Source organism: Mytilus trossulus, unplaced genomic scaffold (genome assembly GCF_036588685.1).
Source record: "Mytilus trossulus isolate FHL-02 unplaced genomic scaffold, PNRI_Mtr1.1.1.hap1 h1tg000210l__unscaffolded, whole genome shotgun sequence".
NCBI lineage: Eukaryota > Metazoa > Mollusca > Bivalvia > Mytilida > Mytilidae > Mytilus > Mytilus trossulus.
This window is the reverse complement of record NW_026963310.1, coordinates 191,038-479,395: the sequence shown is the minus strand read 5'-3', so window position 1 is coordinate 479,395 and position 288,358 is coordinate 191,038. Positions and strand designations below refer to the sequence as shown.

The 288,358-nt window shown below is 32.6% G+C and overlaps 10 protein-coding genes across 16 annotated transcripts in view; 6 read left to right on the top strand and 4 right to left on the bottom strand.

The window, feature by feature from the left end:
- Positions 1-13,081: 13,081 nt before the first annotated feature.
- Positions 13,082-13,450, top strand: LOC134700918 (ankyrin repeat domain-containing protein 34B-like). The gene has a single exon (XM_063562069.1). It carries the CDS (start codon positions 13,082-13,084, stop codon positions 13,448-13,450), a length of 369 nt encoding a protein of 122 aa, XP_063418139.1.
- A 51,425-nt stretch (positions 13,451-64,875) lies between these two features.
- On the bottom strand, positions 64,876-69,038 carry LOC134700917 (uncharacterized). Its single transcript, XM_063562068.1, has 2 exons — positions 68,714-69,038; positions 64,876-66,866 (listed from the first exon to the last, which is right to left on the bottom strand). The coding sequence occupies exons 1-2, from the start codon at positions 69,036-69,038 to the stop codon at positions 64,876-64,878; spliced, it is 2,316 nt and encodes a 771-aa protein (XP_063418138.1).
- A 3,646-nt stretch (positions 69,039-72,684) lies between these two features.
- Positions 72,685-76,165, top strand: LOC134700916 (uncharacterized). Its single transcript, XM_063562067.1, has 2 exons — positions 72,685-72,713; positions 74,011-76,165. The coding sequence occupies exons 1-2, from the start codon at positions 72,685-72,687 to the stop codon at positions 76,163-76,165; spliced, it is 2,184 nt and encodes a 727-aa protein (XP_063418137.1).
- A 19,059-nt stretch (positions 76,166-95,224) lies between these two features.
- On the bottom strand, positions 95,225-119,939 carry LOC134701022 (peroxisomal acyl-coenzyme A oxidase 1-like). Of its 3 annotated transcripts, none has more exons than XM_063562168.1 (14): positions 119,745-119,939; positions 117,341-117,503; positions 113,868-114,028; positions 106,549-106,656; positions 104,997-105,116; positions 104,173-104,288; positions 103,361-103,530; positions 102,156-102,318; positions 101,500-101,690; positions 100,563-100,715; positions 99,495-99,600; positions 99,049-99,195; positions 98,227-98,433; positions 95,225-96,550 (listed from the first exon to the last, which is right to left on the bottom strand). In XM_063562168.1, exons 1-14 carry the CDS (start codon positions 119,866-119,868, stop codon positions 96,467-96,469), a joined length of 2,013 nt encoding a protein of 670 aa, XP_063418238.1. In that variant the 5' UTR covers positions 119,869-119,939; the 3' UTR covers positions 95,225-96,466. The 3 variants fall into 3 exon arrangements, with proteins under 3 accessions (XP_063418238.1, XP_063418237.1, XP_063418239.1); XM_063562167.1 differs by lacking the exon at positions 113,868-114,028 and adding an exon at positions 110,839-110,999; XM_063562169.1 differs by lacking the exons at positions 113,868-114,028; positions 117,341-117,503; positions 119,745-119,939 and adding exons at positions 110,839-110,999; positions 116,461-116,495.
- A 156-nt stretch (positions 119,940-120,095) lies between these two features.
- Positions 120,096-196,426, top strand: LOC134701017 (X-ray repair cross-complementing protein 5-like). Its single transcript, XM_063562164.1, has 21 exons — positions 120,096-120,205; positions 121,310-121,423; positions 127,542-127,725; positions 128,631-128,679; positions 131,164-131,289; positions 131,811-131,966; positions 134,178-134,292; positions 150,645-150,780; positions 152,830-152,939; positions 155,078-155,140; positions 155,761-155,898; positions 157,000-157,108; positions 158,248-158,308; positions 158,776-158,848; positions 159,589-159,782; positions 163,380-163,473; positions 191,100-191,172; positions 191,730-191,842; positions 194,377-194,473; positions 194,868-195,007; positions 195,402-196,426. Exons 1-21 carry the CDS (start codon positions 120,191-120,193, stop codon positions 195,414-195,416), a joined length of 2,175 nt encoding a protein of 724 aa, XP_063418234.1. The 5' UTR covers positions 120,096-120,190; the 3' UTR covers positions 195,417-196,426.
- Positions 143,835-146,626, bottom strand: LOC134701018 (uncharacterized). Its single transcript, XM_063562165.1, has 2 exons — positions 146,542-146,626; positions 143,835-145,099 (listed from the first exon to the last, which is right to left on the bottom strand). Exon 2 carries the CDS (start codon positions 145,066-145,068, stop codon positions 144,211-144,213), a length of 858 nt encoding a protein of 285 aa, XP_063418235.1. The 5' UTR covers positions 145,069-145,099; positions 146,542-146,626; the 3' UTR covers positions 143,835-144,210.
- A 12,031-nt stretch (positions 196,427-208,457) lies between the features above and the next one.
- On the top strand, positions 208,458-224,527 carry LOC134700973 (uncharacterized). Of its 5 annotated transcripts, none has more exons than XM_063562114.1 (3): positions 208,458-208,547; positions 218,328-218,458; positions 222,366-224,527. In XM_063562114.1, the coding sequence occupies exons 1-3, from the start codon at positions 208,466-208,468 to the stop codon at positions 224,277-224,279; spliced, it is 2,127 nt and encodes a 708-aa protein (XP_063418184.1). In that variant the 5' UTR covers positions 208,458-208,465; the 3' UTR covers positions 224,280-224,527. The 5 variants fall into 5 exon arrangements, with proteins under 5 accessions (XP_063418184.1, XP_063418186.1, XP_063418188.1 ...); XM_063562116.1 differs by lacking the exon at positions 208,458-208,547 and adding an exon at positions 209,910-210,000; XM_063562118.1 differs by lacking the exon at positions 208,458-208,547 and adding an exon at positions 214,150-214,328.
- Positions 224,528-235,560: 11,033 nt separating this feature from the next.
- On the bottom strand, positions 235,561-254,436 carry LOC134700906 (double-strand-break repair protein rad21 homolog). Its single transcript, XM_063562059.1, has 12 exons — positions 254,172-254,436; positions 250,386-250,545; positions 249,707-249,936; positions 249,103-249,209; positions 246,317-246,517; positions 244,953-245,018; positions 244,249-244,356; positions 241,430-241,588; positions 240,580-240,803; positions 239,969-240,077; positions 239,159-239,493; positions 235,561-238,182 (listed from the first exon to the last, which is right to left on the bottom strand). Exons 2-12 carry the CDS (start codon positions 250,527-250,529, stop codon positions 237,886-237,888), a joined length of 1,980 nt encoding a protein of 659 aa, XP_063418129.1. The 5' UTR covers positions 250,530-250,545; positions 254,172-254,436; the 3' UTR covers positions 235,561-237,885.
- A 268-nt stretch (positions 254,437-254,704) lies between these two features.
- On the top strand, positions 254,705-269,449 carry LOC134700905 (DNA ligase 1-like). Its single transcript, XM_063562058.1, has 12 exons — positions 254,705-254,902; positions 255,757-255,869; positions 256,385-256,513; positions 258,123-258,193; positions 259,732-259,833; positions 261,364-261,436; positions 261,929-262,025; positions 262,595-262,760; positions 263,104-263,228; positions 263,753-263,874; positions 264,358-264,474; positions 267,886-269,449. The coding sequence occupies exons 1-12, from the start codon at positions 254,854-254,856 to the stop codon at positions 268,933-268,935; spliced, it is 2,214 nt and encodes a 737-aa protein (XP_063418128.1). The 5' UTR covers positions 254,705-254,853; the 3' UTR covers positions 268,936-269,449.
- A 15,864-nt stretch (positions 269,450-285,313) lies between these two features.
- The window catches only part of LOC134700914 (insulin-like growth factor-binding protein complex acid labile subunit), an 11,525-nt gene continuing 8,480 nt past the window's right edge, over positions 285,314-288,358 (top strand). Inside the window, exons 1-2 of the mRNA XM_063562066.1 lie at positions 285,314-285,371; positions 286,167-286,371. Coding sequence (XP_063418136.1) covers positions 285,314-285,371; positions 286,167-286,371 — 263 coding nt within the window. The remainder of the gene's footprint in view (positions 285,372-286,166; positions 286,372-288,358) is intronic.

Below are 288,358 nucleotides of genomic sequence, written 5' to 3'. Positions count from 1 at the left end.
TATTTTTCATGACATTTTAATAATGGAAGTACACTTTAGAAGTTAACTTTCCTGACATTTGGTATTAGGTTAATATTTGTTTAAGTGCTTATCTCACCCTTTTCAATATCCAATGATCAATTACTTACCACTGAAACATTTGGTATATTTCTTTGACAAATGTGAATACAGTTTCCTTTCTGCATTGTCTTCAGTTTCACTAAAATACACGCGCTTTACCTGTTTAACTTGCGCTTTTTTCAGCACTTGAGTTATAACAGTCTTTATGTTTTTCTCTGTAGAATTAGTGTCCATCATGTTGTTGACTGCATTGTGTTTGTTTATATACTTTACCGGAACTATTGGTATATTTTTTCTGCAGTTAAACTGGTTTAACGCCTCTCAGTTGTGTTCCTTGTACCAAATTTTGCAATAAATGGATATATTGCTATTTGTTGTTGTTTGTTTTCTTGTTTACACCAAATTTGAAAAAAGCAGATGCGGTATAGTCATCAAAGGTACCAGGATTATAATTTAGTATGCCAGACACGCGTTTCGTCTACATAAGACTCATCAGTGACGCTCATATCGAAACAGTTATAAACCAAACAAATACAAAGTTGAAGAGCATTGAGGATCCAAAATTCCAAACAGTTGTGCCAAATACGGCTAAGGCACTCCATGCCTGGGATAAGAAATTCCTAATTTTTTTGAAAAATTCAAAGTTTTGTTACGAGGACATTTATAAAAATGACCACATAATTGATATTCAAGTCAACACCGAAGTACTGACTACTGGGCTGGTGATTAAAAACAAAATGCAAAGTAAAATGAAGTTTCGCAAAAAAATCTCATCTTTTTACTATTTATTTAGAAAAAAAAAATATGCTTCAAAATCAAAGGCTTACATAACTCAGCTAAAACTAGATTGTACACTGATTTGAAAAAAGAATTAACAAGGTAAATAGATATAGGAAGATGTGGCGTGAGTGCCAATGAGACAACTCTCCATCCAAAAAACTATAAAATGAAACCACCATAGGTCAACGAAGGGCCTGCAACACGGAGCCTTGACTCACACCAAACAACAAGCTATTAAGGGCCCCAAAAATACTAGTGCATAACGATTCAAACGGAAAAACCAACGGTCTAATCTATATAAAAACGAGAAATGAGAAACACGTATTAATTACATTTACAAACGACAGATACTGTACATTAGATTCCATTTAAAAAAAAAACAACGAACAAAATGCTCATTTTAATAGCTTCACAGTTAGATATCGTTGTTTAAATACAACAATTTATAAAACAGTCAAAAAGAAAACGTATATAAAATGCTATATGTTTAATGCATGGCTTGGCATTTTATTATGTAATGGAAGTCGTCATTTCTTGTTATCAACTAGATAGTACTTTAAATAAATATCTTTTAGCCTCAAAACATATCAGATAGATGCAAACTGTGATATCATTGTCCGATAACAGGAGGCTGCAGTTTTACATGGAAGATACAACCGGTATATACCAGTCGGCGACGGGTTTATTCACAAGTGACAGTTCAACAAGTAAAACATTTAGCCTTCAAGAAATTTCCGATCCGTATGTTAATGAGTTAGAAGTGCGTGCTAATGAGTTGATAATTGGATATTAAAAAGACATGTTACGAAAAGGTATATTCACGACGCTGAGGTTGACAATTTACACTTTAAATGTGGGGACTGTGTCACAACACCAAAGAGATTACCTGTGAAAACATTGTATTATATTTAAAAACTGCATTGATTCTTTCGCAGGCAATGCCGTATGGAACGAATATTCAATATCATTTATACGATTAGAAATATAAGAAATAGATATTAATAATTTCCATTATATTTTTTAAGTAACTATAATAATACTGCAAAAAGGGGGGGGGGGGGGGCGTTCATGTTAATGCAGTAGATGTGCGGGGCAACGGAGATACGGGGTACATACGTGTGTGAATTTTTTGGCGAGCCCTTAATATATCTTGCTAATAGTCTTAAGTATTATAATCTGTTGTATACATGTATCTAGTCGTGAATATATATATAACGATCATTTTTATATAGTTTAAAAAAAAAACCAACAGTGTATGTACTTTGATCCAGTTGTTTGCCACCTAAATTTTTATATAACGGGGTCTGTTTTAAACAACTAAAACACGATTTCAACTTGAGGCATGTTGCACTATATAGAAAACTTTCGCCCGGTCATATAGCTTCGAAGGCATGTATTTTCTTTCTTTATTTCCTTCCAACTTTGTCTCAATTTCACAAGTTTCAGCTCATTTTGTATTTTCTGTATAATAGTTTGTGATTGATTGATTGTTGGTTGCTTAGTGTTCAGTGGCAAATATTTCATGTATGTTTAGAACAAGAAGAGGTTTGTGTAAAATATGACTCGCAACGCATAATGACTTAGGTTTGCATTTACATCTTAAAACTACCTTATGCAGATATTTTGTATTTCATTAATTCCTAAAATATTTGTGGAAATTCGCCAACCGTTTCATAAAAAAATTCTGCTTGATTTTTAGGTTAAGCCGGACGAAGTTTTCTTCTCTCTCTAAACATAGACTGACGCACGTCTTTTAAATCTGTCTTTTCTATTCATATTTTCATATTTTCATAAAGTATTTGTAGTGTCTTGTCTTGTCTTGTCTTGATATAGGTAAACCATGTACAGGTTTAACATAGGTAAAAAATATCAACAGGTAAATGTGGCGCAATTTGATTTCACTTATTGGTGCAATTAATACCATTAAAATAGCAATTGATACCCTTTCAAAACTGCAATTGGCGCAAATTGATTCTGCCCAGAAAATGAGAATATGAAGAAAAAAAGTGACACCGATGACCGATGTGTCTTTCCTGCTAGAAGTTTCTCTAAAACAAACATGTTTTTTTTTTAAATTAAATCTGTTCAATGGGTACCTTTTACTACCCTACGGAGGTACCAGTTGGGTTTTTTTTCAGGGAGAGGGGGGGGGGGACTAGGATTAAATTTGAAAAAGGCAGGACGGGATTTTTGAGTTAAGGAAAGGCAGAATGCGAAACTTGGCCAAAAAACCCCCAAAAATTTAACTTGCTTACTGTGCATAATATTATCAATCTAGAATTGAATGAACTTGTATAACCCTCAACCCCCTTTTCCAGACCACCTACTCCTACGCGCGTACACCTTTTATGTCTTATGACAAGTTTTAGCCAGCAGTGATATCACAATAGCAATTGTCGTATAAGATGTTAAATGCATAATGATGTTCAAAATAAATGTAATTTAAATTAACCAAGACGCATAGGATTTAAATATTACCTATTTATATCTATAATCAATGTTTTGACACCGTCCCCAAATTTTAAGTCTAATTTGTCAACCTCAGCGACGAGAATATACCTTTTCGTAACATGTCTAATAAGGTGAGATTGACAATGAAATTAATACCAACTTAATACCAACTGTCCAAAAAGTAAACATATTAAGTACACAATACTGTGGATTAATTATTATTCTTTGAATACTAATGGTTGTGGGTATCACGGGTACAGGTGAACCACGCATTCAAATGTTCAACGACTTTCATATTTTCATTATGCTTTGTATACAGTGGTTGGTACAACCACGAAATCAAATATCAACGAATATGCAAGTTTCCAGCAATCCAAGAACATTGATATCCACGAAAATAAATGAATCGACAGTTGTTATGTTGTTATCGTATTATAGTTTTACTAGATATTCTTAATAAGTCTATCCGTCATAAAGTGAATCACAGAAACATCTTCTGCAGAGCGTTAATATCATTTGAATGCAATTAAATTCACCCGGCCTGACACATCACAAAACCGAACACATTTTCAGAGGGGCATACGTTTGCATAGGCACCTGCGTACAACCGAAAAATGTAACAGAACTTCTTCATAATACCAGATTACTAATAATCTTAAGATTTTGAGATATCTGATGATGTATGTTACCTTGTTCCCTTTATTCATATAAGCAACACGACGGGTGCCACATGTTGAGCAGGATCTGCTTTTCTTTCCGGAGCATCTGAGATCACCCTTAGTTTTTGGTAGGGTTCGTGTTGTTTATTCTTTAGTGTTCTATGTTGTGTCATATGTACTTTTGTTTGTCTGTTTGTCTTTTTCATTTTTAGCCAAGGCATTGTCAGTTTGTTTTAGATTTATAAGTTTGATTGTTCCTTTGGTATCTTTCGTCCCTCTTTTCTATCGGTATTATTCGCTATAATGCTGCACAAATCTGGAATGAGCTACCGAACCATCGCGAGTGGAAACATCTTTTGACCAATTCAAAAAATTGGTACAAACATGGGATACAAGTAACAGCTCATGCCAGTGCAGTGCTTGCATATGGTATTCATGCCTGATTTTATTTTTATTCTTATTTTCTGTGTAACTGTTTGATTTGTGCAATCGTACTACTAACTTGTGCTATGTTTTAAGTGTACTATATGCTTTTAACTTATATATTTCATTATTGTATCTTACTAATCATTATATGTTTAAAATTGTGTTGTTTTCATGTCTTTTGTATGTGTGTATTGTATTGTGTGTGTGTATTATAATTGTATTTTGATATTAAGTCGATTTGAAAAGCTCACTAGAGCTTGTGTTATGTAGTTTATTGAATATCGACTCTAAATAAAACTTTAAATTTTTGAATCTTGAATCTTCAATACGGGCACATTGCTGTTGATATCTACTCGCTTGTATGTCATGTATAGAAAAATCGCCGTGACAAAATATTTTATTGGCTGGTTTCGCAGTTGCCTTGTGTGGGTGCAGAGTGTAATCATGCTGAGGAACTTCTTTCCCCTTCCTGCACAAGGTCGCGCGTGATTTTTATATATTTCTGTGGTGAATAAAAACTTTTTTTTTGTATTATAATTTTAATTATAACGGTTGTGTGCGATTCGAAAAAAAAAATGTTCGAAGTTCTCGATATCCTCAGTTTTATTGATGACAATCTTTATTGTTTCCATCTGAGGTTTTATTGTTATAATTATAAATAATCTGGTGCTGATTGTTTTCTTCTTTTTTTGTTACTTCAGTAAATCGGAATACAGTTTTATTTAGTGTCAAAATTCATATTCAAACGTAGCTCATTAGTTCTTACAAAAAGGTACCGTTATTGCATAAGAGAAACAAAACAAAAATAATTTATACAAGTTTTGGGACGTCCAATGTCGCCAATCCCTTGTTTCCACTTCAGAAATTGCTTGAAACAACAGGGCATACAATGTTTCTTATAACTGTTCAGCGTTGGAAAATAAATCTTCTGATTTTGAAAAAACACAAAAAGCAGACAAGAGCAATTCACCAAATTTTAAATATAAACTATGTTAAAAGAACAAGAGATTCAACATTCCTAATTACCTGTAGTACATACTTCATTTGAACATTATGTAAAATTGATAATGAAAGCCATACTAATTACAAATTGTACACAAAAAACTAAAATTAAGATAATACAAAACAAAAACCAGAGGCTCCCGACATGGGACAGGCGCAAAAAAGCGGCGGGGTTAAACATGTTTATGAGATCTCAACCCTCCCCTATACCTCTAGCCACTTTTGAATAGTAAACGCATAACAATACGTACATTTTAAATTCAATTCAAGATAGTTCAAGTCTGATGTCAGAAGATGTAAATATTTAATACAACATCGTTATTTTAACCGACCTTGGATAATAATTGTCATATAAACGCCATTATGCATAAAAGTCATTTACATAACTTTTTTTTCCCTTTCAAGATTTTTTGGTAAAGCATCTTTCTTTTTTTTCTTTTCAAAAACTTAACATCATTAAGGTAAAGGTGATAAGCATCGTAGGTTTCTGCTGCATCGGTTACCCTTCCGGAGCACCTGAGATCACCCATAGTTTTTGGTGGGGTTCGTGTTGTTTATTCTTTAGTTTTCTATGTTGTGTCGTGTGTACTATTGTTTTTCTGTTTGTCTTTTTCATTTTTAGCCATGGCGTTGTCGGTTTGATTTGGATTTACGAGTTTGACTGTCCCTTTGGTATCTTTCGTCTCTCTTCAGCCATATTTGGTTTTACAGTATTATTCACACATATTTTATCAAGTGCCTCTTATCAAACAAAAACGAGGCGTAAAATAAGGAATGTATTTGTTGAAAGGTGTTAAACTTGTTCTCTTATAAAAGGACATGTTTGATTCATTTTGTAGACATATCTTGCGTTAGAAAAAGCAGCAACCGATTAAGCAACCAGTCGATACAAAAGAAAATGACGAACGAAGATTTACTATTTACAGCCTTGGCAACAAGGAACATTAAACTTGCGAAGATTTTAGTATTAGGTGGTGTAACTATCAATTGTAAAAACTCAAATGGACTTACACCACTAATGATTGCTTGCCATATGAACGTTGATGAAAAAAGGAAGTTTGATTTCATAAAGTGCCTCTTAGACAATAATGTAGATATAAGTGACACTGACAATGCAGGACGGACTGCACTTATGTATGCTATAAAATCAGGATCAGCATCCATTATTCAATTACTGAAACGACATGGACTCACAAACTCAGTAAAAGCAGGAAGAAGATTTAGTCGAGCGGACGAAATGAGAATATGGGGAAGTTTTGAAAGTTAATTTTAACGTTATATGCATTGTATCAAATGTTGAACTGTAAATATTTGATAGATATATGATAAGAGGAATTGATGAGACTTACACTTTGCATCATGTGTGTTTAACTGTGTATAGTTAATATGTTCAATACTATGTTTCTGTTAAACTTTTTTTTATACAGATTTCGTGTTTTTTAGTTTTACAATGTAAATAAAACGTTGAAATATATATTTTAAAATATAAGAATTTTCGTAAATTTATTACACCTACATTTAACTGAAACATCGTTTCCACTTTAAATTGAAATGAGTTTTCCTTATGTCGCTTCTACAACCCCATTCCCTTAATACGAATGTGACCTACCAAAAAATACCGGGTTTGTAGTAAAGTCAGCAACCTGACGGATGTCACATGTGGAGCATAAAAGTACAATAAAGCATATGTATACATTGCTATTGAAAATATTACGCATATATTGTCAAATGCGCATCTGGTGCATGCAAATTGGTACCGTTAATTTTATCATACCAAAATTCAGTAAGGGACGGCAGTATTTATGCCTTGCAGATGTTTCAATCGATATAGGAAGATGTGGTATCAGTGCCAATGAGACAAATCTCCATCCAAAAACAGTTTATAAAAGTAAACCATTAAAGGTCAAGATACAGCCTTCAACTCGGAGTCTTGGCTTTCACTGAACAACAAGCTATAAAGGGCCTTAAAATTACAAGTGTAACATCATTTAAAAGGGAAAACAAACGGTCTTATCTATAAAAGAAAACAAGAAAGGACAGGTTTGATTCATTTTGTAGACATATCTTGCGTTAGAAAAAGCTGCAGTCGATTAAGCAACCAGTCGATAAGCAACCAGTCGATACAAAAGAAAATGACAAACGAAGATTTACTATTTACAGCCTTGTCAACAAGGAACATTAAACTTGCGAAGATTTTAGTATTAGGTGGTGTAACTATCAATTGTAAAAACTCAAATGGACTTACACCACTAATGATTGCTTTCCATATGAACGTTGATAAAAAAGGAAGTTTGATTTCATAAATTCAAAATGTTGTGTTGTGTTATCGTCTGATATCTGAAAGTCTTCAGTTTAATTATAAGTAGGATAGTGTCACAAATCTCAGTGGGCTTGGTGTTAATATGGAAATAAACCATATGTAGCAGTTCAACTAGAAAAAAATCTAGGCTACAAGAATTTGTCAATCAAGTCCCTCTATATATGGTATTAAACAACTGTATGTTTATCAATTGGTACTCAAAGACTAAAAAAGAAAGAAGAACAATGAAACGGATATCAAGTAAATCATGTAAATACCAATGTCTAGTTAGAAATTAAGATGCACTATTGTATCTGTAAACGATAAGCTGTTCGACGTTTGATTATCAACTGTTAATGGTGTATTCAATTTTAAAAGTTATACTTTGTAAGTGTCTCCGTCGAAAAAGAGGGACAACAAATACCAGTAGGACAATCAATCGTATATATCGGAAACTAACTGTCAACGCCATTGCTAAAAAAGAAAAAAAAAGACAAACAGACAATTATAGTACACAAAACACAACATAGAAATGTAAACAAAGAAAATCATGAACCGCAGAAGAAGAACATGTGATGTTTAGTTTAATTTTTGCTTACAATAGATGATAATTAATGCATGTTTGATTCTTTAGTATTTGACGATGGAAAAGATAAGTATAGATTATAACATGGCCTTTTCCATATTGGCCCTAGTATCATCCCGAGACTCCCATATCGGCCTCGAGGCTTTAGCCGCGGGCCTATATGGGTTGAGGGATGATACCAGGGCCAATATGGAAAAGACATGTTATAATATATTTATCACATATCTAAGTTCTGCAGAATAGAGATATAAAGTACAATTATTACAATTTAATGAAACATAACAGGTGAAATCGTAAAGTTTTTGTCACAAATGTGTCGTTAAGGACGCAATGACGTGACGTCATTTAGAATCAGGGCACAATATCGATATACTCTTTTTTGTCCCTGGTAATTTTGAGGTTATTGCATATGCAAAACCCACCGTATTCATAACAAATTTGTGATAATACTCAAAATATTTTTTTGTGTGTGGATATACAGATCTTACTGGTAAGCTTGATACACCTATTCATGTTTAAAGCCACACCAAATGTCATGGTTTAAAAAACAAAACTCTTGCTTACAATCTTGAAATCTAAGAATTGATTGTTTAAAGAAGATCTGTGCATGTTACTATCTCTCCTTTTTTTATTTCTTTTGTTTTGGTAGGACATAGTTTTATATGTGGTTCTAGGTATTTTACTAGTCTTGTTATTGTTTCTCTAATATTTCATGTCATTATCAAAATATCAATACAAATTGCATAATTCTGTTATTCGTTGTGTTTAAAAATGCTTCGCTTAGTCATTCAGTGGCAGTGGACCGTTAGCTAAAACATCCATCATAACAAAATAAACAAAAAGTGTGAATTACTGACAAAAGCAATGTTTTGATCCTCAAATCTTAACCATATTTACCTAACTAGTACAGTGTTCAATAATAACACGTGAACTGCATACACATTTTCACATACGAAAAACCTAAACGATAATGTTTTACACGTCTTGTTCTTTGTTCATTAAGGTAATTGAGTTTTATGAGTACATCACAAAGGGGAATAACCAGTTTAGATTTTTGAATATATTATGATAAATACCCGGTAATCATTTACATATCATTAGGTCCTATAATCATGATTATTTTTATTTTTGTATTGTTTTATGAATTTAAGGCGCAATTACTTCATAAGTAATCCGTCAACCAAAATCAATAAAAGCAACATTTTTTTACTGCAGTTATCTATTAAGGATACTACAGATACAGTTAAGTCGGCTTCATATATTGACTTACATCTATAAATTGACAATGAGGGTGGGTTGAAATCAAACCTTTCCGACAAAAGAGACGACTTCAACTTTCCAATTGTGAACTTTCCATTTGTAAGTGGCAACATTCCAGCAGCACCTGCATGCGGGGTATAAATATCCCAATTGACACGATATTCCCGTGCTTGCATTTCCTATCATTATTTTCTTGATAGAGGGTTGCTGCTCACAAGGGAGCTGTTAAACCAAGAGTTCCAAATTGTGAAGTTGAAATCATCCCTTCGTAAATTTTACGGACGCTATCACGAGTTGGTTGACCGTTATGGAATAACCGTTTCACAAATGATATCGGATATGTTCCTTACGTCGTAACTACAATCCCCTTCCCTTTCATGAATGTGACCTACCGAATTAGACTATTTACCGGATTTGTAAAGACATAAGCAACACGACGGTTGCCACATGTGGAGCAGGATCTGCTTACCCTTCCTGAGCACCTGCGATCACCCATAGTTTTTTGTTCGTGTTGTTTATTCATTATTATGTTGTGTCATGTGTACTATTATTTTCTGTTTGTCTTTTTCATTTTTAGCCATGGCGTTGTCAGTTTGTTTTAGATTTATGTGTTTGACTGTCCCTTTGGTATCTTTCGTCCCTCTGTTCGCATTATCGAAAAGATATACCATAGTTTTAACAATCCTAATTTTTCAACGACTCTCCGGAGACAAAAAGAAGACTACTGGATTAGACAATTGGGAACTGCAACATCTTATGGCTGCAATGACAAAATTGATGGTAAAGGTATTTTATCTAGTCCTTCGTGTCACTCGGTGAATGTGATGAATATTTTCAACTCGACTCCTCGACGTAGACGCAGTCATGGTCATTGTCATTATACATCACCTTTTCTGCATGATGTCTCTATTAATGACTTGCTGCCATTCATACAAAAGCCGTTAGGTATTCATCACATTAGCACGAAACTTTATTCATTACCCTTTTCAAAACTTCATTCTCTGTTCAATGTATGTTTGGAATCCACTGTTACAAACCCTCATTCAAACCAATACAAACTTCAAGCTATAATTTCGGATATTGCAAGTCACAGACTTTTCAAGGCAGTTCGCATTGGAAAAGATGAAAAAAAGAAAAGATCTTTTCTAAATCCTTCCTTTGCCAACAAAGGAATCGATGGCGTCAACCTAGGCAATATCCTTCATCATAAATTAGTTCAATCGAAAATACCTCCTTATTTCAAAGACCAGTCTGTACCGATAATTTCTTATACCTATACCAAAGCTATTGCAACTAAACTTTTCAATTACAAACGCGTTTTGCAGGATCTCGATTTTGACGACTTCAAGTCTAAACCTCCTGATTGCACTTGTGTTAGTTCCCAATTCACATATAATCCTGCGGGCCACGTTTTACCGGTAACCTTAACATTGCTAATAACACTTCTCTACGAAATGCGTTATCGAAAGGTCCGAAATATCGTGAGCCTAAATTCATCAATTAGAAATACAACTTTAAAATTTTGATGGATTGAGTCGAAGATTATACCAGGCTATGGGCTAAGCGCGAGAAGGAAGACGTAGACACTCTTTCCGAATGGATTAAGGCAGTGAGGTCGTCGATACAAATCAGAATAAAAAACTGAATCGGTCCATCAATGCCCATGCTACATCAATCTTTAAAGACCCAAATGTTGCAAAAGACCTATCCGACCTCCATGACAAATATGTTGTTGTCCCCGCAGATAAAGCCCCAAATAACATCGTTTTTTTTGTAAAAGTTATTACATTCACTGCATGATAAACGAATTGCATGTAGGTATTGACAATTCACTTGAAAACTCAGCATATACCTTCACGACACTTACAAAAGAGGAATCCTGGATAATCATAGGTCTGTTCTATGTTCCTTTAGAATTTCAACCAAAGATGAAGAACTGGATCTTCCATCACTGTATTGGATACCTAAACTACGTAAGTGTCCTTACAAACAACGATATATTGCTGGGTCTTCCAAGTGCTCCACGAAACCTCTTTCTCAATTATTAACATCTATTTTATCAGAAAGCAAAGACGGGCTTCAAAGTTATTGTGACACTGCCTATTCTAGAGGTGGCGTATCTTGTCTTAGGGAGGGATAAATCCTACTTTGTACAGATTCACTCTGATTCAAACAAAAAATTCTCTGAAACTGATATTATCAAGATGCTTGATTTCTTGATTGACAACATATTTGTTACGTTCGGAGGACGTGTTTTTCAACAGACTGTCAGCACCAATGGGAACAAACTGTGCCCTTCTACTTCCCGACTTGTTTCTTTATTATTATTAGGCTGACTTCATGCAGGAACTTCTTAGGAAGAAAGATAAGAAGTTAGCAATATCCTTTAACTCTACTTTCCGCTATATAGATGATGTTCTTTCACTAAACAATTCAAAATTTTGTGACTGTGTGGAACGCATCTATCCTATCGAACTAGATTTAAAGGATACTACAGATACAGTTTAGTCGGCTTCATATCTTGACTTACAGCTAGCAATTGACAATGAGGGTCGGTTGAAAACAAAACTTTACGACAAAAGAGATGATTTTAGCTTTCTAATTGTGAACTTTCCATTTCTAAGTAGCAACATTCCAGCAGCACCTGCATACGGGGTATATATCTCCCAATTGATACGATATTCCCGTGCTTGTGTTTCCTATAATCATGATTTCCTTTATAAAGGGTTGCTGCTCACAAGGCAGCTATTAAACCAAGAGTTCCAAAGGTGAAATTGAAATTATCCCTTCGTAAATTTTATGGACGCCATCACGAGTTGGTTGACCGTTAGAGAATGACCGTTTCACAAATGATACCGGATATGTTCCTTACGTCGTAACTACAATCCCCTTCCCTTTCATGAATGTGACCTACCGAATTAGACTATATTACCGGATTTGTAATCACATAATCAACACGTCGAATGCCACATGTGAAGCAGGATCTGCTTACCCTTCCGGAGCACCTGAGATCATCCCTAGTTTTTGGTGGGGTTCGTGTTGTTTATTCTTTAGCTTTATTTGTTGTGCCATTTGTAGTATTGATTTTCGGTTTGTCTTTTTTTATTTTTAACCATGGCGTTGTCAGTTTGTTTTATATTTATGAGTTTGACTGTACTTTTGGTTTTTCGTCCCTCTCTTAAATGAGAACAAAGTATGTAATAACGTTTTGTTTGGTAGGTTGTACTTGGTAATCCTTCCTTATCAATTATTGATTTTATGACAGATTTCTCCCGCCATTCTCATTGTGTCAAACTATTCATCCCATAGATGAAGGTGATGAGCATTGTAGAAATGCGCTGTACTAGATAAGACATATTGGGTGTTATAGCGTAAGTTTTTCACACATATTTCGATGAATGACAACTAACAAATCGAGATAGAGACGCTAAAACAGGGAGGTTCTGTTGAAAGGGTGTTAACAATGTTCGGGTACAAACATATAAAAATACAGGCTTGATAAATTTTGCGGATAAATCTTGCTGTCAACTTCAAAGAAGCAACTTGTCGATACAAAAGATGGCAAACGAAGCTTTACTCTTTACAGCGTTGTCAACAAATAATATCAAACTTGCAAAGATTTTAGTATTAGGTGGAGTTATTATTAACTGTAAAAATCAAAATGGACTTACACCACTTATGATTGCTTGCCATATGAACATTGATGAAAAAAGGAAATGTGATTTTATTAAGTGCCTTTTAGACAATAATGTAGATATAAAAGATACAGACACTGCGGGACGGACTGCACTCATGTACGCTATAAAATCAGGATCAGCATCTATAATTCAATTACTGAAACGACATGGACTTACTAATTCAGTTAAGGCAGGAAAAAGGTTTAGTCGAGCGGACGAAATGAGAATATGGGGAAGTTTTGACAGTTAAAAATAATATAGATGTAAACACTTAACATTTGTATTTGATGTTTATCATCTAATGATTATTATGTATTTGAGAACGTAGACATTGTATCAGATGTGAACAAATATGAATACTAAGAACATGTTGTATGATTGCTCTAGTTATGATATGATTTTTCAATTTTAATAAACTTTAGCATAGTTGATTGTTAATAAAAAGGATTGAACCATTTGTCTTTAGCAATTTTTCGACATAGTATGTCTGCATAATTTTACTTGGGATTTGTATAGAGTTTGAACAAACCTAATTTATACAAATAGTTGTCTATAACGAGTTTACTTAAACATATTATTATTTTTTATTGTATGTTACGTTATGATATTATTGGTCTTTGCAAAGTGTGAATCATACTAATCGAAAGTAGAAACACCAAAAAAAAACGCTGATATTAACACTTAAAGCTTAAAGTTATATAAATATTTTTGTGATTTGACAATAATCATAGAAATATAAGACAAGACAAGACAATGTATTACAACATAGGAACACGTATAGTGATACAATACGATTTCAAGGGGTTAGTTAAATCATAATGCCATACAAAACCTTTGACAAAAAAATAACACACGAAAAAAAAAAAGACAAATATTAATGACAATGGAACTTTATAGATTGAGCAGTATAAACTAAAAACAGACCTAGTTGAACCATATTGCAAGGTCGATAATTAATGCTCAAATAGTTGCGCCTGTCTTGTTTACATGTAATTTGTCATTTTAGCAATATCATCATATTGTTAGGAAGGACTGGAATAAATATTTTATTAGTACTTATACATCAGGGTCATTCGTATATCAATGTTAATTTTTTAAAACATCGTCGTACATAGAAAAACAACATCTGGTGAATATGTTTTTTCAATACCAATTCATAAAACATTTACATAGATCAAACATGAATGTCCTGTAAATCATGTTTTGTGTCATAAAGTTTATCCCTGTAAATCATGTTTTGTGTCATAAAGTTTATCCCTGTAAATCATGTTTTGTGTCAAAGTTTATCCCTGTCGCACTTATATTATGTTATTATTCGGCGATTTTAGGCATACCTAAGCCTGTCATTTGAATATAAAGTGTCATCAAACAAATCTTATAAGTTGATTTGCTATAGACATTTAATTCGACGACATATCAACTGGTATTATTAATCGCTAAAGTAAATGAAGGTAATTCTAGCTGGTCACCAACAAGAACATCTAAAACGATAGTACCATTCGTATCATGCCGCAATAAGTCACATGATTGCTCTGAAAGGTTATAAATCACAAGTCCTGCCTTGACGGATATTCGTATTTAAACTTTATTAATAATACAACTCGTATTATGCCGAAATAAGACGCATGATTGCTCTGAAAGGTAATACATCACAAGTTCTGCCATGACGGGTATTAGTATTCAAACTACAAATGTATGTTAATTGGCAATTTAATTTCGCAGTACTTAAAAATATATATTTATACTCTCGTGTTTGCATCCGTACTTTTTTTTGTATCTTACAACAATATGTCCGTCTACAAAACTAATATGTATTGTTTCCATTGCTATTTACCTATGTGTGATTTGATATTTATGAAACTGACAAAAGCTCACATGCATTTGAATCAACATTACAAGTTGACCCAGATACTCAACCGTTATTTCAGCTTTATCATGTTTGCATGTGTTACCTTAGAGTTTGTCTACGTGAATATGATAGACTTAGTCAAGTAAGCTACTGGTGGTTATATTGTTTCAAATGCTGACTTGAAGCGATACCCTGACAAGTTACGAGATAGTATGTAAATAAGATAGCAAAACAAATATGTATTTTTCTACCGATATTTACCTTTGTTTGATTTAATACTGATTTTTTATATTATCAACTGTGAAAAACTGACAAAAGCTTGCATGCATTGGAATCAACAAAAACACGTTGATCAAGATTCAAAACCGTGTTTATTTAATTGTTATCATGGTTGCCTGTGTTACCTTAATGTCACTTTTCTAAGCGAATGTCGAAGACTTAGTCAAGTAAGCTACTGATGGTTATATTGTATCAAATGCTGACGTAAAGTGCCACCTTGACAAGTTATGAAAGAGTTAATAAATCAGATTTCAAAACAAATATGTATTGTTTCTTTTGCTATTTACCTATGTGTGATTTGAAATTTACTTTTTTATACTATCAACTGTAAAGAAACTGACAAAAGCTCACATACATTTTAATCAACAATAAAAAGTTGACCAAGATTACTCAATCGTGTTTATTTAAATGTAATCATGGTTGCATGTGTTACCTGAATGTTATTTTTCTAAGCCAATGTTTAAAACTTAGTCAGGTAACTATATATAAGCTACCGAGTATCAAATGCTGATTTAAAGTGACACCTATACAAGTTACGGAAGAGTACGTAAATCAGATTGCAAAACAAATCTATATTTTTTCTACCAAAATTGTCATATGATTGTGTGATTCGATACTGATTTTTTTTTTTAATTGATCAACTTTCCACAAACTGACATAAAGATCACATGCATTTGAATCAACAATACCACCTTCACCCAAATTACGCAACTGTGTTTGTTTAAATTTTTATTATGGATAAATGTGTTGCCTTAATGGTCATTTTCTAAGCTAACGTAGAAGATATATACATAACATTTACGGTACCAATTGTTCTGCACCAGATGCACATTTCGACAATACATGTCTCTTGAGTGATGCTCGTGGCCAAAATATTTTAAATCCAAAGCTTACATAAAGAATGAAGAGCTATAATCCAAGAGTCCACAAAGTATAGCCAAATCGTGAATCAGTTAGCTACTGTTGATTAAATTATATCAAATGCTGACCTTTAATTAAATATTTTTACTGCAGAACATTTTAGGTTCCTTTATAGCTTGCTATTCGATGTAAGCCAAGGCTCCGTGTTGACATTTTTCAATTGTTATTTGGAATGAGAGTTGTTTCATCGACTACCAAATAACATCGTCCTATATCTAAAATAATGTAGACACAAATAGTGATATAATGCCTTACAATTGTTTTTTTCTTCGTATTGTTCATTATGATTATCTAATAGTTGGTCTTCAACAAGAGCATATTATATATACAATTGGATTTACATTAATAACACTGCTGATGGATCAGGATCTGCATACTCATTCGGAGCACATGAGAAATCACAATTGGTATTATTCCTCAGTCATAATAACCTTCATCATTAACAAACTGCGCAAAGGAATAACACAACATGTGTCGTATACGATGCAGAAAATGTTTACCCTTCCGGAGCACCTGATCTAACTCCTGTTTTAACGGAAGTTCGTGTTGTTTCATTTAAGTTTTTTTTTATAAAAGAGGGACGAAAGATACCAAATAGACAGTCTAACTCATAAATCTAAAACAAACTGACAACGCCATGGCTAAAAATGAAAAAGACAAACAGACAAACAGACAAACAATAGTACACATGACACAACATATAAAACTAAACAATAAACAACACGAACCCTATCAAAAACTAGGGGTTGTCTGAAAATGTAAGCAGACGTGTTGCTTAAGTGATCACAAATCCGGTAAAAAGTATAATTTGGTAGGTCACATTCATGAAAGGGAAGGGGGTGGATTGTAGTTACGATGTTAGAAACATATCAGATACCATTTGTGAAACGGTTATTCTATAACGTTCAACCAACTCGAGATGACGTTCCTAAAATTTACAAAGGGATGATTTCAATTTCACCATTTGGAACACTTGGTTAAATAGCTTCCTTGTGAGCAGCAACCCTATATCAAGCAAATCATGACATAAATATTTCTTTCGTAAGAGACAGACCGATTACTGAAATTTGTGGTGTTTTTATACTTAAATATTATGTTTCTCATCATTTATGAATTGAATATCATTTTGCTCAATGTAAAACATGGTGCTTCAACTAAATGAAATCTTATTTACAAGCAATACACTTGTTTTTTTTGTTGCTACTTCAACTCACATTTTTGTATTGCTTTGTTTTTAACGTTTGTTTTCGACTAACGAGTGTGAATGTCTGACAGTGATTGGTCTCTTACGAAAGTAATATTTATATCATTATTCAAATATAAACACCTCCTATCGTCAACCAGTATACTTGATATATCTACTTTTAGCACAAACGCAGTAATACACAAAAACGGCTGTTCCGCGTTACGACCAACTTATTTATACTGCCGGATATTCTAAATTTTGGACATCAAAATCTTCAGTTTACGAAGGTCAAGATTCAGATACAATATATTTATCTCTATTCTACAGCAAAATTGACAAATCAGTCCATTTCCATTTATTATTCATGGTAAAATTTCATATAACGAAAATTCGGCGAAATGATTTTATTGTCTTGAAATGGCAACGAAACAAGGTGACATCACAAGTATGTTTCTATAAACAAAAAAATCAAATGTAAATATCGGGCGTTTCAAAGCTTCCTGTACGCCTCAGAACGAATAAAATTAAATCCTAAGAAAATATATAAGTGAGCAATGCGATAAAAAAAATTCATTGAATTATATAATATTACTAATACTATCAAACTTGGGTAAATGGAACAGCCAAAGCAGTATCGTATGCTTTCACGATTAACAAAATTACCGAATTTGACCTATAAGAATCAAAAATAGATAAATTGATCAGGTAAAAATAAATCGAATATAAATGCCCAACCCAAGGTTGAATGAAAACAAAAATACGGCTGCTATGAATTATTTCTTATCTATAGATATATTGCATATACTGCTTATCAATAAACTGAGGTCGCTGCATTGGTAAAAATAAGTGTTAATATTCAAAGGTTATGGCCATACATAATGTTTATTACAACATTATTCCTAGCAAAATGAATTTGATCAAATAGCATTGATATTTTTTATTCAATATTTGCAGCTATTACTTTTTAGACTAAGTAAAGATAACAAAGAGACTGCATGAAAAGGTCACATCCAATTTTAATACATTTTAAGGATGTTTGCTGGTCATATTTTGGAATTTTGGTCAGATTTTAGAAATCCTCTGGTTTTATCCATTTGAATGCCTTAAATTTGCCCATCAACCCCCATTTTTTTCTTTTTATAAATCTTTTACATGTATAATTATAAGCCATTTGTAAAAGTCTTATAAAATCTTATTTATCTTTTAATAGTTTTTTAGAACTTTTACTGATCAAAGATATAGCTATAAACAATCAAGAGAGAACATTTTACCGCCAAAATTTCAATGGCTTACATCTCAAAAACAAGCACATTCACCCCTATATTTTTGTTTTGCTCTTTTGATTCCTCAATTCATCTCCTGACAATATAAACTAGTTTTATGGAAAGTTATTTATTTTGAAACTTTTCAGAAAACATCCTTTAGACATTAGATATAACCCAAACACTATGTGAAACTTTAAATCATTCCGAGTTAAGACAGTAAGTTGCAGGGGATATTGATTGTCTAAATGACATACAACGAGGCTCAATTTGTTTTGAATAGTTAATTCTCCTTCATATTAGGAATTCAAAATGACGACATGACTGTTTATTTCTTTTAATCCCGAAATAGCCAAAGTTTTGAAAATCAACTGAAGTAATCTGTAAAGCGTCTTTTATTTAATCTAGTAACATACATGCATGATGCATTCTTATTATATACCTGTTAAATATGGTATACAAATGCAGTTATAAATTTCTAAATTTACGTTTGAAATGCTGCTTTGTGCCCAGGGTTTTCGCTGGCAAAGGACTAATCAATAAAGTTATCGATTGTGTTGTTTGACAAACTGATATGGTTAAATGGCGTCCGTCACATGTCACAAACCTGACGTTGCAACGCACTTGTTCGAAGCAAACTCTTGACGTCTCCTCTCCTGTTATGATTGTCCAGAAAAGAAAAACTGTTGTTATGACGAAAAATGTTTAAAAGCAAGAACAATCTTCGATTTTACTTTCCTAAAGAACTGTACATCTTTCTGGTAATATATGTTCAAAATATGTCGAAAAAATTTGATATTCCGGGACTTGAATCTACACTGTTTATATAGCAGTTTGACAAACACCAATTTTGATCATTGAGAAGCTTGATATTCTCTTTACAACACAACGTAATTAAAACGTTTAGCTGACTTTACAGAAGTATCTCCCTGTAGTGTTAGGTACCACCTTAAATGTGTCTGTCAGAATATTGTTCACACAATACATTTATGTGATTACGCTTATCTGCTTTATGAATTGATTGTACTTGCAAGTCTTTTGATTAAACAAAAGAAATTGAATGCTAACGCATATTGGTGGGCAGAGTGGACAAGCTAATACTTTTGATCGCTCAGTCCCCAACTCACTGTGGACGGGTGGACAAAATAAGTCCACTTGAGCTGTATTGTAGCATTTAGTCACGTTTAAAGGGCATTACCTTGATAACATCTTAAAATAATTTAATTTCGGATGTAACGCGTCTTCTGATTGGCTGGCGTTATTTTGTTATCAGCACATAGACATAATTTAGTCATGTGATCGTGACGTCATCAACGTTTTTCAAGGTTTTATACGGTTTAAAATTGTCTGTCTATTCGAAATAACATTACGCGCGTTATTCAGTGTGCACTACATTTTTTATGTTATATCTTCATAGACAGAAAAAATATTACAGTCATTCCTTTAAGAAAAAAACTAAGATGTACGAGGTAATTTCAATTATTATAAATAAGTCATCGTTATATCATTGTTAGTCTTAAGAAGACCTGTATCGACACACAAACATTTAAACTATCAATTCCATTGCACCATATGCGTATTTATTTTCAAAACTGCGCCTGTCATGCAAAATAAGTCGCTACCGTTAATAAAATTAATGTCTTTTTAGAGAGAAACGTCATTTAGTTGTGATTGCGGGCGACAAAAGAGGGACAAATGATACCACTGGGACATTCAAACTAAAAGATTGAGAATAAACTGCCAAGGTTAAAAAATGAAAAGACAAACAGAAATATAGAGAACACAAAACACAACAGCTATCGCTCAGGGTAAACTATTCAGCATAAAGGTAGAAAGCGTGTAAAAAATCACGACATATATTCAAGCCCCTATGAATTATTTCTTAAGTATATGATACAGAATACAGAAAACAAATACAGGCTGGTAACAAGCGTTTTCATAAATATTTCGAATGTAGTTCTAGTAGTTTGGATCTTCTGGCACCAAATTGACTCAAACTAATTTACGTTATACATTGTACATTGCTTGATCTTGTGTAAAAGTTGAATACTATTTATACTGCTAAACTAATAAAATATTTAAAAACACTAAAAAAAAAATTTTTTGGTTTAGCCGATGAATAATATCATTCAACATTATCTAAAGGACCAAAGTATATAAAAATGGACATAACGTTTGTCTAATTTTTCCATAATAAAAAATTTGCAGAGGCTGTTGACTTTGAGTATCTCAAATCTGTCATTCAAATTTTGTTGATTACTTTGGGATTTTTTGGCTTTTTTCTATGAGAGAATATGAAATTGTGGATGGAACAAATGCCTCACAGCACTGTCAAAACGGGGAAGGGAGGCGGCAAAAGATGTAAAACAGTTTGATTCATAAAATTTAGAAGAAAGTTTGTTTGTTTGTACGAATGTACGCATGAGTTTTCTTGGGTTTTAAATAAAAAAAGGATGTATTACTTTTTAATACAAAAACGTGGTATAAGTCAGATACAAAACAAATAATGGGATGAATGAAATGAAATATATTTTTGAGGTAGAACACCCTGATTATTTCAAAATTTCGAAAATTTTGTAAATAGATAATTTATTATACGTAGGTGTGAAAATACATTTCATTTATGGACATTTTACTAACGTAGTGTATTCACAAAATACGTATGGATAATTAAATAATGTTTTAACATTAAAACACATTGAACTAAATTAGAAACCTTATTTTGAAACATATTATGTTTGTTAGTGCGAAACATGTTATTAGGTTTTTATTTTGGAAATAGTTTAACGTATGCTTTGACATAGATTCTATATATATTCTATATAGAAAAAGTATGACGTGGAAAAAGGAGAATGCCAAGTACCGATAATTGGCATATATTTTCGGGTATGGACCTTTCACGACAATTAACACAATAAAAGACAACATTATTTTATATTTTTTTATTTTTATACTAATTTTCTTTGGTCAAGATGAAATAAAAGTCATTTTATTTACCAGAGTTTAAATATTGTATGCCAAACCTGCACTACTTCTACAAAAGACTCACCAGTGAAGCTCAAATAAAAAAAACCAATGAAAATGACAAATATAAAACAAATTGAGAGCATTGAACTATCACACGTTTCGTTGCGAAATTCCATACCTTTTTTATACGTCTAACAGTAACAGTCGATATACAATAGAGAAGCTTGTGTCACGATCGTATTTTGAAGCTATTAATCTATTGTTACATGTGTATACAGTTAAGTAGTTACTTTGCTTGAAATCATTTCATAGATTATGTTGCACATCTTTATAGTCACCGTATACATGTAGTTAAGCAAAACAAACAAGGTTCGTTCAATATAAATTCTGCCTTTTACGGCTTCTTTTCAATTTGCTTATTAAACAATTTGAATAAAACCAATATGTCCGGTAAAACATATTGCTTAATAAGTATCCAAATTACGAACCACACATTTTGACACTTTAATTTCCTATTTTCAGACTAAATTTGGTGTTTGTCTTCAAATGTGTGGAATGTAGAACTTATCATTCAAAATTTTTTAAAACATGCAATATAATCATGAAAGTGGGACAAAAGATACTAAAGGGACAGTGAAAATAATAATTCTAAAACAAACTGATAACGCCATGGCTAAAAATGAAAAAGACGAACAGAAAAACAATAGTAAACATGACACACCATAGAAAACTAAAGAATAAAATACTCGAACCTCACCAAAAACTAGGGGTGATCTCAGGTGCTCCAGAAGGGTAAGCACAACGAAGCAGATCCTGATCCACATGTGGCACCCGTCGTGTTGCTTATGTGATAACAAATCCGGTGAATAGTCTAATTCGGTAGGTCACATTGATGAAAGGGAAGGGGATCGTAGTTACGTCGTAAGGAACATATCCGATATAGAGGAACATATGTTAAAACAATTTCCTTGCTTTGTATTATTGGTATTTTTAATTGCAAAATCATAATGCAATTCTTATTTTTATTTCACTGGATACACCAATGTTGTCTGATGTATAAGGACAAGAGAAGGTGTAATACCACCAAATTAGAGTATGTTCCATCTTGTTTTATAAGGAAAACAGTCAAAAGGATACTCCATTATTTGTGACAGTTGTAAGAAATTAAACCTGCATTTCATAGTAGAAACAAAATATATGTTAGGTGTTTTAAAACACCATTAAGTTATTGCATTTGCTGCCTCTTTTAATTATTTAGAAACTTCAATTGACATGTTAAATATATTAATACCTGCTTATGACTATATAGTACAATCTATCATTAAGGTAATAAAAGCAAAATATATAACTCTATACAACTAAACATAGGTTTAGTTGAAATATAGGTCTAGTTGAATAAATCAATAAAAAAAAAACAATTATCTTGACCTATCGTTGTTAGCATCTACGTCATATTGGCTCTGATTCCGAGTTTCCTTACAAAATATCAAAACATATCTTCTCAGTTTTATATGATAATAAAACATTAGAGAAGAACTAGTAGTAATGAATAAAAATAACATGTGTTTTTGATTATCAAAGGTTATTAGCTATTGTTGAAATACGAACATGATATACAAACAAACGTAAATGCTATTGTTTTGATCCGTGACATTAAATGTAATTTATTTAATGCCATTTTTATTGTGAAGGGTAGTTTTAAAGTACTGACTACTACAGCACTGACTACTATTTTTTCTACTGTTAAAAATGGCCTCAAACATATTGTGATGAGATATATTCTACCAGTGTTGTTAACCAGATGTGGATTCTCAAAAATTCGAAAGATCTACTGCCTAATCTTCGATCACAATCTTTGCAATTTTGCAGTAACATAAACTCTTTTGATTTGTCTACGCTATATACTACTATTCCTCATGCTCAGTTGAAAGATTAAGTTTACCATCTCATAAAACAGAGCTTTTTCTATGAAAATGGGAATTGTAGATGCAAATTTCTTGTTTTGGGTTACAATAATTCATATTTTGTGAAGAAGTACACTGAATCTTCCAGAAAATATACTGAAGATGATATTATCAAAACGCTGGACATTTTGATCGACAATATATTTGTTGAGTTTGGAGGATTTACATTTCAACAGCCAGTCAGTATCCCAATGGGTATTAATTGTGCACCCCTGCTGGTCGATTTTTCGTATGAAGCAGAATTCACTAAGAACTCTATAAAAGACAAAAAGAAAAATCACCTTGCGAAATTCTTTAATTTTACTTTTCGATATAGTGATGGTGTTCTTTCAATGAATAACCCATATTTCAGCCAATACTTACATCTCATATATCCCAGTGAACTTGAAATTAAAGATACCACTGATACTAGAAGGACTGTTTCATACCTTGATCTTTTCCTCAATATTTACGCAGATGGACGACATCACACGAAAATCTATGATAAACAAGACGATTTCAACTTCCCAATTATCAATTTCGCATTTCTCAGCAGTAACATACCCTTTGCCTCTTCGTATGGTGTTTACATATCACAATTGAAACGTTATTTTCGTGCTTGTTCACACAATACGGACTTCATATACAGGAGTGTGCTCCTTATGCAAAAACTGCTCCAACAAAGTTATGAGGAGGACAGATTAAAATTGACACTCTGTACATTTTATGGACACCATTACGAGTTGGTATTGAAATGTGCATTGTTTTTTTTTATATCAGTATTTCGTTGAAATATGATCTTTAATCAATCCTAATTCTATCTTATTAATTCAAATATGACGTCATCTTTAATTTTTTGATGATCTGTTTGACAAATTCAAATGTGACGTATTTTTTTTGTCCATTCTTTACAATTTAAAATATGATGTCACTTGGCGTTGAGATTTTAACTTTTTCGGATGTGTCTATGTTTTGTGTTGTATGTTGTGGGTTAATGTTATGTATTTCAGTTGTTTCCTGTAATTAGTTAATACTTCAGTTTTATCATGTATATCTTTGTTATACTCATTTTATGAAATTTACTGTTTGCAAAAGTATAAATTATTCCATATAATAGGGATGTTCTGGTACCTAACAAAAAAAACCTGGCCGTTTTTGGCACAGCTTTTTTAAACTTTTGTTCTTCGATGCTGTTCAAATTTGTACTTGTTTCGGCTTTCAAACTTTTGTATCTGGGCGTCACTGGTAAGTCTTGTGTGGACAAAATGCACTTCTGACGTATAAACATTTTAAACTTGTTGCCATTCATTAGCTTTTATTTGTGTGTTTCTTTGTCAATTATGTTCTCCTATTTATTTATATTGTAGTCCTGTCATGTTGTGTTGTCATTTTAATGTTATAGTTCACATAGCCAAAAAAGAGGGAGGTTCGGCATGCCACAAAACCAGGTTCAACCTACCATTTTGTTCCTTTCAAAATGTCCTGTACCAAGTCAGGAACATGGCCATTGTTATATTATATTTCGTTTCAGTCTGTGTTACATTTTAAATTTGTGTTTCTGTTGTGTCGTTTGTTTTCTGTTATTTTTCAGTGTGAATTTACATTACTATAAGGCGTATCACGGTACTTATCTATCCCAAATTCAATTACTAGTAAACTATTTGGTTTTGATGTTATATTTGTTATTTTCTTCTAATACTTTGTCCGTTTCTGTTTGTGTTTCATTTTAATGTTGTTCTCCTCTTATATCTAATGCGTTTCCCTGAGTTTTAGTTTGTTTATCCGATTTTTTATGTCGATGGATTTATGAGTTTTGAACAGCGATATACTACTGTTGCCCTTATTCAATAAGTTATGTGATATTGATACACACGAACAAATGTATATCCTGATTTCCAAATGACAGACTGTTCAGTTGATTTCTTTTGCAGTACAAGCTACTAGACAAAATACACATCAATCTCTTTGCTGGAATTTCTTATTGAAAACAAATTTGTTGAATTTAAATATCGGCTTTTTCAATAAATAGTCGGCATTCTTAAGGAAACAAATCGTGCACCTCTCTTTGCAGACCCTTTCTTATTTTTAAATGATTTGAAGTTCCGCCAACAATTTGTCACAAACTAGAAGATCTTCGAAACCAGGTTACTTAATTTACATTCAGATATATCATGTATATTGAGGATGTTTTCTCCATTAACAATCCAGACTTGATTGTGTTCCAATAATATATCCCCAGAACTAAAAATTGAAGAAACAACAGACACGGATTCCTCTGCTTCATTTTAAGACATTTTTACCTCAAATTTGACATATATAGTCATCTAAATCTATGACAAACGAGACAATTTAATTTCCCTCACCATGATGGTCTTGAAGTATACAAAAAAATTAAGGTTCTGGGTACTGACCTTGTTTAACGTCTTGATGACGTGTTATATTCTTCTTTTATTTGTCCTTATGCATATAACTAGTCTAAATGAATGTATGCAGACTTTTCTCAAAAACCACGAATTAAATATCCAAGAATTTGTAAGTGTTCATCAATCCACTTAAATTTGAAATTTGAATAGTAGATAAATCCACAGTTTATATGACGTGGCTCTGTACTTATGCATCCTGTCATGTTTTGCTTCGCCAATTATTTGTTTACAGTGATATAGACCCAAAAATCAGGTTTAGTAAAAAGGTTTAATTCTTGAAATTCTTGACTTCTCAGAGTGTTAAAACTGTTTTAATTAAAGTTGACACCAGTGACGATAAAACGACATCTAAACATTGAAGTTTATATTAGATGTCAAACAATCTTAATTTTCGCTTTTCAGCTACCGCACATTTACAAGTTGCATAAAGCGAAGCTAAATTATAACACTTATATGCCTCGTCTTTATATCCTGACATCTCATTAAATACTCCAAGTATTGATAATGAAATTTTAAATAAACTGTTCGTGCTAAACGTTTCAGTGTTTATTATTGAATTTAGATTCCAAAATGTCTGCCGTCTGTTGGAAATATCATTAAAATGATGAAAGCATAGAAAACGAAGAAAGTGAGACATAACAATAGATGGGATAAACATGACATGGCCTTCTCCTCCCAGCTGTAGTTCTTTTGGTATTAATGATGACTTACATAATTGACTTCCTCTACATTGGTTGTTGTCATCTTTTCCTCCAACGTCATTGTAGAATGTAACTTTTGATAGAGACTACTGTAACATCGTTCCATGCTTAGTGATACCATATCGGGTGAACACCTTGAAAGAACATAGTCCGTTAGTCTCAGTGTAACATTGAACTGTCTTGTTGCATAATAGTAAGAAGCGTATAACAACCAACCACACACATCATCTGCCTTGATACCGTTTTTTCAATGTCTTAAGTAACACTTGCGTGTATTGTAAATGTTATCTTTTCCTTGTGGCGACGGCAGTTTTTGTGCTATTTTTTTTACTAATTCTAGCATAATAATATTTACAAATATCAATTAAAATTGTAGACGTTTCGGACTTTGATAAAAATTCAGCACTTGCAAGTCCTTTATAATAACTTAAAATTCCTCTTGGTAATACCATCCAGTTCACCCAGCAAACAGGAATCATAATTTTTTTAAGAAGAAGTTCCATAGATTCATTCTTTGTTCTGAGTAATTGGTGATATTCATTGTTAGGTGCAAATAGATTATTTATCAATGCATCAATCCCTCCAAACTTTATACTCTCAAGTACACAGAGTAATATAGTATTGTTACACTGATTGATCTTTCCAAGAAACATATTGTGTTCGGGTATGAAATAGTTCGGACAGAAACATGTCTTTACCCATGACATTATTTTATTGAGACAGGGAGAAAAACAATAATGTATTTTGGATAACTTAAATGTGTCAATATCTACTTCCTCCGAAACCCAAAATAAAGCCGTCTTCAGAAAGTAAGAACACAATAAATTTTTGACATCATCATGTGTGTTAACATACGTTTGAGAGTTAATTTGAGTAGACCGTAACACAAAAGTTGAGTGAAATTAAACGAATGTATAAGTATTTTTTCCGCCACAGAGAACGACAATCTCCAAAATAAGCCATTATCTGATATAGTCCTAGGTCCTGTAGGTACTAACACGCACCCGTAATTTATGATCCTGTCAATTACGAAATTAGGCGGCCATTACAAACGATGACGGGTAAACCATGGATTAGCGTTTTGAGGTAGATGTTTACTCCGTAGGCAATATGCTATATCGAAACTCTACCCTTTATCTGACAAACATGGACCGTGTAAAAATAAAGGCGAAGTCCAACTATTATTCTTATATGCATCTAGACATGTGTTTGCTGATAGATACAACACTTCATGGGTACATGTCCCTCGGTAACACTGACAGTATACCCTAATTGTTCCCCCAACCGTATTAACCCTGAGTCGAGTAAATCCAGGATGGTCAATATCTGTCTCCATAACTATTGTTTTACAAGTTATTGGGTGTTTGATGTTCCTTACATTCTGTACTATTGAAAAGTAATTGACTACGTTCATTACATCTATGTCACTGCCTGGTAAATCAAGCCCTTCGGCTAAACTTCCACTTGATATTTGTGTAGTACCAGGCACACATGCATTGATGATCATAGTATGTATGATAAATAGTCGTTGCCTCGTTCGTATATCTATTTCAGTACCCACTGTTTGTACTAAGTGTTCGTATAAGTATCTTTCCCTCAAGTAACTTTCGATGCAAGGAATGGTATCTATAATAAATAAGCATTTTATTTATTTATTTATTGATCAGTAAACTGTAAAACGACGTACTTACTAAAATCATTTACGGCAATCTTTAGTGGTATGTTGACGCAACTGGCGATATGTAAATAAACTTAACACAGATACCAGGCTTGAAGTTTTGTATTTTTACGAGACGTGCGAGTCATCGACGAAAGACGCTCGAATACAAAAATTGACTAGAACATGTAGAAGATAAATAAAGTACGAAGTTGAAGAGCAGTAAGGACCACACAATCCTCAAAGTTTTGCCAAAGCTAAGGTTATCTATTCCTGAGGTAGAAAAGCCTTAGAATTTAAAAATTCAAAGTTGATGTGTTTATTCCCGTTGGTTCTTTCGTCCTTTTGGGTAATTTTTCGGCCTAATTATGAACACTATTGCTTTAAAATGAACATAAAAGCAATTTGGAGTTTTGTAATTTGTAGTAAAGGAACTGTCATTAAAATGTTACATATTGATATACTTTATCATTAATTGTGATTATTTTTAGGTAAATTTAATATTTATCAATGGTTGAATTACTCAAAACACAAAGATCATTCAATCCGTATGAGCACGTACCATTAGCTCTATTTTCACACTGAAATGAATAAATTTAAGCGCTTCTGATTAAGTAAATCAAGACAAATTATTTCATGAGTCAAATATATTTATCTGCAACCCTAATGATTTAGTGAAATTGAGTTGATGGTAATTGCTGCGAAAGGACTTACTCAATTTAAAAGTTAATATACATAAATGATGTGTCTAAATTAAATAATGGGCTATTGAAAAATAGAATACGTTTTCTTGGAATGTTCCTCAATCATTTGCTTTTTTTTACTGAAATTTCAAACTGTTAACTGATCTTCGATTGTAAATAACTGAATGGACTTAATACCTTTTTGAGTTGTAATGTTATCGTTGTCGTTTCTTTTATTTGACATGGTGTTATCTTTTGACATTTCGCTTTGTATGTTTTACAAGAATATTACCTTTATTACAGTCTGAACAGTTCTCTAAGTATATACATATTCCTTGGAAGATTTGTCGGGATATCTAAGGTTCAGTATCCACTGTTCTTGTGTTTTCCTTCTCTCTAAACAAGCTGTATACATTCGTTCAAACTGACTAACTGTTAGTCCAAACACATCATTTGAGATCACCATTCCCCCATCTAGAGATTGGGAAAGTAATGGTGAAAACTTCCGCTTTCCACGGTACGGAAAACGTTTTACTCCGTATAATTCCCAGTACGTTGTTTTCTTTATGTCAAAGATATTCCAGAAGTTTTGGTTCATGATACCTGTAAGAGAAGTACTAATGACGTAGTAACACGAACAAAACCAAACACTAGGGGTCATCTTGGGTGCTTCTGGACGGGAAGAAGATTCAGTTCCACATGCTTCACCTATCGTGTTGCTCATGTAAGCACAAACCCTGTATGTTAATTACGGTATTACACTTTAGGGGAGAGGGGGACTTCAGCTTGAACAGGAAGAGGCAAATTATCGGTAATAATTAACATTATAGTTACCATAAAATGGCTCCAGGGTCTTGACAATGTCAATAACAACAGAAATGTGGTATATAACAATCTGTAGGTAGACGTAAACTCCTCGTGTGAACCTTGATACTATATTTCATAAAAGTTAAGTGAATATAACGTTTTACAAAGCCTTTACGAATATACAACTTCATTTCAGAAAAAGGACCTAAATGTGATACACTGACGGTATTTACTATAGGATTAAACACATTTTTTCTAGAGGTTATTGACGTGTAAACCGGGGCGATTAACTCACAAACTGAATAAAGTCCGAAGATAAAAGTCCGCAGGACTTTTATGTTGAGTTTGTGAGTAAGAGCCCCGGTTTAAACGTCAATAACCTCTAGAAAAAATGTGTTTAATCCTTATAATTCTTCAGCCAAACGTTTTTGATATTTAATAAACATTTATTGTGTTGATGGCTACTATATATATAAACTATCAAAAAAGTACAATGGCAAGTCGTAACTAAGGAGTATGCCGCCATCTTGACTTTCTAAAAACCATAAATGTCCGATAAATAAAACGGAATCTTAAATGAAATAGCACCTACCTCAAAAACTTCATTTTAATTAAATGTAATCCGAATTTGAAGCCTTCACGTAACGAAATAATCTTTCCCTTGAAAATTTCCATTCGTATGATTATGTGTTTTGCCATAACATTAATTCGCCAAATCCTTCATGAAATTTCGCGGAATTTTATAAAATTTTATTTTCGTACAATTTCGAAGCTTTAGTGCATTAAACATGTTAAATTTATTTCTTTTTTTATACATATATGTACTAGAATAGTCACAACTGTTATGCAATTGTTTTTTAATCTCAATTCGCTGAAAATCCCGGGACCACTGCAAGCTTGTGTAGTGCGCATGAATCAAATACAAAATTAGTTGCGGAAACATGGCTGATCGAATGTAAACTTAGAGAAAAATTCTAATTGACCAACCCAATTAAAGTATTTATAGATATGCAAATCATATAAGAATTATATATTCAATGCCAAGATAGTTTGAACAATTCTTAACCTTGACCTCATGAAACATTTTTGTAAAGTTGTAGATGAAATATATATTTGATTTCTGATACAGTTTATTACAATGAGATAACGTTTACATTACCTTCAAAGGAGTTACGTTTACTGCAATTGAATATAGTTCACATTACATTAAATGAAGATTGTGATGCTATTGTAATTTTTATATTCATTTATGTTTGCCTAATTTGTTTTGTGAGGCCTGATATTTGTTTACAAAAAAACCTTAAAACTGTGCAGTTTAGAAATCACTGGAACAATCATAGATACTGATAAAATGATTATAACTTTGAATTTGACTTCCTTAACGATTCCATAATGATGCGGAATGAAAAAGATGCGTTATTTAAACTTCTTACATTGTTCTAAAACATACATCTCAAGTCTACAATACGTTCAATGGTAATACATTTACTGCAATAAGACAAGTTTGGCAATACTTTTAGTTGGAATTAATCTACTGCAATAGATAAAGTTTACATTATCCTCAATAGAAATACATAAACAGCAATGATTCAATAGAGAAACATTGACATCAATGAGATAACATTTACCTTTACTTTATTGGAGATGCATTTAATGCCATGAGATAAACCTAATGTTTCCTTCGTTAGAAATACATTTTCTGCAATGAGATAAACATTACAGTACTTTCATTGGAGATACATTAACATCAATGAGATAGCATTTACCTCTACTTAAATGGAGATACATTTACTGCAATGAGATAAAGTTTACATTACCGTTAATTGAGATACATTTACTGTAATAAGATGAAATCAACATTATCTTCATTGAAGATACATTTCCTGTAATGAGATAAAGTTTACCTTACCGTCACAGGCGAGACATTTACTGCATTGAGATAAAGTTTACATAACCGTCAATGGCGAGACATTTTCTGCATTGAGATAAAGTTTACATTACCGTCAATGGCGAGAAATTTACTGCATTGAAATTAAGCTTACATTACCGTCAATGGCGAGACATTTTCTGCATTGAGATAAAGTTTACATTACCGTCAATGGCGAGACATTTACTGCATTGAGATAAAGTTTACATAACCGTCAATGGCGAGACATTTACTGCATTGAAATTAAGTTTACATTACCGTCAATGGCGAGACATTTTTCTGCATTGAGATAAAGGTTACATTACCGTCAATGGCGAAACATTTACTGCATTGAGATAAAGTTTACATTACCGTCAATGGCGAGACATGTACTGCATTGAAATAAAGTTTACATTACCGTCAATGGCGAGACATTTTCTGCATTGAGATAAAGTTTACATTACCGTCAATGGCGAGACATTTACTGCATTAAGATCAAGTTTACATTACTGTCAATGGCGAGACATTTTCTGCATAGAGATCAAGTTTACATTACTGTCAATGGCGAGACATTTACTGCATTGAGATAAAGTTTACATTACCGTCAATGGCGAGACATTTACTGCATTGAAATAAATTTTACATTACCGTCAATGGCGAGACATTTTCTGCATTTGGATAAAGTTTACATTACCGTCAATGGCGAGACATTTACTGCATTGAGATAAAGTTAACATTACCGATAATGGCGAGACATTTACTGCATTGAGATCAAGTTTACATTACTGTCAATGGCGAGACATTTACTGCATTGAGATCAATTTTACATTACTGTCAATGGCTAGACATTTACTGCATTGAGATCAAGTTTACATTACTGTCAATGGCGAGACATTTACTGCATTGAAATAAAGTTTACATTACTGTCAAAGGCGAGACATTTACTGCATTGACATAAAGTTCACATTACTGTCAATGACGAGACATTTACTGCATTAAGATCAAGTTTACATTACTGCCAATGGCGAGACATTTACTGCATTGACATAAAGTTTACATTACTGTCAATGGCGAGACATGTACTACATCGAAATAAAGTTTACACACCTTCGACAAGAATAGATTTACAGCTTAATCTCAGATCACCTCGCCACCTCTATGAATATAAACTACAGTTTTACGGAGATGAAAACAGACTTCCTCAATCAGATCTATAATTATTAATTTGGAAAAAATTCCATTGGCTAATGATTTAACGGTTAATTCAGTATTATAGAATATGAGGCAGATAGTTCGCAATTATGAGAAATCCTATGCATGTTTTCAAGCCACTGTTCTGTTTTTATGATGTTTTCCGATATTTTTCGCACCGTTTTTACCACAGTACATTGTGAAAATCTTCCCCCTAAATCCATTATGGCTGAATTTACCGTGAAGATGCCTATTGAAAAAAGACAAATATGGAAAAAAAGAAAAAAAACAGGAGAATAATAGGGTACTCAAAGATACAAACACATATCAGTTACAAAGAAAGTGTGGCGCTTACATATAAGGAATAGAAAAACATGGGGACTCAAATATGAAGAAAAAAAGATCCCTTTGATGTAGACAATTAAAAATTAACTCACAGGACAACTTTCAATGAGAATAAGCAATAAGTATTGTATGACATCTACATATTTAAACGCAGAAATATAACAAAAAAAAACCAACATTTCATTGATTTGTAAAATGAACTCACATGCACAAAAGATATTTTCTCTATCATACATTTCATTAAACATGTTAAATATATTGGTTACAAAACTAACCGCCAAAAAAGTGACATCTGAACGAAGCCAGATTTCAATAATAACTACTGACATGCTTGCACCTGTCGTTAGTCAGGAAACTGATGTGCAGTGTTTGTTGTCTGTTTATGTGGTTCATAAGTGTTTTTTTTATATAGAGTAGACCGTTGGATTTCCCATTTGATGGGTTTTTACACTAGAAATATTTGGAGCTCTTTATAGCTTGCTCTTTGGTGTGAGCCAAAACTCCTCGCTTAAGAGCACTCGGTGACTCAATATGAGACAGGAGTTACTTTACTATGAGGGTCTGGATGGGGGGTCTGTTATTCTGTAAACATTTAATTTTCACCTCCTTTTTCTCTAATCTTTAAAAAATTAACCCCTTTTTTCTCTAATCTTCCAAAAATTAACCCTTTTTTTCTCTAATTTTCTATTTTTTGGCCCATTATTCTCTAATCTTCATTTTTTAAGGGCATTATTCTTTAATCATTTAACCCCATCCAAACCCTCTACTATAGGCTGTTAATGCATACGAATGCAAATATGTCCGTTTTTCATTATGTGCCCCATAATGACGTCAATTGCTAATCTATATAAAACAAAAGAACATGTGGTATAATTGCCAATGAGACAACTATTCACAAAAGACCAAAATGACACAAACATTAACAACTATGTCCATTAAAAAGACACGGTCTAAAGTCGATATCTGTGTCCTAATTTCAAATTTGATTCAATCGTGACGTCATTCGCAAATCTATGTCCATTTAAAAAGATATACAGGATAATATTTGTGTCGTTTTCCTAAATCTGTCTCCAATGTCCAAACTGTCAAGACATTTGTCAAGAAAAATGAAGAACCTTATTAGACAAATTGATACTATGTCGAGATTTTTTTTTAAATTATTCAGACCAATTTAGAATGTCGAGTAAAAACTCATGTTCTAAAATTCAGACAAAAACTGTTTTTTTCAGACTTTTGACTTTTGTAGTGATGTGTTTAAAGCTTTGAAACAGGAAGCACCCGTGTACCTTCAAAAACTAGTCAACATTTATAAGCCAACAAGAACTATCCGGTATGAAATAATCTGCCACTAGTCAAACCAACAGTAAAAACAAAAACATACGGACAGAGACGGTTTAATAGAGCTGTCGCCGTTTTATTTAATGACTTATCAAAAGAACTGTGAAACACGGAAACTGTGATTTTGTTTTCAAAATACATTAAAACTTTTCAGACAGGTTTTTCCACATGATTAATGTTCCAACAGTATTATATTTTTCTTCGATCTTAGTATATTTTTTAATGTATCATGCTTATTTTTTATTGCATTTTTATTTCCTTTACACTTTTTATTTATAGACATTTCAAATACTTAGTTATGTTTTATTGTATTTGTATTTCCTTTTCTCTTTTTTATTTTTAGACAAAAAGCTACTAGTCCGATTTCTAAATTGAAGCTCTTCTGTTGATTTTTTTTATATATGATTTTATCTTCCCTCTTATACATTTCTAGGACCTCGTGGAGACCGTGTATTTTTGATATTAGGTTAGTACGGAGGCGGGGCTTATCTCACACAAGGTTAGTAGTGGTGTTACGTCCCTTTATATTCAATATAAGGTAGTAGGGAGGCGGGGCTTATTTCATACATGGTAATTAGTGGTGTTACGTCCCTTAATAAAACAAAACGTTGCTGATAAAAACACGTAAAGGTTTCGACAAAAAAAGAAATTGATGATTCAGATTAAAATGAATCCATATAACACTTTTAAACCTAACAAGTTGTTATTGTTTATATCTGTTTTTGTAACATCAACGGAAGAAGTTTCTAAATGCTAACAGTATCGTAGACTTGCTCATTTTAATAGGTCTAAATTTCACACGTAAAGATAGTCGGTAAGATACGTTCGTCACATAGTGTGTTAGTGACCTAATAAAGTATATATGGGGTCAGTAAATTCCATATGGGGTAAGAGCGAAACCCATATACACCGTATTAGGTCACTAGCACACTAGGTAACTAATATCATTTATATTTCAAAACTATTTTTGATGAATAATTTTTAATTTTGTCTCAATTGAAACATTGACACAGAGATTTTTGTATATTTATTCTATATATGTTCTTGCATCATTGTTTTTTGTGCATTATACAGCTTGGAGTTCATATTTACTTAGATAAGCACTAGATGAGCACTGAATATACTAATAATAACAATGCACAGCCAGTACGAAATTGGTTGGGATTGGCTGCAGGGAATGTATCAGATGCTATCATACGGTCATACAAATGTTGCTCTTATCTGCTCTTAATGCTCTTAACATTCTTCCGTCTTGACTACCTTACACGCATAATGTAGCAGGATTAAATATGTTTACTGGCGCAAAACCGTACTCTTAACCTGGGACAATAGTGAATCTGCTCTCCAAGAGTGAATGGGAAATGGGGATGGCATTTTATGTATTCTCTCGACTGGCATGAAAACCTTTGCCAAGGTTGGTTGTCACTTCAGCTATCAAGAAAATGTAATATTATGGTCGTTAAATCTTGAGCCTCATATAAACAGATTTTTTAACTCATCAAACAACTCTTTAGTCGTAAAGAAGAGGCCTGTTTTATAACAACACACCTGTGTTTATCCAATATACCTGTAAATTAGAAACGGCATCGGTAGATACGACAGTCTAAAATACAACACTGAAAAATAAACAAAGTGAAATAGAACTAACGCTAGTGGCAATATCATTCATTGACACGACAGACTAAAAAAACCAACCCTGACAATTAAAACAACGTTGATTCCATTTCAAAGCACTTGAATATTTCACTAATAACACAGCATTCCTAGTCAAGCATACAACACGAAAATGAACCAACGCAAATCCCTTAAAAAACAACCCACACATTGGACGTTTGTGCTTCAGTGTCTTTACTTGTTCGATAATTAAGTTCGATAATTAAGTACACCTTAAGATCTTGACCAAAGAACAACTTTGAGCTCTAACCAACACTTGGCCTTCGTCGACGGTTAAAATTTCTCTTTTCGACATTTAGTTTGTAACTTATGAGTAATTCATGTTGAATTAACATCAATATTGCTTTGTGTATGTCGAAGTCTTTTATAAAAATGTGTAGTTGGGAAATAAAGTAATAAGCCAAAATTTGATTAATTTGTATTGTTTGTTTTTTGTCCTTTTCCTAATTATGTTTACTCGTCTTTTTTTGGTGTATTTAAGCCTTAAACAACTGATTGTTAAAGTTTCGTCGTTTGTAACAATACTGACAATGGTTGGGTGAAAGATTGAGAGATGTCAATCATGCTAAAGCACGAATTTGTTAAATGTCTGTATTACTCAATATAGGAGCTTGTAAATAAAAAAAAAGAGAAAAAAAAGTGATATAATAACCAATAGGACACCTTTTCACAAAAGACCGCATACCACAAACATTAACTGTACAATATGGCCGGGTTGACAATAATGGTGGGTTACCTCTACAGGTACATCCAAACTGCAACCTTTGTTGTATCAATTGAATAAAATAGTAGAGCTTTAATATAGTTTGTGATAATAAAATTCCTAAATGGTTAATCATTTAACTACAATCCCCTTCCCTTTCATGAATGTGACCTACCGAATAAGACTATTTACCGGATTTGTTATCAAATAAACAACACAACGGGTGCCACATGTGGAGCAGGATCTGCTTACCCTTCCGGAGCACCTGAGATCTTACCTAGTTTTTGGTGGGGTTCGTGTTGTTTATGCTTTAGTTTTCTATGTTGTTTCATGTGTTCTTTTGTTTGTATGTTTGCCTTTTCATTTTTAGCCATGGCGTTGTCTGTTTATTTAAAATGTATGAGTTTGACTGTCCCTTTGGTATCTTTCTTCCCTACTTTACCTATTATACAACGTTAACGTTCAGTGAAATAATGAAAAAAAAGTCACAGGCCCTCGCATAGCGAACGACATTTGATATAAAATCACCATAAGCTAGCTGTTATTCGTTTATTTGTTTCAAGCATAAATCAAACTGTCAGCTTTTTGCTTTGAATTGTTTTATATTTTTCATGGTTTTTTCAACATGTAGTTATGATATTTAGTTGTTGATCATTTCAATAGTCTTTTGTTTGTAGTTAGATCATTTGCATTTATACTACTTAAAATTAAGGTATATCATTGTAGCTCAACCGTCTGTCCATCTATATACTAACTCTTATTCCTTCGTTCCGTTCAACACATATTTGCGAAAACTTTGTTTTCTTAAGAAACCAAAGAAAACAGAAAGATTTTATATTTGGTCAGCAGTTTGACAGTGACGAATTGGTGTCATGTTGTTATATATTTTTTGTCGTCATTAATCATTTTGTATTATTCCATTGTGTCATTTTATAGTTATCAAAGGTAATGCACGTGCACATTAGTATGTTGTATCAATTTTCTATGGCGTTAATATCATCATTTATATATTTTGCACACTGCTATTGTGTCGTTTGTAACGCTTATTATCCACAAACACAATTGAGGGGATATTGTTATAAAACTCAAGAAGTTTTGTTGGTTCTTTTTCTACTAGAGATGATTCTGTAAAACATGTACTGCATATGAATACACAAACATAAGGTAAAATGTTGGTTCGCAATAAGTAACCCCTTTAATCTCCCAACTGACATTTCATTCAATAGATACTCAGAAAAATAAACTTCAGACAACATATTTCATGAATGAGAACCAACCTTGCAATATGTACATATTCCAGTAGTCATGTTTCGTTTGTTATTTTATATTGACAAGTGTATTTGATAACAAGATGGCATGCTATATTCATTGAAATAAAGTGTTCTATGTTGTGATGTCACACTGTTGTTTAAGGGCATACCATACAGTTTTGATCCTGTATTTACAAGTTCGTGAAAATTTGCATATAGTCTATTTTTACCTGATTAAATCAAATATGTTATAAAAAATATACCTCCATTTGCTACTTTTTGAGTAAAATGAGGTCGAAAGTTTGTATATTTGCTCAAAATTCAGATTTGTGGCTGTAATTTCTTTTTGGAAAGAAAGACATAACTTTTTTGTCATAAAAGATAAACACAAATTGTTTTTTGTTAAATAATCGGTAATTTCTGTATTTTATAAGTATCCTAAAAAAATTATGCAATTTTTATTTAGAAATAACTCATATTTATCAAATGTTCATGAATTGAGGAAAACACGTAATTTTTTGCTGCATGTTTATCAAAATAAAAAAAATTCCTCTATTTACAGTTTTATAAAATTTGGGTCACATAATTGCCCTGCAAAATGAAACAAATTGCTGTTTTGAAAAAATAGGGGTCCATGAACTCGTTTTCAAATTAAATCAGTTTGAATGATAAAAATCAGTCGAAAATGCATCTTTTCCCGATATGTCACAGTTTGACGTCGCGAAAATATCATTTTACGTTAGCAACGTCTTTACCTCCCCTGTAACTGTATCGTATGCCCTTAAGATAACAATTAAGGTTTGGTTCCATTTATTTTGTTTAAACCCGCTGCAAATTTTAACCCTGCCTTCAGTTAGTAATTAGATATTCAGTAGTATATGAGGTTCATAAATGTTTCTTGTTTCTCGTCTTTTATGGTTTTAGACTAGTAGTTTTTGCGGCCTTTAAAGCTTGCAGTACGATGTGAGCCATGACTCCTTTATGAAAACCATACTTTGACCTTTAATTGGTATAGGAATATGTGGTATGAGTGCCAATGCCACAACTCTCCATCCAAGAAACAATTTATAAATTAAAGTAAACCATTATAGGTCAAGTTACGGCCGTCAACACGGAGCCTTGGCTCACACAAAACAGCAATCTATAAAGGGCCCCCAAACTTGCTAGTGTTAAACCATTAAAACGGTAATAATGGTTAACTTTTAAAAAATGTGACTTTTTTTTGGATTCTCATAAATTCTAAGTATAACTTTTGAACTAGTTTGAATCTAGGTCTATTTCTGTAATTTATTCTTACATACTTTTGATTTTTTAACTCTGTATGCGTACATTACCTATGAAAAAAATTTAAAATTGTTTGTATGCACATTGAACAACAAATTTATGTGACGTATATAATTTTTCTAACGTCAGACACTCAAATCAATCCATGTGTTCTTAGACAGTAGATGTTATTGTGTCCTGTTAAATTGTTCCCTTTAAAAAGTTTTGGATTCTCATATATTCTATGTATAATTTTTGGACTAGTTTGAATCTCGGTCTATTTCTGTAATTTATTCTTACATACTTTTGATTTTTTAACCCTGTATGCGTACATTGCCTATGTAAATTTTAAAATTGTTTGTATGCACATTGAACGACAAATTTATGTGACGTATATAATTTTTCTGACGTCGGACACTCAAGTAGATCCATGTGTTCGTGGATAGGTTTTTGTGTCCTGTTAAATTGTTCCTTTTAAAAGTTTTGGATTCTCATAAATTCTATGTATAACTTTTGGACTAGTTTGATTTCTGTAATTTATTCTTACATACTTTTGATTTTTTAACCCTGTCTGCGCTCATTGCCTATGTAAAATTTAAAATTGTTTATAATCCAGGTACTTTTGATAACTATTGTATGCACATTGAACGACAAATTTATGTGACGTATATAATTTTTCTGACGTCAGACACTCAAATCAATCCATGTGTTCGTAGATAGTAGATGTTGCTGTGTCCTGTTAAATTGTTATACGATGATGACTGATGTTTTCCCATATTTTGACTATTTTATTGATTGTGACTGTTTATTTAACGCATCATGTAAATGTAACGGAATTTGATGAGACTGTTATTAAAGTGAGAGGGTTAGCGCTATAGAACCAGGTTTAATCCACCATTTTCTACATTTGAAAATGCCTGTACCAAGTCAGGAATATGACAGTTCTTGTCCATTCGTTTTTGATGCGTTTTGTTTTTTGATTTTGCCATGTGATTATGGACTTTCCAAATTGATTTTCCTCTGAGTTCAGTATTTTTGTGATTTTACTTTTTAGATGGAGAGTTGTCTCCAGGATTTTACCACATCCTTTTCTAACTCTCACCCAACTAATAAAATGAGTAAACCCCTTTGTTATCTATAGTTATTCTCTTTATTCTACATTGTAATGAATAAACACTTAAACTTTTACTTTTCAAAAGATACTTTAAATCTAGCAATAAAGAACTCATCATTTTGACTTCTGGGCACACAAGATTCATCGTCGAGTAGTTGTAGGAAGGTTAAACAACAACTAGCTTTTTTAACTTTAAAAGGGGAAAAACATTATATATCAACTTTTCCAAAAAGGGGATACGCTTACTTTTAAAAAAGATATATGTACAGGAATAATACAAAATTATTGGACATGTTAATACCAGGTAGATGTATATTTCTCAGGGTAAATTTCTTAGCTTTTCTGGTAGATTTTGAATATTTCTGAAACGTCGTCCACGTTCGTTCCGAATATGTTCAATTGGTGATCAATCTGAAGACAATGCTGGCCAAGGCAACACACGAATATGATTATCCTCCAAAAAGGTCATCGAAATGTATTTCACGTGACAACAGCCGTTGTCCTGCTGAAAATACGTGGTTAAAACGATGTCTTCAGAGAAACGGGAGAACAACTGGAGCCCGCATTTCGTCCTTTTACCTTGTTGCAATTAGGTTACCAACGATGATTTGAGCTCTGTGCGTTCCCGGTAGGTAATTCCGCTCCATACCATGATTCCGCCACTACCAAATCGATCTGTTTTCTGCACGCACGCATAAGAACATCGTTCTTTGCGTCTCCGGTAGACCCTGGCTCTGCCGTCACTAAATTTCAAGTTTAGATTCATCGGTAAAAAGAAACCTGTGTTTATGTTTGCCTTTTCCATCGAATCTGTACCTGTGTCCATTGAAGAAGTGGCATCCTGTGACGCTGTGTAATGATAGTTCCCTTCAATGGACGACCAGTTCTTATACCAACTTGACGCAATCGTTTACGAACTGTTCGAGCAAATCTTCTGTTGTTATGTCTTCTGTAGGTTTGTCTTGCAGTTTGTGACGCGTTTACGAATCAATTCCGGAGATGAAAGATGCGGAAGACGGGGCATATGTTTTACGTGTAACTTTTTCAATTTTTGTAATGCGACCTTTTGATAACAATCTTGTTCGACACAATAAATCACAAAAAGGACAACTCTATACAGGTAACTTTTGAAAAAGGGAATTTGTTTGAAATCAGAAAATGACATCATGTCATTTCCGATATTTTTATAATTGAGTAAATTTGATAGATAAATCATTCAGGTTACTAGTTTTAATCATAAAAAAATATTGGAAATTAAAAGATGTTATATTTTTAAATTAAAAACCAATGTAACGGTTTTTTTGTTTTTTTTGCTAGTATATTATACACTACTAATATATAAAATTAAAAGACATAAAGTTTATTCGTCGATACTGAACAGATAAAACCCGAGCAGTCTGTCATTCGGAATACAGAATATATTCGATGAGTATCTCAATAGCACGTGACTTATTTAAAGCGGTCGTTTAAGGAAGATGAAACATAAGAGTAAACACAACTTTCGGGTTAATGAACTGTACTTGTAGTTCAGATCATATCTTCTATTGTTTATTTCAAAACATTACTTGTCATAAGTGCTAAACACAAAGAAATCGAACCAGAATTAGAATGAACATTTCTAAAACTAACTTCCTTTTTAGGTTAAGTCACAAATTGACCAGTGTTCTATTGAAAATATTTCCAATTCAGTTTACGTTTTTCACCTCAAAGAAATTGTTTTTTCTCAGAAGTTTGATCATATTAGTGGAACATTATTTAGTGAGAGGACGTCAGTAAACAAAACATTTTAAGTGGAAAATTCACGAGATGTTGCATGAAGTCTCCTTAGTCAATCTCCATAGACGACACCGGAAAGCTTTTCAGCAAAGTACAAAAACATACTGAAAAAGTAATGAAATAAGACTTACATGTATAGCAAATCTGTAATAATATCACTTCTGAACACAATTAAAAACACTATTTCAACGTTGATGCTATCATTAGCAAGTCTGTTATTATCGGGAAGCACTTTCAATACCGACTATTCTGTCATTGACGTTCGAATTCAAAAAAGTGAAAAAAGGCCAAATAAAGAACGAAGTTATAGAGCATTGAGGACCAAAAATCTTTGCCAAATACAGCTAAGGTAATCTATGCCTGAGATAGAAAAGCCTAAGTATTGAAAAAAAATCACAATTTTGTAAACAGTTAATTTATAAATATCATTTATAATTCATGTCAGCACAAAAAGTGCTGATTTCTGGGCTTGTGATACCCTCGGGAAAATAAATACCCACCAGCAGTGGTTTCGACCAAGTGGATGTAAATAAACTCATCATATATACCAGGACTAAATTTTATATATACGCCAGACGCGCGTTTCGTCTACAAAAGACTCATCAGTGACGCTCGAATCCCAAAAAGTTAAAAAGGCCAAATAAAGTACAAAGTTGAAGAGCATTGAGGACCAAAATTCCTAAAAATGTTGCCAAATACAGCTAAGGTAATATATGTCTGAGGTAGAAAAGCCTAAGTATTTCAAAACATTCAAAATTTTGTAAACAGTTAATTTGAACAGCGGTATACTACTGTTGCCTTTATTTAATTTATAGATATAACAATATCAATGATAATTCATGTCAGCACAAACAGTGCTGACTACTGGGCTACATTTGTTACTAAGAACCTCAACATCACTTGAATTTACGAAAGCAGTCATTTAAAAATAAACTAGAGGAGAAAGAAAACTTCCTGGCTGATGAACTGTAAGTTTTCTGTCAAGATCAAATCTTTTATTATTTCATTTAAAACAAAGTGATGACAATCAACTAATCCTAAGTGCTCGACACTTTATTCAAAGGAAATCGAAAACGACTCTGAATGATACTTTTTCCAAAACTAACGTTATTCCAAGTAGTTTTAAGAAGTTGACCAGTGATCTTATGCTAATATTTCAAAAAATTTGGTAAAGGTTTTCTTCTCATATACATGTTTTATGTCACACTTTTAAAAAAAAAATTGTTGGAAAATTTCACCAATAAATAAAACATTTCAAGCTTGAAATATTAGGAAGAAAATGAATGACAATCAACTTATTCTAAGTGTTAAATACTTTATCAAACGAAATCGAAACAGAATTTGCATTAAGCTTTCCCAAAAACTAACTTTATTTGTAAGTTATATAACAAAATGAACAGTGGTCATTTGTTAATATTTCCATTTAATTAAGTGTAGTTTTTCTGATTATAGATATTTTATGTCAGATGTTTTATTTAAGGAAAACATGCTATCAAAAGTCACGGAAAAACAATGTTCAACATGTCATATAACAAAATCATGAACTAAAACAAATATGTACAGCATGTCATATAAAAAAAATCATGAAATAAAACAAATATGTGTAGCAAATCTAAATGCAACTCAATGATGATCAATGATCGAGTATTGCTACATAAATGGAAAAGTAATAAATACAAAAAAGGGATGTATGTTGGGAAGGTGATGAGGAGGAAATTTTAAACCAGAGTCCTACAGGGGTAGAAACCAAAACAGCAAAAACACAAGGATATGACGGAAAACAAACCCCCTCTATGGAATATGGACCAACACAAAAAATAAATTCTATTCATATAAGGTGGAGTAGTTAAAATAAAGACAGGTATACACTTTTCATATCACAATTCAAATATATATATCAATTATTACAATATGTATGTTATAACATTTGATAACAATAATTTCCCTATCTGAATTCCGAATTCTGAATGCTGAATTCTGAATAACAGGTGAGTCTTCTCGGCTTTCGTAGTTTTAAGAAAATAACATACTATGTTACTGGATTTTACTCATCACACAGCGTCTACTAATTAACAGATTAAATTTATTTTTGCATCCGTTTTTCTGTTTCGCTATACGTAAACATTAGTATGGACATAACGAGTTCATTGATTGATACACCACTATGATTAAACAGTTTAAACTTGAAAGAGACCCGAAAGGTATTCAAGCTTTTAAGTGGAAACTAAACTGGAAACGCCATTGCAAAACAGAGAAAAATATGAACAGACAAACATAAAAACAAAAACAAAACACAACATGAAAAACTTAAGATTGAGGAACCCGAACCAACACCAAAAACCACTCTTATCGTTTACATATGACATGTGTATGTTAAATATAAGCTGGAATGTAATGTTTGTGCAGACATTAGAAACACCGGATGTGAATTTAGTTTATTTGATAATACATTTCTTGTCCGATGAAATAATTATAAAAACTTGTTCTTGTTATCATTGGAGTCTGGGGAAATATGCTATGTTTTGTATTCCAATATTTTTCGGCCGCTTGGTGTTAACTGCTGTCACACATTCTAATTGGCGATTAAAGTTGAAGTTTAGGGAAACAAAAGATAGCAACATTTCCTGACGAAAATATTTTAACTAGTTGTACTGAGATTATTTGATTTTGTTCGTATGAAAACACAAATTGCGGATTTCACCTGTGTATTGCTGATAATGTTTTGTCAAAAATGAAGGTCTAACCTTTTTATCACAGGCCGCTCGATGTTCACTTGTTGCTTCACATTATTACCTGCATGATTAAACGTAGGAGTTTAGATGTGATATAATCAGCGTTATTTTGGTCCGTCGTTATTGAAAGACGTCATAATACGTCTGATATCACAATGTTTCTTTTGGAAACTCATGCGCAGGTCTCATTGATTAGGGTATACGATACAATAACAGGTGAGATAATGACGTTGCTAAAGTAAATTGTTATTTCTGCGACGTCAAACTACAAATGTATCACTAATCGAAAAAAAATTCGACTGATTTTTTTTAATTCAAACTTATCTAACTTAAAAACTAGTTCATGAACCGCTCTTTTTAAAATGTTATTTGGTTTTATTATGTAAGAATATTTTATGTACCAATTTAAATGAAAAGGTAAAACGTCATTTATTTAATTTTGAAAAATATGCAGCAAACAAACACGGTTTTTTTCTACATTTGTGAAAATTTGATAAATATGAATTATTTGACAAATTGCAGTAATTTAAAATACATTTATATAAAACAGAATTAACAAATAATTTAACAAAACACAAGCTTGTGTTTATCTTTTTAAACAAAAACAGTGAGGTATTAATGTCGATATGAAAATACGTTAACAAAACAGAATTTGGAGCAAATATACAAAATTTGGACCTCATTTACTCAAAAAGTTGCACATGAAGGTATATTTGTTTTTTTAATATTTGATTTATTCAGTCAAAAAATAGCCAATATGCAATTTGTCAGCAAAATTTGAATACATTGTATGGGATCAAAACTGTATCGTATGCCCTTAAGTGGTTTCACTGAAATACAAGAAAAAAATATATGTATGTGAAAGGACAAGTTTTCTGGACAAACATTTATGTCTAAGGTTTTCATATTTGTGGAGATTCTTCGATTTTAAAAACCATACAGTCAAGCTGGTTAGTAACAACAAAATGAAGCATGATGTCTACGTATACATTCAATTCAAAATAAAAACAATTAATTGATAAATAATACATCACTAATAAATACATTTGAAATAAATTAGCATATTTTATTCATCGACACTGAAAAGATAAAACCCGAGCAGTCTGTCATTCGGAATACAGGATATACATTCGATGATGAGTATCTCAATATCACGTGACTTATTTAAAGAAGTCGTTAAAGGAAACTGACACATTAGGGGAAACTCAACTTTCTGGTTAATGAACTGTACTTGTCCAGATCATATCTTCTATTGTTTATTTTAAAACAAAGGACCTACTTGTCATAAGTGTGAAACACGATCGAACCAGAATTAGAATGAGAATTTCTAAAACTAACTTCCTTTTAAGGTTAAATCACAAATTGACCAGTGTTCTATTGAAAATATTTCCAATTCAATGGGTTACTTTTTCAGCTCAGAGAAATTGTTTGATATTAGTGAAACATTATTCAATGAGAGGACGTCAGTAAACAAAACATTTTAAGTGAAAAATTCACGAGATGTTGCATGAAGTCTCCTTAGTCAATCTCCATGGACAACAAATATACAAGTTAAGCTCTCAAAGATCACAGGAAAGCTTTTAACAGTACAAAACACCTAATAAAAAGTAATGAAATAAAACTAAAATGTATAGCAAATCTGTACATCAACAATGTCAGTTATGAACAAAATTTAAACCATTCTTTAAACGTTGATGTTATCATAAGCAAATCTGTTATTATCGGGAAACACTTTCAAATGCATTGAATCAACCTCACGGAGATAGTCTTACTTAATGCAATGATATTTTCATAGATAGAAATTGTCTGGAGAATTGTACGGCAAAGATAAAGACCAACTAGTATGTCATTTTGGTTCAGAATATATGTTGTTGCTTGATTATATGTAATGCAAAGATTCAGACAGACCTGTCTGTCATATGGGATACATGATATAAATAAAGTAGTATGAATTACAATTTTGTTGCTGGGAACCGCAATATCACTTGAATTAGTTAAAGTGGTCATTTGAAGAAAACTGAAGGAGACACAAAACTTCCTGGCTAATAAACTGTAAATTTTCTGTAAAGATCATATCATCTATTATTTATTTTAAAATAAAGTGATGACAATCAACTAATTCTAAGTGCTCAACTTTAATCAAAGGAAATCGAAACAGACTTTGAATGATACTTTTTCCAAAATTAACGGTATTTCAAATTGGTTTACAAGTTGACCAGTGATCTTATGCTGATATTTCCAATTAATTTGGTAAAGGTTTTCTTCTCATAAACATGCTTTACTTCAGTCGTTTAAAATTGTTGGAACATTTCACCAATGAAAAAACATTTAATTTCAAGATGGAAATATTAGGCAAAGATGACGATCAAGTGTTAAATACTTTATTAATCAAAATTGAAACAGAATTTGAATTAAGCTTTTTCCAAAACTAACTTCATTTGTAAATTGTATAACAAATTATCCAGTGGTCATTTGTTAATATATCCCTTCAATTTAGTGTAGTATTTTCTGATTATAGATATTTTATGTCAGACGTTTAAAATAAGGGAAACATGCTATCAAAAATCACTGGCAAACAATGAACAACTTGTCATATAAAAAATCATGAACTAAAACAAATATGTACAACATGTCATATAAAAAATCATGAAAGAAAACAAATATTTATAGCAAATTTAAATAAAACTCAATGATCGAGTAATGCTACATCAATGAAAATATAACAAACATATAAAAAAAAACAACGATATGCAAACATTCTGCTTGTTTAGAAGAGGTTATTTAACATGTTATCGAATGTATCGACATAACACCTGCAGTACTTAAATTTGAAATATTTGTAAAGAATATTTGTAAAGAATACTCATCTTTTTTTTATCAGTTTTTGAGGTTACGAACTTTTTCCACCTGTATATCTCAGATCAGGCTTGAAGGCTCAGAAGTAATCTTTACTTTGGGTGTTTCGGACCATTTTACTATGATTGAAATAATCATACATCTATTGAAAATGTACAGATCTGAGGCAACAAATATAAAACTTTTCTTCTATATTTTATGGAAGACCATATCAAAAAAGTATATACTTGACACATAACAGTTGAACTTTCAAAGTGAAAGACGGGTATCTTCTAATAGAACAGATTTTGCCAGATAATTAGCTCGAGTTCGACATATGACTTTCATCAACAGATAAATACTAGTACAAATTCCTTTTCGGATAGGTTGCAAAGATGTAGACACAACATGTCGTTCATTAGAGTCAAAGATATGCATTGGATAATACAATCCCAATATCAATTTGAATATTTTTAGCAGTAGTTTAATAAGCTAAATAAATGAGCAAAACCTTCAGTAAAGTAAACAAAACAACGAAAGACCATATTATGTTGCTTGTAAAACAGAAAGAGTATAATCTACTATCGAGAGCTTACAAGAACATCACATATTTCCTGGAGAATAATAAAGAACCTCAATCCGTTCAAATTTTAAATATATATTTTTCAATGAATTTGGCAAACCAAACAATTGTACAGCAAACACAACATAGAACGATAAAGACTAAACAAGACGAATCGCACCAGAAACTGGATGATATCCGAATTAGTAAGATGATCCTGCTGCACATATGATACTCATCGTGTTCCTCATGTTAGTATAAACCCGGTAATAATTCTTACTCGGGAGGTTATATACTTGAAATAGGAAGGGGATTGTAGTGACATCATAATAAACATATCCGCTATCTTTTGTGGAAAGGATATTCAGTAATGACCAAGAAACTCGTGTCGGCGACCGATTTATTTACAAAGGGAGAAATTCATCTTCTCCTCTGAGATCTCGTGGTTAAAAAACTTCCTTGTGACCAGAATTCCTCTATAATAGAACCCATTATAGCAAAGACAAGCCCGATAATATCGTATCAATTGGGATATACATATATTATGTTCGCATGTGCAGTTGTACAATTGCTACATAAACATGGAAACTTCACAATTGGGAAGCTGGATTCATCTCCTTTGTCGTAAAGTTTTGTTTCAAACCGACCTTCATGTTCAATTTTTATATATAAGTTTAAATATGAGGCCGACTAAACTGTATCTGTTGAATCCTTTATCTCTAGTTAGATCAGGTAGATGCATTGAACATAGTTACCAAATTTTAGTTAACAAAATAAATAATGACAGAACATTGTCTAAATCTGTATAGCAAATAATAAAGTTAAAGGATATTTCCAAATTGTTTTTTCTTCTTTCCAAGAGGTTCCTTTATACAAAGACCCTATGATTTAATCAATATTGATACCTAAATACCATATTCTCAATAACCTAATAACAGTATTGTAAATATATTCCGTCTGACAGAAAAGCTGTTTGAAGGTTTGATTACCTTTAGAAGTGAATGCTGACATTGTTGTGCTTTTTAAAGAATATTCCTATAAAGGCTTGGATTTGAAATACCTGAAAGTTTAAGATGTCTGCATGTTGATTTATATTTACGATTGATACAAGATATATATTTTTACTAGTTTGTGAAATCGAAACCTTTTGAACTCGTTTTTCAGTTATATAGATATTTCTTTCGTTAACATTTCTTTCATTAACATTATGTCTATCTTGTGACAGACACTTAAAACTATTATCTATATTTGTATATTTTGAAATGTAACACCTTTACTTGGCCTATCGGAAATGCATCATGTAAAATTATATAATCAATTAACTATATGGTGTATCTGTTCTTTAACTTAATTGTTAGTAGACAATCATCGAACAAACATGGCAAAATTCCTTTTTATATGACTTGGGTGCTTGGTTTTTGCAACGACGAATGATGTATTCCACACGTCTTATTCATTCATAAAGATGGGAAAATATTTCAAATACCATTTGTATGATTCATTTACGGTTGACATCACAAATTGGGAAAAACGTATTGTCAGATCATAGCGGAAAAGATCCAATTGTTAAACTTAGATTCCCATTCCCCTTTCAAAGAATGTGACCAACTGAGCTATACTTTTTAGCAGATTTGTATTACCACGAGGATGATGATGAGTGCCACTTATAGAGAAGGTTGTTAAACATTCCGGAGAACATGTGATAACTACCCATTTTGTGTTGGGTTTTATATGTTGTGTATTTGTACTGTTGTTTATTTTTTACAATTTTTTTAGCGATTGGCGTTTTCATTTATGTAAACTCAGATTTCAGATGTCGCTCTGTTATCTTTCTCCTCTCGTTATTGTTTTACACAACAGTTTTCACAATCATATCTTGGATCCCAAATACTAACGAGTTTGTTTTCAACCACATTAATTCCTTATCTATTCTCGACGCAGATTATTAATTGATTTTGTTTTAAGGAAGATAGTACGCCCATATGTTCAAAACGCTCATTTAAACTTCATTAATTTCATGTAACAGGTTAAGGTTTTTCATTTTGTAACATGGGTAGAATGTTTCACAATACACTTATGATACAGCATAGCATGTCGATTCACTGTTGATGATATCAGTTTATATCAAATCTCAAAAAGTTTTGATCTCCTTGCTTCTGCTGACGAACTTTCTGGCTCTTTTCCGATTTGTCGTGTAAAGTCCGTTCAATCATGTTAAGATAATCAAGATAAGAGACTCTAGTGTTAAATCAAGTCTGTTACGACAGGTTTGAACGAACTCACACAAATTATAAAACGTAACGTTCAAAATTCATATTGGTTAAAGATCCGTTGAGTGTGTCGAATTATATTAGAAGTCACGTCCCTTCAAGTGGATGATTCATTTTAATTACCAAAAAAAATGTAATATAAATGCTAGAATGAAAAGCCAATAGACATAAAAGAATTGGTTGACTTATGATTTCTTTTGGTCATTTTATAAGAGATAAAGAAACTACGGTAATATATATGTCGTGTACAAGTTGCGAATTTGTACTGGTTATAACATGTACACAAATATTGTACATGTTATACAAATATTGTACATGTATAATGCAAAAATACAAGTTATACCATGTACAAAAGTACCTCGTACATGTTATAACATGTACATAATATGGCTTAAAAATGGTTTTTACTTGTACAAAATCGAAAAATAAGGATATGTTTCTATTATCACAACAGATGTTATTCACCTCAATAATATGTTCATAACTTTTATATAATTCCTTCATGTTAGTGTGTTTTGTCCATTTTTGATACAGTTAATGTCCAGGGGTCGGTATTACGAAGCATTACTAAGACTTGTCATAAGATATATCTTAGGACATGTCTTATGATCCTCTTATGACTATCTATGAACATATCTTTATTTTAGGAATTATAATTGTCAGTGTCCACTTTGACGGCAATAGTAAAAGACTTTCATTCTAGTTGACACAAAAAAGACATTAGAGGATAGCCAGGACAGATATGTCTACACATAAAATTTGGAATGGAAATGGGGTATGTGTCTAAAAGACAACAACCAGCTCATGTAGGAGACAATATCCAAAGGACACAAATGCATGCTTTCAAAGAAGGGGATATATATTTGAAGCTGAAGGCCAAAAATGTTGAAGAGTAGATCCAAAGATATTGATAATGAAGCGTGGTCCAATGAAAGCTATTTCAGCTTTCTCTTGCTTTTACAGAGTAAGCATATAATACATTGTTTTAGTCTTTGCATGGTATTAAACGAGAGGGAGGAGTATTACCCAAAATTATTAGGCATTGTTCTTATAATTTTTGGAAGAATTTAATAACTAGTATATAATGTAGTTGTCATTGAGGAAATGCAAGCTTTTAGTAAATAGTGTCACACTTATTTAAGCCATGATGGACTACATAAAACATACAATTACATGAAAACATATTTTGTCAACATAAGTCATGAAACATATATTTCTGAAACTATGTGATCATTGCCCTCTACAGAAAAAGACACGTTCTGGTCTATTTATGGTTGTTCTTTATATGCATTGGTGAATTTAAATGTATATTTTACTTCATTAAGATTTATCTTAAATTTTGTAAAAGTTAAAACCATGTTTAAGCAATATTTTGTACATGTTATTACATGTATGAGGTACTTTTGTACATGTTATAACTTGTATTTTAGCATTTTACAAGTTATAACATGTACAATATGTTTGTACATGTTATAACCTGTACAAAATCGCAACTTGTACACGACATATATAAACAAGTTTGTTAATTTGTTATGTTGGGGAAATAAATATTTCGCCAATAACTGTTTCTGATTTTATTTATTTTTTAAATTCGGGTGTTAATTTATGTATTTATCTACTTATTCTTTGAAAAAAGTAACTACAAATTTTAAAAATAACATTAACAAAAGACTGATAACAACACATTATCAATTGCATGAGTCTTAATCACGTGTCTGGATTTAACCCCATTAGGAACGATCAACGCAAAATATAAATATGTTATATGTCAGAAGATTTGTATCGTTAATTTCGTTCTCTTCTTACAGGCCGCGTCAGGGAACCATGTTTTCGAGTTCACTTATCTTCTAAAACTGCTCTTAGACTGTAAAGGGAGAGTGTTAAAACTATAAATAACATATTATCGGAAAGAGAAGGATGTTGATGGAGTTTTACAGAATAGAGAATGACGGACAATAAATATAAATAACAGAGAAATGAAAAAAAAAAGGAATAGAGAATTATCAGGTGCTCGAATGTAAAGAATTGATCAAAATATAAAGCAACGAGAAAAACGGCCTTGTATTTATTTGTATATTCAGGTTGCATTATGATACATAACGTGTCTTCGTATTCTTCCTCTTACAGTAATTAATGTATTCGTTATTTAATACCTTCTGTCTAAAAAGATTGAGTTCGATGGCATGTACCAAAAATCAAGATAATAAAATAAATGACCCTAAAAATATTTCAACAGATATTAGAGACTCTAACATGTACTTATTGTGAAACCCTTTCTGATAGCTTTGGTTTGGAACTGGTATAAAACAGAATCAGAACCGTCTTAAAGACAAAAAGAAAAGGAACTTTGAGAAAGTCTTTAATTTTACTGTCATATATGTTGAAGGAGTCCTACAACTGAATAACCCATATTTCACTCTGTACTTGCATTTCATATATCCGAGTACTTTGAAATTGAGAATACTCCTGACACGAGGAGAACTGCTACATACCTTGATCCTTTCCTCAATATTGACACAAAAGGACGTCTCCACACTTAAATATATGACAAACGGGGTGTTTCAACTTTTGAATTATTAATTTCTGATTTCTGAGCAGTAATATACATTCTGCTCAGCCGTATGGTGTTTACAAATCTCAATTGATACGTGTGGTTTGAATATGATATTTTCGTCTGGTCTTTTTTGTACCGGACATGACATATTCCCGATTATAGAACTGTTTTGCCGAATGTCAATTCGCATTGCTTTAAGATATGTTACTTTATTTGTTTAGTCAACATTTATGTATCTTGTTATGATGTTGTATTTGTCATTCTGATCGGATATAGTTAAATGTTTTATCGTTTCTAGTTGCAATTATATTTGTTCTTTATAATCGTACGTATAGATACTTAATCATCCAGTTCATTTATATAATGTTAGGCTAAACTACATGAATAGTCAACAGATTAGATACTTCATATAAATCAACCTTTTTTTAAATGTTGTAATTTCGGGGCCATTCTACTTCTGATTAAGCAGTATGGGCTTTGCTCATTGTTGAAACCCTTGTATTGACCTATAGGTCTTAATTGTTGTGCCAATTAGTCTCCTAGGAAGAGCTGTTTACTTGGTATTCATATTACTTCTTTATATATATATATATATATATATATATATATCACTGACTCAGACGTACTTATGAATATAATTATTTTCTGTGACTGTATATTACCTTTATTTGTAGGATCCTTTACTATAGATAATTTAGCTGATCTGTAACAATAACATCTTCATGCCTTATATATCATGTACTGTAGTACGCCGCTAGATTAAAACTGACGTGGAAAGGTAACACATGCCCACCGAAAGCTCTTTTTTTGAGAGCCCAGGTGGTCGTGTGGTCTAGCGGGACGGCTGCAGTGCAGGCGATTTGGTGTCACGATATCACAGTAGCATGGGTTCGAATCCCGGTGAGGGAAGAACCAAACATTTGCGAAAGCAAATTTATAGATCTAACATTGTTGGGTTGATGTATATATATATACGAGTCTAAATTGAAAACTACGTTCAAACCTATGACTGCGTTGGATAAAAACCGCAGTTTTTATACGTGTGCATGTCAAACATATTTCGTTGTAGTAGGGTCTAAAAACAGCACAAACAACATTTTCCAAAAGACCAAAAGAGTGAAAAAGTATATTTAAACAAAACGCATTTGACTAACAGGTCGAACAACTGATGTTCTTTAACCCTGCTGACTGCCATTGACGATTGCCAAATAAAATTGATCACAAGATGTAACAAAATGGATCCTAATATAAATTTAATACGTCACAGAAAAAAAATTTGTTAACTTGTAGACAGGATGTTGTGCCACAAACATTCGGTGTCAATATTTCTTTAGTACACCATATCCGGATTTCGACAATAAATGTCTCTTCAGTGATGTGAGGGATCGAAACGGTATTTGGAAGGCCATATAAAAAGTACCCTCATTTTTAGAAAAGTACCCTCATTTTTAGATAAACTCTTGAATTTAAAGAGTCAATATAGGATGAACGGATCATATAAACCGGAGGGAAAATATGATACAAAGCCCAAACAAAAAGATATAAACGAGTCTAAATTGAAAACTACGTTCAAATCTATGATTGCGTTGGATAAAAACCGCAATTTTTATACGTGTGCATGTTAAACAAATATAACTCGTCTAAACATCAACCCAACAATGTTAGATCTGTCAATTTGCTTTCGCAAATTTTTGGTTCTTCCCTCGCCGGGATTCCAACCCATGCTACTGTGCTATCGTGACACCAAATCGCCTGCACTGCAGCCGTCCCGCTAGACCACACGACCACCTGGGCTTCACTAAAGTAAAGCTTACGGTGGCCATGTGTTACCTTTCCACGTCAGTTTTAATCTAGCGGCGTACTACAGTACATGATATATAAAGCATGAAGATGTTATTGTTACAGATCAGCTAAATTTTATATATATGTTCCGGACCATATGAGTATCTGGACCATACGCGTATGGTCATGACCATATGGGTATATACTCATATGGTCCGACCATACGCGTATGGTCGGACCGTACGCGTATGGTCGGGGTAATCAACACGTATACTTTTAAACTCTTCATTAGGTGTGACCCTTCTGATTGTTACGTCACTAAAATGTAATTTTATGTATATTCAAAAAAAATTATTTAAAAAAAACAGTTTCGCACAGTTAATATTTCTTACTATTTGTAAGTACAATTATAAAAAGATGCCAAAATTAAATGAACATATTGTACAAGGATTTTTATTCTTTAAAGTAGGTATCATCACCGGCAAGGATCATGATATTTGTTAAAGATCATGATATTAAGACATTTTAAAAGTAAAATATTAAAAGTGTATGTTTCTTTATTTTTTCTATACTTCTATTTAGTCTTAATTATAAGACGGTAAAATAGCATTTAAGAGCCATGAAATAGCCACTGTCTTTATCTGATTTGATCTGTGAAATTCATTTTACGATATTGAAGATCTAGAGTTTCTCAAAAACACCGTAGACACATCGGAATTGTCCGAGTCGATATCACTGCACGCAGCCAAAACAAGCAATCTCAGAAAAACTACATGTATGGTACCGTGTGAATTTCATTTTAAGTATACAAAAGCATACACGAATACAATTAGCGATGAAAACTAAGATCAACTGACTGTGGCATCAATATTTAATGTTTATGTAGCTTTTGACATGTAAAATGATTACATTGTTTTGTAAACACATTTGTTTTTAAGATAAAGTTTATTGTATTATTTCTATTGTATATTTGAAAAATACCTTTATGGTCCAAATACTCATATGGTCCGGCCCGTTAATAACCAAACTAGTGTAATACTCATATGGTCCGACCATACGCGTACGGTCGGACCATACGCGTATGGTCGGACCATATGAGTATACGCATATGGTCATGATGACCATACGCGTATGGTCCAAATACTCATATGGTCCGGAACATATATATATATATATAGGCGTAAAAATAAATTTCACATGTGCAGATGTATATATTCATTAAATAAAATAGTAAAATAAGTTAAAAAGATAACAGTTCCATTCAATCGATTGAATGGAACTGTTAACTTTTTTACTTATTTTACTATTTTATTTAATGAATATATATATATATATATATATAAGTGCCTATAAATAGCAGCACATGACATACAAATCTATGGGAGTGTGGATTAATCAGTACAGAGATTAATTCAATTACACAAATAAAATTATAGATTGCCTAACAATGTAATTTTAACACACTATTTAGTATGTAAATATAAGAATGTTTAAAATATTTACAAAATGATGAAAATAAACGCAATATTTCGCTAGACCAACTAGCTTTATCAAGCGTGCATCTATCCAGGTGAAATCGGATGTAGATGATAAGAAACTTTTGCAGCTCAATGTATATGTTGAACTTAGCTGCCTTGAAAATAAGAAAATTTTGCAGCTCAATGTCTATGTTGAATTTGGATTGAGCTGCCTTAAAAATTAAAAAAAATTGCAGCTCCATGTATATGTTGCTCTTGGATTTAGCTGCCTTAAAAATACATAATTGGAAGTTGAAATTAGCAACGTCCATTGGCCGATATTACGGGATAAAAAGGACGATGCTTTGTTTTTAAATTATTCTTTATCTTTCTCGTCTTTTTCGTTAAGACCATCAGGTTGGATCCACCAACTCCACACTTTAGAACCTGATGGTCTTAACGAAAAAGACGAGAAAAGATACAGGAAAGATAAAGAATAATTTAAAAACAAAGCATCGTCCTTTTTATCCCGTAATATCGGCCAATGGACGTTGCTAATTTCAACTTCCAATTATGTATTTTTAAGGCAGCTAAATCCAAGAGCAACATATACATGGAGCTGCAATTTTTTTTAATTTTTAAGGCAGCTCAATCCAAATTCAACATAGACATTGAGCTGCAAAATTTTCTTATTTTCAAGGCAGCTAAGTTCAACATATACATTGAGCTGCAAAAGTTTCTTATCATCTACATCCGATCCCGATACAGCATCTATCTTGATGATACGTTGGAAAAGTGCATGATGGAGTTTGTGTATGCGGTACGTGTCACCTTTTGCATTTGATAGTGGTAACATATGTACCATTTCTCGGCTGATGCAGTTTATATTTAATTTGCATGCGTAAATTATAATATAACGTTTCACAAATGATATTGGATATGTGCCTTACGTCGTAAATATAATCCCCTTCCCTTTCATGAATATGACTTACCGAATTAGATCGGATTTGTAATCGCATAAGCAACACGACGGTGCCACATGTGGAGCCGGATCTGCTTACCCCTCCGGAGCACCTGATATCACCCCAAGTTTTGGTGGGGTTCATGTTGTTTATTCTTTAGTTTTCTATGTTGTGTCATGTGTACTAATGTTTTTCTGTGTGTCTTTTTGATTTTTAGCCATGGCATTGGTATCTTTCGTCCCTCTTTTATAAATGTTGACGACTCGGAATTTAGTAAATTTTCAATACAAGAAAGTGCTTTATAATAATTTGAAATGCATTGACGTATCGCGTCTACCATGTAACAAAAATTTCTGTAAAGTAGAAAGTCTAGCTGAACGAACGAAGATTCACTCGTATTTAATAAATAGTGATGGTCATTGTCAAGTAGAAATACATGCTATATTAATCCATCTATCTCTCCACACTGTATAATCTCAAGTACACACAATAGAATCGTATTGTTATTCTGATCGATCTTTCCTAGGAACATGTTATGTTCAGGAATAAAATAGTTCGGACAATGGCATGTCTTTACCCATAATATTATTTTTCAAGACAGAGATAAAAACAATGATATATTTTAGATAATTGAAATATGTCAAGTTCAACAGACTCTGAAACCCAGAATAAAGCCGTCTTCAGAAAGTAAGAGCACAATAATCCTTTTACTGCATTGTGTGTATCAATGATACGTTTAAGTGTCAATTTTAGTAGACCGTAACATAAGAGTTGAGTGAAACTAAACGAATGTACAAATAATTTTTCTGCTACAGAGAAAGACACTCTCCATAATAAATCACTATCTGATACAGTCTTAGGTCCTATTGGCAACAACAAACATCCGCAATTATTTATTTTGTCAATAACGAAATTAAGTGGCCATTGCCCTCGATGACGTGTGATCCATGGAATGGCGTTTTGGGGTAGATCTTTACTCCGTATGCAGTTTGCAATATCAATCGTCTGATCTGTGTTTGATAAACATGGATCGTGTATACATGAATGTATCTTTGGATATTTTAGCTTACAACTACAGTCGACTCTCGTTATCTCGAAGTCAGCCGGACCGGAGAAATATTTCGAGATACACATAGTTCGACTCAAACGAAAACCGGAAGTTTGACTGAACAAGGGACACAACTCTTGCTTAGCATGGTAAAGCTAAAATAAATCCGGGTGAATATGGGAAGGGGATCGATATTCTGGTATTAGATCGATGTATTTGTATGTCATGGTCTTTCGTTATTATAATAACATTGTATTACTTATTCAATTGTTTCAGTTACAATGTTTCCTATGGCTTTTATCCGAGAGAGTAATTTCGAATCGATAATATTATGTTGCTTGTAAAACAGAAAGAGTATAATCTACTATCGAGAGCTTACAAAAACATCACATATTTCCTGGAGAATAATAAAGAACCTCAATCCGTTCAAATTTTAAATATATATTTTTCAATGAATTTGGCAAATCAAACAATTGTACAGCAAACACAACATAGAATGATAAAGACTAAACAAGACGAATCGCACCAGAAACTGGATGATATCCGAATTAGTAAGATGATCCTGCTGCACATATGATACTCATCGTGTTCCTCATGTTAGTATAAACCCGGTAATAATTCTTACTCGGGAGGTTATATACTTGAAATAGGAAGGGGATTGTAGTGACATCATCATAAACATATCCGCTATCTTTTGTGGAAAGGATATTCAGTAATGACCAAGAAACTCGTGTCGGCGACCGATTTATTTACAAAAGGAGAAATTCATCTTCTCCTCTGAGATCTCGTGGTTAAAAAACTTCCTTGTGACCAGAATTCCTCTATTATAGAAACCATTATAGGAAAGACAAACCCGAGAATATCGTATCAATTGGGATATACATATATTATGTTCGCATGTGCAGTTGGACCATTGCTACATAAACATGGAAATTTCACAATTGGGAAGCTGGATTCATCTCCTTTGTCGTAAAGTTTTGTTTCAAACCGACCTTCATGTTCAATTTTTATATATAAGTTAAAATATGAGGCCGACTAAACTGTATCTGTTGAATCCTTTATCTCTAGTTCGATCAGGTAGATGCATTGAACATAGTTACCAAATTTTAGTTAAAAAAATAAATAATGACAGAACATTGTTTAGATCTGTATAGCAAATAATAAAGTTAAAGGATATTTCCAAATTGTTTTTCCTTCTTTCCAAGAGGTTCCTTTATACAAAGACCCTATGATTGAATCAATATTGATACCTAAATACCATATTCTCAATAACCTAATAACAGTATTGTAAATATATTCCGTCTGACAGAAAAGCTGTTTGAAGGTTTGATTACCATTAGAGGTGAATGCTGACATTGTTGTGCTTTTTAAAGAATATTCCTATAAAGGCTTGGATTCGAAATACCTGAAAGTTTAAGATGTCTGCATGTTGATTTATATTTACGATTGATACAAGATATATATTTTTACTAGTTTGTGAAATCGAAACCTTTTGAACTCGTTTTTCAGTTATATAGATATTTCTTTCGTTAACATTTCTTTCATTAACATTATGTCTATCTTGTGACAGACACTTAAAACTATTATCTATATTTGTATATTTTGAAATGTAACACCTTTACTTGGCCTATCGGAAATGCATCATGTAAAATTATATAATCAATTAACTATATGGTGTATCTGTTCTTTAACTTAATTGTTAGTAGACAATCATCGAACAAACATGGCAACATTCCTTTTTATATGACTTGGGTGCTTGGTTTTTGCAACTACGAATGATGTATTCCACACGTCTTATTCATTCATAAAGATGGGAAAATATTGCAAATACCATTTGTATGATTCATTTACGGTTGACATCACAAATTGGGAAAAACGTATTGTCAGATCATAGCGGGAAAGATCCAATTGTTAAACTTAGATTCCCATTCCCCTTTCAAAGAATGTGACCAACTGAGCTATACTTTTTACCAGATTTGTATTAACACGAGGATGATGATGAGTGCCACTTATAGAGAAGGTTGTTAAATATTCCGGAGAACATGTGATAACTACCCATTTTGTGTTGGGATTTATGTCTATAGTTTTATATGTTGTGTATTTGTACTGTTGTTTATTTTTTACAATTCTTTTAGCGATTGGCGTTTTCATTTATGTAAACTCAGATTTCAGATGTCGCTCTGTTATCTTTCTCCTCTCGTTATTGTTTGACACAACAGTTTTCACAATCATATCTTGGATCCTAAATACTAACGAGTTTGTCTTCGACCACATTAATTCCTTATCTATTCTCGACGCAGATTATTAATTGATTTTGTTTTAAGGAAGATAGTACGCCCATATGTTCAAAACGCTCATTTAAACTTCATTAATTTCATGTAACAGGTTAAGGTTTTTCATTTTGTAACATGGATAGAATGTTTCTCAATACACTTATGATACAGCATAGCATGTCGATTCACTGTTGATGATATCCGTTTATATCAAATCTCAAAAAGTTTTGATTTCCTTGCTTCTGCTGACGAACTTTCTGGCTCTTTTCCGATTTGCCGTGTAAAGTCCGTTCAATCATGTTAAGATAATCAAGATAAGAGACTCTAGTGTTAAATCAAGTCTGGTACGACAGGTTTGAACGAACTCACACAAAATATAAAACGTAACGTTCAAAATTCATATTGGTTAAAGATCCGTTGAGTGTGTCGAATTATATTAGAAGTCACGTCCCTTCAAGTGGATGATTCATTTTAATTACAAAAAAAAATGTAATATAAATGCTAGAATGAAAAGCCAATATTTGTTTTGAATAATTAAACATAAAAGAATTAGTTGACTTATTATTTCTTTTGGTCATTTTATAAGAGATAAAGAAACTACGGTAATATATATGTCGTGTACAAGTTGCAAATTTGTACAGGTTATAACATGTACACAAATATTGTACATGTTATACAAATATTGTACATGTAGAATGCAAAAATACAAGTTATACCATGTACAAAATACCTCGTACATGTTATAACCTGTACAAAATATGGCTTAAAAATGGTTTTTACTTGTACAAAATCGAAAAATAAGGATATGCTTCTATTATCGCAACAGATGTTATTGACCTCAATAATATGTTCATAACTTTTATATAATTCCTTCATGTTAGTGTGTTTTGTCCATTTTTGATACAGTTAATGTCCAGGGGTCGGTATTACGAAGCATTACTAAGACTTGTCATAAGATATATCTTAGGACATGTCTTATGATCCTCTTATGACTATCTATGAACATATCTTTATTTTAGGAATTATAATTGTCAGTGTCCACTTTGACGGCAATAGTAAAAGACTTTCATTCTAGTTGACACAAAAAAGACATAAGAGGATAGCCAGGACAGATATGTCTACACATAAAATTTGGAATGGAAATGGGGTATGTGTCTAAAAGACAACAACCAGCTCATATAGGAGACAACATCCAAAGGACACAAATGCATGCTTTCTAAGAAGGGGATATATATTTGAAACATCAAAATGACATTCGCCTCATGCAATGATCTTATAGTTTATAAAAAAAAATCTGTTATAAATTTACATACATGTAAGTCATGCTGAAGGCCAAAAATGTTGAAGAGTAGATCCAAAGATATTGATAATGAAACGTGGTCCAATGAAAGCTATTTCAGCTTTCTCTTGCTTTTACAGAGTAAGCATATAAGACATTGTTTTAGTCTTTGCACGGTATTAAACGAGAGGGAGGAGTATTATCCAAAATTATTAGGCATTGTTCTTATAATTTTTGGAAGAATTTAATAACTAGTATATAATGTAGTTGTCATTGAGGGAATGCAAGCTTTTAGTAAATAGTGTCACACTTATTTAAGCCATGATGGACTACATAAAACATACAATTACATGAAAACACATTTTGTCAACATAAGTCATGAAACATATATTTCTGAAACTATGTGATCATTGCCCTCTACAGAAAAAGACACGTTCTGGTCTATTTATGGTTGTTCTTTATATGCATTGGTGAATTTAAATGTATATTTTACTTCATTAAGATTTATCTTAAATTTTGTAAAAGTTAAAACCATGTTTAAGCAATATTTTGTACATGTACTTACATGTATGAGGTACTTTTGTACATGTTATAACTTGTATTTTAGCATTTTACAAGTTATAACATGTACAATATGTTTTTACATGTTATAACCTGTACAAAATCGGAACTTGTACACGACATATATAAACATGTTTGTTAATTTGTTATGTTGGGGAAATAAATATTTCGCCAATAACTGTTTCTGATTTTATTTATTTTTTAAATTCGGGTGTTAATTTATATATTTATCTACTTATTCTATGAAAAAAGTAACTAAAAATTTTAAAAATAACATTAACAAAAGACTGATAACAACACCTTATCAATTTCATGAGTCTTAATCACGTGTCTGGATTTAACCCCATCAGGAACGATCAACGCAAAATATAAATATGTTATATGTCAGAAGATTTGTATCGTTAATTTCGTTCTCTTCTTACAGGCCGCGTCAGGGAACCATGTTTTCGAGTTCACTTATCTTCTAAAACTGCTCTTTGACTGTGAAGGGAGAGTGTTAAAACTATAAATAACATATTATCGGAAAGAGAAGGGTGTTGATGGAGTTTTACAGAATAGAGAATGACGGACAATAAATATAAATAACAGAGAAATGAAAAAAAAGGAATAGAGAATTATCAGGTGCTCGAATGTAAAGAATTGATCAAAATATAAAGCATAGAGAAAAACGGCCTTGTATTTATTTGTATATTCAGGTTGCATTATGACACATAACGTGTCTTCGTATTCTTCCTCTTACAGTAATTAATGTATTCGTTATTTGATATTTTCTGTCTAAAAAGATTGAGTTCGATGGCATGTACCAAAAATCAAGATAATAAAATCAATGACCCTAAAAATATTTTAACAGATATTAGAGACTCTAACATGTACTTATTGTGAAACCCTTTCTGATAGCTTTGGTTTGGAACAAAAAGACAAAAAGAAAAGGAAATTTGAGAAAGTCTTTAATTTTACAGTCATATATGTTGAAGGAATCCTACAACTGAATAACCCATATTTCACTCTGTACTTGCATTTCATATATCCGAGTAATTTGAAATTGAGAATACTCCTGACACGAGGAGAACTGTTACATACCTTGATCCTTTCCTCAATATTGACACAAAAGGACGTCTCCACACTTAAATATATGACAAACGGGATGTTTCAACTTTTGAATTATTAATTTCTGATTTCTGAGCAGTAATATACATTCTGCTCAGCCGTATGGTGTTTACAAATCTCAATTGATACGTGTGGTTTGAATATGATATTTTCGTCTGGTCCTTTTTGTACCGGACATGACATATTCCCGATTTAGAACTGTTTTGCCGAGTGTCAATTCGCATTGCTTTAAGATATGTTACTTTATTTGTTTAGTCAACATTTATGTATCTTGTTATGATGTTGTATTTGTCATTCTGATCGAATATAGTTAAATGTTTTATCGTTTCTAGTTGCAATTATATTTGTTCTTTCTAATCGTACGTATAGATACTTAATCATCCAGTTCATTTATATAATGTTAGGCTAAAGCAACATTATGTACACGATTTATTTCTTTTACAGTTCATTTATTTTTATATATGCGTTTGCAAATAAATTTTAACTACATGAATAGTCAACAGATTAGATACTTCATATAAATCAACCTTTTTTTTAATGTTGTAATTTCGAGGCCTTTTACTTCTGATTAAGCAGTATGGGCTTTGCTCATTGTTGAAACCCTTAAAGTGACCTATAGTTGTTAATGTCTGTGCCAATTGGTCTCCTAGGAAGAGCTGTGTACTTGGTATTCATATTACTTCTGTTTTATGTATATATATCCTTTGTCTTTTTAAAGGGTAAGCCTTCAAAACTGCAATAAAAAAAATGTTTATCAGAAGGCAATTTTAAGTTGTCTAAATGTTGATGTTTGGCTACATTGTAAAGCTCTCTTGTAACACCAATAAACTGTGTCAGCATTTCAGTCGACTGTTAAATCATATTATATTCGAACTATGAACATGATGAATCAATATAAGCAAAACATAATTATAATTATCTTTTATACATATTATTTTATGTCAGTATCATCAACATTAGCGTGTTATAATTAACAAGAAAGTGATACTCGCGATAATGTATGAAATCATAACTATCAAAGTCCACAAAAGCTTCCTTCTAATTTTGATTTTCTTATTTTTGCGGTACTAGCACTCCAATCGTTCACTTGTATCGCTTCCTCATAGCACTGATAGGCTACGTCTTTAGCGCCCAAGATCTCAAAACATACTCCAACTATTGTTATTGAAACAGGAAAAAATGCAAATTGAATTAAATACTGTTGTTTCACTGTTAAATGTAAATCACGTAAAGACTTTTGTCTGTTGATGATATCACCAAGATGATGATAGCATAAAAATCTCAGGCAGTGTGACAATACAACAGGCGGTATCTCTACCATTGTTGTTTCAACCTCTAGTTTTAGTTCTTCTGGTATTAATGATGAGTGCTCACAGTACCTGACATTGCCTATGATAGCCATTTTCATCCTTTGATTTAAAGTCATGGAAGAATGTACATTTTGTCTGTACATGACTCTATGTCCACAACTATGTTCATTGCAATTAAGCACCATATCAGGTGAACATCTCGAGAGAACAAGTTCCGTAAGTCTTAGAGTTATATTGAACTGTCCTGTTACATAATAAAACGACGCATATAACAACCAACCTGATACAGCATCTGTCATGGTGCCGTTTTGTAAATGTTGATGATAACGTTTGCGCATGTTGTACGTGTTAACTATTGTGTTTGGAAGTGGCATTTTTTGTGCTACAAATTTACTGATTTCCGCAAACTGATGTTTGCATACACCAATAATAAATGGAGATGATTCGGACTTAAGTAAAGATTCAATAAATGCAAGTTGTTCATATAACTTTAAAATGTCCGTTGTCCTCTCCCTATACTTTGTATTAATTTTGTAAAATAGGAAGTCTAAATTAACGGACAGAAATTCACTATTTATACTAAATAAACTTGGATTTTCATTGGCAGGCGAAAATAAGCTAGATATCAATCCCTCAATCCCTCCTAGCTTGATACTCTCAAGAACACATACAAGTATTGTTTGATTACTCTTATCGATCTTTCCTAGGAACATATTGTGTTCTGGTATAAAATAGTTCGGACAGTTTAATATTTTCACCCATGATATTAATTTATCAAGACAGAGAGAAAAACAAGAATACAGTGAGAAAACTCGAAAGGTTTCTATATCAGACTCTTCAGAAACCCAGAATAAAGCTGTCTTCAGAAAGTATGAACACAACAAGTCTTTGACATCATTATGTGTGTTAACGATACGCTTTAGTGTTAATTTAAGTAGGGCGTAACATAAAAGTTGAGTGAAATTAAATGAATATACTAGTATTTTTTCTGCAACAGAAAACGACACTCTCCACAATTTATCATCTGATACGGTCTTAGGTCCTATAGGTACTAGCAAGCATCCATAATTTCTGATTCTGTCAATTATGAAAGTAGGGGGCCATTGTCTGCGATGACGGCATGTCCATGCAATTGCGTTTTGTGGAAGAAGTTTACTCCGTAAGCAGAATGCAATATCTATCGTTTGGTCTTTGTCTGCAAAACACGGACCGTGTGCAAAGATTGGCGAATTCGTGATTTGACGCCTACAAATATTATTAAAGAGCGTTCTATTTAGGTAAGTATTTTTACCAGTACATTTACCTGGTGGACAATTGAAACATATAAAAATAAAGCTAGATTTCCTATCTGTTTGTACTACAATTCTGATTCTAGTAAATCCAGGATGATTTATATCTGTCTCCAAAACAAATGCATCGCCGTGCATAGGGTGTTTGATATTGAGTTCATTTTGAAAAACATGAAACTTGTTAATTATGTACATTATATCCATGTCACTACCTGGTAAATCAAGTCCTTCAGATAAACTTCCACTGGATATTTTTATAAGATCATCTACGGATGCATTGTGGATCATATCAGTTATAATAAATAGTCGTTGTCTTTTTCGTATATCTATTTCAGAACCAACTGTGTTAACCAAGTGTTCAAATAAGTATTTCTGTCTAGGATAATTCCCGAGCCTTAGCAAGTGATCTATAATATATAAAAATATCTACATGATTTATATATTGATAAATAAAAAGTCATTGGTTCAAAAAGTATAGTTTAAAAAATTTAAAAAGAAGCACAAAAAACACATTATTAATCGATCATTATTTCTGTTAGCTCTTTCACCGCATCTCGGACAGTTCAGCAGACAGCATTTTTAACGTTAGAATTAACGATTTGTGACGTTACATGTACTTAATATTATGACTTGTAAAGTAACGTCTTGTTGTAGTTTGTGTATCTTACGAAATCGTATTCACGGACCGAATTCCACTTCCTATTTAAAGTCGGCTTGTACACTTTTCTTATGTTTTGTCTTTATGAACGAAGTCATATTAATTATCTTTGATAAAAAAAGGACAAGTTGCAGGATGATACATATATCCACCAAAGTTCAAATGAAGTAAATGTTAGGTAATAGAGGAAACTGAAAGGCCATCAACAATGAGAAAAGCACTTTCTTTACAGCTATAACAAGACTTGACTTGAAAGATATGAACCAAAACAATTTAGAAATTAACGGCATAATCTATGATAAAACAAAAAATAAAAATAAATACGACAGACATGAATCAACGACAACCACATACCTATAGGCTACAGCCTTGAAACAGGTCATTGGGAATGAATCGAGAATAAATATATGCAATTAGAGTCGCAAACCCTCCAATTCCCGTTAACAATGGTATAACGACACAACAAAAATATCGCTTTGACAACTTTTAACATTTATTTTTACTATCTATAATCTGTTAAATTATTTAAAACAAACAGGTGTTTAACCAGTTAGCATACATACATAAAAGCGGTATTATTCCACTGCATTTTCGTTTTGATAGCAAAATCAACATTTTATTGGTTGAAACTACCCAACGTGACGTCAAACAAAACTTTTAATCCTTATGAGTACAAAATTCCCAGCTAAACGTCGGGATTTTTTTAATGTGTGACGTTCTTTTTTTAAAGATAGCATAGTTATTTCGTTTGAAATCAATATTTGAGAAATAAAAACCATACAGAAATAAATGAGTAATTACCATTTAATCGGTACTGATTACCATTGTGTATGTGAAACCAGACGGATAATAAAACAATTATTTAAACCACTATCTTCTATGCAGAGGTGAAGAGAAGTATAAGCAGTGAAATAAAGCATTTATTTTCCTTGTCTTAGGGAGATATGAATATTGGTTCATCTCCGAAAAGTCATATTTCCCTCGGGCGATGCCCATGTGAAACACGATTTTTCTCGGATGAAAATTTTTTCATATCTCCCTCAGGCGCGGGAAATCATTGTATTTTGTTGTTCTCACATATTTAGTGTAATTGCTTCTCATTAAGGCAAATTCAGAAACGCAGTTGACTCAAACCCACCTTACAAATAGTATTGTACGATTATCGACCACTATGCTTTTGCATTGAATGCGTAATTTGTCTTCAGTTGTAAAATCATTTACTATCATTACCTTTTGTCGTGAGTATCACGGCAAGTATTAAAAACATAACTTACCATCCGAAGAAAACCAGGGAAGCAATTTCAACAAAAAATACGGATATCAAGATTCAGGCATCATTTACATGGGCATTTAAGGTTTATTTCGTCAGCTGGTCTTCGGGGTTGATTTTTTGAGGTTTGGAAGGGTGTCTATATCTCCGTCATAAACTTCGTTTGCAATTTTTGGTAAACGTATTTAAGTCATTGTCGCTTTTTTTCTCTAGTCATTTTTATGTTGGAGTTATTATGCTGTCAGTTAATAATTAACCATTCTGATGTTTTTGACTTATATTGGTGGATTTTAGAGTTTAAGAAATTGATGAAATAAAGTAATTACCTGTATTGCAGTCGGTACATTTCTCTAAGTATTCCAAATACTCTTTTGAAGATTTGTCTGGATATCTAAGGTTCAGTATCCACTGTTCATTTGTTTTCCTTCTGTCCAAACAAGCTTTATACTTTCGTTCAAATTGACTGATTGTAAGTCCAAACACATCATTTGAGATCACCATTCTTCCATTTAATGATTGGTACAGTAATGGTGTAAACTTCCGCTTACCATGGTACGGAAAACGTTTTACTCCGTATATTTCCCAGTACGTTGTTTTCTTTATTATATTTGCATCATCAGAATTGTCTTGGTTTATAGAGTTTCTCTTCATGATGACTGTAAGAAAAATGCCATTACATAAATTCAATTATGGATTAAATACATGTACATTAAATGCACTGAATTCAAGGTTTTATATAAATATTCAGTATTTAAAAATACATATATATATATACAATAAGTTCATGTATAAGAGTTGGTGTCTACATTTTAAACTGTCTCTCTGGTTTCTTTCGTCCGTCTTTTAGATATAATTTACTAATGTCTATTTAAATTACGTTATAACATATACATATAATATAGTAACATTTCACGGCTTTAGTTGACTATGTTGTAATAACTGGAATATATTTTCTATGTGATTTTATACTATTCGATGATAACAGGAACATATATATGTGTATGATATTTTAAGGTAATATACGATTATCGTGGTGATTTACATCTCTAACAACGACTAAGAAGAAACGAATCAAAAAAACAATCAAACATTGAGGTGATCCTTGAAATTAAAAAAGACCGACACAGATTGTTTCGACAGAATAAACGTCTACTGAATGTTTTATCAACGCTATATGTCTTACCTTTTAGCACAGGACCGCTCTGTTATCACTTGCTGCTTCACACTATTACTTGAATGATTAAACGTAGGAGTTAAGGGAAACTGAAACAAATGGAGAAAAGAAATTCCTCACAACTGTAAATACTTGTACTGATAGTATCTTTTCATCTGTTCGCAAGGACGGGCGATCCCTTATCTAAAGTGTCAAACACTTGATAAATATTATTTCAAGGAAATCAAGACTCAACGTAAATGAAACATAAATCTAAGTCTATCTTTAGCCTTACTTTTCAATTCATATGTCAGCATTTCAAACACATTTGACTATATCTTATCGTTTTGTACCTGATACATTTTTCCTGCATATAAATGTTTAATGTCAGACACATTATGTTATAATTGTTTTTCACATTGAAATCAATTACAAAACATTTGAAACATCGAATTATTTTATATGGCTTTCAAGGTGACAATTAATCATAGAAAAAGGACAACAACTTGAAGTGATATTATAAGTTACAGTACAGTCTTCAACAACGAGACAAACCCATTCATATACCTTGAAAAAGAGCTGTAAATGGCATCAGTATAACTAAATATAAAACAATTCAGTGAAAGATAACTACTCATGTCTATGACAACATTGGTACATTTTCAGACCTAAGGCTTTTTCGTTTATTTATAGATCAAAGGCCATGAAAACATTTTTTTAAGGAGTTGAATTAAAAAATATCTATGAACCAATTATGTTTTCATGGATCGATCAAAGAAAAGAATCAAGGTAACAGACAAACAATTAGGTAATCCCTTGAACTTCAAAAGACCGTATCCTGCTAGGAATGTTTTATCAAATATATCTGTAGGACTCAAATCTATGGCGGGTTCCAAATCTATGGCAGATTCCTAATCTATGGTAAATGTGACGTTACAAACGCCAAACAACTCAAATTTATGGCAGATTTTTGTTTTCTCCAAATCTGTGGCAGATCTAGCATAAAACGTCACAATTCAACGCCATATTACATCGTCGCCGCCGCAAACGATGGCGGAATCCATAGATTTGAACACCATTCTAGATGACAATAATTTGATGATGGTTTACATAAAGATGAGACCCATTATCCAGAAGAGGGATACAATGTGCTGTACCGATTGAATGATGAACAAGGACACCGCTTTTTTCAGTAACGGATATTTCAGAAAAGGAGTTGTTATAGTAAACATTTTACTGTCTACGGTTAGCAATGCTTATAAAGTGAAACATGAAATTAACGGATACCAATTTCATTTAGATCGCCATAAAGTAAAGATACCATAAGGATGAATAACATATTATTTGAACATTCAAACTGTTCATTTTTATTTATCCTCCTTTTTTTTATTTATTAAAAATCCACCTTCTTGCTTGTGAAGGGACTTAACGTTAATTACTAGTTGGTTGAATAACGGATATTTCAGAAAAGGAGTTGTTATAGTAAACATTTTACTGTCTACGGTTAGCAATGCTTATAAAGTGAAACATGAAATTAACGGATACCAATTTCATTTAGATCGCCATAAAGTAAAGATACCATAAGGATGAATAACATATTATTTGAACATTCAAACTGTTCATTTTTATTTATCCTCCTTTTTTTTATTTATTAAAAATCCACCTTCTTGCTTGTGAAGGGACTTAACGTTAATTACTAGTTGGTTGAATAAATGCACAGATTAGAACATGTTTATTTTTACGAGGCACATTATTTCAATCTTGAAGTCTGTTTTATGATATAAAGTGATGTAAAAATTCATGAAAAAATATGTTTTTATCTATTCAATTGTGTATACTTCTTTTTGGTGATTACAATCATGAATTTCATTTTTTTCATATGATTTGTATAATCTAGTTTAAAGTTGATAGGAAATCATTCAGATCAAAATAGGAGTTGTCAAACATGTTATCCAAAGTTTTATTGCTTTAACGATATTTTGTAATTTTGATTGTATCTTTTAGTAATATACGCTTTTAAAAAAATATATAAAAGAAATAAAGTATAATCTTCTTCTGCAATAAAGACATTACATATACCGCCATTCTTTTGTTTCTATAGGAAAAATACGTGGCTTGTTGGTAATATAAATTGATAAAATTTCCATTTATTTATTATGAACTTACACCCACTATTTGTTTCTTAAAATGTCCTGAACCAAGTCAGCAAAATGGGCATTGTTATATAATATTTCATGTGTGTGTTACATGTTAGTGTTGTGTTTCTGTTATGTCGTAGTTATCTTGAAAAACTTGCAGCCTCAGTGTTATTACCTTTCAAGATCAGTGTATGTCTAGAAATCTTTACAGAACTATTAGACTATCAAAACATCTGAAAAAATCTACTCGAATGTTTTTTTTTAAATATTTATATCTGCTGTTCAATTATTCTTACACAATATTTTTGGCAAAAGAAGATGTTGAGATATACTTCCAGTGTTATTAATAATATCATTGACAAATATTAGGTTTTCTATATTCTATTTTCCACCCCCATTTTGTAACCCTCCTTCTTTGTACGATGTAATCATGGTATTTCATTAACCTTATCTAGTTAACCATCCCATATGTATTTGCATTTACTATCTTATATTTTCTAAATAATTTACCCATTTTCTAAATTTTATTCTCAAAGTTTTATTTTTCTCTGTTTCATGTATTAACATAATTGTCGGTGATTTAGAGACAGTTTCACTTACGCGTCAAACGTTAACACTACTTTTAACGCCGTTTCCATGCACATTGTTAACGTCATCATTATCTTCTATTAACGTTGGGCTATTGTTATGTATCATGTTACTATATTGAGTTGAGATTATACGATCAAACGAACCAGACGTTGTTTTACTGCCTTCTAGACTTTTAGTTAACCCATCCGTCACATTGGTGCTGTGACCAGAGGATAATGACGAAAAAGAAAGCCATTCCATTCGAGTGGGACATCGAGGGGCCGCGCGGAGATTCATTTCAAAGATTGAAAAGGAATTAGAGAAAGAAACAACACAACGCGACGAAATAGAAAGCCTATGTGAAACCTTGAAGAAAAAGAGGGATATTCTTTCGGAACTTGATAATGAAATATTAGAGGAGATTGCAGAGGAAAACATGGAAGCAGAGATAGAAGACTCAGATCGGTATGTTTTAGATAAATAGAACGAATTTTGACAAAATTACGCAATTCATCAAATTCAAAACAGAAAAAAAACAAATCAATGAAACTAGCTCTAATCAGAACTTAAATCCAAATGCAGCAGATTTTGTGTTTATCAACTCCACATCTACATGTAATACTCAACATCCCATGCAGAATAATGATATGCAATACAGATCGTCAATGAACGCAACAAATTCAAGCATCATCCACAAGCTACCAAAATTGAATCTTCCATATTTTAATGGCAATTTGTTAAACTGGCAACCTTTCTGGGATGCGTATCAATCAACAATACACGATAACCAAACATTAACAGACGTGCAGAAATTTACGTATTTGCAAAATCAAATTCAGGGAATAGCCGCGCAATGTATCGCCGGTTTACCACTCACAAGTGCAAATTACTATCAAGCCGTATCAATACTGAGAGAGAGGTTTGGTCAGAACCACAAAATCACGAACGCATATATTCAGAATTTAATTGATTTACCCGCACCGAGGTCAAACGCAGACAGTTTGAGAAACTTTTCCGACAGAATTGAGTGTAGCATACGCGGACTAGAATCGTTAGGAACAAACGAGAGTACATTTGGAGCCATTATTACGCCTATAATATACAATAAGTTGCCGTCCGATGTACGAAAAAACATAACCCGAGACCGCGGAAACGACGACTGGGGCATCGAATCATTGAGAACAGCATTAAAGAGGGAAGTATGCGTACAGGTCGCAGGACAATCTACAGGTCAAAGTAATGAAGATTTAGAAATTTTACCGACCGCTTCGTTTATTGCCGAAACATTTCCAGGAAAGAACAGAAAACAGTCACGTAAGAAATGTTTATTTTGTGAAGAATCCCATCATCCAAATACATGCAAAAACGTGAAAGATGTTGAGAAACGAATAGAAATTGTGAAGCGAACATAGGTATGTTTTAACTGTTTCGGAAGTCATAGAGTAGCTGAATGTAAGTCAGAATTTAAATGCCGCCAGTGCGGATAGAGACATCACACGAGTATACATGTACAAGTACATAACACAGAACCAAAGAGCTTAACCGAAAACCAGTATAGTACACAAAAGACCGTAGCACATACCGCCGAAGAGGAAACGCCACTGGAGCTAACCACATCCTTACATTCTACTGTTACTGCACATACAGATGTTTTACTGAAAACTGCCGTAACTCCAGTTTGGTCCGAAAATCGATCTATCATGACAAATATTTAACTTGACCGGGGAGCACAGAACTCATTCATAACTGAAGATTTTGCTAGAAAATTAGAAATTGAATCCACCGAAAAGATTGCACTGAAAATATCGGGATTTGGAGGAAACGAAGGACAAGTTCGTCATCTTGATAAAGCAAACATAGCTATTGAAACAGTTGATAATCAAAGAATAGAAATAGAAGTTATAATTGTACCGAAAATTGCCGCTTCTATTCAGACAAAATCACAAAAGGAAATCAAAGCACTGCCATACTTACGTGGTTTACGACTCGCACATCCGATATGCGCAGAAGACAAGTTTAAAATATCTTTATTGATTGGTGCAGACTATTACTGGTCAACAGTTGAAGACGAAATAATAAGAGGAAATAGACCGACCGCAGTAAAGTCGAAAATAGGTTATCTCTTGTCGGGACCCGTACTAACTAAAAACGGAAGTAGTTCAAAACAATCAGCAATGTTGAATATTTTGACTGATCACAGAACCGTTGTTTGCGACTTGGAAAAGTTTTGGAACTTAGAAGCGTTGGGGGTTTCAGGAAGCGATACCATTAAAAGTCAGTCGGAAGTTGTACGAGAATACGGAGAAAAGTCTATAATACTAGAAGATGGAAAGTACACAGCTAAGTTACCATGGAAACCAGATTTCCTTCCGCTACCACATAACATGGAATTGGTTAAACAGAGGACAAGTAGCGTTATTAGGCGTTTAGCAAACAAACCCGATTTATTAAAAATGTATGGAGATATCATAAGGGAGCAGGAGAGAAGACATTTTATTGAAAAGGTTGAAGAAACAAAACTTCCTACCGATCGACCAGTGCACTATATCCCGCATTATCCTGTTGCTAAGGAATCATCTACTACGCCAATACGCATTGTTTATGATTGTAGCTGCAAAGATGGAAGAGATAATCCAAGTCTAAATGAATGCTTAGAATCACACCCACCTGTTATGAATGATATTACGGGAATACTTATGAGATTTCGCGCAAAGAAATATGCTACAATATCAGATTTAGAAAAGGCATTTCTACAAATACAGCTCGACAAGAAAGACAGAGATGCAACGAAGTTCTTATGGCTTAGCGATCCTACAAACACATCAAGTCCGCTAATAACATTTCGCTTCAAGTCCGTACTCTTCGGAGCTACATGTTCGCCATTCAGTTTGAGCGCCACACTTCTCAAGCACTTTAAGGAAAATCCGGGGAAACTTTCAGATACACTTGAAAATGGGTTATATGTGGACAACATTTTAACTAGCTTTGATAACGAAAATTACGTAATAGATTATTACAGGAGATCGAGAGAATTACTTACGAAAGGCGGATTCAACCTACGCTCATGGAATTCAAACAGTCCAAAATTACAAGAAATCGCTAGCAAAGAAAAAACCTTAGACAAAGATGAGCTTACTAAAATTCTTGGTATGCAATGGAACGCTAAATCGGACAAGTTGTTTTATCAAAGTAACACGTTCGAGATGGACAAAAAAGGAAAACTGACTAAAAGATATATTTTACGGCAATCATCCAAGATTTTCGATCCGTTAGGACTATTAAGTCCAGTTACTGTAAAAGCGAAAATCTTTATGCAATCACTTTGGACGCTAAACTTGGAGTGGGACGAAATATTACCGGAAGATATCCAATCAAAATGGATATTAATTTCACGAGATCTAGCAACGAGCTTAGAAACCGAGATTCATCGAAGTACTCAAACACAAAACGCGAATAACAGAAAATTACCAACTCTTCATGTATTTACCGATGCTTCAACTCATGCGTATGGCGCATGCGCGTACATCATGTATGACAGAAAACCAACAATAGTAATGGCAAAGAATCGAGTTGCGCCTATCAAGACTATAACTTTACCAAAACTAGAGCTCATGGGGGCTGTAATTGGAGCGAGGCTTGCTGATCATATCTGCCAAAACTTTCAAGAAACTTTCAGTGAAATACAATTTTGGAGTGATAGTCAAATCGTACTAAGTTGGCTTACATCCGTAAAACCACAGAGACAATTTATCAGAAATAGAATTGAAGAAATTAAAAGTTTGTGTGGAGATAATGTATGGAGATACTGCCCTACAAAAGACAACCCCGCAGATCTGCTTACACGTGGTATAACATCTGAAGAACTGCAACAGAATGAAATGTGGTTTAGTGGACCTAAATGGTTAAACAGCAAATAAGATTGGCCGACATGGAACGGAAACAACGTAACGTCTAGTGTATGTACAACTATGTCGGAGAACGATGACAAAATTGAGTCTATGGAGAAAAATCAAAATGTATGTATTGGTATAGGAGAAATCATAGATATTGAACGGTACAATTCTTATAGAAAACTAACCCGCATTACTGCACATGTAATGAGATTCGCAACAAACTGCAGAGCAACAGAAACTGAACAAAAGAAAGATTTGTTACGTAGTGATGAAATTAAAAACGCAAAATTCCTATGGATAAGATATACACAAGGTAAAATATTTAGTGACGAAATAAATTGTTTAGATAATTCTACAAAACGTAAAACACTTGTGCGACAATTAAAGCTCTTTCTAGACAAAAAGCAATTATTACGATGTGGTGGCCGCTGAATAGACAATGCGACAGTAGGAGAAACAGTCAACCCCATGTTTTTGGTGGGGTTCTTGTTGCTCAGTCTTTCGTTTTCTTTTTTTGTTTCTTGTGTACTATTATTTGTCTGTTTGTCTTGGTTTGTGATAACATGACCAACATCATGAATGCCACATGTGGATCTGCTTACCCTTCCAGAGCACCGGAGATCACCCCCAGTTGTTTGGGTGGATTCGTATTTGCTCAGTCTTCAGTTCGATATGTTGTTTCTTGTGTACTGTTATTTGTCATTTGGTCTTTTTCTCTTTAAGCCATGGAGTTGTCAGTTTATTTTCGATTGATGAATTTGACTCTTCCTCTGGTTTCATCACCCCTTTTTCAAAGCAACAATAACCCAAACCAAGTCCAACAATTGATATTCAATGCAGCGAGGAATTCAGAAAGTGGACTGTAGCTAGCCATTAAACAAAAATATGTACTGATTCAATGAAATGAACATCACATTACACTCTGAAACATATTAATGTACTATAATTAAAGAAAGAAACTATACGTGTATCTTTTGCAGGTAACATCTACATCTAACATCTATGCATCAGATAAAAATCAAAATTAAATAATCTATTACAGATGGGTGTGGCCCTAACCTGTACAGTAAGTTAACTTGATAACCATTCATTTGGACGGGTCAAAGTTTACCTGTGACCGGATTTAGGACTGTTCTGATCAGTCCTAGAACCAAAATCTAGTTAACTTGAAAAGCAGACTTTGTCCTAGGACTGTTTGTATGCCTGCTAAAAATAATTACTTGTAACCAGTCCTGTCAAACTAGGTTAAGAGAAGTTAACTTCGAAACCAGTCCTGTCGTAAAGTTAACATAAGTTAACTTCAAAGCCAGTCCTGTCACACACTTTTGCTTTGACAAATCTTATCGAAACCAGACCTGTTCCAAAGTTCACTTTTGACTGGTCTGCTCAACACTTAGTTAACTTGTAACAAGGACCGCTCTACATAGGTTTATTTTTTAAATATTGTTATATCTTTGTTACGTAGTATAAACATCGAAAATAACATAAAATTAATACTTCCGTTATATAAACAGGATTAAATACAAATATTTGAAAATAAAGTACGCATAAAACGTTGCTAGTTACACAAATTTATCTGTGATCTGCCAATCTATCAATTATAAAAACGATCTTGTTTACAATGATAACGGGCACTGAATATATTTTCCTATACCTATCATATTCAACCATATTTGCACTTTATTAGGTATAATATGAAGGACGTATATTGGATGTTAGTCATACTACCTTGATATATGTTGCCACAATCCGTAATCTTTTAATTTCAGGAGAGAATTTATTATACAAAATGAAAGCATCATTAAAACACATGACTACAAAATTTTGTCTGAACAAATTTAGAGTCCTAGCATGTGCTCCTTTTGGTTAATATATAGATACGTAACGAAAATTCAGTAGTTTTGAGACTTGCACGACAAAAAAAAAGTGACCACACTTTAATTTGAAAATCTATATACCCGCATAGTATATCAGCCATATTTTGTTATGTCAGAATTCAATGTACAACACAATAGACAGCAATACAATAACAACACATTTTTGTTCGCATCAATTTATGGTGCAAGAATGTCCTCCTTTTACTCAAAATATTGATACGGAACAAAATTGATACCTCATGCTGACTTGTACAACAAAATTCTTTCACTACTTAGACCAAAACTGACCATTTGTCAATGTATATGCACTTTATTAGATAAATCTATATACCATGTATACGCGAGTAGTAAATCAGCCATTTGTTTTGTGTCAGGATTCAATGAACAATACAATAAACAGCAATACTGCAATTTGCTGTTACAAAATGATAGAAATTATTTTTAATTAGGGAATATCTCCCTCATTCAAAGCTCAGATTCCTTTCACAGATTTGGCTATACTTTTTGGACCTTTTGGATTATAGCGCTTCATCTTTTATATAAGTTTTGGATTTCAAATATTTTGGCAACGAGCATCACTAAAGAGACATGTATTGTCGAAATGCGCATCTGGTTCAACAAAATTGGTACCGTTACTTTTATTACTACCACTGGTTGATGCCTCTGCTGGTGGACTTTTAGTACCCGAGGGTATCACCAGCCAAGTACTCAGTACTTCGGTATACTGGCATGAAAAAACGGATTTTTTGTGTTATTAAAATTTGCTGTTACGAAATGATAGAAATTATTATAAATTAAGGAATGTATCTCCCTCGTGCAAAGCTCTGACTCCTTTCACGGATTTGGCTATACTTTTTGGACCTTTTGGATTATTGCTCTTTATCTTTTATATAAGCTTTGGATTTCAAATATTTTGGTAACGGGCATCACTGAAGAGACATGTATTGTCGAAATGCGCATCTGGTGCAAGAAAATTAGTACCGTTAATTTTATTGCAATAAATAAAAACAAGTTTTTGTCCGCATACATTGAGGGTGCCAGAATGTCCTGCTTGTATTCAAAATATTGATACGTAACAAAATTTCAGTAGTTTTGATTCCGCATGCTGACTTGTACAACAAAAAAATTTCACCGCATTGACCAAAACTGACCATACATGTATTTGGACTTTAATTTGTAAATCGATATACCGTGAATACCTGCATGGTGTATCAGCCATATATTTGTGTTAGGATTAAATGTACAATCAATTGGACAGCAATAGTGCAATACAATTAGAACAATTTTTTGTTTGCATAAATTTAGGGTGCCAGAATGTCGTCCTTTATTTCAAAATATTGATACGTGACTAAATTTCAGGACTGGGCAAAAGCAGACTTGTCAACAGGCCTGGTCTGGAGCAGACCTGCCGATGGGTCTGCAGCAGTCATAAAAAAGCAAACCGTAGGCCTGGTCCACTAACGATGAAGTCAACTTGCTTGTCTGTTTAAAACATCTCAAGTTAACTTAGAAAGCAGTCAACAAGTCTGGTCAAGTTTAACTTTTGTCAATGTTAGGACTGCAACCATCTGTAACTAATTGGTGTATCTGTTCTTTAACTGAAATGTTTTTTTTTTTTTTACTTACTCTTTAACTGAAATGTAAAAAAAACAAGCATTGTCAAAACATTGGAAAATTTATCTTCATACGACTTGGGTGCTTGGTTTGTAAAACTATGAATGATGCATTCTTCACGTATTGATTTGTCTATAGAGATTGATAGTATCGTTAATAACCTTTATATGATTCATTTTCAGCTGATATCACAAATTGGAAAATTAGTTTTTACAGATATTACCGGATATGAATCAATTTCGTAATTAGCAACCCATTCCCCTTTTAACTAAAGTTACCAACATAGTTAAACTTTTACCGGATGGGTAATCACATGAGGACTATGACCGGCTCAATATTGTCATGTTTTTTAGCTATGAGTTTGGAAGTCCCTCTGATATCTGTCTCTTCTAGTTATTGGTTTCAAACTTTTTTAAGTATCATATCTTTAACCTAAATTATTAACGGGATTGTCATTGACTCTGTTCAACATTTCTTCCTGTTCTTGAATCAGATTACTATTTTTGCTTCTATAAAGAACACAATACTTTTAATACACTCAATAAGACGAATTTAATGAAAAATGTCAAAACACCTCCTTTGGTAGCACTGACAGAAAGATTTGAAATATATTGATAATACAAAAAAAGCATACTCTATTCACTGTTGATGATATACATTTATGTTTATCAGTAAATATATTTGATATCCTTGTTTCTGCTGATTGACACACATATTCATATTGTAAAGCTTCATCAAAACACTGATAGGCCATGTCCCTATCGCCGGATATTTCAAAACACACTCCAAGTATTGTTAATGCATTTGACTCTGTATTCACTGATCGAGTTTTGTTTTCTTTCACTGTTAAATAAAAATCACGTAATGCGTGTCGTCTGTTGGATACTTTACCGAGATGATGATAACATAGAAATCTAAGACAGCAGGATATTACATCTGGTAAAATGTTCATTATTTGGAATTCTACCTCAAGCTTTAGTTCCTCTGGTACTAATGGTGAGTGCTGTACATAGTGCACATGTTGTGCAGTGGCTATTATCATTCTCTCTTTCAATGTCATTGAGATATGTACAGTATTCTTATATTTATTTATGTATATTTCATCGGGTAAATAAGCGTCTGTCATCATCAAATAAGGTGAATTTTTTGAATGAATATAATCCGTGATTCTGAGTGTTATTTTAAACTGTCTTATTACATAATAAAACGACGCGTATAACAACCAACCCGATACAGCATCTATCGTGATGATGCGTTGGAAAAGTGTATGATACAGTTTGTGTATGTGGTAAGTGCAATATTTTGCACATGGTGGCGGTAACAGATGTTTTAATTGTCGGCTGATGTAGTTTATATAGAATTTGCATACTCCAATAGTAAATGCTGACGATTCGGAAAAAAGTAAATGTTCAATACATAAAAGGTCTTTAAAATAATTTGAAATGCGTCGCGATATCATTTCCGTCGTTTTACACATAGTTCTATAAATTAAAAAGTCGAGAAGAATAAACGAAGATTCACTCGTTGCAGCTGCTACACCGTTAAATGTATTGTCAAGAGCAAACAAACTATGTAACAATCCATCGATCCCTCCACACTATATACTCTCGAGAACACATAATAGTATCGTATTGTTACTCTGATCGATCTTTCCTAAGAACATGTTTTGTTCAGGTATAAAATAGTTCGGACAGTAACATGTGTTAACCCATGATATTATTTTTTTAAGACAGAGAGAAAAACAATAATACAATTTAGATAATTGAAATGTTTCAATATCCACTTCCTCTGAAACCCAGAATAAAGCCGTCTTTAGAAAGTAAGAGCACAGTAAATCTTGTACTGCCTTGTGTGTATTAATGATACGCTTTAATGTTAATTTGAGTAGGCCGTAACATAAAAATTGAGTCTAATTAAACGAATGTACTAGTATTTTTTCTGCTACAGAGAAAGACACTCTCCATAATGTTTCATTATTTGATAAAATCTTAGGTCCTATAGGTACTTAAAAGCATCCATAATTTATACTCCGGTCAATAACAAAATTAGGAGGCCATTGCCATCGATGACGTGATGCCCATGGAATTGCGTTAGAAGGTATAAAATGACTTCTTATGCAAAATGCAAAGTCAAGTGTCTGTTCTACGTTTGATAAACATGGGCCGTGTACACTTTTCTGCATATAGGGAAATCTTTTCCTTATCAATTGATAAAGAAAGTTTTTTGAAGATATATAACCCCGCTTACACGAACCAGGTTGACAATTATAACATGTTTCAGTTACATATTTTCCATTATGTCTTGCTACCGGTTGAAGCCTTGCGAATCCTGGATGCACACTATCTATTTCCATGACATAGATTTGAGCATTAGTTATGTTATTTGTCAGTTTTGATATGGCGTTTACATTCGGTATTACGTTCAAATAATTCATAACGTACATTATATCTATGTCACTACCTGGTAAATCAAGACCTTCTGCTAAACTTCCACTGGATATTTGTGGTCCGATTAAACCTGATGAATTGACGATCGTATCTTGTATTATAAATAGTCGTTGTCTCTTTCGTATGTCTATTTCACTACCAACTGTTTGTACTAAGTTTTCGTATAAGTGTTTCTTCCTCGGGTCAATCCAACGTAAATAATCTATAAAAAACATAAATATTAACATATGTATTATAAAATGTACAATTACATTCATACATTAAACATGCTCTTCCTAGATTTTTTTTAGATATCATAAAGATCATAGCGTCGCTGTTAAGAATTAAGCTGACACAAGGCTCGTTTAGTGTTGTAAATGAAAATCCAGATTTTAAAATCAACAAGCAATTGAGCAATATAAACCATGGTTGATATTTTTACTGACGATAAGAGCCTTGGTTTAAAACATATTATAATAAGTTACTGTTATTTATTTCTAATTTTGTTTTGAAGTGTTCTTGATGCTATTTATTAACTGTTGAATTATTAAAAATCAAAATGGTTTCCCTTTTTTTTTTTGGCTCAACAAAAATTTGTTTGAGCTCTTTTTGATAAATACATAACGTATAGAGACTTAAACGCATTTACTTATAACTATTTCGATATGTCTTATGTAGAGGAAACGCGCGTCTGGCGTACTAAATTATAATCCTGGTACCTTGGATAACTATTTACTCTATATAGAGTTGTGTCAAGAAACTTAAATTATTGAGTGCACTTACATCTCAGGTTATTTTTGCTCGACTCATTTCAGGTTTTTGAATCTGATAAAAATCAATATTTTTATCAGATTTAAATATTGAGCTTAATATCATACTTTTCTATTGCATGTTCCAACAACCTTTAGCTTGGATATTAATAATTATATTTAATGTTTAAGGAAGACATTACAACGGTTTTCTCAGAATTATATATATTTATTTTGTCAATTTACCTCACCCTGTCGACAGGTATACATGGTATACGAGTGGACATATTAAAAGCGACTTATTGTCAATTTGTGTTGTCATTATCTTTGTGCTCTTCCTTATGGATATGGTGTTGTCTGTTTGTCATTTTCCCATCCTTAGTCCTAATGTGGACTGTTTGTAGTTATCAATTTTTATCACGGCATTAACTTTTTTCTTTTCCCGTTTGTTTTTATAGTTTGTCTACTTATCATGGTAATATGATCCTCGACTATTGATTTTCGAGAAAAATCGTGGTGTCTTTCACAAACATATGTCCGGGCTACCATAATTTCAAAACCATGTCTTAAGATGATTTGTCTGGATGTCTAAGGTTTATTATCCACTGTTTTTTTGTTTTCCTTCTTTCTAAACAAGCTTTTTACATTCATTCAAACTGACTAATAGTTCGTCCAAAAACATCATTTGAAATCACCATTCCGCCATCTAAAGATTGGGAAAGTAATGGTGTAAACTTATGCTTTCCGCAATACGGAAAACGTTTAACTCCGTATATTTCCCAGTATGTTTTTTTCCTTATGCCAAATAGATTTTCATCGTCAAAATCTTTTTGGTTTCCGGTGTGTCCGTTCATGATACCTGTATAAGAGAGACGAATGATACCAAAGGAAAATTTAAATACATAAGTCGAAAATAAATTGTCAACGCCATGTGTAATAAAAACAACATACAAATACTACACAATACTCTATATAGAACACTGAAGAATGAGTTGCACAAATCCAATTTCATTGTTATTTTAGTTTTAGTTCCACATTGGATATTTATTCATAGTTGAAGAAGTTACTTTTATGAATGTGTCAATTATGGCGAACTGCAAACATGTCTATGCAACAGCACCAACTTTAAAGAAGACTTATAACAAATACGTATTGTCTTACAATCATGTGCAAGTGATACGTTATCATTGATTAATTAGATGATACAAAGAAGATATATTTCTTCTCTGACATTTTATGATTATTGGGGGTTTTTAAGGTTTAAGTCTGGTAACGAATCAGGTCAACAACATCAAATGAACATAGTCTGGGGAAATCCCTTGAAGATCAAAAAGATCGACATAAGTGACGTCGAAGTAGTAAATGTTCTGCTAAGAATGTTTCATAAAAATAAACTGTCCTACCTTTTATCACTGAGCCGCTTGATGTTTACTTGTTACCTCACATAATAATTGACGGACCAAACTTTGTGTTTAGGGAAAATGAAACAAATTAAGCGTCGGAGTCTAAGGGAACTGAAGCAAAGAGATCAACATATCCTGATGAAAATAATGTAACTACTTGACGTACTGAATCTTCTGATTTTGTTCGTATGAACAAAACAAAAATGCAGATTTTATATTTCTCTTGCTAATATAAAAAAGAAGATGTGGTATGATTGCCAATGAGACAACTTTCCACAAAAGACCAAAATGACACAAACATTAACAATTATAGGTCACCATACGGCCTTCAACAATGAGCAAAGCCCATACCGCATATAGTCAGCTATAAAAGGCCCCGATAAGACAATGTAAAACAATTCAAGCGAGAAAACTAACGGCCTTATTTATGTAAAAAAAAGAATGTTTTATAAAAAAAAAAAGCCTTACGTTTTATCACAGGCCGCTTACTGTTCACTTGTTGCTTCGCACTTTTACTTGAATGATTAAACGTAGAAGTTTAGGGAAACTGAAACAAACTTCCTGATGAAAATACTATAAATTTTTGTATTGATGCCATCTGATGTCTATATGTATTATATCAAGGATTGGTTGTCACTTAACAAATTGTTAAAACACTTTTATTTATATAATTACACGGAAATTGACAGCCAATGTTAATGAATCTTTATTCGATACCTTTTCAAGATTTTGATAAAATTTGAAAAGTTAGGTGTACATGGTGTAATTTGATTTTCTTTATTTTAAGAGTTGTAACATTAATCTCACGTATGAGCTCATTTAAGTTGACATGTATGTGCATTCCACTTAAGTTTTATAAATTTATTAAAATTCGATGAAATTGATGTGAGTGGAAGTTCCCTCGGTGTTCATATATTTCCCAATGGTCATAGTATATGTCAAATGCATTTAGTAGTTCTTTTTGTTTTGAACTTGATAATGTCATTTGCAAATAGCTCACTTTTATGTCAGACATGTTACGTTTTTACATCATAATAAACAATTCAATGACCTCCAATGTCATAACTATCTAACAGCACTTTAATTTGACAGCCTACAACAATAGAAAAAAAACAATGTTATGCATGGTGAAGAAAGCTTTAAATGGCATTGATATTACAAAATATACACAAAACGATAATAGCGATATGAATGCTACACCAATGACACAGACAATGCATCATTCTATCTTTTCATGCATCACACATTATTATTTTCTTATATTATACATTTTCCAGAAGGCATATGTGAGAGTCTGATGAATATTTTTTTTCTAGTAAATGACACGATTAGTAGTAGTTGTTTTAATATTCAAATAAACTCATCACAGATATCAGAATTAAAATCTAATATTTGCGCTAGATACGTGTTTCGTCTACAAAAGACTTATCGCTTCCTTCGGTAGAAAAGCCTTAGCATTTCAAAAATGCAAAGTTTTGTAAACAGCTAATTTATAAGTAATAATTCATGTCATCGCAGAAGTGCTGACTACTTGGTTGGTGATACCCTCGGGTAATAAAAACTACATTAGCATTGGCATCGACCCAGTGTTTGTAAATAAACCACTAATATTAATTATTAGTTTTTTGGTCCTAAATGCTCTTTAACTTCGTACTCAAGTAAATGGTATAATCAGGAGATATAGTATCATGGTACTTAAAATTTTCATTTATATTTCTTCCTTGAATCACCTGAAGCATGAAATATAGGTTGGATTCTTCTTATGTAGGTACCATTACGGAACTCCAAATGGATCTTAGAATATAGATAGTTTAGTAAACATCCATGACCTCAGAACTAAGCGGTGCGATCCTCTGTTCATGACACTTTGTAAATGCATTATCAACGTAAAGGACTCCTCATATGGTTTACCATGTATACTTACACAGGTAGATCTAATAATTGGAAGATAGAAAATGTTTTATCACATACTTCATTTACAGTGCAACGTATCAACGTAAATTTTTAGATACTATGCGACCTATAAACATCTCAATGTGATATACACTGGTTATGAGCAGTTATACCAACGGTTCCAAGTGGTGTGGCTAAAGTGATTTATATGAAAGATAAAATGTTTCGCTGAACGCAGCCTACTACGACCGCAGAGATTGAACCCTGAACAGTTGGGGCAAATTTGTACACAATAGTCAAGCTTGACACTGTCTGAATTTAGATTGCAATCAAATGTTTGACATAATATAAATTTCTGATTCAAAACAAACGTGTAATCTTACAAATTGTAATTTTTCAATTTAAAAAAAATGTGTACCCCTTATATGTACGTCCCAAAACTTTTTGAACACCCCCCCCCCTTTTGTAGCATTTACCCCCACACTCGATCCCTGTCTTTCTTTTGTAGTATGGAACCTTGTAGTACAGGTTGTACATAGTTGCATACACTTAAACCTGGAAACAAGAAAACTGCTAGTTTTTTGCCCTTTGTGGCCCGTAATTCCCGCATGATTTGGGCAATGACCCCCAATCTCAATCCAAGTCGTCCTTTTGTGTTGGAACCTTGTGGTACAATGTCAGAGATCCATACATTTACACACAAGTTATTGTCCAGAAACTACAAAAATGCTTGTGTTGGTCCTTTATTCCGAAACTCCTGCCATCATAACCTCCAAATTGAATCAAAACCTTCTACTTGTGGTATTCAACATTGTGGTACAATTTCAGAGCAATTAAAATACTTATACACAAGTTAATATCCTATAAGTAGAAAATGTTTGTTTCGGCCCCTTTTTAGCCCTTAATCTTAGGTAATTTGAATCACTTTTCCCAAATACTGTTTATTTCTATTTTTAGTAATGTGATGCTAATACCGGTTTTATGTCATTTGGTTCTTTACATAAAACACATTGAGTACTTTTACTGACATGCTTGGAACGCCATGTTCTTCAAAGATATTCGTTCGTTGTTACAAGGAATGTAATGCGAAGATAAAAAGGGACAATTAAAACAGACAATACCATGAACTTAACAAAAAAAAATAACAAAGAGTAACAAAGCAAAAATGGCAAAACAAAGAAAATTTCAATTACTTCTTTATCAAATGGCAAAATCAAAAGCGTAAACACATTAAACCAATGGAAAACAAGTCAAATTCCTGGCTTGATATTTCTAAAGATTCTCTTGATCAAACAGGAAGTCAGGAATCTGATGTTGAGGGGTGTCATTTGTTGTTCGGGCTCTTAAGTGTATCTTGTTTCTGCTGTTTTATATAATCTAGACCTATGGTTTTCCTGTTTGAATGGTTTTACACTAGCCATTTCGGGTCCTTTATAGCTTGCTGTTCGGTGGTAACCAAGGGTCTGTGTTGTGGCCATACCTTGACGTATAATCATGATAATGGTTTTCTATTTTAGAAGTGTGATTTGGATGGAGAGTACTCTCATTGGCAATCATACCAAATATTCTTATATCAAACTTATGGAGTTGTTAGGTTATATTTAATTGATATTTACCCTAATGTTTAATTCATATTTACGATTTTCATATGTCATATTAAAATATCAGTTAAGTGTATGAAAGGGGGGGGGGGGGGCTATGAACTATTTTATTGGAGTGATGTCCCTTAATGGCTAAGGCTAAGTGAGATACCGCTTCAGAAAAAGTATAATTTTCATAAAGTTAAACTACATGATGGAACCAGAAATTGAAGCATTAGTTAAACAGATGCCGAAAGATCATTTTAAACGTCTTATAAAAGACATGCAAGGTATGCAAGAAGAGTTGTTAGACCCCGAGGTGGACATTGCAAATCATAACAAAACAAAAATGGCGTCCTATTCTGAGGTACTGTCAAATACAAACACCAACACAAAACAAAACAATTGAGGCTGATAATACTACAGATGAAATCATATGATCCAAGTGACTATATAAAACCCATATTTCTGACAGATACCGATGTATTTGGTTCTTCTTTGACAGCCCTTCTGTATAAATTATGCAAAATGGGAGTAGGAAAGCCTTTTTAATACAGAGTAATAAAACAACAATATTTAAATACTAAATCCTCTTTAAAACATAAAGATCACATTTCTGACTATTTTTACATTACTAGAGGTGTGAAACAAGGGGATTCATTAAGTCCTACTTTGTTCAATATATTTATAAATTATATCACTAAAGGTTTGGAAGATGACAACTCAAGTCCTTTGTAGCTTATAAATAGTAAACTAGGCTCCCTCCTGTTTGCTGATGATCTGCTTTTACTATCAGAATCTAAGAAGGGTCTCCAAAATAGTCTAAATAAAGTTTCCATGTTTTGTGAAAACTGGCAGCTTTCTCTAAACATAAATAAAACAAAAAGTATGGTCTTTTCAACAACAAAGCAAAAGCCTGAAGCATCTATACTTGTATATAAAAACAAAAAAATAGAGAATGTTTCAGAATATCCTTACTTAGGTCTGCTGATTAAATCAAATGGTAATCTCAGTCATAGTACAGCTGAATTAACAAAAAAGGCAAAAAAGGTTTTGTTCTCTATTAAAACATATACTAATTCTCTTGGCAGCCTTCCTATAAGAGTGTCAAATAACTTATTAACCTTAGTGAGACCTATATTGACTTATAATTCTGAAATAACATATTTGGACTCATATATAACATATTTCAAAGCTAAAAAAAGAGCTTTGGTTTCTAGAAAAATTGTGGACCCATTTAATTTTATTGAAAACTTGCATCTTGGTTATTGCAAGTTTACACTTGGTACTAACAAAAGTGCCTCAAATTTTGATACAAGGAACGAATTGGGAAGACTGCCTATTGAATGTCATATAAAAGCCAAAACTATTATGTATTTAGCAAGGCTTTTCACCTCAAATTTGAATCCCTTATTACATGAATCTTTTCTATTAACTAAAACTTTGGATTCTAGTGGCACCTATTTATGGTTCACTTTTTGCAAAAGATATTCTTTCTGAATCTAACATTGATATAGATAGACTAAAAACCTGTGATAATTTTAAACAATTAAAAAATATTAAAAGCTATATTAAACCCCAAATAAACTCATACTACAACAACCTGTTGATAAATAAGTTAACATCTATTGATGATAAAAGTAAATTAATTTTTTATAAAGCACTTGAGCCAAATCTATTGATCAAACCTTACCTCTCTAACCCAAACTTTGAATTTAGAAAATTAATTACAAAACTTAGAATCAGTGACCATTCATTATTAATTGAAAAAGGGAGGCATTTTAAAATCCTCGCGAAGAGAGACTTTGCAAAAAATGCAAAGTACTAGATGATGAGAAACATTTCTTAATAAATTGTTCTCATAATTCAAATATAAGATTTACATATTTTGATTGCATTAACAGAGAAAGTTATTCATTTGCTAATCTCACTGACAATGTTATATATATACTTAACCCATCAACACCAACACAAGTAAATAAACTAGGATCCTTTATAAAAAAAGTCAATGGAACTGAGGACAGTGGACCCTTTAATATTTACCGGAATTTGTGTATATATATTGAGTTACTTAGTTGTTGTCTTTATTTGTTTTTGTTGTTGTTATATTATGTCACAAACTGTAAAGTTCATATGGCAATAAAACTTTGAATTGTTATTATCCTAAATTTGTTTACATTCTCCATTTCACTTTAAATATTCAAATAAAAGTATAAACACACATTATGTGAATAAGACACGTATATCAAACAGATATATCCATTCAAAAAGTCATTGTAAGGCTGTAACAAATCACACGTTGATGTTGATTGTTTCAGTGTCAATTCTATTGTCTATTGATTTTTACAAAACAAGGTCAAATCAGGCCGGTAAATTAAATGCCGTATTCACAGGTAGCGTGTTTTATTTGCTACCTGTAATTTAAGGTAGCTTGATGAATTGTTCTTTTTATGTTTATAGAAATAGAGTGATATGCATTGTTGATTTCTATATGATTGTTATAAACATGTGTTTTAATTGTATTGTTTGCAGGCATGGACAGTTTTGTGAGGAAGTAATATAATTATATGAAACTATACTTTGAAATGGCGTCTAAATTTCTAATAAACTTAAGTAGTTTAAATGTAAATGGTACTAAAAATAAAGCTAAAAGAGACACAGTAATTGAATGGATTAAATGTCAAAATACTTCTATCTGTCTTCTACAAGAAACTCATTTTGATGAAAACATAGAAACAGAAATAAGAAAAAAAATCAGATTTTGATATATTTTGCAGTCACGGAACGATCTCTAGTAGGGGTGTGACTATTCTCATTAAAAAGTCACTGAATTATAAGTTGATAAATAAACATAACGATGTAGAAGGAACGATTAATTCTTTTAAATGTAGAAATTGATGAAAGCGTGTTTGTCGAGCCTGCAACTTGTGTTGCAGAAAGCTCGACATAGGGATAGTGATCCGGCGGCGGCGGTGTTAGCTAACTTTTTGAAAGCTTTTTATTTTAGAAGGTGACAGACCTGGATGCTTCATACTTTGTATATAGATGCCATATGTTAGGAAGTTTCCGTCAGTCACATGTCAAATGTCCTTGACCTCATTTTCATGGTTCAGTGACCACTTGAAAAAAAAGTTCAGATTTTTTTGTAATGTTGAATTCTCTCTTATTATAAATAATAGGATAATTATATTTGGTATGTGCGTACCTTGTAAGGTCCTCATGGCTGTCAAACAGTTTTCGCTTGACCTCGACCTCGTTTCATGGATCAGTGAACAAGGTTAAGTTTTGGTGGTCAAGTCCATATCTCAGATACTATAAGCAATAGGGCTAGTATGTTCGGTGTATGGAAGGACTGTAAGGTGTACATGTCCAACTGGCAGGTGTCATCTGACCTTGACCTCATTTTTATGGTTCAGTGGTTATAGTTTGGATTTTGCATGTGTTTTGGTCTGTTTTTCTCATACTTTATGCAATAGATCTACTATATTTGTTGTATTGAATGATTGTATGGTGTACATGTCTAGCGGGCAGATGTCATCTGGCCTTGACCTCATTTTCATGGTTGAGTGGTCAAAGTTAAGTTTTTGAGTATTGGTCTTTTTATCTAATACTCTATGCCATAGGTCAACTATAATTGGTGTATGGAAATATTTTATGATTTATATGTCAGTCGCGCAGGTTTTATTTGACCTCGACCTCATTTTCACGGTTCATTGCTCAGTTTTGAAGTTTTTGTGTTTTGGTCTATTTTTTTTTAATTTTAAGTTATAGGTCAACTATATTTGTTGCATGGAAGCATTGTTAGCTGTACATGTCTGCCTGTCATAGTTCATCTGACCTTGACCTCATTTTCGTGCTTCATTGGTCTTTATTTAGTTATTTTGGTTAATGTTAAGTTTATGTGACAGTTTTTAATAAAGCTTTATACTTAGGACTATCAACATAATATCAATGAATGAAGAAGGCGTGTGCACTCTTGTTACACTAATGTGAATATATGCACCTAATTGTAAAAGTAATAGAAATATATTTTTCTGAAAAGTAAATAATACATTAAAAGAACAAGGGATAGGAATTACGATTATGGGGGGAGATTTCAATGATAAGATGAAAGCGATAGACAGAAAAAATGTCAAATCAGTAAATAGTTTAAAATCTTTAATAAAAAATAAATAACTAAACAGACCTTTGGAGATATCCAAATAAAAATAAACAACAATATACTTGGCGAAGAAAAGATAAATCACAGGCAAGTAGGATTGATATGATTCTGATAGGTTCAGATTTCATACCACTAGTAGAATGTTGTAAAATTAAACCTGCAGTTATTGATTCTACGGATCTGCAAAGTGTTTTTATGAAGTTTAGAACTGGTGCATCAGAAAAGGGAAGGGGGTACTGGAAAATAAATAATTCTATATTAGAAGTTAATGACTGCATACAATTAATTTTAAAAATCTTGGTTTCGCATGGGATTTATTTAAAATAGAAAATATTAAAGGGAGGAAACTATAGCTTATTGTAAATCTAAAGCAAAATTTACAAGAGAATACTTACGAACTCTTGAAAAAACAAATAAAATTGAAAATAAGAAATGAAAAAGATTCTGAGAAAAACGTTTTAGATAAAGATATTGAAGAACTTGAAAATAATATTGCTAAAATTTATGAACAAAAGGCTAAAGGTGCTCAAATAAGATCACGAGAGAAATGGGTTGAATTTGGGGAAAACAAATTTAGGTTTAGAAAAACAGAGACAGATAAAAAAGTCAATCAATAAATTAAAAGGGGAAAATGGTGAGATTTTAACGGATCAAAGTAATATAAATTGTAGTATTAGAGAACACTATAAAAAGTTATACTCGACGCAAAGTCCTGATAAAACATCAAGCGACAAAAATGTATTTGAGACAAACTCGATAAAGAATTGGATAAAAATGATAAATCACTCTGCGATGGGGATATTACAGTAGAAGAATGCTCAGATGTTATTTACAAAATGAAACTTAATAAATCCCCTGGTTTAGACGGTTTAACCGTTGAATTTTAAACAAAATTTTGGGATAACTTATAGTTAATAGTTGTTAACATTCTTAATATTGGATACAAAGATCTAACACTTACATATTCACAGCGTACAAGTGTATTAACGCTTTTATTTAAACTAGAGGCTCTCCAGAGCCTATATCACTAACCTGATTCTACGTTGGTTTTTGCAATCAAATAAAAAAAATTAAAAAATTGGCTTATAATAAGGAAAGGAACATTCCGGCTATGTTTGCTTTCATTCATAAGTCCCCCATCTTGGATGTTAGATTGACTACAAAGTAACAACACTTGGTCAGCATCTCATAAGGAACATTCATGCCATGTTTGGTTTCATTCCATTTAGTGGATCTCTAAAAGAAGGCATTAGTATATATTTCCCGAGGGTCCTATGTTAAACTATTTAGTCCCCAGCTGGCGGCCATCATGGATGATGGATCGGCTACAAAGTAACAACACTTGGTCAGTACCTCATAAGGAACATTCATGCCATGTTTTATTTCATTCCATTCAGTGGTTCTCTAAGAGAAGACATTTGTATATATTTCCCACGGGTCCTATGTTAAACTAAGTCCCCCGCTGGCAGCCATCGTGGGTGATGGATCGGCTACAAAGTAACAGCACTTGATCAGCACCTCATAAGGAACATTCATGCCATGTTTGGTTTCATTCAATTCAGTGGTTCTCTAAAAGAAGTCATTTGTATACATTTCCCATAGGGTCCTATTTTAAACTAAGTCCCCCTCGGGTGGCCATCTTGGATGATGGATCGGCTACAAAGTAACAACACTTGGTAAGCACCTCATAAGGAACATTCATACCATGTTTTGTTTCATTCCATTCAGTGGTTCTCTAAAAGAAGTCATGTGTATGCATTTCCCATAGGGTCCTATGTTTAACTAAGTCCCCCCGCTGGCGGCCATCTTGGATGATGGATCGGCTACAAATTAACAACACTTGTTCAGCACCTCGTAAGGAACATTCATGCCATGTTTGGTTTCTTTCCATTCAGTGATTCTCTAGAAGAAGTTCAAAATCTAAAAAGTTTACGACGACGGCGACGACGGACGACGGACCCCAAGTGGTGAGAAAATGTGATCCATTTACACTAGATAATTACCGTCCTATTTCTCTTTTAAATATTGACATGAAACTTCTATCTTACGCTCTAGCACAACCATTGAAAAAAATTGTACCAAAACTGATTAAAGAAAATCAGATTGGGCAGCAATTTTAAAATCAGAAAATTCTATAAAAAGTATTGTTAATATAAAAAGAAACCAATTTATATTGGATGGTTTACCTATAAAATTAGAAGCATTAACAAATAAACTTTTATATAAGTCTCTGATAAATAAAAAATTTGAACCAGCTATTGGACCCAAAAAATGGCTGCGTATATTTGATATAGATGATGTGTTATATCAAAACTATCTATATAAATTTTTATTCAGATATTTAAAAGAAAATGAACTTAGAATTTTTAGATGGAAATTACTACAACATATTCTACCTACAAAGAAACTGTTATCCAGGTGGAAAATTGTAAACAATAGTTCTTGTAATTTTTGTACACAAGAAGAAGATTATGATCACTTCCTTATACTGTGTCCGTATTTAAAACTTTTTTGGAATAAAATAAATGAAGTTTTCAAGAACAGTAAAATAACTTTTAAGATAAAACTAAGACTCTTAGTATTTGGATATAAAACTTCTGGAGAAGAATATTTTGACTTATACTATTTTTTAACAATTGTGGGGTTTTCAATTTACAAAGCCTACTACATATCTGATCAAAAGACAAAAAATGTCAATGTTTTCTCAATTTTTCTCAATGAGTTCAATAGAAGAGTATGTTTAAAAATTAAAAGTAATGTTTTAGCAACTATAAGAAAACATATGAATAGTCATATTAAGTGATTAAGTGATATTATCTAATATATATATGATGTAAAAAATGTAATATGTATTTTGCAACTAATCACTACCCTGAGTGATTAGTGGATTGTATCAGGGAAAATCAGGAGGAGTTTGGACTCCTGAATGATATTGTAACAAGCCAATATTTGAAATAAATATTTATTTATGTTTTTAAACAAAAATAAACTATTTTCTTATAATGGAAAATACCAACGAAGAGACTAATGGCCCATTTAGGTTATTACAGTATATCACTCACTTTGTGAATGGTAGAATAGGGAGTCAATGTATGATCTACAGTGAAACCTGTTTAAACCGAACCTCTTCGGGACTTAGGTCTTTGTTCGGTTTTGGCCGATGTTCGGTTATATCAGGTTCACAACAAACATAAAATATTATGACGGTGCATCAAACATGTTTGGTTTATACTGGTTTTTAGTTAATACAGGATTCAGTTTATTCAGGGTTCACTGTATTTCAATTAAGGAATAAGATCCATTGCCATACAAAATATTAGGATAAATTTTAACTTGATAGCTTTGTTCAATGACCATAACAAATTACAGAAAAACAAAACTATTTTGTTCTATTTATTATATAAATAACAAGAATTATCAACAATTGTAGGCATTAAATATTATATAAACATATATCATTAATGAATTAAAATACATTAAAATCACATAAAGTCTAGACTTTCATAAATATAAAAAAGAACATGTAAGATAAAGCAGAAGTTACACAAACATAACATAAATCCAGTTTATGTATACTTCACTGGTTAAACTTTAATTTTGTATTATAGATACAAACATTTACAATGTGATCATTTTTTTACATTCAACTGAAGCCATACTACAATATTCACATTGATTTGGTATAACAGCAACTCAGAAAAATAAAACTAAATCTCCTTTCATATATTTTCAATGTCTCATAAATTAAATACTTCTCTTTTATTTTCTTTGTTCAAAATAATTAAAGCAGTTTAAAGCAATGCATATACTTTCTTAAATTATCTATAATTTGAGAATTTCAAAATAAATTTGAAAATCAACATTAATTATTGCATTGGTTATATATAGTCAATAATCTTGATCATCTTGGCATATGTATATTTATCACATTCATCATTTATTCAGTTCTTACTTTGAATTTCAACATTTACAGTCTATTACTGTACAGTACTTGTTTTTTTTTGCGAATTGTATGTTTCAAACATGTTCCCGGGTATTTACTTTCGGGGTTTTTTAATAATTGCCATTCAGTTGAAAGGTTTGATTCAGATTGGCATGTATTTATTTTGCGAAAATAAACCAACAGCGAAATTTGTGAAAATAAATATACCGCGATAATAAGTACAATTACAGTATCTTAAAGCAGATAAGGTCTACATCTTAGAATAAATGATAATTTGTCAGGAATCTAGTTAGATATGTTTGATCTTTTCTTAATAGCAATGTTTTAATCTTATACAAAATAATTCAAAACAATTGTTAAAAAAAGTTTTTTTCTAAACAGTCTGTTGTCTATCATGTTTAGCAACTTCAGGGATAAAAGTATAGTGGTAAAACATTAACTATTTTTATTTCTCTTTCTCATTATTTTTTGATTAATTGATTGGTTGATTGATGTATTCTACGCACAATTTAAAGAATAAAATAATCACAGTTAATATGTTAAAAAGATGTGCATAATTATTTCATACACAGTTAACACTTCGGTAAAAACACAATCACATTGGTCCATTTAATTTCTATCTGGTTAAGACAATATATAGCACCAATAAAGCTTTGTGGTACATTTCATCATGTCTATTTATAGTTTAGCAAACTGCATTGCATCAGAGGTTGTCTCTGGATTAATCAGTGGTCTCAGGTGTTTATAATATGTACTATGTATCTACAATGAAAGACACAAAAGAGTTTGATAAATATGACAATATTAAGAAGAATAGCTGAATACTTATGCCTTGTGTAAAAAACCAAGGGCAGGCTCCTTGTTAACCCTTTCAACGCTACACAAAAAAATAGAAAAATGGCTGCTGCTGCTGCATTTTTTGTTAGTTCATTCATTAGAACAGTATTTTCCTTTTCAGACTGCTGTATCTTTTTTATTATATGAGATACAGAGAAAGTTGTTGCATGAAAAATGCTCAGGAGAGCATGAACTGTAATGTTAGGCAATTATTTTACTGAAATTTTTATCAGGTTACCTGCGTTTTCAGGTAATTAACAGGTAAAAGGTGTAATTTATTACATTTGTGTTGAATTTTGAATAAAAACTACTTTTAGTCTTCATTTATTTTGTTGTTTTATCTGCCATATTGTAAAGAAGACACCAGTTGCCCGATTCCGTAGCGTATTGTACCATACATAACGTTTTATGTAATCGTGGCACAAATAAATAGCTCCGTTCTAAAAAATTTCAGTCAAACTCCGTTTTCCCCCCCTTTTTCTACGTCTCGTAATGATCGATTAAATCATATTTCCCACACGAATTTAATGTAATAAACACATTGAGATAACAAGAAACCTTTTAACTAATCCTCGTTGTTAGTTTCGCCAAGGAAATGCTGAAATTTTTCCATATTTACAGCTTCGTTTCCGATTTCCGCCATTTGCATTTGTCAAAATATTTGTTTTTATTTTCCTTCTACTGCATGATTTTACTTTAAAAATTGTCGGGATTTCAAGCGCAAATGAGACCTTGCATATCCTTGATTCAAACGAGGAAAAATTAGAGAGAACCCGAATGAAAACCGAATGGTTTAAGAGTCCTAATGAAAAATCCTTTTTCATCGCGGCATATGCAGCGAATAGCAGTGGCGAACGGCGTATGTCATCGCGGCATATGCCGTGTATAGCGTTGAAAGGGTTAAAGGCCTCACTTTGACCTTTATCTGTTTACTTATTACAAATTGGGACTTGGATGGAGAGTTGTCTCACACTACATCTTCATATATCTATTGTCTTATTGATTTTAAACATTTCCTTGTCAATTTGAACTTGAAGATTATTTGATAATTATTAAATGTGTATTTTGCTCCAAGCTGTGTAAATACTTGACATCGCCATGACCAAATTGAGAAAAAAAACAACGGAAAAACAATAGTACACAAGAGTGTGAAAGGCATACAATATAAAACTAAAGAATTAGCAACACAAACCCTACCAAAAACTTGATCGCAAGTGCTCCAGAAGGGTAAGCAGATCCAGCTCCATATGTGGCACCTGTTGTGTTGCTCATTTGATAAAATTCATTAAATTAGATTCGGCTAAATGATATACTGTCACACACCAGCACTACAGTAAGTTGAAGTTACATGCATTTGTATCATCTGACATAACCAAGTCATGGAAAATAAAAAAATGTTTGACTTTTTGGAAATTTGTTATAGTGATTGTCTCCATTGTGTATGCATGGTATCTGAGAGAAAAAAGGCTTTCTCACTTTTAAATCTTGACCAATATCACCTCTAACAACAAATGTTTTCTCTAAAATAATTTGGAGTACTTTCTTTGCAAGGTTTCTTTTCTTCGGTTTACAGATTTTTCTGTGGAAGATGAGATACTTACCTCTGTTTGATTCATAGGAGCAGACTTAGCATAGTCATACAAAGCTTGATAAACTTGGCCGTCATATCTCCCTAGGCAGCTACCCAATACCATGTCTGGATAATCAAATGCATCAACCAGGGCCACAGCATTTGGTCTGATGTCCTCAAACAGGGCCAACATCTTCCTCTGAAGGTAGCCAACTTGCTCTCCAGAGAAAAACCCATCCTAAAAAATAAATATCAATTGATTATAGATCATAATACATACAATATGTTTTTTTCTCCTATTGTAAAACAGAGAAAAGATCATTTATATAAAAAAAATCAACACCTGCACTAATTTACCACATTACCTTTTAACTAAATGAGAGGAATGTGTAAATGAAAAATTATGTCGACAATCCCAAAGTATTATTTCCAGTAGGGACCTCAGTGGCTGTCTGATCAAACTAGTTATAAATACCACATGTATCAGATGCCTTCAACTTCAAACGTAATTGACAAGGATTTGTGATTCTACCCAAGATTGTGAATGAGTGTGGTTCTCTCATGACAATCCAGCTTCCTCCACTAAAAAAACATGCGACCAAATATGGCAATTTATGTTGGAAGTGAAGTTAAACCCCAAAGGTTAATCAATCAATAATTTTAGTGGCAATGATACCTTCAGAGAACAGCAATCTAAATGAATCAGTATTGATCATTTTACTGGACTTGTATCTTATTCTGTATATCACTACATACATACATCACTCAAAAGCTTCCATATTGTATTTTGAGATGATCCAATACATGCACAACCTCAAAAGCTTACTTGTTATGTTTTGAGATGTCCCCTTACCTGCATAAATTCGCCCAGATTTTCCAGTATACCATGAACACCATATAACTGACAGACAGACTTCATTACGGTGGCTGTTTTGGAGGATAAAGATTTTGCCTGAATGGCATCTACAAAGTTCTTTACACAGAACAGATGACAATGGGCCTGTAAACAAAATATAATTATACTTCAGTGAAAAAAAGACAGATGTTTGCAAGTTATACTCTAAAGAATCTAATTTTAAGGTGTAATTTATTTAAAAAATAAATTGAATATAAATTGTTGCTAATAGTTGGATCTTTTCTAATATTATTACATCAAGCTGAATTTAAAATTGCAAAATTATATCGCCTCAAAGAAAAATTATTGTGAAATATTAAATCTGTGAAAATAAGTTTGTAGACAGCACTCATGTGAGGATCCTTCATTGATGCCTCTTGCCTCTGTCCCTTTACTCTATTTACCTTTGCTGCCCAAAGCAGTTGTACAGAACTTCCATTCCAAGCTTCGTGTTGTTTTTTCCCTCCCTGTATAAGTGACTGCATTCTCATTGCTGCTGCTTCAACCAACCTAAAACATAAATCATATCAATCATAAACACGATATAATAGATTAAATCATTGCTGATGTTTCAACCAACCTCAACATAAATCATATCAATCATAAACACCATATAATAGATTCAATTGATTGATTGTTGTTTGCCTAACTTCCAGAGGTAAATATTTCATGCATATTCAAGATGAGAACAAATTACAAATTCATCAATTGATAGGTGTTTAAATATGTGTCGATCAGGATGGAAAATGCTGGAAAATAAAGGTTTATTAGATAGGAACAACAATTTTGCAAGAGGTGACCTACATAACCCTGAAAGTCTCCAAATGGTTCTATCTCCACACAAGGCATTGGACTTCATGTTCCCATTCTGACAAAAGGGGCAACTAATTTATAGCTTGATACTGTCTGAATTTGGATTGTGATCAAGTTTTTGACATAAAACAGGTTTCTGACAAAAAATAAATGGTCAAAGATCTTACAAATTTATAGTGCAATACTGTGCTATTGCAGATTTCTTCTTGTATTTTTTTTGCTTAACTGCTGGAACCATAACCCCCAAAATGAAACCCAACCTTCTACTTTAAAACATTAAACATTATGGTACAATTTCAGAGCAACCCAAAAACTTACACACAAGTGATAATCCTGAAACTAGAAAAATGCTTGATCTGGCCACTTTTGGGCCCCTAATTCCTAAATGGTTGGGACCATCATCACCAAAATCAATGCCCACCCTCCTTTGGTGGAATGGAACATTTCTAAACAAATTCCATAGAGATTCATTTGCTTCAACTAAAGTAATTGTCGGGAAACCAAATGTGTATTACGACGACGACATAATACCATTATAGGATCCCAAAAAATGTTTTGTATAAAAACAGCAAGACATTTTCATCATATGCAATTTTGTTTTATGGGGTATAATAAGAAATTAGTATTGTATGTGTTAACATAATAAACAAGAAACCTACCTGGCAGCTCTATGTTCATAGGCCATGACCAGACATCCAAGGGCAACTTCTTCACTCATGCATGACTTCTTGTTCAAATTTTGACCTATATATTGGACAAAACCTGGCAGCTTTTGTCCCTGTTTAGCACGACTGTAACATTTCATTAAATATCTGTAAAAAAAGAAAAATGGTATTGTGTTGAAAACTTAATAAAAAAGGACAGTTTCAAAGAGGAAAAACAGTTCTATGAACATACACTCTTTCACATTACTACATATCTTGGGTTTCCTAGTTTGATTGATTTTCTCTTAAGTGTTTTATTTAAAATCTAAATGCTTCTTTTGTACTTTTCTCAGATAGCAAAAGTGTAGACTAAATACCATGTAGTATGACTTTTTAAAAATCTGATGAAAATTGGGTTCATGACATCTTTTTACAAATATATGATAAAACTAGTCATTGGTTAATGTCTGTCATATTTGTATTCTTATAAAATGTTTTGTTATAAATTAGGCCATTAGTTTTCTCAATAGTTTCATTCATTTCATGTCAGGGTCTTTTATAGCTGACTCTTGTCATATGGGTTTTCTTATTGTTGAAGGCCATATATTTGCCTATCATTGATTGCATCCACTTCAATTGAACTTTGGTAGATAATTTTCTAAAAGGCAATAATACCATATATCCTTATATCTATTTTTAAATTATTTATTAGACTGTTAAAATCCTAGATAAAATTACTGAGCTAGTGGTGAATGAAACAACTATCCACAATAGACCACTATCTTTTTTCAATTTCTCAGAATAAAATATGTAATAATAAAGTGCACAATGAAGCAAAAATACCTACTAAATGATAAGGCAAATACTTCTAAAATTACTGTGATGCCGAACTGAAGAAGAAGTTTAAACATGTTACTCAAGTTGCCAACTATTCCCTAGCAACCTGACTTACCTAGCTGTCTGTAGCATCATGACTGTGTTCTCTCCTTCATATGTACAACCAGGAACAACATCGACATAAATCTTTGGTAAGCCACTGGCTTGTGAGTAACCATGTCCCCCACAGCATATTCTACATACTTCTATTCCTGCAGATGCCTCATATGTACTGAAAGCTTTTAGTCCAGCAGATAAAGCATGGAGCTAAAAATAGAAATATATAGTTACCATAGATATCAGAACAAAATTGTACTTTGTAAGTTTCTCGTTTAGTCTAATAAAGTAAGAAGCTAAACACATAAAAAACACAAAGCTCAAATTAATTAAAAAGCAAAAGGTATAATTTTCCCTTTGTTTCGGCAGTTTAATCCTCTTGGGTGTCTACCAAAATTATCTGCCAATTGTGTTGAATGTCCTCCAAATAAGCCAGATAGAACTTTGTGAAAAAGCTTCAATTAATAAATCTATAGTAATGTGTTGATATAGTGATCTTGGTGATCAATAACAGATTCCTCACAGGCTTTAAAACATGAAATCCTGAGGTCCAGAATTTAAAGAAATTTAAATCCCGACATATATCGAAATTAAAAAAAAAGACTTCTGAAATCCGGAGCTTAAAAACATCAATCCTGACATCTCAAAAAAGGAACCCCCCCCCCTCATACATACCTCTGGCATTGATTCTAAGTTTCCTTTTTCTATCTGATCATTTACTTCCAAGTATGTATTAAACACATACTTCCCAGCAAGCTGTAAGGAATAGGCTGAAGCTAACAAGGGGAATAATCTATACTGTTGGGTCTGGTAGTCCAATATCTGGGGTTCTTCTCCACTATAATTAGAAACAGGAAGTAGTTACAAAGGGAAATAATCTATACTTTGAGGTGTATGGTAGTCTATTAACTATCACAAGCTCACTTTCCACTAGATTTAGACCCTGGAAATAAGCTACTGTTTTTTATACGGTTTTGTTTATAATTGTTGATTTATAATAATCGAAAACAAATTTTTCACTTAACCATGATATTATTATTTCAACCATGGCAGGTCCATGGAAGACATTAATTGAAGGCAGAACTTACACAGAGTATAGTTGGCATCTTGACTATAGACTACATACAGCACTGTATCGTATAGAAATAACACAAGTCTGTACCAAGCACCTGAGTAGAACTTACCCTGGGTAGGCCTCTGTCTGTCTAAGAACAGCACTGTATCGTATAGAAATAACACAAGCCTGCACCAAGCACCTGACCATAACTTACCCTGGGTAGGCCTCTGTCTGTCTACGAACAGCACTGTATCGTATAGAAATAACACAAGCCTGTACCAAGCACCTGACCATAACTTACCCTGGGTAGGCCTCTGTCTGTCTACGAACAGCACTGTATCGTATAGAAATAACACAAGCCTGTACCAAGCACCTGACCATAACTTACCCTGGGTAGGCCTCTGTCTGTCTACGAACAGCACTGTATCGTATAGAAATGACACAAGCCTGTACAAAGCACCCTAGTAGAACTTACCCTGGGTAGGCCTCTGTCTGTCTACGAACAGCACTGTATCGTATAGAAATAACACAAGCCTGTACCAAGCACCTGACCAGAACTTACCCTAGGTAGGCCTCTGTCTGTCGACGAACAGCACTGTATCATATAGAAATGACACAAGCCTGTACAAAGCACCCTAGTAGAACTTACCCTGGGTAGGCCTCTGTCTGTCGACGAACAGCACTGTATCGTATAGAAATGACACAAGCCTGAGCTAAGCACCCTAGTAGAACTTACCCTGCGTAGGCCTCTGTCTGTCTGCGAACAGCACTGTATCGTATAGAAATAACACAAGCCTGTACCAAGCACCTGACCAGAACTTACCCTGGGTAGGCCTCTGTCTGTCGACGAACAGCACTGTATCGTATAGAAATAACACAAGCCTGAGCTAAGCCCCGTGCAGCATCACTAACAATTGAAGATCTTATCAACACCATAGAACCATAGGCAAGCTTGGCATTTTGTGGTTTAACATAGGTTCCATCTTCATGCACCTGTTTAAAAAGATTTGTTTTTAGTAATTCAGAATTGTCTGACAATTGAATCAATACAAGGCAATCAATGACATATTGAACAACTCTATAAATGCATGACAATCTGTTGTTGACATATGGCTTTGATACTTGTCTATTGTAAAGAATGCATGTAAACTCTAGATGTGTTTTGTTTTGTGTAGTTATGTGGGTGTTTCATTGAAATAGAACTTTATTGATATAATTTATTGTGGAGTAGGATCTGCTTACCTGTCCTGAGAATCTGAGATTACCCCCATTTTTTGGTGGGGTTTGTGATGCTTAGTCTTTATTTTTCTAAGTTGTATTTAGTGTACTATTATTTGTCTTTTTCTTTCTAAGCTATGGCCTTGTCAGTTTATTTTTTATCTATCAGTTTGAGTTTCCCTCTGATATCTTCCGCCCCTCTTTTATCAGTCAGCATATATAAATGTTCCAATGTAAATTTGCTGTCAACAGATGATACACCTGAAACCTAACACTTTATATTTGTGAATATCTCATTAACATATTATCCCTGGGAATCCTACTTACCTGTGAATATCTCATTAACATATTTTCCCTGGGAATTCTACTTACCTGTGAATATCTCATTAACTTATTTTCCCTGGGAATACTACCTACCTGTGAATATCTCATTAACATATTTTCCCTGGGAATCCTAAGTTTATCAAAGCTTAGAAATCCATTATCATTGGTACCATAACCAAATTTATTTCCAATAACTCCCACTTCAATCCCTGAAAAACAATAAAGACTTCTGTAAATTCAGAAATTATTGCGATGTTTTTATTATTGCATATTGAGACCAAATTATTATCTCAATAATTTAAAGGGGCACTAGCTATAAGATATATAAACAGGAGGCTCTCAAGCCTGAATCTCTCACTCATTATTGTTTGCTTAAAATCTTTCCACCATGATAATTTTGCTTTTCAATATATAATAATGAGTGTCTTATGTTCTTTGTATCTGTCATATTTTCTTCATAAGCGAAAAAAATGCATTTTACCCTCTATTTTAGTCATAGTGGCTATGTTTCTTGACGTACAGGGAAATTAAATTCAAAATTTATACTGGATATTCTGAAACTCATTCAGCCTAAGTTTTGCTGAAATTGATTCATAAGTTTTAAAGCAAGCTATGTTCTATTTTAAGCCATGGCGGCCATTATTTTTTTAGACGAAACAGAAAATAAAACAAATGCTTCATTCTAGATACCCTAAAGATCGTTCAGCTAAACATTGGTAGATATTGGTTCAGCCGTTTCAGAGGAGAAGATGTTTCAAATAGTTTACACCAGAAGGACGAAGACAACAGACGCCAAGTAATGGCAAAAGCCTTCGGAACGTTGAGCTAAAATTACTAACCTGATTTTTTCATGTGTGTATATTGAAAGAAATCTGTAAGGGGAAGTAACTGTTTTAACCTAAATTAACTCTACTTACCTGGCAAGACAGAGTGGTCTTTCATGCTCCTGATCTGTACCATAAACATGTGTGGACCATGACTTTTTCCCTGAGTGTACAGTTGCGCCATCACCACACAATGGTTGGAAGTTTTACCCACTGTAAGAATATTGTTAACAAAAATAAGAACTTACAATTACAGCATATTTTTTTTAATTTAGACAAAAGCTGTCTCTCTCATATAAGGGGGGATAGGACCTTTATCAGGATTCCAGGATCAAGTGTTTTTAAGCTCAAGATTTTGGGATTGACCCGCTCGGGATCAGGGAATTTCGGGACCTTAGGATTTCCTGTTTTTTAAGCCCAGATCTCGGCATCAGAACAGCTCCTACCCCTTCTCAAATAACAACCCTCCTCTCCTGGCAATAATTCATATTTTTTCAAATAACTGAACATACAATAATTATCTAAGCCATTTTCAATTGATTTTCAAAATATAAATGTATGATATAATTTAATTTTGATTCAGAATTAAGACTTTTAAAAAGTTCTAATCATTTTAATTCTATATCAGGAAATGACTATAAAGCAAAATTACAAAAATACTCAGAAAAAAATTCATAAAGGAAAGTCCGTAATCAAATGGCAAATCAAAAGCTCAAACACATCGAACTTGGTACAGGAAGAAGTACTTTCACAAGTATCAGGAAATAACTACAATTCCTCCCATTTATTTTCCTTATTTTGTCTGTCAAATTTTTAGGATTCAGACTTACATTCCTCACACTTTTATTCTCTATTAGGACATACATTTTTCTAATTGTTCTTTAATTTTATGAATAAGTTAACGTTCATCCCATTTCTAGTCTTTATTCAGAGAATCATATTCATGTATTCATAACAACTCTAAATATCAACACAACAATGTTAAATCTGCAATTCAACAAATTTTTGTTCTTCCCTCACAGGACTTAAACTAGAGAGAGCTATTTGGATATCGAGACAACATGGTCTCAAAGTTTCAGATATACAGTGTGACCTGCCTAATCTGATATATGAGTTTTCCACAATCCTGCTTTAACCCACACATTTTCAAAGTCATAAATTATGCCTAACTAGGCTTGTGTCAACCATTTTCATAAATATATTCTAAGCTTCTAGGTTACATAGATTATTTCCAATCTGTTTAAGGTAAATGCTTAAAATACATTGATGATACTTGACTTTTACAAACGCAAAACTGATTTAAAGAGTTATCTCCCTGAACAAAGGACTACGCCCTTAATCCAATATTATTTTCTGGTCCCCTAGTGTATGAGATAACACAGGTTACACTGTATATTCAGTCCATATTTTTTGTACTGTGGATTCATTATTATTCCTGAGATACCAATTTTCATGGTTTTCGTGGGTACAACCTAGGTACACCACAAATTTAAATGTTCAACGAATCACAAATTTGCTATGGTTTTGAAACAGATTTTGACAAAACCACAAAATTAATTATCCATGAAAATGCAAGAATTCCTCAATCTAAGAAAATTGATACCGATGAAATTAAATGAATTCACAGTATATTATCTAAACTTACAACATCCAGGCCAGTACTTCTTTGATGTCAACGTTGGACTGTCCAAAATAAATTCTTTAGTTTTTGGATCATATGTTGCTGTCGTTTCCAGTCCACGGATAAATGTGCCTGAAAATATATAAAAAAATTATCTTCTGGCGGTCAGTATATATTGGTTAAGGAAGCCGAAGTTCCCTGAAGGAACTACTGACAATCCTAGTCAATTTAGATTGGAGTCAAGTGCACTACAGTTACATTTGTCCAGTCTTCAGTTTTCTGTCTATGTAATAATTTATTATTCTTGTTTTTCATACTGTTGTTTTGATTTTATCACAGACATGATAGTGTCAAGTTTGTACAGTATATGATTTTAGATTTTGGTATGATCCTCCAAGTATCTTTTTACTCTTTTTCATTTGTTGGTAAAAAATTCAACATGTAAATAGATGCCTTAAATGTCAATACTTTATTTACAATAACTCATATTAAGAAAATTATCAAATTAGTATGCATATTTTTGTGTTTTTAAAGGTTGTTGGATTCTGTTTTATTCAAAATCATATTTTTCATTTATGAACTCTTCAGTGCTTTTCATAACTTGTGCATATAAGTAATGAACTATTGCACCTTTTTGATAGCAGATTTGTCCTGTATTTGTTATGATTTTCAGTTTCCATTCGATGAACTTATTAATGCATATATATAACATGTGTACATAAGCAGCATTGTGTAACAGGGATATGTGCATTTCACAGTAGGATTTAAGGAGAACATATATGTATGATGAAAACTTCTATTGGCATATCTAAGGGTTATTCCATTCAAAATAAATAAGGGAGGGTAGGAAATGGAGCTTTATTTTTAATCTTTTGGTTCACAACTAGTGGAAATATCTCACTAAGTACTTATAAATACTATGAAAGATAATTGTCACTGAAGTAGACTTGAAGGGAGACATATACAATGATTATCACTTTTTATTGTAGAGAAGATGATCATTGTCACTGTAGTAGAATGTGAGGCAGATGTCTCAATACTTGTTCTAGGGGAAATAATCACTGTCACTAAAGTAGGTTTTAATGTAGATATATCACTGCTTGTTCTAGGGGAAATAATCACTGTCACTAAAGTAGGTTTTAATGGAGATATATCACTGCTTGTTCTAGGGGATATAATCATTGTCACTAAAGTAGGTTTTAATGTAGATATATCACTGCTTGTTCTAGGGGAAATAATCACTGTCACTAAAGTAGGTTTTAATGGAGATATATCACTGCTTGTTCTAGGGGATATAATCATTGTCACTAAAGTAGGTTTTAATGGAGATATATCACTGCTAGTTCTAGGGGATATAATCATTGTCACTAAAGTAGGTTTTAATGTAGATATATCACTGCTTGTTCTAGGGGAAATAATCACTGTCACTAAAGTAGGTTTTAATGGAGATATATCACTGCTTGTTCTAGGGGATATAATCATTGTCACTAAAGTAGGTTTTAATGTAGATATATCACTGCTTGTTCTAGGGGAAATAATCACTGTCACTAAAGTAGGTTTTAATGTAGATATATCACTGCTTGTTCTAGGGGAAATAATCACTGTCACTAAAGTAGGTTTTAATGGAGATATATCACTGCTTGTTCTAGGGGATATAATCATTGTCACTAAAGTAGGTTTTAATGTAGATATATCACTGCTTGTTCTAGGGGATATAATCATTGTCACTAAAGTAGGTTTTAATGGAGATATATCACTGCTAGTTCTAGGGGATATAATCATTGTCACTAAAGTAGGTTTTAATGGAGATATATCACTGCTTGTTCTAGGGGATATAATCATTGTCACTAAAGTAGGTTTTAATGTAGATATATCACTGCTTGTTCTAGGGGATATAATCATTGTCACTAAAGTAGGTTTTAATGGAGATATATCACTGCTTGTTCTAGGGGATATAATCATTGTCACTAAAGTAGGTTTTAATGGAGATATATCACTGCTTGTTCTAGGGGATATAATCATTGTCACTAAAGTAGGTTTTAATGTAGATATATCACTGCTTGTTCTAGGGGATATAATCATTGTCACTAAAGTAGGTTTTAATGGAGATATATCACTGCTTGTTCTAGGGGATATAATCATTGTCACTAAAGTAGGTTTTAATGGAGATATATCACTGCTAGTTCTAGGGGATATAATCATTGTCACTAAAGTAGGTTTTAATGGAGATATATCACTGCTAGTTCTAGGGGATATAATCATTGTCACTAAAGTAGGTTTTAATGGAGATATATCACTGCTTGTTCTAGGGGATATAATCATTGTCACTAAAGTAGGTTTTAATGGAGATATATCACTGCTAGTTCTAGGGGATATAATCATTGTCACTAAAGTAGGTTTTAATGGAGATATATCACTGCTAGTTCTAGATATATCACTGCTTGTTCTAGGGGATATAATCATTGTCACTAAAGTAGGTTTTAATGGAGATATATCACTGCTAGTTCTAGGGGATATAATCATTGTCACTAAAGTAGGTTTTAATGGAGATATATCACTGCTAGTTCTAGGGGATATAATCATTGTCACTAAAGTAGGTTTTAATGGAGATATATCACTGCTAGTTCTAGGGGATATAATCATTGTCACTAAAGTAGGTTTTAATGGAGATATGTCACTGCTTGTTCTAGGGGATATAATCATTGTCACTAAAGTAGGTTTTAATGGAGATATATCACTGCTAGTTCTAGGGGATATAATCATTGTCACTAAAGTAGGTTTTAATGGAGATATATCACTGCTAGTTCTAGGGGATATAATCATTGTCACTAAAGTAGGTTTTAATGGAGATATATCACTGCTAGTTCTAGGGGATATAATCATTGTCACTAAAGTAGGTTTTAATGGAGATATATCACTGCTAGTTCTAGGGGATATAATCATTGTCACTAAAGTAGGTTTTAATGGAGATATATCACTGCTAGTTCTAGGGGATATAATCATTGTCACTAAAGTAGGTTTTAATGGAGATATATCACTGCTAGTTCTAGGGGATATAATCATTGTCACTAAAGTAGGTTTTAATGGAGATATATCACTGCTAGTTCTAGGGGATATAATCATTGTCACTAAAGTAGGTTTTAATGGAGATATATCACTGCTTGTTCTAGGGGATATAATCATTGTCACTAAAGTAGGTTTTAATGGAGATATATCACTGCTTGTTCTAGGGGATATAATCATTGTCACTAAAGTAGGTTTTAATGGAGATATATCACTGCTTGTTCTAGGGGATATAATCATTGTCACTAAAGTAGGTTTTAATGGAGATATATCACTGCTTGTTCTAGGGGATATAATCATTGTCACTAAAGTAGGTTTTAATGGAGATATATCACTGCTAGTTCTAGGGGATATAATCATTGTCACTAAAGTAGGTTTTAATGGAGATATATCACTGCTAGTTCTAGGGGATATAATCATTGTCACTAAAGTAGGTTTTAATGGAGATATATCACTGCTTGTTCTAGGGGATATAATCATTGTCACTAAAGTAGGTTTTAATGGAGATATATCACTGCTAGTTCTAGGGGATATAATCATTGTCACTAAAGTAGGTTTTAATGGAGATATATCACTGCTAGTTCTAGATATATCACTGCTTGTTCTAGGGGATATAATCATTGTCACTAAAGTAGGTTTTAATGGAGATATATCACTGCTAGTTCTAGGGGATATAATCATTGTCACTAAAGTAGGTTTTAATGGAGATATATCACTGCTAGTTCTAGGGGAGATAATCATTGGCACTGTAGTAGGCTTTATGGGAGAGATACCACTGATAGTTCTAGGGGGAGATACTCAGTCACTATAGTAGACTTTAAGGGAGATATCTCACTACTAGTTCTAGGGGAGATAATCATTGTTACTGTTGTAGGCTTTATGGGAGAGATACCGCTGATAGTTCTAGGGGAGATAATTAACAACAAAAACATATAAGGTAAAAGGGGAAAATATTTCAAAGAGTCTCAGATAATCAAATGGCTAGCAGTACCTCTACAGTCAAAAGACATAATAAAAGATGATATTATATTAATTGTTTCTACAAAAATTCATACATAATGATTGCCCCATGTGACTTTAAAACCAAATTCATATTATCTCCCTAAAATAACTAACACAAGAAGAAAATAATCAGATAGACCTTCAATTCGTTTAAAAAGGTACACTATAATGAATAAATATTTATTCCTAGCTACATCAAAGTTATGATATCATCATAGAAATAAAAGATCACAAGGTTTTGATTATTACCATGTCCGAGTTCTGTCTGTGCATAAGTGCCGATCATTTTATAACTTTCCGCTAGAGGCAACCATTTCTTTTTTTGTTCAGGTGTAGCTTGTTTATTGATTGTTGGCAAAAACATAGCATAGTGTAGACCAAGAGGACTATTTTCATGTGCAGCTGCACATCTGTAATGATAAAAATATAGTATTGTATAGACCCAAAGGACTATTTCCATGTGACAAGCTTCACATCTACAATGATAAAATCAATCATAGCATTGAATAGACCCAGAGGACTATTTTCATGTGCAGCTGCACATCTGTAATGATAAACATATAGCATAATATAGACCTAAAGGACTATTGTCATGTGCAGATGCACATCTGTAATGAAAAAAACATAGCATAGTGTAGGTCAAGTGGACTATTTTCATGTGTAGCTGCACATCTACAATGAGAGGACATTTTTAATATGTATGTGAGAAGCTGAATAAAACTCAATAATAGAGGCATCACTAAGCTGACAATTACAAATATAATTATTAAAGCTGGACATCTACAATGAGCTATAAAAATGCTGATGGCAAAAGCTAATTTCTGCCTGGAAAGCTAAAGCTATTTGAGTACACAAAAACTGGTCATAAAAAAAATTCAACATGACTACTAAAAATTGAGAATTGAAACGGGAAAGGTGTCAAATAGACAACAGCCTGACCAAAGAGCAGAAAACAGACCAAGGCCACCCAAAGGTCTTAACACAGCAAGAAAATCATGCACCCAAAGGCTGGCTTTAGCTGGCCCCTAATTACTGTAAATTCAGAAATTATTGCGAGGTTTTTATTATTGTGAAAAATGCGAGTTGTAAACGCAATAATTTAAACGGAAGGCCGAGATATTTTATATGAATTTAACAGGATTTTTCTCAAAATTGTAAAAAAATAAAATCGCATTTAAGTCTAAAATGACAAAATCGTTATATTAAATACACGCAATAATTTCTGAATTTACAGTACATGAAATACAAATGTGTTAGTCTATTGACACTAGTAGACATTTCAAAACTTAATAAGTGGGCTCAATCATATATCTAAAAGCCTGTTTATATAGATTAGACCGTTGGTTTTCCCGTTTGAATGGTTTTACACTAGAATTTTGGGGCCCTTTATAGCTTGTTGTTGGGTGTGAGCCAAGGCTCCGTGTTGAAGGCCGTACTTTAACCTATAATGGTTTACTTTTTAAATTCTTACTTGGATGGAGAGTTGTCTCATTGGCACTCACACCACATCTTCTTATATCTATATATCACATGTGCTTGGGAATGTACGTACTTATTCTTTTATATATACTTTTTTTTTTAAGTATTTCTTTACTTTACACCTTCACTAATTTTCATTTATTTAATTTGATCTTTGCTCTTATTAATACAAATTTACAATAACAGTAGCTTACATATGATGCTCCTTATTCTCCATTTGGAATAGGGGGCATCAAATGTAAGTCCCCAGGCACCTATTGTCATGATTGTACTTAAAGCATCACTTTGTGTTACTAGTAGTTTAAAAATATCTATTTATAGTGGATTGAAAAACAAGTTATTGCAACTTATATTAATCCCTTAAATTGGCCTTTCCACTTTGCAAAGTGAGTGCTTCCTTGTATTGGCATTACTGCATTAGCCTGCTCTTTTTCAAAATCTACAAGTATGTCTTTTACGTACAAGAGATATGGCTCGCCATAAAATAACAGGTCAGCCATTTATCATCCCCTTCTGACAAACTATCATTGTTTCTCAAGACCATACTTGCAAATGGTGTTAAGGGCAAGTAAAGCATTCAGTCCCTGAAATGTTCACCGGCACAGGAATCAAACCAGGAACCTTTGTGTTAGTCGTGTTAGTAGTCTGATGTGCTACTGCATCACTGAGGGGGGATAGGACCTTTGTCAGGACATTGGGATCGGGTGTTTTTAAGTTAAGGATTTTGGGATTGACCCTTTCAGGATCCTTTTATTCTTTTTTAGAGTTATGGAATGGCATGGGATTTTGATTTATTTAAATACGGGACCGCTGGATTTCCTGTTTTTAAGCTCAAGATTTCGAGATCAGGACCCCTCCTACCCCACCCCCCATAAACCTATAGCTATACACATAAGGCAAAATTTGAACATTAATTTTAACTTATTGTTTTATAATGCCCCATTTGAATAGTCTCCACCAGTTTTACTTTCTGTAAAGTTTATCCTGGAATTGTATCTGGGAAGACATTGAGCTCAAGTGTTCTCAAATGCTAGGTCTCTCTGTTATAAGATATTAATATTACAACAACAAAAAATTGAAAATTGAAATCTCAATGTATTTTTCTCCCTTTTAAAATATAGGACCATCCCCTTACAGTATAGGAACCCTTACCTTGAAACATAGTACCTTCCTCTTGTATTACAAGACCCACCCTCTTTCAAAATGAAGACCCTCTCTCTTGACATCTAAAGGAAGGAACCTTTTCCTTCAGATATAGGACCCTCCTCCTTGAAATATAGGACCCTCCAACAGTGAAATAAAAACAAATTTTTGTGTACTGGAAAGGAAAGCACCACCACCACACCAGCATTTCACAATCATAGACAATTGCAAAATTACCATGTCCAAGCTCAGTTTGAGCATATGCTCCGATAATTTTCAGTTCTTGTGATTTCTGAAGCCACCTATCTTTTTGTTGATTTGTGCACTGTTTTTCAATTGTAGGTATGAATGCTTGGAAATGTAAATCTAAAGGTGTACTAGTATGTTGTAGAACACACCTACAAAGAACAAGCAATAGATTTGAACTAGCATGAGGTAGACCACACATACAAACAAACAAACAATAGATCTGAACTGAGCATAAGGTAGAACACACATACAAACAAACAAAAAAAAGGTATAAACTTGCACAAAGTAGAACACATCTACAAACAAACAATCAATAGATTTGAACTAGCATATGTTGGAGAACACAGGTACATCCAAATAAACTGTACATGTGCAGGGGAGACAAAAATTCAAACTTGAGAACCAACCGTGTCCCAATTCTGTTTGGGCATAAGTTCCCACTATTTGTAAGCTTTCAGATAAATGCAGCCATTTTTGCTTCTGTTCTGGAGTTCCTTGTTTATCAATAGTAGGGATAAACATGCCATAATGGAGGTCAAGAGGACTGTTCTCATGTGACATGGCTGGTCTAAAAAGAAACAAGATGAAATAGAAGCCTAAAGGCCCACAACTTTATTTTCTATAAAGCCCAGGAGGATTTTTTTGCAGACAGTATATGTGTTTGCATCTGTTGCTATGCAGATTAATTTTAAACGTAGATTTGTGTCATGAAAATTTATATTTACAATTATTTTCATTTATTTGCTTCCAAAAAAAAGAGTTCTTATCCCAAATTTCCTGAGCCCCAGCCAAATAAAATGTAGGCCCTTCACTGGACTATGACATGCTTTGACCATGTTTACAATTTATGCATAATAGAACATATACATGATTTAATTGAGCAAAATATTTTACAAGAAAAGAAAGATCCTTTTTTAACAGTGTAAAGTCTTATCTGCTGTGGCTGAAACAAATAAAGCAAATATTATAAAGACTTTTCTCTGAGCATGTATTACATGATGTCATCATACCTAAGAATAAACTAAATGTTATATAGCATGTAAAACATGTAAAAGTTTAGATTCCTGTCAGCATATATTATATTTTAAAATAAATCAGACCCTAAGAATAAATATATATGGAATGACTGCAATATTTTTTCTTTCTTTGAAAAAATAAATCAAAAATGTGGTGCACACTGAATAATGCGCATAGCAGGTTATTCTAGAGTGTTATTTTATATCCAAAATTCTAACATGACGTCCTTCTAATGCTTTGAGTACATACCCGTGGTAAAATATGAATATATTTCCTGGGTTGTTCTGATCGTACTCGTATGAATGAGTTTCCCAGCGTCATAGAACGATGACGTAAGAATATAAGCATTATACCGGAAAATACACACTTGTGAAGCCGAAAATCATCACAACAATATAACAAAAACAAACGTTGCTAAAAAAAAATTTTTAACATATAAGACATATATATGGTAAATTGTTATTGAATATACCCAAAACTATCTAAATACGTTATTGTAAATAGTTATTCAGTTTGTTCCATTCTTTTACGCCAATTTGGTAGTACGTTTATTTATGGGAACGGCAAATATCAGCCTCCACCTAGAGCGCTTCGATCCAAAGTAATTGCCATATTTGTCCTATTAGAATCGAAATAATTCATAGGGGATTGAATATATCTAGATTTTACCACGGGTTGTCCCTTTATGCCTATATTTTACCCCTCGCTATTGCTCAGGGTAAAATGTTTGTCATAAAGGGCCAACTCGTGGTAAATCACAATATATTAAAGCCCCCATGAATTATTTCTTAATTAAATTACATTGTTTTAACAATGTTTAAAGGCTTAAAATTAAAGAAGCACTGATACTTGTTCTTTGTTGTGTTGTGGTCTGATTCTTTTTATCCATCATTATAATAGAACACACAAGTAAAGAGCTTAATTGGTGATGAGCGCATGATACACTTGTCACCCTTTATGCTTTGAATGAATTAATATGATCAACTAGAATTACTGATAGAACTGCTCAAAATAGTTTCATTTTTGAATTTTAACAAGTTCTTTAAATCATGGTTTATATTTTGGCATTGCACATTTGGGTTTTTTCTCATAATTCATTATACAATTCTATTGGATGTTAACCTGTGTACTGATTGATACATTTATAGTCCTGGATACATGATTTATTTAGTACTGGAAGTTTTTTAATTTTAAATCGCATTAGACAGTCTGACTTAAGTTTACTCAGAACAGCAGCTAGTGTCCTAGGTTTTTTAATTGTTTTTATACGTTTTGTGTCGATCAATAGATATAGGAAGATGTGGTGTGAGTGCCAATGAGACAACTCTCCATCCAAATTTAAAAAGTAAACCATTATAGGTTAAAGTACGGCCTTCAACACGGAGCCTTGGCTCACACCGAACAACAAGCTATAAAGGGCCCCAAAATTACTAGTGCAAAACCATTCAAACGGGAAAACCAACGGTCTAATCTATTTTAAAAACAACTGATGTTTGTAGTTTGTTCTTATGTTGTGTTTGTTACACTACTCTCCCAGGCTAAGGGGTGGGTTGGGCACCCACTGTTGTGTTTGTTACACTACTCTCCCAGGCTAAGGGGTGGGTTGGGCACCCACTGTTGTGTTTGTTACACTACTCTCCCAGGCTAAGGGGTGGGTTGGGCACCCACTGTTGTGTTTGTTACACTACTCTCCCAGGCTAAGGGGTGGGTTGGGCACCCACTGTTGTGTTTGTTACACTACTCTCCCAGGCTAAGGGGTGGGTTGGGCACCCACTGTTGTGTTTGTTACACTACTCTCCCAGGCTAAGGGGTGGGTTGGGCACCCACAAACATGTTTAACCATTTGCCTTCTAATGTGCCTGTCCCAAATCAGGAGCTAGTAATTCAGCAGTTATCATGTACCATCTGTTGTTGTATATAATATTTATTTTATTTGTTAGCTTCCTATGTAAGGATATTATAATCCCTCAATTACTAGCTTACTCTCTATAATAAAAGGCCTCTTGCATGTCTGTAATACACATGTCATAAACATGCTGAAGTTTTCTCGTATGTCATGTAGGGCGCACTACGTTTGCACGCATTTGGGGATTAAAAAGTTTTACGCTTGCGCGCAGCTTTTGATTACAATTGCGCGCATTCATTTTACAGGTAAACTCAGGTAAAAATATAAATAAATATTAAATTTAATTATAAATGACTATATCTTTTTTTATTTTCATGATAAATGAGACTTTGATTATTAATTTTGAAAATATTTGTTAATTAAAATAATATGTTGTTCATATAGAATTCTAAAACTAAGAATAAAGTGATCATGATAATCCTCGTTTTAGCTTAAGGCATACATGTAACTTCATTCAGAAGAAGAAAAAATATTGAAAAAAGACAAGAAGAGTTTGACCATGGCTATCTACCGAAAAAGGAACAAGGAATACCCAAACTCTACCAAAGTCAAGAGATGGCGCTCACAACACAATGGATGTCTTAGAATTGAAAACAAACAAAAAGGAATCATATATGTACATATTTCTACTATTTGGAATAGTGCGCGTGCATGTGCATAATAAAACGGAGTTATACTGCTCGAATTCACACTTTCACCTCCTCGTTGGTGAACAGAGGACTTAGACTTACGAAACGGGTACATATACTTGTTAATAATTAAACAAATTAATAAATAGATAAGTACTATTACATGTATTTTACCTGAGTTTACATGTCAAAAAAAATGCGCGCAAACGTAATCAAAAGCTGCACGCAAACGTAATGATTTTTGCGCGCAAATGTAATGGTAATGCGCGCAAACATAATGCACCGGTCATGTATGTAGATACTTTACGATAGTACCTTGATTACTTACTCTCTATAATAAAAGGCCTCTTGCATGTCTGTAATCCCCATTTCTTGGAGTTTTTTCTGTATGTAGATACTTTTAGATAATCCCATATCATACTGTTCTTCTACACTACAGAAGGCCCAGGACTTCTGTTTCTTGAAAAAGGGATCTTGGATAGCAATGTTCTCTACAAAAAAATCCTGGCCAATTAATGGTGACTGTTCATGAGCAAAAGCGCTACAACAATGTCAACATATTCATTCATTTTATCTGTGACTTACCAAAACTTTCAAATTTTGATATTAAACAGGGACTATTTGAAACACATACAACGTTTTTTTCTACCCACATATGTATAGATTACTTCACCTTATTTGACCAAACTTTCTTGAATTTTCACATGCTGTTATTATCTATAGTCATGCATATTCATCAGTTTGGTAGTTGTATCAAAGTCGCTTATGAGATAATGACCACCCAGTACACACTGTTATGATTTCATTAACCTACTAGTAAAGGAAAAGATAAATATAACACCTTCGAATGGAATGATCACAAAACATCACATTCTGTAGGTGGGGCATAAAAAAACAAAATGTCAAAGTGGCTTGGCATTTAAATGGCTTCATGGTGCCAAGAAATCTTTCTTTTGCATGATTAAAATTAAAAAAATCTTCATTTTTCAAGTAAGATGACACATTTGATTAACTTTTATATGAATATATATATTAAAAAGTAAATATTTCAAGATACAATGTATTCCTCTTATCATATTCAAACAAATGTCAACATATTATTTGTAACTTTTTGTCCAGTGTGGGTTACACTAATGACTGGACCGAATGACAGGACAGAATGACAGGACGAAATGAAAAATGCTAATAACTTTTTCATTTCTTAAAGGATTGATCTCAAATTTTAAATATAATAAGATTTCATCATTTGATAAATAGATTTGAGAAAAAAAAAGAAAAAATTTTGTAAGAAACTTTAGAAAACGTGACATGACCAATTCTGATAATGACAGGACCAACATCGAGAATGACAGGACCAAATCAAAATGCCAATAACTTTCGTATTTTTCAAAGGAATAGACCACTTTCGAGTTCATCCGTCACCGGAAAAAACTCATCAATTATACGCGCCTTTATCACCGTCATTTGTGCGTTTAGGGGCGTCGTCACTTCCGTTCCAATGTTGAGCGAGTGGTTGGAAAACTATAATTCTATATTGTACGAATTATTCGACAAATTGAATTCTCAAAATTAACAATCAGCCTTGCTGTCATTAGGGAATTGTCATTAAGTTAGTACCTACAGAACAACCATTATTTCTGGTTAATCCTGCACAATGACGATCACTAAGACACTTGATGAATGTAAATAGTGCAGGGATACAGGCGACCCCCTCTATCTGGTTAATGACGTCATAAAGGCGCGTATAATTGACGAGTTTTTTCCGGTGACGGATGAACTCGAAAGTGGTCTATTCTGTCAGATTTGAAATATAAAATGGTATGCCATATTTTGACACCAAAATTTTATAAAAAATATAGATTTATTTTCAAAAAACTCGAAAACGTAACATGACCATTGCTGGCTGACAGGACCAACCTCAACAATGACCGGACCAGATGAAATTGGTAATTTCTCTTTTATTTCTCAAAATATTTTTCTGAAATTTGAAATATATATAATAAGATTTTATCATTTGATAAATAGATTTAAGAATTTTTTTTATAAAAATAAGTAAAAAACTTTAGAAAACGTGTATAACCAACTCTGATAATGACAGGACCAACTTTGACATTGCTTTTTGTCCAACCAAATTTGTGACTTTATGTCCTGTGACTTTTTATCCTGTGACTTTCTGTCGGTTTATTTACATGAGGGGGGATAGGACCTTTATTGGGACTCCAGGATCGGGTGTTTTCAAGATTTTGGTATTGACCCTTTCGGGATCCTGGAATTCTTTTTTTAATTTTCGGGAACTCTGGGATTTCATGTTTTTAAGACCGGGATTTCGAGATCAGCACCCCTCCTATTCCCCCTCCTACATGAAGGCCTTAAAGAAGAAAAAGTGTAATAGCCTTTCAAGACATCATAAGTTACATAACTATTTGAACTACATGGACTAATACATCATACATACATATACATGTATTACAAAAAAAAAAACAGAAACAAAATAACAGAATATATAACAATCAAATATTTCAGAGCTTATGTTGTATTGTTATAAGTATAACCGACTTTAAATAAATCTGTTATGCTTTATGCTTCATTTGGGCTTGAAATCAACTTGTAAGTCATGTCACGTTCTACCTAGCCTTTGATCAAGCCTTCATATGTAATGTCATGTACTATGTTCTATTTAATGACCTTTGCCATTGGCATTGGCTTTTCCTAAAATCACTAAACAAACTTACGTAAAAATCTTTTCCTTTTCAACCTGTCACGACCTCCTATCATAAATTCTGCTAAATTCTCAACATCGAATGTAGCTTTCGATCTTTCTCTTGCCAAATCTGGGGTAACATTCTCTTGTGACATCTTGCTCTCAGATCCTTCAGCGGTGGAGTGTCTGTTATCCGGGTCCGAATGGACCGTCTCAAAATAGATTTTAATATTAGTCGTTTCGTACCTGGTCGATTCGTAATTGAGGTAATTTACATTCGTTTATGTTGATCTCATGAATGAAAAAAAATTATGTCGAGTATATGTCTTCACATATTTGAAACAGAGTGCATAAACTATAATTATAATTGGTCAAATTGATAAACAGCCACAAGCTATGCCAGATAAATAGGAACGATCAGGAACGGGTCCCCAACTAGGGTTCTAAACACCCCTACCGGAAGTGCACATTTTGATCATGGCGGCAAATAAGGTTGTCAACATAATATAAATGCAATCTTCTCTTTTGTTAAAGTTATAAGAATTTGTCACTCATTGAAATAATGCTAAATATTCTTATCAACCAACATAAAACATGAAAAACAAATATTGCAATAACCATGCATAGTTTACAACTTATAAATTCAAGTTTATTTTGGAAAAGTAAACACACAGTCACACTCACAGGTACTTTTTATTTATCCATGGGATGGTCGACTATTCATATGCTTGAGCTTCTATAACATATAGATAGTTGACATTCACATGGATTGAAAAAGTTTCGATGAGTAAGCAAGTAAAATTTATGAGTCGGTATCAGTTCAAATCAGGCACGTTATCGCTAAATCCCGGCTGACCTGGCCGCTTGAACTTTTGACGATCTTTTGCATTGTGGTGTCAGATATTTTGTTTTATGACGTCAAAATTTTACGGGAACCTGTGTCAGGTGTGTGGAAATGCCATGCCTGAACAGTAAATTTTAACAAACAGAAAAGTAATTATTTTTGTCTAGGTTGCCCGTGGACAAAGGGAAAATAATACAACACAAAGTTGAAATCCAACAAACAAAAAAAAGTAATTGCAAAACGTGTTTAGTTTAGGTACATGTTAAAGAAACAAATGATCAGTGAGTACTGTAAAATCATCCATGTTCATGATGATAAATATTACATAATACTGGAAATAGATCAATTACGAAAATAATGTATATCACTCTTTTCAATTTTAAGAATATTTATTAACTGAAATAAAAACTGTTCACTTACCTATTTTTAAATATTTATAAAACTTTGAGTATAGTTTTAATCAATTTATTCACTAATTGCGACAAATTCTGTATATATTCCTGATCCTATGGCATTTAAAAAAAAACGGATGTGGGTACGCGTAGCCCATGAATGTCAATTTTACTATACATACCTGCATGTGGGTACGCGCAGACACTGCTATTTAAAATAAAAAATACACTGCCTACTTTCAGTTTTAACTCAGATCAGTTGAGTTAAGCTGTACAGCTTACATTACCATAGTATGCTAACGGGTTTTAAAATTTATTTTGTTTAAATTTTAACAATAAAAATTATAGTTTGTGTTGTAGGAAGCCATTGCTATAGTTTTAGATGTTGGACCCTCCATGAATAATGCCCCACCCGGAGAGGAGACATTTTTACAGACCGCTATTGATGCCATCACAAGGATTCTGCAGAGAAAGGTATACTGAAGATTTATAAAAACACAAAGCATATTCAAATAGAAAATTACATATTGAAGAATATTTTGTAGTGAGCAAAAGCAAGATCAGAGCACATGTATACTGGGTATTCATTTAGTATTGCGCAACCAGGATACCTATTTTTTGGATAAGGGATGATACAATTTTCATGGATATTTAATTTTATGGTTTTGCCAAAGTCTGCATACATTCCTATTGCAAATTTGTACTTTATTAAACATTTAAATGTGTGGTTAATTTATATATGGAGCTTAATTTGGTATACGGCCTTTGGTTTCTTTTTGTATCCTTTTTTAGCTCACCTGGCCCAAAGGGCCAAGTGAGCTTTTCTCATCACTTGGCGTCCGGCGTCTGGCGTCCATCGTCCGTCGTCGTCCGGCGTTAGCTTTTACAAAAATCTTCTCCTCTGAAACTACTGGGCCAAATCAAACCAAACTTGGCCACAATCATCATTGGGGTATCTAGTTTAAAAAATGTGTGGCGTGACCCGGTCATCCAACCAAGATGGCCGCCACGGCTAAAAATAGAACATAGGGGTAAAATGCAGTTTTTGGCTTATAACTCAAAAATCAAAGCATTTAGAGGAAATCTGACATGGGGTATAAATGTTTATCAGGTCAAGATCTATCTGCCCTGAAATTTTCAGATGAATCGGTTAACCTGTTGTTGGGTTGCTGCCCCTGAATTGGTAATTTTGAGGAAATTTTGCTGTTTTTGGTTATTATCTTGAATATTATTATAGATAGAGATAAACTGTAAACAGTAATAATGTTCAGCAAAGTTAGATTTACAAATAAGTCAAATGACCGAAATGGTCAGTTGACCCCTTTAGGAGTTATTGCCCTTTATTTTTAACCATTATTCATAAATCTAAGTAATCTTTTACAAAAATCTTCTCCTCTGAAACTACTGAGCCAAATTATTCTAAACTTGGCCACAATCATCTTTTGGGTATCTAGTTTAAAAAATGTGTGGCGTGACCCGGTCAACCAACCAAGATGGCCACCACGGCTAAAAATAGAACATAGGGGTAAAATGCAGTTTTTGGCTTATAACTCAAAAACCAAAGCATTTTGAGGAAATTTGACATGGGATAAAAATGTTTATCAGGTCAATATCTATCTGCCCTGAAATTTTCAGATGAATTGGACAATCGGTTGTTGGCTTGCTGCCCTCCAATTGGTAATTTTTAAAGAAATTTTGCCAATTAGTACAATTTATTCAGAATTTTCCATATTTTCTTCATTGATACAGGATACCATAATCGTTGTATCTTGATGTTTAAGCCAAAAAAATGTATTTATATTTGGTTTTGATATTCCAGTTATATACAATTTATTCCAAATCATTGGCAATGTAACATTCTTTAAATCCAGTAAAGAAAAAAACTTTTAACTTGGAATTAAAATCTTTAAAATAGGCACAATGTGATACTTGTGACCTGTACACCATCTACATGGTTTCCACATTTTAAGGTAAGGTTTGCGTACACAGGGAGATAACTCGAATTCAAATAATTGAAAAAAGGAGGGACCCGCCATTTTGAGCTGCTTTGATTAACCAATGTTCGATAACTACAATATTATCGAAAATAAAACAACACCTACCTCAAAATCGTCATTTTGATGTAATTCTATCAAAATTTGAATCGTGCGAGTAACGTTATGACCGTCGTTTTGATAGTTTTCATTTATATGACATCACGTTTAGCCATAATGTCTTTGTGCAAAAACAATTCACGAAGTTTCGCCGAATTTTACTTTATTTCATAAATGCACATTTTTATGCCCCCGCCGTAGAAAGGGGGCATTAAGTAACATTCTTGTCTGTTTGTACGTTGATCCGAATGTACGTATCATAGTGACGTCCGTTTTTACAAAATTGGTTTCCATACTCTAACTTTAGTCTTCCTCAACCAACTGATATAAAACTTATGCACAATGCTTTTTGCCACAAAACCACAGAATAGATTTGAATTTTGATGTCGTCACTTTTACAGTTCTAGATTTATGAATGGTCGGACAGAGGATACCTTTCTCCATTCTCCCGTCCCCTTTCTCTTGTCTCTCGCCATAAAACTTTAAAAAAAAACTTATGTATGGGAAGCTGGTTTCAATAGAAATCGGTCTAATATCGGTGTTTTATGGCTTGTCCCCGTCTTGTTCTTTCACAAGGTAGAAGTTTTGTATATTCTGCGTCAAGAACCCCGGTAGCCTTTTCACTGACTGATAAGCTTTATTTTTATTGAAATTGTAAGTCTGATGCACGCCGTTTCCGATGTTTTTTTACAGTATAAATATAAATTATAGAAACGAAGGCTTGAATGAAAAACGGCACATGTTTGTGATACTTTTAGTCAATTTAGTTTAAAAATTTAGAGAATGCGCCTTGTGTTTTACTTCTAGATGATTCATATATATATAATCTCCGATATTTTTATTGCATAATTTTTACGAATGATAGAATGTTGAACTTTTCCGCAAATATGCACACAACCCACAGATTTACATCATTCGAAATGTATTTTATTTTTATCAATCACTTTTACAACTGACGGAGTGTTCTAATAGTATTATTTTATGGATGCATTAAGACACAACTATTGTATTGTGTCGTCCTAAACATGCCTGAAGTATTTGCCACTGGACATTTTACAACCTCTAATAAAAAAAACTTCTATGCATATCAGTCAACTTTGAATCAATTTATCTAAAAACCAAGATGGTTATATGTGTCTCTACACATGCACGGACTTACTATAACATCCAGTAAATTGTTAGGTTTTTAGTCTTTTTCCGTATATTAGAGATCATAATAAAGTAGTGACGACGCTCTGAGTTATTTTATGAGGTCGTTTTCTGAATTTTTCGTACTGTTCTCCAACTTTAGTTTGCTCTTACCAAATGTTATAAAATTTATACCGAATGCTTTATAATGTTTCGTGATTATGTAAGAGGGGGCATCATCAGTGTACCATGGACACATTATCCATTTATTCCAAGCTTCCATCATTTATTTTTTCTTTTTGTAATGCATAATAATAGGAATAACATAAATGTGGTTGAAGAGTAGCCACAATCAATTTTGATTTGACAGTCGCAAATTTCCGTTTTACTGTCTCCCTTAAAACTGCATTCGCGAACATCAAATCGCCAAATGACGATGGGGATTCCTCAACTAAAGCCCCGTTACTCCTGCGAACTTCAATGAAAAGATTTTAATTTATTGAAATGTGGACGATTTTCATATTACAGGTCTATATAACTGCATGTTTTATTTAAGTATCAACAATACATATACGGCTGGTCATTTGTATTCCGAGGCCATCGTCTGTTTCGTCTTTCATCATGTATAGGAGCATGTAGATTGTTTGTTTGGTCAAAGACCCCAAATCTAAACATCATGTGTAGTTATTGGACAAATCATACCAGTAATTTATCTTTCTCCTGCAAGGCTTTCCCCTGCTTCGTTATAAATAGTTGATCATATTAGAATAACATTTGTTGATGGCAATTTGAATGCTTTTCTAAGATTTAAAATATTACAGTTTGAATATAAGAAAAAAAGATGTGGTATGATTGCCAATGACACATTAACAACTATAGGTAACCGTACGGCCTTCAACAATGAGCAAAGCCCGTACCGCATAGTCAACTATAAAAGGCCCCGATAAGACAATGTAAAACAATTGCAAACGAGAAAACTAACGGAAGCACAGAAAGCATAGAAGTGTTTCCTTCAAAATCAGAGTCTTGTACATGTATTAATACACAAGTATGACGAAAGTTAAACACCTTCCCTTCCGACTGATAGTTGTGGGCATAAAAGTTAAAAGACCACATCAAAAGTTTAATGTAGCTTAAAACAAAACTAAATTCACATAGTTAGTTCACTGACCCTTCCCCTCCCCCTCATAACTTAATTTGGGAAAATTGATTAACCGATATGGATTTATGTAAAATCGATGTCAAATTAACAAAACTTGCAGCAACTTTTACCCCACACCCCCAAACTATTTGAAATAAGTTTTTTATTCTACATTGATCTTTTGATGTCATCCCTAAGTTAATCACTGTTTTCTCTCATTGATTATGTTACAAGACAAAATGATTCTTTATACAAAGATGCTATTAAAGATGACTTTGTTCTTTGCAGATCATAAAAAAAATTGTTTTTGTGTTTTACCGAAATGACCAGATATACACATATAACGGCCATTTCCGTAAAAACGAGTTCGGGGACATACCAATTTTATTAGCTCATTTTAATGCAAATAGATAATTCCTTACGTTGATAGTTTTTTACAAAAACGGTGGACCCGGAAAAGGGTTATTTTTGACTTTTTGTTGCCATGGCAATGGGATTTTTTGAACCCAAAAATACAAAAATCTTGTTTTTACGAATTTTTAATGATATTTTTAATTAAAATTTATTATAAATGAACGGATCACAATTATTTATGCATGTTTTATTTAGTTTTATTTTTTAATAGTCACTCGCATACATTATTATTTCAGAAGAATTCAAATACAATTTTCCCTAAAAATCGTAAAATATCGGAATTTTGAGCTTTTCACCTGAAAAAACGGGACGGGCGATGTTCGATTTTTTTTCATTAAATGATTGGGTAATCCTCCCTGAACAAACTGATGTATTATATTGATATAATATCACTAAGAAAAAAATCCAGGTTTCATGCAAACCTTACCTTAACCTACTTTAGTGGGCTAAAATCAATAAAGTACTTCCTTTCAAGTCATGCATGGTAAAAGTTTACTTCTCCTTTGACAAGTTTATTGCGTTTCTGATAAGTGTTTGCAGAACATGAATAAAAAATATTAATTAAAAACTGTGACAAAGATTCCAACTTTGTACATTCTAAGTGTAACGGTATATTAACATGTATTTGTTATTAAATTATATTTATTCACCTAAAAATTATCCAGTAATATTTACTGCTGAAGCAAAATCAATCCAACGAACATCGGCACCATGATAAGAGACGTAATTTCGATTGATTTTTCCAAGGAATCTTCACATCATTATCGGGAAACGAAGTGTGTTCCAACGTGTGTCAAATATGAAATCGATTTTGTCAAGTCATTGGGCTTTTATTTTCACACAGGATCGTATGTAACATTATGCACATAGGAAAAATAACAGACCACCGGCGCAATCTCTTTGACAATTGTATTTTCCTCTTTTAAACAAGACGAAACAAGTCTACAGATTATATTTGCTAACATCCCGTTGGAAACAAAAACAATGTTTAGACCTAGTATTTCGTACATCCGGCCGTTATGGCGTTATCACATGTTAGTCACATGTTTCACGTATGACCGGAAATGGTTAGAACTTAAGGACAAAAACAATTTTAATAAATAACTGGACTTCTGTTTCGTGTGAAATGTAACGCATACTAACGACAACGTAATTTTCTTACTTAATTATTACAAAGATCAAAACAAGAATGTAAATCATCTCTGATTTACCTGTTTGATTGTCTCGCGAGAGTTCATATTTGCATATTGTTTTTAAGAATTCTATTACAACAAAGCAGATTACATCATCTAAAAATTGCGTTAAGAAATCGGACACAAAAGTCACGCCACTGTTCTTACATCTGCTACATAAATACTTATAGTTCTCGGCATTTTCTTCTCACTATTCTTATTGGTCGATGTTCTTTGTTATTTGAAAGCAATAGTTACGAATTTGCAGGTGATGATTATCTATAAATCAGTCAGCGTTATGCTCTTCGGAAGCAAAAAGTAAGGCAAGAAACGACACAAAAATACGGTTGTAGAATCTTTGAAATTCGTATATTTTAATTTTTTTTCTAGGGAAGAGTAGCATACACTTGTATGTTGATAAAAATAATGGCATCTTTAGATGTAGTTGCAACTTTTCTTACAGTAATTCACATTTTATCACTTTTCTATAGTAATAGGAAACGGAGCCCAATAGCAAATTATGGTCCATATACATGTACAAACAAAATCAACAGAAAGTGTTATCTCATGAATAATAATAAATAATAAGTTAGTGATATTTTATATTTTCTAAAATGAGTCATATTTGATTTTGAATATTTTAGATGTTTTCCGAGTCTAAGGATGAGGTAGCATTGATATTATTTGGGACTCCAGATACAGATAATCCATTGGCTGACGGAGAATGTTATGAGAATATAACCATTGCCCAGCCGATGGATGTGGCCAGCTTTGAATTGTTGGAGACTGTACAGAATAACATACAGTCTACAGATGTCTCGGCTGACTGTATCCTTGTTCAGATCATGTGCTAAATGCTTTGGGTTTTGTTATTTAGGGATTGTGTGCTATGAATTGAAGCATTTCATTTCTTCTCAATTTTTCATTAGATTTGAAAAGTTGAATCTGTCATCATTATTTTAACACATCACTTGAAAAGAATAACCAGTCCTTCCTTGCTGGAATTTTATGGTTATTTGGATGAAATATACAACTTTGAAATAGTTGTTAAAATATTACTTCTTTTAGGTAAGGCCATAATTAAAAATATTTTGGTTTTCCCAAACTCTACCCAAAGGTTGAGACAGTAAGTAGGTAGGTAGGCATTTTCTTTCTTTAAAAAAAAAAAGAGAAATTGAAGTATCAGATGTTTATTAGTCTTTGTATCTATCTGAATAAAAAAAACTTCTTCAAATCAGGACAATAAAAGAATTGGATGAGGCAGCTTTTTTCTGGGTAGGTAGGGTTTGGGCAAACAAACCTATTATTTTTTATGGCCTAATTTTAAAACAGGCATGCAATTTTTCTTCTATTATACAAAATGTGGACTATTTGAGTTATCTCCATTTACTAATCTTAAATTTTCTTCAAATCATTGGTAAAAAATATCTATAGCTGAGCAACATACCACTTTTTTTATGTTCAATTTTAACTTTGTTTTTAAATTAATTGCTTTTAAAAATTTAGTGCTCTTGGTTTTCTTTCTTTAAAAATTCTATGAAATATACTATTTTGATAAAATTTTGTCAATTTTTATTTCATCAATTTTTGGTCGTCAGCATACATGATGAAATGTATGAGAGAAGAATGTTGAGCACTGAAGTTAGTCTTAAACTTTTTCTACATTTTTTATCCTTTTTACCCAACAAACATCATTTCATAAATGAATTAAACTCTTCCTTAACTTGCTTTAGTTGTGGATGCCTTAATTGTGGCATTGGACCATCTTGTCAGTTCAACACAGTAAGTAATTAAAAAAAGATAAACTTTATGCAGCCACATCCGTATAAATTTGTACAGGTTCTATTGGACTGCATGCTGTGTAGTAGAACATTTTGCATATTAAATACAGATTTCAACAGTTCTGGGCCAGTATGCTTGTGAGTAAACTTGAAGAAAGTTATCAAGACACAGAATTCAGGTCTATTAGTTTTACTGAATTTCAAAAGTCCACAAATAACACAAAAAATAAGAAAACAGCAAAGAAAAAAAGATTGCATGAATCTCTTTTATGCCTTATCAAATTTGTCAACACAACCTGAAGATTCATGAGTATCTATAACATGTATATTACACAATTTTAAAAGTAAAGAACGGCCATTGGACTGGTTTTTATACGACCGCAAAATTTGAAAAATTTTTCGTCGTATATTGCTATCACGTTGGCGTCGTCGTCGTCGTCGTCCAAATACTTTTAGTTTTCGCACTCTAACTTTAGTAAAAGTGAATAGAAATCTATGAAATTTTAACACAAGGTTTATGACCACAAAAGAAAGGTTGGGATTGATTTTGGGAGTTTTGGTTTCAACAGTTTAGGAATTAGGGGCAAAAAAAAGGCCCAAATAAGCATTATTCTTGGTTTTCGCACAATAACTTTAGTTTAAGTTAATAGAAATCAATGAAATTTAAACACAATGTTTATGACCACAAAAGGAAGGTTGGTATTGTTTTTGGCAGTTTAGGTCCCAACAGTTTAGGAATTAGGGGCCAAAAAGGGACCCAAATAAGCATTTTTCTTGGTTTCGCACCATAACGTTAGTATAAGTAAATAGAAATCTATGAAATTTAAACACAAGGTTTATGACCATAAGAGGAAGGTTGGTATTGATTTTGGGAGTTTGGTCCCAACAGTTTAGGAATAAGGGGCCCAAAGGGTCCAAAATTAAACTTTGTTTGATTTCATCAAAATTGAATAATTGGGGTTCTTTGATATGCCGAATCAAACTGTGTATGTAAATTCTTAACTTTTGGTCCCGTTTTCAAATTGGTCTACATTAAGGTCCAAAGGGTCCAAAATTAAACTTAGTTTGATTTTGACAAAAAATGAATCGGTTGGGTTTTTTGATATGCTTAATCTAAAAATGTACTTAGATTCTTGATTATTGGCCCAATTTTCAAGTTGGTCCAAATCGGGGTCCAAAATTAAACTTTGTTTGATTTCATGAAAAATTGAATAAATGGGGTTCTTTGATATGCCAAATCTAACTGTGTATGTAGATTCTTCATTTTTGGTCCTGTTTTCAAATTGGTCTACATTAAAGTCCAAAGGGTCCAAAATTAAACTTAGTTTGATTTAAACAAAAATTGAAATCTTGGGGTTCTTTGATATGCTGAATCCAAACATGTACTTAGATTTTTGATTATGGACCCAGTTTTCAAGTTGGTCCAAATCAGGATCTAAAATTGTTATATTAAGTATAGTGCAATAGCAAGTCTTTTCAATTGCACAGTATTGTACAATGGCAAGAAATATCCAATTGAATAGCAATATTTTTTTTAATTAGAGTTATCTATCTTTGTCCAGAATAGTAAGAAAGAAAGATCTAATTGCACAATATTGTGCAATTGCAAGATTTTTTTTTAATTGGAGTTATCTTTCTTTGTCCAGAATCAACTTAAATCTTTGTTATATACAATATACAATGTATATTCACTTTTTACTACCAACTGATAAATTAAAATAATCTTTACCATTCAGTGATAACAAGCAGTTTTTTTTTTTACATCTTAATATTTTATGATGTATTTAAATGAGTAGTTATTGTTGCAAACTCCATTAGAAATTTTAATTGAGATTAGTTTTGGAATAAGGGAAAGGGGGATGTGATTAAAAAAATTGGGTTCAATTTTCTCATTTGAAATTTCATAAATAAAAAGAAAATTTCTTCAAACATTTTTTGGAGAGGATTAATATTCAACAGCATAGTGAATTGCTCAAAGAGAAAACAAAAATTTTAAGTTCATTAGAACACATTCATTCTGTGTCAGAAACCTATGCTGTGTCAACTATTTAATCACAATCCAAATTTAGAGCTGAATCAAGCTTGAATGTTGTGTCCGTACTTGCCCCAACCGTTAAGGGTTCAACCTCTGCGGTCGTATAAAGCTACGCCCTGCGGAGCATCTGGTTCTTTTTGGTAAAATTATTATATACGGATATTATTAATTGTTTTTAAAACAGGAGAAGGTTTCTCAGCTAATAAAAGCTCATCAAAAAGTACCAAATTTCTTAGGATTGAGAAACCTTAGATATTCTATTGATTTTCCTAAGCAAGTCAATGAGTTTGGCTTAAGACATCATCTTGTTCTTACTCTCCTCAACTGTGAAAAATCATTATCAGTCGAGTCACTTGAGTTAAAAATTATATCAAAGATATAACTCATACTTATGTGAGAGTATTGTAATTCCTATGGGCAGCTGTTTATTACTTATGATTTACATTTTAGAGGAAAGAAAGGATTCTGTATGAAGAGATTGATCCTGTTGTCTGACTTAGGGGGAGAATTTGGAGATGATCAGATAGATACTGTTGTGGCTGGAATCAAAAACTCGGGCACAGAACTTAATGTAATGTAAGTATTGTTTTTATAGTATCTGAAAAGGTGAGAACAGGGATACTTTGTGGAGATTTTTAATTAAATTCATGGTCTATTTATATTCTAATAAAAAAAATTAATCTATTGCCCATTTTAATTTATGATTTCCCTGTCTATCACCAAAAACCACAAAAAATGGTATCAATACATAACAATGCATCCACAATTATACAAAATAAAGTGGCATAGTAAAAATAAAAGGGACATAATAAGATTTGTTTTATGCACCACCTACAATCACTGTCAATAGAATTAAGGGGGTTTATTTTTTCTGCTCTTTGCTTGCATCCAATATTCAGTCATTCTGTAATTCTGTTTGTCCCACCAGTATGAAAAAAAGGTATTTACAAGAATACAGAACTCCAAAGTTAATTCAAAGAGGGGAGTCCATAAAACCTGTCAAAATCAAACGCTCAACTTTACCAACCAATAGTGCAAGTTTGTGTTCTATGGGCACATTGTTTTTTCTAATATTTTGAATGTCTTTATGTAATTAGTGGACCATCCATAGAGGAGGATGATGATGATGAAGATGCTCCGGGACCATCCACAGCAAATGGTCATACTAAAGATAAGACCCCACAACAAAGAGCTGGAGAGGCCATGTTAAAACACATTCTACAGGAAGTTGATGGAGAATGTTACAGCTTCAGGTAAGTGTTTCAATTGGCTGTTTCAGAATCTAATGCATTATGGGTAATAATTCCAAAAGTGACACCCAAAACATTGTGTTTGGTTTAAAATGTGGTAAACAATAGAAATTCAACCATTGACGTAACATATTTTCATTTTGGTGTATGAACAATAAGTTTACCAATAGTCCTTTAGATTCTGTAAAGGCAAATTGTTTTGACTTTGAACAAGCCTTGTCCTGAACATGCATGAAATACTTACTACTGGCTATTACACATCCAACAATCAATCAATCAAAAAGTCATCTGATTAAATATGGAGCTCTGGTATGATTAATTGCCAATGAGACACCTATCAACCAGATTCTGAAGGTCTCTTTTATGTCTGAGAAAAGTTTAGTCAACATTCAGCATGTAGTGATGCCTTGAAGAAGAAATTTGAGTTAAAGTCTTCAGATTAAATATAAATATAAGGAGATTTGATATGATTGCCAATGCCACTAGATTTTATTTTCAACAAAGACATCAACTAATGTATTGAAAATTGAAGTTAACATGTTGAAGGCTGTACAGTGACCTATAGTTAGGTACATCCACATCTTTTGGTCTCTTGTGGAGAGTTGTATTATTGGTAATCATATCACATTTGAGATACATGACCTGCACTCCATCTTTAATTCAAAAGATTCTGAAAGTTTTCATTCAAATATTTTCATGTAACTGAACTTATGAACTCTGAACTTTATTTATAAAAATAAGAAAATGTGATATAATTACCAATGAAACAACAATTTACAAGAGACTAAAGGGTTTGGATATTTAAGTATCTATTGTGTCAATGTATTTATGTGGAAGCAGTTTTTCCCCTTTGACTAGCTATATATAATTATTGACTGAACAGATTTGAAAATCTGAACTTCAATTAGTACAAAAATCTACCAGCTATTTGTTTTTTATGCATCTTAAATGGTTAGTGCTGTCTTTGTTTTAATACTTGTATTGTACTAGATATGTCTATTGGATAATAAATGTTTGAGTGAAACCTTGTCACTCCTAGCATTGGCTATATCATATATAGAAAGCTAGAAGTGAGATAACAGCATTAAAATTTTGTGTTGGTCAAAAGGACTTTTATATGGATATCACCGAATCAACAGAGGATATTTTCTGAAGCCTTGGAAGCACTGATTTACAAGTATTTGTGAATCTCTGATTTGAGATAACATTAAATCACATCAACTTGAAACCTTCATGACCTTCATCTATCTTGCTTGTTCTTAAGCAGAGAGTCTGAGTTATATTTCAGTGAAGCCTTGTTGACGATATTTCTATATTTTTCAGTGAAGCCTTGTTTATGGTATTTCTATATTTTTCAGTGAAGCCTTGTTCATGGTATTTATATATTTTTCAGTGAAGCCTTGTTGATGGTATTTCTATTCTTTTCAGTGAAGCCTTGTTGATGGTATTTCTATATTTTTCAGTGAAGCCTTGTTTATGGTATTTCTATATTTTTTAGTGAAGCCTTGTTAATGGTATTTCTATATTTTTCAGTGAAGCCTTGTTGATGGTATTTCTATATTTTTCAGTGAAGCCTTGTTGATGGTATTTCTATATTTTTCAGTGAAGCTTTGTTTAATGGTATTTCTATATTTTACAGTGAAGCCTTATTGATGGTATTTCTATATTTTTCTGTGAAGCCTTGTTGATGGTATTTCTATATTTTTCAGTGAAGCCTTGTTGATGGTATTTCTATATTTTACAGTGAAGCCTTGTTGATGGTATTTCTATATTTTTCATTTTTCAGTGAAGCCTTGTTGATGGTATTTCTATATTTTTCATTTTTCAGTGAAGCCTTGTTGATGGTATTTCTATATTTTTCAGTGAAGCCTTGTTTAATGGTATTTCTATATTTTACAGTGAAGCCTAATTGATGGTATTTCTATATTTTTCTGTGAAGCCTTGTTGATGGTATTTCTATATTATTCAGTGAAGCCTTGTTTATGGTATTTCTATATTTTTCAGTGAAGCCTTGTTGATGGTATTTCTATATTTTTCAGTGAAGCCTTGTTGATGGTATTTCTATATTTTACAGTGAAGCCTTGTTGATGGTATTTCTATATTTTTCAGTGAAGCCTTGTTTATGGTATTTCTATATTTTTCAGTGAAGCCTTGTTTATGGTATTTCATTATTTTACAGTGAAGCCTTGTTGATGGTATTTCTATATTTTTCAGTGAAGCGTTGCCTGCTCTGAGTTATTTCCAGACCAGACAGATCAGACAAACAGCCTGGAAGTGTCAGCTAGAAATCACATCAAATCTCAAGATCCCTGTCTGTTCTTATGTCAAGGTACGATAAATATGTAATAAAAAAGGCTTATCTGATAATATAAATATAAATATTCTGCTTTTAAATGAAGGACTTCAAAGACAACTGTATATTCAGAAGATGGACTATATATACACTGTCTTTTTAACTATTAAATCTTTCAAGACAATAAGAAAAATGCCAAATACTTGTAATAATTCATCTTGACAGTTTGACTTGAGAATGTGTGAAAGAGGATTCATGCTGTTTCCTTTATATCACATATTATCGCTGTTTTGTGCATTTTTCCTTTGATCTTTTTTTGTGATAATTTTCATATCATGCTTCTCGCTTGATATGGAAAAATTATCGCTAGAAACTAAGGAGGCCACATGGTGTTGCTAACAAAATTGACATTGAAATTGACAACGTCGTCATAGGTAAAATAGTGATAAACAGATTATCATTGATCATCTCAACTCGATTGCTGTACCAGCTCAAGCGAGAAAATCAATCTCGTTGAGATAATCAACGATAATCTATAAATATCAATTATTTGAATAATAATAATAATAATGATAATAATTCTTTATTTAAAGAGGGTTACACAGTTAGCTATAAAGCTATTCTTCCCTCAGGCCCTCATGAAATACAATGAAATATAACAAACAATTACAAAATATCAAAGAGACACACATACATGAATAATGAAATAAAAAATTGTTATGAAATATACAATTTTCAAAACAGGTAAAAGTTACAAATTCATATTTGACAGTGTTTGACATGTATAGTATTGGCATCAACAATATCATAAGTTTAAGTATTTGTGTGAAAATTGTTATGCATATTAAAAACGCACAGCTTCTTAATGTTCCAACAACTAATTTCTAAAATCTTTTTTGAATGAGCTTGTACTTTAGGTTGATTTTTTCATAGTCCAGTCTATTTGTGCAGATTTTTGACAAAATTGCTCAGATTGTGGTAAAAGCATGAAATTTGGAATTGTGGTAGTATACGTCATGGACAACATTTTAAGCTATGGACCCACCCTGGAAGTCGAAATTTGCAGAAGAGGCAGCCATTTTAAAATGGCGGCCGTTTGATATCTATAGATTAATTAAAAAACATGTGAAAATAATATTAGAGAAGATATTGACATAAAACCTGAGTAAAAGAGTAACAGTGCTGATTCCAGTTGTCTTGTTGAACAAAGTTTTTGGAAATTCTACCCATATTGAATGGCGGCCATCTTGAAAAATCTTTGTTTTATAAGCCAAAAAAGGTAGTCATTATTTGATAGAAAATTAAAAAAAAAAACAATGTCGAAGACATACATATGTATTTGTTTGAGCTATATAAACAGGACAAAAAGCGAGCCTATGAGCCCCCCTCCCCGAGTTATTCTTCTATTTCGTAGAGAGTACAAATTACTTTATATTTTCCGACAATGTACATTTTTTTTGGACATGTCTCTAATGTTCAAAAGAAATCGACATAGTTAAGAACTATTAAAATATAATATATACCAATACACATAATTAACAGCGCCTGGTGATGTTTGATAGCCTGACCGGTTTCGGTCCATAAAGGACCTTCATCAGAGGCAGAATGGGGGATTAATGTTTGCACCCTTTTTATATAGATATAGTAACCGGCGGTTGAGTTAACCGGCGGTTGGGTTAACCAGCGGTTGAGTTAACCGGCGGTTGCGTTAACCGGTGGTTGCGTTAACCGGCAGTTGGGTTAACCGGCGGTTGAGTTAACCGGCAGTTGAGTTAACCGGCGGTTGAGTTTACCGGCAGTTGAGTTTACCGGCGGTTACCATATCTATATAAATAGGGTGCAAACATTAATCCCCCATTCTGCCTCTGATGAAGGTCCTTTATGGACCGAAACCGGTCAGGCTATCAAACATCACCAGGCGCTGTTAATTATGTGTATTGGTATATATTATATTTTTATGCTTTTACATTTTTCTCACTGATACACATAGTTAATATGGCTTCTACTAAAGAAAGCTCCATGGAGCTAATGTGTTTAGAGACTACTTATGTCAGTACACCTTTCCTATATTGCCTATTGATTTTTCACTGGCATAGGACCTCTAAGCGTAAGCCTAGCGATTACCTGAAATTGATGTATATATGTAATACCTACATTACAAACTTAAGGTGTTGAAAACTTTCTAACACTGAGGATTAATATTCATCTACCTTTGATCTTGAAAGGAGTTATCAAGGCTTAAATGAAGCATTCTCAATAAGAACCCCCCCCCCCCCTAAACCAAATTTTGTTTGGTTAAGGGGGGGGGGGGGTAATAGTTTTGACTTGATGTTTTGGTGTATCACAAGCTAAAACGTCAAGACTGCATGACTACCATGAAATACTATTATTAGACTTGATATTTAGGTGTATCATAAGCCAAAGATCAAGACTGCATGACTACCATGAATTACTATTTCAAGACTTGATATACAGGTGTATCATAAGCCTGAGGTCAAGACTGCATGACTACTAGGAAGTACTATTTCAAGACTTGATATTTAGGTGTATCATAAGCCAAATATTAAGATCACATAACTACCATGAAATACTATTCCAAGACTTGATATTAAGGTGGATCATAAGCCAAAGATCAAGACTAAATGATTACTATGTACTTCTTAAATTATTAAAACACCCTTTATCCAATGCTAAAGCCCAAATATGGTTATATTATCAGGTCACATGTTTACCGTATAGTGTAAAAATGTTTACCGTAACATGTCAAAAAGTTTACTGTAACATAAACATTAGCTAAATATAGATAATTGTAACCATGGAAAATCCCACTGGGATTTTTCATCGGTTAACTCAACGGCTGGTAAACTCAACCGCCGGTAAACTCAACTGCCGGTAAACTCAACCGCCGGTTAACTCAACCGCCGGTAAACTCAACCGCCGGTTAACTCAACCGCCAGTTAACCCAACCGCCGGTAAACTCAACCGCCGGTTACCAGATCTATATAAATAGGGTGCAAACATTAATCCCCCATTCTGCCTCTGATGAAGGTCCTTTATGGACCGAAACCGGTCAGGCTATCAAACATCACCAGGCGCTGTTAATTATGTGTATTGGTATATATTATATTTTTATGCTTTTACATTTTTCTCACTGATACACATAGTTAATATGGCTTCTACTAACGAAAGCTCCATGGAGCTAATGTGTTTAGAGACTACTTATGTCAGTACACCTTTCCTATATTGCCTAGTTAAGAACTATTACTCTAAAAGCAAAATTCGTGCCACCGCTTGTTCAACATAGATTAACAGAAGAATTTTATTTTACAAGTATAATTAAAGCAAGAAAATATTTGTCAGTTTGTATACCTGTCATTTATAATAGTTGGCTGATTACACCAGATAATTCGTTTTGTTGATAATGTTCATTTGAAACAACTTTCAAAAACCTTGATTGCAGACATAATGAATTTCATATTATACAAGTAATTAATGTTATAGGAACATCAACTGCTCAAATGTTCTCAATTGACGTTAACAATATCTAACAAAAATGAAATGTTCATGATTTGTCAAACTTCACTCTGTCTATCATGTTCTATCACATTGTTCTCCACATTTACAAAGTAGTACAACTTAATACTGCCTTTACAAATTTGCATTCTCTTGGTAACCGTGTTCACCTTGACTTATCAGCTAAGCGCTTACTGGAGGAAGTTATTATAAAGTCATATGGTATATTCATCACAGATGACAAGGACTGTCATCTGAGAACTTCATATGTATTGATTGTTTGGTAGCCATTTGGAATGATGGCCATTTTGAAACATGAATTTCCAATATAACATTATTATCTAATCTTACTTATTCACTGTTTGCATTCGCAATTTTTGTACTAATATGCATTGGATATTTATAAAATGGTCAAATAAGGCATGCACATGTTTACAAAATAAAGATATCAGTATAAGAATTTCTAACTGTTACTTACACATTTAAGTAACTTATTTGCTAACAAATGATATCTGCAAGTATACAAGCAAGATAAATTAGTTCTCTTGATTTTCAACAAAGGTATTCTTGAAGCTCTGAAACAGACCTCATAATTAAAGGGTATTACCATAGCCATAGCAGGCAAACTTTATTTGCTTGATTCTTAGAAAGGCTTTACAGGGACACCCGACAGCAGCTATTATCACGAATCAGTTCACCAGACATAAGTTTCCTTAGTATGAATGATACAGGATGGCCAAACATCGAGACACAATCCATTAATATCGATGAGTGGAAGACAACAATCACCATTTCTTAGCTATAATAGTTCAATTATGCAACTCGCCATCAAAAGGATACAACTGCAACTTATCAGTCCTCCAATATAGAGTAAGATGTCTCAAAGATTGTTGAACTGATTCATTTTGAAAGCCTACAATGAATGTCCCTGTAAACCTTTCTAAAGTAGCAAGCCTAACTCTTCAAACTATTATAGTTACTTTGACTATGAAGAGGCCTTCCCCATCACGACTTAAACATTGTGTAAAAGACATGGCCTGTTTCAGAACGTCCCCAACATATTCATTGAGAATCCAGAGAAAGACGCAACCTTTCATGTGCGCTTGCATATCATCTATGGTAGGTAGTATTCAATTTTTCATAAATGTTGTATTAATCATTCCATCCATGACAACTAATATTTACTAAGGACGTTTACTGTACCATTTTTCCATATCATCAATTTCAAATATTAAAACAATATATGTTCCAGACTGTGAGCCATCACTGTTTTCTTTTATTTTGGCAAGCCCCATTGCAATGGAGAACAGATTATTGACTTTCTTTCTGTGTCACGAATTCTGTCTAACTGCCTTGTCGTGCAGTTTTAACAAACATTTAGCATGAGATCGGCTCCTGAAATATGGATCTTCAGCGCTGAGTCTGGCTAAAAGATCAATGGTAAGTAGTTTAAGTGACAGTCACATACTGTATTGTCGGTCACAATTGTTGATGCTTCATGATGATAGTCAGATACCTCATCACAAAGAAAGAAATATCTGCAATCATTGTTCTTGTTGATTCATCACAACTTTGGTTGGTTATTCTACTGGGTTTTTTTTCATTCCGTGACTCATTTTGTTTTTCCTGACTATATATATTAAGATTTGCTTTTTACAGGATTAGTACCTTTTGCCTTGCGATTCTCCCATTTCATTGCCTTCATCAACGTGGAACAGTTGTATGATTACAAAAAATGACTGATTACCAGCTCAAATGTCTATGTCTGCTTTTTTAGTATTTGCTTGGCATTGTAAATCATCACGTGTCCTCTCTTCCCGTTACGGAATTCTTTCCAGTCTATTTATTCATTAGATGTTTTCAGCTATAGTGATTTTGATACCTACGTATTTTTCCTGTTCAACATACAGAGCTCATATTGTATATACGCATTTTTTTTTATGGTAAAAAAGTACCTAAGCCCGACATGCTTAACTGCAATTAAAAGAATTTACATATTTCTTTAACTACATTTATTTTTTAACATATGCATATCTTATTTGAGCACTTGGTGAATATATCTTATATGAAAAGAAACAGTCATAAATAAATGATTAGCAAATTCAACTTAGTAATAATTCAAAAACAATTTAGGATAGCGAATAATAATATATTGCATATTTACGTTTCCAAAATGGCCATCATTCAAGATGGCCACCAAATACTTTAATAGTCCTCAGTTTATATTCTTTGTCATAAGAAATACGAAAATTTATCAAAATTAGTTAAGTAACATATTTTTCATATTTTTTCTAATAATTTATATTGACTTTTTGGACATGATTTCAAAATGGCCGTCCAGAGCCGCCATTTTGATTTTCTGAATTGGGTCCATAGCTATAAATGTTAGTTATGACCTCAACTAACTCTCTGCAAAGTTTGATGCTTTTACCACAATCTGAGCAATTGTTACACATTTCGACTGGACTATCAGGGATATTGGTAAGTTATTCCATCAAATAGATCCTGAAGATATAAAAGATTTCTTATAAAGCTCTGTTTTGGCTTTTGGAGTTCCTATTTTTATTTTGCAAGCCCAAAAAATATTGGTTTATTTCTGGCATTTCTTTATTTTTTTAGTGAGATACACAGGGGCTTAATTCTTAAGGCATTTCTGCATCAAAACTGATTTGTGGTATGAGATTCTGTTCTCTACTGTCATCCATCCAAGCTGTTTAAGGATGTATTCTTCTGACTTTTCAGTCTTGTTGAAATCTCGTTCTTGAATTATTTCCAAAACATGTGATGGAAGTGGAAAATATCAATGAATTTAAAAAATATTATAAGCAAACTAAATCTGTGAAAAATTTTTGTATTTACTATGAATGGTTTTTGCTTAATCCAGTTTTCAAATTTTACGACCAATCAAGTCAGTATTTTTAGCCAAAATTTTGAGAAAATGGGTGAGGGATACAAAAAATTATTTTACAAGAATCTTGTACATTCCATATCATTTTGGTCTTTTCTTATTTCTTAGATATGTCTTTTTTCATTCATTTATTACAAAAAAGTTGAAATATGCATTTTGTTCTTAAAACTGAGAAAAATCACAATAATACAAAATTGACAGCATGGTAAATTTTACACAAAAAAGCATCAAAAATGATAAAACTTGCTTATATTAACACCTACCTATAGTTTTTGTAAGTAAAATTTATTCAGATTGGTACACTTCATCTTTATAGAAAGAAAAAGTTTAATTGTGGAACTGTGATTATTTTCATGATAATAGCCCAAAAATAGGTAAAAATCGATGAAAAATGGGAAAATCATCAAAATTGGGCATTTTCAAAGGGCTGTAGCAAAAAATGAGGTGCACCACCATGTGATTTTTTCTTCACTAATTATTTTGTTACAGTCTTATAAACCCAAAAATCAGGTTAAGAAAAAAAGTTTAATTCTAGAAATTTTTTGCTCCTCAGAGGTATACATCCTTAAACAGTGGAGCTGATGATGAAAGTGGATCAGCATCTAAAATAAGTCTTGCAGCCCTTTTCTGCAATTTTATTATTCTGAATAGCTCATTTTTAGCACAACCACTCCAAATAATACAACAATAATGGCTCTTCTTGACTGTCTAATTATTATTGATGAGTGTAATTCACTAGATAACGATTTACTTGATAACAGATCTTTTCGAACTACCATTAGATTTATATACTATGCTACTGAGCATATGTTTTGTTAAAATGTTCATCTATAATCTTATGGAGAAAGAGGGAGGAGATATATGGTTATGATTCATCCATCTGTGAATTGTCATAAAACAGTGGCATAATTAAAAAAAATGTTGGAATACTCATCATGACATTGCATGAATGTACTTAATTCTTTGACTTTGCTAATATTGATCAAATATGGGGCCTTCTTTTACTTTAGGGGTTCCAACCCTTATAGAGCTGTACTAAACTTTCCTTAACCCCATACATAACCCTACCTCTAAAGTAAAACCTAACCCTAACCTAACATTCTAGGATTTAAGCTTAAAGCCTACTTTCACTAATTGCCGCTAACATATACCCAATATAAAAAGACTTTACAAGTACCATTCTATTAAGAATTATGAGAGACTGTAAAGCAATTTCTAAATAAAACTAGTTAAAATACATACTATTATTAAAATAATTTCATTTTAAGAATATAAAAAGCTATTTCTTCTACTTAAAATATCAAAGCAGGTTTTGGCAACCTTATCATAACATGTAATGTTTTTAAATAAATAATTCAATTATATTTCATAGCTTTGCTATATAAACAAAAGCGCAAATCTGCATATAAAGGGCATGATAATATTCCATGTTTTTTGTCTTCTATGTTATCATTACAAACATAAAGCTTTCGTCTACATTTTTATTTCCATACCGCCCTGTTTCAACTCTCAACGGAGCTACTCCACATTTAAATTTAGCAAAAGCACTTCTATATCTATACGATAAATTATTAGATAAATATAATTCCCTTCCATAACTGTCTTTAAACAATTTATTTATAAGTCTGCAATTTTTTACCAATATCTTGTGTCAATATTCCAAATAAAAATTCTTCTATTTGTGTAATATTTTGTTTAAATACAATACATTATTTAAATCAGTATACAAATCTTAATTACATTCTTTAAACTTAGACATTATCATAAAACATCAATTTCTTCTACTGTAAACCATTTAAATATTCTATAATTTAATCTATCTGTGCTCATGTTACATTTAGCCCAGTGTCTAAAAACACAAGTCCACAGCTTAACACTTGGAGGTCTCCAGCTCATATCACCTTGAATTGCATTGTTCGGGGTATATTTAACCACACCCATAAAAGACCTGATAGCTCTGTTCTGGACAGCATTAATACATGAAAACTCTCTGGTGCCCCAAATGGCTGCACCATAACTTATTACTGGCCAGGGTATCACATAGTTTAGTAAATGTACTGAACTGGAAACCTCCATGGGCCTTACTCTTTACAATAGTTTAGCTTAATGCCCTGTTAGCTGACTTGGCTACAGCTTTAGCCATTATACCTTAATTTGAAAATTCATCTAATAGTAAACCCAGATATTGATAGCTTTGTTTAATACATATCTGCTTATCATTCAATAAAAACAATGTTGTTGTCTGCTTTTCAGAAGGATTTCTGAAATGTACAAATTTAGTTTTCTCGTGATTAACATTTAATAACTTATTTTACACCATATATATTTTAAAACATCTAAGAGTAATTGCAAATCGCTTTCATTCTCTGCAAACAGTACAATGTCTTCTGCATATAACAAAATGTCAACTTTTTCACCATTAATATTAATACCGATATCTAATGCTTTAATATCTATAACTAAGCTATTTATAAAAATATTGAACAAAATCGGCGACAAAACACAGCCTTGTTTTAGGCCTGAATTTACACAAAACCATTCAGTCATATGCCCATTTAATTTAATAGCATATTCAACTTGAGAATAAATAGCTTTAATAACACACAATTTTTTTTTACTTATACCAAGATCATTAAACAATAAATTTCTATTAACCATGTCATATGCCTTTATAAACACTATACAAACACTGCAAACATAGATAATTTTCGTAATTTTCTGGTTTCAATAATAGATGTAAGCGTACTCAAATGATCAATAGTACTTCTACCACAACGAAAACTGTTTTGGTCATCGTGAACAAGATACAAGCCTATTACTCAAAATGCTACAAAATAATTTATAACTACAATGAAATGCCCCAATATGACAAAGTGTCCCTAGTGTCTGCTGTAGAACATTTAGGTATAGGTGTTATTATCCCTTTACTCCACATGGATGGGATTTTACTAAATTTGAAACACTTATTAAATAAATTATGTAATAGTATACCATGTCTATACAATTCTACAATGTTATATAGGTATCAAATCAATACCTGGCACTTTTCCTTTTTTTGCTTTAATATAAACATTTATAACTTCATCAATACTAATTTCAGTTTACAATTTTAGGTGAAATGTTACCCCATTAAATAAGAAAATTTCATTCCAATTTAACTATCAATACTTTATTAATTAGTCCATTGTTGCTGATAACTATAAAATGTAATCAGCTGATTATTGTTTTCTGTAGTATGGCGTTCATTATCACTGAACTAGTATATATTTGTTTAGGGGCCAGCTGAAGGACGCCTCCAGGTGCGGGAACTTCTCGCTACATTGAAGACCTGTTGGTGACCTTCTGCTGTTGTTTTTTTATTTGGTCAGGTTGTTGTCTCTTTGACACATTCCCCATTTCCATTCTCAATTTTATGATTATTGTTTTCTGTCAAAATCATAACAGGTGACGAGTTCAAGGTGAAATTCCAGTCCTTCATAAAATGACAAAATCAAAAGCCCAAACACATTAAACCAATATATGAAAACACATAACTAAACTCGTCCAGTGTCAATTTTAAATGTCACACAAATTGGATCATGATCAAGGATAACTGGATAATGCTCCTTTGAAACCTCTTGGAAAAGTTCTTTTATCTTTTTAAAGACATCCACAGCTTGTATTTCACTAACATTGATTGTTGAAGAGACAATAATATGGTCGTAGATGTTAGCACGATTTCCAGTTGGTGCATATGGAATTAGACTTAAATCACGGTTAGCATGGCTAGATGGTTCAAAAAGCTTCCATAACAATAAATCATTTTCATAATTTGGGTCTCCTTTTGAAATAAGATCTTGAAGAATGTCATCATCTAATTCTACATTAAAATCCCCACCTAGAATAAGTGACAAACTAGGATTATCTTCAAGATAGTTGCAGAGTAGTTTCAAAAAGTCTTTCAGAATATCTAGCTTCTTGTCTTTAGTTTTTCCTGTGTAACGCCCATGATAAGTTACACAGAGAAAATTGCCATCAGTTCCGTTTGACTTTAATATCAAAGCATGGAATCTTGCTTTTAACTCGCTTTCTCTAGATATGATGTTTTTGTGTACTAGCTCATCATACATTTTTTCTAGATCAGCCTTGGGTTTTTCTATCGTCCAGTCTACAACATTGAAAAGTATTCCTGTTTCCTCATTATAAACATAGTGATATTGAGTACCTCCATCCTTACATTCTCTGCAGACCTTTTCATAGAATACCTTATTTCCTTCCTGAGCAAGAATCAAGTCCGGTTTATAGGATGTTATGATTTTAACAGCTACATCTCTTTGTTTTTCACCTGGTTTTAAATCTAATCCTACAGGTTTATGGTTGTTTCCACTAACATTCATTACTAAAGTCTTCATTTTTACTTCTTTTTGTCAGGTGATGTTTTATCTGAAATTGAATAAAAAATTAGGTAAAATTATTGGATCACTAAAGCATCTGTTTAAGATTCACCTTGTCTGTTGGTCCTTCTTGTAAAATTTATCAGAACTCATTCCTTAGAAACCATTCACAAACTTGATGCAATAATTTCTATTAAAGAATTCGTCTTAGTCGGGAAAAATAATAGTACATTGTATGTCCGTCTTTTAACAGTACCGAATGAGATCGTTATGGCAAACTTCTGAAATTGACGCGAAAAAGAAACAAGCACATATATAATCTGGTTGGTCAAACACTCTGCATCTTTCATTTCTTTTTTTATTTTCAATAATTCTGCTTCTGTGGGACAGAGGACAAAAAACAGACTTTCAATACAAAAGCGACGTGAAAGGTTATTTCAAACAATTTTCCATCCCGACGGATGTTGTTTCTGAAGGTTTATATAGTGCGGCAACACCATAAAGATCTGAAACTGATAAATGCTTATATATTAATCTCTAGTATTACCGGACAGCAAAGTAGGTGAATATAGTTGTTACTCTTGGAAATTTAAATGTGGGTTTCAAACGTCCAATTTGCGATTTCTTTTTTCAAATAGTGCACCAGCAAGGAAAGTTTGTACTATGACGTCAGATGCAATGTTCTGAAGAAAGACAACTCTTTTCTTCAAAACGAACGAGAGAAAATCATGAAAATTACTTATAACTTTTTTGAAAGGACTGTGACATACACTTTTTTTTGCTTTATTTTGAAGAGTACATATGGCACTTTCCTTCTTTAATTTTTTATGACGAAATCACTGGTAGATATTTTTTAAAACTGGAAACATTTTTCAGTTTTACGTTTCATTTTTGGCGGGAATGAAATAAATCATATTTTTAAAGATCAACTCAATATGAGCCTTAAACTCTTGAACCTGTATTTGAAAGATACAAATCTACTGTTTAACGTGAAACAAGAATTATGTGTGTAGGTTTGATATAAAGCATTTTTTGAGTTTAGATAACAAGCAAATATTATGTTAATATTCGGGAAAACAGGAAACTGAGGTTGCTATAGTGACAAAACTAAGTCGGTGACCCCCAATTTTTTTCCATCATATTTTGTTCCTCAAATCATGAAATACCTTCACACAAAATTTTAAGGAAAAATCACTGGTAGAAATGAATAGGCTGTTTGGTCTTTAAGCAAAGGGAGACTTAAATAAATGAATTTAAGGACTCTATTAAATTTAATTTTGAATACCTGAAAGATAATAAAATAAAAATGTTTAGGTTGCCTGAAATTAATGCAATATATTTTGCCAAATGAGGTGCTGCTTTTTCAGTGGGAAATTTTACAAAACAAGTTGTGTTTATATTGCAATGAAATAGATAATGATAAAAAAAATTCATAACATGTTCATATTATAAAGCATTCTGGAAAGATCTGGAAATCGATGAAAGTTTTACTTAAAAAAGTTTTCATAGATGAACATGTAATAAGTCTTCATTCGTTGGCTAAAGGATACAAAATTCATGACAAGGCATATTATGCTTTAGAATTATATTATGCTTATATCATCTGCTTAGCTTAATTTTCTTTTCAGTCTATAAAACTCATTATGTTTCTAATAAAAAAAAAAAAAAGCAGTAGACACTTAAAGAATTTTTGAATATGAGGTAGAATATAAAGAATAACCAATATAGAGTTCAGCAGTTTGTTAACAAAGGTGTTGAATATTTTGAAGAATAATAATGATTAATGAAGTCATTTTATAGTTAACTTAAGCTACATGTACAATGTAGTAATTAAAACCAGATAATATCTAGATTATGTGTGATTGTATGTGATTTTTTGTTTCTTCATTATAAATGTACTATGCAAGTAATTGTCTGTGAGTGCTATGCCTATGGTATGAGTATGTGTGAAAGTTATGGAAAGAAATTTGTTAGTAAAATGTATCATGTAACACTGAACAAGTATGACTGTATGTGCACTAATTTGTTAGGGCCCTGCCTTTAGGTGGGTCGCTCTATAGTGATCAGTCTGTCCGTCCGTCCATAACACTTTAACTTTGTGTCCGCTCCATATCCAGAGAACCATTATGATTTCATACTTTATACTTTTCATGTTTATTAACCACCACCAGAGGGCGTGTCATGATGTATGTACAACTTCCTAGGTCAAAGGTCAAGGTCAAAAAAACTTTGGTTTCATTTGACAACCCTGTGTCCTGTGGTGAAGATCGTGTCCGCTCCATATCTAGATAACTGTTATGATTTTATACTTATTACTTAAGATACCTATTAACCAACACCAGAGGGGGTGTCATGATGTATGTACAACTTCCTAGGTCAAAGGTCCAGGTCAGAAACTTTGGTTTAAGTTGACAACCCTGTGTCCTGTGGTGAAGATCGTGTCCGCTCCATATCTAGATAACCGTTATGATTTTATTCTTAATACTTAAGATATTTATTAACCAACACCAGAGGGTGTGTCATGATGTATGTACAACTTCCAAGGTCAAAGGTCAAGGTCAAAAACTTTGGTTTCAGTTGACAACCCCGTGTCCTGTGGTGAAGATCCTGTCCGCTCCATATCCAGATAACCGTTATGATTTTATACTTAATACTTAACATGTTTAATAACCAGATTTCAAAGTTTATACATCCATTTTAACCACCACCAGAGGGCGTGTCATGTTGTATGTACAACTTCCTAGGTCAAAGGTCACTGGACGTTAAGCAACCAACAATCAATCAATCAATCCTAGGTCAAAGGTCAAGGTAAAAAAAACTTTGGTTTCAGTTGATAACCCTGTGTCCTGTGGTGAAGATCGTGTCCACTCTATATCTTGAGATCTGTTATGATTTCAAATATTATACTTGACATCCATTTTAACCAACACCAGAGGGTGTGTCATGATGTATGTACAACTTCCTAGGTCAAAGGTCTGTCCGTCTGTTGGTCTGTCCATCGCTAACAAATTTGATCCACACTATATTTTGAGAGGACAGCTGTTATTATTTCATGCTTTATACCTGACAAACATTTTCAACTTAAAATATATATTAACCAACACCAGAGAATGTGTCATAATGTATGCATCCTAGGTAAAAGGTCAGTCTGTCGGTCTGTCGGTCTGTCCATCCGTTCGTTGTTCTTAACAAATTGTGTCCGCTCTACCGTTTATATTTCATACTTTATACTTGGTGGGTCATAATATATTGAAGGCATAATTCTAAAAATATGTGACAAATATCAATTGGGCAGCACCTTTAAACATATTGTTCAAACATAAATCTATATATCCAGAAGTCACCTTAGAGTAGTCAATAATGAGTTCACATCATGCAGTCATATCACTATTATACTATGAAAATAAGTTGAGAATATTTATCAGTTTTAACTTAAAATCTTAGAATAAAATCACACATGAGACTTTGTAAAAACTTCAAATAATGCTTCATATCAGATTATCCATACAACTTATTTACTCCACGTTATTGACAGCGGGGCCCACAGAGATGGCTGACCCATCTCAATGGTATCTAGTTTGTACAATAATTATTACTATGAATGTTAATTAATGTGGGTAATTCAGATATATTAGTATATGTCAGAGGTGTGAGTGTGTGTGTGTGTGTTTGACAATATATAGTTACTTAGACACTTGTTCGCTATATTTTTGTACATTGTTTACAAATTTCGGCAGAAAAAGGTCATGACACGGTACTTATCTGGGTCAAATCAATAGCAAATTTAATTAAGATTGAAAGTGCAATTATGAAAATTATATTTACACTCCAACTTACCTTTTCGCAATATTATTCCAAGCTTTCAAACCCACATCGAAATTAATAATCCAAATTCTCGAAACACTTCAAAATATATTGTCCAGACACGAGGAACAAAAAAGTTGTGTAAGGTCACTTGACTGCAGTTTAGTTTCTCATTAGATAATAAAAGAACCCTAAAAGTCATTCTGGATGAATGATCAATTTCCGTATTTATTATGTAGCTATTTTTTATGAATATGTATCTGAAAATACTTTTTGTGAAGTAGCAAAGACTATTTGTAACAACTGTAGTAATATTTTAATGTGTTAAATAAACCAATGTAATTTATTAGTTAATTATACCCCAGCTTTAAAAAAGGGGGGTATACTGTTTTAACTCTGTCTGTCCTTTCATCAGTCCGTCCGTCCCATGAATATTTTTGGTCACATTTTTCTCAGTAACTGCAATACAAGGATTTCTGAAATTTGGTTTCAGGGTTTATCTAAGTCAGCTATACCGTGTGATGCATTTTCAGATTGATCACTTGACAACTTCCTGTTTACTGAACACTTGTCTGATTTTACACATGATAGCCAAGTTGAAAATTTTCGTCACATTTTTCTCAGGAACTACAATACAAGGATTTCTGAAATTTGGTTTCAGGATTTATATAAGTCAGCTATACTGTGTGATGAGTTTTCAGATTCATCACTCGACAACTTCCTGTTTACCGAACACTTGCATATTTTTACACTATTAATATTATCCACTTGCGGCGGGGGTATCATCAGTGAGCAGTAGCTCGCAGCTTCACTTGTTTTACTGAATATTATCCCTGGGTATTCAGTGGTAATTTAACAGGGAAACTTGATGAAATGCTGTACACCAATTTTAATTGTTAAACAACAATATGTGCAATAAAGAATCAATTATAGTGAGAAAAAAATTAAAAAAAGTATTTTTGTGATTTTACTTTATGTAAAGAAAACATTTTTACTTACAGTTAAATGTTTCTCCGTTGTTCAACAATGATAAAATTTCTTTCTTTCCTTTTCCAACTTTTTTACATTTGAATATACATATTAAAGACAAATGATTAATAGATAATATTATTATTATTTTAAAATAATATTGATCATGTCCATGAGGATCGGCTGATAACAATACTTCCTTGTTTGAACAACCAATAGTGTCATATTTGAACTTTACCTTGACTTTTGTCATATCAACCACTTCTTTTACTTTTATCATAACTTTAGATTAAGAAAAAAGTATTTTTCCAGCTTTTATTCGTAGCTCACCTGAACTGTCTTTGTAGGGGTAAACTATATTAGAAAACTGTATGAAGCAAAAATTATCAGCTACACAGTGACAAGATCTACAATAATACCAAAAATTCTAATCCAATTGAAGGACTCAGCATTAGGCCAAAATAAATAATAGGTTTGTTTGCCCAAACGCTACCTACCCAGAAAAAAGCTGCCTACTCAAATTCTTTTATTGTCCTGATTTGAAAAAGTTTTTTTTACTGTCGGACATGATCTGTAAATATGTAAACATGGCTGAAATTGTTATTTTTTTCCTTTTATCTCTTGATTTGTATGTCATGCAGCAACATATATATTAATTTTCAATGAAAATAAAAAATAAAAAAAATGGATGACTGATGCTGTTTACAAATAATATCAAAATTTTAGATACAAGTGTTTATTTTTTGCAAAACCTACCCTGTTTCAATTTACCTTTAGAAACTTGATTATTTATTATAATTATTATTATTTTTTTATTTCAGATGAAGAATTTCACACTAAAACAAAGTTGGAAGAAAGTTTATGCCAAGGATGCCGATGAGAAAATCAGTACACTGAGGACTTACCACATGAATGATGAAGAAGAGACTGAGGTCGAAAAAGATGACATCGTGGAGGGTAAGTTTATTATCTAGGGGTTTGAGGCTAGTATGAATATTTTGTCAAAAATGATCCACTATATCCCTTCTTTTCTATTTCAAAGTTTGGACAATCAATTTCAAAATCTTATGCATTCTGAGTATATAAATATTTTCATATGTGTAAACCAAAACATTGGGATTGGCTTATAACATGCTAAATAGTGGATTTCAACCAATGACGTGACATTTTCTTTTTGGTATAGAAAAAATTAAATTACCCACAAGTCCTTAGATTCTGAAACAGTGTATTGCTGTTGATGGCTGATCCATAATACATATTAAATTTTACAAATGAACGATTAATTGAGATACACTTGAACGTGACGTTATCAATACAAAAATTAATAATGGACAAAGTTAGGAAAGAGGAATTTGGTGCTGATGGCAATTCTTAATTATAGTTTTATTAAGATTTATTTTTCACAGACTTAGCAAAATCTTGGCCCTCCTGGTACGACAATAATTTTACAACCCCAAGAAAAACAAACATGTTTCATGAGCTGGTTACTTGTTAAATTAATCTATTTTTAGCTCACCTGTTCGGGACAAGTGAGCTTATGCCATCACTTGGCGTCCGTCGTCGTCCGTCGTCTGTCGTCTGTCGTCCGTCGTCTGTCGTCGTAAACTATTTCAAGAATCTTCTCCTCTGAAACTACTGGGCCAAATACTTTCAAACTTTAACTGAATGTTCCTTAGGGTATCTGATTTATAAATTGTATCCGAAGTTTTGATCTATCACCAAATGGTCGCCATTGCTAAAAATAGAACATAGGGGTCAAATGCAGTTTTTGGCTTATAACTCAAAAACCAAAGCATTTAGAGCAAATCTGACATGGGGTAATATTGTTTATCAGGTCAAGATCTATCTGCCCTGAAATTTTCAGATGAATCAGACAACCCGTTGTTGGGTTGCTGCCCCTGAATTGGTAATTTTAAGGAAATTTTGCTGTTTTTGGTTTATTATCTTGAATATTATTATAGAAAGAGATAAACTGTAAACAGGAATAATGTTCAGCAAAGTAAGATTTACAAATAAGTCAACATGACGGAAATGGTCAGTTGACCCCTTTAGGAGTTATTGCCCTTTATAGTCAATTTTTAACCATTTTTCGTAAATCTTAGTAATCTTTTACAAAAATCTTCTCCTCTGAAACTACTGGGCAAAATACTTTCAAACTTTAACTGAATGTTCCTTAGGGTATCTAGTTTGTAAATTGTATCCGAAGTTATGATCTATCAACAAACATGGTCGCCATTGCTAAAAATAGAACATAGGGGTCAAATGCAGTTTTTGGCTTATAACTCAAAAACCAAAGCATTTAGAGCAAATCTGACCTGGGCTTAAATTATATATCAGGTCAAGATCTACAATGTATCTGCCCTGAAATTTTCAGATGAATCAGACAACCTGTTGTTGGGTTGCTGCCCCTGAATTGATAATTTTAAGGAAATTTTGCTGTTTTTGTTTATTATCTTGAATATAATTATAGATAGAAATAAACTGTAAACAGCAATGATGTTCAGCAAAGTAAGATCTTCAATTAAGTCAATTTGACCAAAATTGTCAATTGACCCCTTAAGGAGTTATTGCCCTTTAAGGACTTTTTTCGCAATTTGTTCATCATGTTGACTTACTTTAAAAAATCTTCTCCTTTGAAACTGCTGTATCAATTTCAGCCAAACTTAGGCTAAATGAGTATTTAGTATAAATTTTATATTTTATTTCCTTGTATGTCAAGAAACATAGCTACTATGGCTAAAATAGAACATAGGAGAAAATGATTATTTTTTTTGGCTTTTGAAGAAAATAGGACGATCCAAAAAACATTTAAATAAATTGAAAAGCCAAAATAATCATTGATGAGAGATTTAACCAAAAGAATTAAGGTGAGCGATTCAGGCTCTTGAGAGCCTCTTGTTTTTATAGCAAAAATACATAGAAAGCCTGCAGTATCTTATTTCATGAATCCAGTAATTCTTTACTTGGCTACTATACTGAAATTGTTGAATGTTTATACAATTTCAGGTCACAAATATGGAAACACTTTGGTCCCAATGTCAGCCGACGACAAAGAAAACATGAAATACAGGGCAGAGAAATGCTTTAAGATACTGGGATTCACCAAGGGTGACAAGGTATAAATAAACACCATGAATTATAGGGCAGAAATGTTTTAACATACTGGGATTTACAAAAGGTAACACGGTATAAATAAACACCACAATTACAGCTAATTTCCTAAAGCATGTAAAACAAGACTTTAGTTAGCTTGCTTGCTTTGATTTTAAATTGTTCAATCATTAGGATAACACCCAATTGAATTAAAATATTATATATACAGGTTAAACTATGTCTATATTAATTGTTTAAAGATGTCAATCTTATTTTCAAAGTTTGTATAAACAATTATACAAACAAAGTAAGCAAGCCAACCAAAGTTTTGCTTTACATGCATTAGGAAATTAGCTGTAACAGAGCAGAGAAATGTTTTAAGATACTGGGTTTCACCAGGGTTGACAAGGTGTAAATAAACACCACGATAAACATGGTATAAAGATGTTTAAAGCTACTAGGTTTTATCAAGTATGATTAGATATAAATATCTTATAAAAGTTAAATACAGGGCAGAACAAATATTTTGTTCTACCAAATAAAGGCAACAGGAGTATACCGCTGTTTGAAAGTCATAAATCGATTGAGAGAAAACAAATCTGCACTGCAAGCTTATCAAAGGCTTATACAATATGAACACTTTTAATTTTAACCTGCACACAAGTGCAGAATAATAATTTACAATATTAGAATTTATAAAATCTTCTAGTTATTTAAACACATTAAATTTGAGTCTTAAAATCATTAAAAATATGGGTCTGTTGGTGAATGATTTGATTCTCTGTTCTGAGTGGGGTATTAAGCATTACAATAATATTGACCATCCATCGTTCTATTTGTCTGGCTTTCCTTCCTTCTGTCTTTTTATCAGTGAGTCTCAAGTTTGTGAGTATGCTATCACATGCTTTCCGTTAGAGTTAACTGGGAGTTTTTCCAGAAATGAATGTACTGGTTTGCTTCTTCCATACATTATATTGCTAATATTCCGATATGATTTGAGATCTTTAAGATAAAAATGCTTTTCAAGCCCATCTTCCCTTCTTAAGGGCATACGATACAGTTTTGAATCTGTATTTACAAGTTGATGAAAATTTGCATATAGGCTATTTTTTACCTGATTAAATCAAATATGTAATAAAAAATATACCTTCATGTGCTATTTTTTGAGTAAAATGAGTTTGAAATTTTGTATATTTGCTCAAAATTCAGATTAATGGCCGAAATTTTTTTTTCAAAAGAAAGACATGACTTTTTTGTTATTAAAGATAAACACAAATTGTTTTTGTTAAATAATCGGTAATTTCTGCATTTTATAAGTATCTTAAAAATTATGCATTTTTTCATTCAGAAATATCTCATATTTATCAAATGTTCATGAATTGAGGAAAAAACGTCATTTTTTACTACATGTTTATCGAAATTTAAAAAAATCCTCTATTTACAGTTTTATAAAATTTGGGTCACATAATATCCCTGCCAAATGAAACAAAATGTCGTTTTGAAAAATAGGGGTGCATGCTCTCGTTTTCAAATGAAATCAGTTTGAATGATAAAAATCAGTCGAAAAATGCATCTTTTCCCAGTATGTCACAGTTTGACGTCGCGAAAATAACATATTACGTTAGCAACGTCATTACCTTCTCTGTAACTGTATTGTATGCCCTTAAACGTATAATTTTGAAATAGTACTTGCTGTTTATACAATTTGTTCTATCAAATCCTGGCATTCTCTATTCAATTCATCATAAATACCAGACTTGAAATATAGTACGCCAGATCTCCATTTTGACTTAACTTCGCTTAAACTTCACTATTGAAAACTGTGGATTCATTATTATACATTGAACATCAATTTTCGTAGATAAATGTGAACAACAAATTTCAATGTTCAACAAAATACTATTTATCCAAACCATGAAATCAAATATCCAGGAAAATGCACGTTTTCCTCTATGGATGAAAAATTGATACCCACAATAAAAATGAATCCACAGAATCATCGAAAATTGTTCATCAAAACTCTTGTGCAAACCAAATGAAAATTAAGAAGGCACATTTGCAGTTACCAGGAACATTAAACATATTAACCTTACTTTTATTTACTATACGTTTGTAGATTAGCTAAATTGTATGCTAATAATTTGATATCTTTGATTTACAGATAAAGAGACACCATTACCTAGGAGATGGGTCATCCTATGTGGTTCCTGAAAAAGATGATGAGGTAAAAAATATCTTTTGAAATGGAAACTGTTATCACTAAATTGCATTACAATTTGTTCTTGATAAGGATGTTTAAAAAGATGAACAGAAGGAAGACAAACACCAGCCTTGAATCGAAGACTTACTGGTTAAGAGCAAGATGGTTTTCAGCCCCATAGCCAGGAATTTCTAAGGGGGGTTGATTTAACAAATACAATTCAAACATTATGTAGACTTTAACAGTGCTTATTGTTTTTCACAGGGTAGTTTGTATGAACATCTTGAACTCACCTAGCTTTGAGTGTGGTTTTGTTATGTCATTGAAACGGTTTACAATTCAGAAATATTAAATCCAGAAATGTAAAACATCAAATGAGTTTTATTTAACCTGGCCAACTTTTTTGCCGCCATCTGGTATTCATTCTTCCTGTTAGAACTACAATAGGACGTTCAACAATAAGCATTACCCATAACATAAAGTAAGCTATAAATGGCCCTCACATGACAAATGTCAAACAATTCAAATCAAGAACCAAAAAATCAGCAAGCTTATTTATGTACAAAACAAATCTATAACATATATTGACAGATACCAACCATGTACACTCTTGAAAAACATGCTCCTTTTCTTTGTCTTTTCAGTCTGCAGCCATTGCTTTATCAGCTCTGATAAATGCTCTATATGAAACAAATATGGTGGCCATTGTGAGGAAAGTCTACAGCGCTGCCTCAGGACCCAAACTAGGATGTCTGATTCCTCATATAAAAACGGAGTATGAAGTAAGTATTTTAGGTTGGTTTTTTTTCTAAAAAAAAGAAGGTATAAATTCCCAAAGAAGTAATAAAAAACATGATTTGAAGAAAAACTGAGAATACCATAGCCGGAGAAAAATGATGAAAAAGCAAACAACAAAAAACATTTTTATACTCAGAATACTAAATATTGAGCAACATTAAACCAGAGTCAGTTATTTGTCACAAGCCATATTTGCAGGGCAAATAACAAACTCTTGTCTACTTATAAAAGTCAGAGCTTTACGACATTACAGGGATGTGTTAATAAATGTTTCAATTAACTTCTGAATAAAACTAGGTTATTAAAAAAAAAATGAACTTTTGCAGTTATAGCAAATTTGAGTTACCTCCCATTTCACATAGTCATTGAATTTAAATGCAATGGGAGATAACTCTACCTTCTTTTTTTCTTTTCTTTTAGCACATATATTTTTAAACTGTTTTTATTTATAAGACTTCCTATTCATGCTAATACTTGAATTTAATTTATATGCCCCACCTACGATAGTAGAGGGGCATTATGTTTTCTGGTCTGTTCATCCGTCTGTCCCGCTTCAGGTTAAAGTTTTTGGTCAAGGTAGTTTTTGATGAAGCTGAAGTCCAATCAACTTGAAACTTAGTACACATGTTCCTTATGATATGATCGTTCTAATTTTTAAACCAAATTAAACTTTTGACCCCAATTTCACGGTCCACTGAACATAGAAAATGAAAGTGCATGTTTCGGGTTAAAGTTTTTGGTCAAGGTAGTTTTTGATGAAGTTGAAGTCCAATCAACTTGAAACTTAGTACCCATGTTCCTTATGATATTATCTTTCTTATTTTACCTAATTATATTTTTTATCCAATTTCATGGTCCATTGAAAATGGAAAATTATAGTGCGAGTGGGGCATTCGTGTACAAATTCTTGTTAGTAGAGAGTTATGATATTCAAATACGGTTTCTATGATAATTTGCGTCATTTATAAAAAAAAAATACTTAACATGGTTGTGTCTACATCAATATTACATTTTATAATAAAGACATAATTTGTATTTCATACAAAGTTTCTAAAAGCTTTACTGATTGTTATGTTCATTTTCAGTGTTTAATCTATGTAGAACTTCCCTTCAGAGAAGATATTCGACAATTTACATTTGGTTCTTTACCCATTACAGAGGACACTAAAGTTAATGTTAAAAACGCACCATCAGGTAAGTTATATAATCTTCAATTTGTTGAAGGCAGTCACTATATGGTAGAATAGAATAGAATATTGTAAATTCAGAAATTATTGCATTCATTTATTGATGGGATGTTTCAAAAATCGACAATAATGAGAGATTTATTAATGGGATTTCAGAAAAATCTGGATACAGATATATGTATTAAACATCTAAATGCAAGTTTTTTTTATTGCCATACTCACCTAGTCCCAAGATTTGCTTTAATGAAAACCTCACAATAATTTCTCAATTTGCAGAAGTAAAAACATTGTCTGCATCAACTTGTATTTATTTTTTCCCTTTGCTAAAAAAAAGTTAGATCTAGTACATTTGTATTATCTTTATTGAGAGAGAAAAATTATAATCATTAAAATTTCATAGTTTTGCTTGTCATGCTTGTTAGATACTGATAAAAAGGTTTGTTATGCATCTTAAATACAAAACAAAACAATTAAAATCTGGAACTCTGAGGAAAATTCAAACGGGAAGTCCCTAATCAATTGGCAAAATCAAAAGCTCAAACATATCAAATGAATGGATAACTCCTGACTTGGTACAGGCATTTTCATATGTAGAAAATGGTGGATTAGACAAGTCTTTATAACTATCTAAACCCCCTCCATGTTCTGGTCCCCTATGTCTGTTTGTGTAACCTGTGAATTTTTCTCTCATTCTTTTCTGAAACTAGAAATCAAATCTTCTATAAATTTGGTATCAGCTTCATCTGTAGATGTTTAACTGTGTGTTGCATTTTCACATTGATTGCTGTACTGCCTTTTTATGCCCTACCTAGGGTTATTATGTTTTTGGTCTGTGCGTTCGTTCATCCTTTTATTTTGTCCATCCATGCGTCTGTCCCTCTTCAGACAAAAGTTTTTTGGTCGAGGTGGTTTTTGATAAAGTCCAATCAACTTGAAGCTTAGTTCACATGTTCCCTATGATATGATCTTTCTTATTTAAATGCCAAATTGGCATGTTATAGTTTTTTACAGTTCATTGAACATATTAGATGATAGTGCTAGTGGGGCTTTCATGTATATGAACACATTCTTGTTACTTATATACTTGTGACAGTGGTAAAATTATAATAAAAGTATTAGGTCATTCTACATCTTGTTATTTTACAGCTGACCAGTTGAAGGCAGTAGATGACTTAATCACCGATATGGACTTGTCTCAAACGGGGGAGTAAGTATTACTTATAACAACATATGTAGAAGAAGACTGAGCAACCTAACAATACAATAAACTTAATCACAGATTTGAACTTTTCTTACACAGGGGAGTAAGCACAACTAACAAATAATAGCAAGGGTATATTTTAAGTCAGACAGCAAAACAACAACAAAATGAACTATTGCATGCATTGATAGTGAAAATCAAGTCACTCATTTTAATAATTATGAATGTTGCATATGCCTGGCAAAGTCTCCTTTTCACTTTTATTACAGCAGTCAGAATAATTTGCAGTATATTTGCTGTAATGATTGTGTATAACTTTTCATCAATCCATGAATTTGGTCCCCCCCCCCAAATAAATGAATATGAAACAGTTTACAACAACCACTGTCAATTTATTTTAAATCAGCCCATGAATACAATACTAGAGATTTCTTGCTACTATTTGTAACAAGCAGATACATTTTTAATTTCAGTGATGAAGAAGATAAAGTTGAAGCATTGAAACCAAAATTTGTATTTAATCCACATTTTCAAAGACTGTATCAGGTATGTGGTCAAAAGAACCTGTGTTTTTTTAAAAAGTGGCAAGCTCTCTGTGAGTATTGCATGGCAGTACAAAGTCTAGAACAAAATTCTATCTTAATCTATAACTTCAAACATGACAAAAAAAAAGTCTTGAAAACTGATTATATTTAGTGAATTATCTAACTTCAAGAACCATAACTCTGCACAAAATCATCATCCAGAACAAAATTCTAATTTGATTGGTAACTAGTCATGTTAAAACTATTACCAATTTTCAAATCACTGTCTCCAAGCGCAAAAAAACTGACTATTTTATGCAACATGATTGGTTCAGGTTGTGAAGTGTCATTCTTCTTATGAATAAATTAAAATTCATCATTAAATATTATTTATTTGCTATATATTTATTAACTATTATATGACAAGTAAAGTTTATCTAAAAAAATGGAGTAGGTTTCAAATTAAAATCTTTGATAAATAAAACTTGTCAGTTTTGTTTTCCAACTTTAGCAACACTTTGGAATTAATTCTGTCATTGCTCATGTAACACCAGTCATCAGCGACTCCATGAAACCTTGTAAAATAATTCCACCAAAGTCGCACAGTTTATTTCAAAGAGCACAAAATGCAACTGGTATTTAACTCGTTGATTCTGAATGATTTGTTTTTGTATCCCTTACCAAAAAATGAAGCATTTTTAATTTTTGATTATTTTGAGTTTGCAGGTGACACTGTAACAGATTACTTTTCTCTTTTTCCAGTGTTTACAACATAGAGCTTTGAATCCAGATGATCAACTTCCTGAATTATCTCCCTTGATAGCCAATTATCTAAAACCACCACAGGAAATTATAACTAAATGTGAACCTGAGGTAGAAAAAATACAGAAATTATTCAAATTAGAAGAGGTCAAACGAAAGGAAGACAGAACAGGGGAGAAGTTATTTAAAGATGGGTTCGTATTTATTATTAAAAAACTGACAATATTTGAACTGCATAAGATAGACATAACCATATGCAAGTTCAAAAAAACATGTTCATGTTTAATACTTTAACTGATTTTGGAATATACAAATACGAAATAAAAGATAAAATTTAGTCTTGTTTTGTAGGCTTCTTATATCAGCTTAATTTTCAAAAAAGGTACAGGCTTTGCAGGGAGATCAATCACGAAATAAGTTGATAAATGTATTGATATGAATTTGATAATTGTGGAATTCTATGCGAAGCAGCTCATGTGTTATATTATGATTTTTTTCAAGGTGATGATTGCATAGTTGCAAGCAAAACCCTTTTGTGGTCAGCTTGAATTATCAATTTTTGTCGAGCCTGCAACTTTTATTGCAGAAAGCTCAACATAGGGATAGTGATTTGGCGGCAGCTACGGCGGCGGCATTAGCTCACTTCTTAAAAAGGTGTAAGGTGTACATGTCCAACTGGCAGGTGTCATCTGACCCTGACTTCATTTTCATGGTTCAGTGGTTATAGTTAAGTTTTTGTGTTTTCGTGTGTTTTTTCTCGTACTAAATGCAACAGGTCTACTATATTTGTTGTATGGAATGATTGTAAGGTGTACATGTCTAGGGGGCAGATGTCATGTGACCTTGACCTCACTTTCATGGTTCAGTGGTCAAAGTTAAGTTTTTGAGTTTTGGTCTTTTAATCTAATACTATATGCCAAAGGTCAACTGTTTTTGGTGTAAGGAAATATTTAATGATCTTTATGTCAGTCGTGCAGGTTTTATTTGACCGTGACCTCATTTTCATGGTTCATTGCACAGTTCTAAGTTTTTGTGTTTTGGTCTATTTTTCTTCAACTATAAGTAATAGGTCAACTATATATGTTGTATAGAAGCATTGTTAGCTGTACATGTCTGCCTGGCATGGTTCATCTGACCTTGACCTCATTTCAAGGTTCATTGGTCTTTGTTTAGTTGTCTTGATTAATGTTAAGTTTATGTGACAGTTGTAATAAAGCTTTATACTTAGGACTATCAACATAATATCAATGATAAGTACAGAAGGCGAGACATTTCAGCGTGTGCACTCATGTTAAAACTGTACCACTAATTTTGAGATAAAAAAAAAACCATACCCTTAGATACTAATTATAATTATACAAAATAATGTGTATGTGTATAACCATACTTGTTTAAGAATGTTGAATTAATTGTGCATTGTGCATAAATCGTGTACATGTTTTAAAATATCAATTATGTCATTGAAAAATTTAAAACTAGAGTTGTCTTCTCTTATACACATTAATATCTTCAATTCATTATACTGCCTTCTAAGTTTCAACTGCTATATGAATGCAATGTTTACCCATCAGTGCTCACAAACACTTTCATTATTGATTATTTTTACTCATTTATTGAATGAAGACTTTTACCAACCTTGTGTGAGCATACTTATATGTTGCCAGTTCCTCCTTCAATGTTCTTGTCATTTGAGTTTCTCTTTTTGATAGATTGAAAAAAAAAACCACTAAAGTTCAATGTTTTAACCCCAGTTTTGAAAAAAAATGGGGTATGCTGTTTTACCTCTGTCTGTCTGCCTATCCATCCCATGATTATTTTTGTCACATCTTTCTCATGAATTACATCATAAGGATATCTGAAATTTGGTCTCAGGGCCTACATAAGTTAGCTTAACCATATGATGTGTTTTCAGATTCATCACTCAACAATTTCCTGTTTACTGTACCACTTATATATTGTTACTCTGTTAAAATTATCCATATTATCAGTTTCAACTCCCTGAAGCAAAGTTGACCCTAGATAGATATTGTTGTTTTATGCCCCATTTATGGGCATTATGTTTTTATACGCCCGGGACGGGACGTATTATAGTATACCGTTGTCCGTCCGTCCGTCTGTCCGTCCGTCGTCCACACTTCGGACAATAACTCAAAAACACCTACACCAATTTCCATGAAACTTAAGTGAATTGTTTATATCTATTGACGTAAGCTCCCTTTCGGTTTTTTTTAATTTCAGATTTTAAGTTTTGGATTTATGGGGCTTTATTCATAAAAAAGGGGGGATTTTCAACACTTCAGACAATAACTCAAAAAGGCTTTCACCAATGTCCATGAAACTTTGGTGAATTGTTTATATCTATTGATGTAAGCTCCCTTTCGTTTTTTTTTAATTTCAGATTTTAAGTTTTGGATTTATGGGGCTTTATTCATAAAAAAGGGGGGATTTTCAACACTTCGGACAATAACTCAAAAAGGCTTTCACCAATGTCCATGAAACTTTGGTGAATTGTTTATATCTATTGATGTAAGCTCCCTTTCCGTTTTTTTTAATTTCAGGTTTTAAGTTTTGGATTTATGGGGCTTTATTCATAAAAAAAGGGTGATTTTTAACACTTCGGACAAAAACTCAAAAAGGCTTTCACCAATGTCCATGAAACTTTGGTGAATTGTTTATATCTATTCATGTAAGCTCCCTTTCAATTTTTATAAATTTCAGATTTTAAGTTTTGGATTTATGGGGCTTTATTCATAAAAAAAAGGGTGATTTTTAACACTTTGGACAATAACTCAAAAAGGCTTTCACCAATGTCCATGAAACTTTGGTGAATTGTTTATATCTATTCATGTAAGCTCCCTTTCAATTTTTATAAATTTCAGATTTTAAGTTTTGGATTTATGGGGCTTTATTCATAAAAAAAAGAGTGATTTTTAACACTTCGGACAATAACTCAAAAAGGCTTTCACCAATGTCCATGAAACTTTGGTGAATTGTTTATATCTATTGATGTAAGCTCCCTTTCAATTTTTATAAATTTCAGATTTTACATTTATGAATTTTTATGCTTAAAAAAGGGGGGATTTTTCCAATTTTGGGACAATAACTAACACTTTCACAAAATTGTATGTATGGATGAAAAATTAAAGACAACAAACTTAGTGCATTTTTATTTTATTATTTGGGGGGGGGGGGGGTATTTGACAGGGCTCACACTATTTCTAGTTGATCATATAAATTCATTTAAAGCATAAAAGACAAGTTAAAAGAGCAACGGGCGTATCATGCGCTAAAGCGCAGCCCTTTATTAAATGTGCCTCTGTCCCGCGTCAGGTTAAAGTTTTTGGTTGAGGTAGTTTTTTGATAAAGTTGAAGTCCAATCAACATGAAACTTAGTACACATGTTCCATATGATATGATCTTTCTAATTTTAATGCCAAATTAGACTTTTACCTGAATTCCACGGTCCAATGAACATAGAAAATGATAATGCAAATGGAGCATCCATTTACTATGGACACATTCTCGGTTAAAGACTTTTTATGTTCATATAGCTTTTCAACTATTTTAGTAATTACACATCCTTGGCCATCAAATATTAGGTATTGAGTGTTCCTTATGAGGGTAACTCCAAAATAGCACTTCTGACGAATGAAAATTATAACCTGTTGTTTTCATTTCTAATTGGCAATCATACCTCCATTTTATGTTTGTAAACATGGCAATATTATTTAAATATTAATTTCTGTGGACCATCATTGCGTACTTTATCATGTATTGTTTTTGTTGATCAGGGATGAAGCTGAAGGAGGTCCTGTTAAGAAACAGAAGTTAGATGATGACCTTGAAGGTGGAATGGAGGACATCACGAAGGCAGAGGTCACAGAGGTAAGTTGTCATGGTATCAATTAATGATCTTGACATACATTGGTATGGAGGATGCCATTGAGCAGCACTAGCAGTCATTGAAATAATGTGATATGTATTATATATACTAGAACCTGATTTTCAAATATTAACTTGTATAATGCTGAATCAACAGAAACCATTCACATGGTATAATTCCAAGGTTAACTGGAAGATAGAAATATGTAATAACATAAATACTGAATACCAAGGTAAATTTACTAGGCGACAAATTTACTAAGTCCACAAAACCTGACAAAACCAAATGCTAGACTTAACCTATCAATGGGTGGATTGGAAACAACTCAAATTCCTAATTTGGTACTGTCCTTTTCTGAAGAAGATGGGGATTTAATCTCGGTAGCTAGGTGAACCCCCACTTTGTCTTCTATTCTGCACAATAACAGGCAGATTAAGACCCATTTTGAGTTGCATTCATTTGGCTGTGCAGGTATGTCTAATCTAATTGGTATGTGAAAAAGATTTCCTGAGTAGAGATTGGCATGATCTCTGTTTAAAATAAAATCACAAAAATATTGAGGACAATTCAAAACGGAAAGTACCTATTCAAATGGCAAAATCAAAAGCTAAAACACATCAAATGAATGGACAAAAACTATCATATTCCATATGTCATATGTATTTTCAAGCATACTCTAGCTTGCTGTTAGGTGTGAGCCAATGCCATGTATTGAAGATTGTACTATGACCTTTAATGGTTGACTTTTGCAGGTTGTGACTTGGATGGAGAGTTGTCTCATTGGCACTCATACCACATACTTATTGCAAGCAAATTATATGAGTGCTCAGAAAGATTAAAAAAAAATCAATAATTATGAATTACTTTTTATTTTACTTCAAACCAGATTGTTTAAACATTATTTTACATTTTCAGTTTTAAAATGTATCAATAATATACATAAAGCATGGTATAAAAAAATTTCCTTGTGAGTGTTATTTGCCCTTTTTGTTTGCATGAAATGAATATTTTGAGCCAATTCCATTATTTTTTTCCGACGTAGTTGGTTTGTGCACTTTGAACTTAAGGACGCTTCACTATGGCAACAGACTACACATGCCAGAAAATCCTTTCTGTGATTAGACAAAATGCTGTCATGGTGGTTGATTTGGTTGTGTTTGAAAAAACGTCTCAAAAATTATATCGTGATGGAAAGCAAGTGAAAAACTATAAATATTTGAACTAGATCTTACAAAGATTTATCTTTTTATTAAAATAATTGTTTCTTTAATAGTTCTTTGCATCCATGACAGCTGTTTATTCGGGAAAATTATATAATTATATAATTTTTAATGAAAACTTTGTTGTACGAATGTACATGACTTTTAGAACGCACCTACGCATGTGAGATTTACGCGGGGTTTTGGTGAATCTAAACAGAAAGATACTACTTATACTACCAATAGTTTCTAGCTTTGTTAACCATGAATTAAGTTTAATGTAAACAGTAGTAAATGTATATTTGTTTCTTTTTATTTGCACTAGATTTTTTGACAAATGAAAATTTTAGGTGTTATCACAATATTCTTATATATTACTGCCTTAATATAACCAGACTTAGTAAAGAATTTCTTGAAGTTACATAAAGATGGAGATTTTATTAAAGAGGTCCTGCATCATTAAGTCATTGTGCTTCTGAAGGTTATCGAAATGATAGTTTTAAACATATACTCAAATTTAAATACGTCAGATATCTTTTTTAAAGATAGTTCTTGTTAAATCTGTATTTATTAATACATGTGATTTACATCAAAATTTACGATAAAAAGAATATTCAAATTAAAGGAATTGCGAAAAACATCTGAAGAAATTGTACAACAAATTAATTCTGGAGTTTTAGTTGTTTAAAGGGAAAAATGCATTAACTATAGATATCAAATAACTGTCTTTAAAAAACACTGGGCAAAAGTATTTAACAGTTTTTACTGAAGTTTACATAATTAATTAGAATTGTTTTAATTCAAATAAGGATATAAAATTAGTTTAAACATATTAATTTATAGTGGACTGGGAGACAAGTTTTGCAATTTATATTAATCCCTTTTCACTTTGCGGGTGCAAGTGCTGCCTTGTAGCGGCATTAGCCTACTCTTGTTCGAAATCTACAAGGATGTCTTTAATGTGCAAGAGATATGGCTCTCTAAAAACAAGGGTCAGCCGTTTATCATCCCCTTCCGACAGACTATCATCGTTTCTTTGAGACCATATTCGCAAATGGTGTCAAGAGAGAGCAGAAAATTGAGTTTTTGAAATTTTCATCCTAAACGGGAATAGAACCAGGAACCTTTGTGTTAGTAGTCCGATGCACTAACTACAGCTCCAAGGATATAAAATTATGACAGTGTGTTATATGTGTACCTTTTATGTATATAATTGTTTAGTTGTTAAACAATTACTGACTTTCTATGAGATCATTGCACATCTATGAAAAAAATACATTTAAATATATTGAGATATTTAATCGTACAAAATAACAATAAAAAGTCTGTCTCAAAGTACCATCTTGAGAAACATGTACTGGGAGTGAAAGAAATTGTGTCATTAAAATATATTCTTTATGTGTTTCATCATTGTATGTTTAGATTTATAATAATCCATATTAATGATCTTAGCTGAGTCAGGCATATATAACTACCCAATACATATCCTCTCTATTCCAAATGAACTCTCATACAAACTATAAGGAAAAAGAATACTATTGAACTCATTGAGTAATATTAAATGTACAAAAGAGTGTTCCAAAAAGTATTAACAATGTTAAAATATAAAGCATTATTACAATAAATCTGTCTCCATCTGAGATGGTTTCCCTGATATAAAATTGTCTAAGTCTGAAAAGCTTTCTAGTTCTTTATCATCTTCTATTTGGTCATTTTGTTTCCCATTGTTTTTCATTTCATCAATGTTTTCATGTAAATAAAGACTCCACGAATCTAGAAATTTGTCACTGCATATTTCCTTTAAAGTGCTTGTATTGTTGGGAATCTGTTCTAGTGATAGTTCATTCCCCTGCAATATAAGCAAATATTATATTCTACTGAAAGAACTTATGTGGTAATCATTTTCCATGATATTTATTTTTACTTTTAATTGTTAAGTAACGATCGATACATATATATATGTATATATAACTGAAGTAGAAATTAAAAAAGGCTAAGAAATGAATTGTTTGAACTGAGTCTCCAATGGAAAAATCCCTTGTGAATTTTAGGTATTACAAAAGTGGATAGATTACTTGGCAGATATTGCTCATCTGTTGCTATAATAACGAGTTATTTTGGTGGGGTTCATGTTTCTCAGTCTTTTTTTTTGTTTTGTGTACTATTGCTTGTCTATTGCTATCGGTTCTCTGTTTATTTTCGACATATGAGTTTGAATGCCGCTCTTATATTTTCGCATAATTATGGAAAGATTTATGAGATTTATTCTCTTCTAATTTTTTTTTACAGATTAAATGTTCTTTATTTGAAAATTGTTCTGTGGGATGTTTATCTTTTGACTTCTGATGCATTAGAAAAAAGGGAAACTGACAAACTCACCTTTGAATCAGCTGATGAAGAATTTTCAGCAATTCTGTCATAATGTTCACACTGAAAATATATAAATATATTCGTTAATACATTATTTTTAAATGTTTACCTATACTCACAGATTTATGATATAAATTAAAACAATTCATAATTTTACTCTTCTAAGTAGTGTTTTGAAACATATAAAATAATGTCTACCTCAATGAAAGTTTATTTGTTGAGTGCCACAAGTTGATATCTTTACGTATATTAACCAAAATTCTGATGCAACATTGCTTGTAACGTTCACTTTGATAGGTTACATTACCAATTCTTAATTGATGCTATAAAAATGTTCCCGTAAGCCCAGACGATGTATGACAAATTTGTGATTTGACGTTGTTTACTGTAGTTTCTTTAGAATGGAAATAAAATAATGTACTTTAAGCTTCGAAGGCATCAATTGGTGATCTGAAGGGTGCAAATACCTATGCTTAGCCTAATATTTTCCCAGTACACTCAATTTATGACCACCAAATCACCAATTAATGATGCTATTGCTTATAATGCAATACAGTTATCTCCAAAATCTTACTAATATTGTACTGTTGCAGCTGATGCAAATATTTGTTGTACATATTATGAAGTTTTGTTAATCTACTCACAAACTCTGCTGAAGACATATATACCTGATTCACTTTTATTTTTAACAGTTTCTTTGCAGGTTCTTCTTTGTCCTCTATTTGTTTCCTCTATTAAAAAAAATGAAGATTTAAAGAAGCAATTACATTTAAATTAATGCAGTAATTTTTGTCTTGCATGACTTACAATGACTAAGTTGTGCTGTGGTTTCAGGGTCACCGTCAACTTAATTATTTTGATTGAATATTTTTTATGAGAAATCATGCATTGACTGCAATTTTATTATTTTCTAGATTATTTTACCCCAATCCCTTTGTCTATCCATATTGACTTTAATAATTTTGCATACATGACAAGTCAAAGTTGTGATTAGGTCAGTAAGTGGGGAACCAAATATGGTAAGTTATACTGTCGGTGATATTTGATTATTTGCACAACTTCATTGGTCATGACCTGTTTACATCGTAACTTTTGCTTTTTTTCAGTTTGAACTCTTTTTAAAGTAAAATATAATTTATTAAATCCCTTGAATTATCTTTATTCTTGCATTTGATAGGCCTTTATGATTTCCAAAATAGTACAATATAGTATATATCGGTGCAAGTTCAAATGTAAAATCTCTAAAATTCATAAACTGTCATACATGTTTTTGTAAATATTAAAATCTTACATACTTTAATAATTACCTTTACTTTGGAGGTGCTCATATTGCCATCAAGGTTTTCACAATTTCTGCTGTATGAATTATGTACAGAGTCACAAGCTTGTAAACTAGTTGTATCATACTCCGTGGTGCGTCTGCTGCTATTTAGATCTGATGCCAGGGTGTTATGGTTCGTCAGGATGTCCAAATCATTGTGAGGTGTAAGGTGTTGATGCCTGATAGGCAAAGGAGCTCCCTGCCTCTGTAAATCAAATGGCATGGATATGTTGTCCGTAACTGAATTATCATTAGGACATTCAGTTTGGTCCACAACATCATGCTCAAGTACTAAGTCAATGACATCTGGTGGTAATACACTATCTTCAATGTTCTCTGAGCTATTTGCTTGAACTAAAGGCTCAGTGATTGTTTGCTGAAGATTTGATTGATTTGGATGGTCTGTGGTACATTTTATATGAAGATAAGCATCTTTGATATGAATGGTATAAGAGATGTATCTGAGATTGGTATCTTGTTCATTTTTTTTTGTTATGTCTATTGTTATATGAGGTATTTCATCAGATCTTACAAGGGCATTCTTTAAAACATGTTCAGCATGCTCATCAACTGACTGTGTTTTCCACCATTGGTTTAAAATGCCATGTACTTCTCTTGAAAATAAACCTTCTTTATGCAGATTTTGTAAGGAGCAATCTAACTTTTCCGAATTTGATTGTTTTGAATATAATCTACATAGTTTTTCCTTGTTTTTCTTTTGTCTGTCAGTGTCTGTACAGTTGTACATGGTTTGGTATGCATTAACTATTTGTAGAGTATTCTCAGGAATTCTCAGATATGGAAGTTTTAGAAAAGTACAGACAAGTACTGTGTCAGGGCATTTGGGTTTGTCCTTGTTTTTTCCTCTGTTTTTAGGGTTAAAAAAGGGGACATCATCTGGCCAGTCGACTGGTGGTGGTCTATTCCATGTTCCATCCCCTTTTTCCATTGGATCTGTTCCTTTAGCCAGTCTGCATAGTGTATTGGCTAAATCACGGGTTATCTCAGCTACCATTTCTGCCTGCTTCTTTTGTCTTCGATCATTATTCAGTAAACCTTCTATTTGTATTTTGTCCAAAGTGGAGTTCTCAAGGCTAAATTTAATATTTTGCAAATGTTTTGCATTATCTTCTAAATTTGATAAAATTAAGTTGAGTGATGCTGACTTAACATTTTCCATTTCAATTCTATAAACTTGCAGTTTATGTAATAATTGAATGTTTTTATTTGTCCATGCTGATATTTCAGATTGGTATATGTGAGGTATATCTACTTTTTCCTTTTTTAAACATTCCAACAAACATGTCAGAATTTGATCATCAGTTATCTTGTTGCCTTTAGCATCCTTTGAAGCATTTTTGGTGTCATAAAATGGTTTATCCAAAGGCCATTGCTCTGGTTGGTTGTCTTTTTGCCATAAGTTTTTTGGTTTTGACTGAGTTGGTATTCCCAAGTAAAGTTTTAAAAGGATACTATTTATGTCTTGGAGCCACTTCCTCTCTCGTTCAGAGTTGTGCTCCAACTGTTTCCTACTCCATGCAGGTCCTGGGTGAACCTCAATGTCCCCTGAACACCACAATAGGTACAAGCTTGCCATGTCATATTCATACTTCAGTGCTAGGTACTTTTTGAGTTTTGCTGATTTATGTCCAAGAGCTGTCAGTAATAGAAGAAGTATAAATAGTATCAACAGCTTTGCCTGTTCTGATTGCATTTCTACTTTATTTTCATCTTCAGGTCCTTTCATATTAAACTTCCTTGAATATTGATGGATGTCAACATTCTTCATCTTTTTACCACTTAAGATGGAAGCACACTGAGTATAAATTAGATTGTGTTCACTCATATTTTGTGCATATTTCACCTCCTTGTTATATTCACATCTCTCATTCCCATGTTCTGTTGTTGCCATTGAAGTAACTGTTACTATTTTTTTTCTTAAATAGCATTGTAATACCTCTTTCATGAAACTTGTATCTGATAAACTATCAGCAATACTAATTATATATACAGTAAGTTCAGCTTCATTTTCTTGACAGTTTTCCCTGTAAAAGTTATTTAGACATCTGTAAACTATATTACTGTCTGCATGACCTTCATTGATCAGTTTTCTGCACCAAAAAAGTTTGAATAGAAGATTTAAGTATGGATCCTTTTTTACAGAATAAAGATATTTGGGAACAATAAACGATCTCATGTTTTGAACTAGAAATAGATAATGACTGATAGTTTCATACAATTCTTCCTCTGGCAGAATGCACAGTAGACTAGAGAGTAAACTACTTTTTTGTTTAATCCTGTTCCCTTTATTGTTCCACATTGTGTCTATTTTATCACATGATTTAGAACGATCATGTGGTACAATTTGTCTATTGCTGTCATCACTGCCCATATTTATTTTCCAATCTATCAATAGCTTAAGGTTTTGAACCATGAGGTTTTGAACCATGAATTTTCGATACAATTGGTATTCTTTATGTTTGATCAATATTTCACAGTTTAACAGTATTGATTTAAGTTGCAGGTGTGGATATATCCTCCCAATAATAGAACACAGATCTTCAAGTCTCATTGACAAATTCATCATATTAATTTGCTCACTATATTGTATCAAGGTCTCATAACATTGATCTGCTGGCAACATAGTCAGTAAACATGTTAGTTCTTTTGTAATCCAAACTTTAAATGGTTGAAGGCATGATGAATTAATGTGTAGTACACATAGGAGAAATATGCAAGATTTAGACATTGTTTTATATTCTTTCCTCGTTTTCATTTCTTTAATCATGGACATAACCAAATCTGTGTTTTTAACCATGAATTGTTGGTATTGCTGATATTTCTCTTGTTTCATTAGTTTTTCACCATAGCAAAGTTTTAATTGCAATTCATAGTATGGATGTATCTCTCCAATACATAGAGTCTTCTCTGTTACAAAAGACTTCAAGATCATAAGCTGGTCTATATACTCATTATAAATATGGAATAAATCCGATTCTGACTTCCTCGCTATTAGTCTGGTAAGATTCTTGAGTACCCATGACTTACTATTCTCCTGACCTGGTACGGAGAACAAACAGAAGACGTGAAGAAATGTTGTAATTGATTGGGTGCAACTATAGCCTAAAATCAGCACATCATTATCATGGTATTCCCTGCTATTCATTTTCAGTAACTCCTGTTCACATCTCTTAATTTTATCACACATTGCTGATAGTGATACTTTATTAAATCTCCTCCAAATTCTTTCATACTTATCAATTAATTTTGGTAAACATAAATCATGAAAATTATCATAAAAAGATGTGAATTGGCTTTCAGTTTTTAGTATATGGTAATGGCTTAATAAACCATTATCATGAAAAGATGTTAATTGGCTTTCAGTTTTTAGTATATGGTCCATTTCTGGGTATACTACAGTATAATCTGATGTAGCAATTCTGTACATGCTTCAGATGTTTTAACTTTTACCTCATAATAATTTATTTCTACATATTTGGTATGTTTGTGTTTGAATTCAGATTACTCTAAATTCCTGTCTCTATTCCTGCAATGAAAACAAAAAAAGAATTAAAATCTTGATTCAGGGATTAATTATTGTGTAGTATGTATGGCCTGTCATTAATTAACACAACTGCATAGAGAATGTAAGTAACAGTCCTTTTGTGCCAATTACTGTTTTTAAGGGGTATCATTTGCGTCAAATTTTGTTTTCCAAATGTATCAATTGACCCAATATTCGGAACTCATTTGCGCCAATTTACCTGTTCTTATTTTTGGCTTAAAAAGTATCATATTTTCGGAGATATTTCACCATGAAGATGAGCATCTGGAGAGAAATGACTTGAAATGCACTAGACAGTCCATGTACAGAGAGAGAAGAAAACTTATTGCTTTGCTGAATATTTATTACAAGATATGCCAAAAGAGAAGAAAAAAGAAGCTTTTGTGATTATGTTTTAGCCACATATGTTGATAACACAGTGCTTTGTTCCCTCCATCCGTGGCAGGTGGCGCAAGCGTAGCATTGGAGAAAAAAGTTGTGGCGCAAAAGACGCATTTTGGCACAAACTGATCTCCCTCGGGTGTGTTTATTAGCAGGCTTTTTGTATAACATTTTGATTAGGTAATTAGGTATTGATACAATACCATAATGATTGACAACTGTCATTATCACCAAACAATCAGAGCTAGAAAAGGTGGGCCTTTAATTACAGTCCCCCACCTCTTAAACTGTCAATAAAATTGACCACATTACTTATCAACCTCAGTCTTACATAATTAGAACCTTCAATATACAAATATTTGACCTCATAATTTAATACACAAATGTATATATTAGATGTTTGACATATATAAGAATGAAAGATTTATTTATTGCCTATTATTTTTTATCTACAGTACATAAAGTGTTTCTGTAAATTATGTGTGAAAGATAAATGATAAATTGATTAACAAGATCTTTTAAAAAAAATGAAATATGAATATAAATAAAAACATGAATATATAAAAGCTATTTTAAAACTTTTAATTTATTAAACAAACCATTGTTTATTAATTTATTTCTCATCAATCAAATATATCATTATGTCTATTTAAGTCATTTGAATTTTGATTAGAAGTAAATATATATTTTTGCAAGAAAGAATCCAAATTTTAATAAAATAAGTTTTTCTTAATTTGTTTACGTTGAAAAAGTCCATTTTCAATGGCCTGTTTTGAGAAATACTTTAAAGTTGTTCTTAGCTTTTGGTCTAGATTTAATGTCTCGCAATATCGTTTTTAGCAATAATGCTGTTCATTTTCCCCACCATACCTTAATATGAAACTTTTGTTGATAATAAGGACATACTATGTAGATGTGCATATAGACAGGAAATTATGATTCAAATTTTATTTCTTACAGTTATTTTATTTCTGCAGTGACAATGTGGGGACATGGGGTATGTGAGACACTAAGGTTCTTTAATTGTAAATATCTTTATCCTTTGATCTTTTGATTACAATTCTACCTTGACAGGCAAGTTTGTATTTAGCCTATAAAATACTTATTTAGCCTTGAGAATTGAAAGGTCAGTTTATCCCTTTCATACAGTAGAATTTGATAAGATTGGCTACATGCCATTTACCTTGTCCAAAATTAATGTCACTTTATTGTTATTGTGATATTGTTAAAGTACAAAAGAACCCTATATTCTGACCAATACTTAAACTTTGTGCATCTTGATTTATTTGTTCAAAATCTGGTAACGTTGATCTTTTGGGGTTATTTTTGGTCTTCTTTACATGGTTTTTTTTTTTAGATATAAAAAAAATATCTGCTTGACTTTATAGAAATAGACTATGCTTGCAGGTTATATATTACACTGTCTTGTTTTGTTGTTTGCACCAAATCTCACAGATTATTATTTAGTTGCAAAATATTTTAAATGAGAACTGATTTTTTTTTACATCTTTAAATGTGAATTGAAGGTTAAAATAATCATAATGTGAACAAGAATGAAGAAAACATCTTGGTCCCAAAAAAAACATCATCAACCAGGATATAAAATCCCAAATATTAATTTATTATACTAATATCAGTTCATATAGAATAAACTTTTAAAGATTATATTGATTCCTATAAACTTGAAATCTCAAACCACTGTTTTGCATGTTTACAATGTAGGTCATGTCCCAACAGAAAATCAATAAATATGACAGTACAATGTACTCTTAGCACAAACACATAAGGTCACTGTTAAATAGACATCTAGGGCAAGAAACAGTCAGTGATACCAAACCAGTTTGACTAGATGACTAGTTTAAAACCAGTTTTTTAGCTCACCTGGCCCGAAGGGCCAAGTGAGCTTTTCCCATCACTTTGCGTCCGGCGTCGGCGTCGTCCGGCATCGTCGTTAACTTTTACAAAAATCTTCTCCTCTGAAACTACTGGGCCAAATTGAACAAAACTTGGCCACAATCATCACTGGGGTATCTAGTTTAAAATTGTGTGTTCGGTGACCCGGTCAACCATCCAAGATGGCCGCCATGGCTAAAAATAGAACATAGGGGAAAAATGCAGTTTTTGGCTTATAACTCAAAAACCAAAGCATTTAGAGCAAATCTGACATGGATTAAATTGTTTATCAGGTCAAGATCTTTCAGCCCTGAAAATTTCAGATGAATCCAACAATTGGTTGTTGGGTTGCTGCCCCTGAATTGGTAATTTTAAGGAAATTTTGCTGTTTTTGGTTATTATCTTGAATAATATTATAGATAGTAATAAACTGTAAACAGCAGAAATGGTCAGTTGACCCCTTTAGGAGTTATTGCCCTTTATAGTCAATTTTTAACCATTTTTCGTAAATCTAAGTAATCTTTTACAAAAATTGTCTCCTCTGAAATTACAGGGCCAAATTAGAGAAAACTTGGCCACAATCATCATTGGGGTATCTAGTTTAAAATTGTGTCCAGTGACCTGGTCAACCAATCAAGATGGCCACCATGGCTACAAATAGATCATTGGGGTAAAATGCTGTTTTTGGCTTATAACTCAAAAATCAAAGCATTTAGAGCAAATCTGGCATGGAGATAAATTGTTAATAAGGTCAAGATCTATCTGCCCTGCAAATTTCAGATGAATCAAACAACCTGTTGTTGGGTTGCTGCCCCTGAATTGGTAATTTTAAGGAAATTTTGCTGTTTTTGGTTATTATCTTGAATAATGTTATAGATAGAGATAAACAATATACAGCAATAATGTTCAGCAAAGTAAGATCTACAAATGAGTCAACCCGACTGGAATGGTCAGTTGACCCCTTTAGGAGTTATTGCCCTTTTTAGTCAATTTTTAACCATTTTTCGTAAATCTTAGTAATCTTTTACAAAAATCTTCCCCTCTAAAACTACTGGGCCAAATTAAACAAAAATTTGGCCACAATCAACATTGGGGTATCTTATTTAAAATTTGTGTCTGTTGACCCGGTCAACCATCCAAGATGGTCGCCATGGCTAAAAATAGAACATAGGGGTAAAATGCCATTTTTGGCTTATAACTCAAAAACCAAAGCATTTAGAGCAAATCTGACATGGGGTTAAATTATTTATCAGGTCAAGATCTATCTGCCCTGAAAATTTCAGATGAATCGAACATCCTGTTGTTGGGTTGCTGCCTGAATTGGTAATTTTAAAAGGAAATTTTGCTGTTTTTGGTTATGATCTTGTTTAATATTATAGATAGAGATAAACAATATACAGCAATAATGTTCAGCAAAGTAAGAAAATATTTTCCACTGTAATTACTGGGCCAAGTTCATTATAGATAGAGATAATTGTAGAAACAAGAATGTTCAGTAATTAAAGATCTAAAAACACATCTCCATAATCAAAACACAATTTTGTTATGAATTTATCTGTTCCCATTGTTTAATATGCACATAAACCAAGGTGAGCGACACAGGCTCTTGAGAGCCTCTAGTTAATATCTGTAAATATCTTTAAATTTTTAGGGCATTTTTTCCTTTAATAGCCTTAAAATAGGGGTCTCAAAAATAACTCTCATTCGGTAAAAATTATTTTACTATTTAGTCTTTCTTTTTCAAGATTATTGATCAATTCTGTACATTGACCCTTATTTTTTCAGTTATTTTGCACAGTTATTCTTTATACTTTTTGCACCGCATTATTCTCTATTCTTTTTTTTGTTGTTCATTTTCTCTATTCTCTACATTGAGCAATCCTTATTCTTATATCTGAATCAGAGGCAAATTTTGCCTCAGAAAGTTGAAACTTAAGTTTCTTTATCATGTTTATAATTTCTAAATCTTCTGGAAAATACCAGCAAAAAATATACTTTGGTTCATAATTTGAAGCTATATTGTTTTAGTGTGAGATATAAGAACTTAAATCTTTTTGAATGTGTCAGAGACGAAATACCACCAGTCAATATGACACCCAAAAGAAACTATTGGCGATTGGGATTTAATCATAGAATATGTCATTGTTAAACCCTGGATGCATTGCACTAATCAAAATTGTACTTGTTTATAAATACCTTTAATTTGTGAAATATGGAGTGAAAACTGACTGGGATTTTTTACAAAAAATATCCTGACCATGATTTGGTAAAAAAAAAATAACCATCTATATTAGAACCCTGGTTTAAGTTTTGTATTTTTATCCAAAAGGATTTTCCATCATGCTCCTCTCGGTGAAACAATAGTTTGTGCACCCCCATCCCTCAAATCATGGATCTGTACATCATTTCAAATGTATAAATGCTCAGAAACCACCCATATGTATCAGTGGGATGAAATTTTTATGCATTAATATGAATGGGCAGGGGAGGGGGAATTTTCCAGTCGCACTTCTGTACCTATTTATAACTGAAAACCAAAGTAATCCTTCCACACTTTTCATGTTGAATTGCTGTGGTTCTCTGGAAAGAAAAGCTTTTGACGTTTAAAATTATGTTGTTAAATTTCTGAGAGCGTCAAGGGAATGTGTATCACAAGTTTCAGTATATTGAGGTCAATCCCCATCTGATTTTAGTTGTTTTCATGCTCAGAACCACCCCCATATATGAGTGGGCTGAAATTTTTAGGCAATAATATATGAATTCCAAAAGCACGGAAAACCGTAGTAATCCACAATCCTTTAGGGTATACTGTTTGCTGAACAGGCCATAATACTAACAGACAAAGCGTCAATGATGATGGCACATAAATATTTGCTTAATTACCCCAAAATATTTTGCAACATGCTCCACTCCACAGAACAATATTTTTTGCACCACCTTCCCCGCCTAACATTAAATCCTGGACCCTCACCTGATTTCTGGTGTTTTTGTGCCCCTATGAGTGGGCTGAAAATTTTATGCATTAATATATAAATGGGGGTTGGTCACATTCCAGTCACTCTACGGTACCCATTTCTAACAGAAAACTGAAGTAATCACACCTCCCTTTTCATGTCGAATTGATGCAGTTCCCCGGAAGGAAAATTCTTGACATGTAAAAATCTGCTGTTAAATTGCTGAGAGCGACAAGAGAATGTGTATCACAAAGTGTTTCAGTGTTAGGTTAATATTTAATGTATCTGCTATGGAATGAAACTTAAATTTGCCAACAGAGATGCCATGACGAAAAGGATGATGACACATAGATTTCGTGAAGGATGATTGTTCTGAATTGGCTTTTTTCCAATTTTAACCCTCCAGTTCCCCAAAAAAGTTCTTGAGAGGACCACAATAATTTACGCTGGTCATTACATCTTTGTGGTAATTTCAACTATATTCTTTTAGTAATGGAGATAAAGAGACAATTATAATGTATAACCTGCTACATGAATGTGTTTAGAGGAGTGTTTTTTCTTTAATTAAGATGGACTTTTTTTTAGTTTTGAGTCTTTATTTGTTTCCCCTATACATTTTAACTTGAAATCATGTTATAGGGTATTTTGACAGACACATATAGCCCCTCAGGTTAGCCATAGCTTAATCTAATGCATTTATATAAATAGTGTTTTCCTTTATTGCCAACATTTTGTATGTTACCTATTTCTTGAATGCCAACAAAAAATATTCCTATTGATGTTTATATAATAACAAAAGGTGTTTTAACTATTTAATATTTTAAAAAAATTGAACATTTCATCACTTCTTGATATAAACTAGAGGCTCTAAATAGCCTGTGTCGCTCACCTTGGTATATGTGAATATTAAACAAAGGTAGCAGATGGTTTCATGACAAAATTGTGTTTTGGTGATGGTGATGTGTTTGTACATCTTACTTTACTGAACATTCTTGCTGCTTACAATTATCTCTATCTATAATAAACTTGGCCCAGTAGTTTCAGTTGAAAATGTTCGTAAAAATTTACAAATTTTATGAAAATTGTTGAAAATTGACTATAAAGGACAATAACTCCTTAGGGGGTCATTTGACCAATTTGATCATGTAGACTTATTTGTAAATCCTACTTTGCCGAACATTATTCATTTATTGCTCTATACAGTTTATCTCTGTCTATAATAATATTCAAAATAATAACCAAAAACTTCAAAATTTCCTTAAAATTACCAATTCAGGGGCAGCGTGAGCAACCCAACAACAGGTTGTCCAATTCATCTGAAAATTTTAGGGCAGATAGATCTTGACCTGATAAACAATATAACTCTGTCAGATTTGCTCTAAATGCTTTGGGTTTTGAGTTATACGCCAAAAACTGCATTTTACCCCTATGTTCTATTTTAAGCCATGGCGGCCATCTTGGTTGGATGGCCAAGTCACCGGACACATTTTTTATACTAAATACCCCAAAGATAATTGTGGCCAAGTTTGGACTAATTTGGCCCAGTAGTTTCAGAGGAGAAGATTTTTTGTAAAAGATTACTAAGATTTACGAAAATGGTTAAAAATTGACTATAAAGGGCAATAACTCCTAAAGGGGTCAACTGACCATTTTGGTCCTGTTGACTTATTTGTAAATCTTACTTTGCTGAACATTATTGCTGTTTACAGTTTATCCCTATCTATAATAATATTCAAGATAATAACCAAACAAAGCAAAGATTTCCTTAAAATTACCAATTCAGGAGCAGCAACCCAACAACAGGTTGTCCTATTCATCTGAAAATTTTAGGGCAGATAGATCTTGACCTGATAAACAATATAACTCTGTCAGATTTGCTCTAAATGCTTTGGGTTTTGAGTTATACGCCAAAAACTGCATTTTACCCCAATGTTCTATTTTAAGCCATGGCGGCCATCTTGGTTGGATGGCCAAGTCACCGGACACATTTTTTATACTAAATACCCCAAAGATAATTGTGGCCAAGTTTGGACTAATTTGGCCCAGTAGTTTCAGAGGAGAAGATTTTTTGTAAAAGATTACTAAGATTTACGAAAATGGTTAAAAATTGACTATAAAGGGCAATAACTCCTAAAGGGGTCAACTGACCATTTTGGTCCTGTTGACTTATTTGTAAATCTTACTTTGCTGAACATTATTGCTGTTTACAGTTTATCCCTATCTATAATAATATTCAAGATAATAACCAAACAAAGCAAAGATTTCCTTAAAATTACCAATTCAGGAGCAGCAACCCAACAACAGGTTGTCCTATTCATCTGAAAATTTTAGGGCAGATAGATCTTGACCTGATAAACAATATAACTCTGTCAGATTTGCTCTAAATGCTTTGGGTTTTGAGTTATACGCCAAAAACTGCATTTTACCCCTATGTTCTATTTTAAGCCATGGCGGCCATCTTGGTTGGATGGCCAAGTCACCGGACACATTTTTTATACTAAATACCCCAAAGATAATTGTGGCCAAGTTTGGACTAATTTGGCCCAGTAGTTTCAGAGGAGAAGATTTTTTGTAAAAGATTACTAAGATTTACGAAAATGGTTAAAAATTGACTATAAAGGGCAATAACTCCTAAAGGGGTCAACTGACCATTTTGGTCCTGTTGACTTATTTGTAAATCTTACTTTGCTGAACATTATTGCTGTTTACAGTTTATCCCTATCTATAATAATATTTAAGATAATAACCAAACAAAGCAAAGATTTCCTTAAAATTACCAATTCAGGAGCAGCAACCCAACAACAGGTTGTCCTATTCATCTGAAAATGTCAGGGCAGATAGATCTTGACCTGATAAACAATTTTACCCCATGTCAGATTTGCTTTAAATGCTTTGGTTTTTGAGTTATAAGCCAAAAACTGCATTTTACCCCTATGTTCTATTTTTAGCCATGGCGGCCATTTTGGTTGGTTGGCCGGGTCTCCAGACACATTTTTTAAACTAGATACCCTAATAATGATTTTGGCCATGTTTGGTTAAATTTTGCCCAGTAGTTTCAGAGAGAAGATTTTTGTAAAAGTTAACGACGACAGACAACGACAGACGCCAAGTGATGAGAAAAGCTCACTTGACCCATGGGCCAGGTGAGCCAAAAAAAAGAAGGAGATTTTGGGGTTTGAATTATTATGAATTTCAAGCAACTTCCATATTTGAACTATCTTAATGTTACCACATGTCTGTAAAATGGATTATTTTGTATCAAATGTTTAAATCAACTTACCTTGGTTTGAATCTATATTCTATGTCCATCCCTGTATAGAAATAGTATATTAGTTACAATATGAAAAATGCATATACATCCCTGCTTTCTTTAGTGTTAAAATTATCACCTTCTTCCATAGACAATATCTTAAGACTAACCATGTATTTACTAATACGCCCGACTATATTTCAGCAGTTTTGAATCAATGAGGCACAAAGAAGGGAACTGTATGATAAATTACTTTTGTTGAAATTCAATTTTATTGTTATAATTTACCTGTGGTTATTGAATGAACTTTGTGATATGTGTTGATTAACTTGATCTTTATAGGCATTTTGATTAGGAACAAAGATTTTTGAATTTGAATTGTTTGTCCTTACACTACCTTTTGAGTTAAGCAATTCTAATTAAAGGATAGGGAAATCCTATGAATCTATTTTTATCCTTGGGTTAAACAATACAGGCTACATGGAAATATTTTTTTGTTACTACAAGGAGTTTATTGAAAATATAAGTATTAAGGATATTTGCTGTGCTACAAGTATTCAAACTACCGGTATAATATATATTTCAAAGAATTTGAATAGGTGAGACATGCATGAGGAATTGTAAAAATAATATTTGCTGTTTATATACAGTTTAAATGTCCTGGTATATCTTTTGACCTTATTTTACCTTCTGAGTTACACAATTCTATTTATAGGATATGGTGAGTCCAATGAATGTTTGAAGTCCTTGGTTAAGACAATATAGACATCAGGTATAGGGGAAGGGTTGAGATCTCACAAACATGTTTAACCCCGCCGCATTTTTGCTCCTGTCCCAAGTCAGGAGCCTCTGGCCTTTGTTTAGTCTTGTATTATTTTAATTTTAGTTTCTTGTGTACAATTTGGAAATTAGTATGGGGTTCATAGAAGGTGGAAGACCAAGATGCTTCATTCTTTGTATATGGATTCCTCACTTTACGAAGTTTCCGTCAGTCACATGTCCAATGTCCTTGACCTCATTTTCATGGTTCAGTGAACACTTGAAAAAAAAGTTCAGATTTTTTGTAATGTTGAATTCTCTCTTATTATAAGTAATAGGATTATTATATTTGGTATGTGCTTACCTTGCAAGGTCCTCATACCCGTCAGACTGTTTTCACTTGACCTTGACCTCATTTCATGGATCAGTGAACAAGGTTAAGTTTTGGTGGTCAAGTCCATATCTCAGATACTATAAGCAATAGGGCTAGTATATTTGGTGTATTGAAGGACTGTAAGGTGTACATGTCCAACTGGCAGGTGTCATCTGACCTTGACCTCATTTTCATGGTTCAGTGGTTATAGTTAAGTTTTTGTGTTTTGGTCTGTTTCTCTTATACCTTATGCAATAGGTCTACTATATTTGTTGTATGGAATGATAGTAAGGTGTATATGTCTAGCGGGCAGATGTCATTTGACCTTGACCTCATTTTCATGGTTCAGTGGTTATAGTTAAGTTTTTGTGTTTTGGTCTGTTTCTCTTATTATACCCCACACAACGATCATCTTGGCCACAATCATCTTTGGGGTATAGGGGTAAAATGCAGTTTTCGGCTTATAACTCAAAAACCGAAGCATATAGAGCAAATCTTACATGGAGTAAAATTGTTGATCAGGTTAAGATCTATCTGCCCCGAAATTTTCAGATGAATCCGACCTTCCCTTGTTAGGTTGCTGCCCCTGAATTTGTAATTTTAAGGAATTTTTGCTGTTTTTAGCTCACCTGGCCCGAAGGGCCAAGTGAGTTTTTCCCAGCACTTTGCGTCCGGCGTCATCCGGCGTCTGTCGTCCGTGGTCGGTCGTCGTTGTTAACTTTTACAAAAATCTTCTCCTCTGAAACTACTGGGCCAAATCAAACCAAACTTGGCCACAATCATCATTAGGGATGAAATAATCTAGTTTGAAAAATGTGTGGCGTGACCCAGTCAACCAACCAAGATGGCCGCCACAGCTAAAAATAGAACATAGGGGTAAAATGCAGTTTTTGGCTTATAACTCAAAAACCAAAGCATTTAGAGCAAATCTGACATGGGGGTAAATATGTTTATCAGGTCAAGATCTATCTGCCCTGAAATTTTCAGATTAATCGGTCAATCGGTTGTTGGGTTGCTGCCCCTGAATTGGTAATTTTAAGGAAATTTTGCTGTTTTTGGTTTTTATCTTGAATATTATTATAGATAGAGATAAACTGTAAACAGCAATAATGTTCAGCAAAGTAAGATCTACAAATCAGTCAACATGACCAAAATGGTCAGTTGACCCGTTTAGGAGTTATTGCCCTTTATAGTCAATTTTTAACCATTTTTCATAAATTAAAGTAATCTTTAACAAAAATCTTCTCCTCTGAAACTACTGGGCCAAATTAATCAAAACTTGGCCACAATCATCTTCGGGGTATCTAGTTTAAAAAATGTGTGGCGTGACCTGGTCAACCAACCAAGATGGCCGCCACGGCTAAAAATAGAATATAGGGGTAAAATGCAGTTTTTGGCTTATAACTCAAAAACCAAAACCTTTTGAGGGAATCTGACATGGGATAAAAATGTTTATCAGGTCAAGATCTATCTGCCCTGAAATTTTCAGATGAATAGGTCAATCGGTTGTTGGGTTGCTGCTCCTGAATCGGTAATTTTAAGGAAATTTTGCTGTTTTTGGTTATTATCTTGAATATTATTATAGATAAAGATAAACTGTAAACAGCAATAATGTTCAGCAAAGTAGGATCTATAAATAAGTCAACATGACTGAAATGGTCAATTGACCCCCTAAGGAGTTATTGTCCTTTATAGTCAATTTTTAACAATTTTTATAAAATTTGTAAATTTTTAATTAACATTTCCACTGATACTACTGGGCCAATTTCATTATAGATAGAGATAATTGTAAGCAGCAAGACTGTTTAGTAAAGTAAGATTTAAAAACACATCACCAACAACAAAACACAATTTTGTCATGAATTCATCTGCTTCCTTTGTTTAATATTCACATATACCAAGGTGAGCGACACAGGCTCTTTAGAGCCTCTAGTTGGTTATTATCTTGATTATTATTATAGATAGAGGTAAACTGTAAACAACAATAATGTTCAGCAAAGTAAGATCTACAAATAAGTCAACATGACCAAAATGGTCAGTTGACCACTTTAGGAGTTGTTGCCCTTTATATTCAATTTTTTAACCATTTTTCGTCAATCTTAGTAATCTTTTAGAAAAATCTTCTCCTCTGAAACTATGTGGCCAACTTTATTGAAACTTGGCCACAACCATCTTTGGGGTATCTAGTTTAAAAATTGTGTCCGGTGACCTGGCCAACCAACCAAGATGGCGGCCATGGCTAAAAATAGAACATAGGGGTAAAATGCAGTTTTTGGCTTATAACTCAAAAACCAAAGCATTAAGAGCAAATCTGACAGGAAGTAAAATTGTTGATCAGGTCAAAATCTATCTGCCCTGGAATTTTCAGATGAATTGGATCATCAGTTGTTAGGTTGCTGCCCCTGAATTGGTAATTTTGAGGAAATTTTGCTGTTTTTTTGTTATTATCTTGAATATTGATATAGATAGAGGTAAACTGTAAACAGCAATAATGTACAGCAAAGTAAGAACTAAAAATTTGTCAACATGACCAAAATAGTCAAATGACCCCCTAAGGAGTTATTGCACTTCATAGTTAATTTTTAACAATTTTCACAAAATTTGTAGATTTTCACTAACATTTTCCACAGAAACTACTGTTATAGAAAGATAATTGTAAGCAGCAAAAATGTTTATTAAAGTAAGATCTACAAACACATCACCATCACCAAAACACAATTTTGTCATGAATCCATCTGTGTACAATGTTTAATATTAACATAGACCAAGGTGAGCGCCACAGGCTCTTTAGAGCCTCTAGTTGAATTTTGTCGGATTTCAGTATATTTGTGTTTTTACTTTTTATGTGACAGTTGTAATAAAACTTTGACTAAAAGACTATCAACATAATATCAATGATACGTAAAGAAGACAAGACATTTCAGCGTGTGCACTCTTGTTTACTTTTCAATTTAAAATTAAGAATGGAAATGGGGAATGTGTCAAAGAGACTACAAACCGACCATAGAACAAACAACAGCAGAAGGTCACCAACACTGAACAGGTCTTCAACGCAGCATGAAATTCCCGCACCTGGAGGCGTCCTTCAGTTGGCCCCCAAACATATATATATACAATGTACTAGTTCAGTGATAATGAACGCCATACTAAACTCCAAATTGTACACAAGAAACTAAAATTAAAAATAAAACAAGACTAACAAAGGCCAGAGGCTCCTGACTTGGGACAGTCTCCTGACTTGGGACAGGCACAAAAATGCGGTTAAACATGTTTATGAGATCTCCCCCGTTTACCTCTAGCCAATGTAGAAAAGTAAACACATAACAATATGCACATTAAAATTCAGTTCAAGAGAAGTCAGAGTCTGATGTCAGAAGATGTAACCAAAGAAAATAAAGAAATGACAATAATACATAAATAACAACAGACTATTAGCACTTAACTTACATGCCAGCTCCAGACCTCAATTAAACTGATTGAAAGATTATGTCTTCATCATATTATGAATATCAGAAATGTTTTCTATTACCTTATTTGAAATTATATAAGGATAAAGAGAATTGGTATGTTATCAATCTATCAAATCAGAGTCCAAATGACATGAATAAGCATCAATATGTCATTATAGGAACTTCAACAATAGGCATTAAAATGTTTGGATTTTTCTCTTCTCAGTGTTCTTTTGTTCAGCACCCTTTGTATTCCTCAAGCAATTATATTTATAGGATATGGAATTGATTTATAGAAAAACAAAGGATATATGGTATCCATCCATGACACAAATTCAGTACATGCACAGCAAATAGCCCACAAAAAATCAAAGAAACTGAAAATAGCAAACAGAGGTCATTAATTAAAATTTGACATGAAATTTGACTGCATCATGTTTTCTTTATTATAATTCAAATTACTCTGGCTTCTTCCTCTTCAATGCATTAAAACCTTTTACTTAGCAACTACATTTCTGCCTAAGGTAAAAACATATCCCACCCCACCTCCCTTTTGAAGTTAGATAGTTCCTCCCCAATATATCTCTTGACCTAATTTTTCCTTAAGCAATTCTATTTATAAAATATGGAGAGTCCAATAAATCTATTTATATCCTTGGGTCAAACAAAATATGTAAACATTTTTGTTGACAACTACAAGGAGGATTTGAAAAGAACTTGAAAGGATATTTGCAGTGGACATTTGAAAATTATCAGATGTATAGATATAGGAAGATGTGGTGTGAGTGCCAATGAGACAACTCTCCATCCAAATAAAAATTTTAAAAAAAAAGTAAACCATTATTAGGGAGCTACCATTTGATTTTTATGGGGGGTTGGGGGGGGGGGGGGGGGGGGAGCTATGTCTTCCTAGGATGAAATTTGTGTCATTAAAATCCTAGGATGAAAAATGTTGTCCTTTTTATTTTTCACTTTGTTTGGTCCTGCATTTTTTTTTTAGTTTATCCTGACTTTTTTTACCTAAATTGTCGTCCTGATTTTTTTTTTTGCAAGTGTCTCATCCTGCCATTTTAGCTCACCTGTCCCGAAGGGACAAGTGAGATTATGCCATCACTTGGCGTCCGTCGTCGTCTGTCGTCTGTCGTCGTTTGTCGTCGTAAACTATTTCAAGAATCTTCTCCTCTGAAACTACTGGGCCAAATACTTTCAAACTTTAACTGAATGTTCCTTAGGGTATCTAATTTATAAATTGTATCCGAAGTTTTGATCTATCAACAAACATGGTCGCCATTGCTAAAAATAGAACATAGGGGTCAAATGCAGTTTTTGGCTTATAACTCAAAAACCAAAGCATTTAGAGCAAATCTAACATGGGGTAATATTGTTTATCAGGTCAAGATCTATCTGCCCTGAATTTTTCAGATGAATCAGACAACCCGTTGTTGGGTTGCTGCCCCTGAATTGGTAATTTTAAGGAAATTTTTCTGTTTTTGGTTATTATCTTGAATATTATTATAGATAGAGATAAACTGTAAACAGGAATAATGTTCAGCTAAGTAAGATTTACAAATAAGTCAGCATGACGGAAATGGTCAGTTGACCCCTTTAGGAGTTATTGCCCTTTATAGTCAATTTTTTACAATTTTTCTTAAATCTTAGTAATCTTTTACAAAAATCTTCTCCTCTGAAACTACTGGGCAAAATACTTTCAAACTTTAACTGAATGTTCCTTAAGGTATCTAGTTTGTAAATTGTATCCGAAGTTATGATCTATCAACAAACATGGTCGCCATTGCTAAAAATAGAACATAGGGGTCAAATGCAGTTTTTGGCTTATAACTCAAAAACCAAAGCATTTAGAGCAAATCTGACCTGGGGCTATATTGTTTATCAGGTCAAGATCTATCTGCCCTGAAATTTTGAGATGAATCAGACAACCTGTTGTTGGGTTGCTGCCCCTGAATTGATAATTTTAAGGAAATTTTGCTGTTTTTGGTTATTATCTTGAATATTATTATAGATAGAGATAAACTGTAAACAGCAATAATGTTCAGCAAAGTAAGATTTACAAATAAGTCAAATGACGGAAATGGTCAGTTGACCCCTTTAGGAGTTATTGCCCTTTATAGTCAATTTTTTACCATTTTTCGTAAATCTTAAAAATCTTTTACAAAATTCTTCTCCTCTGAAACTACTGGGCAAAATACTTTCAAACTTTAACTGAATGTTCCTTAAGGTATCTAGTTTGTAAATTGTATCCGAAGTTATGATCTATCAACAAACATGGTCGCCATTGCTAAAAATAGAACATAGGGGTCAAATGCAGTTTTTGGCTTATAACTCAAAAACCAAAGCATTTAGAGCAAATCTGACCTGGGGCTATATTGTTTATCAGGTCAAGATCTATCTGCCCTGAAATTTTCAGATGAATCAGACAACCTGTTGTTGGGTTGCTGCCCCTGAATTGATAATTTTAAGGAAATTTTGCTGTTTTTGGTTATTATCTTGAATATTATTATAGATAGAGATAAACTGTAAACAGCAATAATGTTCAGCAAAGTAAGATTTACAAATAAGTCAAATGACGGAAATGGTCAGTTGACCCCTTTAGGAGTTATTGCCCTTTATAGTCAATTTTTTACCATTTTTCGTAAATCTTAAAAATCTTTTACAAAATTCTTCTCCTCTGAAACTACTGGGCCAAATACTTCCAAACTTTAACTGAATGTTTTTTAGGGTATCTAGTTTGTAAATTGTATCCAAAGTTATGATCTATCAACAAACATGGTCGCCATTGCTAAAAAATAGAACATAGGGGTCAAATGCAGTTTTTGGCTTATAACTCAAAAACCAAAGCATTTAGAGCAAATCTGACCCGGGGTTATATTGTTTATCAGGTCAAGATCTACAATGTATCTGCCCTGAAATTTTCAGATGAATCAGACAACCTGTTGTTGGGTTGCTGCCTCTGAATTGATAATTCTAAGGAAATTTTGCTGTTTTTGTTTATTATCTTGAATATAATTATAGATAGAAATAAACTGTAAACAGCAATGATGTTCAGCAAAGTAAGATCTTCAATTAAGGTGGTACCCAACACTTTCACTGAAATTAATTTGCCCCGTTTTATTTTCATAAAATTTTGTCAAAGTATTTACTTTGACCCTTTAACAAAAATATAAAAATATAAAAAATTTTGAACCAACCGTTTTGTCAGAAAAAATACACTGGTTATATAGCAGTTTGACAAACACCAACTTTGATCATTGAGAAGCTTAATATTCCTTTTACAACACAACGTAATTAAAACGTTTAGCTGACATTACAGAGTTATCTCCCTGTAGTTTTAGGTACCACCTTAAGTCAATTTGACCAAAATTGTCAATTGACCCCTTAAGGAGTTATTGCCCTTTAAGGACTTTTTTCGCAATTTGTTCATCATGTTGACTTACTTTAAAAAAATCTTCTCCTTTGAAACTGCTGTATCAATTTCAGACAAACTTAGGCTAAATGAGTTTTTAGTATAAATTTTATTTCCTTGTATGTCAAGAAACATAGCTACTATGGCTAAAATAGAACATTGGAGAAAATGATTTTTTTTTTGGCTTTTGAAGAAAAATAGGACGATCCAAAAAACATTTAAATAAATTGAAAAGCCAAAATAATCATTGATGAGAGATTTAACCAAAAGATTTAAGGTGAGCGATTCAGGCTCTTGAGAGCCTCTTGTTTTTATACGACCGCAAATTTTGAAAAAATTTTCGTCGTATATTGCTATCACGTTGGCGTCGTCGTCGTCGTCGTCGTCGTCCGAATACTTTTAGTTTTCGCACTCTAACTTTAGTAAAAGTAAATAGAAATCTATGAAATTTTAAGACAAGGTTTATGACCATAAAATGAAGGTTGGTATTGATTTTGGGAGTTTTGGTCCCAACATTTGAGGAATTAGGGGCCAAAAAGGGCCCAAATAAGCATTTTCTTGGTTTTCGCACTATAACTTTAGTTTAAGTTAATAGAAATCTATGAAATTTTGACACAAGGTTGATGACCACAAAAGAAAGGTTGGGATTGATTTTGGGAGTTTTGGTTTTAATAGTTTAGGAATAAGGGGCCAAAAAAGGGCCCAAATAAGCATTATTCTGGGTTTTCGCACAATAACTTTAGTTTAAGTAAATAGAAATCAATGAAACTTAAACATAATGTTTATGACCACAAAAGAAAGATTGGTATTGATTTTGGGAGTTTAGGTCCCAAGAGTTTAGGAATAAGGGGCCAAAAAGGGACCCAAATAAGCAGTTTTCTTGGTTTTCGCACCATAACGTTAGTATAAGTAAATAGAAATCTATGAAATTTAAACACAAGGTTATAACCATAAAAGGAAAGTTGGTATTGATTTTGGGAGGTTTGGTCCCAACAGTTTAGGAAAAAGGGGCCCAAAGGGTCCAAAATTAAACTTTGTTTGATTTCTTCAAAATTGAATAATTGGGGTTCTTTGATATGCTGAATCTAACTGTGTATGTAGATTCTTAACTTTTGGTCCCGTTTTCAAATTGGTCTACATTAAGGTCCAAAGGGTCCAAAATTAAACTTAATTTGATTTTAACAAAAATTGAATCCTTGGGGTTCTTTGATATGCTGAATCTTAAAATGAACTTAGATTTTTTATTATTGGCCCAGTTTTCAAGTTGGCCCAAATCGGGGTCCAAAATTAAACTTTTTTGATTTCATCAAAAATTGAATAAATGGGGTTCTTTGATATGCCAAATCTAACTGTGTATGTAGACTCTTCATTTTTGGTCCCGTTTTCAAATTGGCCTACATTAAGGTCTAAAGAGTCCAAAATTAAACTAAGTTTGATTTTAACAAAAATTAAATTCTTGGGCCTCTTTGATATGCTAAATCTAAACATGTACTTAGATTTTTGATTATGGGCCCAGTTTTCAAGTTGGTCCAAATCAGGATCTAAAATTATTATATTAAGTATTGTGGAATAGCAAGTCTTTTCAATTGCACAGTATTGTGCAATGGCAAGAAATATCTAATTTCACAATATTGTGAAATACCAAATTTTTTTTTAATTAGAGTTATCTTTCTTTGTCCAAAATAATAAGCAAGAAATATCTTATTGCAAGAATCTTTTTTAATTGGAGTTATCTTCCTTTGTCCAGAATCAACTTAAATCTTTGTTATATACAATATACAATGTATATTCACTTTTTACTACCAACTGATAAATTTAAATAATCTTTACCATTCAGTGATAACAAGCAGTTTTTTTACATTTTATTTACAGTTTATTTTATGATGTATTTAAATGAGTAGTTATTGTTGCAAACTCCATTAGAATATTTTAATTGAGATTAGTTTTGGAATAAGGGAAAGGGGGATGTGATTAAAAAATTGGGTTCTATTTTTCTCATTTGAAATTTTATAAATAAAAAGAAAATTTCTTTAAACATTATTTTGAGAGGATACATATTGAACAGCATAGTGAATTGCTCTAAGAGAAAACAAAAATTTTAAGTTCATTAGAACACATTCATTCTGTGTCAGAAACCTATGCTGTGTCAACTATTTAATCACAATCCGAATTTAGAGCTGAATCCAGCTTGAATGTTGTGTCCATACTTGCCCCAACCGTTCAGGGTTAAACCTCTGCGGTCGTATAAAGCTACGCCCTGCGAAGCATCTGGTTTTACTCTAAACTCCTGTCCTGCCTATTTTTTCAAATTACATCCTAGCCCCCCCCCCCCCTTTTAATACAGGTTCAATTTATATTAAATATACTACAGAGGGATTTAAAATTAATGGTCTTATCAGACAGGTTTTTGCTTACAGATAGTCTCTTAAGCAGGTTTGACTGTATATCCCTTCTGACAAAATCATTTCAATTACATGTATTTCTGCTTCTCTTATCAAACAATTTTGCGAATTTCAAATGAAAAATCCTGAGACATTGTTTGTCTGTCAAAAATTCTGCCTGTGATCAATGGTCTAACTAAAGAAATTAAGGTTATTATTGCTGTATAATAAATTGACTACTGACTACTGTATATTGTAAAATATATTTCTATGGTTAATAAATGCTTGAATACAAACTATCTATTATTGCAGGTAGGGACAGTCACACCCGTAGAAGATTATCTAGCATTAGTCAACAGAAAAGATGTGGATAAATTTGATGAAGGTTTGTTGAAGGTCAAACAAATACCACTTCCTTTTGGTTAACAATTATAAGAAATTGCAATCTTGTAAATAAATTTTGCATTGTTTTATTTTCATATTTACACATTTTTATCTGATTGTATCTCTTTCAATATAAAAAAAATTGACTCAGTGTGAAGATCTAGTACAACACAAACTTAATATTCATATCAAATTAAAGAAAGGCTTATGATACCAAAAGGACATTCTTGCTCATATTGAATCAAAGACAAACTGACAGTCCATGGCAAAAAGTGAAAACTTCAAAACAACAAATAGTCTAGAAAAACACAATAAATAGAAAACTAACAACTGTCAAGCACCACTAAAAACAAGGAATGATCACAGTATGCAGATTCTACTCCACCATATTATGTTCTTGTCCTAAAAAAGCTTTAATTTTGTCTTGAATTTATCATCATCATCACTTCAGAAAAGCAGTGTTAAAGCTAAGCTCACTGTGTGCTTATAGTTTTATATTCTACCTATCATCCAGAGTAGTCTACAAATCATCACAGTAATTTATATATTGCATTACAGCTAGTAAACAGATGCAGAAGAGAATACAACAAATAGTAACAGATTCTTTTGGAGCTCAGTTCTACCCTAAAGCCATTGATTGCTTGAAGACATTGAGGGAACAGTGTATTAAGGTTAGTGTTCCTTTGGAGCTCAGTTCTACCCTAAAGCCATTGATTGCTTGAAGACATTGAGGGAACAGTGTATTAAGGTTAGTGTTCATTTGGAGCTCAGTTCTACCCTAAAGCCTTTGATTGCCTGAAGACTTTGAGGGAACAGCATATTAAGGTTAGTGTTCCTTTGGAGCTCAGTTCTACCCTAAAGCCATTGATTGCTTGAAGACATTGAGGGAACAGTGTATTAAGGTTAGTGTTCCTTTGGAGCTCAGTTCTACCCTAAAGCCATTGATTGCTTGAAGACATTGAGGGAACAGTGTATTAAGGTTAGTGTTCCTTTGGAGCTCAGTTCTACCCTAAAGCTATTGATTACTTGAAGACATTGAGGGAACAGTGTATTAATGTTAGTGTTCCTTTGGAGCTCAGTTCTACCCTAAAGCTATTGATTGCTTGGAGACATTGAGGGATCAGTGTATTAAGGTTAGTGTTCCTTTGGAGCTCAGTTCTACCCTAAAGCCATTGATTGCTTGAAGACATTGAGGGGACAGTGTATTAAGGTTAGTGTTCCTTTGGAGCTGAGTTCTACCCAAAAGCTATTGATTGCTTGGAGACATTGAGGGATCAGTGTATTAAGGTTAGTGTTCCTTTGGAGCTCAGTTCTACCCTAAAGCCATTGATTGCTTGAAGACATTGAGGGAACAGTGTATTAAGGTTAGTGTTCCTTTGGAGCTCAGTTCTACCCTAAAGCTATTGATTACTTGAAGACTTTGAGGGAACAGTGTATTAAGGTTAGTGTTCCTTTGGAGCTCAGTTCTACCCTAAAGCCATTGATTGCTTGAAGACATTGAGGGAACAGTGTATTGAGGTAAGTGTTCCTTTGGAGCTCAGTTCAACCCTAAAGCTATTGATTGTTTGAAGACATTGAGGGAACAGTGTATTAAGGTTAGTGTTCCTTTGGAGCTCAGTTCTACCCTAAAGCCATTGATTGCTTGAAGACATTGAGGGAACAGTGTATTAAGGTTAGTGTTCCTTTGGAGCTCAGTTCTACCCTAAAGCCATTGATTGCTTGAAGACATTGAGGGAACAGTGTATTAAGGTTAGTGTTCCTTTGGAGCTCAGTTCTACCCTAAAGCTATTGATTGTTTGAAGACATTGAGGGAACAGTGTTTTAAGGTTAGTGTTCCTTTGGAGCTCAGTTCTACCCTAAAGCTATTGAATGCCTGAAGACTTTGAGGGAACAGCGTATTAAGGTTAGTGTTCCTTTGGAGCTCAGTTCTACCCTAAAGCCATTGATTGCTTGAAGACATTGAGGGAACAGTGTATTAAGGTTAGTGTTCCTTTGGAGCTCAGTTCTACCCTAAAGCCATTGATTGCTTGAAGACATTGAGGGAACAGTGTATTAAGGTTAGTGTTCCTTTGGAGCTCAGTTCTACCCTAAAGCCTTTGATTGCCTGAAAACTTTGAGGGAACAGCATATTAAGGTTAGTGTTCATTTGGAGCTCAGTTCTACCCTAAAGCCATTGATTGCTTGAAGACATTGAGGGAACAGTGTATTAAGGTTAGTGTTCCTTTGGAGCTAAGTTCTACCCTAAAGCCATTGATTGCTTGAAGACATTGAGGGAACAGTGTATTAAGGTTAGTGTTCCTTTGGAGCTCAGTTCTACCCAAAAGCTATTGATTGCTTGAAGACATTGAGGGAACATTTTATTAAGTTTAGTCATGAATTGGTTGTAACTCCTTCAAAATCTACTGCATAAAGATTCTTACATTCATACCAGTAGATTATTGGAATTAACCAATCGAGATAGTTAGATTCTCAATTTTAAAGTCTGAGCCTTGGCGAGGATTTTAAAATTGATAATTTAACTATCTTGATTGGATAAATCTGATAATCTACGAATAACTATGTAAGAATCTGTTTCTCTAATGATTAAAAAAAACATTTTGTTGGATGAAAATCTAGTGCCTTCCTTTTTTCTCAAAGTTTTTTATTTTACACCTGTTACCATATGTTTTTAAAGTTGTTAATAACTTTTTTTTATACTATCCTGGATTTGTACCAACTTGTTTATAATCAAAAGCTAGTATCTAGAAAGAAATTTTGTTGAAATTTTGTACCTGTTTATCCATATTTTACTTATAAATGTATAGTTTTACTTCCAAGTAATAATACATACTGTCTGCACTTAAAGATTATACAACATTTATTAGATTTATTAGATTTATAAGATTCATAAAGTATCCTCGATTTTTACCAAACTTGAACAGAAGCTTCTTAAAATCAAAAGATAGTATTGAGAGGAATATTTTTATTGATTTTTTCCCCTCATTTTTGTTGAGCCTGCGTTTAACAGCAAAAGTAGGCAAGACACTGGGTTTGGCGTAACCCTGAGTCTAATTTATTCATTACAATATCTTTGTCTGAATGTATCATCTGCCCATGATTTATGTGCAAGTTTCTCCTTTCCTGTCTGTGACAACAGTGGTAGAATGCTATCGATTAATGCAAGACAGAGATATTGCAATATGAACATTTGTTATGTATTTTGTAGAAAATGGAGGCTAAATCCTTTAACATATACATGAGACAGTTTAAAGACACATTAATACAGAAGGGTCGAAGAGATTTCTGGGATGAAATAGTCACAGGTAAATGTTGTTATTTATCAATATATTTGGTAGCCACAAGTTGAACAAACAATCCCTGTAGAAGTTGAATTTCTTCATTGTTTAAGTAATCATTTCAACTTACAGTGAATATGCTTATTGTGAGAAATAATTTTTTGAATGAGGATAAATGGAATTTCTACATACTTGATTTCATGCTTTTATCATATCTACATTCAGTCCTTCAGGAAATTTGTATTTTACTTAAGATTTAAACTTCAACCCACAAATTCCTCTAAAATTAGTAGCCAATGAATAATAAATTAACAATTTCTAATAAAATTAAAAATTGATTGAAAGAAATAGCACTTATATTAATGAATATATGATAATAAAATATCATATGAAATTTAAAGAAGTACTTCCAACATTGTAGAAAATCTGTCCTTGATAACCAAACTTGAGAGTGAGGAAAGTGATGTCAGTGTGGAAGAAGGGAAGAAATTCACAGAAGATGAAGAAGACGATAAACCAAAGACAGAGGAAACACCAGCTGATGATGATGCAGAAGACATGGTTAGTATGAGATAGTACAGTCAGTTTAATTGGATGGAAAGAGGGAGTGAAAATGTTACAATTATTCTGATTAGATGCAAGATTCATGAGAGAAAGAAAAATAGTTTTTAGTGTTTTAGAATGGAACGGATAAAGTCTACAAGAAATGGAGGAGAAAACAATTCTTCAGCTGTTAATAATCATGTAACTGAAATTAATTCTACTTTTAATCTGTTCTAATTTGATATTTATGTTATAACATTTTGAAATTGTCTAGTGCCATTTCTTAAAAGCCTGGTATTCAGACTCTTATTTTCAGCTTGATTTTCCACTTCTTTATCAATATAGTGAAAGTTGATTTTTGATGATTCTTTTCTTAAAGTGAAATTATGCATTGTTTGTTTGTATTTTTCAGCTGGAAAACATGTGATGAAATATTAAATTGGCAGACAAAGAAGGCAGCAAGTCTAACAACATCAAATGTGAAGATAGATGTTGTGAAATGATATAAAACAGTAGTTATGTATATTAAATATCCAGTGATCTGGGATCAAGAAAGTTGGTTCAATATCTACACAGGAATTTGTTTAATATCAGATTAGATTCATAGAATTAGTAGTTATTTTTTTTCAATTTCTAGATATCATCTCTTTTAAAATAAAATTCTGTAAAAGTGAACTGATTCATATATAATATATGAATTAAAGTAGAGGTGTAGTAAATATCTATGAAAAATTATGTCATAAAGCAAGAGGTCATGTATATTTTTTTATCGAATATGCTACTGTAAGCTCAGAAATTATTGGGTTCATTCATTATAATCATTTTTGAAGAAAGGACAGCAATGCAAGATCTATTTTTGCAATTTCATGAAAATCTGCAAACAAATACAAATGTATCACAATATCAGAATGAGAGTTCATATTATTGCAATACTCACCTGGTTTCATAATCCGTAATTATAAAAATCCTACAATACTTTCTGACTTTACTGTATATAATTCTAGAAGGCAGCATTTTAATTAAATCAATTTCTGTCGAGAATACATAACTGCTTTTTTCCCCCTGATTTCTGTTTGGAGGTTGAATTAAAAAAATTTGTGAAAATTTGTTTGATTATTTAGGGAATCACTGAAGCATGACTGGAGCAGGCTCCCTCTAAGGCAGTAAGTTGTCCCATCCTTATGAAAATTTCTGGATCTGCCACTGCTGATCATACCCTACCTACTTATGTCAAACTTTTTACTCCTCAAGCAGAATATGTAATCATTTTTACAGTCACACATCTTGGGATTTTTTGCTGAATTTACTTCAAAAATCAACTTAAAAGCTTAAATAGTTTTTTAGTGATTGCTTATCTCTTATATGTCATCTGTTGTGTTTAAGCATTGTATGTGTAAATAAAATAAAATTAAAAAAATCATGTCTGTTTTGTGTATCATATATTTATATGTGAATAAACAAACCAATAAATATCATGTCTGTTTTGTGAATGCTTGAATTATGTCTGAATAATAAAAAAAAACTTAAATTAGTAAGTAAAGTGTTGCAGTATCATCTTCAATTTTTAAATCCGTATCCTAAACTTGGCTGGTCTTGAAGCTACCACATTTGTGTCCCTGGTTCAATATATGGTCAGTTGTGTTTGATTAAACTTTTTATAATTTATAGAATTCAATGAGCTCTTTAAAGCAGAGCTTTTAAAGTTAAAACAATATATTCTCACTAAGAAACTCAGTAGTAAGCAAACTTATGTCAATGCTACATTGATAAAAAGTAAAACAACAAAAATACCTAACTCCTAGGAAGTTTGAAAAATTTGAAATTGGAAGTCATTTATCAAATGGCAAAATTTAAATTTCAAACGACATCAACAATTTAAATACATAGAGAATGCAACATACTAGTTTATTTAGTAAAACAAAATGTTTAGCTATCTAAAATCTGTCAACACTATAGTTCAACAAAAGAAACCTTAATGTACAACTCGATTCAATATTTGTAATTAACCATTTAATAACATGAATACAAACATAAACGTACATAACTAATTCATAACAGTACATACAGAATATAAATTTAATATGGAGAGAGAAAAAGCATTTAAAAATTGTGAAATAAAGCTTTGGTTATCTCCCATTCAACAGTTATCTTATAGCTTTATATGGACAAAAGGTATAACATTACAAAAAGGAATATTAACGATTATACATGGAACTTAAATTACATAGTTATCCATGTTAAATAATAAACAGGAACTTGAAGAATTAAACAGTGGAACTTGTAAAATTACACATAAAACATGAGAAATTACACAATGAAACATGTAAAATTACATTGTGGAATATGTAAAATTACATAGTGGAATATGTAAAATTACATTGTGGAATATTTAAAATTAGACAGTGGCACATGTAAAATTACAAATTTGAAAACAGAGGCAAAAGATAACAAAAGTAAATTCAAATTCATAAGTCTAAAAATAAACTAACAATGTCATATCTAAAAAGACAGAACCAACTGACAAATAACGGTACACAAAACACAACATTTAAAGCTAAAAGACGGAGGGAGACAAACATGACAAATGCAACAAGAACTGAGGTGTGATCTCAGTTGCTAGGGAAGGATAAATAAATCCTGCACCACTTCTTTTACCTCTAGGGTAGCTCATGTAAGTACAAACTCGGTGGTAAGTATATTCCTGTAAGTCACATGCGTGAAAAAGGGACAAGACTTGTAATGACAATCGGAAAATATCCATTAGCAGATGTGAAAAGGATATTCTATAAAGGTCAACCAGCTCTTGATGGCGTCCAAAAATTTCCAAAGATATAATTTCACCTTCATCACGTCCACTTCAAACTCTTTGTTTAACAGCTTCTTGTGAGCAGCAACCTTCTTTCACTGAAATTATGATAGGACATACAAGCCGTAAAATATCTTATTTACTAGGAGATATATTCTCCGTTTGCAGGAATGTTGCAACATAGAAATGGACAGTTCACAAAAAGGAAGCCAGAACATGTGAAGTTACACAGGAAAAAAAACTGAAATTACACAGTGGATTCTTTATTTTTTTTTAACAGTTCATTGTTTTGTCCTCATTGACATTTTTTAAATAATAATAACCCAGGTATGACCAACATTTAGTTAATACAATATTGAAACCGAATTTGAGTTATAAGAAGATAGAAGATATGATTTACATTGTTAAGGAGACTGCAAACAACATACATAAAAGTAACCAGGTAACAAAGGGAGATTATTGACCACAGGGGCCTATCCAGACATTTTGAAAAATGAGGATCCAATTGAATGACCCAATTTAAATGCATTGATCGTCAAATAAAAGTGGGTTCCATACTCCTGGGGCGGATCCAGCCATTTTAAAAAGGGGGTTCCTAACCCAGGACAAAAAGGGGGGTTCCAACTACAATTCCCAATTCAAATGCATTGATCATCCATAAAAAGGGGTTCCAACCCCTGGATTCGCCACTAAAGAAAGTCAAAATATGACAATCTAAACTTGAATACCGCTTTATGTCATCATCTGTTTCAAAACTATAACTTAACTTGTTATATCGATCTGAATATTGTTTTCGGCGTGTGAGTTTGAACACTATTATTCCATTGGTATTCTACTGTTAATATTTTTTTGTATAGGCACAATTCAAAATCCAGTGTAACATTTATTATAAATACAATAATTTTGAATTATAAAACAATAAAATATACAATAGATTTTAAAAGCCGAAGGAGAATTTAGGTATTCACTCCATTCGTCTGTCTGTCTAGATATGTCCGGCATATTAATTTTTATGTTTCGTTCTTCGTGCTTGAAAATATTGATTAGATATTTGGTATATAGTTTTTGCATGATCAAGTTTTAATTTGGTCAGGTGAGTTTGTGCAGTACGTTCATTCATATCTAAATAAACAAATATGCTTCCTTTGTATTCCGAATTGTTTCAACTAGCAGATATACATGGGAAGTGCTGGAATGTAGCTCTGATAAAACGGAGTGTTTGACATGGTGAAATTTTTGAAAAAACTGGTAAATAAGAAAATACTCATGAATAAAGAAAAAAGATAGTTGTTACTAGTATAATTATGTGGAACCTCTTGAGTGCATGGATACCGCACCAGTTTTATATATATATATCAAGATCAAGTTGTTGGTACACTTATTCATAATATTTAACAATTAAAAACTCTTTTAAACATAACTCAAACTACTGCTGCACACATAGACGCCGCATAGAGAAGTATACATAACTGTTACTGTAAATGTTGTGCATTGTGGAAGATGTACTCATAAAAATTGTAACCCAAGTGCTTGTAAGATTGCTTCAATTTATCTATGGGAATACATTAGTTGTTGATTTACAGCAAGTCTAGACAAAGGAAGATAACTTCAATTTTAAAGATGATTAGATTCCTGCACCTTCTAAAAGTTGAAAAGTGTATAATCATTTTGTGCCTTGAATATCTGAGCATATTTTACATCGATAAAGTTCTTGAAATATTCATGGATAGGATGTATTGAATGTTATGATTAATGTATCAAAAAGGTAGTGAAAGCCTTGAAAGACTTAGATATCAAGTCAGTTCCGTAAGGATTTGATTGCATAGCATGCAATATTTACTTCAAATGAAAAGAAAATGTGTATTATTTGTTAAAGATGTCCTACTTATCCTTGTTTCAAAATTAGGATTGTTGTCTGACTTTGTATTTTACAATTAATTATCTACAATAAGAATTAAGTTACGAAACCAATCAAAATTCGTTTTGGTTCATATCTACTTTTAATGAGCTAATTAGGGGACTAAAAGAAGTGTTTAGCATTGAAACTAATTGGAAAAAGAGGCCTGTGTGTCTACTTCGAACAAAAAATTGGTAAATATATGATTATTGCATTCAACTTTAATATATGTATCCAAACTATTAAGTATACATTTAAAATTCAATTTCCTGTTTAGGAAAATTAGATATTTTGCTTTATCTAATGATATTCAAATCAAAATCAGGTTGTATGTCTGTTCATCAATGACGACCTTTTTACAATTCAATGATGTTCTATGTCCGTCCGTCAATGGTGACCGCTTAATGTCATCTGTTTCACAACTTGATGTAAAAAATAATATTGTTTTCGGCTTGTGAGCTTGAATTCGCCTTTGGTATCATCTGCTGTTAATAAATTTATGCATAGCCAATATTCATTTTCAATTTTGTTATCAATCCTGTAACTTTAGATTTTAAACCAATGACATCTCTATCGTTATCCTCTCTGTTAATGGCATAATGTGTTGTACAAACCAACCATGCCAATTAAAAGCAGAAGGAGAATGCACTCCATTCATATACCTGTCCATCCGTCCTCAGTCTAGCAGATAAATTTTCCTTAGAGGTTTTTTTTCATCATGCTTGAAGATATTTATTAGATATTTGGTAATCAGTTTTATCATGACCATATATACAGATCAAGCTTGTTTTGGTCTGATGATTTTGTGCAGTTCAATCGTTCATATTTAGATAAACAAATACGCACTCTCTTGATTTAAGTATTGTTTCGACTTGAAAATTTATATTTCGTATGGGCGTGTTGTTTGAATGAATCTTCGATAAAAAGGAAGGTTAAACAATTATGACATTTGAGAACTGGTAAATGAGATTACTTATCAAAGGTATCAGGATTATAATTTAATACGCCAGACGCACGTTTCGTCTACATAAGACTCATCAGTAACGCTCAGATCAAAATAGGAAAATAAAGCCAAACCAGTACCTATTCATGAATAAAGAAAAAAATACAGCTTTTACTATACGTGAACTATATGTGGTTGTCTGTGTTGTGACTTGTCTAGATTACAATCATATTACAGCAGCCTTTTTTTATTATTAAGATGGTATATTAAGCTGTGGATGTATTTATTCATAATATTTTTCAATTAATAGATATAGGAAGATGTGGTGTGAGTGCCAATGAGACAACTCTCCATCCAAATAACAATTTTAAAAAAAGTAAACCATTATAGGTCAATGTTCGGCCTTCAACACGGAGCCTTGGCTCACACCGAACAACAAGCTATAAAGGGCCCCAAAATTAATAGTGTAAAACCATTTAAACGGGAAAACCAACGGTGTAATCTATATAAAAAAACGAGAAACGAGAAACACGTATATATCACATAACCAAACGACAACTACTGTACATCAGATTCCTGACTTAGGACAGGTGCGAACAATTGCAGCGGGATTAAACGTTTAAACGTTTTAAACACAACTCAAACATCTGAACACATTGGTGTGCATAGAGAAACGGACAAGATTTATGTGCGTGTGTTATTTTTTATTTTTTTTATTTTTTTTTTTGGGGGGGGGGGGGGGCTGGGGAATGTTGTTGTTGTTGTTTCTGTGCATGTATTGATTGTGTGTCATAGATATATACTCCATATCCTTTGTTTTTTTCTATTATACATTTAAGAATTGAATGCTTCTTGGGGTGTAAAAGCGTTGACCGAAGTACATTTTGTATGAAGCGCGGAAGCGCTTCATACTAAAAATGTGCGCACGGTCAACGCTTTTACAACCTTATAAAGTTACAAAAAGAAGCATTCAATACTTATAATTACATTTTTTAGCTATGATCATGAAAACACGAATTTTATAAATTTTGTATTTTATTCACCTGTGTACTTTATTGTGGGACCACGTGCTATCATGAATGAAAAGTTTTATTGACTGATGCAATTGCTTACGGAATAACACGTGATGTGCAGTTAGCCAATCAAAATAACTTATTATAATGAAACATACATCTAATGTAATTATACTGTAAATGTAAGGCGTTACGAAAGATGCGATCTTCAAGAACATTGAATGTGTATTATTGTTGAAAATGTCGAAACTTACCCTAGGTTCAAAATGATCATTGATGTCTTACTATTTATTTTACAGTTAACAATTTACAATAAAATTGGGTTACGAAACAAATCAATATCCGTTTTAATTCTCATCTTACTTTTAATGAGCTAATTAGGGGACTAAAATAAGTATTTAGCTTTAAACTGATGAGAGAAAGAGGCCTGTGCGTCTCCTTCGAAAAAAATAATGGATTATTGTATTCAACTTGATAACATATATCCAAATTTTTAAGTATACATTTTAATTTAAATTTCCTGTTAAGGGAAACTAAATATTTTACTTTTATTTAATGATATTCAAATAAAAATGAAGTTCTAATAAAATTGAGAATGGAAATGGGGAATGTGTCAAAGCGACAACTACCCGACAGAGCAGGCAACAGCCGAAGACCACCAATGGGTCTTCAATGTAGCGAGAAACTCTCGCACCGGAAAGTCCATTCATAAATGATGACTATTTTTACAGTTTTAAGTTTCATGTCCATCCGTCATTGATGACCATTATACAATTTAAGGTAGCACTTAAATAGTAGTATTTGCATTACAGAATTTAGGTTGCTCTTTTGTGTAACTACTTATGTCAATGTATCTGAACAGTGTTACTGGACAAAAAAATAGAAAGATATCTGCTGAACATACTTTCCCAAACTGAGTGATGAATCATGTATAATTTTACATACAGATGAAAGTGAATTTTTGAGAACTTTGTATCCACTAGACGATAAAAGACCTAAAAGCAATAGTGGCATTCAGTTTTTAAAGATAGCAAAAAATGTAAACAGTCATGATACATATTCCAATTCATTTCTGAATACTGTGAATGTAGCATTTGTTAGTGTTAGAAATAAACAGGACTAAATTTAGTATATACGCCAGACGCGCGTTTCGTCTAAAAAAGACTCATAAGTGACGCTCGAATCCCAAAAAATTGAAAAAGCCAAGTAAAGAACGAAGTTGAAGAGCATTGAGGACCAAAATTCCTAAAAGTATTGCCAAATACAGCTAAGGTAATCTATGCCTGAGGTAGAAGAGCCTTAGTATTTAAAAAAAATCAAAAATTTGTAAACAGTAAATTTATAAATATAACCATATCAATAATTCATGTCAGTACAAAAAGTGTGAGTGGTGAAAAATCTAAAATAGCGATGACCACTATACAATTAAATGTTCTTTGTCTGTCCGTAAATGATGACCATTTTACAATTATCCTATGTCCGCCCGTCATTGATGATCACTTTACAATCAAATATTCTACGTCTGTCTGTCATTGATGATCACTTTACAATCAAATGTTGTATGTCTGTCCGTCATTGATGATCAATGAAAAATTAAATATCCTATGTCCGCCCGTCAATGATGACCATTTTACAATTAAATGTTCTATGTCCGCCCGTCAATGATGACCATTTTACAATCAAATGTTCTATGTCTGCCCGTCAATGATGACCATTTTACAATTAAATGTTCTATGTCTGTCCGTGAATGATGATCATTTTACAATTAAATGTTCTATGTCTGTCCGTCAATGATGATCATTTTACAATTAAATGTTCTATGTCTGTCCGTCATTGATAATAATTTTACAATTAAATGTTCTATGTCTGTCCGTCATTAATGATCATTTTACAATTAAATGTTCTATGTATGTCCGTCATTGATGATCAATGTACAATCAAATATCCTATGTCCGCCCGTCAATGATGACCATTTTACAATTAAATGTTCTATGTCTGCCCGTCAATGATGACCATTTTACAATCAAATGTTCTATGTCTGTCCGTCAATGATGATCATTTTACAATTAAATGTTCTATGTCTGTCCGTCAATGATGATCATTTTACAATTAAATGTTCTATGTCTGTCCGTCATTGATAATAATTTTACAATTAAGTGTTCTATGTCTGTCCGTCATTAATGATCATTTTACAATTAAATGTTCTATGTATGTCCGTCATTGATGATCAATGTACAATCAAATATCCTATGTCCGCCCGTCAATGATGACCATTTTACAATTAAATGTTCTATGTCTGCCCGTCAATGATGACCATTTTACAATCAAATGTTCTATGTCTGTCCGTCAATGATGATCATTTTACAATTAAATGTTCTATGTCTGTCCGTCAATGATGATCATTTTACAATTAAATGTTCTATGTCTGTCCGTCATTGATAATTATTTTACAATTAAATGTTCTATGTCTGTCCGTCATTAATGATCATTTTACAATTAAATGTTCTATGTATGTCCGTCATTGATGATCCTTTCACAATTAAATATTCTGTCTATCCGTCAAGGGTGACCATTTTACAATTAAATGTTGTATGTCTGTCCGTCATTGATGATCATTTTACAATTAAATGTTCTATGTATGTCCGTCATTGATGATCATTTTACAATTAAATATTCTGTCTGTCCGTCAAGGGTGATTATTTTACAATTAAATGTTCCATGTCGGTCCGTCATTGGTGAACAATTTACAAATCTATGTTCTATGCCTGACCGTCATTAATAATTATTTTACAATTAAGTGTTCTATGGCTGTCCGTCATTGGTGACCATTTTACAATTAAATGGTCTTTGTCTGTCCGTCATTGATGACGTCCATTGTTGATGACCACTTTACAACTGAATGCTACTTGTCTGTATGTCATTGGTGAGCATTTTACAATTCTATGTTTTATGTCTGACCGTCCTTGATAATTATTTTACAATTAAATGTTCTATGTCTGTCCGTCATTGGTGACCATTTTACAATATATTGAGAAATGACTTAAGGCAACGACCGATGGTGATTCTGACTTGGGACATTGTTCAACAAAGTTTAGTAAAAATAAAGTTAGAATTAATTATGGTCTTGATCTTAACACGATCTGTGATTGCCACCTCAGATTATGTTTGGGTTTGGTCTCATAGATATTGAGTCCTTGTATACTATTGTATAATAACTACTAGCAGTATCTGTATATTAAAAAAAAAACACAAATGAGAAATAACGATAAGTTTGTCTTTTCATTTTTCTAGTCTGCGTTTTTCGTTAAACTGAGAATGTAATTCAGATAAACCTGTGCATTATTTCTCCGTCGGGATATTAATTTTCAACATATATACGTATTAGCTACTTTATTGAAATATCGGCTCTACGTTTAGTTATATTCACGTCTACAATGATCGTAATGGCAGTTTAATTATGCCTCGAGTTAAATGAATAGAAAATCTTGATCTTGATAAAATTTATCAATGACAAGTCAAAATAAATTCTTACTGTAAAATATCCTAATTGTAACAATAGAGTTATATCGATTTTGTTTAAAATTAAATCGCAACTTTTGACAATGAAATTTTAATTACCAGACGTGAAATAATAGCCGAGTTCATGTAATTTTGATTGACAAGTATTTAAACAATAAACTCGCGAGCGTTAAATGAACTTGAAATCGACATTCTTGTATTGTAATATATTTCTCTTATTGATCAAAGATTTGAATGGAAGTGATCGTTTGACGTACAACGAGTCCGTATTGAAATTTAATTTCTTACAGGTATCTTTATTACACTCTATTAACAGCTATCGGCATATCCTTTTATCGGCACACCTTACTACCGATCATTACCGGCTATCGGCCTATCCTATTATCGGCTATCGGCCTACCTTATTAACAGCTATCGGCATATCCTATTACCGCCTATCTCTACACTCTATTACCAGCTATCGACACACCCAATTACCGGCTATTGGCACCGACTATCGACACAACTTATTACTGGCTATTGGCACACACAACGTCACGACAGATACACCCTATAGTTCCGTCACGGATCATATTTTAAATTATCTTCCGTACCAATAGCGGGTCGTAAGTGTAATAAACGTTGGTTAATATACTTATAAATCATGTGATCAGTTCCAGACTATACAACGTTAGGCTTGCTAGGTTCATTTAAAGTTTGCATAAACTTACCCCGCCCCCTTTCATAATTTCAAAGTTAAGTTAATTTCTAATTATGGAAATATACAGACCTGTTTCATTGTCAAACAGATTGTATCGGTTGTTAATAACTTTTTTCTCTCCCTCCTTTCCTTTTTGTGGTGGTTTCGGTGAGGTGGGGTGATCATGGGTAAAGTTAGGGTCTAATTGTTTTTGGTTCATTCGTATTCCTCCTTTCCCTAGCGACTTTGTTGGTCTTTAATCTTTTGCTAAAGGTCGACATGGACGCGTTGTACTAGGACACCTGGATTAACTTGTAATTAACAAAAAGCAATACACATTTGAATGAAAATAAGAAAGTAATAAAGTTTTGGGATATTTAGTCAGGGAAACAGAATGTAATATCACAGGATTATCAATTTGAGAGATGCATCTATTGAGATATGGAGGTGTTCAGTAAATCAAGGAATTTATTTATTTGTGTTTTATTGGAGTAAGCGGCTTAACAAGCAGGTATATGACAATAAGATGAATTTGGCATATTTTTTTTTTTAGTTTTTATTTATTGGAATTAACATTAAAAAAATAATTTTGTAGTTAGAAAGGTATAAAGTGGGTGTTTTTTTTTATTGAAATAGTGTTTCCATGGTAATTTCAAATATTTTTTCTTTAACAAACGATTCGAGAAGGGTTTTCTCGTTCTTTAAAATCAAATTACCCTCCCACTTTTCTCTAAGAAAAAAATAAAACAAAGAAAATGTATTGAATTAAGATACTTGACACAAACTTTCAATTACCTAATAGGTTTTTGCAGATCAAATAACTAAATGTAAAGATATTTTTCACTTCTGAAATTCAATCGTTATATTTGATTTCATTTCTTAAATCCGAGCATTAGAAATATCGATAGTACAAAATATTATATTTCCATGTGTTTGTTTACTAGTCTGCACATATTGACAAAGCAATTATAAACGCAACAAAATTGTAATTAAAAAACTCCAAATAGATCATAAAACACTTTAAATGATTTTAAACAGCAATATAAAACTTGTTTCAAATAAGAATATCAATTTTCTACCACATTCCAGGGATTAGATTATCTTGTTTTTCATTTTATTATTGATATCAACTATTGAGCCTCCTCGTGGTAGTTTTGATTATGTGAGTACTTGGACGTTTTTATAGTGACTTTTTGATTACCCGACCAAATATTTCATGAGTATTTGATAATCTAAGACTGTATATAAACTCAACATAGATACCAGTATTTAAATTTTATATTTACGCCAGACGCGCGTTTTGTCTACAAAAGGCTCATCAGTAACGCTCGAATCAAAAAATGTTAAAAATGCATTTTTGATTATTTAAAAATAACTATCAATGACTATGTGATCATATTGGCCGATAATTTGTGATCATGTGATTATGTGATGCCTTGGACACCACCATGTGGGGTCTCATTATCACATGGCATTATCAGAATCATTTTCAGATTTGATTTGTCTATATCACTATATACTGTGTTGTTTGTCTACGTTTCTAAGGCATTGGAAAACGAATAGAATACAATCGTGAAATATTTTTTTTCTTTCTCTCAAATTTGCCGAATTGCCATAGAAACATACTACGAACAGACTTGCGATTCTAGCCATTTATAAGGAATCGTATCAGCTATCCTAGCAATCAGCTAACCTCGGGTGATTTCTCTTTATCTATCCACACTATAGTCACAATAGTGTTATACTTAAAATCCAGAAATCAAAATGCAGGATTTTTCATGATTCCATTTAAGAACAGTTGTCGTCGATAATTACGTGATTTATAAAAAAACAACTGTAAAGAGAGATGGGTTCCTAAACATCCACAACATCTCTTAAATGAAAGACGTGAGTCAATCGTTAACATAAGTGTTGCCCTCCGAACAAAGACAAATGCTAGGTTCATGGATAAAGGATGGAATATTTGCCCTTATGATGTCACATAGGACAACTTTGATATGAACAGATTCCTTAATATCATCGATGCATGTAATACTCTATTACCGTCCTCTGTGAAAAAATATAAGAACTTCCCATAGGCACTGACAAATTCATATAATAACCTATTAAGTTTACTGGTTGGTAGATTCTTATAGACTCTATATATATATAGAAATAAGAAGATGTGGTATAAGTGTCAATGAGACAACTCACCATCCAGTCCAAATGTGTAAAAGGTTTGAAATTATAGATCAAAGTACGACCTTCAACACGGAGCATTGGCTCACACCAACAACGGTCTAATCTATTAAGATAAAAACGTGAAACGAGACTGAACAATAAGTCTTAAGAATCAAACCAATATATGACAACCAGTGAACAACGAGTACCTGAATAAGTAAAGGTGGTAACAAATGCATCTGTTTTAAACGCTTAAACAGGCGTCAACCTTCACCCTAACTTGAAATAGTAACTGTAATATAATAACATAAAAAGACACACTGTTACATATCAATATGAAATGGCTTAACTATATATAACAATAAACATATATTAAGATTTAGAGGGAAAAAATCTTTACCCTTTTTTTTTTAATTTATCGACATTTTTTTTTATTCTTTTAGGAGTAAAAAACACAAAATGTTAGCTGTAGAGAATTCATCCATTAAGGAGGATACCTCGTTAGCTGTCCAGTATGAACCAATCAAGGAAGATAACTCTGGTAAACTTTCTGGTCAAATACCGACGTGATATACTATACTTGTATAACATTTAAGGTCGGAACCACCCTGCAACTCTCTCTAACTCTTTCTTTCTCATAGTTGAAATCAAACAATTCATTTTATTTTATACTTATATAGTATTGCTAAGTAGGTCTAACACAGCTAAAATTCATAAACCTCGTTCTAATGGACAAGATTATATAACTGTCCTAGTCCTGCATGAACATGCATGAAATATTTGCCACTGAACTGTAATCAACCTTTATTTAATCAGTATATAATTGTTTAAAAAAAATCTATGTAAAGTGTATATATTGACACATCTGTTTTCCATAATATAGATACTAGAATTAAGTGTTATAAAGATGGTCTTCAGTATTATGTGTGTTTGGCGCTTACCTTTCGCCGAATATATTTCCTTTCTTCCTAAGAAGTTCCGGTATAACGTCAGTCTCATATGAATAAAGGAACAAGTCTTGCAAGACCCTCATATTTAGTCAAGGTCGTTAAAAACTCCCCTTATCGTAGAGGAGCACAGTTGGTTCTAATGGGAATGTCGATTGTTTGTTGAAAAACACGTCCTCCAAACGTAATTAATACATGTTGCCAAGCAAGAAATGAAGCATCTTATTAATGTCAGTTTCAGAGAAGTTTTTTTTTTGTACTTCAGTTTCTTCCTCACTCAGACAAGATACTCGTATTAACGTTGGCCATTCCTTTTCATGAAATAAAACAAGACCAACTCTTTCAATTTGTCTTTTAGTTTTAACATGTTTAACTAGGGACTACTGGTACATGTGTATTAAGTGTAGACAGGTAGAATTTCACATCATGTGTACTAAGTCTCCGATTGATGTGAATACAATTTCATGGTTATCTATTCTCAACAAAAACTTTCCCATGATTTGTTTTTCTCTCTCGGACAGATGGGATAATGGACGGACGCAACGATTGGAAAAAATGACTCTCTATCATTGAAGTCGGGGCATAACATAGTCAAGCTCACCATAAGATTAAATAAACTCATTGTAGATACCCGGATTAAAATATGATACGCCAGTTTCGCATTTCATCTACAAGAGACTCATCCGTGACGCTAAACTGATTAAAACATCTAAAACAGATCTTGAAAATCAAAATTGAGAATTTAAAAGTATTCGAGGTTTATATAGGGTGCTGGAAGTTTATTTTTTTCGAACCACACTGTATAACGTTCCGAGTGTTGGAGGCGGGATTAATTCTACCTTCGCTATAAGTAACGTTAATATGAAAAACAAACATTCTGGGATAAGCTGATTTAATATTTATTTTATATTGTTTATAGACCCGGTATATAAAGTTAAATATTAATATATGGTCATATAACTTATAAACCAGCTCTTAACACTTTAGGGTTACAATAGGAAGGCGGTATTAGCTTAGGGGTAACAAAGGGACGGTTGTATTAACAAGGTAAGCTTTGTCAACTCAAATTTTATCTTGCAACTTCTCACGCATGCAGCAATCCTACATATCCATAGAATATTTTACGCTAAAGATTTTTTAATAAGAAAATTTAAAGGAACATTTTATCATCTTTTTTATTTTTTTTAAAAGATGCACTTTGTTGCCGTGCAAGTAAGCTTATGTGTCCTCAAATTTATAAATCGGTTTATTTATTTAATTCCTTTTTAATTCTGTGATTTATTATATTAATTATACTTGTTTGTTTATTTATTTCATTTCATTATAATTAGTTAAACTTTATTTTTGGAGAATGGAAAAACATCAGTCTCTAAAAATAACAAAATAGGATTTTACCCTCCGAGTTTTAAATTTATGTATTTTTTTTCCTTTGGTTTTCTTTTGTTTTTGGGGAGGGGAGTGGGAATTTAGTTAGGCAAGGGAATCGTAGAAACATCAGGAGAGTCCTTATGATAAACTGTAAATTATAAATTATGTACCAATGCAAAACCGATCGTTTTTTCCACTTTCAAAAAAAAGTGTTTCGAAAAACATTCAAATGCGGATTCAGACATGGTTTAAACCTCCTAATGACTCAACAAAAAAGGTAAAGTTGAAATTACAACAATTGTTTGTGTCAGAATAATGAATCCCACCGAGCATAGCCCAACAATGAATCCCCCTAACAAGAAACCCTGGATCCGCACCTAAGGAACAGATTGTAAATAGGGACGGATTCATTTATCTAATTTAAGTTGCCCGATATCTGTCATCTTAGTCGCTGAATGTCTGTAATGGTAATCGTTGGATGTCTGTAATGCTAGTCGATATTTGTATGTAATGTAAGTCGCTGGATGTCTGTCATGTAAGTCAATGGATGTATGTCATGTAAGTCGTTGGATGTCTGTAATGTAAGTCAATGGATATGTGTCATGTAAGTCACTGGATGTCTGTCGTGTTAGTTGCTTGTTATCTGTCATGTTAGTCGCTGGATGTCTGTAACGTTAGTCGCTGGATGTCTGTAATATAAGTCGATCGTTAAATGTATGTCATGTTAATCGCTGAATGTAAAGTAAGCACCAATCAGTCGATGAAATTAATAATTTTGTCCTACAAACTGCAGATATTGATGTGTAAAAAAGTTAAAATAAGTATGAATAAAGTTCCCTCCCCAACTCCACCACGAAACCCATAATATCAATTGATTGTCCATTCACACGCAAAAAATCAAAAACTTCATACACCTTTTCAAATTGTATGAAGCTAAAGAGCATTTTTTAGGTTCAGTTTAATTCTAACTTAGAAAAGAACATTATAATGCTTATGTTTTTATTACAGATTCAAGATTTGACCCAAAATTTGAGAAAACTTAAAGAGAGGAATAGTTCTTAAATTCTGTTTTGTTTGGCCCATTTGTCTCTTTTAATTATTTTATATTCATAAAGCACCATTGACATTCTTCTATGTTCAAGGATCGGAACAAACAAAGGAACACAAGACAATAAGTGGTACTTTAAATTTAAGATAAGTGTTATCTTAACTGTGAACAAGACTGTTGAAGTGTAACACGACAACATGACATTTGTCTTTTAAAAAATTGTGCCAAATTTATACCAAATAAACTTAAGACATTTTTCCAGACTCCAGATTTGTTTTGCCTTGCGAATGAGAATGAAAGGGAATACAAACGTATTCAAAAGTTTTGAGTTAAAAAAATGCAACATGCAATCCTAAAATGACGAGCAATAATAAACAATAGTGTCGTAAATAATTTCACCATACATGCAACAAATGTTACACTGACCAATTCCATTGACGTAGTCAGAATATATTCTTATGCAGCCTTCTGTAAATTTCCATTCATTTCTATATAAAGAGATTTTTATGACTGATTTTTTTACCGGATATATTTATTTGAAAACCCTACAATTCATTTTAAAGCTTTTGATAATTTTTAGCTTTATTCAGATAAGACATTCGTCCGAGCTATCATCAAAAAAGCCTAGTTGAACAGCTGTTTAACAGAAACCAACCAACAAAAATTAAAAGGAGACTTATTCATAATAACATATTCTTTTCCTTTTATTACTATTCAGCACTCAATCAACACAACTAAAGATATTGTGTCATTATACTGAGTCGAGCAGTGATATCACTACTGATGTCACTATATTGCACCGGACACTGCATGGTGTTACTATACCGCACTGAACCCTGATGACACTATATACCGCCACTACTGATGTCACGATACTGCACCGGACACTGGTGCCACTCTACCGCGTCGGGTGCTTCTGTCACTATAACGTACCGCGGCAACGATGTCAGTTTACCGCACCGGACACTGATGTCATTATCTCGCGTTATACACTGATGCCACTATTCTGCGCCGGGTACTTATGGCTTTATACAACAAAGGGACGGACGTAACTATACCGCGACGGGCACTGGTGTACCTATAAAGCGCCGGCCACCGATTTTATTTTACCGCGCGGGACATTGGTGTCATGTCACTATAGTGTGCCGGACACTGTTGTCACTGTGCGTGCGTAAGATCTTATTTCTGTTTGCAGCCAAACAAAGTATACAAAAGTCAAATTAACGTATAGTTCTGATAAAGGTAAAATGTAAATTACCTTTGAGAAAACTATCCCATCCAACAGAGACCAAATGACATAGATATAGGACTAAAGCCTGCGTGATAGGTTGCAAAATGTATTGTTGAGCAAGATTGGAATTAACGCTCCAGTTTAAGCACTTTATCTTTACGGGCTGTATATAAATCTGATCTTAACTAAATGTTCACATGATTCAAAACAAGTGTTTTATCACAAATAGACGTTTAACTAAAGATAGGAGATAAATTAACCAGTATTTAAACAAAAATGAACTGATTTTATCACTTATTATACAAACTTGAATTACCCCCCTACAAGATATCCAAAGACCGAAACGTTCCTGTCAACAATATAAATGCATGATTTAGGAAGAACTATCTTGTAATATGGACGATCAAAAATTTCTACGCTAGGTGGTCTCATTCAAATTGAAAAGTTGAAATGTTAGATAAAAATTTAGTTGAACGTTCATGTTTATTATTTATACTACTGCATTATGGACCGGGTAAACACCGGCTGTATTTGCTCGAAATATCATATACTAGTAACAAACAAATAGCTCAATAACCAACTAGATACATATGTCGGAAATATTATATGATGAACAATAAGCTCAATAGCTGACGGGATACAAATGTTCAAAATATTAAACAATTAATGATAGCTGACCGGAAACATATGTGCGAAAAATGATATAGTTAACAAATAGCTCAATAGCTGATCGGATATATATGTTTTAAACATTATATAATTAACGAATAGCTCAACAGCTGAATGGATACATATGTGCGAAATATTTTTTAAATGATCGAAAATCTCGATAGCTGACCGGATATATATGTGCGATATATTATATAATGACCGAATACCTCAATAACTGACCGGATACATGAGTGCGAAATATTATATAGTTAACAAAAGGCTCAATAGCTCACCTGATACATGTGTTAAATGTTATATAATCAACGAACAGCTCGATAGCTTACCGGAAACATATGTGCTTAATATCAAATAATGATCGAATGGCTCGATAGCTGACCAGATACATATGTGTTTAATATTATATAATTAACGAACAGCTCGATAGCTGACCTGATACACATGTGCGAAATATAATATAATGATCGAATAGATCGATAGCTGACTGGATACAAAATCGGATTTATCGATAAATATACCGACATAGACAACGATTAGTGACCATGCAAATACATGAACATTGTGGTTTAAACCAGGGAGCTACTTTATAACTATTTCAAATATTACATAAATGTGACTCGATAACACGGTTACATTAAGTCACGATAATATAAACAAAATATAAACATATGGAACCGACAGAAAATCTATCAAAAACTGTGAAAACAACTATCAAGCGACAAATGCTTACTGCTCCCGAGGGACCAAATCTTCCGCGAATAAGATTACCTAAAATAAACCGTCAGACCCGTACAGCACCTATTGTCAAACACGAACACAATGAATTCAGTGTTGCTCTTACCTCACCGAAGTCCGACACCAAAGTATCAGTGTTAAAACACGCACACAATGAACTCTGGGTATCTCGTACCTCACCCAGGTTCGACACCAAACCTGATACTGACAGGACTTCTTACAGTGACAATTATTTACCGCCTATATCAGGGTACTACAAGAATAATTACATCCCTCCTACTTTAAAGCTTTGTAATAAGTGTCAACATTTTTGGAGATATTTTCGTAAGTAGTTATAAGTTTTCATTTAGAAATCAAGATATTTCTCAACATATATACCTACTATGTCATTGCAATGGTGTGGTAACTTTAACTCGCCATTCAAGTTGAGTTACACAACAATCAATCAATCAATCAATCAATGCTGATCTATGCTTTTTATATGCGAACATTTGCATAGGATATTTATCTCAAGTACATTATACTCTCAAATTGTATGAATCATTTGCTCGTTGTGTTATGTACGTTTCGTATGTTCGTCTTTCATGTTCATGGACTATTTCATATGTTCGTCTTTCAGGTTCATGGACTATTTCATATGTTCGTCTTTCAGGTTCATGTACTATTTCATATGTTCGTCTTCCAGGTTCATGGACTATTTCATTTGTTAGTCTTTCAGGTTCATGGACTATTCCGTATGTTAGTCTTTCAGGTTGATGGACTATTTCATAATTTCGTCTTTCCTTGTTCATGAAAAATATTTCACCTGTTCGGCTTTCCAGGTTCATGGACTATTTCATTTGTTCGTCTTTCAGGTTCATGGACTATTTCAAATGTTCGTCTTTCAGGTTCATGGACTATTTCAAATGTTCGTCGTTCCTTGTCCGTGGAATATATTTCACCTGTTCGGCTTTCCAGGTTCATGGACTATTTCATTTGTTCGTCTTTTAAGGTTCATGGACTATTTCATATGTTCGTCTTCCAGGTTCATGGATTATTTCATTTGTTCGTCTTTCAGGTTCATGGACTATTTCATGTGTTCGTCTTTCAGGTTGATGGACTATTGCATATGTTCAACTTCCAGATTCATGGACTATTTCATGTGTTCGTCTTTCAGGTTGATGGACTATTTCATATATTCGTCTTTCAGGTTCATGGACTATTTCATTTGTTAGTCTTTCAGGTTCATGGACTATTTCATATGTTCGTCTTTCAGGTTCATGGACTATTTCATTTGTTAGCCTTTCAGGGTTCATGGACTATTTCATATGTTCGTTTTTCAGGTTGATGGACTATTTCATATGTTCGTCTTTCCTTGTTCGTGGAATATATTTCACTTGTTCGGCTTTCCAGGTTCATGGACTATTTCATATGTTCGTCTTTCATGTTCATGGACTTTTTCATAGGTTCGTCTTTAAGGTTCATGAATTATTACATTTGTTCGTCTTTCAGGTTGATGGACTATTTCATATGTTCGTCTTTCGGGTTGATGGACTCTTTCATATGTTCGTCTTGCAGGTTCATGGACTATTTCATTTGTTAGTCTTTCAGGTTCATGGACTATTTCATATGTTCGTCTTTCATGTTAATGGACTATTTCATTTGTTTGTCTTTCAGGTTCATGGACTTTTTCCTTTGTTCGTCTTACATGTTCAATGACTATTTCATTTGTTCGTCTTCCAGGTTCATGGACTATTTCATTTGTTCGTCTTTCAGTTCCATGGACTATTTCATCTGTTCGTCTTTCCTTGTTCGTGGAATATATTTTACCTGTTCGGCTTTCCAGGTTCAAGGACTATTTCATCTGTTCGTCTTTTCATGTTCATTGACTTTTCGTATGCCCGTCTTTTTTTCCAGGTTCATGGACTTTTTTTGGACTATTTCATCTGTTCGTCTTTCTAGATTTGTAAACCATTCCATACGTTCACCTCTCCTGGTTCATGAACCATTTTATTGCATCGCTCTCTCATTAACATGAACCGTCTCTTTTAACAGTTGTCTCATATATATATATGTGAACATTGTCATGTGATCGTGGTAGATTGCCGTGTGTGAGTACTTGCATGGGATTGTTAACTCAGGTACAATTATATATATATTAATAGTATATCTTATAGCTTAACATACAGGGTGGCAATAAATATTCTGAAACACAAAAAGCGGATAATAATTGTATGCAAAAGCTGAAATTAATTTTCCCATGGCAAAGCATATCAATAAAAAGGTTACTTGTCCCCCTTCCCCAAAAATATCAATTGATCGTCCCATTATTATACGGTATGTGTTTTGTTCGTTGCTGAAGGCCGCGCGGGGACATATATAGTTGCGTAGGTCTTCTGTGTATAAGTTTGTCATTGACAATCTTACCACAATTATATACTTACTTCCATGAGACAACAAAAACATGTGATTTATATAAAATCAATATTTTTATATTTTTCAATTTATATCAAATCATTATTTTGATATTTTTCAATAAACTTACATATATTTTTATTGCGACTTAATCGTGATAAGAAAATATCAATTAATGTGGATAAAAATGCCACAATTGTTTACAAAAAACAGTCACGTTGCACTTTATAGTATTTAAATAGAAACATTTTGATTATGTGTTGTCCGTTATTTAAATATTTGTTTGTTTAAATTGATATTAATCTTTATTTGACAAGTTATTGTCGTGCTTAAAATAAATATTGTTTGTCCTCGGTATTTTGTTGTCATAAGTTAATGCAGTTCGATCTATAGGAGGGGGTTCTTAGGAGAGGGGTCTTAAGAGGGGGGTCTCAACGATGCAAAAAATAAGTTAATGCAGTCCGATCAATAGGAGGGGGTTCTTAGGAGAGGGTTAGTATAAAAGGGGGTCTCAACGATGCAAACAATAAGTTAATGCAGTCCGATCAATAAGAGAGGGTTCTTATGAGGGGGTCTCAATGATGCAAAATAACATCGGGATTTTTTAATGATATACTGTCGAAAATAAAGATGCCGAAACAAAATGCCCCTAAGGGGTTTGAAATTAAAATCAAAACAATGATTAAAATGATAAAAAAAAACAAGGGGTAGAAAATAGACGAGAAAGGGTTTAAAGAAGAAATGGAGGGAAACGTTTTCCATCTAAAATGAGCATCAACAAAAGGAACTAAGAAATAAGATTACTAGATAAAACCTCTTATTTTGACCACCGTAGGGACACAACTAGAGATAGAGTAAAAATGAAACATCTAAAAGAATATAAATATCTGCGAACAAGAATAGAAGGATAGAAAAACGCATAAAGCATCAAAAATTGTGGGAAATAAAAATTATTAAGTTATAATAATAATGAGAAGGTATGAACTACCGTGACACACACATAAGTGTCAGAGGGAAAGAGATATTTCACAAGGAATGTCAATTCACCTGAAAAGACATAAAAAAAAAATGGATGAAAAATTAAGGATTAAACGAAGTTCAGTTGAATTGAAACTAGAAGCGAAACGTTTGATAGCATTTGGGGAAAAAAGGAATGTGAAGACAAGATGGAGAGAAAAAAAAAAGAGAAAGAAAGAGATTACGAACCTTGATAAACCTCAATACATGATTTTATATATAACGTAATAAATCAATTACATTTTATATATACTAAGATTTGGAAATTGATCCAGGTTGGTATAGAATCATAACTTGATATCTATTGATAAACCGTAATAGATCTTCTATCTCTGTAAAGATCCTGTGACCCTTTACCACGAATGTCAAATTTTATACATTATGATAATATTTGTTATAACTCAATGTTATATATTAGCCTGAGTTAAGCAATCAGTCCAAAGTTTCATTTTAATACGAAACATGCTAATTAGTATAAGTCTTGATGGATTTTAAAGTTCGACAACAATGAAAATGTTTACAGACGGAAGAAAATATGCTTAATATTGTTTATCTTACAGAATAATTATACAAACACGAGTCTTATTCTCAATAATCTAGTTTGTTTACTCTGTGAGGAATTTATAAAAGATGAGATGAATGTTTTCTTAATATCAAACTTACATTGAATTGAGTTCTAGAAATTCCTCTTCGTGGCATGAAAGAAGATTAAGTGCAAGAATATTCATCAAATTCGAACACACCCAAATAACCGGAAAATAATATTTTTACCGGTTGTCATAGAGACCAAAATGAGTGTTTACCTTGGTTTAGGACGACGTCGTAAGACATACTACGTCAGTGTACAGGAAGTGGTTGACGTTGTTAACAATTTGCCACCCGAGGTAAGATATTTTTATTTTTATATTCAAGGTACTCAAGAACTTACTTTAATGGCAGCAGTTTCTGGCGAAAATGTAGATCTATATGACGTCAGAAAAACACAGCGTCGATTGAAAGTTTTGATAAACGTCAATGATGTTGATTCTCCCCAACGATACCCCGTAAGTATAAAACATAGTATCATTCTCCCCAACGGTACCCCGTAAGTATGCGACAAATTATCATTCTCCCCAACGTTACCCCGTAAGTATGCAGCATTTCATCATTCTTTCCCAACGGTACCCCGTAAGTATGCAACATATCATCATTCTCCCCAACGGTACCCCGTAAGTATGCAACATATCATCATTATCCCCAACGGTGCCCCGTAAGTATGCAACATATTACTATTCTCCCCCAAGGGTACCCCGTAAGTATCCTTTTCCCACTTGGTACCCCGTAAGTATTCAATATGTTAACATTCTCCCCAACGGTACCCCGTAAGTATGCAACATATCATCATTATCCCCAACGGTGCCCCGTAAGTATGCAACATATTACTATTCTCCCCCAAGGGTACCCCGTAAGTATCATTTTCCCACTTGGTACCCCGTAAGTATTCAATATGTTAACATTCTCCCCAACGGTAACCCGCAAGTATGCATCATATATCATCATTCTTCCCAACGGTTCCCCGTAAATATGCAACATATCATCATTCTTCCATCATAAAAACAGTATCTTTATTAGATTTAAGTTTACCTTGACTATGAGAAATGTCATTTACTTGGAATAGGACACCGCTACCTAAGTATACAAACGATACACTATGTTAAAAATATGATATAATTTCTGTTTGGTCGATTTTTGCCTCAGACGAATGCATGCACAATAATTATTGATCATATGATTACCGATTTGAAATTTAATTGCTATTAAAAGAACAAAAAATGTCAATTTCTTGTTCCTAATTTGATCCCAAATTTTCATGTTTGATTTTTATCATCTAAATTACAAAAATTATTTGGTTTTTAAATGTAGAAAAGAGGCATTGCGAATTGATATTGGCTAGGTGTTTTTCTTGAGATTTTTTGGGTTGGTTTTAAGCTACAATGGATATTGCCGTCTTATATATTGTTAATTTTGTTTCGTTTATTTTGTTTTGTTTTTAAATTGAAGATATCTTGAAGCAGAAATTATATATTGCGGGTCTCTAATGTCAAATATTTAAAGCGCCAAGCAAAGATAAGCAAAAAAGCCTTACATTCGATCTTAGTTTCTTTTTTTCTAAATTTCATAATTCTACTGATGTACCCAGTCCGTATGCATGTTTAGAAATCTGTTTGTATTGTAATTTAACATGAACATAAATATTGACAATCGCAAGAAACAATACATTAAAGTGTCACACCAGTCACCTAAAGAGAGGCAAAAAATATGTACACAATATGTATACCATTACTTCGCCATTCTTAAAAAAAGAGACAAAATATTTTTTTAGTAGGTATATTATTATACACGTCCATGTTCATGTTCAAGGACAAAGAGTACTTTATAAATCGTTCTATCTATACTGATTTTACTTGTCAATGTTTAATATTAAAAAAAATATGTGTTAATATGATTTCCAATGAGACAACTCTCCACAAGAGACCAAAATCATGACACAGATGTTAACAACTATAGTTCACCGTACGGCCTTCACCAATGAGCAAAGTTAACTATAATACGTCCCGAAATGACATTGTAAAAGAATTCCAACGAAAAAACTAACGGCATTAATTATTTACTAAAAATGAACGAAAAAGGTGCGGGAATTTCTCGCTACATTGAAGACCTGTTGGTGACCTTCTGCTGTTGTTTTTTATTTGGTCGGGTTGTTGTCTCTTTGACACATTCCCCATTTCCATTCTCAATTTTATGTAACACATAAACAAACGATGATTGGTTTTTTTTCGTAAACACGACTATTAAAAATAACAATTTCTTGAGAAACAAAACATTCGCCTACTACTTAGTCATTCTTCAAAATAGAGACAAAAACGTTTTACATGCTGTGGTGTAACGTCTATTATTATACACGGTACACGCTTAATATGTTTAAGTCTCCTTGTTTTTTCATAAACACGACCATTAAAGATAAAAAAATCTTTTAAAAAAAAACAATTACATTCTAGTATTACGTCATTCTTCAAAAGAAATACAAAAACGTTCTACATGTTATAGTGTACGTATATGTCCATATTTAAGTCTGCTTGTTTTTTTCGCAAACACGACTATTAAAATCACAATTTCGTAAAAGAAAACAATACATTCGAGTTCTTCGTGATTCTTCAAAAGAGAGACAGGAACGTTTTACATGCTAAGATGTTCACGTACGTATATGTACACGGTCTATATTCAAGTTTAACGTATTTCTGTTCTGTAAACAGATGGTAACTCCTTGAGAAACAATACATCATGGTTGTATTAAAAGCTCTTTATCTATTATCTTTAAATTCTTTGTTATTAAGTGGCGTGTATGAAGATGACTCTGCGATAAAGACCTGAATAAAACCTTTTAAGAAGGCGACCCGTTATAGCGGGTCATCTTTTAATACCGTTATAGAGACTGTGGTACGGGTCACATGATAAGGGTCACATGATACAGGTTTACAGTACAGAGATGAACCCATGTATTGTGTACTCAAAATCGCGATAGTCTGATAAGTTTGCTGTGTATTTTATTTAAGACCATTTTATTGTTTTTAGAGAAACAAAAGCTGTCAAATGGTAGAATGTTAGAGGTATAGAATTAGGGGGTTAGATTTAAAACCACATTAAACGAAGTTTTTCTTTTATCTACACTTGAACGAAAATCAATTATTAAGAAATATACTATCATTCTATTGATTTAAGAATTATTTATCTCTTTTTAAAATTCGATTGTAATTTCTTTTGGCACGTACGGAATGAGACAAAATACTCAATTCAGCTGGTCTAATACATGTATATAAACCTCAAATACCCTCGTTTTAGAAATGTTGCCAAAAGGTGTGGACACTGTTCAAATTCTCTATCTGTTACCAACCATCAGTAGTCAATACGGTAACCGCTTGTTAAAATCTTTGTAAAATCATGGTTACTTAAAATATTTCACTTAAATTAACATGGTTTTCGAAGGAATTTTTGGACTCGAACGGAGTAAGAACTTTCAATTTGAAAGAGATAATTGTGTTTTTGGAAATAGAATTAAACCACAAAATTCAGAGGATTTACATCTACCAAGGGTAAATATGTCAAATACTTTATTATGGGCTTAGCTCATTGTTGAAGGCCGTACGGTGACCTATAGTTGTTAATGTTTGTGTCATTTTGGTCTTTTGTGGATAGTTGTCTCATTGGCGATCATACCACATCTTTATTTTTATATTTATTAATAAGATTATAAGTAATTGCGCTGAAACCCAATTGATGGTCTTGTGCTGCTTTTTGGTTAGAATGTTGTCTCTTTGCTAGCCCCATAAATCGTCTCCATTCTATTTCAGTCATCATGGTCATAGATACAACTTAATTGCATAAGTGTACATGTACTAATAATAAAGATAATTATTAGTTCATAAATAATTCAAGATTAATAAACTGTATATAAGTACTTCAAGATTAATAAATTGTATAAACTTCAAGATTACACAAAAAGAAACAGATAAAATTGAGAATGGAAATGGGGATTGTGTCAAAGAGACAACAACCCGACCAAATAAAAAAACAACAGCAGAAGGTCACCAACAGGTCTTCAATGTAGCGAGAAATTCCCGCACCCGGAGGCGTCCTTCAGCTGGCCCCTAAACAAATATATACTAGTATGTAAATCGCTGCGTATACGATCGCTTCGTATAAGATTGCTGCTTACCAGGCTGCGTATGGTGTAATCCAAATGAGTTATTCTCTCCAAATAAGGATATTGTTGTTATGATTATTATTATTATTAATGTTGTGATATTATGATCGCTGCGTATTAAATCTGTCAGCAACATAACTCTTGATGTAGAACGTTTATACTTAACTGTGTGGGCTTACGTTAATATTCGTCTTATTTGGGTTTTTCAGATACGCAGGAAGCCACTCCCACAAAATGTCTGCTACATCTGTAGTCATTTAGATCTCGATGGGAAATATCAACATCCTCATGCTTATCTTTTTCGGAAAGGATTCTTCCATAAATGTAATCACCAAACAAAAACCCCGTATCCGACCTTAATCGAAAGTAGAGATGGCGACCATCCGGAAGATGTCTTTAATTTTAATAAACAATTATCGGATGAAGAATTAAAGTTGAGCGTCAGCGTCCGAGTTAAGTCCCGAAGAGAAGGGAAACAGTATTCACCAGTCCCAATTTACGGACAAACTCATTTCGATACTTCCGTTTTAAACGGTGTGCAATTGGAAAGTCACGTTGGGGAATCAGCAAAATTTCAGTTGCCTTCAATATTTGCCGATGAAGGTAAAACTTCTGGTCCGGTAACTTCCGGTCAAGCTAGTCTACGCAGCAGTCGGAATAGCAGAATATCCGACCAAAAAAGCCATTACAGCAGTCGACAATCGAATCCAAACGAAAATTGGCGAAATAACAGTCGAAATGCGGGTTCGTCTCAAAACTGGAAAAATAACGGTAAAAATAGTGGTAAAAATAGCGGTACATATAGCGGTAAAAATAGCTCAAAACGATCTAACGAAGCGTACAAGATAAACCCAACTATCAGCGATCGTTCATGGTTGGAAGCTGATGGGTACTTGCGCAATGAACCGGAAGAAGAAACCGATGATAGTGAAAATGACGAGGAAGACAAAGAAAATATTGATTCGGAAATTAGACCAAAAAGTTTTAGTGGTCATGAAGAGGAAAAAACACAAGAATCTCATAGGCCGTATTCAGAAAGCGTTATATCTCCAGCGTCTTCTCGTCTTTCTAGACCAAAAGGTGCGAAAAGATCTTCCGATTCCGGAAATGAAGACGAGGGACACCTTAAATACCACCATCGGTCCGATAATGAATCCTTGCCCCATGATGGCTTTTCTATTGCATCACGGGAAAATTCAGTGCAAACACCAGCTCGTTCGCGTATTAATTCTAAATTATCGGACCAAGAGTTGGCACTTATAGGATCGCAAATTTCCCGAAAGAATTCCGAAGATTCTCGAGCCTTATCCCAGTCGTCTTCGTCATTTATCCTCCAGAAATTGGCAGCAAGCAGCATGGCCAATTACTGGTGCAGCTGTCAGGATATTGACTATACTACAGTCAAATGTGAAGAATGTCTGAAAATTGGAGATCATGAAAAATGGTGTGTACACGCTAAGTCTTCTTCTCATCAGGGTAACTGTCCACATTGTGGAAAGCCGATAATGAAAACCAGCAAACGGACATCTAACATGAGCTTCCGGGGTGGTACAAACTCTAAGCAGTCACATCACAGCGAAGAAAAAAGGGTCAAATTTGAGGATGACGACCGTTCGCGAGAAATTCTAGTTAACCACTCAAAAATGTTTGACGGAAAAATAGACGATGGTGAACATGACGAAGTTCGCAAGGTTCAGGACCCCGAAATTTGGACATCAACAGAAAACATTTACGAAAACGGTATAGATCCGAACATACACAAACAAGCTTACTTGAAAGCTCTAGTAGAACTCCGAATGTCACGTCTAAGTAAAATTAACGAATTAGACGAATCGTGGATCTTAGATCGCATATCAAAACCAACTTTTTCTTATTTCAAATTACGCCCCGGACAGGAAAAGGCAAATTCTACAAATCCCGAGGGACAGAAAAACATTGGCCTTACACCAGATCATTCGCATTTACCGACGATGAAAAACTCAATGAAACATATTTTTGGAAAGAATATAAAAGTGGATGAATTTTATCCCGGTGGTAAAAAGAATCCTCTTATAAAATTTACTATGAAACGAGAGAAAAAGCAACAAACTATGCCTATACATAGTGTTGATAAATCTGTGTAAACATTAGCAAAATAGGTGTGAACATCAGCAAATCTTGTGTTAAAACATAAACAAAATGTGTGTATGTATCAACAAAATGTGTGTATATGTCAGCAACAACTGTGTAGATATCAGCAAAAACTGTGTAGATATCAGCAAAAACTGTGTAGATATCAGCAAAATCTGTGTAGATATCAGCAAAATCTGTGAAAACATCAGCAAAGATATCAGCAAAATAAAGTTGCCACTGAGATAGATATATACATATATATCCCTCGCATGTTTGTTTTATTCAATTAGAGTTTGTTTACAGTGGTTTGAATCTTATAATTTTCGTTTTGACGTCTCATAGTGTCTCAGTTTATCTTGTGTTTAAAAAGGGTCTGTTTATTTTAGATAGCAAGAGAGACGTCAATTTTGACTTTGGTGGAGAGTTGTCTTAAGAAATCATACCAAGAAGCGGATATATGGGGTTGGTGTTCCCGCCCTCCCCCTTTTTTAGGGAAAATTTGGTAATTTATATAGGGAATCAAGAAAACATGACAGGAGCGGGTCCCTCATATACAGTCAGTGCACCCCACCCTTTATGAAAACTTCTGGATCCGCCACTGATACCACTTCATTTTATTTTCATAGTTCAATTGAATCAAAGTGATTCCTGTGGGTGTCTTAACTCCACGATCAGCACTAATGGATATTACGTGGGGTTATTTTTTATTGGTGGGGGAATCCTGGTTGGCCATTTAGAACCAACGACTTTCGGCAGGAAAGCTAGCATTCGCAGTCCATCAAGATTAAGAGGCATGTGGTACAGTTAGAGAATTTCTGATAAAATCGAGAATAGAAATGGGAGATTTGTCTAACAGACAACAACCCGGCCAAAGAGAAAACAACCGAAGGCTACCAACGGGTCTTCAACACAGCGAGAAAATCCATTCCACGGGGAGGGCTTCAGCTAGCCCATTAACAAAATGTGTACTACTTCATTGAAAATGAACGTCACTGTAAACTCATAACTTAATAAATGAATTAAAATTTAAAAAAAAACCATACCAGACCTCAATTAAACTGATTGGAAGATTATGTGTACGGGCTGTTAAATGTTTAGACCATACCATCATAGTACAGACCCTATGAGTGAAACCATATAAATACCAACATATGCCATATTTAATGATCTGACAACAGTATCAAAACTATATCTTTTCTACACAACAAGTTATCAAAGGTGCCAGAATTATAATTTAGTACGCCAAACGTGCGTTTCATCTACATAAAACTAATCTGTGACGCTGAGATCAAAATAGTTATACAGCCAAACAAGTAAAAAGTTGAAGAGCATTGAGACCCAAAATTCCCAAAAGTTGTGCAAAATACGGCTCAGGTAATCTATGCCTTGGATAAGAAAATTCTTAGTTTTTTTCGAAAAATTCAAAGTTTTGTAAGTCTGTTTAAAAAATTTGGTAAGCTTTTATTCTACTGTGTAAGTAGAATAAAGTTTTCAGTGTCGAAAAAATGGCACGAAGACAATAATTATATAATTGTAAAGTGTTTTCTTCAGCTTCGGAAGCCAGTACATAGTTGGAACTTTCATTATATATATTAATTTAAGCTGGTAAAAATCTATCTAAAAGATTTTTGTTTGTTACAGAAAAAAGTAAAATCACAAAATACCAAACGCCGAGCAAAATTCAAAAGGAAATTCCTCAATCAAGTAGCAAAATCAAAAGCTCAAACACATTATATGAATTGATAACAACTGTCAAATTCATTACTTGGAACAGGCATTTTCCTAAGTAGAAAGCGGATGGTTAAATCTGGTTTATGGCTAGCTTAACCTCTCACTTGTATGAACATTTTGGTCAAAAAATGGAGTAAGCAGTCAACGTTGTAGATGTCATTATCGAAAATCAAGTTTGTTAAATGTTGGTGAATTACTGATTTCCTTTTGCAGATCCTCACTGTTAAATTTACGTCAAATAAACTCATCATAGATACCAAAACTAAATTTTATATATACGCCAGATAAAAAAGACTCATCAGTGACGCTCGAATCTAAAAAAGTTAAAAAGACCAACTAAAGTACGAAGTTGAAGAGCATTGAGGACGAAAATTCCTAAACGTTTTGCCAAATACAGCTACGGTAATCTATGCCTGAAGTAGAAAAGCCTTAGTATTTCAAAAAATTCAAAATTTAGTAGACAGTTAATTTATAAATATAACAATATCAATGATAATTCATGTCAGCACAAACAGTGCTAACTACTGGGAATGTGATACCCTCGGGGAAATAAATCTCCACCAGCAGTGGCATCGACCCAGTTGTTCAAACTGTACTGATATTATCAGTCGGAACAAAAACAAATTCTTTGGCGAGTTCAATAAGCTAATGTTTGATACGAACAAATGGGCTATTTGTAAGGAGTAATTTTAATTTGTTTTTTCCAACAATTAATTTATATGATGATTACTGAATTAAAAATAGAATATCAAAAAATTGTTAGCTTTTTCTCGTTTTATTCTTTTCGAGCAGTAAGTCCGTTGTTAGTCATGGGTGATGTTACGATACTCATTCCAATTAGTAATTGACGGAGACGATATTAAGGTCCTTTATATGAGGAAAGATTTCGACTCTCGTTCATAAACGATGTTAATGTCTCCTGTATTAACATGGGAATTAGAACCATAAAAGTATTTGGAATTACCAACGAGGTCCATTACGCATTGGAAGACAATATTTTTAATTGGACCAAGAATGATAACTTCAATTTTACTACAACTTTATCGTTTGTCCGACACCATTGTCAATAATTCATGAACAGATACTAGTTCGTGCACCGTGCACAATTTATGCATTTGTTCTTGACAGTATGGTTATATCCTTGTACACATCATTTTGTAACATGAATATCTGTTAAACAAATTCTCTTTTAATTCAAAAATTGAAAATTGAAAATCTTCTAATAAAGTTCTATCTACCAAAGAAAACATTAGACTATCGGAAATTAATATTTCTTTTTTCAAACGTTGTCTTCTAACTACTGTCATTTGGTGAATAACAGCACACTATATAAAAATAAATGCTATATATTTTTTTCTGAATTTGGCATGATCTATGAGCAACATATTTACCCCAAAAGATGTTTTGTTATATAATGTATTTTTACAAAGACTTTTGATGTGTGCGTTATATCTTTTTAGAGGAGCTACTGGTCTTATTCCAGGCATATATTTCCTTAGCCGTATTTGGCACAACTTTTTGGAATTTTGAATCCTCAATGCTTTTTAACTTTGTATTGTTTGGCTTTATAAATATTTTGATATGGGCGTCACTGATGAGTCTTATGTAGACGAAACGCGCGTCTGGCGTACTAAATTATAATCCTGGTACCTCTGATAACTATTTACACCACTGGGTCGATGCCACTGCTGGTGGAAGTTTTGTCCCCGAGGATATCACCATCCCAGTAGTCAACACTTCGGTGTTGACATGAATATCAATAATGTGGTCATTTTTTTTTTATAAATTTCCTGTTAACAAAATTTTAAATTTTTCGAAAAACTAAGGATTTTCTTATTCCAGGCATAGATTTCCTTAGCCGTATTTGGCACAACTTTTGGGAATTTTGAATCCTGAATGCTTTTTAACTTTGTAATTGTTTGGCTTTATAGATAGTTTGATATGAGCGTCACTGATGAGTCTTATGTAGACGAAACGCGCGTCTGGCGTACTGAATTATAATCCTGGTACCTCTGATAACTACTTATATATCTATTAACGCATGATCTGTCTTGATTTAGAACAATACATAAAAAGAAACTCTTACATGACTGTGACTGTGTCCGCTCGCCTTATAATAACAGCCCCTCTGGACATGTTATTACTGGGGATTAAAATATAATTCAACATCTCCGAAAGGAGATTTCACATAGTCCTAAGTTTAGAGAACCACAATACATCTATAAGAACCATAACTTCAAAATAATTATGGATTCCATTGAGGACTACACCAGATCATACAATGTTTGCTAATATGCTTGATCTATATGCCATTTTTGTGCCCTTTTTTTTACAAATTTGAATGGTGTTTGTTTTGTGGTTAAGATTGTAACACAATGTTGACTGCTGTATGTTTGACATTTTTACCTTTTATGTATGTTTGTTTAGGTCACGCATCAATATAATGGAATTTGATGCGACTGAAATACAAGTGAGAGGTTTAGCTAGCTATAAAAACAGGTTCAACCCACCATTGGCTACGTAATAAAATGCCAATACCAAGTCAGGATTATGCTAGTTGTTATCCATTCGTTTTATGTTTTTATGATTTTGATTTTGCCATTTGATTTTGGACTTTCCCTTTCAAATTTTCCTCGGAGTTCAGTATTTTTGTGATTTTACTTTTTATATGACTTTTCAGATGAAATGTTTTTGACGTGAAAGTGACATAACATTGACTCATCTGCCCTTAATACTTCCATGGGAATAGAACCTATTAGTTTATCATTAAGATTAACATAAGTTTGGAAGGCTTGAATAAGTTTACAATTTTTGTAAATCCAAAGGCCAAATAAGATCTCCAATCATACATCTTTCTTTCCTGAAATGTTTATGGATAGTATATATAGAAATGCTAAAAGTGCAATTTAAGTGTTTCATCTCAAAAAGAGTTCGTTGTCTGGACGATTGATAACTACCAAACAAGCCACATACGGATTTTCATTGTATGACTGAAATCGTAACCACACAACGTCTTTGTGGAGAATTATGTCGAGAAGGGAAATAGTGAAATAGGGGAATGTGTTAAAGAGACAACAACCCGATCAAAGAGCAGAAAAACCTTTCCAATATACATATGACTGTGTCCACTCGCCTTATAACTACAGCCCCTCTGGACATGTTATAAATGGGGATTAAAATATAACTCAACATGAAAATCTCCGAAAGGTGATTTCTCATAGTCCTAAGTTACGGGAACCACACCACATCAATTAGAACCATAACTTCTAAATAATTATGGATTCCCTTTAGGACTACAACATATCATGGGCTAAACGAGAAGAAATTGAACTGGACACTAGGTCTGAATGGTTAACACAATCAGATCTCTGATAAAACGTTGCATTCATAAGTTGAAAAACTGTGTGTCATCAGTGACGCTCGAAACAAATATTGTTAAAATTACAAAGTTGAAGAAAATTGAATAATCGACCAAAGACTGTTTTCATCTCCTCATAAGTATGTTGTTGTTCCTGCGGACAAGCTTAAAATAATATCGTCCTTGTATGTAAATCGTTTTACTAAGAATGTCTTGTAAAAGAATTAGGAATAAATAAGCACTCAAGTAATCCCACATGCATTATTTGACAAGGATGAGATTTTGGGGAATCATAAGTTCTTCATGACTTCAATAAACATTACATTGAACAACAAATTGGAGTACTTAAACTTGTTTTTATTGGATACTTAAGCTTCACAAAATTCCGTACAAACTACAGTACATTGCCGGCTCATCTTCATGTTCCACTAAAAAATTGTCCATTAGATTGACTAAAAATTCTGTCTGCAGAGGGTCTTATATATTTTGTTGAATTTGGAGAAAGACTGTTTCAACAAATTGTCGGCATTCCCATAGGAACGAACTGTGTTAAGAATTGCACCTCCTCTTGTCGATCTTTTCCTATTTTCATATGAATCGGAGTTATTTCAGACACTGTTCAAAAACATAAAGATTAAAGAAGCCAGGTTATTCAATTAAACTTTCAGATATATTGATGATGGTCTTTCCATTAACAATCCAAACTTTTCTGATCGGGTTTCGTTAATATATCCCCCAGAACAAGAAATTAAAGAAACAGCAGATACGGCTCCTCTGTCTCATTTTTAGGCTCATACCTCGAATTTGACATACATAGTCATCTCAATACCAGAAACTTTGACAGACGAGACGATTTTGATTTTCAAATTATCAATTTGCTCACCTTAGTAACAATATGCCAACTTCAGTAGCCTGTAATTCAGTGGTTGTCGTTTGTTTATGTGTTACATATTTGTTTTTCGTACATTTTTTATATAAATAAAGACGTTAGTTTTCTCGTTTGAATCGTTTTACATTATCATTTGGGTGGCTTTTTATAGCTGACTATGCGGTATGGGCTTTTCTCATTGTTGATGGCCGTTAATTTCTATGTCATTGTGGTCTCTTGTGGACCATTGTGGACCATTGTCTCATAGGTAATCATACCAAATCGTGTTTTTTTATATGTTTACTTGTATATGGGATATAAATTTCCAAACTTTTTCGGTATTCAAGAGCTTGCAGTTCCTACTCAAACTTTCTTTAGCGTCACCAGTGTCTGAGCAGAAAGATGATGAACCAGAGCTATGTCAAACGTGTCTCGTCCTTTTTCTTAAAAAGTTCATCGGAAGTACCAAGACCTTGTTGATAGATATTCCGTAACAATTTCACAAATAATACACAATGGTCTTGAAGTATATATTCTGCGTACTGACTATGTTTACCATCTTACTACGTGTTATAGTGTTCTTTAATTTGTCTTTATTGATATTACGTTTACTGTTTGGTCTGCTTTTGGTGATATCCATTTGACGTGGCTCTGAACTTATGATCGTGTTGTATGCATTATTTTTCATATTTGCTTTAATTGTCCTTGTGACTTTTAGTTTTTCTTTGATACATATGACGTGGCTTTGTACTTGTGTTATTGTTCTATAAATAAAAAAAAATGTACTCTGTCTTTCATTTTTTCAAATTCTTTGCCCTTTTGTGTTTCTTTTATACATAAAGACGTGGCTCTTTTTTTTTATATATATATATATATATATATAAGAAATACACATTTAACAAATAGACAAGCGGCAATTTATAATCAACATTCTACAGAGGATATGCCTAAATACCTATAGACTTTATAATTTTCGTACTTTGAACGATTTTTTTTTTATATATCTCTACCTGTGTGACGTTGACATTATGACGTCAAACGTGTAATTCCACTTCAGAGTCATGTTGACAAATCATAATCCTGGTACCTTTGATAACTATTGATCTGGCCATTCGGTCCGAATGCTTAAAATCTTTCAATCGATCATGAGTGGATTTAACATACATAAATAAGATTTTTTTTTTAAATAAGAAAGCAATGCATGAGGTTGTTAAATTTGATATATGCCTTTTTGTGCTTCTTTGTTGAATATTTGTTTATTTTAATTGTTATGAAGATACTTTGTGTACTTGTTCGTCATGTCATTATGGTTTATGGTATTCTCGTGTATTTCATTTTTGCTACGTGCCTCGTCTTTATGACTTTTTATGTTTCTTTGTTACATACCGGTATATGACGTGGCTCTGTACTTAAATTATAGTCACTGTATTCTTGTACTATGGTATTTTTTTGTATTCTTGTCTTTAATTTTTGCTTATATGCTTGGCCTATTTGCCATTTTGTGCCTCTTTTTTTTACACATATTTGAATGGGTTTTTTTTGTGGTTAAGATTATAACACAATGTTGACTGCAGTATTTTCGACTTTTTAACCTTTTATGTATGTTTGTTTAGTTCACACATCGTTGTCAATATAACGGAAATTGATGCGACTGAAATACAAGTGAGAGGTTCAGCTAGCTATAAAAGCAGGTTCAGTCCACCATTGCTTACATAAGAAAATACCCGTTCCAAATCAGGAGTATATGACGTATATATATGCTAGTTGTTATCAATTCGTTTAATGTTTTTATGATTTTGATTTTGCCATTTGATTATGGACTTTCCGTTTTGAATTTTCCTCGGAGTTCAGTATCTTTATGATTTTACTTTTTATATGGCTATTTTAGTTCAAAATGCTTATGACGTGAAATTGACATTACATGTGAAAATTCTGCACTAAATACTTCCATGGGAATAAAACCTATTAATTTATCATTAAGATTAACATAAGTTTGGAAGGCTTGAATAAGTTTACAATTTAAGTAAATCCAAAGACAAAATAAGATATCCAATCATACATCTTTCTGTCCTGAAATGTTTATGGATAGTATATATGGAAATGATAAAAGTGCATTTTTTTTTATCGAGTATTACTCAGATCATTGACTGATCGAGTTCCCCTCTAAGAATTGACCATTGATTTCCGTTATTGACTTATCGAGTAATGTTCAAAGCAAGGACTATTGATATCCTCTATTTGACTTATCGAGTACTGCTCAAAACAATGACTATTGATATCCGTTATTTGGCTTATCGAGTATTTCTCAAAGCATCAACTATTGATTTTTGTTATTTGCTAATCGAGTGTTTATCATTGGATTGACTTTCGATTTCCGATATTTGACTTATCGAGTTCTCAATTTATGACTTGATTTTTTATCATTTGACTTATCAAGTATTCCTCAAAGCATTGACTGATTATTGATTGTCTTCACCGACTGATCGAGTACTCAATCATTGGCGACTGATATCCCTTATCGAGTTCTCCCCCACAGCGTTAAATATTGATTTCCGCTATTTGACTTCAAGGCATTGACCGTTGATATCCGTTATTTGACACAAGAAGTACACCTCACAGCGTTGACTATTGATATCCATTGTTTGACACAAGAAGTGCACCTCACAGCGTTGACTATTGATATCCATTGTTTGACGTATCAAGCATTCCTAGTCATTGACTATTGATTCCGTTACTTGACGTTTCAAGTACTCTTTAAAGCGTTGACCACTAAATTCCGATACTTGGCTTATATATATATATATATGGGTTCGACTTATCGAGTTCTCCATTATTGAATTGATTTGTATCACTTGACTTATAGATTTTTCCTCAAAGCATTGACTGACTATAGATTGTCTTCACCGACTGATCGAGTACTCAATCATTGGTAATTGATATCCGTTATTTGACTTATCGAGTACTCCTCACAGCGTTGATAATTGATTTCCGCTATTTGACTTATCGAGTAACCCCAAAGCATTGACCGTTGATATCCATTGCTTAGTTGAAACAACGAGTACTCCTCACAGCATTAACTATTGATATCCGTTGTTTTCTCGTGTGGTTTGAACCCACCCCTACTGAAAAATAGTAATTTTCTGTCTATTTTCCTATCTTAAAACGACCTTGAGAGGTGAACATTGACAACACTGTGGTTCTTTGTCATTCAAGTATTACCCTATAGTTACAGCAGTCAATTCATGCTAACTGGCAGTTTGTGGGCCTTGAGTGATTTGCTTGGGAATTATTATTGTCAAGTCAGGTCTGCCGAAATGTGTTTTTATTGATTTCTGACAAAACGGTGACCAACATTTTACAGACTAGATTCCCATTGGCCATATTATACCTTGTTGTGTTCCTGAACCACCTATGCATGCATTTATGATTATAGTTTATACCTACAGTCACTTGCAGTTACGTAGTGGCCATCAAAAGATGCCCACCCCCACCAGATTTTTGGCTACTTTTCACGTTTTTCCGATTTAAAACTTTTAAACAGCTTTCATCATCAAAGTGCCATATTTTCATGAACAAACATCTGAGAAGAGTTTATGGACCATGAACGGCTTGGTTTAAGTCTCTACTATCATGACAGTTCAGCTGGGCAGTTCAAAAAAAGTATGGAGGGTCATACGGGCTATCAAAGATTGGTTGTCGTCATCACGCCTACAGGCGGGATCGGGGGCTAAAGGGTTAAAGCACTGACTAACTATTTTCAGATATTTGACTTATGTAGTTCTCCTAAAGACTATTGATTTCCGTTATTTGAATACCGAGTACTCTTTCAAAACATTGACCCTTCTTCAACTTATCTGGTACTCCTCAACGCACTTTAATAGAAATTTAACTAACTGAACATATCAATCTTTCACGAAAGGTCAGATAAGCCCTGCCAGATGTACATGTACACTAAGCAATCATTCTTTAAATCAAAAATAGTTGACATGTTGCTTAAAGTATCAGTTAAACGGTTTAAACTCTTTCAAGCCGATGTCAAGGTAGACTTTAGCTTAAAATGGGGATGAGATTTTTTTTGCTCCCTGTGACTTAGCAATGAAGAACAGCAACACAGGCACTGTTCCTATGCTTTTTGTAATGCATGTATTGATTTTGTGTCATTGATGGATACCCTATTTGCATATTATGAGACATCCATGCCTTCCACCATCTAAAATATATAGTTTTAAAGTAGTTAGTAAACACTGCTGCTTGATCAGTCATCGCTATCCCTATCAAAACTATATTTTCTTAGCAGTTGCAAAGCCACGAAAACTAGGCAACGAAAATGGAGGAGAAATTTCCAAAAATCTTTGTAACATAAATATCTGTATAGAAATTATGAAACAATAAATGAGGATTGTGTCCATGGGACACAGATGAAACCCCTACTTGCAAATCACATAAATATACAAAGGGACATAACTGAAGAATGGTAAAATTGATCCTACACAAATTTTTACTTGATGAAAGTTTTGTGTATAAGTTTCATAACATTCGGTTGAGGCAAACTTACATGTAAGTTACAGAATGGAAACAAAAACATTTATTCCATTTGTAATTGGACACAACTTGTGGAATAGTAAAAGTGACACCATCAAAATTCAAACCTAATCTGTATTTTGTGTTAATAAGCATGGGGTGTTCATAACATTTGGTTGAGTCTAACTTAAGAGTAAGAGAATGGAAACCAACTTTTGGGCCAATATTTGTACCAACGGACAAGGGCAAGACTTAATGCCCCATCCTCTATGGCAAGGGCATAAAAAATGTATTCTTTCCCTGCTGAATAAGCATCCTTGTCTCACATATTGGATCTTTCCAAGGTGGAGGCAGTTGAACTTTCAGGATCATAACACAAAAGAACAATGATAAGTTGATGTGCAACTCAACATGATAAAAGATCAAATATACAAAAGTTAAAGTGGCCGTTTTGTAGGTCACAAGAACTACTCAGGATGAAATCCTTGTCAGAGTAACTCAGAGTAGCTTTAGGTTTTTGGTAGACAATTCATGAAATTGAAAATATCTTTATAGTATTTGAAAAAAGGAAGCAGGTGTCAGTCAGATCTAACTAATCAGTGTCAAGCTTATGATCAATACGAAGCCCTTTGGGTTTTACCCAATAGAAGTATGATGATTTATTTGGCTACACAAAACAGGTGATCGCAAAAGTCATTAGTCGCTGAGTTGTGTATAATTCTTCTTTGATAAACTCAAATGTTACATGCAGAAGGACAAGGTTTAGGAGAAGGGTGTAATATTTTGTTCTAATTAATTAAAACAATTTCTTAAGTCTTAAAACATGTTTTATTATAAAATATGAATGATAATGAGTGATTGATGTAGTTGACATGACTATAAAATTGTGTTTGTCAACTTTAACAGTTGTTTTTAAAATGGAAACTTTCTAAAAGCAATGACCTAAAATAATTAAAACTTATGTGAACACATCATGTAAACTAAGTTAAGGAGACTTTTCTTTAATTAACTGTAATATCAAATTATGTTCTTTTATCTTATTTATCATAAGAAAATATACATACAGTATTTGAGCTAAAAAGCCTTCTTTTTATAAACATAATAAGTAAGAGTGATCAAAAGCCATCTTCCTTGTTATCACACAAGGGCAATAACTCTTGATCACTTTTAATATGAAAGGTATTATAAGTTTCTACTTTGGAGCTTTGAAACACATACACTTCTTTTTTTGATAAATAAGTTGTGTAAAATCCCTGAACACCAGAATAAAATTGATTTAGTAAAGTCATTGTTTACAATTATGTAGTATTTTCAGTACAAAGAATAATTTTCTAAATTTTCCAATTTCCAATATTATGCTTGGGTTTTTTTTTACAACTGTCACGAGTAAGAAATTTCTGTACAATAATCCTTTAACAATTTTAAGGAAGAATTCACCCATCCCTTAAAAAGATAGCAAGCAAAATGTATCAGATGTATTCAAATTCAAAATCAGACATCAATTTATATAAGTGTTCTTTATCCCAGATATGCAAGTGAAAATAAGTTATGATTTGGTTTTCATTTTAACATGCTGAATGGTTTTGAAAAAATTGAATGACCCTACGATTAACACTAAAAACATACACTATGTATTACAATAAATAACAGAATAAACTATATACGACAGAACACGTAAAGCTGCCTCTATCAACAATGGTACAGCATAATTAACAAAGACAAAATATCGCTAGTCCATATAAATGTACTGTAATAGAGGTCGGAAGGTAAATGCAGGATTTTAGCAAAATTCTTTCTTTGATGATGAAGATGACCAACTTACATTAAATTTTTATCAATGGAAAACAGGTCATGTTTATTTCAATAAAATCTAAACCTAAAAAAAGTAATGTTTGGTTTGAATTCTGTTAAAAAAAATTATAATTGGTTAAAGTGTGGTATTGGAAGATAGTGTACATCAGTGTACTATGACAAATAATGTCCCTTCCCTACTGTCAGCCAATTATCTTTGACCCAAGTTATTGTTTATTCAAGCGTTCACATGACCCCTTTTGATGCAGATTACTTAATTATTTCAATGGTAAAGTTGTTCATAGAACAATGGACAGAATTTATACCTCCCGACCCTAGTACAGTCAATTTAATGAAAAAGCCCTTACACCAGACACGCAAAGTTCCTTATATCATTAGAAACAAGGTTACTTACATCATTCGTTATTATATATATTTGTACCATCAGAACAAGTGTAATCTATATCATACACAACAGCAGCCCCTTACATCATATAGGTACACAGTTATTTAAAGAATTATGCCAATTCAAATTTCCCCAAAAAACTCAATGACATTAAATATCTTGCTGGCATTATTTTTCTTTCAGTTTTTCATTTAATTTGAATTTTATTACATTATTTTAACTTTTTCATTACAAAATCCAACATGAAAGCTTTTAATTACAGAATTGATGTGTCATAAGCCCAAAATATAAAACTAACTAAAGCATCAAAATTTGAGCCCTGAAACAGCTACACGTAGATATTTGGTGGCAGACATGTTTATTCTCAAAAGATATTAGTTCAGTGTTCACCCTTATTAAATATGTTGCAAACATATTTCATGATATTAATCCTACTATGACCTCCTACCCACGCCAAAGCAATGTTCCACAGCATAAATATACCTCACATAAAATCAATTAGTTTAAAATAAAACCATAAAAAAATAGTATTCTGTCCATTACTTTAAAAATATTTCAAATGTTTACATAAAATTGTAATGTTGCCAATTGCATCTGATGTACTTTCTGTTTATCGTGGATTTATCTAGCTATAATAATTTAGATTGTAAAATCTTGTTTTAAAAGATAATAAAACTGTTCATACTTTCATACCAAAGATTCACTTTCACATACTATTCTACTATATGTTGTCATTATCAATAACAGTTGTATAGTAAACTTTGTACACATAAAACTTTTCAAAACTCCAGCTATTTCTACACATACAAGAGATCATAATCATTTCTTCTCTCTTTAAACACGTTCCAGGTTAAAATACAATAGTTGCCTTCAATTTCTCCTTTTAAACAACATAAACAGGTTTTAACAGACATTGTCCAAGTCCTCACTTAAGTAGTCCACTCATGACACCAGGCCAAATTGTGGTCCTTTACTGATCCAAATGTCACCGAACTCTTTCTGTTGACTCACTTCAACAGCCTGAAACTTTTTAAGAACCAACAAAGTATAAAACCGGGCTGCAGATTGTTTTTTGTATAAATTACGTGACATTTCAGCAAAACTAAGTCTATTATTGTATCTAAATGCTAATTCTAAAGCATGCTGCATTTGATGTGTACGCTTTGTAAGTCTCTTTTCTTCCTGTTCTTCATTTTCTGGCATAAGTTCGTTTTCAAGATCTTCATCGGTTCTGAAACCCTGTAAATATAATATAATAATTGTTAAAAGATGTTATATTTCAGTGATACATTAAGACTCAGGATCTGCTAACTTATGTAGTAAGTTTTAAAGTATATCAATTCCCACTTTAAAGGTGCATTGGTGGTGTTCATTCTATCTGGAATTTTCGATGTATTTTGTTCACTGGTTTGTCTGTATATTGTCGTTTTTTCTCACTAGGCCTAAATTAAAATATTGTTTGTTTTCCCAATCCCGACCCTGCCAAGCCAGGTTTGGGTAGGTAGTTAGGGAAATAATTTTATTTTTCCAAAAAGCTTGAACATTATTGGACGATACGGCAAGCCTGAAAATCCAAAATGAATAAAATAATATTTGACTTAGCTTTGACAATAAAATTTTATGAGTTGCACAAATTTTGCAGGGTCGGTCGGGATTGGGGAAACAAACAATATTTTATTTTAGGCCCTAGTGTCTTAGAACTGGTACCAAATACAGTTAACATTCTCAGGAATCTAAGAAGGTCAAATGAACTTTGAAGGAGTGACTTGTACACATTAGAATAAATCTATTAGCTTTTCATTTTGACATTTGATAAGGGATTTTCTGATTTGAATTTTCCTTGGAGTTTGGAATTTTGTTATTTTACTTTTTACAACAAATGTAGTTCAGGTGTAATTTTCATAACAATTTTCATTGGGACAAGGGCCTATATTCAAACCAAACTGTGTTTTGAGTACACTAAATTTAGAAGCTAACTGTTATTTTAAACTTGACCTTCATAAAACGTAGAATTTATTGTCACAAAATGAGTTTACCTAGCAGAGCTCAGGAGAAGAGTTAGGTGAACAGATATTTGTGACAGTAAAATCAAGACATTCCTGAAATTATATAATTTATCTCCAAATTCAGTCCTTTCTTAAAAATTTGCAAGTTAACAATTTCGGAATTTACAGTAACAATACCAGACTATGATATTATGACAAACAATACTTACTGGAACTTCAGCCTGTGGGGGTACCGATGGAGGCGGTACTGATGGGGGCGGTACAGAGAATGGTGCTATTGATGGGGGATCTTCATACTGGTCAAACTGAGGCTGCGGTAGTTGTGGTTCCGACACGTCTAATTGAGGTTGAGGCACTTCCTCTGTAAAGGTATTGACCAGCAAGTCCTGAGGGTTCGTGGTATCTGCGAGAGTTGGTTGTATTGATTGTCGATCAACATCAGGCTGTATAGATTGACGATCTGGTAAATTGGATTTGACGGATGCGTCTAGTATTGATGGTTCTTCCATTATTGTACTAAATTCTTCTCTTGCTCGTGATTTGTCTGAAAAACAAACATTATTATGTACAATCAAGCTCAATTATACAAGGCTGAATTCTCTTGTTCTTGATTCATCTAAAAAACAAATAAGATTATTTACAACAAAGTTCAATTATACAAGGCTGAATTCTCTTGCTCATTATTCATCTGAAAAACAAATATTATTATTTACAACCAAGTTCAAATATGCAGGGTTCCTATTTTGGCTATAAATGTGTAAGCTGAGTCAGCTACTCTTAAAGAGTTTTTACAATTGAATCAATGTTAAGTTATTTATTGAACATATCTGATCAACTTATTCTATCCTAAACATTACTGGCAGCCTTTCTTTGTTAGTTGAACAGTGTATATTTTAAATGTTGATAAACTGAACACCTGTATCATAGTGGTACATAATTTATTTTTGTACCTTGAGATTTTTTGTTCCTGTCAAGGGGTTATACAAGACAGGTTTTACTGTATCAAAGTGGATGCATACCTTGAGATTTGTCGTTCCTAGCAATTTCTTCTTCCTCTAACTGTAAGAAGTTTTCTTGTTCCGGTTCATCATCCTTTACTTGTTTGGTTATCAAGTTTCTTGAAAAGAGCTACAAAATAATCAGGAATTAAAAAAAAATATAAAATATACACATCAATCAGCTCAACAACTTTATAAAAATCTAGTACAACCAACCTCCTTTTGGTGGAATCAGTGAAAATGTATTAAGATTTCAGAATTTCTATAATAATATTGTTTTCTAAAATTTCGTGATAATCATTTTAACCACAAGACATAAGGATGATTTATTAATGTCTGCTTAGCGTCTAGTGGCAAATATGTCATCATGTTCAGGACGAGAACAATTTACCAATAAATACATAATTTTCTTTAGTTGAGGCGGTATGGGATGAATATTGTGGGAAATTAAGGCTGCCAATGTCATATCTGTTCCTGATAACAGAAATATTCTTTATATTTTAATCCACAAGAAAGGAAAGCTGTTGTAATTAGTTCCAGTGGAAATAAAATTACAGAACATTTTTTCCAATTAGAACTTATATAGGAATGGACTTCTATTTTATGAAAACACCTGAATTATCGTTACTCACCTTAGAAGTGACTTTAGAGACAATATTTCTACCAGGTAATGAGAACAGTTTCTCCACGCCCCCTGTTTCCTTCCAGTGCATGAGTTTTTTGGTGGGTGGAGCCAGATCTAATGTACTAATGATATCTGATGTATCTGATAACTGTAACTTCATTGTTTCACCAGGGAAACCCTTTTGTTCATCTACAATCAGTTTTCTCTTTCTTCGCCTTTTGCCTTCTGTTCCTAAAAATAAAATCACATCTTATAATATACTGTTTTAGTATCAAAGAGATTCAAAATTTGATTAAAAAAAATAATGTTGATTCATTAGTATTCTTGGAATAACAAATTATAGATTAAAACTTAATTTCAAATGTTCTAAAGACACCTGATTGATTAAAATATTTCAGGCATGTTCAGGAAGATAGACATTGGAGAAATTTTGTTGTCACCACAAAAAAATACAGGAATCCAGAGTTTGGCTTTCCCATAAAAAATATTGAAATAATGATGAATTACAGACATAATTACAACTCTTTAAGGCCTTTATCAAATTACTTAAATTGGATTCAACAGAAGCAATAAACCACCTGTCAGAATCTAGGTAATCAACTAATATAGACTTCCAGCTTCAATTTTGACATTGCCTCTAAAATTTTCTGTAGCCAAATGGTAGGTATTTTCAAAGTTTTGCTCACCTAGTAAATTAACTAGTCACCTTTGGCCAACAATACTTACTGCAAGAGTAAAACTTATGGTTCCTGTATCATTTATTGGTAAAGTATGTCCTCCTTGTAACACTAAATACTTGTCCTGGGGGAAATATTTCAAGTATATTGATGCTAACAGATCAAGATAACTCCACCTACCTGGGAATATAGTGGCATCTAAAGGAGGCAAGGCAAAAGCCTCTTCTTCATTGTTAATGAGTGTTGTTTGTTCCCCTGCCGGTCCTACAATACTGGCCATGGATGTCGTCTGTGGTGCTGCTGGTTCTAACTCCTCTGGTATCTTGGAAGTATCCTCTTCTAAAAAATTCAATCATTATGGTAATCAGAAAACAAATGTAGACCTTTTCTCTTCTAAAAAGTTTATAATTGGCAAATTGTATTCTTTTCTAAATTCTAAAAGGATCATCGTCCTTAAAGCCCAAGAAAAATAAAGTGTTTAAAAACTATTTCAAACTTACACATAATGTTTGTAAATGCATAAATTCAAGAAATATAAATGACAAACATGAGCATTTTGATGTAATGATGTTACTTTAATGTCATAAAATGTACCAATTTAATGAAAACAAATAAAACTTCAAAGTTGATGCAGTTTTTGGTCAATGATTTCTTTAAGAAAACATCATGGACAGATAAGCAACAACAAAATAATCTACAAGAACCTTTACTATTACTATTGATTTATTCTAACCAAATATAAAGTTGTTTTTAGAGTGCAAAAAATTGATACAAAACAAGGAAGATTTACATGTTTTGTCATAGTGTGTTGCCATGGTAAGTTTTCTGAAAAAATTGTTTTATTTTCTGAACCTTGTATCTCAATGTAAATTGGACATATCTAGGAATATTTTTCAAATTGCACTAGTTAACGTTTGGGTCAAATAAGGGCCTTATTGCCCCTACTCCTTTTCAACCATAATTGTTCAAAGAAAATTAAGTGAGGAGATATTCTACTCTACAGTGTTAAAACTTAAGAATTGTTGTACAGTGAAACCTGGGTAAACTGAACCCTGATAAAACCAAAGGAGTAGGTCCGGTAAGAATTTCTTTTTGGCCCCAAAATATAACAGTTTTACAAAATGGTTAAAATGTAAACTTTTAGTTATTTATTGGACAGTTGAATACTTCTGCTACATAAATATGGGCTGTTTTTGACAATATAATGCACATATATTGGGTTGCAGCACCATTAAGTCATGCTAAATTACTGAAATCTTCAAAATTCTATCATTTTAGTTAAATTTTAGACAGTTTCTGTGTAAAACGAAAGTGGACGCATTCGTGTTCATCCATAATTTTGAAATGTAAGTTGTATTTTATGATAATACATAACATATATAAAGGTTGTGGATGAACACAGATGCGGCCACTATCATATTTGACAAAAACCATCTGAAAAGTGACGTTTTTTGGCATATTTGAGAGATTTTTCATATTTGAGCCTGAATCGGATCGTTTTTAAGGACTAAATCAGTAAAAATCTTTCACATAAACTAATTGAATCAAGTGAAATAGACACTAAAGTGTTTAAAAAGTGGTCAAAATCTTTCGTCAGATGAAACTGAAATTTGAGGCCAAAATGAGTCCTTATAATACTCCTTTCAGTTTAAACCGAACAATTCTCACAAAATTTCCCTATCAATTAACGTTAATCTAACCTTAAGAAACCAAATCTTGTCAACGACAAATTCCGAACGCTTTTTGAAAGCTCATTAGTAAATATGTATTTGAAAATTACCTGTCAAAATCGATCGATATCAATCAAAACAAGAAATTATTTTTAATTATTTGCATGATTTAATTAAACAAACACACTCAGGATGACAGAGTATTCCCCAGGGTATTTGAGGTTAAATTAACTGGTAAGTTGTTATTATAAACAAATTAGCATGATTGTGTCCATGTTTTTAGTGATCAAATGATTTTTTTTTGTAAAGAAACGTCAAACTGGTCAGCTGCCCTCATCGCTGAAAATGACAAGAAAGGAATTTTCCCATAGATCAATTAAATGAACGTTACTCAAATAATGACGGCCATAAAATCGTTACCGCCATTCTGTATCTAAACTGTTTAATTAAATGACAGTTTTAAAGCCTTTCACTGGATTAAGAAGTCGTGCAACACAACAAGGTCAATGGGTTACGATTGCCGGATTCCCTTTAGAGGCCCTATATATTGATTTGGATGCTCCTCCCAAGACTTCCGTTAGCTATTTAGCAACGAATAAAGTCAGAGAATAAACTGGACCCCTGCTGTTATTTCACTCTTAACATGTGGCGAGGTATCAATCAGCGAGTGGCCAGTTTAGCCCGAGAACTCTTGTGTACAATGACAATCTCGATTCAACTACGGAATCGTCTTTTGACAGTGACCAGCCACCTGAATTGGTCAGTGAATTAACAATGAGAAAATAATTGTAAAAAGCAAAGAAGATTTTTGGTTTCACAACGACGAGCGTGTATGACAGAGTGGCGTTTGATTTATCAACAGAAATGTAGCAATATGTCTATCTTCATCTACTTATATTTTTACATTTACATCTAAATCAACACAAAAATAAGTTGTCATCTGTTGTGTCACCGATATCCCTTGTCAGTAACATTGAGTAAGTGCCAAAATTATTTTGGTGTCAATTTCTGTTTACCTCTACAATCTGAACACCAGTGAAAACTGAACAAAACGCAAAGTCCCGTGGGTGTTCGGTTTGGACAGGTTCCACTGTACAATACTATGTGATGTTGTTTTCTGTAATGTTATCATGTAGGGTGTCATGTTTAGGATCCTTAAGTTTATTCTGGTTACCATACACCCTTAAATAAATTTGGAGGCATAAACTACATTGGCTGGTGCAATAATTATCACAGAGTTTTGTCTGATCCTTTTTATGGCCTTAACATCTCAACGTCCAAACAAATGTTTTTGTTGGTACATCTAGCAGTTAAAGATTGAAATATTACCTGCTGGTTTTGATATGGTTGTTTCAGCCTCAGGTGCCTGTGGCATTGATACATCAGCTACGGGGGCATCCTCGAACAAACCTCCCGAATTCATAAAGTCATCGTCACCTGGTTAAATAAAATTCAAACTTCTCACAAATTATGTTCAAAATAACAATTTTATTTATAGGATCAACAGAATTTCTTAATGATGAAAACATTGACAATACTAACAATTAGCATGTAAAAAGACAGCTCTGTTTTGAACTTTTAATTCATCTCAGATGATTTTTCTGCTCCCCAATTGCGTGAATTAATAATTTCCATCAAACAGTCAAAAGTTGCAGAAATTGTGTATCATTCCTTGTTTCACTGCTATTTTCCAGATCTTAAGCTTCACTATTGATTTCTATATATTTGCAGAAAAAAAAAACTTTTTTCTAATTGACATTTTTTTTCTGGATGCATGTAAATATGTCATAAACAAAGCGGAGACAAATGATTTCACATTTTTTGTCCATAATTAAAAAAGTTACCTGATAGGTCTTCTGTACAGAAAGTCTTTCAGCATCTCAAAGATGTGAAGACAAAATAAAATTCCAGATTTGATTTTTGTAACCTTGCCCTACAAAATCACAGGTATACAAGCTTGTTAAAACTGAACATGTGGACTAGAAACCTTACCAAAAACGATTCTTGATCAATACGTGGACTAGAAACCTTACCAAAGAATTCTTGATCAACTCCGCCCCCAAAGCCTCCTCCATCATCATCGTCGTCATCATCATCATCTGAACAAACAAACAAACAAACATACTCACAAACCTATATTGTTATTTCAGATGACACTAGGTTTGCATGAAAATATCAACTAATACAAATGTAAAATTACAAGTGAATTTGACCTTTTTGCAGAATTTTAAAATAGACCCTGACAGATAATAAATTGGAACAAAAACAAAATTTATTTTTTCTTCTTCAAATTTATTTTCATTTTTTCTCATTTGCAAATGACATGTATAAATTTGAATGGGATACTGGTAAGAAGGAACACCAGATTTTTTCTCCAAAAATAGAACTCTAAATTTTCTCTTTTTTCCCCCCTAATATCATTCTATAAACATAAACCATTTATGTCTGATTAAAAATTTTGTATTCACATTTAAAAAAATAAATATTTAATTACTTTTATGATCTCATTTCACTTGTAATATTTGCAACAAGAATAAAGACTTAAATAACAAATAAAAGTATGCAACCATTTGACAGCGCTTACATCTTTATGTGGATTCATTGAAAGATATAAACAAAGTCATAGCAATATTCACAAAGTTATTCCAGAAACATTTATCAACAGTATGCAAAAGCTTCAATCAGTTATAACTATCGCTATTTTACAAAATTTTCATCTGACTGGCCATTCCTTTCTCAGCACAGTAGAGCGATATGAAAAATATCAATATAATGTCCGCAAATGTAAAATAGCATAAAACAGATAATCATTGGTCATCTCAACTTAATTGCTTTTCTCACTTTTGCCTTACCAGCTCAAGAGAAGAAATCATTCTCGTTTAAATGATCACTGATAATCTATAAATAGCAACCATCGCTGTTGGGAATTGATTTCTGGAATAACCTTTACTTTAATAATTAAGATACAAAAAAATCAACAGATGACCACTTACACCTTTTTCGTTTTCTACGTTTTTTTACTACAATGTATAAAAGTTTATCTGTACATGTAAAATCTCAATTGGTGTCAAATATTGAAAAACTTCAAGTTGTGGAGCACATTTTCATTAGAAGTATGACAGAATTTTCCTTCAGGATAGCCAATTAATTTTCATCATTGAATTGTTTCTGATTGTAGTATGTTTGATGTCAAGTTGTGTGCTTTGTCCATATCATTTTTATATAAAACTTGTACAATCAATTTCAGCAACTGTCTAGTGTGATTTATAAACAACAAAGGATATAGTGTAGTTATAATGTCCAAAAATCATTTTTTGAAATTTCTATAATGACCAGTTTGAAAAATTAAAGTGACATTCACATCCTATAACATTTCTCATTATAGAAATGCTCTTACCCATAAATCCTCCGTCAACAGGACTAAGATCATCATCCATTGGTGCATGTATATCATTATCTACATCCATTGGTTTCTCGTTAGCATTCTCATTAAGGGTTTTTTCTTCAACAAGTGGTTCATGATCTGGCTGTTTGTAGAGGGATTCCTCAAATGAAGTGGCGTCCCGGAGGATTTCTCTGTCATCAAAACCAATATCTCCTGTAACGAGATCATAGGAGCATGTCATTATACAAATGTGGCTTTCTTAAACAAAGATCATAGCAACATGTCATTGTAGCTTCCTTAAACAAAGATCATAGCAACATGTCAGTGTAGCTTCCTTAAACAAAGATCATAGTAACATGTCATTGTAGCTTCCTTAAACAAAGATCATATCAACATGTCATTGTAGCTTTCTTAAACAAAGATCATAGCAACATGTCATTGTAGCTTCCTTAAACAAAGATCATAGCAACATGTCATTGTAGCTTTCTTAAACAAAGATCATATCAACATGTCATTGTAGCTTTCTTAAACAAAGATCATAGCAACATGTCATTGTAACTTCCTTAAACAAAGATCATAGCAACATGTCATTGTAGCTTTCTTAAACAAAGATCATAGCAACATGTCATTGTAACTTCCTTAAACAAAGATCATAGCAACATGTCATTGTAGCTTCCTTAAACAAACATTTTACTGTGTGTATTCATGGTATTGTTGTGTTTTTGTTTTTCTACATTGGCTAGATGTATTGGGGAGGGTTGAGATCTCACTAAACATTTTACCCCCAGCCCCAATGTTGGCACCTGTCTCAAGTCAGGAGCATATGGCCTTTGTTAGTCTTGTAAGTTTATACAAGTTCATTTATGTTTTGGAGTTAAGTATGACAGCCATTGTCACTGAACTAGTACACATTTTTATTTAGGAGCCAGCTGAGGCCCACCACTGGCTGCCGGATTTTCTTGCTGTATTAATGACCCATTGATGGCCTTTGGCTGTTGTCTGCTCTTTGACATATTCCCCATTTCCATTAATAATCTAATTCTGTGAGTATTGCATGGCAATACATAGTGTCCTACATGACGAAAACAATGCAGAAAATTGATAATTTTTCTTAGTCCAAGGACAATTAATCTGATCATTACAAATTTCTTAATTCCTCCACCAAAAACTAGCCAATATGAAAATATAACTGATTTTAAACTATCAAAATAATTCAAAAAATTGTTATTTTTTGTTTTAAATTTCTACTTCTAGGTAAACATCAATATTTAACTTAAACATGATCGGTATTTGAGGTCCCAATTTTGATTTTTTTTTTTAAATGTAAGAGTATTGCTACAATTTTGACAATGATTAGTAAAAATTTGATATAATTGGTGACCTCAGTCCAAGTATTAGAACAATAAGGGTCAGGATAATTTAATCAGGTGTCAGAATCAGCCTTCACGACAAACTTTTAAGCCCACAATACTGAAGCTTTATTTTTTGAAAATTTTAGTTTGTTTCTGTTGGCTTGTAGTGAAGAATTTTACAAGCCATGGCTGTTAGACTTATGGTTGAGCGTGAAGACTGTGAAGTGATCTGTTTCTTACCAATAAAGGTCTGACACTGTGACCCACACTTATCTATTGTGCAGAAGCATGGAATGGTAGATTGACATGCTACCGTTAGCATGACTTCACAGATAAAGTTCAGACTGGCCAATGCACAATACAAACTGTGTGAATCACAGAGAACAGACATAAAATTCTCATCGCCGAAAGTATCCATTATATCTAGTCAAATTAAATATATCTTGTAATTGTGAAAATTGTTATAACTTTTTTTTTTTTATCTCTTCCCTATATATACTATGTCTGCACCTTCTTGAAAAACAATTTTTGACCCACAGGAGTGTGATTTTATCATTTTGTGATTGTTTTTTTTAAACAAACAAAAAAATCCAATCTTTTTAAAATTTTGAATTGTGAAATGTTATACACATGTCTGAATCCTCATCTCAGAAGGTATCATCCATAATATCTGGTCAAATTAAATTGTGTAATTTTTGTGCAAATTGTTATAATTAACCATTTTTTTTGGTATATACAATGTCTAAACCTTCTTGCAGAACTGTTTTTGCTTAAAAATTCAATTAAGGTTTCATTGATTGAAAGTTATGTTTTCTAAAGAAGTCAGATAGTATTCAAAGCATGATCTTCAGGTTTCGTTGATGCTTGAATGTTTAACATGTAGTTTTCTATATGTTGGTCAAAAATTTATTAGGAAAAAGGTAAAATTCACACATCCAGTAAGGGCTATTCCAGAAAAAAATGTATAAAGGGGGGGGGAAGGCACATTGTATTAATAATACATGGGTGATGGGTATCAGAGCAACTTTTCACACTATAATTCTCAATTGTAATTGTCTGGGTGGCAAAAACTGCCTTCCAACCCCCCAATACATTTTTTTCAGGAATAGCCCTAACTGATAAAGAGTCCCTCAAATTTTCCATTTCTTGAAGATTTTGTTCCACAATAGAATAGATGTTTTTATTCCAAAATTTGATAGATAAGAAATACTTTATTGTTTTAAAGTGTCTTCCAATAAAACTTTTCTTACCCTTTAAAAAAGAATGGTTCTGTTTAGTATATTTTACAGTATAATTGTTGAGTGTAAAAATCAAGAGCAAACTAAAGTTATCTCCCTTCGTGTAAAATTTTGTGAGAATCATTTTCTCTTTGTCTCCATTTTATACTTGTTATGATCTCTGATTATGTCTGACTGTCCCCCCCCTTTTTCTTTGACCCTTTCTTACCAAATCCATCATCTCCAACAAAAGTAATGCTAGATAGGTCTTCTCTCATTGTGATTTCTTCTGGTCGGCTCTGATTCACAGAAAACTGGGCTTGTACATCAAAATCACTGAAAATTAAAATCAATAAGTATATCTAATTTTGTCACTTTAATACGGTTACTTGTACTATTATTAAATTTTATTTTTCCATTTCAGTTTCTGATTTGTTCCAGAAAATTTAGATTCTGTAATTTTAACTGACAACAATCATAAGACAATCTAAAATAAAATTTGAAAAATACAAAAGCTTTAGACTGCTATACATGATAATTTAAAATCAATTCATAAAAAAACATACAAAAAGCATGATATAACTCATGATTTCATGAAAATCTAATTAATATAGGAATTGGATACTACATTTTATAATTTCAGAGGTTGTAAAAACATACTTCCTGCAAACATATAAATGTACTTTGGTCAACACTTTGTCTTTTACACTCAAATAATATTATAAAAGAAGCTTCATTTCTTAAAAATATTTAAAGGTTTTAATTATTTATTAAGTTTTAGATTAATAACCTGTGATGATATTTTAAAGCGATTCTACATTAAATTAAATTACTTAAGATCAGCCAAGGTTGTATCAAAGTCATGGAAATTTTCCTGAAGAGTAATGGCTGCTACTGCTGCCTCTCGATTCTCCTCTGGTAGATCTACAACACCTGGTCGGAAAGCCATTTTAATCTTAACAAATGCTTCATTACAATCGGCCAACAGGTACTTGGCTTTTCTGGAGTAGATTCTGCATACTCCCAACAGTAAATGTCCAGAGGTTCGTAAAGCCAACTTCACCTGTAAAAATACAATTATTAAAAATAAAACTGGCAATTCACAAATTATGTGATGTGAGTAATCAAAACTTGTATTTTTATCATTTAGAAGACTATTAGAACACAACCACAACATCTGTGACTGAATTAATGTATCTTCACCTTTTTTAGCCTTGATTTATAGTATACTTATTGTCATCTGATAAAGTCATGCTGATTTTAAAGTGTAGTTTTCTCTGCTTTCAAAAACTTTCTGTTCACCCTGTCCTGGTTTTTCAATAACAATCTTACTACAAAATGGTAAATACATGTGACATAGTACAGCTTAGATTAGGACATTTCTAGAAATATTACTATCCTTGAACTGTTTGTGTCCATGAAAACATAAATTTCATGGCATAAACATTGTTAGTTCTTGGTTAATATTAAAAGACATTAATTTCACAATTTGAAAATTAATTATGGCCTGACCTGAGGCTGCATGATAGCTTCCACACTGCTGTCTATATTGGTTTCAAACACATGAGCCTTTGTTAGTTTCTTGTCCCAATGGGCAGCCAACCAAATTCTAGCGAGCGGTCCTTTCTTACTCAACACAAAATGTGCATAAAACATGATGAATATCTGTTATCTGAAATGAAAAAAATAAAATAAAATATAAAAACACAGAGATGCAAGTGAAAGAGAAAATGTACATGCAAAAAGTACAGGAAACTGTATCACATTAATTAGCCCTTTATCTAAATTAAAGCAATTTTGTATTGCCCTTTTTCCTCCACATGTATGATATTGCATAGACAATATATTGTATCACTTCCATGAAACTTCAGAGCATACATGTACATCAAATCAATCATAGTTTTGGCAAAATATATGTTTCAGCAATAGAATGTGATGAAAGTTGCCTGAAGTAAATATGTAACCCGTTTATTGCATTAAAAACATCATATTCATTTCAAAGATAGTGCCAAACATCTGTTATTTTTTTAATTATCATTGACCGCTATTTGATCGGATTCAGCTCTTAAAGAAATCTTGTTTCTGATAAAAATGAATTCCAACGCATGAATGGCACAGCTGACTGAAGAATGGTTGATCCCAAAACAAAGAAGTACACATTTCACACGCATTAACAAACTTTAGGTTAAATCAACTTGATTAATATAAAAAAAGAAGATGTGGTATGATTGCCAATGAGACAGCTATCCAAAAAGACACAAACATTAACTATAGGTCACCGTACGGCCTTCAACAATGAGCCAAGCCTATACCGCATAGTCAGCTATAAAAGGCCCCGATAAGACAATGTAAAACAATTAATGTTCATTTCAAAAACAAAATTTACTTTTTGGTTTCAATTGATATACATGCTATATATAGATGTTTACGTAAGTGATGTTCAACACTAGGAAATATTCACTCTTTTCAAAAACCTTGCAAGTATGGTTGTTACATGCTTTGAGACTTGAGTGGACATAAAATTGAGAATGGAAATGGGGAATGTGTCAAAGAGACAACAACCCAACCAAAGAAAAAAACCAAGAGCAGAAGGTCACCAACAGGTCTTCAATGTAGTGGGAAATTCACGCACAACAGGCGTCCTTCAGCTGGCCCCTAAACAAATATATACTAGTTCAGTGATAATGAACGCCATACTGATTTCCAAATTGTACACAAGAAACCAAAATTAAAATAATACAAGACTAACAAAGGCCAGAGGCTCCCGACTTGGGACAGGCGCAAAAATGCGGCGGGGTTAAACATGTTTTGTGAGATCTCAACCCTCCCCCTATACCTCTAGCCAATGTAGAAAAGTAAACGCATAACAATACCAGGGCTTCCAAAACGGTCATATATTCCGGTCATTTGTATAATGTCCGGTAAAAGACCGGCTGGGAAAAGCATGAAACGGTCATATACTTTTTAGTTTTCAAGGCTTTTTCAGTCATTTTAATATAATTCACGATCTTTTTGACCCAACATTTTGCCTTTAACAGCCATACATTTCCGGTCATAAAAGTGACATGTTGATTAATTACTATCAAAACAACCCTTACTTCAATACTTTCTAATTTTAATCACGGCTAATTAGTTGTTGGACAGCTGAAAACTACCTGTTCAGGTGACAGGTAAACTAATTTTAGTACCGGACATCGTATAAATTAATCTGTCCATTCACAATTACTTTCGTACATTTCAGCGGTTTGTATCTAATTGATTTAGTCCAAAAGATCAAATTTATAATAAATTCATTTATAAACTTGATTTCTTGAAACATTCAAAAAGGTTTTACATGAAAAAATCGTCAGAACTACGTTGTATGAACAAGAACACGTGTGCGCATGTGCAGAGGTGGGAAATTCAATTATGCATCCTACATTTCTTCAAAATTCTAAAACTATCATTGATACCTGTACCTAATGTTCATTTCAAGTATTTTGTTGAAGAAATAACGTGGAAAGAGCTTCTTTGCTCAGTCGTGCTATGTAAACGTACACGGATTTTACGTATCCGTTTATGGTCCATGTTTTACCATTGTCAAGTCAACATCCGGTTTTGAAAAATGTGACTTTAAAAACGAAAATAAAGTTCTTGACAACGTCATTATGCACAATTAAAGAGTCTAATGCAGATATGAGCACGCTGATGTGCACACTTTGAATGATGCAATGCCAATTTTAACAGTTTATGTCAGAACATCAAATTCATATCAAAGTAAAGTTTAATATCGTTTTTAATCTAATGTCAATCATCGGGATGGCCATCTGATTACCATAATTGCCTTTTGTGACTTAGTCTTGGGGATTAAAATTCGGATCAGATATAAAATGTCCGGCTGGCTCAGAAAAATTTTGGAAGCCCTGAACAATACGCACATAATCACTGGGTAACAAGAATGACCGAAAAAACACCATTGGCATTATTATCCAAACAACACTTAAAATTTTGATATTAGCACATATTCTAATTTATAACTTACACAAAGCAGGCAAGTTCATAAAGATTGTTATAAATATATTGTGTCCATCCAACATGGCGACTTGTGATTTCCTTGATCATCATGTAAGACATGAAGGTTGTATTCACTATAAAATTTCATGATTTTTATTGACTTCCCTGCTTTCTGTAAATCATTTTTAAATATGAAATATGTTTAATAATATACTATTATTTAGTAAGGCCTAAAAAAAAAACAGATATGTGTTTCAGGTAACATCATTTTGAAAAATAGGGTCGGAAGGTCGGAATTTTTTTTTTATTTTTTTTTACATCGTAAATGAAATCAGGAAAATTATCATGGTTTTTCCAAGTCCGGATCCGTAAATAGTTTCAAAAACTGGAAGTGTGCCATTTGCAATGTTTTTGAAGCACCTGCTGTGCAAATTTTTCGGATTTTAACCTATTTGGAACACCTTTCATCAATGTTTTATTGGCTTTCTATGCAAGCAGAAGCAAGAGAGAAAAAATATTATGTCATCTATCAGAAGCCTGTGTCAAAAACAGGGTCGGTTGATCAAATTTTTTTTTTTTTTGGAAGATCCAGGGTCGGGGCTAAAAAACAGGGTCGGTCGGGTTACCAGAAACTCTGCTTTTTTCTCTCGGCCTAATCAATGCTTAAAATTCACCAATATATGCTAACAATAAAATTTCAAGTGATATTCGGTTCTTAACGATGTTCTTCAGGTCATTCACAATACAGCTTTTCGCTATTTGTCTGCCATTACTGGATATCACACAGGTTCCCATAAAATTTTGACGTCATAAAACAAAATATCTGACGCCACAATGGAAAAGTGATTGTTGTATGCGTCAAAAGTTTAAGCCACGGCCGAGTAGGCTTATAGTGATAAGGTGTATAATGGTCAGCGTTCCTGCATTTCATTGAATTAAATAGGTCAAACTCTACCTGACTGACAATAAGTCTTACGGTCAAACAGAAATTGTCATAATTTGATAGTTTACTGGATTTTTCAGTGCAACCGTTTTTAGATGAACTTAAAAAAAGATAAAATCTGACGAGTTCATGAGGGTATCAGGATTATGGATAAAGCACGTAGTGACGTAAATTTCGGATGAACTGTTAATATTTTTGGTTGATATTTTGGCACAAAGTTAATTGATTTGTACATGTAGCTGTCATCCTAAATCGTTCGACAGCAGACTTAGGAAATCTACATGCACACCTAATTGGGTCGATCGTTTATAATTTTACATTTTGTCAGCAGACGGTAATTGATGCAATTATTGTTTACTCACCAACAACTCTTAAAATTAAACAATATCTTATTATGAAAACAGCAATAACGAAATTATTCGTAAAATCAATCAGGAGGGTGATTTAAATAATATGCATCGGCATTCCACATCATTTATCGGCATGAAAACAGAGAAAATGGCGTCGCTTTCACTTCCCGCCCAAACAACAGGTTCGAAAAGTTAGCCGGATTTTGCTCAAAATAACCGCGATAAAAATGAGTGCAGTACATTTTGTTTAAAATGCTGATTTAATGGATTTTTTTCTTATTTGATTATTATTTGTTTTTATTTGTTTTTTGTAAGAGTAACTTCTTAATTGATATATTTATAGACTGAATTAATTTCAATAAAAAATATTAGCGGGGTGATATGACGACTTTGATTAGCAAGTGCCCTCATTTGCATAATGTCACTGCCATCAATCAAGCGTATCAAAATAAACGTTAATTTAGAGATAAAAATTAATCAGGCGTTTTTATTATTAATTAAAAACGTTAATTACTCTACAAAACATAAAAGGGGATGCATATAAATTTTTATGAGCTTTATTGATCAAATGCGATCATGTGACACAAACAGAAAAATGGTGTCCTAAGTTGACGTGTATTTACATTTACGAAAATGTAAAAGGCACCTGTTGGCAGGGTAACCAAACTGTCTCTTCTGGACAAATGCAAAAACTATGGATGACTCGGCAGAGTCAAAGGACGATGCTGATAAAGAAATTTTAGGTAAGGAAGCAACTTTTGCAGGTACATTCCAGAACAAATATAGCAAAGTCATGGATTTTGAAAGGCATGGCCACGACATGGGTGTTCCCAAAATAAACATGATGCGTATTTTCTATGTATGCTTTGGATTCACCTTCCATTAAATATGTTTTTGAACTAAAACTAAGTTTTCATGGACTTTATGTTGTCTACGAAGATGCAATAACGATGCATCCAAACTCTTTTATGCAAGAAGAACAACAAATTATTTCATAATATGTATTAACAACACTTCAAGGTCCTGGAGATTTCATGTACATCAAATTTTGTTTTGATTTTAACAGTATATTTCTTTTACTTTTGATGTTATTTTATTATATAAAGATGACTAGTTTATATTCTAAATGATAAAAAGATGCTAAGGAATTTGAAAAGGTCAAAAACTAGGATACCAATTTTCCTGGGTTTCCCTGTGAACAGATGAACCACCATCCAATTGAAATTTTCATCAAAGTACAAATTTTTCTTTAAAGCTTTGTTTGCTGATATTGGCAAAACCATGAACTCAAATGGATGAACAGTAGGCACTGCAACAGCTGATTTTGCATTAAATATAGGTACTGCTGCTAGCTAAAATGTATCAAAATACTGGTCCAAGCTTCATTTTGGCATTCAGTAAATCTTTGTAAGTTTGTTCTTGTTTTGATTTCTATACCATCCAAGCTAGAATATTATCATCATAATTATGGTAAGCTGCAAATCATTGGTCTTAATTTAGAGTTTGGGAACTTCTAGATTATGGCTCTCTCTGTATTGTTGTCTGTGGACCTCTATAGTTAAAATATGGCTTGTTCTACATTATTTTATCTTCACAGGAAATTCTAACTCATCCTTGGATCTAAAGAAAGTAAAACCACCCAATAAGAAAAAACATGAAGATGAGGTGGAAAGTCTACAGAACATCATTAAAGAGAAAGAAACTCTTCTTGTATCCTTTGATCACAGACCTTTAATAACTGTAAACTTTCGCAAGAAGAAAAAAAAACATGAATAAAAATCGTTGCAAATATGTTAAACCTAGATCTTTCCTTATTAGACTACAATGTATATCAAGTAAATCAGAAAATAGCGAAACTAAATAGCCGTGAAGTCTTCTAGATAGGGTATAACAGGAAATAAAGTATTTGCAAAAATAATTTAATTTACAGTACATTATTACATTATTATTTAATACCATACTCCCTTGACAAAAAGTTACACGTCTGATTATTTAATACCATACTCTTTTTGAGAGAAAATTAAACTCCTGATTATTTAGAACCTGTTCTTTTTTTGAGAGAAAATAACACATGTAACACACTTGATTATTTAATAGCATACTCTACTTGACAGAAAGTTACACACATGATTAATTAATACCCTACTTTCTGTAGAGAAAGTTAACTTCAGTTAATAGCATATTTTTCAAATTTATTTTATAATGTTCCTTATCAAAGTTCACAGAGATCTCTAACTGCAGAAAACTTCCAGAATTTTTTGAAGGCTACCAGAGCAGAAAAACTGGCTGTGATTGAGAAACTGAAGAAAATTGATACTGATCTCAAGGCATTCTCTCAACAGATTACAAAGAAGGTAAGACTATTTTACAGATTTAAACAAAGTGATTTTAATTTTTGTTTGCGAATGATCAATTATGCCCAGTATAGGCCAAGTCTTGTTATACATATATATCATTTACAAAGCACTAAAGCTGACTACCTTTCTGAACTTAGATATCATTATCAAAGCACTAAAGCTGACTACCTTTCTGAACTAGGATACCATTTACAAAGCACTAAAGCTGACTAACTTTCTGTACTAAGATATCATTTACAAAGCACTTAAGCTGACTACCTTTCTGAACTTAGATATCATTTACAAAGCACTAAAGCTGACTACCTTTCTGAACTTAGATATCATTTACAAAGCACTAAAACTGACTACCTTTCTGTACTAAGATATTGTTTACAAAGCTCTAAAGCTGACTACCTTTCCGTACTATGATTTCATTTACAAAGCACTAAAGCTGACTACCTTTCTGTACTTAGATATCATTTACAAAGCACTAACGCTGACTACCTTTCTGAACTTAGATATCATTTACAAAGCACTAAAGCTGACTACTTTTCTGAACTAAGATATCATTTACAAAGCACTAAAGCTGACTAACTTTCTGTACTAAGATATCATTTACAAAGCAATAAAGCTGACTACCTTTCTGAACTTAGATATCATTTACAAAGCACTAACGCTGACTACCTTTCTGAACTTAGATATCATTTACAAAGCACTAACGCTGACTACTTTTCTGAACTAAGATATCATTTACAAAGCACTAAAGCTGACTAACTTTCTGTACTAAGATATCATTTACAAAGCAATAAAGCTGACTACCTTTCTGAACTTAGATATCATTTACAAAGCACTAAAACTGACTACCTTTATGTACTATGATTTCATTTACAAAGCACTAAAGCTGACTACCTTTCTGTACTTAGATATCATTTACAAAGCACTAAAGCTGACTACCTTTCCGTACTAAGATATCATTTACAAAGCACTAAAGCCGACTACCTTTCTGTACTTAGAAATTATTTACAAAGCACTAAAGCTGACTACCTTTCTGTACTAAGATATCATTTACAAAGCACTTAAGCTGACTACCTTTCTGAACTTAGATATCATTTACAAAGCACTAAAGCTGACTACCTTTCTGAACTTAGATATCATTTACAAAGCACTAAAACTGACTACCTTTCTGTACTAAGAAATCATTTACAAAGCACTAAAGCTGACTACCTTTCTGTAATAAGATATCATTTACAAAGCACTAAAGCTGACTACCTTTCTGTACTTAGATATCATTTACAAAGCACTAAAGCTGACTACCTTTCTGAACTATGATTTCATTTACAAAGCACTAAAGCTGACTACCTTTCTGTAATAAGATATCATTTACAAAGCACTAAAGCTGACTACCTTACTGAACTATGATTTCATTTAGCTATCCTGACAAATAAAGTGACATGGCATTAGGTTGTCAAATGGACAACTAGAGTGAGAAAAATGTTTCAATTAATGTTATTTAACCATGTTAACATAATAAAATCCATTGTTTATGAATTAAATGAATGTATTGTATCAATTGATGAAATGTATTTGTTATGTTAACAGTACTCCAGTATTTTGATTCTATTTATAGAAAGGTATACAAGACCAGTTACAGTCCAGACTACATTACAGAAGTGACGTGAAAATAGATGATGCAATAAGGTGATTAGACATTAATAGACATCATTGTAAACCATTATCATGAAAAATGTGGTTTCTAATTCCCCAAGCATTAAACAGCAAACCAACAAGAAACAAAAGTGCATCTCTTATCATCCCCACTCACCCATTTTAAAATTGGGCTTTTCTAGACTTAAATCTGCATTGTATCATAAGCGTAAATAAATTCAAGATTCAGTTGTTCCCTTTGAATTTTAAGGCTATAAAAAAGAATTTGGTTGTTTGCCCTTACTCTACATATTCAGAAAATGGCTGCCTTCTCAAAAGTAGTTGTTATATATTTGTTAAGGGGCCAGCTGAAGGACACCTTCTTGTTTGGGAATTTTTCGCTACATTGAAGACCTGTTGGTGACCTTCTGCTGTTGTTTTTCTATGGTCGTATTGTTGTCTCTTTGACACATTCCCCATTTCCATTCTCAATTTTATTGTCTCTTTGAAAAAAAAACTGCCTGCCTTGCTACCCACTGTCTCTTTTTTGTGTAGGATTTGGGCATACTAGAATATTTTTAAGTATTGCTGGGTTTTTCCCTGTTATACATATATAAATGTTTTTGTTTTTTGTCCTTTGTGCTACAAGGTGGAGTGATGTGGGGACATCAAAATACGGGTGACCTTCTGTCTGGTTTTTATGAAATTTATTTCTAATCATGTTTATATCAGTAATGTCAAGTTTGAAAATCAATGCTTAACAACTATTTTTAAAGGAATTAATCTCCTCAAAAATATGAATTATAAAAAAAAGCAATGTAACTATTTCCAAATGGTGAATTCATGCCCAGCATGCCTGACTCTTATAAACATTTGTGAAAGTAGTATATACAAAGTTGACATGTCAATATAAAAATTAAAAGATGTGGTCTGATTGCCACTAAGACAACTTTCCTATAGAGACCAAGTGACCTTAAACATGTAGAAGGTCATGAAACAACTTTCAACAATAAACAAAACTGCATTGAAAAAGCCAGGGTTACAGTTACAATTTGTGTATATGTAGCAAAGTAGCTCATGATGCTTAAGGTGGTACCTAACACTACAGGGAGATAACTCTGTAAAATCAGCTAAACGTTTTAATCACATTAGGGTTGTTAAGGTAATATAAAGCTTCTCAATGATCAAAATAAGTGTTTGTCAAACTGCTATATAACCAGTGTATTTTTTCTGATAAAACGGTTGGTTCAAATTTGTTTAAATTTTTATATTTTTGTCAAAGGATCAAAGTAAATGCTTTTTTAATTTATCAAAATTAAAGGAGCCCAAATAATTTTAGCTAAAGTGTTAGGTACCACCTTAATGACTATGATATGTGCTTTTCATGGTCATATATAATGATATAGATGTCTATTGGTTTTTTGAGGTCATTATGTCAAAGAAAAATAATTACACATAATATAAATATTTAAAAGGTCTTCGCTTTTAGGAGGTATAAGAGCATGAACATAATCTCTTTAGTGGTATTTGGCATTGTATGATGTTGTCTTTATTTGTATTTGTGATAACTTTTTCTGATTTTTACATTTCAGACGATTAGAATGGCAGTTAAAGATTCAGAACTTCAAAATGACAGAGGAGAAGAAAATCGTAGCAGAAATAGACAGTCTCAAAAGATCAAAGAAAGACCTCAGGTATGTCTCAAAAGATCAAAGAAAGACCTCAGGTATGTATCAAAAGATCAAAGAAAGACCTCAGGTATGTATCAAAAGATCAAAGAAAGAACTCAGGTATGTCTCAAAAGATCAAAGAAAGACCTCAGGTATGTCTCAAAAGATCAAAGAAAGACCTCAGGTATGTCTCAAAAGATCAAAGAAAGACCTCAGGTATGTCTCAAATGATCAAAATAATTTCATAGATTTCATGGGTTAAGTTAATCCACAAATTAAGGTGTTCAACTATGTTCCAATTACTTATAGGATTGTATACAGACTTTGGCAAACCACAAAATCAGATATAGATATATCTGAGGTATGTACAACTTTTCTTCAATCCATGCAAAATTGGTACCCTCGAAAATAAATGAATTCACAGTATGCTTAAAATATTGTGCACTTGACATTAAGCAAGCAACAATCAATCAGTCATACTTAGTGCAAGCATTTCCCAGTAATGGTCAAATATTTTTTTTTAAATCTTTTGATTTCAAGTTATTTTTTAGTTGAAATTTTGAAAACATATAACAATTTGTAAAGTAACAAAGAACAAAGTTCATTGTAAGTTTGTGTCCTCGCAATTTTAGATTTGCCCGATTTAACCCTTTCAACGCTATACACGGCATATGCCGCGATGACATACGCCGTTCCCCACTGCTATTCGCGGCATATGCCGCGATGACAAAGGATTTTTCATAAGGACTTTTAAACCATTCGGTTTTCATTTGGGTTCTCTCTAATTTTTCCTCGTTTGAATCGAGGATATACAAGGTCTCATTTGCGCTTGAAATCCAGGCAATTTTTATTGTAAAATCATGCAGTAGAAGGAAAATAGAAGGAAAATAAAAACAAATATTTTGACAAATGCAAATGGCGGAAATCGGAAACGAAGCTGTAAATATGGAAATATTTCAGCATTTCTATGGCGAAACTAACAACGAGGATAAGTTAAAAGGTTTCTTGTTATCTCAATGTGTTTATTACATTTAATTCGTGTGGGAAATATGATTTGATCGATCATTACGAGACGTAGAAAAAGGGGGGAAAACGGAGGTTGACTGAAATTTTTTAGGACGGAGCCATTTATTTGTGCCTCGATAACATAAAACATTATGTATGGTGCAATACGCTACGGAATCGAGCAACTGGTGTCTTCTTTATTATATGGCAGATTAAACATCAAAATAAATGAAGACTAAAAGTTGTTTTTATTCAAAATTCAATACAAACGTAATAAATTACTCCTTTTACCTGTTAATTACCTGAAAATGCAGGTAACCTGATAAAAATTTCATTAAAATAATTGCCTAACATTACAGTTCATGCTTTCCTGAGCATTTTTCATGCAATAACTTTCTCTGTATCTCATATAATAAAAAAGATACAGCAGTCTGAAAAAGAATATACTATTCTAATGAACGAACACAAAAAAAATGCAGCAGCAGCAGCCATTTTTCTATTTTTTTGTGTAGCGTTGAAAGGGTTAATAAACTGTGATATCTATTTCAGTCAGTTTTTAGCAGCAAAGAAAGAAGTGGATGAAATAAGAGAAAGACAGCGGAGAATGAGAGAAGAAAGAGATGTGAGTTTCCATGTATATTAATTCATGTGCTTTTTTTAGGAAAGATTGCATGAATCCTTTGGTACTGACTTACCTAAATCTTCATTACTTTTGAGAACCACAAAATATAGTACATTGATCATAACATTCTTTATTGGTATTTAAAGAAATTTTCCTTTAATCTTACTGAAAATTTCCTTTCTACAAACTAAGGGTGCATGTGCTGTTGTCAATGAAATTAACTATGTCATTCAAATAGGTAAAATAGCTGTAAACCGATTATCATTGGTTATCTCAACTGCATTGCTTTTCTCACTTTCACAGTACTAGCTCAAGCCAAAAAATTACTCTTGTTGATATGACCAACTATAATTTATAAATATCTATAGTATTAATTGTCTATATATTAATATAGATATCAAAGACGTTTTAGATTATTTATTGCATATATTTTGATAGAGATATCAAAGGACGTCTAGAGTATTATTTGTATATATATATATATGTTTATAGAGATATCAAAAGAATGTGAACCAACTCAGGAACAAAGAAGACGAAACAAAGAAATTATTAGAAGAGAAAAAGAGCAAGTTATATGTATTGAAGAAAGGTATGATCATTCATGTAGGAGTTTTAGCTACATTTAAAACCAGATTTAACACACACTTTTCCTTGGAAAATGCCTATACCATGTCAAATGTGGTAGATAATTTTCACTTTGAATATTTGATAGCATTTGATTTTGTCAGGTTTTTTGAGAAAAATTGCATGATGTCCAAATCGTCAAAGGTGTATCACTGCCTTTGAGATACACAAAATACAGAGCATTGATCATAACATTTTATACATTCTATCCATGAACATTTGAAAATCTAACTGTTCTAGAGTTATGTCCCTTTAATTACAAATGGAACTTGACTGATTTAGTCTGTTATACTTCCTTTTGTATAGTACATTATGAAGCAATTAAAAAAAGATTAAAATAAGATTATCCATCATGACATCAGCATCTGCTATAACATGTTGTATTATTTTATCTGGCAGAAGGAACTTCACCTAGATTTTAAAAGAATTGAAACTAGAAAAAAGTTGATTAAGTCTTTATTTTATTTTATTTATTTTATTTATGAGTTGGAGTGCTTATAGGGCTTACAGTGCTTTGATTATTTTTATTCACAGAGATTGACAAATTGTACACAAGAAAACGTCACATGATCCATGAATTCAAGCAGCATGAAAAAGAATACAATGAGGTCAAAGACGAAATGAAGAAACAAAAGAAACGTGACAGTTTTAAACGGAAAGAAGAAAGCAAATCTCATATGGAGGCTTTCCAGAATGATATGTAAATATTTTATCAGGGTGAAAAATTGTACACAGAAGAAAAAGTATTACAACACATCATAAATTGCATGCATATGAAGCACTATTCTGGATTTATCTTGATCAGGAATTCTCAAAGGGGAATATTTGAAAGCTGAGGAGGTATAAGTACAAAAACAGTAGATGAGCTATTTAACTGAAAAGGATCTAGAAAAAAAATCCATCTGAAGCCATCTTTGCCTGATCGCACAGGGAGTTAACATTCAAGTTTAGTTTTACATTATAGAAATTTAGAAAAAGAAAATTTTATAAAGGCACTTAAGTACTGACTACTTTTCCATTTTCCAATTTATTTTTGATTGCAGTGAAGAGTACGGGTTACAGAAAGAGCCATATGAAGATGAAATCAAACTATGTAATACATTGATAAATTACCTGCAGAAATTCCAGGTTGCAGAGGATGAGGTGGAAGAACCATCTAAAAATACAGGTAAGATACGTAGCACAAAATACAGGTAGGAGAACTGGGTCAAAGAACAGGTTTGAAATTTAGACAAAACATCATTTCGAAAAACAAATGAAATGTAAGTAGACTCTAAGTTATAATACAGTGGTGCCTTTTTTAGTTTGTGTTTCCTTAAAACATGTCGGATATATACAATAAATTACTTAAATAAGAAAAAGCCAAAGTTATTTAATGCTCATAAAGATGCTTTACCAATATGTTAAATCTTTCATTTCTAAGATGAATCAACGCAAAGCTTGCCCTGTACACATTTTTAAATTTTAAACAAAATTGAGAGTTGATGAGACTTTTCACAAAAAATTTTAGAGCATTCAGCATGTTCAGTGAACATCAATCTTAAAAGCAATGTTGTTGTTTCCAGTGTGAAAACTGCAATAAACAAGTCTCATGAAAGTTTTTTGCCATCAAAGATTTAACCTCTGACTAGAATTTGATAATAAACATGATTAGATAGAATGTGAATAAAAAAATATATTTGTTTTTTTTAGGTGTAGTTGATGAATTAGACGATGGCAAGTATATATTACTGAAAAAGACAGAAGATACCGATTATTCCAGTGTACGTCCAACCAGAAGACGATCGAGTAAAAAGGGCAAGAAATTTAGTGTTGTAAGTATGATTAAAATAAGTCTTAACTGTACTAATGTCATATTTAAAATTGCCTAGTGTATGACATACAATATATACCTGTATGTAAAATATAGAGAAATGTACAACTGAGAACAAAATACAGATTAAAACTGATAGACGATGCAACAGACATTTTTTTATGATGGTCAATTAGAAATATCATTGTTTTAGATTATTTGTGATGTTCTCATTGAAGCATATCCTACATCTCCTTTTATTCTTATATGGATTCATTTGCTGTTTTAATCCCCCATTTAAAGGAGGGATATACTGGTTTATCTTACCTCCTATACATTTCTAGAATATGATTGGTTAAAAGCAACCACATGGATACTTGTGTATATTCGATATTTGGTTAGTAGCCAAGGTTTATTTTAATACACAGTAAGTAGATATTTCAAGTGACACGCACAATGAATAGATTGTACGTGCACATGATTAAACATTATTTTTGGTTTTCAGACAAAGCCTATTACACATGCACCACAGATTTTCTCCCAGTTTGCCTCCTTGATGCTAAATGCACCTTCAACCATTCCAGAAATAATTGTTTCCTTAGAACAGGTCCAAGCTAGAAAGGTAAGAAAGGTTTAAAACTAATATTTATAAATGTAGCAAGACATACCATATAGCAGGTTATTTTTGCTGGGTGTAAAATTTTGCATTTGAACAAAATCATCAAAATAAATTCTGCCAATTTAATAGTGTTCATGCAGAGGTATTGAAAAAAGTTTTGAATCCGTAAAAATATTAACCACCAAAATATTTCGTATACCTTTTTCAATGAAAATCATGTAATTTTACACCTAGGGAAATAACCCACTATACAGTAAGTCCCTCCAAGTTAAAAAAAACCACCTAAGCTGTAGTCATCATAATAAGAGCATGACATAAGTCCCCTTAGTCACCCTCAGTCATCTAAATATAGAAATAGAAGATATAGTACGATTGCCAATAAAACAATAATCCACCAGTAACCAAATGATGAAAAGCTAGCAACTAGAATTTTTATTGATAACCTCCAAGTAATTTTCTTTCTTTTTCCATAGAAAAGAATTTTGCAGGAGCCTTGTTAACCGAGTTGTTAATTATCGAAATACTGTATCACCAGCCAGTCAACACTGAGGTTATGAGTTTCCAATCGAGTAAGGGGCAGGTGCCTTCAACTTCAATCTTAATTGACTGGGATTGTCAGTTTTTCTACTGAAGATTGCTAGGTCTCGTTTAGCACTTCAGATTCCACCACCAATAAAAATGAAACAGCACAATAGTGTTGAAAGTGGCGTTAATCAACAATAAATCAATCAATCTAGGTTTCGGGCATTACTGGAGGTGGCTGAGTGGCCTACACATTGTATCACAGTTGAACCTTACTTTCCTGTTTCTTTGATCAGAATCTTGTTTTACTAGGATTGCCTGTTTTTACACATATGTAGATATTTTGTCTTCCTCAGAACCCTGAATAGAAATTGGCCCCCATTATTTAGTCAAGAGTGCTATGATTGGCTTGAATACCATCAATCAATCAATTATTGTGATTTTTTATTGATATTTTTTAAGTCTTTAAAGGGAAAGGATTCAGGATACAATAAATACATAAATCATCGTAAATCAGTAAATTAAATGCCTTGTGGTTTTTGTCTCGCTTGACAATGATATTTAGTATGCAGTGGTATAAGCATTGGCACATCTCATTTACTTGGAGATTGGTTAGGCATGTACCTCAGTCATGGTTCATTGACTTTGAATATTGGCCTAACATATATGGACCATAATTTGGTATTCGGCCTTTGGTTTCTTTTTGTATCCTTGTTTATAAGTTCTAAAATTTTAACTTTTATTTTGTGGGTTGTGTTGGTGTTAGAATAGTATGAATGGAACAATTGAGTTTTTTGAGAAAAAATTAATACATTTTGATTCACCGTTTCACGACAGGAAACCAAACAGGAAACCAATCTTTATTTTCTTTATTTTGCACAAAATAATTCAAAAGGCATAAATAAACACCATTACTAGTGTTACTTGCTTCATGTTATTATTTAAAATCTATTTTCAATGTTATATTAATTTTTTTTTTAAAAGTGACAGGAAACCATAAGAAACCGAAAGGATTTTTTTAGTTTTATTTTATTGCAAAATCTGCTTAAAATAATCTGAACAGTATACTTTTTCTTAAAATCCATCTTAAATGTAACAGTATTATAAAACTCCTTAATATGTGCTTGTTTTGAAAACAATTAGTACAATTTATTCAGAATTTTCCATATTTTCTTCATTGATACAGGATACCATAATGTATCTTGATGTTTTGACCAAAAAAAATATATTTATATTTTGTTTTGAAATTCCAGTTATATAAAATTTATTCCAAATCATTGGCAATGTAAAATTCTTTAAATCCAGTAAAGAAAAAAACTTTTAACTTTGAATTAAAATCTTTAAAATAGGCACCATGTGATATTTGTGACCTGTACACAATCTACATGGTTTCCACATTTTAACCTACTTTAGTGGGCTAAAATCAATAAAGTACTTCCTTTCAAGTCATGCCTGGTAAAAGTTTACTTTTCCTTTGACAAATTTATTGCGTTTCTGAAAAGTGTTTGCAGAACATGAATAGAAAAAATTAATTAAAAATTGTGACAAAGTTACCAACTTTGTACATTCCAAGTGTAACGGTATATGAACATGCATTTTTCATTTAATTATCTTTATTCACCTAAAATATCCAGTAATATTTACTGCTGAAGCAAAATCAATCCAACGAACATCGGCACCATGATAAGAGACGTAATTTCGATTAAATTTTCCAAGGACCCTTTACATCGTTATTGGGAAACGTAGTGTGTTTAAACGTTGGTCAAATCTGAAATCGATTTTGTCAAGTCATTGGGCATTTATTTTCACACAAGATCAAATGCAACATTATGCACATAGGAAAAATAATAGACCCCCGGCGCAATCTTTTTGAAAATTGTATTTTCCTTTTTTAAACAAGTCGAAACAAGTCTACAGATTATGTTTGCTAACATCCCGTTGGAAACAAAAACAATGTTTAGAACTAGTATATCGTATGTTCGGCTGTAAGGGCGTGATCACATGTTAGTCACATGTTTCACGTATGACTGGAAATGATTAGAACTTAAGGACAAAAACAATTTTAATAAATAACTGGACTTCTGTTTCGTGTGAAATGTAACGCATAACGATAACGTCATTTTCTTACTTAATTATTACGAAGATCAAAATAAGAATGTAAATCATCTCTGATTTACTTGTTTGAACATCTCGCGAGAGTTCGTATTTCCATATTGTTTTAAAGAATTCTATTACAACAAAGCAGATTACATCATCTAAAATTTGCGTTACGAAATCGGACACAAAAGTCACGCCACTGTTCTTACATCTGCTACATAAATACTTATAGTTCTCAGCATTTTCTTCTGACTTTTCTTATTGGTCCATGTTCTTTGCTATTTGAAAGGTAAAAGTTACGAATTTGCTGGTGACGATTATCTATAAATCAGTCAGCGTTATGCTCTTCGGACGCAAAAAGTTACGCGAGAAGCGACACAGAAATACAGTTGTAGAATCTTTGAAATTTGTATATTTCAATTTTTTTTCTGGGGAAGAGTAGCATACACTTGTATTTTGATAAAAATAGTGGCATCTTTAGATGTAGTTACAACTTTTCTTACAGTAATTCACAATTTTATCACTTTTCTATAGTTATAGGAAACGAGCCCAATAGCAAATTATGGTCCATATGTAACATGTTAATTATTGCAATTTCTATGTCAACATTTGCATAATCAAAATTACAAAAAAGCAAGACATATCTGTGATAAGAGTTAATTTTAATGTGATATTTTTATTGATATTTTTTTAAACATTTTATAAAGAAGGAATCAGGATATAATAAATACATAAATCAGTAAATGATATGCCATTTGGTTTTTTTCTTTAATTATTTTTATTGATATTTTTTAGACATTTTATGAAGAAGGTGGACCTATTCCTACACAACGTATGGTGACTCCAAGTATTGAGGAACATAGTGCAAGTGAGACGGGGATATCAGCCACTGAATCAGCCATGTGTGAAATGTCTCGACAGGTTAGCAATACTGAGAGTAATGATAACCCAGAGGACTCATTCTTTGTGTTAGACGAACTTGTAAAACTGTCTGGAAACGATGACAACTTATCTGACAAGTCGGAAGACACACTGGCACGTAGTAATTCTGATTCTACAGACCGAGGTCATTCTGATGTCGATAATTCCGAACTGTCTCCCGAAAGTCGTAAAGGCTCTGATGTTTCTGAATGTGAAAGTACAGTTATATCTTCTGAGTCACTTAAGAACCAATTGGCGAATAGTTCGAATCTTAAGACCAGTTCTAATTCAGTTCCAAAAACAAGTTCAGAATTACTTCAAATATCCACTGGCAGTTCTATAGACAGCTGTTCTAACGAGGACCAGACACAAAACATTCCAAAAATAGATGCATGGACAATTCCAAGATCTGTTTTGATGACAGAACCAGAAAGTCAAAATTCTAAATCAGGAACAATCCAAAATTTGTCTAAAACAGATTCCGTACAATTTGTAAAAAAAGACGTGGCCAAATCTGGAAACACAAAATTACCTTTATTTCATGATGCAGAATTTCCTACCTTAAAAAAGGACATGTACAAAAAACCAAATGTGATCAATAATGAATTTGAACATTTGACAGAGTTTGACCAAAATGCCCTAAGAGAAATAGACTCTAACACATTTGATCAAACCCCCAAAAATAATAACACATGTTGTAAGACCAACTCTGTTATAGACGATGACTCTGTCAGACAAACTGACTTCATTGGAAATAGAAAATATAAGGACACAATATGTAGACAGGATGATAGTTTTGTTGTAATAGATGATAATTCAAATATCCATGACCTTGCTGAAGGCTCAAATGGCGACCATAAAAATATATGTGATGACTATTGTAATACACAGGATAGAAATATTATATTTTCAACACATTTGTAATACACAAGACTGACATATTCTATTTTCAACACATTTGTAATACACAGATTTTCAATACATTTGTAATACACATGTTCAGGATAGGCATATTTTTTTGTCAACTGATTTGTTATTTGTACAATGTAGGGTTGTTTGTTTATCCGTCTTTAAATGGGGATGGAATATCTGAATAACAGAACCTGTTTGCTTGAAGTAAATACACAGAGACATACATTAAGTTTTTGTAGCAAAATCTTTTTTGGTGTGTGTTACACATATACAGTGTGCTGGTCATAGTCTTTTCAAAATAAAATTTACATAGAATGTTTTAACAGGTATTTTATTTACTAATTAGATTATAATTTACAGAAAGTAGTGCTATTATTTTAACTGTGATTTTCTATAGATTTGGAACCCTCCTTTTTAAAATGGCTGGATCCACCCCTGTGAAGAAATTTTTTATTATGTCAATCAATCCACTGGAAACACTTGAAGTCCAATTCAGTGCACCTTTCTTAATTTGCTAATACAACTATCAAGTATTTAGCCATTTTTTCCACATCAGATTTGGTGTTTTGGAAACTCTTCAGTGATGAATTTTACCAAAACAATCTAGTGATGAATTTTACCAAAACAATCTAGTGATGAATTTTACCAAAACAATCTAGTGATGTATGTCCTGATAGTTGGATTTTCTATGAGAGAGCTACAACTTTGTAATTTGTTTTTGATATCATTGCATGCTTCCCATCTCATCTCAAATAAAAAAAAGAAAATGAATAAAAATTCAAGCTTAAACATTGAAATTTAAATTGTAAGAAATTTATATTTATAAGAATGTTATTTATTTATTTTGTTGACCAAATGAAATATTTTGTATAAAAGTCAATATTAAAACTGTAATTGCTGTAAATAGAAATGATGAAATACATTTGTTGTGAAATCAAATTATAATGGTTTGTTACACTTACAAAGTAACAAGATTCTTTTAATAATGGTGTGTTTTATTTTTAATCTTTCACATTGATGCGTAAAAAGACATTTTGTTTTACCATTTATGTTAGAGAAGAAATATTCATGTTAATTGTCATAAAAAGTAGCAAAAATATATTACTCATTAAAATGAATTGGTTTCATATACGATAACATTTTGTATTGAAACCTTTTTCCCATGACATTTCATATATGAGGGTTTGAATGGGAATACCAGAATAGAGAATAGTGGGTAAAATGGGCAGAATAATTGACAAAAAAAAGAATAGAGAAAATAGAGCCAAAAAAATCAGAAATAGAGAATAAAGGGGTGCTCAAATAAAATAAAAAGAGAAAATGGGCCAAAAATTTTAGAATACAGAAAAATGATAAAAAAATTTAAGAATACAGAAAAATGATATAAAAATGTAATCTGGTATTTGTCCTCTGTATTTCTTTTTTTCTATCCCCCTTTTTTAACATGTTGGTGCTACCAAAAAGACAAATACTGTGGCATTAAGAGGCATGGTAGTATTTAAATTTGAAAACAAAGCGGGGACAACATATTTATTGAAAACGTCCAAAAATATGACCAAAATGAATTTTGCTACATTTATGCTTGGTGGCTGGAAAGATAGTGTTTTTTTCTGAACTGAAGTCTTGGGTCCTTATTTGTTTTTGTTAGTTGTTTCAAACAAGCAGTAATTGTGAATACATAGAATAAGATTTAGTGTGACAAGGGATCAGTAATACGTGAACATTCAACCAGAAAAAGATGTAACTTAATAATTTGAGCTGCTTTGGATAGAAATCTACCTTATACAATCGCACTTATACATATTAATGGATAAGAATTATATTGATTTTGGAACATTCAAATAAAAGAAGAATACAAGTGTGTGTTGTAGAATTCTTATATGAACAACTCTTTGAGGGCCTGTAGGTGGCCTGTTGCAAGACAAAATTTCTGTCCCTATCCAATATACCCTAATTTTTCAGTGGCAGTCCAAATTTCCTCGACCATCATCCCAAATGGCCTCTTATGCCGACACCTACTTATTGTATATATTGTGAACTTGTTCTCGTCCTGAATATGCATGAACTATTTGCCATTGGACGTTAAGGAACCAACAATCAATCAATATATAAACTCAATTTTCAAACAGTTACAGACTTTGCAAAGTGTTGTTTCAACCAGAAATAGGTTTACAAATGTATTGATATTCATTTGCATAAGGTCAATTAAATTTAATCCTGGTACCTATGATGAGCTAATTTCTATCCATGGCAGCTCATTTATTGTTTGAATTATTGTATGTTTAGGTCAATTATACACTATAGCTTAGGTGGATTTTGCTTTGTTCTCCTGTCCATAGTGGGAGTGGGCACCGGGTGGGCAATATTTCTAGCTTGTCCACTCTGCCAACCCATAGGAGTTGCATGCAATTTCTTTTGTTTAATCACTAGAACGGCAAGTACAGTCAATTGAAAAAAAGCAGTTAAGCATTTGTAATCACTATTTTTACAAAAAAAGAGATTATAGCTAGTGGGCCGGTGGAAAAAGCAAAAGCCACCCGGGCTGTTGTGTATAGTCAATGATCCTGCTGTTATCTTTATGTTGCTAGTAGACTTGTTATTTGTATTATATTAATATTTTGTGATATGTCGTTTTAAAAGAACAAATTATGTTGTTTTGTGTTAAGTATTTTTGTAGACCAATACAATTGAAGTATAGCTAGTACGGTAGAATCATTATAATATTATTTGCATTTTATTGTATACATATATATGTATGTTTTTGTTTAACTTTTTAGAATATCTATCACAGATGTTAGCCTTGTTAATTTATATTATGTAATTTTAATGTATTTTTTTCAGTAATGATTCAAATCTTATAATAAAACCATTGCAGAATTTAATGCATTCTGGGTAGCACTTTCAAAAGTGTACACCAATATTTTGTCCTTGTTGATTAAAGATCTATTTATTCAGGCATTGTTAATCAAGGATAAAAGTTATTGGGAATTGTGTTAAATGATATAATACTAAATTGCAGAAATGTTGATTATGATTGATATCATTTTATTGTGTCCGAAATATAACATGTTATGTGTACTTATTATTTAATATATGATGTGTTTTACTATTGACCTATTACAGAAAGACCTCATTACTTTTCTTTATTTACTCCTTTACCAGGAAAAGTCAATGTTTTATTTGGATAATTTTTGTCGATGGGATTTCTTCCGGTCATGTTTTTTATTTTCTTAAAAATTGCCTGATTCTTACAAAGACTGGCACTTAATTATAAGTGACAATTTCACAGTGATCACATTATTGTCTTGAAATAGAGGCTTATATCTCTTTGTTTTAATTCAATTTGCCTTTAATTTCCTTTATTTTTTAAAAGACAGGTTTTACTGTATGCTTATCAAACTTCTGTTTGACTGTAAAAATAATTTTGATTTTGACTGGTGTTTGATTGTTAAAGAGTCTTTGATTTTAACCGGTTTACCACTATTTGCCTTTCATATCTTTTCTCTAGTCATTAATCAGACTTTGAGAAGAAGAACAATAATGTATACAATAATGTAATAAATGATTTTATATGAAGTTTTACTTAATCTTTAAAAAAATATATAAATTTATGTACGACACTCACTCTGTGGACACTCACTCTGTGGACCTATAATTAAAATGGATTGTAATGTAAAAAGTAAAATCACAAAAATACTGAACTCAGAGGAAAATCAATTTGGAAAGTCCATAATCACATGGCAAAATCAAAAAACAAAACGCATCAAAAACGAATGGACAAGAACTGTCATATTCCTGACTTGGTACAGGCATTTTCAAATGTAGAAAATGGTGGATTAAACCTGGTTCTATAGCGCTAACCCTCTCACTTTAATAACAGTCTCATCAAATTCCGCTACATTTACATGATGCGTTAAACAAACAGTCACAATTAATAAAATTGCTTAACTCTTAGACTATAACACTAATGTCAATATATTATGGCCCAGCTTACCTTTATATATCTTTTGATGAGAAACACTGAATTTCATACACAAGCTAGTTTTTAATTAAATTGTTATTGTTATTTTTATAATTTCTTTACCTTTTAAAAAAAAAATAAAAAAATTTAGTGCTTGATATTTAGTTGGTAGTTTCTCACAAGGCCCTTAGTAAAATTTAAACAACTTTTGATTTGAAATGTTACTTTAATTGAATACTCAGATAAAAATTGAACAATATAAAAAGAACATTATTTACAAATGACCGTTTATACTACAGTAAAATCCAAACATTGTAACGCACCGCACGAATGACCACATCTCTTTCAAATCTCACCACTTCTCCCTATCAGTTTCAAAAAGAGAAGTCACTTCTCCCTATAATTCTGAAGTAGTGTGAGCCCTGCTCACTCTATGGTCACTCACTATGTGTACACTCAGTCTGTGGACACTCACTCTGTGGACACTCCGTGTCATATAAAAATAAAATATGTCGAATGATTACCAATGTGTCACCTCTCCACCAATGACTCTGACAACACTGTGTCTTATAAAAGTTAAAATATGTTGAATGATTACCAATGTGTCACCTCTCCACCAATGACTCTGACAACACTGTGTCTTATAAAAATAAAAGATGTCGTATGATTACCAATGTGTCACCTCTCCACCAATGACTCTGACCACACTGTGTCTTATAAAAATAAAATATGTCGAATGATTACCAATGTGTCACCTCTCCACCAATGACTCTGACCACACTGTGTCTTATAAAAATTAAAATATGTTGAATGATTACCAATGTGTCACCTCTCCACCAATGACTCTGACAAAACTGTGTCTTATAAAAATTAAAATATGTCGAATGATTACCAATGTGTCACCTCTCCACCAATGACTCTGACCACACTGTGTCTTATAAAAATAAAATATGTCGAATGATTACCAATGTGTCACCTCTCCACCAATGACTCTGACAAAACTGTGTCTTATAAAAATAAAATATGTCGAATGATTACCAATGTGTCACCTCTCCACCAATGACTTAGACAACACTGTGTCATATAAAAATAAAATATGTCGAATGATTACCAATGTGTCACCTCTCCACCAATGACTCTGACCACACTGTGTCTTATAAAAATAAAATATGTCGAATGATTACCAATGTGTCACCTCTCCACCAATGACTTAGACAAAACTGTGTCTTATAAAAATAAAATATGTAGAATGATTACCAATGTGTCACCTCTCCACCAATGACTCTGACAACACTGTGTCTTATAAAAATAAAAGATGTCGAATGATTACCAATGTGTCACCTCTCCACCAATGACTCTGACCACACTGTGTCTTATAAAAATAAAATATGTCGAATGATTACCAATGTGTCACCTCTCCACCAATGACTCAGACAACACTGTGTCTTATAAAAATAAAATATGTCGAATGATTACCAATGTGTCACCTCTCCACCAATGACTCAGACAACACTGTGTCTTATAAAAATAAAATATGTCGAATGATTACCAATGTGTCACCTCTCCACCAATGACTCTGACAACACTGTGTCTTATAAAAAATAAAATATGTCGAATGATTACCAATGTGTCACCTCTCCACCAATGACTCTGACAACACTGTGTCTTATAAAAATAAAATATGTCGAATGATTACCAATGTGTCACCTCTCCACCAATGACTATGACCACACTGTGTCTTATAAAAATAAAATATGTTGAATGATTACCAATGTGTCACCTCTCCACCAATGACTCTGACCACACTGTGTCTTATAAAAATAAAATATGTTGAATGATTACCAATGTGTCACCTCTCCACCAATGACTCTGACAACACTGTGTCTTATAAAAATAAAATATGTTGAATGATTACCAATGTGTCACCTCTCCACCAATGACTCTGACCACACTGTGTCTTATAAAAATAAAATATGTCGAATGATTACCAATGTGTCACCTCTCCACCAATGACTCTGACCACACTGTGTCTTATAAAAATAAAATATGTCGAATGATTACCAATGTGTCACCTCTCCACCAATGACTCTGACCACACTGTGTCTTATAAAAATTAAAATATGTCGAATGATTACCAATGTGTCACCTCTCCACCAATGACTCTGACAACACTGTGTCTTATAAAAATTAAAATATGTCGAATGATTACCAATGTGTCACCTCTCCACCAATGACTCTGACAACACTGTGTCTTATAAAAATAAAATATGTCGAATGATTACCAATGTGTCACCTCTCCACCAATGACTGACAACACTGTGTCTTATAAAAATAAAATATGTCGAATGATTACCAATGTGTCACCTCTCCACCAATGACTCTGACCACACTGTGTCTTATAAAAATAAAATATGTCGAATGATTACCAATGTGTCACCTCTCCACCAATGACTTAGACAACACTGTGTCATATAAAAATTAAAATATGTAGAATGATTACCAATGTGTCACCTCTCCACCAATGACTCTGACAACACTGTGTCTTATAAAAATAAAAGATGTCGAATGATTACCAATGTGTCACCTCTCCACCAATGACTCTGACAAAACTGTGTCTTATAAAAGTTAAAATATGTCGAATGATTACCAATGTGTCACCTCTCCACCAATGACTCTGACAAAACTGTGTCTTATAAAAGTTAAAATATGTCGAATGATTACCAATGTGTCACCTCTCCACCAATGACTCTGACAACACTGTGTCTTATAAAAATAAATTATGTTGAATGATTACCAATGTGTCACCTCTCCACCAATGACTCTGACAACACTGTGTCTTATAAAAATAAAATATGTCGAATGATTACCAATGTGTCACCTCTCCACCAATGACTCTGACCACACTGTGTCTTATAAAAATAAAATATGTCGAATGATTACCAATGTGTCACCTCTCCACCAATGACTCTGACAACACTGTGTCTTATAAAAATAAAATATGTCGAATGATTACCAATGTGTCACCTCTCCACCAATGACTCTGACAACACTGTGTCATATAAAAATTAAAATATGTCGAATGATTACCAATGTGTCACCTCTCCACCAATGACTCTGACAAAACTGTGTCTTATAAAAGTTAAAATATGTCGAATGATTACCAATGTGTCACCTCTCCACCAATGACTCTGACAACACTGTGTCTTATAAAAGTTAAAATATGTCGAATGATTACCAATGTGTCACCTCTCCACCAATGACTCTGACCACACTGTGTCTTATAAAAATTAAAATATGTCGAATGATTACCAATGTGTCACCTCTCCACCAATGACTCTGACAAAACTGTGTCTTATAAAAGTTAAAATATGTCGAATGATTACCAATGTGTCACCTCTCCACCAATGACTCTGACCACACTGTGTCTTATAAAAATTAAAATATGTTGAATGATTACCAATGTGTCACCTCTCCACCAATGACTTAGACAACACTGTGTCATATAAAAATTAAAATATGTCGAATGATTACCAATGTGTCACCTCTCCACCAATGACTCTGACAACACTGTGTCTTATAAAAATAAAAGATGTCGAATGATTACCAATGTGTCACCTCTCCACCAATGACTCTGACCACACTGTGTCTTATAAAAATTAAAATATGTTGAATGATTACCAATGTGTCACCTCTCCACCAATGACTCAGACAACACTGTGTCTTATAAAAATTAAAATATGTTGAATGATTACCAATGTGTCACCTCTCCACCAATGACTCAGACCACACTGTGTCTTATAAAAATAAAATATGTCGAATGATTACCAATGTGTCACCTCTCCACCAATGACTTAGACAACACTGTGTCTTATAAAAAATAAAATATGTCGAATGATTACCAATGTGTCACCTCTCCACCAATGACTTAGACAACACTGTGTCTTATAAAAAATAAAATATGTCGAATGATTACCAATGTGTCACCTCTCCACCAATGACTTAGACAACACTGTGTCTTATAAAAAATAAAATATGTCGAATGATTACCAATGTGTCACCTCTCCACCAATGACTCTGACAACACTGTGTCTTATAAAAATAAAATATGTCGAATGATTACCAATGTGTCACCTCTCCACCAATGACTCTGACAACACTGTGTCTTATAAAAATAAAATATGTCGAATGATTACCAATGTGTCACCTCTCCACCAATGACTCTGACAAGACTGTGTCTTATAAAAATAAAATATGTCGAATGATTACCAATGTGTCACCTCTCCACCAATGACTTAGACAACACTGTGTCTTATAAAAATAAAATATGTCGAATGATTACCAATGTGTCACCTCTCCACCAATGACTCTGACCACACTGTGTCTTATAAAAATAAAATATGTCGAATGATTACCAATGTGTCACCTCTCCACCAATGACTTAGACAACACTGTGTCATATAAAAATTAAAATATGTCGAATGATTACCAATGTGTCACCTCTCCACCAATGACTCTGACAACACTGTGTCTTATAAAAATAAAATATGTCGAATGATTACCAATGTGTCACCTCTCCACCAATGACTCTGACAACACTGTGTCTTATAAAAATAAAATATGTCGAATGATTACCAATGTGTCACCTCTCCACCAATGACTTAGACAACACTGTGTCATATAAAAATTAAAATATGTCGAATGATTACCAATGTGTCACCTCTCCACCAATGACTCTGACAACACTGTGTCTTATAAAAATAAAATATGTCGAATGATTACCAATGTGTCACCTCTCCACCAATGACTCTGACAACACTGTGTCTTATAAAAATAAAATATGTCGAATGATTACCAATGTGTCACCTCTCCACCAATGACTCTGACCACACTGTGTCTTATAAAAATAAAAGATGTCGAATGATTACCAATGTGTCACCTCTCCACCAATGACTCTGACAACACTGTGTCTTATAAAAATTAAAATATGTTGAATGATTACCAATGTGTCACCTCTCCACCAATGACTCTGACAACACTGTGTCTTATAAAAATAAAATATGTCGAATGATTACCAATGTGTCACCTCTCCACCAATGACTCTGACAACACTGTGTCTTATAAAAATAAAATATGTCGAATGATTACCAATGTGTCACCTCTCCACCAATGACTCTGACCACACTGTGTCTTATAAAAATTAAAATATGTAGAATGATTACCAATGTGTCACCTCTCCACCAATGACTCTGACAACACTGTGTCTTATAAAAATAAAATATGTCGAATGATTACCAATGTGTCACCTCTCCACCAATGACTCTGACCACACTGTGTCTTATAAAAATAAATTATGTCGAATGATTACCAATGTGTCACCTCTCCACCAATGACTCTGACCACACTGTGTCTTATAAAAATAAAATATGTCGAATGATTACCAATGTGTCACCTCTCCACCAATGACTTAGACAACACTGTGTCATATAAAAATAAAATATGTCGAATGATTACCAATGTGTCACCTCTCCACCAATGACTCTGACCACACTGTGTCTTATAAAAATAAAATATGTCGAATGATTACCAATGTGTCACCTCTCCACCAATGACTTAGACAACACTGTGTCATATAAAAATTAAAATATGTCGAATGATTACCAATGTGTCACCTCTCCACCAATGACTCTGACAACACTGTGTCTTATAAAAATTAAAATATGTAGAATGATTACCAATGTGTCACCTCTCCACCAATGACTCTGACAACACTGTGTCTTATAAAAATAAAAGATGTCGAATGATTACCAATGTGTCACCTCTCCACCAATGACTCTGACCACACTGTGTCTTATAAAAATTAAAATATGTCGAATGATTACCAATGTGTCACCTCTCCACCAATGACTCTGACAACACTGTGTCTTATAAAAATAAAATATGTAGAATGATTACCAATGTGTCACCTCTCCACCAATGACTCTGACAACACTGTGTCTTATAAAAATAAAAGATGTCGAATGATTACCAATGTGTCACCTCTCCACCAATGACTCTGACCACACTGTGTCTTATAAAAATAAAATATGTCGAATGATTACCAATGTGTCACCTCTCCACCAATGACTCTGACAACACTGTGTCTTATAAAAATTAAAATATGTTGAATGATTACCAATGTGTCACCTCTCCACCAATGACTCTGACCACACTGTGTCTTATAAAAATTAAAATATGTAGAATGATTACCAATGTGTCACCTCTCCACCAATGACTCTGACAACACTGTGTCTTATAAAAATAAAATATGTCGAATGATTACCAATGTGTCACCTCTCCACCAATGACTCTGACCACACTGTGTCTTATAAAAATAAATTATGTCGAATGATTACCAATGTGTCACCTCTCCACCAATGACTCTGACCACACTGTGTCTTATAAAAATTAAAATATGTAGAATGATTGCCACTGAGACAATTCTCCATCAAAGACTTGGACGACACTTCATGTCTGCATTTCATGGGAATAAACTGTTCGCCTTTTCTGCCGACTTTTTTTCAAATGAATTGGAGTTTTTCTGACATTGTCAAAAACAAGAAGATAACAGATGCCAGTTTATTTAATTTCACATTCAGATATATTGGTGATGTTCTTTCCATTATGAATTCAAACTTTTCAGATTGGGTTATATTATTGTATCCTCCTTAGTCAGGACTGAGAATTTAAAGAAACAACAGACACTGCTTCCTCCGTCACACTTAACAAACTTAAATGTGACCAACATGGTCATCTCAGTACCACAATCTATGAGACGATTTTAATTTCGTAAATATCAATTTCCCCCACCTCTTAAGCAATGTAGCAACTTTACATGAATATGGGTGAAACATTTCCAAAGTTATTCGATATTCAAGAGAGTGCAACAGCTACTCAGACTTTGTATTAAGTCACCAGTGCCTGAGCAGAAAGTTGATGAACCAGGGGTATGTCAAAGAACGCCACAGGTACCAACCTCTTTTTGATTAATATTCCATAACAATTTCATAAATTTTATAAATAATACACGATGGTCTTGAAGTATAGTTTCTTGGTATTGTCATGGTTTGTCATGTCTTAATAACGTGTTATAGTATTCTTTAATTTGTTTTGAATATTACCTTTACTGTTTAGTCTGTGTTGTGTGATGTCCCTTTTACGGTGCTCTGTTGTTAAAATCTCGTCATTGTGTTATTGTGCTATGCTTAATTTTTGTATTCAGGTCTTTCATTTTCGCTAGTGTACTTTGTCTATATTCTGTTCTGTGATTCTTTGATAAATATTTGATTGTTTTATAGTGATTTACAACCACTGGGTCGATGCCACTGCTGGCGGAGATTAATTTCTCCGAGGGTATCACCGGTCCAGAAGTCTGCACTTCTGTGTTGACTTGAACTATCATTGATATGTTCATAATTATAGACTTACTGTTAATTTAGAATTTTTGAAATACTAAGGCTATTTTACTTCAATTATAAATTACCTTAGCTGTATTTGGCAAAACTTTTAGGAATTTTTGGTACTCTATGCTCTTCAACTTCGTACTTTATTTGACCTATTCAACATTTTCTTATTAGAGCGTCACTGATGAGTTTTTTGTAAACGAAACGTGCGTCTTGCGTTTATATAAAATTTCAGTCCTGGTATCTATGATGAGTTTATTATGTTTGTTTGTTTTGTTCACATATCGTCTATATAATAGAATTTGATCAGATTGACACACAAACTATAGATTTAGGTAGCTAATAAACCAGTTTCAATCATCTATTTTTCTATATGAGAAAATGCCTGTACCCCGTCAGTTGTTATCAACCAAATGATTAACAACCCTAGTTAAACGCACGGCAATTCACAACGACCATATCGCATAGTTAGCTTTGAAAGGCCCCGAATTAACAATTCGGAAAAAGTTCTGTACAAAACAATAAGCGAAAAACCTATACACTGCCACAAAGAAAAATACTTAATTATAGGTTTCTGAGTTAGGACAGTTACATACAGAATGTGGCGTGGTTAACATATTCGAGAGGCCCTTATCACTTCCTTTGGATTCATCTGCCTGCCTCTAATGTTTTGTTAAGTGTATTATGATCAGTAGGTGATTTGCGCGTTGATCACACAAGTTTTCACTAAAACGCAACTTTATGATATATATATAAACAATCTATATTTCATGTTAAAGAAGAATATATCAAATTTAAAATCAATCGACAAATGATTCATGTACAACAGTTGTGTTTATTCACATTCTTGAATACTGAAGAAACAATAAACTAGTTATTATAAACATAACAGATCAAAGATTATTCTTTATTATTTAGCAAATACTAATTTAAATATCGAAACATTTGATGATGAAAGGCGTATGCTTCTCTCCATCAGATAGGGCCGTAAAAGTATTGAGAAAAATCTGACGATGAAAGGCGTATGCTTCTATCCATCAGATAGGGCTGTAAAAGTATTGAGAAAAAAATATTGGATTATAAAAGGTGTGTCTTTCCTCAATCAGATGGGGTTGAAAAGTTCTGATAAAAAATGAGGATATTATTGTTTTTGAATCTGGAATATTTCAAACTGCTGTCTAATTTTTGATGACACTCTATGATGGTTTACAAATTTATCATATACAAAAAAGGAATCACAGACCTCTGTTAATTGCGAAACGGCAAGTCCAGCTGTGATTATAATATTGAAAAATAAGTAAATGTTTTTTTTCTCAAAATTTCTACATTAAACATTAAAAAGTTTCTTCCATTGTTTCATAAATGGCGAAAGACGTTTGCTTCTCTCTATCAGATAGAGCTGTAATAGTATTGATAAGAAAGAAAAAAATCGGATTATAAAAGGTGTGTCTTTCCTCAATCAAATGGGGCTGACAAAGTTTTGAAAATCTGATAATGAAAGTCGTCTGTTTCCCTACATCAGAAAATGTTAAAAAAAAAAAAAAATGAAAAACAAATCTGGCGACGAAAGGCGCATGTTTCTCTCAATCTACAAGACTGTAACAGTATTCCATTACTATTTATGTCATACTTCTCCATGACAACAATAAACCTCCATGATTTTACAATTGTTCTGAACAGTTTACCATGTGTTTACTAATGATGATGCCGAGCTAATGTCTGAGACTCATTTTTCATGACACGCAAATTCGTGAAGCATTTTATACTTTTGGCATATTAAATTATAATCCTTGGACCTAATTTCATAGTAAACAAACAGTAAAATAACAAAAAAAATGAACTCCTAGGAAAATTCAAAACGTGAAGTCCTTTATCAAATTGCAAAATCAAATGATAAAAACATCAAACGAATGGATAACAACTGTCAAGCTGACTTGGTACCGAAATATATTGTACGATTATACAACTCTATTTCTACTGACTTGGAATTGTAACACTAGGGCACAAAAAGGTGATTTAATTTGGCAGAGGGGTTGAGATCACTAGACATAGAGCAGATATGTTGTCTCGATATTCAAAAAGAATTAGTTCGAATCCCAGTGTGTGGAGAACATTTGCCGCAGCATATTTGCAGATTTAACATTGTTGTGCTGATATGTTGTGTAACTATGCATAAATTATGTGTTTCCAGCCGTGTATTACTTTCACTTGAATCTGTCTTGAGTCGACTCTTGCTTAGACTTAATTATCAAAATAACAATTTCTGTGACTGCATCTTACGATCATGTACGATAACTATTCATCTTAATTGCAATCAATTCAATCTTGATGCCTAATATATCATGTACTGTTCTTCCACTCTAGATTCTATAGACTCGAAAATGTAACACTAGTCTACCGAAAGCTGATTTTATTTTAAAAATTCAGTTTAGGTGGGAGCGTGATAGAGAGACCAATGGACACATTGCTGGCGAAGTTGTCTCGTTATCACAATAGCATGACACATTTTTTTTTGCCAATTGTTTAGGGACTTTCCGTTTTTAAATTTCCTTTGAGTTCGGCATTTTTGTTGTTTTACCTTTTCTCCTCTTTGTTTTGAACACCAATATAAAACCTCTGTTGTTTTAGCATGCTTATATAACAGATTTGCATTATAACTCACCTAGCATGATGCAACTTTGAGGGAATGTAGATTGTATTTGTACATAGCTAACTACAGAAGGTACTTACAACATGAGTATATCTCTGCGTAGTGGCACACAATAAGTTTTCAAATTATTGGTCGTAGGGCTGATTGGTATGATATATAGGGTCTGGTTCATATATGGTGTCGTAACTCGTTTTGTGTTATTAACTGTGTCAAATCTGAACTGACCGACCGTGTAAGGGCTTTTATCTAATAAAGACCGTTAAGAACTTCAAAAGTAAGGTGCCAAAACTCTTTTAGTGTTATAAACTATGTGATAATAAAAGTGCTTAGTTAAGTTAAGGATATTGATATTGTGTCATAGTTTTAGTTTTTGTTAATCTTTTAAATTTACAGTCTGGTGTTTCTTTTTCTAGTCTTAACTTAATAATCATTTTAACAAGCAACTGGTAAATATAAGTGTCAATATTATGTTGTGATATAGCGAGAATGTAATTTAGGATTTTTATATAATACATCATTTATTGCTTGCTATATAGTGCTATATATATATTTTTATAAATGAAAAACAGTATACATTTTTTTCCAATACGCAAAGTTTATCAATATAAATTACAAATAACGACAACCAGCGAAACGAAACGGACTGCGTTTGCGACAATTGCAGAAATGTTGGAAAATAATTAGTTACATAATTTTTAAAACCGATAGCTATTCACACTTTATGGTCTTCATATACAGGAGTGTCTGCTCTTAAAAAAAAGATAGAGGGTCTTTTCACATGAACTTAGTGAAAAGAGAACGTGATTGTACTTACGACATCATGAATATATCCGCTTTCATCTGTTATCAACTCCAATAGAAATATGAGGAGAAAAGATCTAAAGTGACATTCCGTAAATTTTATGGACACATTCACGAATTGATTGATCACTACGATGTGCCTGTGTTTGAACTAACTAACGACATTAGTCTTAGATTGTGGTTTATCCGTGTGACAAGTACCAAAACGTGATACATTCCATAATATGAAATTGAGAATGGTTGTTTGTCAAAGATACAACAACCCGACCAAAGAGCAGAACAGCCAAATGACACCAAAGGATCGTCCATGGGAGGTTAATTGAAAATCGACGTCTTACTTAACTCAAAAACATGTAAATGAACTATGCACCTGTTCCAAGTCAGAAGCCTCTGGGCTTTGTTAGTCTTGTATTTTTTAAATTATAGTTTCTTGTGTACAATTTGGAAATTAGTATGGCGTTCATTATCACTGAACTAGTATATATTTGTTTAGGGACCAGCTGGAAAAAGCCTCCGGGTGCGGGAATTTCTCGCTACATTGAAGACCTGTTGGTGACATTCTGCTGTTGTTTCTTTTATGGTCGGGTTGTTGTCTCTTTGACACATCCCCCATTTCCATTCTCAATTATAAAATTAAAAAAAACCCATACAAAACTAAAATCGGCCAGAGGCTCCAGACTTTTGACAGGTGCAAAATACGGAGAAAGGGGAGACATTTTTTGAGAGATTTCTTCCCTTCCATTTTACCTCTACCCAATGTATAATAAAGAAACACACAGCAATTCACAATAAAAGTCAATTTGAAAGAAATTCATAAAAAAAATTGAATACAACGAGTTTAATAATTCCATGCGTCCGACGCGCTTTTCTGGATTTACCTTCATCAGGAACACCCAAAGCCAAACATCTGAAATCCGATGATGTATAAGTACCGAAACGGTTGAAGAGCTATATGTCAAAAATACCTAAAATAAATAGCCAAATTCATCTAAAGCCAACTTTGCTTGAGGGATTTGAAACCTTCGCTTCTTCATCATTTCAAAATTTATAAACGGACAATTTTATAATAGTTTGTTACATCGTGTTAACTGATAGTCCACCAGCAGATTTATCGACCCAGTGCTGTAAAAAAATGAAAACAACTCGTTAAATAACTACGTGCTTACAAATTTTAAAGGTATAGATAAGAGCTTTTAATCCGGCAAAATAAAATCCGCCAAAATACTTCGTATACCTTTTTCAATGAAAATCTATTGAAACATTTATCAGACGTACATTATTGTTATTGCAAAATTTTAAGTTTTATTGGAATATTCTCGTGTTGTATTTTTTTTAATATATATATTGTGATTTTAATATACCTGCCTTCGATACAGCTGTTGTTTTTTCAAAGTTTGTATATGACAGTTCTAGTTTTATCTCAAAACTAAAAATCATCATATTAAAATTTTAATATACATGATAACGTGCCTTCAAGACATCTGCTGCATCATTAAAGTTACAAATCATTGTATACATATCTTAGTTCATTCTATATTAATGCACAGCAGCCGTGACTTTACTCTACAACTCATTTGTGTCGACTGTACAATTAAAGGTAAGTCTAATGTCATGATGTGATATACACACAATGCATGCTCATTGTGTTTAATGGGTGGATTAGTCAATTGAATGTCTGCGTTTTACATCAACGTTAAACTTAGTAAGAAAATGAACTATTTAGGAAGATAAAATAAATGTATCATTGATTTCAAAACTGAGGCAAAATATACCAGAGGGACATTCAAACTCATAATTCGAAAACAAACTGATACTGCCATGGCGATTAACAGTACTAGAAATACACAATACACAACAATACATTTATTGATTACTTAAATTCCATACTTCTTTTTCTGAACAACGATTCAGATATTTTGGTGACTTATACTGTTTTGTTTATCAATCTTATATCAGTGGGTTCTTCCGCAATATTAGGTGTTAAGGTTCCAAGATTTTATGTTGTTTACAAACAATATACAACGAATACCTTGCAATCTGAAGCTCTGAATTGATTAAAGAGATAACAGATAAGCTAATAAATGTTATATGGTTACCTATAATACACCAAACCTAATAGATGTTCGGCATGTGTTTGGGCATTATAATTTTGCAAATTAAACCCTCGTTGTTACTTTGTTCGGAATAATTCGTCTTCGTTATACAGTTCGATTTAATCGTCACAGCTTCTTCATGGCAAATCCCCTAATGCAAACTTAAATTTATCATCATTTATTTTTTCAAAGGCAGTTTTATTAATGACAGTGATCTTGCAAGTTAGAACGACTGAATGATAATTCTGATATTTGCAGACTTTTACAAATATTATTTATATTATTATGACATATTTCAGATACTTTTAGTAAAAGCAGAAGAAGAATACCATTACTTTTAAAGATGTTGTTGACAATAGGAATCATGCTGATTGTTAGATTATCAATAGTTGATTTAGTCCAGGGATGTTCTTATATGTGTTCATGTGACCGAACCGTTTCATCATGCTCTTCCAGAAATTTGATGGAAATACCAAATGATATTCCATCAAATACAACGCGTTTGTAAGTACTGTAATTCACTGGAATATGACTTTGTTTTGTGAAATTATTTATTTTGACACATCATAACATTCTTCGTCCATTTAGCGGAATATAACAAACAGTGATTACGCTTTCTTCATAATTCGTGTTTCATAAATGTATTCTATGGAAATTAATTGGCACGGAATGGTTGGATGGCTTGCAATCTACCATTTTTTGTTCAAAATACTTTAAATATTTATTTCTCTATTAAATCAAGTTATTGTTACACGAGATAAGATTACTCTAATCATCAAACATTTCTTAAACAGGAGAACATTAATGTTAACCAAAGATTGAATCTAAGAATTGACAGTTTTATTTTTTTACATACTGGAAAGTGTTCATTAACTTAAAAGTAAAATCACAAAAATACTGAACTCCGAGGAAAATTCATAACAGAAAGTCCCTAATCAAATAGCAAAATCTAAAGCTCAAACTAATCAAACGAATGAATAACAACTGTCAAATTGCTGACTTGGTATAGGCATTTTCTTATGTAGAAAACGGTGAATTGAACCTGGTTTTAAAGATAACTTAACCTATCACTTTTTTGACAGTCGCATCAAATTGTAATATTTTGACAATGATGCGTGAAGAAAACAAACAAACATGTCAGTCAACATTGTTTTATAGTCTTAATCTTAATCTTAATAAACGTTCTTTTTATGATAAGGATAAAGAATGTACAATGTTTGAAATAAAATAATAGTCAGTCTAAATCTGTTTGTGTCATTGGTCGTTTTAGAATTAAGGAATAATGGGCTATTTTATTGTTCGTACACCATTGTTAATGACATTTTTAACCAATCAGGACGTTTTGGTGTACACTTTTGAAAATATAAGCCAGGATGCATTAGATTCCGAAACGGCAAATTGTCTTATATCTTTATTTATCGCAATTTTCTGTTCATTTTGTGTAATTGTCTATACATATGGTTTTTAAACAATCGATCTAAAACACAAATATTCAAAATGCAAACATTTTTTATTTCTTCATCAGCTTTCTGAATAAGTCCGTATTTCTCTCTCTCTCTCTTTATATTAATTAAACGTCAACGATCTACTCTCAGTTTTAACTAAATGTCCAATGTAATATAGAAAATACTGCAAATAGTTCACATCTTTTGACAAGCCTTTATGTCTAACTACGCATTATAAACACTTTCAGTATATATACTGCTTAAATCTGTATTTGTTTATCCTTTGACCGACGAAAACATTTATTTTCATTTAAAATATAATATTTTTTTAGTTTAGGAATAAAAGATCATTTGTTAATCTATCATATTCATGTTCCTTCTTACAGATATCTGGAAAAAAAATAGCATCACCTCAATAGAACCAAATACGTTTTTTGAATTAACATCGCTAAAGAGGTTGTAAGTATTGATACGCTGTCTATCATTTATAATTGTGCAATTTTAGTTTTAAACATATTTGTTTATAGTGGATTGGGAAACAAGTTTTTACAACTTATATTAATCCCTTTCCACTTTGCGGGTGCGAGTACTGCCTTGTAGCGGCATTAGCCTACTCTTTTTCGAAATCTACAAGGGTGTCTTTAACGTGCAAGAGATATGGCTCTCTCTTAACACAGGTCAGCCATTTATCGTCCCCGTCCGACGGACTATCATCGTTTCCTCAAGACCATACTCGCAAATGGTGTCAAGGGAGAGCCGAAAATTGAGTTCCTGAAATTTTCATCCCAAACGGGAATCGAACCAGGAACCTTTGTGTTAGTAGTCCGATGCACTAACCACTACACCACGGCTCTCATTGTGCAATCCTGGAGTTCTAAAAACATATGGAGTTTAAACAATAACACAACTAAAGAAAACCAAACAAACAAAGGCTTCTATCATATAAGTTCGAAAAATAAAAAAAATGTTTATTGTCGTGAATCTTGTCATGTGGACAAAACTTTCCAGAACTAAATGAATTCTCATTTGTCTTCTGAATACAATTG

Coding starts and splice junctions, on each gene's coding strand:
- LOC134700905 (XM_063562058.1), top strand. CDS start 254,854: ATGGATGACTCGGCAGAGTCAAAGGACGATGCTGATAAAGAAATTTTA. Junction 256,514..258,122: donor CTCAACAGATTACAAAGAAG/GTAAGACTATTT, acceptor TTCTATTTATAG/AAAGGTATACAAGACCAGTT. Junction 262,761..263,103: donor GAGGCTTTCCAGAATGATAT/GTAAATATTTTA, acceptor TTTTGATTGCAG/TGAAGAGTACGGGTTACAGA.
- LOC134700916 (XM_063562067.1), top strand. CDS start 72,685: ATGGAAGCAGAGATAGAAGACTCAGATCG. Junction 72,714..74,010: donor GAGATAGAAGACTCAGATCG/GTATGTTTTAGA, acceptor AGATTTTGCTAG/AAAATTAGAAATTGAATCCA.
- LOC134700917 (XM_063562068.1), bottom strand. CDS start 69,038: ATGAAGAGAAACTCTATAAACCAAGACAATTCTGATGATGCAAATATA. Junction 66,867..68,713: donor ATGTACCGACTGCAATACAG/GTAATTACTTTA, acceptor TATATATTATAG/ATCACTTGCTAAGGCTCGGG.
- LOC134701022 (XM_063562168.1), bottom strand. CDS start 119,868: ATGTCACAAGAGAATGTTACCCCAGATTTGGCAAGAGAAAGATCGAAA. Junction 114,029..117,340: donor GAGGCCTTTTATTATAGAGA/GTAAGTAATCAA, acceptor GTTTCTTTTTAG/ACCAGCCATGTCACATGAGA. Junction 96,551..98,226: donor CTCCTATGAATCAAACAGAG/GTAAGTATCTCA, acceptor CTTTCATTGTAG/ATACATAGTACATATTATAA.
- LOC134700918 (XM_063562069.1), top strand. CDS start 13,082: ATGGCAAACGAAGCTTTACTCTTTACAGCGTTGTCAACAAATAATATC.
- LOC134701017 (XM_063562164.1), top strand. Junction 131,290..131,810: donor GGCACAGAACTTAATGTAAT/GTAAGTATTGTT, acceptor TTATGTAATTAG/TGGACCATCCATAGAGGAGG. Junction 134,293..150,644: donor CTGTCTGTTCTTATGTCAAG/GTACGATAAATA, acceptor TTTTTATTTCAG/ATGAAGAATTTCACACTAAA.
- LOC134700973 (XM_063562114.1), top strand. CDS start 208,466: ATGTTAGCTGTAGAGAATTCATCCATTAAGGAGGATACCTCGTTAGCT. Junction 208,548..218,327: donor AATCAAGGAAGATAACTCTG/GTAAACTTTCTG, acceptor TTTATATTCAAG/GTACTCAAGAACTTACTTTA. Junction 218,459..222,365: donor ATTCTCCCCAACGATACCCC/GTAAGTATAAAA, acceptor TGGGTTTTTCAG/ATACGCAGGAAGCCACTCCC.
- LOC134701018 (XM_063562165.1), bottom strand. CDS start 145,068: ATGAAGACTTTAGTAATGAATGTTAGTGGAAACAACCATAAACCTGTA.
- LOC134700906 (XM_063562059.1), bottom strand. CDS start 250,529: ATGTTTTATGCACATTTTGTGTTGAGTAAGAAAGGACCGCTCGCTAGA. Junction 246,518..249,102: donor TGTTGGAGATGATGGATTTG/GTAAGAAAGGGT, acceptor ATCTCGTTACAG/GAGATATTGGTTTTGATGAC. Junction 240,804..241,429: donor AGATGCCACTATATTCCCAG/GTAGGTGGAGTT, acceptor TTTTATTTTTAG/GAACAGAAGGCAAAAGGCGA.